At 51.2% G+C, this 285,645-nt stretch overlaps 1 protein-coding gene, 3 long non-coding RNA genes and 1 other non-coding gene across 5 annotated transcripts; 3 read left to right on the top strand and 2 right to left on the bottom strand.

Annotated features, from left to right (window-relative positions):
* The first annotated feature begins 57,855 nt into the window (after positions 1-57,855).
* PLXNA2 (plexin A2) lies at positions 57,856-265,114 on the top strand. The gene is made up of 32 exons (XM_086693312.1): positions 57,856-58,558; positions 82,489-83,755; positions 90,684-90,866; positions 152,475-152,609; positions 191,205-191,305; positions 194,551-194,674; positions 196,390-196,543; positions 197,175-197,271; positions 200,528-200,642; positions 208,873-209,073; positions 210,823-210,919; positions 214,479-214,669; positions 231,072-231,223; positions 237,230-237,347; positions 239,180-239,316; positions 240,251-240,418; positions 240,550-240,643; positions 244,696-244,935; positions 245,582-245,725; positions 246,018-246,252; positions 248,178-248,320; positions 249,016-249,284; positions 251,238-251,304; positions 251,521-251,667; positions 252,307-252,466; positions 252,839-252,942; positions 256,713-256,812; positions 258,088-258,278; positions 259,689-259,858; positions 262,388-262,600; positions 263,293-263,443; positions 264,594-265,114. Exons 2-32 carry the CDS (start codon positions 82,523-82,525, stop codon positions 264,693-264,695), a joined length of 5,736 nt encoding a protein of 1,911 aa, XP_086549438.1. The 5' UTR covers positions 57,856-58,558; positions 82,489-82,522; the 3' UTR covers positions 264,696-265,114.
* LOC147572582 (uncharacterized) lies at positions 168,049-170,735 on the top strand. The gene is made up of 2 exons (XR_015245984.1): positions 168,049-168,146; positions 169,325-170,735. It is a non-coding gene; the product is annotated as an uncharacterized LOC147572582 (long non-coding RNA).
* LOC147572581 (U6 spliceosomal RNA) lies at positions 211,687-211,789 on the top strand. The gene has a single exon (XR_015246471.1). It is a non-coding gene; the product is annotated as a U6 spliceosomal RNA (small nuclear RNA).
* LOC147572580 (uncharacterized) lies at positions 264,986-268,662 on the bottom strand. The gene is made up of 2 exons (XR_015245817.1): positions 268,331-268,662; positions 264,986-267,451 (listed from the first exon to the last, which is right to left on the bottom strand). It is a non-coding gene; the product is annotated as an uncharacterized LOC147572580 (long non-coding RNA).
* A 6,124-nt stretch (positions 268,663-274,786) lies between these two features.
* Positions 274,787-275,414, bottom strand: LOC147572579 (uncharacterized). The gene is made up of 2 exons (XR_015246182.1): positions 275,163-275,414; positions 274,787-274,936 (listed from the first exon to the last, which is right to left on the bottom strand). It is a non-coding gene; the product is annotated as an uncharacterized LOC147572579 (long non-coding RNA).
* Positions 275,415-285,645: the final 10,231 nt, after the last annotated feature.

The following is a 285,645-nucleotide window of genomic DNA, read 5'->3' as shown; positions in this document are numbered from 1 at the left end:
CATTAGATGGTTATTAGTATCCTCCAAAGGTACAAGATCTTAATATACAAGATAACACAGAGCCTCAGAGAAATTAAATAATTTGCCCAAGATCACATAGCTCCTATGCAGTAGACTAAAAATATCAAACCTGTTTTTTTTCATTCCAAAGGCATGCCTTTCCCTTCGTACATATTATGTCCATAACCCCAGATCTTTCCAGTCTGTCTAATAAGCCTCCTCACATCCTGTTTCTCAGTTTTCTGTTTCTTGTTCTTGTTCTTAAGTAGGTTCTCCCGTCAGACATTTTCTTCTGGACCCTGGGTTCTAGTTCCATCTCCCCATCCCTCACACACACACACAAACATATTGTGCCCCCCCTTTCCTTTCTGGAGCAATGGTTTGCCCAATATAAATTTACGTTTATGTGTATGTTTATTCGATTTACATTTGCAAAGCAACTATATTTGCATATCTCTTTTCCACAGCCACATTTCACAGAATGTTAACCAAGGCAAGAGTCCTGAGCTCAGGCTAAGGGAGCATTTTATTTGGGAGCCGGTCTTGTTTGAATGCAAATACATTGTCACATATCATCACATTAGCAGGAAGCAGACCCTCAGGGACTAGGACACACGACAGACCAGCTTTGATAGGATGAGGGGAAAACCTTACATAAGGCAGCTGACGGGTGAGGAGACAACACAGCTCCTGGAGGTGGTGGAGAGACGGAAACCCAAACAGCCCTGGGGACCCGAGACACACTCCAAGACAGAAGGCAGCAGCCAAGAGAGGCAGTGAGCACATTGTTTGAAAACATGAGTAGTGAATTTCACATTTTTATTCAGTCTGGTCCTGAAAATACCATTACCATGAACTTACCTCTAGAAAATGAATGAAAGAGAATTGGAGAAAGATGTCGTCGGGACAGGATCCTTAGAGGAGATGCCATTGGTCACAGAAGACCTGGGTCACTGGCTGAATCTGACTAGACTGCATACACAGAGGATATCTATGAAACATCAAGCATCCGGAACTACAGACATACTTTCTTGGGTTTCTCACATCACATAGGCCTGGCATCTACCCTGGTGAGGCGAGCGCAAAAGAGGGGTCTGCTCATATTAGTAAGGGTTCTGGGAGCATCTACCTTATGGGGGTTGCACCCTCCAAGCAAATACTACCTTCTAAGATTTTTTTTTCCTGGGAGTCACTGCACCCTCCCTGCCATGGGTAAAGCCTGTGGGCTTTAAGTCATGAATAAGACAATCAACTTGACTTATAAATGCCACGATCTCAGTGTAGGCCCAAGTGCTATGACCACCGTGAGAGATTTTTAGAGATACAACTTGAAAATGCGGATTCGCTGTGTGAGGCATGGATGCCTGGCTGCCCTTGATAAAAGCCATAACTATTTCCACTTTCCAGCTCCACCAAAAGGACCCCTTGACCCTCTTGCTGGGACTGCATGATGTGGACAGACACACTCCAGTCTGAGCCATTACTGTCCAAACTGTCGCCACCCCTGTAGAGTGGATGCTCTTTGTGTCCCCCTTTCACCGGTAGGTGCGGCCATCCCTACTGGGTGCCTGGGCTGCGTATCTTCTCCCTTCTCTGCACATCTGCCTTCGCTTAAGCAGGAACACTGCTAACTCTGATACTACCCTCTTCCATCTCCCCCACCGCCTCCAGAAGTACAAAACCCCAGAACCTTGCCTCGGGTGGGCCATGTTTTGTATGTAGTTTGTGCTTCAAAGATTCTCTGAGGGATCAGAGCTGAAGTGAGTGTCCAGGAAAGAACATACTCGCAGCCTTTTCCCTCTCCTCCATCCTGCTTCCCCCACTCCCTTTCTCCCAAGAACATGCCTCCCAAAATGAATCGATATGGATATAGATGACAGATATAGATACCTATAGATATAGATGATATAGATATAGATATAGATATAGATATAGATATAGATATAGATACAGATCTAGGTACAATGCAATACTATTCAACCATGAGAGAGAAGGAGATTCTGCCATTTGCAAGAACATGGATGGACCTTGAAGGCGTTATGCTCAGTGAAATAAGCCACACACACCAAGGCAAATACTGTATGCTCTCACACGTGAAATCTTAAAAAGTTGAACTATAGAGACAGAGCAAAATGGTAGTTACCAAGGCATGGGGGGCTGAGAGAAAAGGGGAGATGTTGGTCGAAGGGTACACACTTCCGCTCAGAGGAGAAGCTCTGGGGATCCGATGCACCGCATTGTGATTATAGATAAAAATACTGTGCTACATACTTGAAAGTCGCAAAGAGAGTAGATCTTAAATATTCTCACCACAGAAAAGAAACGGTAATTATGTGATGTGATGGAGGTGTTAGCTAACACTACAGTGGTAATTGCATTGCAATATATAAGTGTATAAAATCAGCACTGTGTACACATTAAACTTACACAATGTTTTATGTCAATTAAATCTCAATAAATCTGGGGAAAAAACCCATTTGGACCAGGATCCTCATCTCAGGCTCTCTTCTAGGGAACACCCCTGGTGGCAATCGCCCCCCCCCCCACCCCGTCCCGGACTGGACAAATTTGTTCTGGAGCCCTGGCCCGGGCAACACCCAAACCTTCTCCAACCCCACTCGATCCTGCCTGCCCCCCACCCTCAGCGGGAGACTCTGTGTGCAGGGTGGGGGGAGCCGTGCTCTGTCCCGGGCACAGACACCCACTGAAGACACAGGAGGAGGCTGGGTTTCCCTCTGCTCTTGTCAAGTCTGTGTCCTCTGCTGAAGAAGAGTCTGCCCTGGGGTTCACCTACAGAATTAGGAAGTGAGTTTTTGGCCTCACTGAACCCCTCTGGCTGTTCCTCCTACCCTTAGAGGCAGGGAAGGTCCGCCAGGAAAACCCGAGTTCTCAAGTCTGCACGGGAGAGAGGCCAACCCCAGGTCCCCAGCTGAACCATTTGTACCCAACACTAAATAAAGTGTCCTGACATCTCTTTTAACGATTCCCTCCTCGCCGGCAGCTGGGTCGAGGGTGGCCATGCTCCTGTGAATGAATCGGTGACAAAAAACAGACTCTGTCAGAAAATTGGGAAAACAGAGACACGTCTATGGAGCTACTAGGTGCTCGGGAAGTAACACCCCTTGCTTCCCCTCTCTGGTTTAGAAGAAAGAAGGCTCCGAAAGCGACTGAAGATCAAAATATCACCTCCATCTTTGAGAGGTTGCATCGAAAACAAGACCCTCCCCAACACGGCTTGCCAGCACTTAATCCCTGAAGTCTACAACTTACCTACCCCATTAGGAGGCCCATCAGAGCGGGAGAGAGGAGGAAGCATTACTCTATCTGTGCTTTGACTCTTTTCAATCATTATTACTAAATTTCCCCGGGGAGTAGGGAGTAGGGGGCGTTTGGTGCACAGGAGTAAGGGATGCTCAGCATCCTATGACAGCAGGGACACAGCCACACAGGAATGAACCTCCCCATCCCCGATGACCGTAGCCGCCCCCCCGGGGGAACCAGAAGTCCCCCTGTGTGAAGACACAAGGCAGGGAGCACGAGGCCGCCGCCACCCTCACCTACACACGTGGTCCGTCCCCTGTAGACCACACACAGCACAGTCAACCAGGGAGAGGCAGTGCCGGTTCCACAAGCTTGGCAACCCCAGGAGACACAGAGCCCTGTAGAGGAAGGCATTGTTCAGTGCACTTCATGGAGCGCCTAACTCCGGTCTCCATCGGACGTCAGGTGGCCTGCGGCCTTTCCTGAGAGAAGAACACAACCCAGAGGCAGCAGCTCGGGCCATTTGCGCTGAGAGTGGCTGTCCGCTACCTGGGAGTGCTCACCTCCCTTTCTTCCTTCCCTTTTCTCTCTCCCTTTTCCTGAGGACCGAGGTTCGTCTCCGTGAGGTTAACTGCTTGCCCGCCATTGTGCCCAAGACTCCCTCTGTCAGCTCCCTCTGCTTAAGGACCAAGGGTGTCAGAAGGTGAATTTCCACCAATGCTGCTTCCGCACACCTCCTCCCTTGTTTCTTTCCTGCTTTCCAAAAAGGCTAATGTTCCCTTGGCGTATGGCCTTTAGGGAGCTGGGGCTGGAAGCAAGTATTCCCAGAACCGTTGTTCAGTCATCGAATTCTGCACACATTACTGTGTCTGGCCACATTAACGGGGTTATAAATATGTCTGGTAGGAGTCTGAAGTTGAGAATTGACTACTCAAATAAACATGCTTATTATTGGAGCCCCGAGAGGGGCTGCAACGACGCGCAGAGAGCTCATGCGCATCATTGTCACCTTCATTTCCTAATCTTATCTACTTTAATTTCATGCCACATGAAAAATGGATGGGGAGCAACCTCCTATTTTTGATGAGTTTCCTCTTTTTTATTTTTTTAAGTGTATTTACTTTTGACAGAGAGAGAGAGAGAGAGCACGAGTTGGGGAGAGGCAGAGAGAGAGGGAGACACAGAATCGGAAGCCGGCTCCGGGCTCCGAGCCGTCAGCCCAGAGCCTGACGTGGGGCTCGAACTCACAGACCGCGAGCTCAGGACCCGAGACGAAGTCGGGCGCTCAACCGACTGAGCCACCCAGGCGCCCCGTGATGCGTTTCTTCTTTAAATATTCTTCCCCCCACCTGCTGCTTCCATGAGAGTGACACCAGCGTGTCAGAACCACTCCCGCCAGGCCAGGCCAGCCACGGAGATGAAACCAACGTCGGTGGCCCAGGAGACACGGCAGGCCTCGGCCTTCCTCGGACATTAGGAATGAGCGGGCGCTCAGGAAGTCAGCCAACAGGCCTAGGAAAGCTGCCCGTGCACAGCCTTTCCCGGCATCTCAGTGATTGAGTGAGCTGCTGGCAGAGGAAAGTTTGTAGATAAAAGGAACTATGGAAGCCCATTGGTTTTGTATTTATTTACATGACTGGTTTAGAAAGTCTTTCTGAAATGGTCCTCTATATCGGGCTCTTGGGTTTGGTAATATATGCATTTCATAATACCAGACACTGGTTTTGTCCTGGAAATTTTAGCCAAACATTTTAAGATCGTTGGTTACTCCAGACAAGGTTGTGCAAATATTTCATCAAAAGGCCTAATAATAATCACAGTGACCCCTAACTACTATTGACCATTTAAGATGTGCCTGGCAGTATCTGGAGCTCTTTAGAGAAACTGATTCATTTAACCCTTGCAGGACAATGTCCACCGTGCAGATGAGGAAACGGAGGCAACAGATCAGAAAAGTAGGGTACTCACGAGTGACAGGCAAAGATTCCAACCAGGGCAGACAGGCTCTGGAGCCCTAACACTTAGCCAGGTTACTGTGCTATTTCTCGTTTAAGGCCATAAACAAGCTTAGTGTATGAACAGAATCAAATAATGTTAGGGCCCTTTTAAAATATCTAGTCCAATTGTCTATCCCAAATGCCTATCTTAATGGATAAGTAACATCTATGCATAAATCCAGAAAGGTGTAGGGAGGCCAATGAATTGCGGAGCGTGAGAGCCGCCTAAATTGTTTTTGTAAAACACTTTCCTTTAAATAAAAATGCCCCGAGGCTGAATTCTGCCAGCTGGCTGCCAATATGGGAACCCTGGTTCTAGTCCAAAATTTTGCACACAGTACAACTGCAGCCCAGAGAGGGAAAGTGGTTTGCACAAGGTCACACATCAATAGTGACAGAAGTAAGGCTAGAAGGCAAGACTCGCGGTCTAGCACCTTTCTGCCTGCATTACACCAAAATCGTTCTCGACCCCTACTTCCCTATCCCTTTCCCTCCCCCTTACTACCCGGCTCTCTTATGCACAAGCAGCAAGGCTTTTATTCTATTTGCAAAGTAAATAGAGCTGAGATACAGATTACTCTCAAGCATCGAAGCTTTTATCCAATATAAACAGAATCAGGGTAACTTGTTCCCGCTCACTCCTTTCTCGCACATACCACAGGCTCCACGCCAGCCCTTGCCCGATTAAGCAGAAGGCAGACAGAACTCAGGCATCAGACCGGGGAACACTGTATACATCCAGTGCAAGCAATCTCCTTTCCCGCCGATTCTCCAGGGGGAATGAAACCTGGATTGTCACATCATGGAGGAGTCAGCTGTGGACCGGGGGTCCGTGGGGAGATCTGGGTTCTCCCACGGCCTCCTTGAGTCTCAACTAACTTATCCACAGTGATGCAAGGATTAAATGGTTTCATAGAGAATAAAGATCTGAAATATCGTGTATTATCAAAGTCTCTATTCTCTGCTTCTGAGAGTTCCTAAACTAGCGTGCGCACACACACACACACACACACACACACGGCTTCATGTATTCATACCTATGGAAAATAATACACGTGGTTGGGAAGTTACAGGTTTCTAACAACAGAGCTGTCATTGTCCAAGAGACTATTTTTTAGAACTAACTCATCCTGAGAATGATATTAGGGGCTCTGGCAAATCCAGTGTAACTTTAACAGTAGCAAATCGTCATTTGCTGAGGGTGAATTGATTTGATCTTTGGTAACAGCCAAAAGCCCATCTGAGCTCTGGTGGATAAAGTTGGAACACAAGACCGTTCGAGTGTTTGTTATGGGGAGACAGGGTGGCGCACCGAAAAGGACTCGGGACTCTGTGGCTGATGATCGGGGTTTATCCTCCACTCAGATACTTCCCAGACCTATGACTGAGGGAGATCCACAGCTTCTCTCAATCTCAGTTTCCTCATCTGTGAAACGAAAATGGTAGCTAGGCCTTCCGAGAATATTTATGAAGATCAAATGATCACATACGCAAGAGTGTTCTCTACGCCATAAAGCCTAAATGTCAATTTTAAACAGTCGTCGTTGGGGCGCCTGGGTGGCGCAGTCGGTTAAGCGTCCAACTTCAGCCAGGTCACGATCCCGCGGTCCGTGAGTTCAAGCCCCGCGTCGGGCTCTGGGCTGATGGCTCAGAGCCTGGAGCCTGTTTCCGATTCTGTGTCTCCCTCTCTCTCTGCCCCTCTCCCGTTCATGCTCTGTCTCTCTCTGTCCCAAAAATAAATAAACGTTGAAAAAAAAAAAATTAATAAATAAATAAATAAACAGTCGTTGTTTCTCTAAGAGATGGGGGGTGATAAGTAAATTAAGTCTGAAGGCAGTTTCTATAATGTCAAGTCATTGTAATGGGAGCAAGGACAAGAGCATCACTGTAGAGTTCCCAAAGAGACAACTTAAATCCCTAATCTCACGTCTGTACATTTCATTCGGTTAGCCAGTCAACAAATGTTCTTCGAGGACCCAGAAGTGCCAAACTGTATCAGACACAGGGATACCAAGTCACATGCACATCACTTCTTTTCCTCTGAAAGCTTCCCATAGAATGTGACTAGACATCTCACGTTTACGTTTCATTTATCTCATCACCTTATAGTTAGACATGGCATTAAAAAAATGATAGTGCAGAGCGACTGGAGAAGCTTCCCCAGGCTCTCAAGTGTCTACAAAATGTTTTGAAAAGGAAAAGGTGCTCCCGTAATGTGTCTCAACGGAAAGAATGAACAAGAGTACGAACGAGGATCACAGACATGGCAGAATAAAGGGTGCAGGGAGAGAGTTTCAAGAAGGAAGCACGAGTAGAATCAAGGGAGTAGTGCCCTCCGCAGCTCCAGAGTAACTCCCTTACCAGAAATCACTCACCTTCTTTTCTCCATCTGTCCTCTAGTGCTGTAACCCAGATGGGAGTGGCCACTATACCAGGTAGGGGAGCCGCCATTTTTAAAATGTCTCCTCTAGACCCGGTCTAATTTTATTTTAGATTTTTCCGTATCATGGAGAGTGATTTGCTGTAGCCTGGAGGAAGAGCAGGTAGGAGGCCTGCACAACTTTAGTCATGTCAGTCTCCCCCTCCAACCCCATTCCCTCATGTGTAAAATAAAGGACTAGAGCCAAATGACCACCAAGGTCCCTTTCTGCTCTACGATTCATAGAGGATTGCAGCACAGTGACCTGAAAGAGTCCAATTACCTTGAAGAATATTTGACAACTCACATCAGCATAGGTGAGACAGGATAGAAGGAGGAACACCCTTACCCCTTCCCAAGAAGACAAAGCTGCCCATCATTTGCCTTTAATCTGTTTTCTTAATTTTCTTCCTAAGAAAGTCGCAGCTCCAATCAGCCCTCTAATCAATGGCTGCACCACTTCTGCACAAATGAGCTGGATTTATTAAAGGAGTCCTCTCTTCGATGGAAATGGGCTCCCTGCTGGGGCTGCAAATACAGGCGAAGATTGACTGCTCCCAGAATAGGTAAAAATGTAAAGAAAGTGACAGCAGGCAAGTGATGGGCAAGGGGGCACTCAAGGGCTCTGTATGAACACCCCACCACCATGACCCTGCACGGATGGCCACCATGGGAGCCTGGACATCTGCCTCTGATTTATGCCAACCCTGGGCACAGAGACCAATAGTGACTCAGGCAAGCATCCTCCTACACTTCCCTACACCCTAGGGAAAGAAGCTCGCCCAGACACAGACTAAAGGAGAGACGCTTCCAAATGGAGAACCTCACAGAAACCAAGAGTTTATCGGCTATCAGAGCCGGAAAGGGCCTTTGAGGATGATGTATAGCCATATATTGAAGGGCTGTTCTGTTAAAGAACCTCAATATTTCTGAATAGCCAGAAGCAGAAGAAATTAATACTTCAATCATGTAAGAAATGATTCATATTCGATAAAAACTAGGTATTTACGTATTCATATTTGGGCGCTGAGAGCTCCTTGTTAATAAGAAGCAGACACTTTATGAAACTTTTGGTTATCTATGCAGGAGAAGCCAATGGAGATGCTTGGGACAAGGAAAATTCAATCTGTGCTACAAAAGTCAAGCTCTGCCTTCACTGTGGATAGATTTTTATTTCTGGAAATCAGTATTATGTTTCAGGGGGCCAGTGATGGGGAAATCGATTTCTTATTCATTTTCCCCAGAAACCTCAGAGAAGTCGGAAAGGCCTGGACCCAGGAGAGAATATGAACAAAGGCACTCGCGTGGGAGGCAGGTACTTGGCCCCAGTAACAAGGAAGACACAGAAGAGAGAAAGAGAAAGAGAGAGTATGCATGCATGCCAGAATAAGCATCCTGTGCTACGAACAATAGATGCCAAGTTGCTTAGTATCCTGTTTTAAAATTTTCTATTCTTAGTGGTAATTTCCTTCTGTTACCCTCAAACCTCAGTTTTGTTCTACACGTCAGCCTGGGAGAGAGCAGTCTGGGGAAACAAACCATTTACAAGATGGTAAGGAGAATCAACAGAGCAGAGATCCAGAGCGAGATAGATGTGTCTGTGATGAGGATCAACCATGATGAGTTTGCGGAATATGCAAACGATGCAAACGTTCCTCAGATAAACCTCCCTTCAAAAATATGGAGAGGGCAGCCTGGTAGGGGGCTTGACGTCCTCCAGTTAAGTAGAAAAAGAAGGCTGGTGCTAATTTTCAATAATAAAGGGAGGGCTGGCAAGCCTCTGAGGCTGGGTAACTCAAAGTCATCTGGCCCCCATAGGGAACAAAGACCAGAGGGTGTCCTTCAGGGACTTGTCCAGGATCACGCAGCTGGTTAGAGACAGAGACACATTCAGACAGAGACTGTGTGATTCTTTTTTTTTTATTTTTATTTTTTTTAATTTTCTTTTTTTTGAACGTTTATTTATTTTTGGGACAGAGAGAGACAGAGCATGAGCGGGGGAGGGGCAGAGAGAGAGGGAGACACAGAATCGGAAACAGGCTCCAGGCTCCGAGCCATCAGCCCAGAGCCCGACGCGGGGCTCGAACTCACGGACCGCGAGATCGTGACCTGGCCGAAGTCGGACGCTTAACCGACTGCGCCACCCAGGCGCCCCGAGACTGTGTGATTCTTAACCTTGAGTTCTCTGTAACGCTAGACTCACCACACCTCTCCCCACCTTACCAAGTCCAGCCAAGATCAACTTACCACCCGGACAGCGGGAGTGGGGAGAGAGAGGACGGAAACAAGAGGGAAGGGGAGGGGATTCGTTCAATGTTTAGGAGAAGGATGTTTTCTAGAGTTACTCTGGTTGCTCACCTTTTTCTTGACCAGGGTGGGACGGGGAGGGGTGGGGCAGAATACAGAAAAGCCCCAGCAAGCTTTTAGCTCCACTCCAGGAAGTAGTTTGGGGACTAACCTGTGTACATCTTCTCTCCACATGGCTTCCATCACCGTTCCAGCAATCTTACCCTTGGCCGTCTTAAACCTCTAAAATGATTAGACTGAGAAACTATAGCACCCTCCTAGTCTCCGTTCCATTCTGTCTGATGCCGTCCTAATCTCCTTTGTGTGAACCTAATGTCCCCAGCACTCCCAGCCTTCAGGGCAGGACCGGGATCCCAGGGAGCACGCCAGACCACGCGTTTCTCTCGCATAAAACGCCTAGCAGAGCTGGAAACAAGCGGATCATGCTCATTAAATACGTGCTTGATTACTCTTTGAGAAAAGTTGCAAAACGTCTCATGGTACAGACTCTTAAATCACAGAGGGAAAAATTTAAAGGTGGCAAAAGGAGACTCCGTTTACCAACCTGAAAGATGGACAGGGAGAGATTTCCATGGCATCTTGCAAATTCCTTCTTATCTGAGATGTGTCATTTGGGGAACAAGATGTAGCTATTATATCCACAGACCACAGTTTGCAGTGGACATTCTCGTACGGAGGCTTTTTCTTTCTGCCTGACATCTCCTCCTCTCCCCTCCGGCCTACAGCTTTACAAGAGCCTCGCCACTCAGAGGGCCCAGGCTGTGACCAAGGCCTTGAAGGGGAGGGTGGCTGCTTTGTGCTGCCTTTATTTTTGCTTCGTTTCAACTGAAACTCTGAGTCTGAAAGTGAGGAATGGGGGTTCCGCGTGCCCTTGCGGTTGCAGATGCTGTCAGAACACAGAGTTTGCTTTGCCTCTTAGGAGGCGAACAGGCAGCATCTGGGCCAGAAGTGGGTGACAGACGCGGCCGGAAGACATTGCTCAGGCAGGCGAGGATGTGAAGGAATGTGTCCGTTGTTCGCCCTCCCCCGTAGCTCCTTCCCCAAACCTACCAGCTAATGCCCCCCTTTGTGTCCGTGTATCATTAAAATGTAACTCATCACATAAAACGCCACCCCCAAAAGTCCCCAGGTGACTATGGGAGTCATAAAACCCCCTTTTGGAGGACTCGAATTTTAAGCTGTCTCCTCTTCTCATTGGAAAATACCCTGGAGAGGTGCAGGGAGCAGGCGGGGGACCCACTCCGGGGGTCTTCATCTGCTGGGGAGATGACGACAAGAGATTGGAGAGGAGCAATCTTGCCCCGGCCTCAAATACCCATGACAAAGCCTTTCGCCCGGCATTATGCAGCGCTTAACCTTTTCCACTTGAAAAGCAGATTCCAAATTTATTTTTTGTCAAGCCGGGTCACAGCTCCAGAGCCCTAGCAGAGAGGAGCCGCGTGCGGCATTCATCCTTTCCGTGCTGGCAAATCTAAGCGGAGCTAAAGACAGACCCTACTCTGTCCCCTCTCCTCTGACCTTCACTTCTGAAAGCCACTTGCTTTCAAGGTGAGCAAGTCTCGTCTTGGAACCAATTAAATATACATACCACAGTGAGCGGAGTTTTCTTGAAAGCGTGTGCAAGGGGAGTACCAAGAAAGAGGAAGCATCTCAGAATGAATTATTGATCAAGATTTCTCTCATACACACACACATGAACAAGGGTCTGGCATCCCCAGCCCGGGGGAGATTGCATCTGGTGCGGTCTTCACGGGGTTAAGAAAGATAACCTCTTTGCTCTAAACTCTATTCATTTCGTGGATGGGAAACGCATTTACATCTCTGTGTATCTCCTTTTGTTTGGTTTTCCCAGAAAGCCTGAATCAGCAGATCTCAGAAGAAAGCTAACACATCTGACAGGCTTAGAGAAATGATGTGTGCCACGCGAAAAAATTAATTGAAAAAAAAAAAAACACTTTTCACTTATAGAGCAGTTTTTATCCCAGTCTTTTTAAACAGGTTACGGGTATTAATTAAATGTTGTCATGCATCACTTGTTACCTTGGTTCTATTAATGCAAGTGGAAACATCAGGTTTGATTACTGTTGGAGGTGGAAACTGAGGCAGTGTGCAAGGACAGACAAAATAGCCCCTGAGAAAGTGAAGGGAACGTCTATATGGACCACCGTAATCTCATTCATCTCGTGAGAACATGGAGAGGAGAACCAGGTACAGGTCACAGGAATCCTGCCAGCCTTACTCCTATTGGTCGCCATTTTCTGCTAACCCCGTCAACTGAGCAGTCTTCTCACAGGTCAACTTAGTGGCCATTACCAAAGTATCCATGATCGACGGGTGTGGAACCAGTTACCACAAGAGTATAAGCTGAAACAACACACATTACCGTCTCGTGTTCTGCGGGTCAGGAATCCAGGCATGACTTAGCTGGGTCCTCGACTCAAGGTCTCGAATGGCCACATTCAAGGTGTCGGCCAGGGCCCTGTCCCCACCTGGACATCAGCTGAGGAAGGGTCTATGTGGTTTGGGCAGCATTCTGTCCCATGCAGCTATTTTGTGCTGGCAATTCCTAAAGGCCACCCACCATTCTTCATCACATGCCCTTCCTCAGCAAGGCCCGCGTAGTCGCTGTTGGCAAGGAGAGCATCTAGAAGCGATATCGAGACCGAGTCTTATATAGGATGACGTCATTACGTTACGTGCTTCGTGATTACAAAGGGGGCATCCCATCCCTTCGCCGCATTCCGTTGGTTAGCAGGAAGGTACAGGTCCCTCAAGCTGAGGAAACTGCACAAGGAAGGATGTGGATGCCAGGAGGCAGGGTACTTGGGTGTCACACTGGAGTCTGTCAGCCACACCCGGGAATCTGAAGCAGGAGCCCCTTCATGCCTGCAAGTTTTGTGGTAGGCTTTCGGGGGGAAAAAGAATAGAAAGAAAGAAAGGTAAGGAGTTGGTCAGGTTATTGGATATTATTATCTATCTGGCAGAAAACAGGAGGAACTCAGAAGAACACTGAACCCATACAAAACCAGGTGTTTAATAAAGACCTCAGGGAAACCCTAGGAGTTTAGCTCATTAATTGAGATATATAGGATTCACACACTCAACTAGCATCCGGGATGCTAAAATGGCCGCCTTCACATCCTCTTTGTTAGTTCAGGGGAAAAAAAGGAAGGATAAATGAGGGAAGTTGAGTTCAATGCAATAAAGATTTAATTGAGTGCCTACTCTTTGCTCACAATATCCTAAAAGCTAGGCACGAGACACAGGTTGCTTTCACACCGGGGCGATGTTTCTTCAGGTGTACTCCTCAGCTGGATCCAAGCCGCCTGCAGGGTGTGGGATGAAAGGAAAATTTCTGGGTGCCATCTCAGACCTACGGAGCCAACTCTCTGGCCGTGGAACCCAGAAATCTGCATTTGAACAAGAACCCTGGGGAATCTCCGTCACAGTGAGGTTTGAGGCAGGTGGATGCACATTGCGAATTTGAACGTGCCTATGGCTCAGCCGAAGTCTGGTTAGCATGCAGATTCCAATTCAGTAAGTCTAGAGTAGGGCCCGAGGTGCCGCGATTCTAACAAGAGCCCAGATGACGTCATTGTTGCTGATCCTGCGAGCACGCTTGGAATAGCAAAAGTAGGAGATAAGAAAGACTGAAAGAACCAAATGGCAAAATTCTCCCCCTCTCCAAAGTGGCTGTGAATTATGGGGATTTTAAGCAATTAAATATTTTAAGTGAAAAATCTCTAAAAACTTCCCAGAGCCAGATGGGGATTGCCTTTTTCTGTGCACACGGCATATTGTGAATTTGGGAGGAAAGTGATATTTAGGCTCGTGGGAGTGGGAAGGACTTGGGTCCGAAGTGTGCCTGGTGCCCAGGGGTGAAATTGTGACGTCAGTGGGTGTATGGTTAGAGCAGTAAGGGCACACGGAGGACACGGCAAGGTTCAGGAGAGTGGCTGGGAAGGCTGGAGTGTGGTCAGCGCTAGCTAGAATACTCTCAACATTCCCCCACCACCACCAAAACCCCCCACCTCCCCTCTAGCCGGACCCAAGGGAGAGATGAAGCATGGGGCACATGGCTATGGAATCAGCCAGAGGGAGGTGAAAATCAAAGACAAAAAGGAGACAGGAGTTTATAACAGTTATGGATCAGAATTAACTGAGAGTGCTAACCGAATGCACAGAAGAGAATGGAGAGTAGGATTTCCTGGAAGAAGCCAGAAGGCAGCAGACAGTTGGCCAAGTGGATGGCCACGAGTATCCTGCCACTAGAAACTCAGGTTTGATTTTGAGCTAGAGAACAGGCACAGAGAAAATGCCTGGGAAGTCCAGGGTGGCTAATTCATATTTTAAACCCAAGTGAGGCTAACTTCACCACGGGAATAGCAACTTGGAACGCCTGAGGCTGTGTGATCTGGAGGAAAGGCCACGGAACTGGCTTGGGGTCTCCTGGTTCATTTACCCATCCATTGTCAATTTATTGAGAGGTCCAAGATTCTAAGCCCTGTGCTAATTTCTGGAAAACCTAAAATAGCTACTAAAATAATAAAGAATAACAAAAATGAGGTAACCATAATAATAATATTTTCAGCGATTAATTTGTGTTGAGTACCATCCCGAGCACTTTGTATGTATTGGGTACCTTAAGAATGAGAAAAATCTACTGAGGTGGGGGTAATGCTTTTATATCCATTTTTCAGATGTGGAAACTGAGGTGAAGAAATAAGACAGACTATTTTTGCTTTAAGGGAGCTTACATTCTAACATCATGCTTCCAGTTCATGGAGTGACTTTTGGTGACTTCATTCTATCCTCTTCCATAGCCACGGCAATCACAGCTAAAAATATTAACAGCTTTCTTTGAGCCCTAGTATCTCATTTAGTCTTAGAGGTCACCTTATGAGGTAATTACTGTCATCATTCCCATTTTACAGATGAAGAAACTAAGTTTCAGAGAAATAAGTAATTTTCCCAAGAGGCCACATCTGGGATCTCAACCCAGGCAGCTTAACTCTAACCTAACACATGACATGAGTACAGATTAGCAGATTGAACTAAATCTCGGAGCTCACATTTCACTGGAATGGCCTATGACAGACCCGGTGGTTCTCTGAATTTTATGTAGTTTCTGACCCAGATATTTAACATCTAAGCCAGCTACATGTGCCAACGAACTCTACGAGACAGCTTGAAAAAAAAGTCACAACCTATGGACAAGTTGTGACGGGGAAAAAAAATCTATTTGACGTCCACGGCAATGGGAACGAAGAGCAAATTCAAGGTCTCCTCCCACTATGTGGACTCAGACCCAGCACTACATGAGGATGCTCCGTTCAGCTTGAAGACCTCAAGGCGTAAGAAATAATTGACTCTTTGTGAGTGCAGGGATTTGTTTCAGCACAGATCCAGAATGCAACCTTTCCTGATCGAGTTGAACAGGAAAGGATTTAAATTGAGGTCCTGAACTCAAAGGAGAACACATTAATCATGCTCATTGCTAGAGTCAGAAACAAATTCATTTTTCCTGTAAGGAGTGTTATCAAGCAGGAAATCAAGTCCACAGGTTAGGGAGGTGGTGAGGGGCCTGGGGACAATGACAGAGGTGCGGGGACAGACACCAGAGTAAGTGCATCTCCAGACTCTATATAACTTCACGCGCACACACACACACACACACACACACACACACACACACAGAGTCTCCATGTGCCAAAGACTATGTGCAACCTTTTGGCTTATATAACGGACGACCCAGAGTGTAATAGATGCCCCCAAATTTGAGAACTTCAACTTGTCCAGAGTCAAAATGTTCATTCATTCATTCATTCATTCATTCAACAAATATTTACTGAATACCTACCAAACTCCAAGCCTAACAGGATTAGCAGGGAACCAAATATTAACCTGCCTTTCTTAATTTTATTTACAGATATAGAAAATAATCAAGGACCTGATAACAATAGATAAACAAATAGCTAAACAAGACAATTCAATTTTTTTTAGAGAGAGAGAGTGCAAAAGCAGGGGTGAGAGGCAGATGGAGGGAGAGAGAGAATCTTAAGCAGGCTCCTCAATTGGCATGGAGCCCAATGTGAGACTCGATCCCATGACCCTAGGATCATGATGTGAGCCAAAATCAAGAGTCGGAGGTTCTACTGACTGAGGCACGCAGGCGCCCCTAAACAAGACAATTCCAGATGGGCACAAATGTTATGAAGGGCACACACAGGATGATCTGATAGAAAGAGGCCCAAGATGGGACTATTTTGGACCTGGTTGTCAGGGAAGATTTCTATTGTGAGGTGACATTGGATCTGAGACCTAAAGGGTGAACAGGAAACCCTGTAACAGGCAAGGGGACAGAAGTGCAAGAAGGAAGAGCAAGAACAAGGGCCTCTGAAACCAGAGCAAGTTTGGCCTGTGCAAAGACCCAACAGGAGGCCGCCATGCTTGGTGCGTAATGGGAAGAGCATGTGGAAGAGAAATGGGAGAGAGGAAGCCAGGGCGGGGCCACATGGTGCAGGGTTTGAAGCACCACGCTAAGCAGGTAGGTTTCATTTAAGAGCAAGTGAAGCTTTTTAAGCAGGGGAGTGATCTGATTTCCTTTATGAAAAAGGTCACTTTGCTGCAGTGTGGAGAATGGATCGCCGGGGTTCCAGAGGGCTATGGGAAGACCAACTAGAAGACTACTGCAGTTGTCCAAGCGGGGAAATGATGGTGATGTGGATTCAGGCGGGCACAGGGTGCAGGGGGGGCTGGAAAAAAGCAGGTGGATTTAAGAGCTATTCTGGAGGTAGAACTGACAAGACCCACCAATGATCAGGTGTGGGGAGGAGCAGTGCCCTAAGATGACAACTTTTCTGTACTTGAAGCTTGTTTCTGTGAACTGGGCTCAGCTTCGTGTAACAGAGATGCCCCGTGTATGAAGCACAGTTCACCAGTCTGAGTTTCTCCTATGCTTCTCTCATGCTGAGGACCTCGGGAGGGAGGAGGGAGAACCCAGAGCCTGGATGGCCCCTCACCTGGACCTGCGGCCTCTTGGCACAATCAGCTTCTGGAGTAGCTTAGAGAACAGCACATAGAGGAAGCCAACGCAAAGTGGGGGGCACAGAATGTTGGACGATGGCCTGCCAGCCATTTTAGATTTACTTTATCCCATGGGTGAGGGATGGGTCATGAGATCAGGATGAGCACACAGTGTGTGTGTGTGTGTGTGTGTGTGTGTGTGTGTGTGTGTGTGTGTTTGAAGAAAAGCTGGGGTTAGACTGGGAAAGACATGGAGAGCAGAGGCAGGTTGGCCACGGTCTTTAGATAGAAAGGATGTTCCTTACCTGCCTTGAATTAACAGAAAGAAAAAATAGCTACCTCTGAATCCTAGATGTCTAAACTGATCTCTGATTTGCAGCAAAAATAGAAGGGTGGGTGGTAGAAATTTAACTGAAACAGCATTCAGTAACTTGGGTTCCCTCAGTACCCAGTGCCTCCAAGCGCCCTGTCCAAGCAGGACCTCCCACTGGAGCCTGGCACGCCGAGGCCAGGCTGCAGGCTCATAGGGGCCAGGTCGTAGGGCGAAAGAATCCTTGGAAATATTATCCTTTGAGTCCCCATCAAAGCCAATTAGTCATAAATAGAAGGGCACGTAGGTCTCTAAAATCTTTTCTTTATTTTTTTAATTTTTTTTTTCAAACGTTTATTTATTTTTGGGACAGAGAGAGACAGAGCATGAACGGGGGAGGGGCAGAGAGAGGGGGAGACACAGAATCGGAAACAGGCTCCAGGCTCTGAGCCATCAGCCCAGAGCCTGACGCGGGGCTCGAACTCACGGACCACGAGATCGTGACCTGGCTGAAGTCGGACGCTTAACCGACTGCGCCACCCAGGCGCCCCTAAAAGCTTTTCTTTAAAACAAATATAAGCCCAGGGGCACCTGGGTGGCTCAGTCGGTTGGGCATCTGACTCCGGCTCAGGTCACGATCTCACAGCTCGTGGGTTCAAGCCCCGCATCAGGCTCTGTGCTGACAGCTCGGAGCCTGGAGCCTGCTTCGGTTTCTGTGTCTCCTTCACTCTCTGCCCCTCCCCCACTCATGTTCTCTCACTCTCTCTCTCTCTCAAAAATAAATAAACATTAAAAAAAAAATATATATATACACACACACACACACACACACACACACACACACACATATATAAACCCAGATCTGGGCCTGCCTTGAAGAATCAGGGGAAATGAAGCAGACTCCTAGGTGGAGGGAAAGCAGGATTGGGAAAGACAGAAAGGAAGGCGTGTTTTGCTCGGCACGTTTGAAAAGGGAGAGAGCCAGCAAGGAGAGGAGCTTCTCCTATCCCTTAAGGGGGCTCCCTTCCCTCCAAGTATTTAACATCTCCGTGTTTGGACAATTTTCTTAACCCCTTGGGCCCCTGTTGCTTAATAAGTAGAAAACATATATTAAAACCTCAATTGCCTAGAGACAGAGTCTGGAGCAAGCGATCACTTAAGGTCATTTCAAAATCTTGGGCCTGTGGTTCTAGATAGGAGACAGTTTCATGCAGGGTTGAAGTGCAGATCATAATACAGTGGTTATAAGGATTGAATGAGTTAATAGAAGTAAATCGCTCAGAACAGTGCCTGGCACATGGTTATGACTCCATAAATATTAGATGTGTTTTCTCTGAAAACCAGTCTTCGGTACCAATCACTCTGTTATTCTGGCTCCAAAGAATTCAACACAAGGATCCTTAGGCTACCAGAATGATCCAGAGTCAACTTCTCTGTTCTCCTGCTTCCATGGAAACTTGGTCTAAACTATTCCAGAGAGATGGGAGTTTGTGTCACATAATATCATTTGGGGAAGCACCCTGAGATGTCTGGTTTCCATGGTTACCATCACATCTGGTGGGCTTGGATGTGACCAGGAAGTCCCCTTTGACTAGGAAAATTTGTGGATGCCACAGCCACCACCGTAAATGAGGCCAACCTCAAAAAAAAAAAAAAAAAAAAAATCAGGCATTTGGGCAAAAGATCAGTCAGGGGCTGTTTTCAAACATCAGAAAAAGACCCAAAGAGCCAATTCAAGCTCTTGTCCCCTGATTAGTGTTCCAGGGACTCATGAAGCAGAATAATCTCTTCCCAAACTTGTTTTATTAGTAAGGCCAAAGCTTCATTAATTAACCATCAGTCTCATTAAAAAAAAAAAGAGAGAGAGAGACATGACTTCACAAAGCACTGGGGACCCACGGTTTGCAGAGCCAGGAGCAGAGGCTGTCGGGAGAGGCAGAAAGAGAACTTCGTGACCCGGCTTGGGGAGTTAATGCTCATCCGGAAGTTCTCCCTCCCCTGGTCCAATGTTGAATGTTTCTCCGAACTATGAATAATAAATGGCATGTGGGTGGCTCCGTTTTCTAACAAACTCAGACACCTTCAGGAGCAACTGCCATAATATTCCTTCCAGAAGAAAGAAGCATCGCAAATGCCTTTCCTTATTTAATGGAAGAGAAAGCTGTGGTCCAGAGAAGGAGAACTTGTCAAGAGAGCAAAGCAGGAGAAAGACTCGAAATAGAACTTCACTGCTCCACTCCCCGCTACTCAGGCAGCCTCATACCTGATATTTTAAGCAAGGAATAAAAGATAGCTTCCCATAGACTCTTTTGGTTAACCTCCTTGCCTGACTCAAAGGAGTGACAACGTTTTGGAAAGAATAGGGAAACCATTGCCTAATGGTCTTGCTGCCTCTGGTCCCTTCCTCTAAGATTCAATACTGTTGCCAGGGTGATGTTTCTAAAACTTAAATCTGCTTATGTCATGCCCCTGGCTAAATCCTTAAATGGCTCCCCATTGACTTTAGGATAAAATCCATAGGCCTTTCATTAACTGGCTCCTGCCTTCTTCACCGGTTCCATCCCTTCCCACCGTCCCCCTCCCCCCCAACACACACACCATCCTTTCCATCCATCAGAAGTTTCCATTGGCCCCCAGCAGCCATCCTCTCTCTCTTTCTTTTCTCTTTTCATCTCTGCTCTGAATGTGTTGTTCATTGCCTGTTCATGCTCTTCAGCTTCTCAACTCCGGTTCCTTCAGAGCCAGGGATCATCTCCTCCAGGATGCCTTTCCTCACCTTCAGGCTCAGGGAGTTTCCTTTGTCCAAGCTTTTGCAGGACCCCAAGGAGACTGCTTAGCCAGGATATTTCACCACCTTTGGAGGGCTCCCTTTGCCAGCCGGCCTGTGAGCCCCCCCCTAGGGCAGAGGCTGGCGTGTTCATGCCGTATCTCCAGCCCTGGGTACAGTGCCTGACACATGATAGACACAACTAATCGATAGTAAAGAAGCATCTCTCTCCCTCACCTAAAGTAGTCGCCTATCCTCTAGTAGTATTATATATAATGATTTGCATGGCTACTTAATTACAACCTAGAAAAAACGGGGGGGGGGGGGGGCAGAATCAATCATTACTCAGAAATTGATTATCACCTGCTTTATTAGAGAAATAGAGTGTCATCAATAACCCAAAACAACAGAGGATCCAGAAGTCATGTCTAGCTGGGTTAGGGGCACATGACATTGTGGCATAGGGGTGTGTGTGTGTGTGTGTGTGTGTGTGTGTGTGTGTGTAGGGAAAGGGCATGTGCAATTATGTGTGAAGTTTACTTTTATACTTTGACCTTTGTTTTTGTTAATAGTGTATATATGCCTGTTCCCTGGCAACATACTCACTAACACAGAGTGAAGGGGAGAAAATGGCAAGAAGTTGGAAGAAGGGAGTCAGGTATTGCAAATTGCCCAAAGACACACGCTCCTCCTAGTGCAAACCCATAATAATAACCCAGGAACTTAGCAACGAGCTATCAGTGTTAGTGATCTCTTTATCACAGCAACCCCTTACATTTATGTTGCACGCCAGCGTTTACAAAGCACTTTCCATTACCTTGTACCGATCTACTCCCCATCCCACGCCCCGACACCACGCTCAAGGAAACCATCTGCTTTCTTTTATATACATTTCTAAAAAGCATATTTTTGTTTTAGTTTTTAGCCATATAAAATGGGCATCGCGCTACATAAATCGTTTGTGCCTTACTTCAAAAAACTTGATATTCTTCTACTAAGTTTCATCCCTATTATTGCCCAGAGGGGTGGTTTATTCCTCTTGTCTGCTAGATATTATTCCCGATGTGACCCACTTTACCACAGTTTTATTCACCCACTTCTCCGTCAGCGGGTACTTGAGTTACTTGCATTTTTGCTACCGAACAGGGCTGCTATGAATATTCTCATACATATATCCTAGTATCCATATACAGAAGTATCTCTTGGGTATTTATACAGCAGTGCAGTTGCAAAGTGATAGAGAAAGTGAATGTTTAACATTACAGACTAATGTCAGTTTTATAAGATAGGGCCATGCAGAATCACAAGTTTGTCAATAGAGCACAGGAACGCCAATCACTCTGTATCCCCTCCAACAACAGGGTTAACCTACGTGATAAAGACTGATCAAGCAAGAGTCTCAAACTAGCCCCCCTGGAACCAAGTCAGGCTGCTTGTCTCGCAAAGTATGTCTCTGGTTGTCTTTATTTTTTTCGTTTTAATTTGAAAGCCTTCGGATGGACACTGTTGAATATTATAGACCCCACTCTTTGAGCATGTGAGTTTGGGATCCCTGAGATGGATAAGGTCTATGAATTTAGACTTATGGAATAATAGTGAGTCCGAGGAAATGTGCTTTCCAAAAGAGAACAGGAAAGGGGCGCCTGGGCGGCCCAGTCGATTGAGCGTCCCCCTTCGGCTCAGGTCGTGATCTCACTGTTCGCGGGTTCGAGCCCCGCGTCGGGCTCCGTGCAGACAGCTCGGAGTCTGGAGCCCGCTTCGGATTCTGCGCCTCCCTCTCTCTCTGCCCCTCCCCCGCTCACGCTCTGTCTCTCTCTCTCCTTCAAACACAAACATTAAAAAAAAAAAAATTAAAAGAAAACAGGAAGAACTCACTTGAACGCCCCGCAGATGTTGATCGAGTATCCCTAAAAACCCAAACTGCATAGTCTGCACCAAACAGAGTGAGTTACAGTCTCAGGAGTTAGTGGAGTCAAGGTCAAGTGACAGGCACAAACAAGACGGTACTGGAAATAAACGACCGTTGAGGGCACGTGTCACCACAATTCACCCACATACCGATCTTAAAACATGTGTATCATTATCCCCATTTGATAGCCAAAGACAATGAGGTGTAGGCAAAGTCCTCGGCTTCCACGGCAAATAAGTGGGGGAGAGCTGGGATCCACATTTATGGCTGAACAATTGAATCCAAACCCACGCACAGGGCACCGTAGCACTCTGCCTCCCAAATCACACGGTGTCCGTCTCAGTGGGTGCGCTAACCAGGTTTATGGGAAGCACCTACCTTTCGTCCCCAGTAGCCCTGCAAGGTGGCTACAGCACTTGCTCTTGTAGTTTTTGTAGAAAAGGAAATTGAGGTCTAGAGAAATTAAGGGGCTAGGCCAAGATCACCTGGAGAGTATCTGAAGGCACGGAGACATGAGCATGTTCTCACGCTAATGCCGACTTCTTTTTCCATGCTGACTGACCTTGAGTTCCTATCAAAGGCCGGAGAGAAGTCATTGCAAACTGATGTAATTTCCTCTTCCCGGATAGAACCACAGGTCTCCTTGCCACCAGGCGCAGAAGCTGATAGTCTCAGAAGGAGCAAGTGTGGGGAAGGAGGGAATGATTTTACCTATACTGATCTAGAAACTGAATATCGCCACAGATGTTGGGCTGCACTTGGAGTATAATCATCATTTTTGGAAACCTACTAAAACAAGAGACACGTGCCAGAGCTTAGAAATGCACTAATCCTTCTGGAATGGCGAAAAACATTAGGAAAGCTGTCATCCAAAGAACCAGAGAACCGTAACATCCTTTCTAGAAACAGTGACAGAGAACAGGAAACCCCTCCTTTAAGTTTTAATGCGATGTCTTTCTTTTCAAAGTAGGTTTGGAAGGTTGCAAGAACATACTGATCCCCTTTTGAGAATAAATTAAACTTTGAATTCTTCGAGTCCAGGTCTATTTCCCTGCATGCTAGATCCTGGTAAAGGCTACCTTGTAGAGACCAGGAGAACCCTCCAACTTCAGGATAATCCCCAAGAGAAGCCGTCACTGGATCGTTTACCAAGAGCAATTCCGACTCCATATCTGTTGAGAGAGAGCACATGTTCTTGAAAGACTCAGATGTCATTACCATGAGCTGCTCTAAGCTTTGACAGAAGTCCAGGGGGCCTCTGCCGTGGACCAACCCCTCACCAACTCTGGGGAGGGTTTGGGATTTAATGATTCTAAGACTACCGAGTAATTGTATCCCCTCGAAAGGCTTCCCTACAGACTGCAGCCCTTTCCCTACAGTATATGAAGGAGAGAGATCTCCACCCAAGTGTTCTCCAGCTGTCTGGATCTGTTTCATACCCATGGACACAGAGGATGAACTGATGACCCCCAGCAGCAGCGTCCTGCCTCTTATCTTTCTCTCTCTTACCCAGCAATAACAGCAACCTCTTGTATTGTCTCAGAATCCACAAGTTCAAACCAACATCTCTATCTCCTATGACCATCAGATCACCAGACGTGACTGCCTCTGTTTTCCTCTCCAGAGAAACCACAGGTTCCTGGGGCCCCAACACAGCGGTGGAGAAAGGGGGGGAGGGGGGAAGGATTATCGTTTCCCACTCCCAGGCAATTTTAGCATCCCCACCCCTCCTGCCCCCCCTGCCTCCCATTGAAGTTAAACAAAGCCAACCATTCCATCCTGATCTGTCCCTTTCTGCTGCACTATATAAAGCTAGCCACAGATGGCATGCACGGATTCATGCTCCAAAACTCCCCAGTGCCCACTCTCTTCCATCAAGCTGGTTCCTAAATCTGTGGATGCAGCAGACTTCAGAAGAGGAAGCAGTGTGATCACGCAGCATGAGCCTTGGCACAATGGAGTCTGGACCGTGCCAGGGCCATGATGCCCGAGTCTCACCCACTCTGATGCAGCACTCAGAATGGCATCTGGTTGCCCCACTGTCCACGTGATGGGGTCCTCGCGCTAAAAGCCAAGTTTCTCTCTTTAGTGTACTCTGGGTAGTAGGTAAAGAAATTCATGACAAAGTAGGGAGAGAGGAACAATGGAAATGATCAAGGAGAAGTTGTTGAGGGACTTAGAGGAAAGAAAACCTTGAGCATTTCCTTTCCTTCTCTGCTCATTCATTTTCCTGCATATGGCTTGCAGAGGGGGTCTTGGGGAGGGCCAGTCATGGAAGCAAAATGAAGCTTTTGGGGGGTCGTTTCTTCCCTGGGGACTTTTGTGCTGCCCCCAGTAGTCCCGTCTCCAATTAACCTAAATTCCATCCCGATGCACTTAACCATAACTCATCTGTTGATATGTATTATGTTTCTTTTTTTAATATTTATTCTTGAAAAAGAGAAAGAGACAGAGCGTGAGTGGGGGAGGGTCAGAGAGAGAGAGAGGGAGGCACAGAATCTGAAGCAGGCTCCAGTCTCTGAGCTGTCAGCACAGAGCCAGATGCGGGACTCGAACTCATGGACCTGAGCCGAAATCAGACGCTTGACCAACTGAGCCACCCAGGCACCCTGATATTCATTATGCCCAAACACTGTGTAAAATGATTTATTCTCATTTCTTCATTTCATTTTCAGGCAAAACTGGAAGCTGGTATTATTCTCCCCTATTTTTCAGAAGAGAAAACAGAGATGTTAAAGAAGTTGCCAAGGTCACACAGCTCTTAAATGATGGAACCAAGATTCTAATCCAGGTCTATCAGGTTTCAAAGATTGTTTTTCCCTAAAGGATCTCATCCGCCCAAACCAGCTGTCATAACAGAACAAAAAGGCATTACCTAAAGCTTTCTATCTGAGAGATATTTACATTTTAATAGCCTGTCTCTTAACGAGGTTTCAATGAACAAAGAAATGAATTGCTTGTAATGCTATTTGGGGCACTGTAATAGGTCATAGAGGAAATACACAGGATCAGGGGTGTCTCAGATAATACCGTGTAGACTGTTGTCTATCTCGACTCCATCTAATGAAGCCGGGCCCATCTGAAGGAAGATTGAAACCACTGTTTTGCATCTATTCCAATAGAAACTGTACTTACTAGGTGTTATAAGCAAGAGAAGATTTGTCTGGATATAGGAAAGACCTCCAAGAGCGGAAACCTATGGAAGGTTGGTAGATGACTATAATACACATAAATGCACACACACACACACACACACACACACACACACAGCTCTCACCCCCCAGCCTGGGATGGATTCAGTCCTACCTAATCATAGACATGAACAAGGTGGTTTCCCAGAAAAACTCTGGGCCTCAACTTGGAACCATTAACTTTGACTTAGAGGATTCCATTTCATTTCCCAGAATTTCCTAAAGATACGCACGCAGTTGGCATTTTCTGCCCTTAAAACAACATTAGATAAGAAAAGCAAGAGGCTTCCAACATTCTTTGAAAAGACAAACATTTTTCCAGACTTGGGTCAAGAATGAGCTGTCCAGCCGACAACGCTTGGGGATTCAGTTTCCCCCCAGCTTTCAAATCCTTCAACCCAAGTTTGATTTTCTGTCCTCCTGGACCAGCCCTAATAGGAAACTATCTTCTGATAGGCTACCAAACACAACTCCTTGAAAGCAAACAGCAGATCCAAAGGCCTTGATTGGTCTCTGTCTCTTCCCTCTTGAGGTACAGAGAAAGCTCCTCTCCGGCAGAGGAAGACACAAGTGGTGTTGACCTGCCCCACTGCTGTGGCTGGCCGAGGCTGGTTGCCAGTTCCCTCCTCTGGTGCTTGATCTCTCCTCCCCTCCGCTTCCAGGGTGACTGCCCTACCTGAAAGGGAGAGGAGAGAAGGGAACAGCTGAGGAGGAAAGACAACACCAGTAACGTTCCATGGACAGCGACCCTGCCAGATGCGGATCAGTAATGAAAAGAAATCTAAATGGGGCGTCAACACATTCATTCCAGAGATATGAATGCAAGGGAACTACATGGGTGTGTGTTTAGCTATCCCAGGGTTACCTTTCCATTCCTCTTCATCATTTTAGCCCAGTCAGGAGGCCCTGAATGTTCCAGTTCCATCCTATCAACAAAGATACACATTTCTTAACAAATGCTTTCATCATTAGCTATTGGTCACCCAAGGTATACGTTTGTCCTAGGGACAAAGGATGCTCAAAGTAAAAGTCAACATTCCTATTGTAGTTTCCTAGAAGCTGTGTACCGATTTGCCCCTTCCCCAGCCTCTCTGACCTTATTTCTTACTGATTTGCCCTCTTGGGTGCCCACTCACTCCCCTCTAGCCCAAATGGTCTGCTGACCAGATCTCCCACTTAGGTCTTTGTCCTGATTATTTTTTTCTGACCCAACCAATATTTTCCTGGAAATCTCCTTGGCTCACTCCCTTGCTACATCAAGTCATTGCACAAACACCACCTTGAAAAGAAACTTCCCCTTTCCCTAAGTTTCCTAATGCAAACTTTATCTACCCGCATCCGGTCCCCACCTCCACACTCTACCCCGACCCCCTTTCCCCTGCCCTGTCTTGTCTTCTCCCACAGCACTGGTCATTTTATAATCTACTGCATACTTTAGTTGTTTATTATGTTTATTGTTTACTTTCCTTTCTCTTCATACCCTGCTGGAATGTTAACTTAAGACAGCTGGGATTTCTGAGTTCCTTCGTCATCGATGTATCCCAAATGTCTAGGATGATGTCTTCCGCATAATAGATGCTCAAGAAATGTGGGCTGAATTGCTGCTGAGTGGAAGCACGTACTGTTAGTGGAGAGACTTCAAATACTCTCTAGGACTAGATCGACCTCCGCCTGCATTCCAGGTAGCCGGGTCTACGCCTGCAGGTGCAGTGGCTCCAAAGGAGAGCAAGCCCCCCGTGCTTCCTGTGCGCCTTAGAGCCTGAATCCCTTGCCCCCCTCGTATCTATTTTCCTTTGTATATTTCACACTCTGCAGCCAAACTTGAAATGAATCTTCCCACCTCTTAACCTTCTGATGCATTTTCCATTGGAGGCTTCAGGTACCATAACGCCTCAATCCGCTTCTCTACTTGCCTGCACTTCGGACTTTTGGCCCCACTCTGTGGCTCTGGTCTCCTGGGGTTGCGCGCCGCCTGGTTCTGCTCGGATGCTGGACCCCTCTGGCCGGCAACAGCCCCCCGCCGGCACCCTTGTCGGCTCAGAAGGTACACCGAGACCCCAAGCAACAACACTCCCGGATGTGTCTTCATTCCCTGTGACCAGGCAAACCTGAACACATTTAAGTCAGTAGCAGCGAGCTCTCAGCTTCATCAGGAAACACGTTTAATAAGGCGTATGACGCACAACTACGCCTCTTCGTGTCCTGAATGTCAGAACGAGCCTGGAATTTGTACATCAATATGACAAGCACAAAACATGTAAAAACCTCAAGCCACAATGATGACAAACCATCCCCAGATTGGACATGTGTTTTACAGAAAATGTCTCCTGGTCTAACTCCATCTGACAGCAAAAATCAAATGATACTTTAGATTTCAACAGCCCCTCAATCTCCAAGCGGGGCAACCATTTTTAAACCGTCAATGGCCACACTGCCAACTTTATAGCATGGAAACTCTGAGCGCCCCGGACCGAGGCGAGGCTGATGCGTTTACGTGGTACACACCACAGGCCCATTACGTCTATGACACTTCAGCATCCCCATTAATCACAAACCCCTCCCAGTGGAACTCGCCATTCCCCACTCAGCAGGACCCGCCTGCCTTAAACTTAAACCGGTTTTGCTCTTTGCCCTCCCTTCCTGCGATACAAAAATGATGCCTACCGTGCACATCTCACTTTATAGGTTCCAAAGTACCTTTACACCCGTACGTCCTTAATTTTACCCCCATGTCAGCACTGTAGAGTGGGTATTATGGTCCACGTGCTGGCAAAGCAGTAACTGAAGTTCTGAAGATATAAGGAACCGGTACAAGGCTCACAGCTGGGACCCGGAGAGTTCCGTTCGAACCCAGGCCCTCGACGACGCAACCAGGGCTCAGCCTTCCCACCTCGGCTGCCTGACTTGGTCACTCAGCACTCAGTGCTTTCCAGCTCCCCAGTTAATGCTTCTGCAGATAGACTCTTCTCCAAGCTACCAACATGCTTTTCTTCATCCTGACTGCGCACCGCGCTGCCCCATTTTCGGACATGCAACGCATTTATTTTGGTTCTGACTCCAAACAAATGTTCCAAGTTCCGTCTCCCTCCCTCCTCTGCGCTCTGGATCCACACCTTGACTATTGCCCTTACTCTACAGCTCCACGGTTAGCTGTCGGCGCCTTTCTCTCCCCCTAAGTTCTCCTCCAGGACAGGGGTTGCATCTCACTCCGTCCTATTACCCCAGATTTTAGCACCGTGCCTAATACGAAAATTCTCAGTGAAGGTATGTAATTTTTGAGATGTTGAATGAATGGTAATTGTGCCCAAGAGATGAGGGGGCGTCCTTCAGAGCCCACATTCACGCCCCACCTCCTGGCACACTTGTGCTATATCACAGCCCCACAGACCCCTCCAGAGCCCGTGAGGAAGAGACATGCTGTGTAATCACAGCCCACTTCAGCACTGAAAGTCCCAGGGACCCTCAGGACTGCTGTTCCAAGAGTCTTTGGGGAAACTCGACTCAGAGATGAGTTGATAGGGACAGAGACACAAGAATGGAAGGGAAAAGATCTACCAAGAGAACAGAGGGGGTGGGGGGTGCCAGGAGGAGTTTCAGCTATGCCTCCAGTCTTCACCTTGATGTGGCAGGTCCCAAGAAGTCTCTGTTTGTGATAAGAGTGACCAGACTCTGGGGCCCCTAGGAGGAAAGCAACAGCTAAGCTGAGAAAAAGCTTATGCTTAAATCTAGAATTGTTTGAACAAGCAAAACCCCAGGATCCCTGAAAAGTGGACCAGTTAGAGTTGGTTCTAACTCCAGAAAGCCTTGTTCCAAACTCTTCGTCCAATTGGGGTCTCTGTCCCATGTGTACACACATGTGCGTAGAACCATCTCCTAGAACCAAACTCAAAGATCTATCACAAAAGGGGCACCTGGGTGACTCAGTCGGTTGGATGTCCATCTGACTCTTGATTTCTGCTCACGTCATGATCTCAGGGTCATGGGAGCGAACTTTGTGTCAGTCTCTGCACTGAGTATGGAGTCTACTTAAGATTCTCTCTCTCTCTCTCTCTGTCTCTCTCCCTCTCCATTTGCCCCTTTCCCCTGTGTGTGCTCTCTCTCTCTCTCTCTCAAATTAAAAAAAGAAAAAAAAGATTTGTTTTGGGGTACCTGGGTGGCTCAGTCAGTTAAGCATCCAATTCTTGAATTCAGTTCAAGTCATGTTCTCATGGTTGTGAGATCTGGCCCTGCACTGGGTGTGGATCCTGCTTAATAGCTCTCTCGCTCTCTCTCTTTCTCTTTCTCTCTCTCTCTGTTAAAAAAAATATATATATATCTATCACATTGACATGAATTGGAACTTTCTCGGTTCTCTGTACAAATCAGTTAAATTCAACTCATTCAACTAATGTGTTAGGGCCTCCTGTGTGTCCAGCAACGTTCAGGACATACAACCTAAGTAGACATGGCTCCTGCCCTGACAGGGCTCTCAGTCAAATAAAACCATATAAAACCATAAAAAAAAAAAAAATTAGAGAAGCTATAACAAGTAATAGAAATGCTGTGGGATTAAGGGAAGGGAAAAATTAATTCCACCCAAAGAGAATGAGAGTTAAGCTGGGCCTGGAAGGATGGCATGGGGGGTGGTTACTTAGGGGTTCAATGCAGAACCCCTGTCCCTCTCATGGGCAGGGGGTTCTCATGACGTCCATTCCAGAAAGGAACTCAAACAGGACCATGGTCTCCCAAGAACAGTCAAAGTCAGCTAGAAAGCCAAAAAGCAAAGACCATGGGTTCAGGGTCCTCCCCACTTTGGAACTGGGGAAGAGGCTGGTCCACTAAAGCACGCTAACTCACGCGGAAGGGGTGAGGACTCGAGATAGTAAACGCAAGGATGACCACGACAGACGTAGAACAGAACCCGGGTTGAATCACTCGGTAGCACCTTGTTAATTTTTCTTACCGTCTCAGACTCCTTCGTATTTGCTCCCACACCAGCCCTGCTCCCAGTCTTGGTATCAGGGATAAGCACAGGAACTTCAATAGGAAATAAATCATGGAGGGCGGAAGATTCTAAGAGAGTGGGAGCATTCTGGACAGCTTGGGGGATGGAGAACACTTTCACGCTGCTCCCCAGGGAGCAAGTTAGTGAGCGTGGTGGGAAGCCGTGTTGCCAGAGTATGTGGGAATCAGAGCCTCCGGGGCCATGAACGCCAAGCCAAGGAGTTTTAAGTGGAAGATGCCTGCAAAGTGGACCATTGAAGGTTTCTGAGGAATGAACTGACCCAGTCCTATGTCTGCTGGCTTTCCTAAGACCCATGTCCTTACCTCAGGAAATAACCACTTGCCCAGACAATGGTGTTAATTCTATCCCTAAAAGATGGAGACGGCCTTTGCCGCCTCTGTGGTCTACGCTCCGTGTGGGTGCCTGGAACCTGGTCTTTGTACAGGTATCTCTCGGCCTTCAATGCCAAGTACTCAACTAGACATTGAACACTGACCGGTGAGCCCCGGGTGTGCACTGATGGGACTGTGTGAGGCCTCGGTGAGGGACCAACAGGCCTGTCTGTGCAGACCCTTCTGCCAACAGTATCCAGGTCCCCAGATGGCTCAGGCCAAGCAAATCTGGTACATCTCCTCTCATGTGTGGCACGTATTTTCCATCTTTGCTGAAAGTCCCCCCAAGAAGAAAGTGTCGCTTCTTCAGTCAGGTGCAGTGATTTTCGTTAAAAATTGATGGTATTAACCAAACCACGGGGAAGAGTTCCGCTCAGCCAAGGCTTTTCCTTCGTCCAGCCCAAATCGTAACATATGTTACCTAGTGGGGGGTTATGAGCAACCCATCCTTGGCATGCAAGGGCGCTCCAGGAAAAGCAAGCAAAACCCTAATCATTAGAGGCCAGAATGGAGAGTGGTGCGGTCAGTCTTGCTTTTTTGAAGAAAGAAGAAGTGACACTGATACTACATTGCCAGTTGCTTTGAAATTGTCCAGGCGGAAACTTTAGGATTGGGAGGCTTGGGCGGAGCTCCGGAAGAACCGGTGAAGTAAACAGAAGTAAGGCTGGTTTCTGGGTTATCAGGGACTAGGGGGTGTTTCCACGGCAAAATAAATCATCCGATAGGTGCAGGGAACATATTTGTTAAAAACATAAAACTGGGACGTATGGTTTGACAAAGCATGCGTGTACTTTTCGAAAATATAAGGGGGAAAAGGCATGCAAAATTGGAGCTGTTCCCGAAAAATCTTTACATTTGGTCACCTGCACGCAGCGCCCTTACTGAAGAGGGATACGGTACGTGGAATCCAGGATAAGCCAATGAACACAAATCACTAATTGCAAGTGTGGCCAACCTACGGTCTATGTGCAGGAAGAATTCATCAGCACTGCTCGGCTGGGCCTCTCCGTGACTCTCAGCAGCTAAGCTAGTCGCTCAGAGGTCTCGGCCTCCTGCAAGCAAGCTAAGGAGCCTTCATTTCTGCAAGTCAGGACGTAACAAAACTCCGGCCAGTGTAGCCTTTGGTGAGCAGGCTCAAAGGCTAATCAAGTTAAAGGGAAATTACACACTGTCTTCCAAGAGAGCTCACCCTGAGGGATTTATCCATCTCTGGTTTTCTGAGCAATTTAGACCAGGATAAAGTAACAGCTTTCCCTACTGCCTAAAAGTTGCTTTATTCTCATCCGCAAGGTACATAGATGGCCTTGCTCGCCCCCCTGCACGTATACACACACCTTCATCACAATGTCTTGTCCCTTCCCCTGTCCCCTCCACACACGGATGTTAAGAGCAGGCTCCATTTGGTTGTAGCTCCTGGGAAGGATGCAAAATGTAACCAAATTTGCATAGTATGCCAGACAAAGCCCTCCGGCCCCTGAAACTTCACACCTGTCTCCTGCCAGTATCCGAAATGCCATCTGCTTCTCTGGGAAAGCCAGACACAAGGCCCCCTCTTTATGCCTTTGGTAGATGATGAGAAAATCTGGCATGGGGAGCCTTAATTGCTCAAAAATAACTCCATGGTACGTAACATACAGTTACATGAAGATCTGAAGAAAAAAGCCTTGGCAGCCGTTTTACAAACATTCAGGATAATGGTTGGGGCATGCAAAAGGGAAACTATTTAAGGACCCAACCTAGGCCCAAATTCTTTCCACTGCCAAGAACTCTACAAGTGAGGAGTTTCGCGTGTGGCAGGAAAGTCCCACAACAAAAGGAGTATGAGGCACGGAGGCAGGATCGTGTGTTTCCGTCTAGGCCACTCTGGGTTTGAGATGCTCTCCGCAAGACACAGAAACGTAAAGTGAATGTCACTCACGGATGCTACTTTCAAAGTACAGTCCTACCCCCAGTTAGGAGAGCAGGCCAGAGGGAAATTGCAGCCGCGTGAAACAGGAGGATTTGAAAGAAGCAGGAGGGTTTTCGGCCTGGTTCAAGCACGGGACTGGCACGAGGCAGGACAATACAGGTTTGCATCCGTGGCACTACGGACGTTTGGGGCTGGAAAATTCTTTGTTGTGGGGGCTCTCCTGTGGATTGTAGGATGCTGCGCAGCATCCCCTGGCCTCTGGCCACGGCGTGCCAGTAACACCCCCTCCCCCGGGGAGACAACCAGCAATGTCAAAAGACCCCTGGGGAGCAAACTCACCTCTTTCCAGAACTATTCAACCAGAGGATCTCTTGGTTGGGGTATGTGGGTGCCAGAGAGGGTTCGGATAGCATAGCACTTATCACAGGGAATGATGCTTGCTTGATGACCAGTCTGTCTCCCGGCTGATTGTAGTTTTCTGAGGACGGGGACCTTTTCCATCGGAGCTCTGCTGTTTCTCCAGCCCATAGTCTGGAGTGTTGAAGTGTTATGTTAAAAGAAAGAATCAGGGGCAGAATGAATGGCAGGCTGGATCCCAGGCTCCTTTCCCAATCCCGTGTTCCCTATGCTGAGTCTTTGCGTTGGGGGGGGGGGGGGGGTGGGTATGGCGAGGTGGGGGCCTATCTTCAGAAAACTAATAAAATAAATGACTAAATAAATGGAACCTCTTGTCTAAAGAACACAGAGATAAGATAAATCATTTTGAGTCCTGGGAAAATTATCTCCACCATCCTGCCCTGGTTTCTCCGTTCAGCCAGAAAACACTTTAATTTATCTTGTGAAATTTTTCATTCGCTAGACGAACATTAAGTATTTCTTTCCTCTTTTTTTTTTTTTTTTAATATTCTTTTCTCTACAAAGGTGGGTTGGCTCTCAACTCATTGGAATAAAAGCTCCATTAGCCTCAGTGCACGTAAGTCTTGTGAACTTGGCCTGGATTCAGGGCCGGCAGAAGGATAAAGAAACCTGACACTCATTCTTCACGTAATTAGAGTTGGTAAAATAAACTGTGTGCATTTCATTAAAGGAATGGATCCATCAGGCCCAAGACAGGGCGGGAATCTCATGCTCACAGCATCAGTCTTTTGTTTCAAATTAACCCCTAGCTGATAAAAAAAATTTCCCGTGGAGTCATTGGGGAACATGCCTGTCCCCTTCCCCGTGTGTAATTTAGTCTCCGAGCCCACATAATTTCTCAGCTGGCTTAAACCCAGCAAACGCTACAGTTATCCTCTTACCCATGACACATGTTCTCTGACTCCCCCCGAGGTCACGGACGGGATGCTTCCCTCCCGCGGTAGCATGATGGCATCTGCAAACCCACCCTTTGCGAAGAAGGCATTGCTTCTCCATGCTTGCCAGTAACCAGGATGAGGTTGCCCCGAGAAACCCACGTTTTTGACCAGTCTTGCGACAAGTAGCAACACGAAGAAGACGACTGATTAGAAAGCAATAATCGGTGCTTATGAAATCAATTCTCTTTGAAAAGTAAGCAGCCCCTTCCTCAATTCAGATTGTGGTTCTTAGTTATGCTAGCACCCTCTTCTATAAACCTGATCTAACCAAACGCAGCCCAGCTTTCAAAAAGCCAAGATCTTCGAAACTCCAACCAGATGCCGCAGTCATAGCGAGGGATGGTCTTCCTCTCTGTCATAGCTCTCTCTCTCTCTCTCTCCTGCCCTCACTGTGGCTAACCTAAAATCACGATCCATCTTCTCTGATGGTCCTCTGCCCCCTCCTCACCTAGTAAATGCTCCTTTTTTTCATCTTTGATCTATAAAACAGACAGGAAGGTAGGTGGGGAAATAAGACAGGTGTCGGTGACAGACAAGTGAGCTCTCTACTAACCATGGAAGAACATCCCAAGCAAGAGGCAAGAAGAGGAGCCATAAGAAGAGAACAGGGCTGTCAGGAAGGGAAGACAGACCTTGAACTAGACAGGCTGAGGAAGAGGTGATGGAAAGAGGTGTTGCCTTGTCTGGAGATACTAGCGGGCAGCCCGGCAGTTTTCCTGACCAAGTACGGGCAGAGCTCTGAGGGACCGGCACTGTGCAGTGACGCCCGATCATAGTAGAGACGAGGAAAACGGCCAAGGCTACAGCATCAGCCAATGAGAGGGCTTCCCTGATCGCACAGGCTGTGAAACCTGGCCTTCACCCTTTCTGGACGTCTTTATGCTGAGGAGAGACAGCCCTCTATCCAGGAGAAACAATACTGAGCTAGCCTGGATGAATTCTAGGAGTGTCCGTAACTCTGAAAAACTATGGAACTCTAGGAAGTATACCCAGGGCGGAACGTAGCTCCAGAGCAGGTTTGGGGCGGGGGACCATGGCACTAGGAGGAACCTGGCTCTGTCCAGGGGCTCAGCTGTTCAATCCAGCCTGGGTGTCGTCTGGTTTAGACATGTTCTGAGTGGCTGATGTATTCCCCCATGGTCCTGGTGGGTATATTTTGTGTGTTTTCACTTTCCGTTATCTCACTAATAGAGGAGTGTGTGTGTATGTGCGCGTATCCATTCGCTTGGCCATTTGTGTCACGAGGAGGCTTCCAGAGACGTTTCTCTGGGCATGGAAGTTTCAGCAGACTCGGGGAGCGGACAGAGACGGGTTTAGGGGCTGGGAGGGGGTCTGTTCGTGCCTGTGCCTTCCCTTCTCCGTGAACTCAGCTATTTGGCATCCATGACGTCTCTCCCATTAAGCTCACTGGAGGGTTTGGGGGCAGCCCCTCTTCCCTGCTGTTCTTTGTACGCTGTCCTCCCTCTCTCCCTCCTCGCCCCCTTCTATTTTCTACTCCCCTTCTCCCCTCTGGTTTCTTCAATTTCAATGAGTTTATTGGCATGACGAATGTTGCCAAAGCCAATAGCACTGGGTCTCAGTGTCTAGGGATGGATTTCACAGTGGGAAGGGGGTGAGCGGGGCCTCGGACCACATTCCCACTGTGGGTTTCTGCTTCAGTCTGAGATGGTGGCAGGCTGCCAGGGACCTTGTTCACTTGGGTTTCCAGTCCCAGCTGAACTCACCAGCCTTGTCTCCAGACACAGAGAAAGTTCTCATTATGGCAGAGGTCATGTCTGGAGCCTCAGTCCTGGGAGGTATGGGGGTTTCAAGCTTATGTTTTCAAGAAACAGTTTAATAAACAAGTCCCACACTGTTCTGTACAAACAGCGCTGTTAAAACTCCAGCCTCCCAGTGACACTGCTGGGGCCAAGGTGACAAAGACCAGCAGGGCTCAGGCCGGGCGTTTATAGGAGATTGAAAACGGTCCTCGACCGTCTTCTGAATAAGTGAGAGTGTTACCTTTTTTCGTAACCAACCCCACGCCCCAAACACACACACACACATACACACACACACACACACGTAGAACAATTTGGAGAACTGGAGATAGGCAGGAGAAAATAGATATTGTTACAGCTAGAGCCTCAAACATCCATTTCAAGTGAGTTCCAGCTAAGGAAGTCTCCTTCCTAATGAACGAGTCTTATGAGGCCTTATCAAGCTCCTATTTTGCCTCTCTCTCTCTCTCTCTCTCTCTCTCTGTCTCTCTCTTGTCCATCAGCCAACGGAAATTTCTATTTGCAATGAAAATCAACTTTGGAAAACGTCACAGCAAGGGACTTTTTTTTCCTGGCTGCCCCAAGATTGATCTGGTCCATAGGATGCCCCAGATCATTGCATTCGGTAATTTCATTCTGCTTATGATCTATTTCTTATACGATCAATATGATAAATGCGATGGAGAGCAAAGTGGGTTACGCCAACGCTGGTGAAGGGGAGAGGGGAGCGCTGGGCTGGCACGCTGTGTGTCTCATGAAGCAGAAAAGCAATTCAGTCAGACTAAAGGCTACAGACGAGGCGGTATATTCTCCGTGATAAATGCAAATGATGTGACTACATTTCCCCCCAGCACAAATGGGGAGGAGGGCGGGGGAGGGGAGAAAAGCCCCGCTGTCTGGGAGCCCAGCATCCCCCTAGGAACCCACGCGCAGTCTGCACGCGGCAAGCGTATTGGGGGGGGGGCGGGGGAGAGGAGGGGCACTGGGAAAGAAGAATTCAAGTTTGCTTAAATAATCAGGGCTAATGGCCAGCCATTCCTGACCCAGCCAGGCCTCCGGGCGCTGCTGGTTTTAAAGCACCAAACAACAGAATCAGGCATCCAGCGAGCAGAGAGCCACGGGGAAATGTCGCACAGGGCACTGAACCATGAGAACACCATCATCTTCTCTGAGCATCAGAGTTCCCTTGGCTACAGGTCTTGTTAGGTAACGATCAGTTTCATTGCCTGCGTGGTGATTTTGCGCCGACGTCTTCTGTTTTCCCACGTGAGCCGCCGTGTCTGGATGTCCTCAGACAAGCCGTTGAATTCCCTGCACCGAAGTTTCGTCACGTGACACAGGGGAGCAATTATAGCGCTGTTGCTCTTGGGGAGTGTCTTTGCGAAGGTGGAATGAAATTATGTAGTATGTCATGTGCCCACAGTGTGCGGTATTGGCTGTAGGGTCACCGCGAAGCCTCTCGAGTGAGAAGGAGAGGTGATTGCCCTCAGCAAGTTTAGAGACCAATGGGGAAGTGGCCAAATGCATGAAGAAAAAAAAGAAGAAGCAGCAGCAAGACAGGTTCATACAGAATACGGAGTCCTCGACCAGGAGGTGTGCACTCTGAATTGTAACCAGAGCTCTATCAGTTTCTCGTTTCATGATTGCACAAGTTCCTTCCCCACGCTGGGCCTCAGTTTCCCCAAAGGAACATGAGACAGCTGGGAGAGTCTTAGAGATTTCTAAGGCCACCCGGCTCTGACATTTTATGATGCGGTGACAACTAGAGCCCTAAAGTGGGTGCAGATGTGCAAGAGTGGTGCAAGCTCCAGAAGGAAGGGAAACAGGGCTAGATTTTTGAACAGAGAAGGGCAGGTTTTCCAGAATGGAATGGCAGGGACATTCCAAATGTGGAAATCAACTTCACTAAGTCCTCAGTGTGGAGGAGAGCAAGTCCCAGTCAAGCGGACAGTTGGAGAAGCTGGAACCTAGAGAAGAAGAGTAAAGAGAAAGGTAGAGGTATGGACGATGCCCTTGGCCTCTGAGCTTGTGTCTGAGGGGAGGGAGACGGGGAGGAAGGAGGGGACAGTGCTGCGGGGATGGGTGGGCTCCTCACACTGGAGTTGAGAAGAACCTGCCCCGTTGCCCTCTCAGCCTCCCATCTGTATCAGGACCTCAGCCTTACGGATCTGTCCTAGGAAGAGTGCTTTGTCACAACAAGGCTCTTTTTTGTGTGCTTTTTTTCAGGAAATGAAATTGGAAGTTGCCCAACCCTGCCAGTGTTTGATCCCTAACAGACACATTCTCTCCGCGCTGCAGAAAGCCCGAGGCAGGCTGGGGAAGGTAAGTGAGGGAGGGAGGGCTATGGATGCAGCTGCCATGATAATATGGAGTCCAGCAACTTGGCATTGGTGATTCTCTGCCCTCCCACACCTCCCTCCACGTGAAAGGCTGGTCTCGGGCGAGGGGCCAGCAGAAGGCCCCTTCCATCTTCTCATCTAGGTGGCAGAGGCTGTGAGGGGACCTTCACTTGGAGATGTTGATTAAGCGGCCACTGCCCCAAGGGAAGAGTGGAGAACTGTGATCCAACTGGTAACCCAGCCATTCATGGCCCGTGTCAAAGTGGTCAGGACAACTCACCCAAATGTCTCCATTTGCAAAGGGACCAGGAGAATTGTATTCTAACAGGTATGCATCTATCAAAGGTGTATCTTAGATTTTACTCGAGATGACCATTCATTCGTTCATGTGGCATATTTTCACCTACGGGGAAAAGCAGGAAGGAGCTCACCCCTTCTCTGTAATCGAGATGGTTGAGGCCCGGCCAGGGTCAAATGGATGCTAATGCCAAGACCCACAGGGCTAGACCAGTGTGGGAGTTCGGTGACATTTTGGAGGAGATGGGGGCCTGGGTGGGAAGAGGGCCACCCAAGGGCACATGTTGAGCCACACGCAGCTGTTTGCAAATTAAGAAAAGAAAATAAAACTCTAAAACGTGGGAATGACTGATTTTAGTCAACGCTTCCTCATTTCATCCCTATCCAAATACCTCAGCAAATGTCACCTCCAGAAAGGAGCGCAGAGTGGTGTCAAGGATCAAAAGGCAAGGTGGACCCTCTTTGACCTGTATGAAGTGAGTTGTCTAGACCAACGGCATCAGCTTCCTTATCAGGGACTGGGGATCATCAGCCAAGCCCTGCAAAGAGGTTACGGGCTTGCCATCCAAAAAGAGCCATCTATCGTTCTTCCCCACCCTTCCCCCCTTCTGAGTTCATTTTCTGTTGACTTGACTTAAGCTTCTTCGGGCTGTTGGCCTTAGAGAGATTTTTGACCTGCTCTGCCAGCAACCCTGGCTGTGCCTCTTTTGTTGGTAATGAGTCCAATTCACACGAGGATCCGGAGCTCGGTTCTGAGGCATTCGGGCAAGTCCCGGGCGACACATCTGGAAGTGCCACTCATCCCAGAATTCCTCTCTCGTCCTCGAACAACTTAGATTCCGCTGTCTCCAGAACTCTCCGGACGCTCGATGCTCCAGAATAAGCCAAACACCAAGAATCAACAGGACTTTTCCAACGGGAAGGCTTCCAAAATCACCAAAGACTTGAATTACCTTCCCATAATTGGGAAAGTCCACCAAACAGCAGAGAAATGGTCTCTCTCTCTCTTTCTCCTCCGGCTTGCTAATCAAAATACTGTCTGCTCCCAATCCAAGGAATGTCATGAGGCCTATTCCCAACGAGCTCAACCCCAGTAATTGGAAGCAGCCCTGCCTTGCCTTTGGTCTTGGGTATTTTCATCATTGGACTGTTTGAGCCAAGACATACGTTTTGCCAAGGAAAACTTTCCTTTGAAACCTCCATCTTATCCAAACAGAGAGTTGGAATTGACTCTTGGCAGTTCCAAAGATAGTTCTGAGTTATGAAAAAATAGTACACGTGTGTCAGCCAATCCATGAGATTGTCCCCGATCTGAGGGGGGAAAAAAACCAGCTTTGCCTATGAACCCATCTTTCCTTCCTGTAAACTGATAAAGCCAATGCACCTGTAACAGTTCCTTTGAACATGACCCCCAAATCCTTCTACTCAAAGAGGTTTGTGAGGCAACAGAGCAGGGGGCGCTCCTATGAAAGGGAAGAGCTGGTGTATGGAAGAAATTTGGTTACATTCTTCAAGGGGAGACGTTGGAATTCCAGCTCTTGGCAAGAGTACAATTTGGGGAAGGTCTGGTGGAATCTGGGGAAGGACTTGGAGGGCTTGCAATGTTGGAAATCACAGTGCTGGCGGCATTATTTCCTTGGGGAGTGGAGCAGGTATTCGCAAAGGGAACCGTGTTTGTACCCGGAAGCTGATGAAAACATTTTGCAAATATTTGAACCAATTGTCTTACCTGGAAAGCAGAGGGCACGTGATCGGCACGCTGCCTTCTGTAGGGGAGGGGCCAGGTGAGGGAGAGATGGGCCCTGATGGAGGAATTTCAGCCTCTGTGAGTTCCCGGCCCTGCTGCTCTTATCCTGGGTTCTTGGTTTCTCTTCTAGCTGCTTTCATAGCTCCTGGAGGTGAAGTACATCACACTCAGGATGGTCACTTCAGCAGGGACGAAGACTACCTGGAGTCATAGAAGGTCATAATGAGACATGACCTTAAAGCCCGTGCAGTCAGATGGCACATCTCATGTGCCTAGAATGTGGCTAGAAGGCCCACACAGCACAGCGCACACCAATGACGGGACAGTCACTGCCAAGAGCACAGCTCGGCGTGCAGGACTGCACAGGGCCTCATCCTCCCAAGTAGTAACCACACACCGAGGCACCCGAACCACTCTGCCTGTGTAGGGGCTGCGTAGTGCATCAGATCATGGGCTCAGAATGCTTGGGGCTCAACTCCCTGAGCTCAATCCCTGGTTCCACCACTTACTCCTAGGGGACCTTGGGCAACCTCCCCGACCTGCCTTGCCTCAGTTCCTCATCTGTACAACAGGGATAAAGATAATACCCGCTTCGGGTGGTATTTGTGAAATGAAAATGAATTCATATAGGGACACACCTAGACTCCTGCTGTCCCACTGAATCAACCAACAGAGATGTGTTTCTTTAAAAAAAAAAAAAAAAAAGCACATTTTATTATAAATAACTCTGTGTATATGCAAAAACATAAATATCAGTATAATAAACACTCATGTATCAAACTAGTCCAATGAATGCCTCACCTAGATTCAATAACAACCAATACAGTCATTCTTGCTCTATGTACCCTCCACCCACCTCACCCCCAACCCAATTATTTTGAAGCGAATCATATTTAATCTTAAATTATTTCAGCATGTATCTCTAAAAAGGGGGACTTTCTGAAAAATTAATAACCATAAGGGCATTCTCATGCTCCCCCCAAAATATGAAAATAACTCTACAATGCTAAAAGTCAATCTTTATGTCTCTGTCTCTCTGTCTCTGTCTTTCTCTTTCTCTGTGGCAGATGGTATGAAAAAAGGTCCACGCATTACAATCGGTTGATATGTCCGTTAAGTCTCTTCTAATTTACAGGTTCCCCTTCAATTTTCCTTTCTACTGTTTTCCCCTTGTAACTTTTTAGTCTTGAGATTAGATCATTTGCTGTATAATGTTTCTGACAGTCTGGATTTTGCTGATTGCATATCATTTAACATGTTCCTCTGTCCCTCTCTATTTCCTGTAAATTGATAGTTAGATCTGCAGGCTTGATTGATTCAGGTTCAATAATTTGACAAAATTACTTCACGGGCCGCGGTATGTATTTCTATGAGGAGGTTCGCAGTGTCTGGCTGGTTCTTTTGTTGTGATGTTAGGATTATCAACGATCATCGTCTAGATTTGTTAACTCAATGTCAGCTTGGCAAATAAAATGTAGGATTCCCAGGTACATTTCAATTTCAGATAAACAGCAAACTAGTGTTTAGTGGAAGTATATCCCAAATATACCTATCCTAAGCAATTATTTGTTGTTCATCTGAAATGTGTAGTTAACTGGGAGCCCTATCTGTTTATTTGCTAAACCTGGAAACCCCAATTAGGGGCTGAAAACTCAACGTGTCCTTGTTTGTTGTCTGTAATACTTTTATAAAGGGACACTTCCCCTCATCATAGACCTGAAATGCAGACTACATATGAGAAGCAGGATAAATGCTTGATTTGTTTCCCTTTTATTTATTAATTCAAAAATAATGAGGTGGTTCCTCCAATCACCAACAGAGGTATCCTTATAAACTCACGAATGTGAATATATTTGTTGTGAATTTCAATCTTTTGGAGTTATTATCCATTCGGTGCTTGAACTCTCCCATCTCCAGTCAGAGAGAATCTAATTTAGTAGGATCCTGAGTCCTCCTGGCATGACACTAGTAGGGTTTAATATTTAGCTTGCTTTCCGGTACAACAAGATATTTCAAGCTCATCTTGTATATTTCCCGCGCTGGATCTGGACTAGGCCTTTCTTTGAGAAATCTTGTTCCCTTTTAAGAGAAAATGGTATTTAGAAAATATAATCTGGGAGCCAGGGCTGTTCCAGGCTACTGAACTGTTCATTATTTTTAGGTCTTTTCCATACGGAGAGCCAGTAAACATGCATTTTTCAAAGGATAATATAGATTGTGATCTCATAATAACATTTCCGATACAAATGCAGAGCCACAGGTGTTTCTTCGCCTCAATCATCTCACATCTGTATGTCCTTTCTCCCTTAATAAAAATCCCTGTTCTCAATAACATTCATGTAATTGTGTTTATACCAACACATACACACAAAACAATGTGTGTATACAACGTACAGGTTTACGGACCCTGCAAATTCAAAACAACAATATGGTTGCTAAAAACAGCTCAAGGGTTTCTTTCATTTTGTAGTTCTTTTCATTCTTAGGGCATATCCCACTAGGGATACAAAAAATATATGCGTGTGTGTGTGTGTGTGTGTGTGTGTGTGTGTGTGTGTTAAGTTACTTGAAATGCTTCCTTGGTGTGGTTATGCTCCAACTGGATATACATTTAAATTCTTTTTTTTTTCCTTTCATTTTACTTTCTAAATTTTCAGGGGTTGCTTTTCTCATATTCTGTGTTTTAAAATTATGCAGAAATATTTACACAATTCTGAAGACAAGTCTATAAAACATGGTTTATTCGAAGAATCCTCGTGCCTGCCTTGGCCTCCTCTCTTCTGTTCTGTCCTTCCCTCTAAAGGTTAACATGGTATTTTTACGATCTGTCTTTTATCGGTTTATCCTTCTATAATTACTTTCATCTAAACAAATACAAAGATACATTTGTATCCTCATTTTTCTAGATTCCACTCCAGTATTATTCCCCAGAGGCCGTAATAGAGTACTCATCAAATTGATTGCAGCCAGAAATATATCCTGCCTGACAATACACCGGTGTGGTCACATTAATTGTTTACAGCTAGCCTCCTTTCTGATTCTTCATTTCTCTATTCTGATTCTGAGCTTTACCTGATTACAGTTTATAGCATTTATGTCTGCCTCCCTTGGTAGCAAAAGTTGCTAGGATTTCCTAGAAAGCCAAGGCCAGAGCAGGCCTTATGCATTTTTTTTTTTTTTTAATATTCCATGCAGCCACAGCCTTAAAGAAAATTTGTTGGACTGGATGCATACATCAGTGCTTATTAGCCCTGGATAAGCACCCAAATTACCCATTCCGCTTTTTCAGTTTTTTTTTAAAGTATAGATTGTCAAGTTGTGCCCAAGACCCACTGGATCAGAAACTCCAATGGGGCGCCTGGGTGGCTCCGTTGGTTGAGTGTCTGACTTCTGTTCAGGTTATGATGTCATGGTTCGTGAGTTCGAGCCCCACTGTCAGCACAGAGCCCGCTTCGGATCCTCTGTCCCTCTCTCTGCCGCTCCCCTGCTTGCATTATCTCTCTCTTTCAAAAATAAATATTTTTTGAAATTTTTTTAATGTTTATTTATTTTTGAGAGAAAGATACAAAGCATGAGGGGGAGAGGGACAGAGAGAGAGGGAGACACAGAATCGGAAGCGGGCTCCAGGCTCCAAGCCGTCAGCCCAGAGCCCGACGCGGGGCTCGAACTCACAAACTGTGAGATTATGACCTGAGCTGAAGTCGCACGCTCAACCGACTGAGCCACCCAGGCGCCCCTCAAAAATATTTTTAAAAATTAAAAAAAAAAAAAAAAAAAAAAAAGAGTCTCCAAAAGTGATCACCAAGAATCTGGAATCTGGATTAGACAACACACCATGATTCTGTTATCCAGCCTGTTGGGGAGCCATTGACCAGATGCCCCTCTGCATAAATATCCCAGTAGAGCACATACGAGTGCTTACAAGGGATGTTTCTTCACAGATCCTTTCCTCCGCCGTTTGAGATGGTGCAATTCTGCGTTGGTAAGGCCGAAAAGAAAACTTAGCAAGTCATTTCATTTACCTTGATTTTATTCAGAGAAAACCTGAAGGAGACTGGAGGGTGGGTTCACGCCTTCCAAAGAGAATTGGTTGCATCTAAAGGTTAATTACTTTTGAAGGTCACTCAGTTTGTCAACACTTAGGATGAGACTGGCTTTGTGATCTTCTGGCCCAGAGCTCTTGTCACTATTAGCAAAACAGCTGCTTCCCGCCCTCCCCCCCCCCCCAATCCTAGGATTACCCGAGGGCAGAGATGCCACAAATCTTCTCATCCCTCCACTGGGGACTTCCATCCCCAGGCGGGACTTGAGAGCCAGAGGGGATCTGAGGGATCTAGTCCAATCCTTCAGGTAAGAAAACCGTGGCCTGCGTCAGAAAGGCAGTTAAAGGCAGCGCTAGGCCTAGAATCCTAGTTTCCTGCCTTCCTGGCAGATCAGGCTTTTTCGTTCCCAGGCGGCATCTCCGTTCTCATCCGCTCTCGGGCCATCACCGCTAACAGTCCAAGCTTGGGTGCCCGGTGGTATGAACGAAGCTGTGTCAGAGTCTCTGACATCTCGTTCAGCCACATGGCCTAGTGTCACATGTCTGCAACTGTGAAGAAGGCAAGAATCAGACCCTGGCCCACTTGTCTAAGCTCCAGTGACGAAAGCCATTGCCAGGCCCGTGTCTAGAGAGTGACAACCAACGTGGGCTGAGAGGAGGAAGCGGGTAGGCTGAGAAAATCCTGTCCTCTTTCAATAAGTTTAAATGAGCTCTCCTATTTGATTTTCCTTGATCATCTAGCGGTGGGTGCGTGGGATGGCCAGGGGCAGGGGGCCACTTTCTCCAGGTCTGCTTTGTCACTTCTATCCCCAGGGCTCTCTAGGCCAGAGATAGCCTAATTGGTGTCCTGCGTGGAAGGAGCTGGCAGCTGAGCTCTATAGAAGCAAGGCTTAAGGTTTTCTTCCATTGTGCCAGCCTACGTAACCCTCACTATTCCCTGTCCCCAGCCCGCAGTTTGAACCAAAGGCAGAAACTGGAGGGGGTCCGCTTGGTACATCTGGCTGTTTGGGAAAGTTCCAGGGAGGCAGTCATCATGGTAATCGAATACATCCGTTAAACCCAACAGATTCTTTTCAATCACGGGCAATACGTGCACACACACACACGCGTGCGTGCGCACATGCACGTGCAAACACGCACACACGCACGCACACACATGCACACAGCACGGATACAATCGCCCGTCTCCATGTACTATCCAGGGCTCGCTCTGGCCCCTCTGGCTTCTACAGTGTGAGGCAAGGCAAAAAATTTATTCAGTCCACAAGAATGAGGTTATGGGGGATGAAGGAAACCAGAGGGGGTGGACAAGCATGCTGGTGAACTTGAATGTGTGCCAGAGAAGGGGGCAGAAGGGCTTTGAAGGCAAGAGTCCTATAGGGATGCTAATCGGGAGTATTTTTTTGTGATTATTCTGGGTCTCTTTCTCTCACTGGGACGCACACAAAACTATGACGTGGGATGGGAGCCTCCCGGCTGTTCACATATTGCCTTTGGAAAAGAGGTCAGTGGTAGAGAAAAGCTTTCTGCCCAAGCCTTTCAGAGAAATCATCGCTTGCACTGGATTAAGGTTCAAAGGGAAAATTTAGGCTAGAATTTAAGAATCTTTCAGGCTACAAGTACTATAAAACTATAACAGGTGCCAAGAGTATTAGTAATATATTCTAGGCCTCTTAAAATTTATAAGATGGTAAATGCCTTATCATTAGATGGACCCAATGAGATAAAGAATGACCACCTGCATGGCCAAGACTTTGTTTGGAAATAAGATCTTTGCAGCTGTAGTCAAGTTCAAACGAGGTCATACTGGACTAGGGCGGCCCCAAATCCAATGAGTGGCACCCTTCTAAGGAGGCCATGTGAACACACACATGCATACACACGCACTTGCACGGAGAAAAGGTGGTTATGTGAAGACAGAGACAGAAATTGGCATGATGCAGCTACAGACTAAGGGGGCACAACCAGGAGCTGGCAGAAGCAAGGGAGTCTTCTTCCCGGGAGACTTCAGACAGAGCAGGGCTCTGCCGACCCCAGATTTCCAACTTTTAGCCTCCAGCGCTGTGAGAGAAGAAATTGTTGTTTTCAGTCACCCAGCTCCTGGTTGTTTGTTCTGAAAATCTTAGGAAATTAACACAGGGTAAGACCAAATGGCCCGGAGGGTCTCTTTCCACTGCAATAGCTATGGTCCAAAATTTGTGAGGGTTTCTTTGTTGGGAGGTGATTAGGCAGCATCACTCTGGACTGATTGCCATGTGGTCTGATCATAAGAGAGAAGGAAGCATGGCTGCAGATGACAGGTGGGGAAGTGTGAAAGCCGCCGTGGTCCCGTACAGAAAGCGCCAACTGGACTCGCCTCTTCCCAGGAAAGGGTACGGTTTTGTCATGCTATGAAATTCTCTTGCACAGCCGCTCCCTTCCTCCTCCTCCTCGTCCATGAAAGTGGGAAACAACGGCGTACTTTGTGCTTGCTCTAGGGGAAGGGAACCAGACCCCGGTCCCCAGGGCTGTCAACTGGGATTCCTGACTCAGGAGCGCCATTCATTCCCAAACAATTAAGATAATCCAATCAACATCGCAGACGACACACACTAATGCCATTAGAGGCAAAATCTCTCTGGGCGATGAGAGGGGGAGATAGGGTCAGAAAGCACAGTGGGCTCAGCCTCAAGGTCACTGTGTTCTCCTAGACAGAGTTACCCAAGACAGGTCGTTCTAAGGCAATGCCAGTGCCCTTAAGAGGCAGACACCAGTGGGAGACCGTGGCCAAAAGTAAGGATGGAATATGTTCAAAGGAAATAGAACCATCCAGAGACTTGAAGGACAACCCAGGCAACGCCATGAACAGTGCATGGGGCTAGACTCAGGAGACCTGGTTTTGATCCTGGCTTCTCCATTTCTCAGTTGCATCCCCTTGGGCAAGGCACTTAATCTCCTAAACCTCAGTGTTTCATTTGAAAGCAGGGACAATTACCCAACCTCCTCTCTTTTTATGTTCTTCTGAAGACCAAAACGTATCAGGATGCAATGCTGCCCACTTTGCAGAGGAGGAAAAAGAGGCCACCTGACTTCCCCAAGGCCACGCCACCAGTGAGTGACAGACAGGGGCTGTCAGAGTAACTGCCCTGTAAATAGCACTTTTGCTTGTGCCAGACACTGTGGTTTACAAGACTCTCGTTTCACGCTCATGACGACACCATGATGTTCACATTCTTTTCCTGCTTTACCACTGGGGGAGACTGAAGTTAGCAAGAAGTTAAGTAATTTGGCTGAGACCACAGAGAAATCAGTACCAGAGCAGCCAGGAATCAAACTCACTCTGAAATCAATACTCTTAGCAACTGCAATTGAACCCGGCAATCTTTTTGGTATATATCTACCTGCTTCTAACGTACATGAAAACTTTGCCCAGGGTAACTGGCGATACATATTATTGTATTAATTATTGATATTAACTGTTTAATATTATTGCGGTAAGACAAGTGAGCCTTAGTTTGAGTTTGAAACTCATCAAAAGCACAGAGGTGATTCTCAAGTCCTGGGATGAGGTGGATATAGAAATTGCAAAGTAATTTAGCATGGTCTTCTATCAGGTTTTTTCCTGAGCACATCAGTCAAGAAGGAAGAGAGGATGGTACTTTGTTTAAATAAGGCTAGAGGTAAGGGCGCCTGGGTGGCTCAGTCAGTTAAGTGTCTGACTTGAGCTCAGGTCATGATCTCGTGGTCCGTGAATTCGAGCCCAACATCAGGCTCTGTGCTGACAGCTCGGAGCTCAGAGCTTGGAGCCTGCTTCAGATTCTGTGTCTTCCTTTCTCTCTGCCCCTTCCTCACTCATGCTCGCTCTCTCTCTCTCTCTCTCTCTCTCTCTCTCAAAAATAAATAAGCATTACAACAAATAAGGCTAGAGGTGTTGGTGGCCATTCCTGATGGTAGAACAGGTAACAGTGAAACTAAAGGCATCTCCAATGCCTCAAAGGAGGAGACCTTGGGCCTCCTGACATTTCCTGTGTCATCATGCTCTGTGAAGTCCCAGGTCAGTGGGGCAGTGCTGGATGGTTCTTGGGGTAAGCCTTATAGAGGAACATCCATGAGGATGTTTGTCAATCCATGTACACAGGAAACCCCAGCATCAGAACCAAGATCTTCCAACGTTTGGCTTTGGGCAGACTGAAGAAAATTTGAGGTGAAGTGGTTACAGATGGTAAAGAACTTTCACCTCCAGGGTAAGACACAAGAGAAACATATAGCTTGTTCCTTGCCCGGAAGGAATTTGCAATCCGATGAGAAAAACCAAATGCTGAAGTTAAGCACACAGATTCATACCAGGAGAGATCAGAGAGGATTGCAACAGAAATGCAGCACAGCAGAACAGGAAAGGACCCAGGACCCGGAATTAAAACATCTGAGTTCTAGTATCTCCTCTGCCCCTCCCCAGACATGTGATTGACGCATTACTTAACCTCTCTGAGATAAGGTTAACTTTAACATCTCTAAAGTGGGTTAAAAAAAAAAAAAGGAAGATCCATTAGGGAAGGAATTCAGCAAACATTGATTAAGTGGCTTTTCTATACCAAGCTTTCAGAACGTAGGAACAAGATTGCAAATTCTTATGCTTTGTATGAGCATAAAGTGCCCTTAGCAAAGGTTGGCAAAGAGATTATAAAGGAGATGGGTCTTGAGAAGGTCCTGGAGATTGCTGAGGCATTGGATGGCTGGGGGAACATGAAGGGGAATGACACATTCCAGACTGCAGCGACAACAACACAGGCAGAAGTTCAGGGCATAAAATGAGCTTAGCGATTTCAAGGAACTGACGGAGAACCCGAATGCCTGCAGCAGGTGGGTAGGAGAAGTTGGAAATAGGTTGTGCACAGAGGGTAGGGCAAGACTCTGAAAAACCTTGAAAGATGGCCTCCATATCCTCTGATATTATGGTTATGGGTGTTATTTTTATTCAAGGGAAGAGAAAAGGAAAGAAATGCATGCTGTTCACCCAAACATCAGGACATTCTGTTCCTCTGTGATTGTGCTTCGTGAAAATGCTCTCCAGCAAAAAAGAAAAAGAATGATTAAGGGAAAAAATATAACTAGAGCCACATTCATTTCAACTCCACTGAAAGCACAGCAGGAGGAAGTCGCTGTGTTTGCCAAACTCCAGAAAGAGACACAATTGATGGGGGGTGGGGGTGGGGGGACGGGGGAGAGGGGAGGGGGGAGGGGATGGGCGATGAGGAGGGGGTCCAGCTTTGTTTTATGTTTTATCCTCCCAAGATGTTGTAAATAATGGCAAGGTATGGTGCACGGAAGGGGAAATTACTCTGACAGGGCCCTTTTAGGGAGGAAAATGGAACTAAATGTACATTCTGTTATTCCTGATCTTTCATTCAACCCCCCATTTACGTGGGGGCTCCCCAGAGCTGATGTTTCCCCTTTGCTGTCACACGTAGTCACTGACTGGAGCCCATCATTTCAAAATAACGGCCTGCAAGTCTTCCCCTGTCGTGATTAATACGGGGTAATAATCATTAGCCACACTGAAAACTGCAGCGAGGTACCTCCGCCAGGCTGCCCAGCTTTATGGAAGCCAGGAAAGTTCCCCGTCACTCCACCAGGGGGGGGTGATGTTCCCCGCGAAACCTAAGAAGGCTTTCTGCTCTCAGCTTCTCCAGGAGGCCAGGACCTGGGGCTCCCTCACCCCAGGTGACAGCCTGGGCTGGGACTCGCCCTGAAGCCAGGACTTTGCAGAACCATGCAAAATAGGAATCCCGTGGGTAAGACAGGAGGCTGGAGCTCCAGGGGGGTGGGGGAAGAAGAGAGAAGGTGAATATATGATACCTGATCCTCCCCTACTCTCCACCTTTGAAACATCAGAAAATATTGTCAGCTGAATGGATCGAAGGGGCTGGAGCCACCCGTGACTCAGGAAGATTCATAACACCAGAGCCTCGAACAGAAGAAGAGTTTATCAAAGGCAGGCGGAGAGAGAAATCATCGCACTCGAGACAATTCAAAGGCAAAACCCTATTTCTCAGCTCTGTCCCTGTATTGCACTCCCTCGTCAATGTTTTGGGCACTGGGCTTTCTTAGCCATTACAAGGGGGCTTTCTGTGTGTCCCCATCCTTCCTCTCTTCTCCAGGGAGAGAGGTGGAGTGACAGTACCGCTGTGCTAGGAGAGGGGAGAGCATGAGGTCTAATTCTTGCTTCTTCCGGAGGGGGGCACCGGGGCCAGAGAGGGAGGGGACTCACGCAAGGTGGGGGGAATGGCAGAGGCAGGATCGGAACCCAGATCTCCTGACTCCCGAGGGAGGGGGCTCCAACCTCTGGCTTTTGCTGGAAATAACAGTCTTTTCATTTAGATCTCGTAAATAGAAGCCATTTCAGAAAGCCTAAACAAATACAAACCAAAAACCGTGCTGTGACCCCAGAGGGAAGGAGGAGGAAAGTCAGAAGAGAAAGATAGACACAGAGCATTGCTCTTGCCTTCTTTCCTTCCCATGTCACACTCTACCTGGAACATCCGGTGAGAGGCTGTTTCACAAAAGGGGTAATAACAAGCGTGGGTCTTTCCTGCTAGGAATTCAAAACTCTGAAGACAGGAAGCAATGTTAAAGGGTCTTATTCCAGTGCCTGTTCCCTGTTTGGTGAAGTCGGTGAGGATGCTGGCCAAGAGCTTGCGCCACTTCTGGGTTTTTCTTTTCAGACCTCGATGGTTCACACCCTGTCCTAAATCTACGGGCATTGAAGCAGGCACTGGGATCTGCGCCTGGCTGGCAGGGTATTGGAGTCACTTAAGCAGTGGGTTTCTTTATTTTTGCAGCAGGGCAACGCATCTGACCCTCCGACAGCCTCCTCTCCGGGTGAGGTCCCACCTACCCACCCCTGCAGGGCCCTGGAGCAGCCCCCCGCATGTCTGGCTTGAGTCCTCCCAGACTGCCCCCGCCAGCTGCTGCTCTGCCCTGCCTGACAGCAACCCAGAGACAGGCCCCCAGGGCCAGCGTTAGCACACCCGGGCTCCCGACCTGTGGCGGGGCTGGCCGCTATGTTAGGGACCCCACATACCAGTCCGGAAAGAGAAGCCAGAGGCTGGGGGCAGACGGAGGGAGAGTAAAATGTTCTGTCCCTGAAGAGCCTGCCGCTAGAGGCGAGAAGAAATTCTTCTGCTATCATTCTTGTCTTTCTTTCTCCCCTAATTAGGAAGAGATGTAAGTTCAATTCTGTTGGGGTTTGTAGGGCACAGGTGCAATCAAGAGAAGGCAGACACCGGTGTTTTTCTCACCCTGCTGCCTGTGGGTTCCCACGAAGACGGTCTGGCAGGCCCTCTCTAAGGGGTGGGGGCGACACCCGTGGCACCCGATTATCCCATTACTTTGAAAGGCAGGCGTGGCCACCTACGTGGTGTTGTGCAGGGCAGAGGTGACAGAAGCTAGCGGGGATTTGCACGTGCCGGCAACTTGGTTCCCCTGGGCTGGCTCTCACTGTGAAACACACACACCCTGGAACATGGGGGAAGAATTGAGCTCATTAGTATGATTGTTTATACTAATCATGAGAACAGCCACAACATGCTCTCCTGTGCAAGAGACAATGACACTCCTGACCCTCAGTTGGGCTGAAGCTTTCTGTGACTCAGCGTGAAACTGCAGGAGCCCCCCCCCCCCCCCCCCCCCCCCCCGCTGCAGGGACTCCCAGCCCCTGGTGGGCCGGGCGTTGGGCGCAAAGAAGCCCGGCGGCTCCCACTTCCCGGCCTTGGAGGTACGGACTCTCACGTCTTCGTCACCTTCGCCTCCTCGCCAGACAACAAAACTGGAGAAGATGGGTGTCCGGCCAACCGAGGTTCAGGCTCTGATCACACCATGTGCTACCCGGGTGGCCTCGGGACCTGCGGCTTGACTTGCAGGTCGCCCGGTTCTGCATCTGTAAAATGGGCCGATAGTACTCACCTGGAAAGATTTGTGAGGATGAGGCCACACGTGGGTGTTCTGCCAAGCACCGTGGTGGGAACAGGGCGGGCACCCGCCCAAGCCGGCCCTTCCCATTCTACTTGGGTGACTGTAAGCAACAAGGAAAGGTATCATTTAATCTAAATAAAGAAACCTGAGTGAAATGATCACTTGCTATCGGTTCTGAGAGTTTCAGATCTCAAAGGGACCAACTGCGCTGGCTTCATCCAGCCTCACTCCCACGGCCCCGGGCGTGCCCGCCGCCATCAGACTGAATCCCTCAGAGAGCCTGGCCAGCTCAGTTCCAGCCGAAGCTCTGAGAGCGACTGGCACCTGAACCATCCTGGGCCACCGAAGCCAGGGAGGGCAGTGCGGGGCTTCCTGGCTAGCAAGCAGGGAAGGACCCCCCAAAACGTACCTTTGTAATACATCTCGGGCCACCAGGGTCCATGCCATTCTAATTCCTACACAGTAGAGGAGTGTTCACGGGGGCACCCTGGCCACTCCCGCTCTTCTCTGCCCGCCTGGAAGGTGTGGGTGTGTGTGCACTGCCCGGCAGTGAGTGCCAACTCCAATGTGGGTGTGTCTTGTGACTCCATGGGGGAAGGTAAGTGGGAGAGTCTCTTTTGATCTGTAGCATTTCCCAGCAGAGACGTGGGAGGGAAAGAGCCCCAAAGTGATAGGGAGACGATGCAGCCACCCCGTAAGCAAAAGGGTACTTCTAAGGAGCCCAGTTCTTTTCCCTGGAAAACCAAACAAGAGAATGAACTACAGTTAACAGCAGTGGAGAAGTAAGTTTGGCTCTGGAAGAAGCTTCTAGATTTTAAGACAACGTCCCCATATGCTTGCATGACTCTCTCGGATTCACAGCCAGTATCTTATTTGATTCTTGTGAAGCAGAGGAGACAAGGCACGGGATATTGTTTCCACTTTCTAGATGAGGAAAGGGAGGCACCGAGAGGCTTCGCCAGGGATTATGTGACCCAATCGACGGTATCTCCTCTTTTTGGAATCTCTTAGAAAGAATAGAGGAGGAAGGCCCTTTGTCAGACTCTCAGTGCCAGGCGCAGAGCAGCAGGCCAAAGTCATGAGCAGAGGACCTCATCCAGCCCTCACCCTCCGCGTTCGATGCCCAGCAGCGGTCCACACTCCTGCCCTGACCCCTTACCTTGCCCATTCGCAGGATTCTTGCAGATTGTTCCAGGGAATCATTAGGTAGGTGTAGGCTGCGATTGGTTGGGCCTCACAGAGAATATTCTCCTCTCAGGGCAGCATACTTGATGTGTGGGGGCGGGGAGGGGGCTTAGGGAAAGAGGGCGAGGTATACAGGACATAAGCTCAGCTTGTGCGAGGTTTAGCGAGAAAAAGAGTGAAATCCTGCCTTGTTTGATCTGGAGCCTTAACAGGCTCGCTACTGTTTAAAGTACACAGGAAAGCAGGATTTGTGAAGAGATGAGAGGGGAGGCGAGAGGGGGGTGACATCTTTATGAATGGTACTGAGGATCCCGGAGCAGGTGCCCTGCTGCTGCGTCCTGGGCCCATGTCCCCACCGCCCAGCCCGGGGCTCAGCACTCTGGCACCCCGGCGGCCTCTCCTCCATTCACGGACTTGGCCCACACACTCTGGTTTGGCCCGTCAGACCAATCCCTTTGTTCCCAACAATGTGGGGGGCAGAGGAGGCTGCTGCTTCTGCGCTGTGGCTGCCCCACAGCGTCTGCCGAGCGAAGGTGAAGCACAGCGTGGGAGACAGAGCAGCCCCCCCACAAGGGAAGCGTGTCCCTGCCTTGAAATGGGAAGTCTCAGGGTCAGGGCAGGTGAAAGATGATGCTGGAGTAGAGACAGCTCGAGTTGGTGGCGGCATCGGGGACCTCAACTTTGGGAGCTACGCGCAACCCTGGCTACAGACCACGCACCGCCCAAGTGTCACCCGTTGGCAAGCATGAGCCCCTGACCTCTGACCACCGGTCCTCCGGTCACGCAGCGTCCCAGGCCCAGCCCCCATCACACTCAAGGCACCCTAAATATATGCGCACACACACTGGCGGGCAGCGTTCCCATGCAAAACGCTGATGGCTTGCCACCCCCCTCCCACCTCTGAAAGGGAGCCGACTTCATGCTGAAAGCCTGCCAAAGTGTGGCTGGCTTCCAGCACCAAAAATACCTCCCGTGATTCGAGGGGCTACCGCGCTGGCATCTATTTGTGGGGCTGGAGCTGGTGCTGCGGCAGAGACAGGACTCCCTCTGGGGATCGGCTGGTGGCCCATTTGGGTTCATTCTCCCCAAAGTCGGCGGCCCGCCTTCAAGGGCCTGAGGAGGCCTGCTCAGCCAGACTTGCCCTCTGCAGGAGAAAGACTGACTCACTTCTCCCAGAGAAAACTCAGCTCCATTTCTAGAATGCTGTTGCCCGGTCCTTTACCACTTATCTGATCCTCCTCCCCAAGTCACCCATCTTAGTGACAAGAGAAGAAGAGTCCTAGGGCCTGGAATGATAATGCAGCAGCCACAGATGACTTTGTAGGGGTGAGTTTCCAGGAGCACTGTGGCCATGGCAGGGGTGGGTGGGTCAGGGTGGAGGAGAACCCTGTTGAGCTTATAAGGATTTTCTAAAGATGACGATTTGGCGTAAGACCAACAGGTGCCCATCCATCCATCCATCGATTCATCCATTCATTTGGTAAGTATTTATTAAGCACCCACTACTTGCCCGGAACTGTGCTAGGCTGTGACTATCTGTCCTTGTGGAAGTAAGGGTGGACCACAAGGCATTGGCAAAGGCTCTGCGAGTCCCCAAGGGCTATGGGTTTGACATCGGCTGGACAGGATGAGGAAGAAGACATTAAGGGCCAGATAGATATCAGGAAACTTGAGTTCCTGAAAGACACAGATCTGAGGGTATGGAACCTATTAGCACGATTATTAGCACGATTTCTTAAAAAAAAAAAAAAATACGTGTGGAAGAGATCATCGTGTACGGTATACAATTCCGTTAAAGGAAGAAATCTCATAAACTTACTGTTGACAAATAGTATTTGTAGAATGTATGAATGAATACCCAGCGATCAAAGGGATGTGCTTACTGGAGCACCTTTAAAGACCAAAGGCTCATGTATATTGTCATTGCCGCATGGGGTGTTATATTTAATGCAAACTTGAACTCACGTTGTTCTTTTTTTAATTCCCAAGATATATTGTCATAATTACGTGCTTCACTAATAAGACCCATATTTGTTCTAGCCTATTGGGACTAAAAATATGAACAAATCTTTCCATTTTAATGACACGATGAATTTTTCTGGCACTTTTACATGGATCTATTTTAAGTCCACCAAATATCTGAAGATTGAAGGTAGAAATTCCCATCTTACAGGTGGACATACTGAGGCCCAGAAGTGTTAAGTATGCTTCATCCAGGGCACCGCCCAGTGGACCGGGTTAGCGTTCTTCTGTTATGCTGACCACGAGTACTCCCATCACCTCACAGGACTCAGATCTTAGACCAAGTCCAGTGACAATGAGGAACCTTGGTGACGTTGTGTCACGCTGCCCCCGCTGTGTTCTCCTACCTGTCTTCTCTCTCTCTTCCTTCTGTCTTCCTCTGTCTTCATTCGGGAAGCATAGGGGAGACTAAGGATGAAGGATAGAGTGAGTGGAGGGGTCTGTTTCATTCTATTCTTTCTTACTCTTCATTCTAGGATTTATTTCTGGACTGTGGATGGGGGAGATGGTATTAAACAATTATTTAAATTGTATATTAATCTTCCCAAGATGTGATTAAATTGAAGCATGGGGAAGAGATGTGACCCCCCCCCCCCTTCCAGGGTCACACAGCATTTGATTTAAAACCAGAAGGTCCTGGGGTGCCTGGGTGGCGCAGTCGGTTAAGCGTCCGACTTCAGCCAGGTCACGATCTCGCGGTCCGTGAGTTCGAGCCCCGCGTCAGGCTCTGGGCTGATGGCTCAGAGCCTGGAGCCTGTTTCCGATTCTGTGTCTCCCTTTCTCTCTCTGCCCCTCCCCCGTTCATGCTCTGTCTCTCTCTGTCCCAAAAATAAATAAACGTTGAAAAAAAAAATTAAAAAAAATAAATAAAACCAGAAGGTCCTAATTTTCAGCCTCAAGCTTTATCAGCTGGATATTTTCAACCCTACCTCTGGCTCTCTTGGGTGTAGTGGCCAGACTGATGTTCCATGTATGCAACAAATGGGAGAAATGTTGCTCCAAAATCTTCCACCATCTTCTTCAATTCATATTCTTTACTAAATTGTGGTTTACATACAGTCTGCTCAGAGATAAGAGGGTAGACCAGACTGTCTGGATGGGGAGACAAGATCTACTTATAAAGAGAAATAAATAATAATACAGGGTAACTTATGATAATTGCCTGGAGGGGTGCCAACAATAAATGCTAAAGAAGTTCAAAGAAAAAAGCAGGTATGGATCAGGGAAAACGGCTTAGACAGATTCTGGGTGGCTCCCCAGGACACAACCAGGAGACACTGGTGAAAGTCACAGGGACACAAATTTCAGCTAATTACAACGGTGAAAGAACTTTTGAAGCATTAGCTAATTTCTGTAGATGAAGTAACGTCTAAATACTCCTGTACCCACACCCTATACTGTGTTGAATGGACGATTTGCACGACCACCTGTGAGTCTAAATTTCTAACCACCACCAACCCCTTTTTCTAAGCTCCTGCTCTGAGAATTTCAAGCGATTTCCCTCCAGGGTTTCCGGGAGTGATTTTTTTTTTTTTTTTTTTTTTTTTTTTCCTATTTATACCACTGAGGACTGTGGCCACGAGAGGGCAGTAGATGGAGCTTATCAGAATACTTGAACATGTTGAGTAAACTCGAGTGTGCTCTAATGAGGAGCAGGGACTACCCAGATCCTGCGAACTCACTGGGGTCCAGCTTGCAGGCCTCTTTTGGAAAGCAGAGTCCAGGCCCTGCAGACTTACTGAGACTATATGGCACGGAATCAATAGTCATAAAAGCACCGAGGCATTGCCATCCGGAATCCAGAAACCTCTCACCTTAGGTTATTAAAATAAGTTATCTTACCTCCACCTCTCTGATTCCCCTACCAGGCAAGCTCCCAGAGCCTGAATCTGGAAAGCGCCTCTCTGGTCCGTCCCCAACCCCCCCCCCCCCCCCCACCCACGCATGCCAGATGCCCAGGATCCCTAACAGAGCTGAAAGCTCGAGCTTCAGAGCAAGGCTCATCTTTGCATTATGAAAATAATAATTAATAACAACAACTTTAAACCTCATTTGACAGCTCGTTGGCTTTTTGAAATTCACCAGCAGAGGAAATTTGCTCCCACCTATTCCGAGACCTTCTTCTCAACCTCATTAGCCAAGGCCCTTTCCTCCCCACTCACCCCTCACTTATATTAAAGATGAAGAAGCGGGGTGTGTGTGTGTGTGTGCAGGATGGGGGGGGGTGACAGGTGATGCTGCGGGGGGGGGGGGGGGAAGAACATCCTCACTGCCCTCACCTACTCTGCTTGAGTCCTGAGCTCCTCGCACCCGGAGCTAAACCACCTGAGCTCTCAAGGCCTCCACCTGAATCCCCAAGCCCTGGCAGATTTTCCTTGCCCCCTTGGCCACTTAAGGTGGCCGGCGGGTCCGGGCTGAGCTGGGCACAGGGCGGGCAGCCTGGAGGCCTCCCGCGCCAAACCTGATTCTCCTTTGTTGACAGCTGGAGGAAGAGGAGGCAGTCCCGGCGGGCGGGGGCAGGGGCGGGGGGGGGGGGCGGGGGGCTGGCGGGCGCGGCGGTGCCAGCGGCGGGCGCGGCCCCGGCCCGGCGGGCGCGGCCGGCAGGGAGAGGGTTAACGCGCGCGGCCTCTATGATAATGAGCTGCATGGTAATATAGGGAGGCCGGCGCTGAGGGCTCAGCCGCCGCCGCCGCCGCCGCCGCCGCCGCCGCCGCCACCGCCGCCGCCGCCACCGCGGGAGCCGGAGCTGCCGGGCGCAGCGGCGTCCGCGCCAGACTGGAGCGGGAGGGTGGCCGAGCGCAGTTGCTGGGAATTTGTCAGCCGGGAGGGCGAGCGGTCGGGAGAGAGACCCCGCGAGCTGGGGAGCGGTGGGGAGCGCGAGCGCCGGAGCGAGCCGAGCCAGCCCCGAAATAGCTCTAGAAAGCCAGGTTCCCGGAGGAAATGGGACTGTGACCGAACCGGGGAGCAAGAAGGGAAGGAAGCGCCGGGCTTGCTGATGTCAGAGGAGCCCGTAAAGTCGCGCTGGAAAAATCTGAAGGCAGCCGGGGCTCTGCTGCTTCCCCAGGAGAGACACCGCCAGCCACCCCCACACGCCCCCTCGGCGCCTCCGGGTTCCCCCCGCGAGCCGGCGACAGCGCGCCGCGGGGCTGCTGCGGGGCGACGGGGGACTGAGGGGCGCGCGGACCGGAGACCGAGGGGCCACTTCAGGAATACAGATAAGTGGCTGGCGGCTGGACGTGGATTTTAATGAATTTGGACTCCATGTGGATTTGGTCGTCCCCGTGATTGGGAGCTGCGGGCAGCGAAAGGGGCAGCGCGCCACCCTCGGCAGCCGGCGGCCGAGGCGGACGGGCCGAGAGCGGAAGGACAGACCGACGTCGCCGAGCTGGGTAAGCGGCGCCTGGGGCCGGGCGCTCCGAGTCGCCGGCGCCCTCCGCCCCTCTCCCCCGAGCGCGCGCCGCTGCCGCGGCCGTCTTGCCTGGTCGGGGTCCCGGGCCCGAGCCCCGGGGCTCGGCTGCGGCGCGCGAGTCCCCGCGCGGGCTCGGCCACTTTCGCGGGCCGGAACGCGGCGTGCGCGCTGGTGCGGGCGGACTCGGAGCCGCCGCCTCCAGCCCCCGGCTTCCCCGCCGGCCACCGGCTCCTGGCGGCGAGGGCGCTCCGCGGCGCGGCTCAGGCACGCACCTGCTGGCACTCTGCGGCTTTCGGGAGCACGGAGGCGGCGGGGCTGTCCCGAGAGCTGGCGCCCAAAGCGGGCCTCGGTGGCAGGAGCAAAGGGAGCCCGAGGCCACTGTGGCCAACGCTCCATTTGGGGGCGTTCACTCTGGTGCCGGAGTCCCTGGCGGCCGCTGGCTGTTCCTTCCGATGGGGGGGGGGGGGGGGACTCGGGAATGGAAGGGGAATGCATCGTGTGCGCGGGGTCCCCGAGGTTCAGGGAGCGATTTCCAGGCACTGAGTGGGGAGAAGTGCTCCATGACCCTCTCCGTGCTCCCTCGTGGTCAAGCACCCATCGGCACCATCCTCTGGTTTGAGCAGCCCGGGAGGATTGGGGGCTGAGGTAGGAGCTTGCCCAGGGTGGGAAAAGCTCCTTACAAACCATTTGAAAAGATTTCCCTCCAAGTGTTCCTTCTTGCCCCACCCACAAGTGATGTAGGGATCTTAGAACATTCTAGCTCTCTTTCTCCATCCCACAGGTAGTCTCTATAAAGGGTACTCGTGGTCTGGATGGGCAAGAAGAGAGTCGCCAGAAATTGCCATTCCAGGACCGTGGCAAATGTCCACCTGTTTGGCATGACCCTTGCTTTAGCAGGAGCTGCCTGCTCAAACTCAGCTCTGAGTGAGAGATCATGGGGGATGGGGTGGGTAAAAGACTTGGAAGCAGTTAAGTCAGTTAAGAGGCTAGGAATGAGAGCCCCATGAAATGGGCAGTGGAATCTGATCAGGTCTCCTGTAGGAATGTAAGATCCTAGGGTAACAGTGCATGCCAGAAGCGCCTATGGAAGGGATATAGCAGGGACAAGACCAGTTTGAAGTCGGGGGGCTGCCAGCTGGAGCTCGCGGCAGTGGCTTGGGGGCCTGGCAGATCAGAGGAACCCACAAAAATTGTGAGATCCATTCATTCCCTTCCTGCTATTCCTAAGCACGGTGGACAGGGTCTATGACCCGCTGAGTAAGATAGGTATCTGGGCTGGGCTGGGCTTTTAGGACTAGGAGTCAGGTTTAGCCCTCCCCTCCCCACACAGGAGCAGGCTCCTGTCTTGCTGGGCTTCTTTCCCAGACCTTGAAACTTCATTCTTCCCTCTGGGCAGGCCTTGGATTCTGGGGCCTTCAACAGAGCAACAGAGCCCCGGAAGAGATAGCTGTGGCTGGAGGAATTCAGCCATTCCTAATTGAAATGCACAACTTTTGTGCAATCACCCCGGAAAGCTCCTGGAGTTGCTCGCAGCAGCCCTCTCTCCTCTGACCTCCTGGCAAGAGAGGAGAATTCATTAACTTCCCCTTCACCTCGCACAGCACCGTTTGAACTAATTACCTGTGATCTCTCCTCCTTGGCCTGGGGGGTCTGGAGGGGGGGTGGGGAGTGGAATGAGGAGAGGGGGTAGGGAACCAAGGAAACTGAGAGCAATCTGTCAAGATGCCTTAGAAAGGTTGTTTTTCTTGTCCCTTCTTCCACCTGCGTTACCTGAAAGAGCCTTTCCCCTCTGTCCGCCCAGCGACCCTCTTCAGGGACCCGCTGATAAAGGGAGGGCATTGCAGGCTGCCCTCTCTGCTCCCTCACTGTCCTCAGCAAATTGCATTAGGACAGGGCAGATTGGCTTGCAAAGCAGTTAAATGGAAATGACTTGTGGAGCAATGTGCATTGGGGGTGAGGATTAGCAGCATCCGAAGGGGTAAAGTACCGGAAGGTCTCCTCTGCTGGAGAGTCCCCCCGAAACCCTTCTCTTTAACAGGACAGGAGGATTGGGGTATCCCACAGTCCGGAGCAGGGCAGAGGGGCTGGTTGGCCTTTGAACCCAAGCCCCCATGAAGAGCAAAGGGTGTTGTCCCATATCCGTCCCCTAAAAGAAACCATGTCAGTGCAAGGCTGGCGACTCACCTTTCAGAGTTGGGCTGAGCACCTATCCCCGTTCCCAAAGAGCTGGGAACCATCCACCCCCCAACACACTTGACCATCTAAAGCCGTAGGTGTGCTGAATGTAAAAGTTCACCGTCTGTTAGGCTGGAGTCTGTGCTTAAAACGAGGTTAAAAAGAAAACCCTCAAAGGGTTTTCTCCAGTAGGCCCCTTTCCCATTTGCAAATACTTGCGATGAGTCCGTTCATCTTTATTTCGTGGGCATGTTACAGGGAAACCCACGAGCAGGAGGGGAAACCGGTGACACAGTTAAATTGACGAGGTGCCGGCTGGCGGCAGGCTAAACTCCCCAGCTCAGGTACTATGGAATATTTATACCATTTGGGGGTGCATAGTCTCTAGCCTGCCTCCTTTGCTACAGCTGCCTCCCCAAAATATGAGCTTTGTTGTGGGGGCAGACGATTCCTGTCCCCAGCAACCACAGCCCTCCCCCTCCCCCCCCCCCCCCACTCCCCAGCTGTCTCTCTGCATTGCCACACAGCTGTCTCCACGCACACAGACTGGGGCCCGATAGATGTACTTCTGTCTATCATGGCAAGTGGAGAGGTAGGGAGCTCCAAGCCAAGCCACCCCCCCCCACCCCATTCTGATCATAAAGAGACGAGAGCATTGTGTTGCAGTCTGTTAACTACAAATAATTCAGGACTGTCCCCAGGAAACTGCTGGAAACAGGCTCTGAGGTGCTGTCGTTTTGCAGCTTATCTGCACACCCACCCCCATCACTACCACCCTCACCCAGGGGCAGTCTATTATCAATTCATTAGACGTGAATATTCTGTTTCTCCCCCTTCACATATGCTCCGTTCCAACAATGATGAATGGAACCGATTCCCTTATGGGAAACAGTTTTTTCACTTAGTTACAAAGATTTCATGCCTGATTAGAGTAAATGAAGGCTGGGTGTGCGTCCACTTCTTTTTTGGTCATTTCTAAAGGTGAGCCCTGTGGAGAAAAAGAAAGACAGTTCTTCCCGGGGTCAAACGGCCAGTTCCAAGGCACCCTGGGAGGGGTGGATGGTAAGAACGAGACACCCCTTTTCTCCTCGGCTTAGCCCTCGGGCTCTCTGGGGCCCCATTCCCTGGCACTGGGGCATATGGAACTTCTTTATCTAGCTCCGCACTGTTCCATCTGGAATTCGAGGGCAGAAATAGAGGCGAGAAAGTTCTTTGTTGGGGGGCAGGGTCCCTACCGGGTAAGAGTGTCAAGGAAGAGGAGGAAGGGAGGGTGAGAGCTGAATGAAAAGGCTCAGGCCTGAGCAGTGCAGAAGTTCCCTGCTCCTATGGTTGGTTAACCATTAACCCCCTGCCCTGCCCTGGCCAGATCTCCAGCTTGGGGGAAAGGATATGTCTCAGAAGCCCAGGAGCCCGGCAGGTGTTCTGTGACCCCCTCTGGCTCAGCAGAACATTTGTTCTGTCTCCTCTTCCTGCTCCAGCCGGAGGCACAGTCCTGGCCTCCGCCCACCCTCTCCCCTCCTCTTCCCTGGCAAGGGCACCCTCTGCCCACCCCCTGCCAGCTGTCCCTTCACCAGGCATCCCCCTGTTGTTCGCGTGGCAGCACGCGTGTGTGACCGGGAAGCAGGGGGGATGGTGGGGCGAACTGATGCAGGGGAGCCAACTGGTTCCGCTCAAGACCCCAAAGCCAGAGCTCTAAACTCGGGTTATACAAGGTTTCAAGCATATGTATCAACCCTGGCCGCCCAAGTTCGCTTGGGGCATGGGGTCGGGGGGGAGTTTCTGTCCAAGTTCTCCAGGAACACTGGACTGTCCTAGTGCCTCTGGGATCTGGCTGGCGGGTCCCTATGTGGGCTCTTGGAGTAGGCCATTTGATCCCAGGCCACGTCAGAGCTTTTCCAGTTCATCAGACCTGGCGTCTTGAACTTCAGGAAAACAAACAAACAAACAAAACAAACAGCAGATGAACCAAGCACGCAGACCAGGAGTCAGGTGCACAGGGACAGACCCAAGTCCTGGTGTAGAAACAGTCACAGATACACAGAGAAGCAGGGTGACAGCACAGGAAGGTAAGGACAGAGAGACTGACAGTGTGAATGGAGCACCAAGAGCTGAGAGCAAACACACAGAACAAGTGGGAAAGACCCCTCCAGTCCAGGCAGAAGGGATTTCTTCTGTCTTCCCAGGCAAGGGGAGGCTCCGTCTGGGCAGCCATGGGAAGCTGAAGTAGCAGGTTATATCCACTAGAGGGGGCTCTTGAAAACCAGGCTTGGCCCTAAATAGTGGTTTTTGTGCCTTTCTTTTTTCTTTTCTTTCTTTTTCTTTTTTTTTTTTTTTTTTGAGAAGAAAAAATTAGATATATTAGAGACTCCCAGCTGTCACTACCCAGAGACTACAGCTGGTAGGGTCCTATTGCCAGTGGGACCTCTGGGCCACCATCATTACGTGGAGGCGGCCCATCACTGTGTGCAGCAAGGGAGAGATCTGGCCCACAAGGTGTGTCGGGGGGGGGGGGGGGGGTGGCAGGGGAAGGGGTTGCCCTTTCAAGTTAGCAGGCAGTCCTGTCTGCTGGCTTGCCCGACAAGAGGCTCTTGCCTTTCTTTATCAGCAGTAGACGTTCTTGGCCCAAGCCTTCACCTGCCTTTCCCACCCCCCTCCCAAAGTCCCCCCCCATCCTTCTTCCAGCTCCCTAAATGTGGATTTTCGAGATCCTTACAGATGATGGCAAAGCTGCTCCTTGAGGAGACTTTTTTTAAAAAGACTTTTCAGGAACTGAACGCATGTCAATGTCGTATCGCTGGTTTAAACTTGGTCTTCATGTTCTCGGTGGGAACCTTTCTCTGAACTATAATCCCCCCCCTCCCTTTCATTTCAGCAGAGGACAATATGGAGAGGGAGCAGAGTCCAGAGGCTTTGAGATAATAACTGTCTGACAGGAGTATGGAAAAATATTGAAGTTGGAGGATGGGCAGAGGGCCAGGAAGTAGCATCTCTTCAGATCTGATACCTCTGATATTTCATCTGGGCTTCCCATTGGCTTCTGTTTACCTGGGGTCAAAGCAGAGGGAGGGAAGGGAGGAGAGAGAAAAGAAAAAAGAAAAACCAGATAAATGTATCAGGTTATGAAAGTTTAATCCTGCTTTTCCTTGGCTAAAATTACCTTCAGTATGGGAGATAAAAGGCAATGGAGTTGCCCTCGGAAAGTTCAACTTGTCTTTGAGAAGGGAGGGGTTGGAGGGATCCTGGGGCTCAGCATTACTAGCCCTTGAATGAACCTCTTTCCTCTGTGCCCCCCACAACAACATTCTCTCTGAAGCTGAGCAAGAGTGAGTGAGAGAGAGAGAGAGAGAGAGGGAGAGAGGAAGGAGGCTTCGGACAGAGGTACCTCCAGCACTCTTCTGCGTGGTCAGGGAGCTCACCTCCCAGGTTATCTCTTCCTATGTTTAAGCACCCTCCCTTCCCTCTGGCTTGTTTGGGGGTGGGGGATGGGAGGGGGTGAGAGAGAACCCCGGGAGAACCCCTCCAACTTTAGCCTTGGTTTTTGAATTGTTATGCCACCAGTCTCGCCCTTGCACTGAACCAAATAGGAGGACACCGAAAGCAGGAATTGGAATCCATTTACGCTTAAACAAATAGAAATCTCTCACTTGTGCAGTGGTAGGAATGTAGTACCATCAAGTATGAAAAAGTAATAGATCCTCCCTTCTAGAAACAGTATCCTGCGGGGAGGGGGAATTAACATAAGCCAAGTATCCTCCAAGGAAACTTAAGTATAAGTCAGGATGGAGTTAAGAGCGCGGCAGGGGCGGGGGTGGAGGGCGCATCAGGGGAAGTGAAGGCACAGACGCCCGTGGTGGAAGCTTTGGCTCCAGTCCGTGGAAGGTGCAGATTTCCAGGAGAGACTCACGTCCCTGAGAACTGTGGTTTCCTGTCAAGCATGACTGTCTGACATTCTGTCATTCCTCAGCTGCTCAGAACTACCCCTCATTCTCCTCCACGGATTTTAAAACTGACAACGCCGTAGTTTTCTGTTAGTCAACATCCGAGAGCCTGATCTCGGAGGCCCCACACTCCCAAGGGGTTTTCACCTTGCATTCTATGCAAATTGCAGCCCTTTCCTGCCTCTAGAGCTGGCAGCATGATGCCGCTGTGGTTCATCAGGAAATGTTATTACTCATCGGTATTCACATGTAAGTGTCCAGAATCCTGCTGTTCCCTCGCCCACTCTTGCCTGAATGAACTCATTAAGTGGATCAGACCCCAGAGGAAAAAACTCGGATTTTATCCCTCCACCTCGGCTGGGCAAGAGAGCCATCTCTGGCCTGTTGGCTACCTGGAGGAAGAGCCCGTCTCTTTTAAGGTTTCTGTCCAGAAAGAAATCAGGGAGGATAAATGAAAGGTGGTTAAAAGGAGATTTCGGCTCTAAGTAAAAACTTTATCCAGTCCTGTGTTGGAGGTTGTGGTCTCCTTGCACCTTAAAATTGTTCGCGTAAGATCTGGGGTGGGCAGACCCTGAACTGGGATGGAGGGAACAAGGGGGCGTACTTGGGTTCTAAGAGGCCTTTGATCTAGGTATGCATATGTAAACATATATATATATATATATATATATATATATTTGTATGTGTATATGATGTGTGTGTGTATGAAGAGAGGAGTTTATGACAGCCCCCCCAGCCCCCCCAAATGTAAAGAACCACTAGACCCTAGTGCCTGCGGTCTTTTTCTGTCACCAGTTTCTACTTTCAGCTCTCGTTGCGGAAGGGGGTTTTCAGAACTAACCCCAGTACCTGCCCCATGTCCCAAAGTCGTAGGCCACTCAGTCTCAGAGTGAACGAGTAATCCAGGGACAAGACGGGCTGAGAATGTCAGGGGAACCCGAGTGTCACTGCTCTGGAACTCTGGACACGCCGTTGAACTTCTCTGAGCCGGAGGCAAAGCAGATGTTCCTCCCGTTAAGGGAGAGAGGGAAGGTTCAGGAGGAGAGGAAAAGGAGGTCAAAACAAACCAAAACAAAACAAAAAACCCCACAAAAAACAAAAAAGCCTGCCTGCCCTGTAAAGGCAGGGGGACCAGAGAGCAGACAGAAGTGACAAGAGGGGATGTTGCTGCTTTGAAGTGGTTTCCTGCTTCATAAAAGCGAAAGCCCTCGGCTGGGCTGGGTAAATATTACGTTGGCCTCTGACCTCCCACCTCCCTTGACTGCTCCCCAGGCTTCCCATTTTTTTTTTTTTTTCTCCCGAGCAACAGAGATACCTGAGGGAGAAGAGCCTGCTTCCTCAACTTCAGGGTCCCCAGCAGGAGCCTTGGTCAAAGTCCGACAGGAAGACCAGGCTCCTTCCCTGTCCCCAGACCCGAGAACCCTCTCCTGGGTCAGCGAGCCCTACCTGGTCTCCGCTCCGTGTTGGCGGGTAGCAGCGTGTTCCAAGAGAGAGGCGGTCAGGATTTCACAGTCACCTGACAAGGCTGACCCCCACCCTCACCCCAGCCACCTAGACTTTCCCAACAAGTCCTTTGACATCCTGTGGAATTAAACCCCACACCACCGGGGTTTCTGTTGGGCAAACACTCCTCTGAGTTTTCTCTAGAAGTAAACAAAATTCAAGCCCGCCACCCCACTAAGAGTGACCCCCCAGGGTGTGGAGCCCTTCACTTCTCCGGGCGGGAGAGCCCCTCTGGGAGACACTGAGGAAAGTGTTGCGAACTGCACGTGACATGGGGAAGCCACACCTGGCACCCTTGCATAGGAGGTTTGGACCCTACCGAGAGGGGTGTCAGAACAGATGGCCAGGAAGGATCTGGTGTCGGAAGAAGGTCCTGATGCACAGGAACAAAGGGCCTTCCTTCACACTTGTCACTTTTCCCTCCTCCTATAAGATTTCTCACCTGCCCACTGGGGCCCACCCACCATTTGCTCTCTGATTACAGGAGGGAGGCAAGGACAGCCACAGGAAACTCTCGGAGAATTGGCTCCTGCCCCTTACCCTGCACCTCAGTTTCTCCATTTGTATGGCGGAAATGAGTGCTTTTCATGACTATCCAAGCACCCCCATTTGCCTTTGTTTCTGGAGCCAGGCATAGGAAGATGGTGAGGGGATTTGGAAAAACGACAGTTGTTGCAAATGTGCAAAACTATTCTAAAATTTAGAGCAGGAATAAAGCCAAGCTGGGGACATTTTTCTTCCCTCCCTCTCTCTCTCTCTCTCTGAATTTGTTTGGAACTTTCTGAGAAAATAAGATTTTATTTAAAGAAAATGTATATGCTAAAGGTTCTTCTATATAAAAGTGGTTAAAAGACTCAATGGAGACTGGAAACTGACAGGCAAGCCACGTGTATGGCTCATGGTTAACATTTAACCAGTGGGGCTGGAATTTGAATTCTGAATTTGCTACTGCTGGGGTTTTGGTGCCTGCAGCTTTAAGAGTAGAAGTGAGCGATAGTATCATAGAACTGGTAAGTTGGCATTTTTCTGGGCGTCAGCCTCCCATGGCAGGACAAGGGGAGATCTCACGGGCCCCTGGCCACCTGCCTGCAATGAGGCTTACATCTCTCCTGCATGCAAGGGACAGTCTGTCCTGTCGTGGGACAGACTCAGTATGAAGGACCCTGGCGGGAGCGGGGACCCAGAGCCCAAGTTGGACCATGAGCCTCAGTGATTAGATCTTTGGCTGGTGCTGATCACTGGACAAAGCGGCAGGGTGTCTGCTGAGATACATCGGCTGTCTTTTCTTAGCCCAAGAAGCTCCCCTACATCCAGCCGAGGCACAAGAAGCCATGGCCCTCGTTGGAAGCGCAGAGCACAGGAAGACGGCTCTAAGAGGACAGGGTCCTGTGCGTTGACAGCCCTGTCCAGGAGCCTGCTGTGGAAAGTGAATCCGACAAAGCACCTAGGTTTTCTTCTCTAGATCACTTTGGAGAACACAGCTTGAATGACAATAGAAATGGGTGTTCTGTGTAGAATGCCTGAGAAACGCTTCTGAGCGTTTGATAGCTTTCACCCAGGCTCACGTCATAGGTGTGATGCCCGAGTCCACACTGGGTGAGTAGATTGCCCTGAGGCACACAGCGAGTGGCCTTGCACTGGCCTGCACGTTCGTGGGGGCTCCTCTGTCCCAGCCCACCCCAGCACTCTTGAACTGCCCGCTTAGCCACGTTCTCTTCCCGTCTCTCAGTCCCCAGCTGTGCCCTGCGACCTCCCCACTCTGTCTTGGGTGGGAGCAGGCGGGTGCCTCACGGTGCAGCTCTAGTCCCTGAGGACCCACGTCTGCCCTCCTCTGCTGGTCCTCGGGCCCCAGGACACCCGGACCACCTCTCCGCGGTGCTGCGCCATGTGGTGTATGTAGAAAGGCCCCCCTCTCTTCGGTGGCTCCGACCGGCTTTCTTCCATCCACCGCAAGCCTTGCTATTTGCACAGTCAATGGCTCTGGCAAGGCCGAGCCGCCCCTCCCTCCCCGAGAGGCACTGTGGGCACTGTTTGTGTCTCAGTCTCTATAGACTCAGCATTGACAACTTGAAGAGGGTGAGACAATGACCAAAGCAGCTGCCCGCAGACTGTGCTGGCTGGGACGCGGCCGGGGAGCGTCAGGCCGGCCAGAGTTTGTGTACCCTGCACCTGTGAGCTTTCTCAGGCAGCCACCGCCAACGCACAGGGGGAACTGGGATCCAGAGGCCCTGGTCCAGGCCACCTGATTGGCTCCCACCGCATGCCCACAGCTTTCTTGGCCAAGCTTTCCCCCAGCTGTGTAGTCCCTCAGGGCCTGGAGGAAAAAGCAGGGTCCTGGCCCCGGGAAGCAGCCATTCAGAACCTCCGGACAGGGAGAGGCAGAATGCCTGTCCAGGTTAGAGAAAGACAGGAAGCTTTGCCAGAAGTCTGCCCAGGTAGAAGAAAGGTACATTACTTGCAGAGATTGAAGTTATTGCAATATGATTTAATTTGATTTGAACATGCATTTATTGAATATCTACCACGTGCCAAGAGTAATGGGAGGAATGTCACCGTCCGGGCTCTTGACAGGCTTGCAATATGGCAAGAGAGGCAGAGGGATGCAAATAAATGACACTCAGACAGGTTGAGTGTAAGTATTGGCGGAGAGGGAGATTAACCAGAGCCATCTGACCCGGAAGGGGCCGCCGAGGGAGGGGATGAGCCCTACTTCATTTAGGGAATTTAAACAGAGGTTGGAAGGTGACAGCCAGGTCTCCAGAAGGGATTCCTCTGTGGAGCAGAAAGGTATAATGGGTGACGGCTGAGATCCCCACCCACTGGAGTCCCTGTTTACTGCTCAGTAAATACGATGGAGGAAGAGGCTCCATTGGAAGTGAAGTTGACTGTTGGCCCTGGCTTGGGCTCGTGAGAACGACCCGGAGCCGCTGGCCTTCCTTCCATAGTAAATCAATCTGGTTCTCACTCCTTCGCCCCCACGACTCCCCTCAGAGCAGGGTGCCGGGATGGCTAGGCTGGGCTAAGCCCTGGTCTCCCCTGGAGCCAGAATTCTCCGTAATCACGTTCAAATGAGTACTCCGTCTCCAAGCAGGGGCAGACCGGTGGGAAGCGAGTCTTGGTCAGCTCTCTGCCTGCACAGCTCCGACTTCTAATCGTTGTCATAAGCGGGACGGAAACAGCTGCTCACTCCAGTCTATTATCAGCTTGGTTGGAGACAGAGAAATTTAAATGACAGTACGATGCTTAGCGAAGAAACGAAAGTCTGTGTTAAAAATAAAGAAAACAAGACAGCTTGTTTCATCGAAATGGAAGGGTTATTAAACAGCCCTGAATTAATCAGTGATCTGCCAGGGCTGGGAATGGCAGAGCAGCAGAGGGCCAGGGGAGAGACCTAGGAGAGGGTGGGTGGGTGGGTGGGAGAGCAGTCCCACAGGGGCAGGAGATGCCTTTGTCCTTGGGCTGGCTACGGGGACGCGGGAAACATGCTGGTCTTCAGAGGGGGAGGTGGCAGCTAATTCTCTGCCCCACAGTTACGAGCAGATAGGGGGCCCCCAGCTACTCCCCTTACAAAGCCTTGCTTCTGGAATCTTGCCATCAGCCACCACCTGCACCAGCCCTGGGGGTTCTCTACCCTGTGCCTTCCCACCAGCCAGGACCGAGGGGGAGCCAAATGGCTTTGTGTGGATGGCCAGATGCCCCCCACCAGGCCTTTTCCTCTTTCATGGGGGTGGGTCCCCAAGAACTCAAGCGTGAGTTGGGCTCCTGATGCCCCACCCCCCATTCCGCAGCACATCCCTGAGGATGACCAGAGTCTTGCCCGCCTGGAGGCAGAGAGGGATCCCTGGAGCAGGTGATCTCTCCTTGGAGATCTCAGCTGGTGGCTCCTGCCTCCAACCCCAGGCAGCAGGGTGACATGTTTGACCCCGGGAGCCCGAAGTCCCCCCCTCAACACATCTAGTACCTTTGCCAAAATATTCCACCCCAGATATACCTGTCTTCTCACCTGTGAGGGGGTCCTGCTGTGGCCGCTGTCCCTCACAGGCTGCGGGAGGGGTAGGTTAATGACATAGCATATGGGAAATGCTCAATGAACCCTCAAATCACTGCACACATGGCTGTTTGCATTATGGGGGAGGGGGGAACCGGGTCCTGAGAACTAAATGGCAGAAGAAAGGATTTCCAGAGGGCACAAGATGGGTCTGGTAGAGAAACAGACTTGCTCACCCCTTGGCAGGGGCACGCGACGAGAGGCGGTGGCCAAGCACACCCGCAAGCACGCCCGTGTGCACGTGTGCACCCATCCGGGTGTGCAACATGTTGGATCTTGAATCAATCACTCCAAGAGCATTTTCTCTGCTCTTTGACCTCAACATTCTTTCTCCTCACCCCTCCCTCCCCCCTGCTTCCCTCCTGGCTGTTTACCCTTTTCCAGGCTCCTCTCTCACACCCCATTCATCATCCGGGCCAGATTCTCACTCAGGGAGTTCTTTTCATCTCCTGCCCCAGGTCCCCCAGCGCTGCACCAGCCTGCATTCCCCCTGCTTTCCCTCCAGCACATTCTTCTCCCCGCGTCAGCCTCTCTGATAATTGTGCACTTCACTTTCCCTCAAAGTTAGAGCGGGGGTCCTCGATGTCCCGAGCTGATAGGACTGCAAGGGTCTCAGGAAGTCTCTCTTTTCCCCTGTCTACTCATCAAGGGGCTTAATGCCACTCCAGGTGTTAAGGGTCCTGCAGACCACGTGCTTGTGCATCTCAGCTCAGACAAGCCCCGTAAGCAGACAGATCTCTTTCGGGAATGCCAACCACCTCCCAGCCCTACATGGCTCCCTTTTATCCGGCTCCAGAGCACTTCCCCCTGCTCGGTGTGCATGAGTGTGAATGTGCCTGTTACTTAAGAGAGGCTGCCTGGCAGCTCAGGATCTTTTCTGCAGGAGCTCAGCGTCTCAGACAAAGAGAGGAAAATAATAGAAACAGAAGGTGGGAAGGTACAGGGTGGGGACCCAGCCTGCTTAAGAAGCTTCCCCTTAAAAAGGAGTTACAACTTTGCATTCCAAGGCGGGCTGTCAGTTCAGAAAAGCACTGGAGAGGAGGAGATGCGGGGGAGGATCGGGGAGGGGAGTTTCACCCTACATGCTGGCCAGAGCCGGTCTGGGAAGAGCCCGGAGAACACGGAGCTCCAGCTCAGGGACTGTCTTCAGCATCGTCTCCTCCTCCTCCTCCTATGGGCCAGCTTTCCTCTCTCCTCCTTCCCTCCCTCTTTCCTGCCAAGGGCACCTGGATGAATCACCAAGAGCAGCAGAAGTGGCCCTTAAATCACCCTCAAGGTGAGAGGAAGTGGGGGTTGAGGTGGAAAGCCTGGGGCTCAGGGGACTGGGGAGAAGGGCTACAGGGACCCGCGACACCCACTTCCTCCCGAGAGGCCAGGACCCTCAGGAGCTTCCGCGGCATAAGAATCACCTGGCTGAAACGGAGCCTCCAGGCTTCATCCCCAGCACACACAGGGCAGCCCTTGCTGCCGAGCAGGTGGTGTCCTTGCACAGTGTTTCTCCAAAAACAGAAACCAGAGTAATTGATGTTTATTCAAAGCTTGTGGGGTTAGCAGAACGCTTTCACATTCATAATCTCGTTGAGCCTCACCAACAACCCTGTGAGGTGTCCTTCAGCAGATGGAGGCTCCAAAAGGTTAAATAACATGTTCAAGGTCACCGAACTAGGAAGTGGTTGAGCGAGACCCGAGCCCAGGTCTCCTCTCTGCACCTGCTGCCTGGCTACATGCACTGCAGTGAGCTTGACCCCCTGACGGAAGAACCCTGTTCTGAAGCCTCCCTAGGGGAATCGCAGCCCACCCCACTCTGCTCTTGATCCCTCTCGCTGTCAGTTGGCCGCTTACTATTATAGACATGTCGTGTGATCTGTGAACTTGTGCAGGTTGTGGCTTTGGAGCCCTCTTGCCAAGACTTTTCCTGCATGAAAAGTTGTGCATCCTGTGCTGTGCATTCTTCACCGGCAGAGCTGGTGCCCCCCCCCCCCGCCCCCACACACACCCCAGCTGATCCTTCTTCATCCTTCTCCCCACCTCATTCACCTCCCAGTGACACTTGCTCTTTCCCCAGCGGGTTCAAGATGAACGCCAGCCAGGGTCCTTCCCGAACAGTTTGCTCCCTTCCTCACTACCTCCACCCGTTATGACAAATGATTGAGTCCCGTGTGTTAGTCCACACCGTGTCTAAGGGCAGACTAGTCACTGAGAAAAGCAAAGGGGCATCCCCGTCTCCCCTCTCCCCTGCGCTCCATGATTCAGACTGAGCACAGAACGGAGGGAAAGGCATCCTGCTACCCCTGCACGAGATGCTGAAGAGCACGAGGGATTATTCCTGCACTCCAAGAGCCTCTGATTCGATGGATAGGACACAGTCGCATAGCGAGAGAGCCACCCTGGCAATGCAGTGTGTGCTAAAAACAACAGTTGCTGAATGAATTTGGAGGAGAGACAGGCGATTGGGGCAGGGAGGTCCTAGAGGTTTCCTGAAGCTTTGAAGGATGGATGGGGTTTGGATAGGCAAAGAAGAAAGTGGAGACAGGTAGAGGCAGCTGCAGAGGTGAAATTCTGCAAGGTGTCCTGGGGACTCCACACGTGAACCAGTTTGTTGGGAGTGGAGTGCCTTTGGGAGAGGTGGAAAGGGAAGCTGGACAAAGAAGAGCCAGCTTGAGGAGAACTTGAACTTGGGTGCTTGGCCGTCCAGCCTCAAGCCCCTCTGGGCAACCGAAGGGGTTTCCATGGGTGGATGTCACACTCTGGCCATGTGCCTGCCAAAGTGAGACAAGGAATTTGAGGCACGAGGCACACTGGGCAGGGTGTCTGTGGCTGAATTAGCTGCCAGTGGCTTTCAGGGTCCGTCTCTGCAAATAGTCTCCGGGACAGTCTTACATGTGCCTTTTTCGGGGAGACGCCACCAGGCTTGCTGGTCAGGAGGCCCACTCTCGAACTTTGGGGAAGCCTGAGTTTTGGGAAAGGACAGTATTAAAAAATGCATCTCGATCTGGCACGAATGGCTCCTTTTCCTGCCGCGAGGGTGAAGCAGCAATGATGGGGAGAGCTCCTTGTTTCTAGAGCACTTCCGTGGCCGGCCTTGGGAGCCACCAGGGAGGAGAGAGGCAGGGGCTTCTGCAGGAGAAGCAGAAAGTGCCGGGGACTCGGGCAGGGTGGGGGTGGGCCATTACAGTTTTCCTTCAAGAGGAGAACGACTGGGCAATTTATGGAGAAAGTAAGTGGGATTGAGGGCCAATCCATCGCCTGAGAGCTGAGATGAATGCCTGGGGTTTTGTTTGGATTTTTTTCTTCCCTCTCCTTTTCTCTCCCTTTCCCTCCCACTGCTGTGAATCGGAGCTGTGTCATTATTCTTTGAAAACATTACGGTTAATGGCAGCATAATATGCCATTATATGGAGTAACTGTAATTTATTTAACAATTTAGTCAGGCACTTTCTACCCCGTGTCCTGCTCTCCTGCCCCATTTCAACCTCAGAGTTCGTGGCTCTCCTGCCTACAGTAAGGATGGGGCGAGAAGGTAGGAGACACATCTCCAGCCTTCTTGGAAAGGTCATTTGAAATGCCCCTGAAAAGAGAGTTCGCCAGCTAGCAAACCTCTTGCCACAAAACAGCCCCAGAATCCGCCTTGTAACCGATATCTCGACCCGTGCCGCCCTACCCCAGCCTGCTCCATTACCGAAATAAAATGGGAGCCTCGGGTTTTGACCTTTAAAATAAAGTACTTGCCCGATCTTACTGATCATTCTACTGATTTTTTTTTTTTTCCCCAGACCAGCGATAAGAGGGTTTGGTCAAAAAAGTAATATCTAAATAGGTAGGCAGGGTGTAAGGGTGAGGACAACATGGGCATCAGAAAGTCCTGCTTCCTAGCAAAATGACACTGGCCTAGTTAGTCATCCTTCCTGAGATTCAGGTTTTTCATCTGTGAAATGGGTAGGATAATACCCATCTTGCAAGATAATCACAGAATTCTCCACCGCATATGGAAGGGATCTAGCACAGGGTGCCACGTAGCAAGTGGGTAATAAACGCTAATAATAACGTTAGCCCCCTTTTATATTATTGTTATAGAAAACAAATGGCACTTGCTGTTTTATGAAACTCATGGCCCTCAGGTTATGAAGTCTCCTCGTATGAATCTGACTCGACTTAGCAAAGCCGTAGCCCCCCTTTTATGCCTAGTCTGCCTTTGGAAGGAGCCTGAGAAGTCCTTTTTCTATCCTTTAAGCCCATAACGTTGACCAGAACAGTAACCCCACTTCTTCGATGGCTGAAGCAGGGTCCGGCTTAGAGTCAGGGGCAAAGTGGGGTGACCTTTCTAGGCCCCACGCAGTGCAGAGGGCAGTCTTGCTCTGGGGCCTGATGCTCAGAGTCCTGCTAATTCGCAGAAATTCTTTCTGCCCCAGGGGTGAGGTGGCCATGGCAAGGCGTGTTCCTCCCTGGCCATCCCCCAGAGGGGGTTGAAGAGGGCAGAGCCCACGGAAGGGGGAGGGGGAGGGGGAAGGGGTGGCGGGGAAGGCAGCTGCTTGAAATTGATTGCTCCTGTAGTTTAGTTTAGACCATGGGCTCTCTCAGCGCTGCCCGGGTGGCGACCTTTAGATAATAAAGGGAATTCTGGGAGCTTTCTGACAGGCCCATGACATATGGGGCAGGTCTGCGGGGTCAGGCGGTGTATCTCCCTGCTCCCGGCCCCAGGGTAATGAATCTTGTTTTGACTTTGCAAAGCCAGCCAGGCAGTGCCCCAGAAAGGAGCCGGGCCCCCTCCCCTCCGCCACCCCTCAAGTGAGTGTGCGTCTTTGGAACCCTTCATAATTCAGGGAGACAACTCCAAGCTTTTACAGCCTGTGAGGGGACAGGACAAACACTGCATGTTTTGCTAAGGCCCTGGGAGAGCTGGTGTGGTTTCCAGGGCCCCATCAGAGCCCACTGGGAGAGCTGGGAAAAAAAAAAAAGCAACAGAAAACCCTCGCCTGGTATGAAAAGGCAGTGGTTCCCGGGGGCAGGGCCGGAGGAAGAGCCGGGGTGGGGTGGAGGGAGTCGCAGCTTCTCCCATAGGGCTCTGGGGGCCTGCAGGTGACATACCAACTGTCCCCGGCGGGAGCAAGCAGACGGGATAGGAAACACGCTGCAGGAAGAGCCGGACTGGTGAGACATGCAGATGCCGATTCTGCCCCCGCTGGTGGTGTTCTGGGAACAGCAGTGAAAGGCAGCGCAGCGGAGTTCTCCGGGTGAAAGGGTGTGCACCCTTGCTGCCCTCAGTTCCCACACAGATGTGAAGAACCCGATGTCTCTGATGCCTCGGCCCTGCGATGGCTTCTGCAAACGCGCGCACGCACGCCCATTTTCTTTAAAAGAACGACCCCCCTGAGCCAAGATGTTAGAGTATCTTATCCACCCCCTGCTGTGTTCGCTGGCTAGGGCTGCTGTGACCAAGTGCCCCGGACTGGGTGGCTGCAGCAGCAGAAATGTGTTGGCTCACAGTTCCGGAGGCCACAAGGCAAGATGTCTGCAAGGCTGGCTCCTTCCAAGGGCCATGAGGGAAGGGTCTGTTCCAGGACGTTCTCCCTGCCCTATCGCTGGCCGTCTTCTCTCTGTGTCTCCACTCGATCCTTCCTCTGTGCCTGTGGGCCTCTGTGTCCAAGTCTCCCCTTTCTGTAAGGACACCAGGCATTTGGATTAGGGCCCAACCTAATGACCTCATTTTCATTTAATTACATCTATAAAGTCACCGTCTCCAAATACAGTCACATAACTGGAGGTCAGGACTTGGATAGACAAATTTGGGGGGTTCGTGATTGAATCCCTGACGCCTGCCTGCCCGCCTTTCTTGCCAGCACCCCCAGGGTCTGCACTCTGCCCCATCACTCTGCCTCTGCCCACTGTGACATCTGAGACGTAGGGTCCATGGCCATCACGTCGTCATGTGGGATCCAGAGCGGAGAACCACCCACAGCTCTGGTCACCAAGCCTCACTGCCTCACTGCCCGGAATATGGGTTCCTCTTGCACCGCTGATGAGGAGTGGTAGAGCCTCCTCAGATTTCCTTCTCTTACTCCTTGGTTCTCGGACGTTGGCCCTGGCTTCCCCACCTGTGACAGGAGTCCCCCACACTGACTGGTAGGGCATCTCCCCTCTCACAGTGCGAGAAGGTGGCTGGATAGAAACCATCACCAAAAGTCGTCTTCACGCCCAGGGGAGGGCCACAGTATCATCGATTTCACCTTCTCAGGGAAGGATGCCAGGAGGGCATGTAGGCAGAGGCCCGTTTTCTCCCTCACTTTCTTCCTCTCGCTCTGGGGCGAGATGTAGCCACTTTGCCTCACATAACAGCACAGAGTCTGGGGAAAAAATGACATTCGATTAATGAAGCAAATGCAGCTGGTATAGCAGTGACATCTAAATTGTTCCTTTGGTCCCTTTATTTTCTGTAGGAAATTCTCCCTCTCCCCCACAACCCCCCCCCCCACCTTTTCCCTTTAAATCGCGTGCATAAAATACGCTAATAACAATCTTCGGTGTCTGTGCATGAGTGACAGCTGAAATAAGAAAAAGACTAATCGTACCTCCTGCAGCCCTGTCACATGGAGATTAAATGAGCCTCCCTCCCGCCCCTCCATGTTCCCCGCCCCCTCCCCCACTCTCTCCTCTCTCTCTGGGTCTCTCCTCAATGAGAATCATGGGCATTTGAATAATAATATTATAGACGCCATCAGGGTGACAGTGGGGAAAAAATCAGCCCAAACCCATGATTATTCCTTCAATCTAATAATTATTTAAATACCAGATAGCTCCTTTTACTCTAATTGAGGCCTTTCAGCTGTCGGCATTACCCGGGGCCTTTGCGCTCGCCCTCTCGCTCACCTTGTGCTACCCAACGTGCCTGGACTACCTCCGAGGTCCGTGTTAGACAGAGTGACGCTCAGGATGTTTGCATGTATGACTGTGCGGATGACATTATGACGGGTCCTTCAAGATCGTTCCGCCACAGGGAACGAGCCAGGGCCCCAGAATCTCACATGTAGACCTTTTATCTTTGTAGACCTGAATTCATAGAAGTCTTAAACCCAAAGGAGCCTTCTGAGGTCACTGGGACCAGTCCCCTGCCTCTGGGTAAACGTATTCCTAGACAGCGGTGGGGAAAATTCATTGTTGGAAAAGTCCAGCCCAGGAGTCCTCTCCAGATGGGATGTCTCCCTGAATATCTAACTTCAGTCTCTCCTGCTGCAGTTCTCTTTGGGAAGAAGGGGCTTCCTGGGCTGAGACTACATCTGACCCGTCTGTGAGGTCGCCTACCCCCCAGAGGGATGTGGCATGGGATACCACAGCCCCCAAGTCACAATGTGGGTGCCCTTCCTGCATGTGACGACTGCTGAGGCTTAGAATAGGTCAGAAGAGGTCATTCTCCCGACACAGAAAGGAGCCATGGGCGGTGGCTTTCTCACCCACCACGGCCCTCAATCCCTGGCCTCCTTGAGCCTGCCCCGTGTACCCGCTCCTCGCCCAGGCCAGGCTCAGGCCGGCCCCTCACGGGACTGCCACCAGCAGAGTCACCTTCTCTCCCCCAAACTGGGCGGTCTCCAGGCAGAACACAACTGACCCCCAGGACCCCTTCACCTGCAGCAGAGGAAGCACTAGACTTTTTGTCACCAGGTCCAGCCTGTCCCTGACTCCTCTGGGGTCACAGTGGACAATTTGTCTTCTTTCCGTGGGCTTTTGTTTCTTTGTTAAAAAAGAAGAAGGAGGAGAAGAAAGAAAAGTAGTGGATTGAAGCAATCTTACAATCCCCTTTAGCACAGGCCCCGCTCCCTGCGTGTCGGGCCCTCCTCCTCAGAAGGGAGAGCTGGCAGAGAGGATGGACTTCGCTCTGCCGCGGGCGAGGAACGAGCTGGAAGGGCAGCCCGGGAATAGCGGCTGACTCCTCTGACTGCACGGCCTTCATTGCCACGTGTACCTTCTCTCTGTCCCCATCCTGGCTGTGTGAGCCACCTGCTCGGTGCAGTTGTGTCTGATTGTCATCTCCTCCCTGCTTTGCCCTTGGCACCGACAGCAACGGGTCTGGGAGGTATTAGATGCCTCGACTGCCTGTCACCAACACCTGCCTCCTGAATCCTGATCGGGGCGGGGGGGGGGGGGCGCGTCATCAAGCCCTCCAAATAAAATATTTAGTGGCACTTGCTTCCCAAAGAGGCGAGTGTGCCTCTCCTTGGCGTCAGGAGTGCTCTGAGTAAGGTGTCTCCGCGGGCTTGGCTGATAGAGCGCGCATCCTGGTTGGGACTAGGGTTGGGGAGAAGACAGAATAAGCAAGTGTCGCCTCTTGAGAATGCATGTGGCAAGGTGACTTCACAAACAGTCACCGAGAGAGAGGGAGAGAGAGAGAGAGAGAGGTGACGGGAAGAAGGAGGCATCATGGAGAGAAAACTCCCGAGGTTGACATCAGACAATTGGGGTTAGGAAGAAATGCTAGGGTCCCCAAGTCATGGGCACATGCTCACTGGTTTCTACCAAACCGAGGATGGAAACTTCATTCTAAGACCAATCATGGAATGATGGCGTTCAAGAAGAGCTGGAAATATTGACAAATAAATTATTAATAGCATGGGCTGATGTATCTCGAACATTTCCAACGGGCTGGATGTCATTCCAAGCGCTTTATCTGTGTTAACTGACTACATCGTAATAATCCAATGAGGTAGATGCCGCTACTAATCCCATGTTATGTAGATAGTGACATAGCATCACAGAATGGCTGAGGACCTTGACCAGGTTTACACAGCTGTCAGCTCTGTTTGAATCCAAGCATCTTGGGTTCAGAGCTCACGCATTTAACCATTAGAACACACTGCCCGTCACCAGAGGCACAACCATTCTGCTTTCCGCTGAACTCAGACAGGAGACTCAATCCTTGCCAGCGGGGCCCCGCTTTGGGATGGCTACCTGGTAATAACCAGCCTTGGCATAGAGAGATGGAAGCTCTCAACTTGGCTGTTAAGTCTGTTGTCCTTGTGAAAGCCACACTCCCAACGTGGACTGTGAGCGTCCCCTGGCCAGCCCTGCACGGCAGGTCATGCCTCCTCTTAACCCCAGCTCACCAGGGCCCACGGCTGCCAGATCACAGGCCCTAGGGGCCGTCTGTCCCAGAGCAGATGCTGACTGAGGGACGAGAGGGAAAAGCCCACTGTGGTGGTCTGGTGAGAACTCCTGGCCTAAGCAGCCTTACCAGGGAGCCTGGAAGGACCTCAGTCTCAATTACACATTCTAGGAGCAAAAGGAAAGGAGCTCAAGGTATCACTTCACCTGAAAGAAGAGATCTTACAAACTGGTTAATTCAGGCCCCCTTTATTTTAAGATGAAGAAACAGGCTCAGGGAGATGCCAAACAAGATTAATGCCATAGTACTCCTGGGTGACACAGGCAGGATTTGAATCCCTGGCTCTTCCTCCTGCCCCATGACTTCATACCTTCTAGGCATCGGGCCAGTTTTCCCATTCATAGTTCATAGCTCCCAGGATTCTGCACCTCCACCAGCCTCCCTGCAGGCTGCAGAGAGCTGTGTTGGGACTTGTGCAATAGTATAATAGAGAAGATCACCGTGGATCCATTCCCTTCCCGCGATACAGGCTTCACCGGGTCAGAGAGAGCCAGGGTTCAGAGGTCTACCCGCAATGTTTATTCTCATGGAAAGGAAGAATATGAACAAATAACGGAGCTCAAGAGCTCTGGCAGGATTCCTGAAACACAGTCTCCTCGAGAGGCTTCCGTGATAATAATCACGCTGACACCGGTTGAGCATTCACCGTGCGCCGGGCGCCGTGCTCACAGGTCCCCGTGCCATCTCATTCACTCTCATGACAACCTTAGAGGTAGATTCTATAATCGCCCCCAGTCTGCCAGAAAGAGACGGGAGACTTGACTTGCCCCGGGGCCCAGATGTGTCCCCCAAGTGTGCCTAACAACAAAAGCCACTCCCTATTCACACTGCCTCACGTGGATAGTGGGCAGGAGGCTGAGGTGGTTGATCTTAACCTCACACCGTGTCCTTTGAAGTTATCTCTGCTCCCAGAACCTTCTTCCTCCAGCCACGGGCTGACCGTGTATGTGCGGGCGTGTTGTGGAGAAGGCAAGAGCATCACGTCCACCAGCTCGGTGCCCGGGTGTCTCAGAGCACACTTTCTAAAAGACCAAACCCCATGTGCAGGGTGGTGACACATAACCACCCTCCTCACAGCTCCTGGTGGGAGACCACACTCCGCCTGAAACCAAAGGAGCTTTTCTACCCAGAGATGGGGACATGCTCGGAATGGTCTCTCGTAGTTCCCGGGGGCCGGCTGGAGAACGTGAGCATTCTGTTATTTCCTTTCCACAGCTCCTCTTGAGGAATTCACGTCCTGCTACCGGCCCCAGGACGTAGCTAAAAATAACCTCTGGTTTTCAAACCGAAAGCTCTGGCTGTCAGGAGGCTTTGCCGGTGCGCGCGTGGGGCCGGAAGGGCTGTGTCAAAGTCGCTGAGGTCAGCCTGGGCCTCATGCCGCTGTTGCTTTCCTCTTTCCAAGGAAGCCTGGGGCCTCATGAGTCACCCCAGAGGACCCCAGTGGAGCCTGGTTGGAAGAGGGCCATCAGGTGGGGCCTCCCTCTGGCACCATGGTGGCTGTTGAGCCTTGAGGAGGGGCCTTTCTAAAGATACAGAGCGAACGCTGTGCGGATTTCCAAGGTGGCGCCTGTTCTGATTCTAACCCGTTCCGGCCAGATTAAGGGGGCCGAAGGGGACGTGACGCTCCTAAGCCGCCTTGGAGCAAAGTCTCCATCCTTGGTACGGGTGTTTCCATTCCTGCCGCCCCCTGAGCCCAGAGTTCCGTCTGGACTTGCCTGAGAAGGTTGCTGGACAGTCTGTCCAGCTGGAGAACAGATTTGTCTGCCAGACAGCTCGCTGCCTCCTCCTGCTGCTGCCACCTGCTGCTTCAGCCACTGTCCCTGTCCCTAGAAGTCAGAGACGGTGCTTAGAGATGGGACAGGCTCTACTCTCTCATCCTCTGCCCGGGAGTCTAGAAGCTCTCCACAGGAGCCCCACCGTGCCCTTCTGGGCAGCTTCCGTAGAATACAGAAAAAGCTTTAGAGCTTGGGGATCAGAGGAAAAGGAGCAAAGGAGTCAGGACAGGAGGGTGACTGGGCTTCAGACAGGACAGGCTGAGGCCTGGCGTTGACTTCGCGAATCCTTAAACAGTCGCGGGGCCCCAGCAGTGGCTGAATGAGGCTGATCCTCAACTCGCCTCCCTTTGCACCCACATTTTCCAAACCCAGAACTCTTGCCCAGGCAGGTAACGCGGGACTCAGGTAGCCAGTCCCCCTCCGCAAGGAGGCCTGCCTTTTCCCATGCTGCCCCTGCAGAGAAGCAGAAGTTGAAGTAATTTCTACCCGACCCGGCCACCTGCTCACCGGAGAGGCAGAACGACACCCCCCCCATCCCCGCCACCCCCCCACCATCCCAAAGCAGGGTGGAGGGGATCCACCCTGCTCCCTGGGGCTCCTCAGGCTCCCGAATGGTCCATGTGGAAACCCCAGTCCTGACAGTGTCTGTGTGGTTCATTTTTCTAACAAGTTCTAACAGCTAACCATCAGGGCTTCTTCTTTCTGGAGAGGACGAGGCTGAGGGGCAGTGGGAAGCAGTTTTTCAGGATGAGCACCTCTTCTATTTCCCTGTAGAGCACAGAGCATGAGAAGGTAATGAAATGCAGCGTGTGAGGGGCTGGAAGTCTGAAATAAGAAGGAATTTTATTTGCGGTATCAGACTCTGTGAGTAGTTGACCTGGAGAGCCTGGAAGAGGGCCTTCTAAACAAGCTTTTAAAAAACAGGCTAGATTTCCACTCGACAGGGAGAGGACAGCCGTGACATCTGGGTAGGGAAGACCGGCCTTAGTGCCGATGCTGGGATCGACCGGCTGGGTGAACTTAAGCAGTCTTTTAACCTCTCTGAGATAAAAAACGATGTCTTAAGAAGACAGAAATAGAGATGCTTTGTAAAGTAAAAAAAAAAAATGTATTTTACAGCGTAAAGGCTGGAGACCAAAATAGATAACAGGATTCCCTGAACATCCCAAAGAGGGGGGAAAGTATATTAAAAATAGAAAAACCAAAATACAGAAGGAAGAGACTCAGAGCTAGTCGGGATTGGGACCCTGGGTCAGGCCATCCTATTCCCTCTTCCCAGGATTTATTTTCAGTCTGACCACCCTGCCTTGTGTTTTCCAGAATCATGTGAGGGCCGGCCAGGAAGGTGGAGTAGATGAGAACCCGGAGGATCTGTGTCCTCGTCCCCGCCCCACTCAGAATGGAACAGAGGAGGCCCTGGCTACGGGCTGCAGAGGTTGACCGCTGGTCTGTGGTCCTGCTCTCTGTGGTCTGGGTGCTGCTGGCCCCCGGGGCGGCCGGCATGCCTCAGTTCAGCACCTTCCACTCGGAGAACCGGGACTGGACCTTCAACCACCTGACCGTCCACCGAGGCACGGGCGCGGTGTACGTGGGGGCCATCAACCGGGTGTACAAGCTGACGGGCAACCTGACCATCCAGGTGGCTCACAAGACGGGGCCGGAAGAGGACAACAAGTCCTGTTACCCGCCCCTCATCGTGCAGCCCTGCAGTGAGGTGCTGACCCTCACCAACAACGTCAACAAGCTGCTGATCATCGACTACTCGGAGAACCGCCTGCTGGCCTGCGGGAGCCTCTACCAGGGCGTGTGCAAGCTGCTGCGGCTGGACGACCTCTTCATCCTGGTGGAGCCCTCGCACAAGAAGGAACACTACCTGTCCAGCGTCAACAAGACGGGCACGATGTACGGCGTGATCGTGCGCTCCGACGGCGAGGACGGCAAGCTGTTCATCGGCACGGCCGTGGACGGCAAGCAGGATTACTTCCCGACCCTGTCCAGCAGGAAGCTGCCCCGCGACCCCGAGTCCTCTGCCATGCTCGACTACGAGCTGCACAGCGACTTCGTCTCCTCCCTCATCAAGATCCCCTCCGACACCCTGGCCCTGGTCTCCCACTTCGACATCTTCTACATCTACGGCTTCGCCAGCGGGGGCTTCGTCTACTTCCTCACGGTGCAGCCCGAGACCCCCGAGGGCGTGGCCATCAACTCGGCAGGGGACCTGTTCTACACGTCCCGCATCGTGCGCCTCTGCAAGGACGACCCCAAGTTCCACTCCTACGTGTCCCTGCCCTTTGGCTGCACGCGGGCCGGGGTTGAGTACCGCCTCCTGCAGGCCGCTTACCTCGCCAAGCCCGGGGAGTCCCTGGCCCAGGCCTTCAACATCAGCGGCCAGGATGACGTGCTCTTTGCCATCTTCTCCAAAGGCCAGAAGCAGTATCACCACCCGCCCGACGACTCTGCCCTCTGTGCCTTCCCCATCCGGGCCATCAACCTGCAGATCAAGGAGCGCTTGCAGTCCTGCTACCAGGGCGAGGGCAACCTGGAGCTCAACTGGCTGCTGGGGAAGGATGTCCAGTGCACCAAGGCGGTAAGGAGGCGCTCGCCTCACTCTCGTCCCCATCCGTGGTCCCGGCAGCCTCTTTCCTGCTGGCGCGCCGTTGCACACCCTGCTGTATCCAGCAGGAGTCTGAAATGAGAGAGGTTTTCGTGTTCCTGTTATCTGGTTGTGACCAGTAACACGGAGTCTGACCTATACCAGACACTTGGGGCATGTTTGTTGATCCCATTGAGTCATTATGATTGATATGTATATGTGTGTGTATGTGTGTGTGTGTGTGTGTATACATATATATATATATATGTATGTGTGTATATGTATATGTCCATATATATGTGTGTGTATATGTGTGTATATATATATATGTATATGTATGTGTGTATATGTATATGTATATATGTGTGTGTATATATATGTATGTGTGTATATGTATATGTACATATATGTGTGTGTATATGTGTGTGTGTATATATGTGTGTGTATATCTATATATGTATGTGTGTATATGTATATGTACATATATGTGTGTGTATATGTGTGTGTGTATATATGTGTGTGTATATCTATATATGTATGTGTGTATATGTATATGTACATACATATGTGTGTATATATGTGTGTGTGTGTATATATGTGTGTGTGTGTATATATGTGTGTGTATATATATGTGTGTGTATATCTATATATGTATGTGTGTATATGTATATGTACATACATATGTGTGTATATATATGTGTGTGTATATGTGTGTGTATATACGTGTGTGTGTATATCTATACATGTATGTGTATATGTATATGTACATATGTGTGTGTATATATGCGTGTATGTCTATATATGTATGTGTGTATATGTATGTGTACATATGTGTGTGTATATATATGTATGTGTGTGTATGTATATGTACATATATATGTGTGTACATATATGTGTGTGTATATATGTGTGTGTATATATATGTATGTGTGTGTATGTATATGTACATATATGTGTGTGTGTATATGTGTGTATATGTGTGTGTGTGTATATACATATATATGTGTGTGTATATATGTGTGTATATCTATATATGTATGTGTGTATATGTATATATACATATATGTGTGTGTGTTTATATATGTATGTGTGTGTGTGTGTGTGTGTGTGTGTGTATATATATATACACATACATACACATATGTATGGGTGTGTGTGTGTGTGTGTGTGTGTGTGTGTATAGTGCCTGCATCACACCTGGCACACCGTTGTAGGCACTGCAGGCTTCAGCGGTGAGCCAGACAGCAAAGTTCCCTGCCTTCATGGATCTTTCATTAGCGCAGCGAAATAAATAAATACATAAGGTGTGTCATCTGTCAGAGGTCAGTAATTACTGTTGAGAAAAATAAAGTAGGGAAGAGGGAGAGGCAATACCCAAAAAGGTTGATTCATTGGAAAAGTGGCATTTGAGCAGACTGAGGAAGGTAAGGAAGTGAGTCATGTTGATATCTAGGGAAAACATTCCAGAGAAGGAGCAGCAAGAACAAAGAATTCAAGGCATGCTGGGAGTGTGTGAGGAGCAGTAGAGAGCATTCGGGAGAAAGAGTGGTAGGGGATGAGGCCGGTCAGTGGTGACGGGGACCAGATTGTCCACATGCAGGGCTCTGTGGGCCACTGGGAAGACAAGTGAGGGAGCCGAGGAGGCAAATGGATATGCAAGTTAGAGGAACAGGAAAGGAGTCAAGCTTGACTGGTAGATTGAAGACTGGGGAAGAAGAATCAGGAGTCTGGACAAAGGGAAAAGAAGAGAGTAAGGGAGGCTCAGGATCCAGACCTGAGGACAGCATATGTAAAAACATCAGTGGCAAACACTCCTGACAGAGGGTCAAGATGCCATCTAAGCGGTCACCACCATGATCCATCCATCCATCCATCATCCATCTGCCTACCCATTCCTCCCTCCATCCATTCAGCACCCACCCATCCACCCATCTATCCATCCATCCATTCATCCCTCTCTCCATCCTTCCATTCATCCTCTCTACCCATCCATCACCCATCCATCCATCCATCCATCCATCCAACCATTTAATAAGAGGGTATTGAAGATGTTCCGAGTGCCTAGCACTGTCCTGGGCACTGGGGATGCAAACATAAAACAATGTGATAACTACTCGTACAATATCTCATGATCTAGTGGGAGAGAGAGAGAGAGAAAGGGAGCGATAAAGAGAGGGAGATAGTGGCTACGAGTTTGGACTTCAGAGACAAAGATCACAGTTCAGATTCTATCTGTGCCACTTCCTCGCTTCGGAAGTAATTTAACATCTCTACATTATCATCTGCGAAATGGGGCTCATACCGCCTGCCTCATGGGCTGATCAGATGAGATAATACATCACAAAGATTAGGGCCAGGTTAGGTTTACCATTATTAGTTAACTATTGTGATGTGTGACAAGTGCTAAGATAGATTTCTGTGCAAAGTGCTGTAGACTCTGGATCTGCAGCCTGGGGAAAAAATCTGAGACCAAGGGGCCCATATGGCCCTCTGAGTATCCTAAATCGAGGGAGCCTACTGTTAGGACCAAAAGTCACTTCTTAAAGCAAGAAGACAGGTCATGCCTAGTCTATGCTTCTATTCACAGCATCATTTGCTTGGTATGATAGGATAGTGGTTAGGACAATAGACTTTGAAGTCCAACGGATTTGTACTTAAAAATCAGTTCTGCCACTCAAAACTGTATCACTTTGGGCAAGCTGTGTACCTGGTCTGAGCTGTAATTTTTTCATCTTTAATATAGAGCTAATAATACCCTCATGTATGATTATTATGGAGGTCAAATAGAAAATGTTCGTAAAATCCTTAGTGCAATCCTTTGACATTTAATAAGCATTCAGTAAATGGAAGTTATAATTATTAATATTAACCATAATAACAAAGAAACAGTTATTTGCTGTTATTTCACTTTTATTAAATGGGGACGGTGAATTGGATAATCTCCAGAGTTCTTTACAGCCCTGAAATTCTGTAACCTAGGGTCCCCAGCCAGTGAGAAAAAGCGGAAAGGGAATGCAAGGGTTAACCCCCTTTGCAGAGTCCTGCCTGGTTCCCATTGCCCAGAGGGGGCCTTGTCAGGAGGAAACCGCTGATTCCTGCCTGCTTCTGAGCCAGAGGGAAGAGGAAGCCACCACCCTTCTCTGGCTCCAGTGGCTTGCAGAGAGACAAGCCCGGGCTAGTGACCAAAGAGCAGCAAAGGCACTGGGAGAGAGGTGACAGTAGGCGGGACCAGGGCCTCAAAGAACAGCCCCTCATCAGCCCCCCTGCCCCACCCCTGAAAATCACACTCATCTGGTGCAAACTTTACAGTATGGTGGGCTGGGAAGCTGTAAGAAGAGCCACTTAAAATCCTTATCACCTAAGGAGTCCCAGACCTGGGCATCCAGAAATCTTTGGTGGCCTTGGAGAGGGTTAAGGATTGGTGAGAGAAGCTGTGGTCCCAGGGCTTAATTTTAACATAGTCTCTGGACTAGCATGGAGCTCTCAGATGAAGGACTTGAGCTTTGCCCCTACAAAAAGGATAAGGAAGAGGGCTGTCACTCATTGAGTGGAAGCTACGTACTGAAGACTGAGCTGGGCAATTTAAGTGTCATCTCATTTGATCTCATTTGATCCTCAGTATAACCCTATGAAGCAAAGAGGATCACCCCCCTTTAGCAGATGGAAAAACAAAGGCTCACAAAGATGAAGTCAATTGCTTAAATCGACACAGCTATAAATGACCAAGCAGGGGTTTGAGTTCAGTTCAGCCCATATGACTTCTGAGTCCAAGCTCTTTCTGTTTAGCCATGCTGCTGCTAAGGAAAGCCATAGTTCAAGCTGTCACCATTTGGGCAAAGATAAAGGGGCTTCCGATGTCTGGAAACACCTGACAATTTAGAGAAGAGAGAAAGAAATACCAGCCAACTCCAGGGGCTCAGGAAAAAAAAAACCCAAAAAACAAAAACAAAAACTCAAAAAACCATTTCCCTTACAGTTCTGGAGATTCTAGAATCAGGAACGATAAAGAGAAATCCACAATCACTGGCAAGGTATTTTGCTTCTGTCGTCATTACTCAGAAACTGGCTTGGGCTATGCCTGTGCCCAGACTCTGCAGCTTTACCAGCCCTTTTGTGGAAAGGAAGCTAAAGCCTTGAAACAAGAACTTTCAGGACTAAAGAAAGCTTGACCATCACCTGGTCTAATACTTTCACTTTCTAGATGAGAAAACTGAGGCTCAGAGAGGGCCCATGACATACCAAAGTCACATGGCTAATTAGTGGTAGAAACAGGACCACAATGTAGATTTCTTGTGTCTTACCAGGGTACCTGCTGCCTATGGTGTAGGGATGAGAAAGGAAAGTGGAAAACCTAAAAAGTGGTAACTGATTCCTGCAACCTGACTTTCTAGGGAACTAGACATTTCCATCATTCGGTCTAGTGATGTGCTCATAAATATTAAATGTCTGGTTCTCTTCAGGCAGTCCGGGTGGGTTGGGGACACTTAATTAGAAGCATTAGCCAATTTTCCTGGTGCAAATACTCCCACCACAGCTGATTTTAAGCCACCAGCGGGATGCCACTGTAGTTAGACACGCACACAGTCATCCCTCGTGAGCTGTCCAGCAGGCCACTGCTTTGCTCCCTTCTCGAGGAACTTATCCCTTCTGCTGTGTGGGTCTCCCCATTATTTAGAGTTGTTCAAGGTCATCCTTAACCAGAATATCAGTCCCTTTCCTAAAGAATGCACACACACACACACACGCACACACACACACACACACACACACACACACACACACACGGGCAGCTCTTCCTACCAGTATCAGCCCTCTACAGAACACCAAGGAATCACAAGGCATGAGTCTCTATTCCCGTTGGATCCGAGAAGGGAATGGAAGGGAAGTCCCTATTTTAGCCATCACATGCCCCAGCTCATAAACCAATTATTCCAAGGAAATAGACTGTCAGTGAGTGATGCACCAGCCTGCTGTTCCCTGGGAAGGGTGAGAGGAGGAAGCCGGAGACAGTTTGCAGGTTTCTCCCTCATGCTTTCTATGTTTCCCACAGTAGTCATTTCCTTCCCCCCTCCGGAATACCTGTTCAGACCCAGAAGGAACAGCTGCTGCAAGACTCTAGGCTCTTTCTGGCCCAAAGTCTGCAGCCTCTGCCCGTGGGATTCTTGGTTGTGCGTCAACCGGGGTGCCTCGGAGGCCCCTCCTGGCCCAGCCCCAGGCTAGGCGCTGTGCAGGCAGGACAAACCCTTTGGCAGCCCCCCTCCTCCAGGAGCATGGTCTTTTTTGTTAACTGAATGCGATCTTAGAAATAATCCACTTAATATCCCGTGTTCCCAACCCCCAAAGAGGATATGACTGTTCCAAGTTTACACAGCCACTTAAGCAGCAGGGCAGAGGCTAGAATTCAGGTCTTCCCCCTTTGGGTTAAGCTATTCTTTCATTTGTTCAGGGTGATCGTCTTTCATAGATGCTCTAGTGTCCACCGAAATACACTCTTTTTTTAAAAACAAATATTTATTCATTTATTTATTTTTAATTTTTTTAACTTTTTATTTTCATTTTTTGAGAGACAGAGAGAGACAGAGCACGATTGGGGAAGGGGCAGAGAAAGAGGGAGACACATAATCCAAAGCAGGCTCCAGGCTCCGAACTGTCAGCACAGAGCCTGACGTGGGGCTCGAACCCACGGACCGTGAGATCATGACCTGAGCCGAAGTTGGACGCTCAACCGACTGAGCCACCCAGACACCCCTAATGTTTATTTATTTTGAGACAGAGAGAGAGAGAGAGAGAGAGAGAGAGAGAGAGTATGTGTGTGCACACAAACAGGGGAGGGGCAGAGAGAAAGGAAAGAAAGAATCCCAAGCAGGCTCTGCACTGCAGAGCCTAATGTGGGGCTCGAACCCATGAACTGAGAGATCATGACCTGAGCCCAAATCAAGAGTTGGATGCTTACCCAACTGAGGGGAGGGACAGAGAGAAAGGAAAGAAAGAATCCCAAGCAGGCTCTGCACTGCAGAGCCTAATGTGGGGCTCGAACTCATGAACTGAGAGATCATGACCTGAGCCCAAATCAAGAGTTGGATGCTTACCCAACTGACCGGTGCAGGCACTCCTGAAAGACACTCTTTATACAGGCACACCACCAGTCCCTTCAAAAACCTGGTAATGGGAAGAATATCGCCTGTAGAATTATCTTTTATTTATATCTACATGAACATTATTGAAAACCTATCATGTACAACAGTAGAAATTGTATAATTTAACAAAATCTCTGCTGCACAGGTTATTTCGTTTGCTCCTCAGAAAAATGGTCAAGTAGTATTACAAATGAGGAAACTGAGGTCTATGTGACTTAAGTAACTTTGCCAAAGTATAAGGGCCTGTCCCGTGTTTGATGACCCTTTTCGTTCTATCCCCAGTATAGCATGGGGTGAATAATTGAATGGCTTAAAATTCCTTATGCCTAAAGGGAGACCTTGCAGCCCAAGACACAAACAAGAACCCCTCTCCAGTTGGTAGAAATCCTACGACGCTGCCTCCAGACTGAATCTCCTCTGTCTAAAGAGCAGGATCCCTATACAATGGTATGGTCCGCAGGGACATTAAAATGATCAGAAAATGAGTGCCCGAAATCAGCTTTCCCAGTTGCCCCTGGATCTCTCAGCAGAAGGGTAGATGGGTGGCTACAATATAGTGTGATAAAGGCTACGGATCCTTCTCTCTGGTTTCGCAGGAGCCAACGTGGGATTTGTGAGTCAGTTGGTGAGATGCTTTTGTTTGAGGCGTATGTTAGGTTCCTGAACCCCACGTCTGTACCTCTCTGAGGCCTTGTGCCCTAGGGCTGGTGGTTGGGTGCGGGCTCGTATAGGGACTCTGCCGTACTTCTGCTGTCACTCACCCCGATTCCCTCCCTTCCCTCCAGCCCGTCCCCATTGATGACAACTTCTGTGGACTGGACATCAACCAGCCTCTCGGAGGCTCGACTCCAGTGGAGGGACTGACCCTGTATACCACCAGCCGGGACCGCATGACCTCAGTGGCCTCCTACGTTTACAATGGCTACAGCGTGGTTTTTGTGGGGACGAAGAGTGGCAAGCTGAAAAAGGTAAGAGTCTGTGAACCCAGACACCGCAATGCCGTTCAGCTCCTTAGCGGAGAGCGCCTTCTGGAAGCTTGCTGTTGGTGGACATTTGACACAGGCAACTCTTCCCTTTCTTGGGCAGGGGGGTTAGCATGGGGGTGGGTAGGTAGGGGTTAATTTTGTGGCTTCTCTTCTAGCTGCTTCTCCCAGTCATTAGTGAGTGAGTGTCTAGGGAGCGTGAGCATATTTCAGTACTGCCCAAACTTCACGGGATTAGGAAGGTACATCACCCGAAGGGAGGGAAATAGAATCATCCTTTATCTCCAAATCAAGTAGAACCGATGCTTTGACCATCTGTATTTTGAATCGCCCACCTCACGCATCCCTTCCCACGGTTTATAGAGTTGATTGTACTGGTCAGAAGTCTTTGTTGCGTCCTGGTTGAAGCAGGTCATGGGTCCCACATCCAAGGACCCAGGCAAAGGATCGTGCTGCTTTGATGAGGGCCTGGGGTGGCTGGGTGACTTACCGCTCTCCTGCCTTTCCTCTTCCCACGATCACAGACTCTTCCCCGCCCTTCCACTCCCCGCTCCGGGCTTGAGCTGCCAGGAGGAAGTCGACGTCTTATCTCATGCCTGCCCTGGGCCCCTCTGCCAGCTGGAGGGCACTGGCTGGCTGGGGCCGGCAGCACGGAAGGCTGAAACCAGCAGCTTGTGCCTGCTTGTCTAGTGCTTAGGGTGCAGAGACGAAGCACCGTCTGGTTCATTATGTGGGATTACAGCAGCCACATTCTTTCCGGTCCCAGCTAATCCCCTTTTCCCAAGCTTACCCTTCTGCCACCTTTCCCCAGTCCCGCCACCTGTGGGTGCAAGACCTCACCGCATCGCACGCTTTGATGTTGACGTCACCCCTGCGGCCCTTTCCCCCTAATCCATTTAGAGCCTAGGGAGAGAGATGTCTTTGGGGAATGTGGAAGGAGGGTGGCAGGGAGGGAACCTGAGGAAGAATTTCCGCCTTCTGCTTGTGCTGAGCTCAGAGGAGGTGAGAAGAACAGGTCTAGGTTTGTGTGGAGGTGCTGAACTTTCCAGACCTCTTCTGGTTCGCCTGATACTGAGGCCCGTTAACCCTTTTCTCGCTCTGTGGAGAGGCTGTCACTTGTTTCTGTCCTGTGCCCCTACTCTGCCTGGGACTGTGGACCTTGGCTTGCCCTCTAGGCACAGGGAAGAGAGTAGGGGTGTGGTTCCCCCCCCTTGCCATCCCAGAATGGGGGGAGCGGGGAGTTGCCTGAGGAGGCTCTACCGAGATTTAAAAGTGGCATATTCCATTGGGCAGCGTTGACTGTGGACCTCTAAGGCTGGCGACTCCCCTGCAGGGTCATCTACCTGTTCAGCCAGGTGGAGAGTACCTTGCTTGGGAGCGTGGGCCCAAGGAGCCTACAGGGAGTTGAAATGCAGCCTGAAGTCTCTCTGTCAAGCCGTGCACCCTCAGGTCTAAAGATCCACCCAGAGGAGCTCCTCTTACAAAGTCATCTGCCCACAGAGACCGCCTTTTTCTAAATCGCACAAAGGTTTCCTGGTGGCCAGCGGCACCCACACGCAGGCTGGTGTTCCGTTTCCTCCCCTGTTCTTCCGGTGCCTTCCCTCCCTGTTCTGGATCATTTGTGTGACTGTTGGTCTTCACCGCGCTAACGGGAGAAGAATTTCCAGGTCATGAGACATGCTGGACTTAGCCTATGCGAAGAATATTCTTAAGAGGATAATAACTCAAGGAAAGAAGAGTGAAAGAGGAAGCAAAACAGCTTTCTTCAGATAATATAATTTACTGAGCACTTATGTGTCAGGTGTTATTCTGAGAGTTTTATATCTATTAACTCACTTAATGTTGACATGACTCTATGAGGTAGGTGCTGTTATCACCTCCATTTTACAGATGAAGAAATAGAGTCCAAGCAAGGTAAAGGCATTCATCTGAGGCCCCAGAGCTAGTAAATGGCAGAGCCGGGATTCGAACCTTCATCTGGTTTCCCAGTTTGCGTGCTTAGCCATTAAGCTGTGGAAAGTGAATTAGACTGACTTGGTGTGGCTCCAGAGGGCAGAATAGAACCAACGGGCAGGAGTTATAATAAAGCACATTTGCACTTATTATAAAGAGGAAGTTTCTGGTAGCCAAAACTGTCCCAGCATGGAAAGAATTGACTCAAGAGGGAATGAGCTCCTAGTCAGTGGAGATATATATTTTTTTAATGTTTTATTTATTTTCAAGAGAGAGAGAGAGAGGCAGAGCACAAGCCGGGGAGGGGCAGAGAGAGAGAGAGACACAGAATCCGAAGCAGGCTCCAGGCTCCAGCTGCCAGCACAGAGCCCGACGCGGGGTTCGAACCCACGCACCGTGAGATCGTGACCCGAGCCGAAGTCGGTTGCTTAACCAACCAACCAACCAACCAACCAGGCGCCCCAGGCAGTGGAAATATTTAAGCAGAGGCTGGACAGCCACCGACCAGGGATGCTGTAGAGGGGCTCCTGCACCCACCACGTGATCTTTATGCCACGACTATTCCACGGACTCCCTCAGTAGAAGGGCAGGCTGTGGCAGAGAGGAAGCACAAGGAGAGGGAAGCCAAGGCACCCTGGGTGTGGGCTTTGAAGTCACAGGTTGGGTTCAGCTTGCTCCCAGAATGTAGCAGAAAGCCCTCAGCATCCAGGAAGAGGTGCTGGGCACAGACAGGGCAGGGCAGGCCTGGGGCGAGATGTAGGGGAGGGGAAGGCAGGAATGTTCTGCGGGGCGGGGGTTGGGGAGATGGGGGACACAGCGGACTGTGATGACACCTCCACCCCCAGGCTAAGGGCAGGCTGAGAGTCTAGACTGAGAAGGGAGGCAGGGAGCTAATGTCGAAGCAGATGCAAGAGGCATAGCGGCCCCAGAAGTGCAAACTCATTGATTAGGACTTCCCAGCTGGAAGGGAGGAGCCCAGGAGGCGGTTCGAGCCTAAGTCCTGGGGCATAGGAGGGCAGGAGGTAGGCTGAGGAGACCAAAGCTACCAGGACGTGGGAGGGAGGACTCTCTCCAGGTTCAGAGCAGAGTCCTGGTTCCTTGGCTCCCTGCCTCAGTCCCAGCTTTATGTCCCTGCGCGCCTCCCTTAGCCCCTCAGCCCCGGGGCCTTACACGGCAGCGGGCGTCGTTGGCTGTCTGTTCTCTGTCCCCACTGGAAAGCTCCCCTGCTGCTCAGGGGCTGGTGAAATGTCCTTTACCCTGCCCCTTCAAGCACTGTGGATAGCACCCTCCTCAGACCCCTCACAGCATGTAATTTTGCTCTGACGGCATCCGACATGGGAGCAGCCACTAATGTGTCCACTTATCTTGAGATTCACAGACCCTGAAGGACAGGGACCCTCTTTTTCACGTTTACGTCACCCTTTCCCGTGGTCAGATCCAACATCTCTCACACATTAGGTGCTCATTAAATTTAGCTCCCGTGTATTGGGAACCGCCTGCATGCCGGACCCCCATTTGCACCGATTGGGATAGAACCAGATGCCAAGAGTGACTGCTGTCGATGTGGCCGGTTTGCAAGGGAAGGAAGCTATGCTCTGGTGGATATGTCAGGGGGCGGGGTGGCGGCGGGATGAGGAGTCAAGAAAACGGGAGAGCTGCCGGTGGGTAAAGAGTCTGAAAAGGACATGTGGACGAGGGTGGGCGGTACTCTCAGAGACGGTGACCGGGGTGGAAGAAGGGGACCGTGTTTATACTGTTGCCTGGAGATGCCCAGAATAGCATGGCCAGCCATCTGCCTCCTTTGGATCAGCTGTGGGTTTGCTGACAGCAGGGAGCAGGTGCAAAGGCCCAGGTAACCACTGCCCTGCCCCCATCCTGCCAGCCCTCTGTTTATAGGATTCTTGGACGGCTTTAGAAATCCACAGAGACTTAGCCCTCTTCAGGTTCTGGGGAGAGCCCTGGCCTCTTCTGGCACCACCTCCTTTCCCATTAGCTAACCAGCATGGCCGCGGAAATGCCTGAGAAATTCTTGAGGAAAATTCTGTCTTTCCCTAAGGGACATACCAACCAACCCAAGGTCTCCAGTCCGCAGCCCACAGGAAGCCCCGGCGTCCCGATCCCGTATCTTCTTTTTCCAATTTCACAAACGGTTTGCTCAGCAAAGCCAGGAAAACTGGAGCTCCTTTGCAGGAGCGGCTTAGGCGCTGGAGAGAATCCATCGAGAGCACCAAAGTAATAACCGTTCCTAAGCTCCAGGGTGACTGCTCAGTTTTTTGGTAACACTGATTAGTTCCAAGATACTCTTCTGCTTTCCGTCTGAAAATACTTCAATTGCGTGTGGCCACGGACCCCTACATCTCTGCCCCATTCTGCAGATGTGGAAAACTGAGCCACGGAGATATTAAGTATCCCACCCAAGGTTCTACGGCCCCTCCATTGGCAATCTTGACATTGGCACTTACACATCCTCCCCAAACACACAGAAGTTCCGAACCTGTTACTTGGCTTCGTCATGGGGTGGAGTCGTCTTGGTGGACAGAGGGCCAAATTGGATGAAAAGCTGAGAAACATGCCTTTCTGTCTGTGCCAGCCCCACCAAACAATAGCCACTCTTTCCTCTGAGTGGAAATGATTCACTCCTTTCTCAGTGTGAACCCCGGATCAAGTAAACAACCAGGGCTGCGGGTCCAGTTCTGGGAGACCTCGGCTCTCCTGGCCCTCGTGACGGCTAACCCGACGCCCGACCCCTCCTCGGGCATCTCAGCAGTGCTGGGGGCTGGGGTAGAGTGGAGCAGACACCCTCGCCCACATCCCCAGAGCCTGTGTGGAAGCGCCGGGGTAGTGGCTCTGAGCTCACCACCCCATCCCTGGTAATGAGTTTGGCTCCCTGCCCAGGCTCCCACCGCCAAGCGCGCTGTTTGTTTTGTTGTTTTATAGCCCTCTTGGGTCCCAAGAACCGGTCTTCTGAAAGCTGGGAACGGCAGCACTTGGTCGGCACCCGGAAGGAGGCATATTTTTACAGAATCCCCCCACACCCCCACCCCGGGCCACCGCATCCCTCCGCTTGACCATGACAGGTGGAGAGAGAGGGGGCGTGGGTTCCTATCCAGAGCCCCAGCTGACCCCGGGGAAGGAAGTCCAGATCTCCCGGAGCCATTCTGAAAGGGGAGAAGCTACAGATTCATTTATGTTGTGCTCCTTTTGTGCAGCTCCAATGTATGCTTGAGTCCTGGCCCGTCCTGGAGCAGGCATCAGGCTGTGTGTTCAGCAGGCTGCTTGGCAATCCAAGAGTGGGCCCCTGGAGCTCAAGGCTTTATCTCAGGACAGGTGAAACACAGGAAACTGTGTTTCAGGGCCGAGGTGGGGGAAGGGGAAATGATTCAAGCTCACAGAATCCAGGTGACCCACATAGTTTCCACCGAAAATTTAAGGGGCCAATGTGCTAAGGGGCAGAGCTCTCATCTTTAGGAAAATACAAAGCGCATCCTTTGAGGCCACTGAGCCTTGCCTGCCCTTCGATACAGGACATGGGACATGTATCTCAGGGTTGGAAGGGACCTCCAGGGACCATCTGGTCTGTTCTGCCTGCAGGTTAGAAACCGATTTGCATAGGAAGAGCGTATGAGCTTGTGGGCTATAGTCCTGACCTTAGCTTCAGTGTCCTCATGTAAAGTGTGAGCAGTGACAGTACTTGCCTTGTGAGAGTCTGATGGGGACGAAGTGAAATGATTCATTCCTGAACTATAAATGAGCGAGTACCTACTATGTGCCATTTTCCGGGTCTGCAGTCGTGGACAAAAGTGTCAGAAATGTCTGCCCTGTTGAAGTCTATATCTTACTGTTGGAAGACAGACCAAAAATAAATAAATTAATTAATTAAAAAGTAAGCACAAGGGGCGCCTGGGTGGCGCAGTCGGTTAAGCGTCCGACTTCAGCCAGGTCACGATCTCGCGGTCCGTGAGTTCGAGCCCCGCGTCGGGCTCTGGGCTGATGGCTCAGAGCCTGGAGCCTGTTTCCAATTCTGTGTCTCCCTCTCTCTCTGCCCCTCCCCCGTTCATGCTCTGTCTCTCTCTGTCCCAAAAATAAATAAACGTTGAAAAAAAATTAAAAAAAACAAAACAAAAAAAACAACAAAAAAAGTAAGCACAATATATAGTATGTTAGGAAGAGAAAAAGTGCCAGTAGAACAATATAGAGCATAACGAATTAATCCGTGTATAGCACCGTGCCAGGTTTGAGCATATTTGCTCTTTTTTTGTTGTTTATTTTTGAGAGAGAGAGAGAGAAAGAGGCAGAGAGAGCACAAGCAGGGGAGGGGCAGAGAGAGAGAGAGAGAGAGAGAGAGAGAGAGAGAGAGAGACAGAATTCTAAGCAGGCTCCTGGCTCTGGCTGTCAGCACAGAGCTGGACAGGGTGTTTGAACCCATGAACTACGAGATCATGACCCGAGCCGAAGCTGGACACTTGACCGACTGAGCCACCCAGGCTCTCCGAGAATATTTGCTCTTAAATATCACTACTGGTGTTACTTAACTTGCGAGCCTCCACTTATTTTTTCTGTGGAGTGGGGGTAGTAAGAAACACTTTGCATAGTCGTCCGAAGGACTGAGCGAAGTCGTGTATGAAAAAGCGTTTAAACTATAGTGCTTGGCATAACTGTGCTTTGCGTTATTGTTACGAACATCTTTGAGGCTTCCCCCAAATCCCACTTCTTGTCTGACTCCCTTGGGGGGAGTGGCGCTGTCACATCAGCCTCCTTTTTTAGTGACATGTTTGCAAGGTCAGATAGAGGAAGAGAATCCTGCCCCCTTCCTCCCAGCCCTGAGTCATGGGAAAAAATATTTAGAAGACTAGACCAGCTGAGCCAAACTAATCTAATCCTGTTGGACATTGGCACCCAGCTGCATTAGTCACCAGTGAGAGCTTTCCGAGAGTTTCACCAAACAATATGAACTGACCCCGCCCCAGGGCGGGGCCGGGGGAAGCGGCTGGTTGCTCTTGCCCCTTTGCAGAGTTAACCAGAACAGAGCCATTCTCTGTCCTTTGCATGCTCCCAAGCAGACCACAATATCCTAGTGCTGTACGCCCTGCCTCAGATTAACTATGGAGTTGGGAGGGGCGGGGGGCGCCTAGTTTCCTCAACTGGTCCACTGATGCTGTCTTGCAAGATGTCTCTGCATATCAGAGATGACAGACGTAAAGTACTGATTACGGAGCCCGATGCATAGTAGGTGCTTAATCGAATTAGTATGCTTACTAATACATACTATCAATGCATAGTAGGTGCTTAATAGCAGCCTTTGCTGCTGCTATTGCTATGAATGTGACTCACACGGGTGTTCCTGCTACTACTTCTGTGCTATTACCGTGCTTTTCTTCCAGGGCCCAGGGCCCCTTGGATTCTATTAGCTCATTAATCCCATAACATTTTGTGATGAACAGGAAGGGTCGGGATATTTCTCTGTGCTGTCGCAGATGATGATATTGAAATTCAGAGAGGTTAAGGGCTTGCTTGGGGTCATGGGGTCAATCAAGGGAAGATGTGGGAACCGGAATCGGGGCTACAAATACTTCACATCCTGGAGGTGGGCCCAGCATATACCTAGGTCACTTCCACAGTCCAAGATGAGGAAGTTGAACTCTTGCAGCTGCTTAAACTTTGGTTGCCTTCTTACCCTGGGTCCTTCTATCGTGTGCTGAGAAAAGCAGGAAATACATGGAGACGCAAGGGGGTGAAGGTCGATCTCAGTTTCTGTCCTTTGAGGCCCTTCCTAGAATTCCATGCCCCTCCTAGCATGGCCTCTAGAAAGGTCTGTAGGCTCCAAGGTAGGACAGAACCTCAGGAGTGCGTGTCTCTGTGCTTGTCCTGATCAGCCTCCACTCCTGTACCATGGTTGTGGTTTTCTAAATTGAAGGTTACTGCCACCAGCTAGGTGTCCCCATTTCACCTGGAAGGACAGGCTTTAGTAACAAATTGGGGATTCTCACCTTTACAGTTCAGGGGTGGGTGAGAACAGCAGCCCCTGGGAGGGGGAGGGGCGGAGGAGTTGGGCCCCAGCAGGGGGCAGGGCCCCCAGGGAGAAGGTGGACTCCCTCATGCAAGGTAAGAATCTTGCCTTGATTTTATAGCTGGAAAGGACCTCAGAGACTGGTCCAGCCTCCAGACTTCGGGTGGGTGAGATAGCTATTGTTATGTTTTATAGATGAGACAGCTGATGCCCAGAAAAGTGACATGATCCTCTCAAAATCACTCAGGTTCTTAGCATCAGAGGCAAGACTCAAATCCAGGGACTTCAGTTCCAATTTGTGATCTTTTCTCTTTCTATCATGTGGAAGAATATTCCCTCTGCACGAAACCTCAGATTAACCTCCGCCTTTCCCTGCCATGCAAGCATTCCCTGAGCAGAACCTATGGGGTCATTCTCTTGGGGACAAGAGTCTAGCTGTGCTTTCTGTCCCAGGCCTGACTTGGGAGAGGGGAGGGGCGGTGACCAGCATCCCCGAGCCCTCATTCCACTGCCTTGGGGACCTTAGCTGAGCCTGGCCAGCAAGGAGGTGTACTTAACCACAAAATGCTTGCCTTGGGGCTGAGATGTTCTGACATATCAGAGCAACACTGAATTGGGAGTCTCAAATCTTACATGCTGGTCCTCTCTAGACATGCCACGTTTTTGGTGGGATTTTTATTGGGGGGTGGGGGAGCAGGTTCTGTTATCACTTTAGCACTTACTATGTGCTAAGCACTGAGCTAAGTGTTGTTTGTTTTTTGTTTTTGTTTTTTTTTCAGTTAAGCCTCTTAGTACCCTAGTAAGAGAAGGTTGAATATTCTGTCTGTTTTCCGTATGAACACACTGAGGCCCAACAGAGTTACATTGCTACTTAGTCACATTGCTACTTAGCGGACAGCTGGAATGTGAGTCCAGATCTGGCTCCAGACCCGTGCCTTGTTAACCCCTAGCTTTAGCACCCTGTCGGTCTTCTCTTCGAGCCCGTTGGTCCATCTGTAACCTACCACCTGCCCTTCAGAGCGATGCGAGAAGATGCACGAGAGAAGAGCGGAAGGGCCAATGCTTTTACACTCCTTCGAGCAAAAGTGCCCTGGAAACCCGGGACACGGCAGCTGTCACCTCGGCACACGCTGCCTTGTATCACCCCCTCAGGCCTCCTCCTCCCCCTCCCCACCCATCTCAGCCTGGGCCACAATGGATGGGGTGGCAGGCTTTTGTGCCACACGCAGTCCCCAGCTGACTCCCCTTTCTCCAGGCATCATTGTTTGCCGGGAGCCTTCTGAAGGGAAGACAAAGGAGTGTGGCTGACAAGGCCAAGAGCTGCCGTGTAAAGCGTGGGGCCTCAGCCCATCACCCGTGCGTCCCTGGGAGCCCCGGGGCTCTTCTTCAAAGATGCTGTCTGGGATCTTTTGTGTGCCAGTCATACCCATTCAGAGCTGGCAGGGCAAAGGTTCCTGGGGGGGTGGTAGGAGAACACCGAAAAATGGAGTCATTTTGATCTGGCAAAATTGGAAGAGACATTAATGCAATAGTTAACAGCTAGGGGGATGGGCCCGAATGCTTGTTCTCTGTTTATGGGGCTTATGCAATTCCATCAATATTGATGCCTGATGCCTTTGATTCTGACACTAATCATTGCTATGAATTAAATTTGCAGCCATATAATTAGGATTGCTATTAATAGGGCCCTGAGCTAAGCACTACGATGCCGCATGTCTTTTTCTTGATAGAAAATGGCATCCTTGGAACTCTGCTAATGGGGCGCACCTGGGATTTGCCAAGAATGATGTGAAAATTATACATTCTATATTTGTATTGGGCCTTTACTGAAATACCAGCAAGCAAAGGTGAGGCTAGAGGAAAGGTTGTCTCCTGCCCAATGCTGTGGGCAGCAATTAGGTGGGTCTTCAGTTCTGTAAAGTCTTTAGGAATGGATATTCCAGAGCCAATGGTGGTTGCTCATGGTCAAGTCCTCGGATAGTTCACTCAGGAAGGTCTTCCCAAAGTCTAATTGAGAATCCCCAATTTGTTACAAGGCAGCTTAGGCTAAGAGACTGGATACTGTGGTGCTTCTTTTTCAGACTTTAACATGGCTATGAGTCAACTGAGGGAAGAGGAATGTTTCTTTATGCTCTAAGCTTGGTTGAAAGGGGCCGAGCCCCTATGGATAGGCCCCGTTGGGCCTCATTTCTAGGCAGCTGATTGGGCAAGATCCCCACTCACAACTGATTCCGAGGCCCCTTACCCAGAGAGTTCTCTGGACCACAGAACCCTGGTTAACCTCACAGGTAAAAGAACCCACCACATGGTAGGAAAGAAAGAGCTCTTTCTCATGATGAGATGCTTTTCTAGGTGAATTTGTAGCACGTTTGTCTACTGGGGCGTCCTGTCTGTGATTCTCAGCAGTCCCCCGGTTCAGTACCCCATTCACCCTCAGTCTGGGTGATTCCTCATGCACACAAGGCTTCGCTAACCCTTTGCTAACAATAGCACATGTGGTGACCCCCACCCCCCGCCTTATCACTTGGAATAATAATATGCACCAGTTGACATAAGGGATGCATTAGTCCCTGCTCTTTTGACCTTCAGACTGAAAATAATTTTTCCTCCAAATCATCATTTATTGATTTTTGTCCTTCCATATTTTTAAGTCATCATGAGAAGACATTGGTTTGAGTTCAAGTCTTAACCCTACTATTTATAAAGCATATGACCCTGGCTATGTTCCTGAACCTCTTGGAAACTGGGAGTTGAAGGTGATGATCATACTGTCTGCTTCATAAAGATGATAATAAGGTTCAAAAAGTATCTGAATTGCTTATCACAGGTCTTTTGCACCTAAGACCATTCCCCACTCCCCTCTTCTCTGTCTCCTGTCACAGAGACCCAGGTACGGAGGACGATGGCTTCGGAAGAATGCCACTTTATCTTCCTCCCCTGCTCAGGGACAGCACATGGGAAATCAATTCCTCCAAAACAGATGGTGTGCTGGAACATGAGTTCCACATGTCCTCGGTCCTCTCACCGCACACGGAAAGGCTCAACAGGGAATTCTTGCCCCTCTGTAGGTACCGTGGCTTCTGCTGGTTGCTCTCACTCCCCAGTAGTCCAGGCTCTTGGCTGGACTGAACCCATCCTTGAGGTCAGGGCCGACGGCTCCCACACTACTCACAGAGTACTTGGAGGCTGTGGGGAAAGGGGTGAGACCATCTGAACGTCACCTAGAATAGAGGCTCTTTTTACACAAGATTTGTATTCCTTTCTGCCTTCTGCAGCACACATCCACTGTATGTCTGACCACTCCGTGCGGGTGCATGCTTACAGGCAAACGTGTGGATAGCCAGCCATTGGCCAACGGCCAACCTTAACCAGAGATGCAGGTACTTTTTCATATGAACCGCTAGAAAACAGTGTGTGTGGTTGAACCCTCGAGTACCTGAACTTTTCATTAATTAACTAACAAGTGTTCTACTCTTCATACCCGAAGTTGAGAGGGGATGGAGATTCTTCCTGGGCTATTGTTGGAGTTGCAGCTGCTTTTTTTTCCACTAGGTAGAGAACATTAATCACAGAATTCCAGTCCCTTAATATTGGAAATTAGCCTGAGGTTGCACAAGTACATGGTTACTCATATATGCCTTCAAGCACGCATTCAACATAATTATACTCACCGCGTTCGGTTGTCTTGTCACTTGCAAGGTCTTGGCTCATGTGAACAAGACCCAAAATTGGCTCACCTGAGGAGGCAATATCATGCACCCACAGATCCTCCTGCACCTCCAGTCTTTCCAGGAGGTACTCTGGAAGCCATAAAACAAAGTAGCTTCAGTCTCGGACAGACTGATGGTATTCCCAGAGGAATGGCCACAGTCAGAGAAACAGAGGAAAAAATATGCCCAACCTCCCCCTACCATCAAATCAAAGAAATAAAAAATCTGTCTCCTTGGTGCCTCCCCAATATTTATGTCTGAGCTCAGCAGACACCCCTGGGCTGCAGCCAGTCTGTGTATTAGCATTAGTCCATTACGCTTTTTATGATGCATGTTACCCACCCTCCACCCCCCCGTGCAACATTTTATGACTGTCCTTTTCATTTCTGGAAAGAGCTTCACAGAATGGCAGATGCCTGCATTTCCCCACTCTTTGGGGAGCTATTTGTAGGCAGCCTGTCCCAGGCCATAAACAACGGGAGATAAACCACAGCCAGTGGCAGTAAATGCATCCAAGGCCAAGGAGGTGCAAAAGTGGGGGGGGGGGGGCTGGGGTGAGCTTGGTGCTGTGTGTACAAGGCCAGTGGCCAGGGGTTCTGGGGTAGATGCCATCCACAGAAGGAGAGCCAAGGGGCTGGTGTGGAAATGGGATGTCTCCCAGATTTCCACGAAAGTTAGAGGGCCATCCTACCACTCTCCCTCATGCCTGTCCCCCCCACTGAGGCCACTGGTCCCCTAACTGTGATCAGAACCAGTGAACTTTCCAGTGAGAAGAGGATCCTTCCCTTTGGCGTCATTCTCTCCTGCCTGTTCCTGTTGCTACATAGATTACTTTGTGCCACTCATCTCCCGTAGATGCTTCTGGATCTTGGAGCAACTCCCTGCAAGTTTCTCTTGCCTTCTCCCACCCTCTCTCCCCATGACACTCATCCCAACCTCTTCCTCCTCTAATACTCTTTCCCTTTTTCATGCCCAAGACCAACACTTGACCAATCAATCACCACTACTTCTAGCTCATTAAAACTTCAGCCAGGACTCTGGTGGCCATGGCAGTGATATTTATCTATTTCAGCTTTGAGCTGCACCCACCAGCAAGTCACTTGTGACGCTGCAGGAGACAGCACCTGGAGCCAGCTTTGCTCCATAAAAGGCACCCCTGGGAGAAGAAAACCAAATTCTGAATGAATAATTGGTCTAGTAGAGATTGCGGATTCTTCCTACACACACAAACAGCAACTGAAAGCAAAGAATAAAGCAAAGATAAGAGGCGGGTAGGATGTGGAGAAGAAAAGCTGGCAAGGCCCGGAATTATTAGCGCCTTGAATGGTTTTCTTTCTCATCAACCCCGTCTTAGGGGCAGGACGTAGACAGAGGGTGGAGGTGATGTTCTTGTTCTCCTCCTTATTTGGTTTTGGACTCCACATCAAGTGGAAACATGTAGATGAAAGTGATGTGCGTTTAAAATGTATGTACACATCAGACTGCTGGAGATAGTAGCTATTATACTGCGTGTATGTTTTTTTGCAGTAAGCTGCTAAATTATTTATTGGGCACCGGGCTTTAATCTCGTAAACCTGCCTGCGGGCCCCAGGCACCGGCAGCCTGAGCACTGCATAAAACACATACGTCGGGCGGGCTGCACAGAGCACTCTGGTGACTCTGGGTAGTGATTGTTCATTTTCACTTGTGTCCGCCCCCCCCCCCCCAATCAGCTCATTAACAGCAGGCAGACCCAATCAAGAGCCTTCTCGTTTCCCCGTCACTGAGAATTTGGAAGTTGATTTGCACCTCCAACCTGAGCACAACCTTAGCAAGAGCCTATTCCCAGAGGCTGTCCTTAGCTGAAGTATAGGAGCCATAGACGAGGGAGCAGATGGATCCAGAGCCACTGGATGTTGCTAGGATTGTCCAGAGCTAAGCGCCCTTAAGCTCTGAGCTCCCCCCGCAACTTCAAAAACTCATCGATGGGTGACTGGGCGAATCATTGCATATCTCGGGCCTGAATGTGTCCCTTTTAAGTAAAAGTGGTCTCCATGATCGTCTCTGGTTCCCAGTCCAGAAGGTACCTCTCTTAGTATGAATCCCCTATCGTCTCTGCATGCCATGATAATAACAACACCCTTAAACGTGTTTAGTGCCAATGCTGACTGAGCTCATCCAGTAATCCTAACAAGCCACTGGTTGTTGATTTTAGGGATGAAGAAACTGGCCCAGAGGGGTCAAGTGATTTACCCAGCATCACCCAGCAGTGACACTCACATTGGAACCTAGATGCCCATCCTTGGTCTTTTCTAATCATTGCCTAGATATGGAAGCTCACTAGCATGAGGCTAGTGTGGAAACTGAGGCACAGATCATTTTTGACAGCCAGTTCCCCTCGGGCTGGGTGGGGGCAGTGTTAACACCCTTGTCATGGAAGGTTGTGCTTGAACCCGGGGCCTCTGCTCTTTCTGAGCAAACAAAGCAATATTCCAGGACTGTCTGGGTTTCACTATTCACTGTACTGTGACCCCCCCCCCATCTTAGATCTCCCCTTTGCGACACAGAGGGAGGGAGACCCGATAGGAAGATACGGCAGAAGTTGAATGCACAGCATTTTCAACCTGTGTTTCAGGACTCGGGGCCATGATATATCAAAAAAAAAAAAAAAAAGAAAGAAAGAAAGAAAAAAATGCTACGTAAACATTTACATATCTATAATTTTTATGTGGACACCCCATTGCTTGCATTAGATTCTCAAAGCTAAAAATACGAAACTAAAATGTTAAGACTCCTTATCTAATGGCTTTTAAACAGTGTGCCTCTGAGCCCTAGAGTGACCCAATCCCCCATTTCCACCCTTTTTTAATCAAAGCATCTTGCTCTCCTCTGTTTTTACATATGTCAGGGTTATGAGCCTGATTTTTTTGTTGCTGCTGAAGAAAAACAGGTTCAAATGACAGACGATGAAATGCTGGGCTAAGTAGTAGTTAAGAAGAGTCCAGACCCGAGAGCCAAAATATCCTGGAGTCCACTCCTGACTGTGCCCATTCGTGTATGGTGACGTAGTAAGTAAGAGTCACTTCACTTCTCTGTGCCTGACTCCCCATCTGCATACTGGAAATGGTAATAGTTTCTGCCTCCCAGGCTTGTTGTGAGGGACATGGAAATGAGTGAATACATGTAAAGCACACAGATCAGTGTCCACAGTAGGATCAGTGCTCAGTAGGTCTATCCTCTTATTGTTATATGTATTGTCATCACCCTTTTTCCTTTCCCTGTCCCTCAGCAGTTTTAGGACAGAGGCTGCATTTATCATCTCTGTGCCTATAGTACCAATTAATGTAACGGACATTCGGTAAATGTTTAAAAAGGAAGAAAGGAAAAGGAAGGAATGGGGAGGGGGAGGGAAGGAAGAAATCCTAAGACCTGGATCATCTCTCTGTTCCAGTATGAAGGCATCTTCTCGAAGTGAGTCAAAGGGGCCTATGGGTGTGAGCCATGCCACCAAGTAAGTTAGGACCTAGGGGCTCCTACCGACGTCTGTGGCTGGCTGCGGCAAAGGATGAGGTTCTCTGGGAAGTGCGTGTGATTCCAGCCGTCACAACTCATACACAGAAATTCAAGCCATTGTTGCTGCAGGAGAACCCCTTTGGGACTGGCCTTTCCCAGAGGGGAAAATTCCTTCAGCCTCACCTAGCTCAAAAACCTCCCTCCTGTCGGTGCTCCACCGGCCGATCCTGGCAGGTTCCAGGTCTGCACCAAAAGACAGCTGGCGACAGAGACACCCGTAAGGGGGGCAGTGGGTGCCCATCAGACCTCTCTGTGATCCCATCAACCTTCAACAGGACAGAACTAAGGAGACTGTGTTCCTGCCAAGGCTTTGAAGATGCAGTGTGTTCATTCATACGTTCACTCCCCCGTTCAAAACAGTGACCATTACTTGTCAGTGCCTACCATATGCTTTCAAATACCTTACGTGGTGGTAATATTCCCTGAAGCCAGTATTTCTCCACTGGGGTGATTCTGTGGGCATTTGGCAAGGTCTGGAGACATTTTTGAGTCTTAGGTCTGGGGCAGGAGATGCTACGGGCATCTAGTGGAGAGAGGGCAGGGATGCCGCTGAACATCTCACACGTGCGCAAAACAGCCCGCACAACAAAGCATCATCCTGCCCCCGAATGTCAGGCGTACTGAGGTTGCGAAACTCCGATCGGGGCCACAAATACCTCTCGTGCCGACCACTGTGCTAAGCACTTCTCCCCGTTTACTCCTCTTCACTGTCCTGCATCACAGGTGCCGTGACTATGGATCTTGCCAGGTGAGAAAACTAAATCGCAGGGAGGTTAACTTATTTCCCCATTCATTCACGTAATACTTACTGGACAACTCAGCAGGCCAAACCCAGGGGGGCCGGCCCCAAAGTTGCCCCAAAGTCTGTGCTCATTGCAAACCATGCGATAGCTGTCTGCACAAGGTCAGGAAGGAGAAAACATGAAATAAGTGAATGAGGGAGAAGCCTACGTTTGGGGAGGAGAGTATGGTTGATAAATGCCATTGCTTCTGAAAAAAAGATATTACTTTCCCTTTCCCGCCTCCTTCTTTCCCTCTCCCCCACACGCACTCACATACGCACACATCAACAATGGAACAACATCCTGGAGGTCCCCGTTTGCCTTCAGGTTTATTTTGGTGTGGGTGGTGATTTTAGCTGGAGATTGCACCCTCCTGCCCCTCCCCACAAAGTGTTTCTCGTCTTACAAACACAGCCAACCCTTTGGCTGGGAAGAGGGTGGAAATATTTCTCCTACTCCTGAAGTGTCTTGATAAAGATCTGCTCGCTGCCAGCCTCCGGCTTCTCCTCGAGCTGATTTAGTGCGTCCCGTAGGAGGTGTGGGATTTGTTGGTAGCTCCTGACTCGTGAGCTGTTTGGACAGGGGCAGCATGTGTGATGGCAAGAATTCGGACTCTCGAGTCAGACCATCTTGTTTCAGATTGCATCTACCTGCTAGGTAGACGCTTTTGGAGGAATTCGCCTTCTTGAGCTTTGGTTTCTTCCCCTGCAAAACGAGATTGATGATCCCTACGTCGAAGGGTGCTTTGAAAATTAAATGAGGTCAGGTATGGTCATCATTTAGTGTGGTGCTGGGCAAAGAGCGGGTACTGGGAAACGCTAGGCAATGTGCACATCAGCCCCGGCTTGGCTCTTTCCAGGGGCTCCGACAGATGAGAAGGGATAGTCCGTGCACCCTCCTGGTGGGCTTCCCTGTCTGCGCGGGTTTCCTCAAGAGTCCTGTGTGTAGGTCGTCCCAGGCACCTGAATCAACCGCAAGACCGACGTCTTGCCCTCTCTCTGTGGTGAGTCAGCTGACATAGACCACAGTCACCACCCGCCCCCCCCCCCCCCCGCCCCGACGTGCTCATGTGAATACGAGTCAGACATGTTTCCCATCGATTCAATAGAAACCCAAAGAATGGCATGGAAGCATGAAGCAGTGGTGGCAGTTGAGCCTTTCAGAAGACGTATCATTTGAGACACGAAATCATTGAAGGCTCCGAGGCTGGGAGGGATCCTTAAAATGTCCTCCTTGTTGCCCTCCCCTCACCACTGTCCTTTTGCTCTGCTCCTAGTGCTTCTCATGACAGAAGAGTTTTTAGAATGGATACTCATTCATTGAAAGCCTACTATGCAACAGACCCTTCGCCCCCGCCCCCCCCCAACATAGCCCACCCTCCCATCCTGGGCACACTGCACGCAGCCCATCTGGGGCAGGAGGCCATGTGCATTGCTCTAAGGAGTCTCGGAGGAGGGACTTCCTTATTTCTCTGCTGTCTTGCCCGTGTGACCTCCTGAGCCTCAAGGTCAGGAAGATCCAACTTAATGCCCCACCGTGTGCAGTCTACTTTTGCATTTCTCGTCTCAGTCAGTTCTGACGGCAGCTCTAGAGGTGGGCATTCTTATCTCCATTTTGAAGATGGGGCAGACGACATTCCCAATAGATTATTTCAGTTGGTAAATCTTGAAGCCTAGACGTAAACCCTAGTTTTGTGACACAAAGTTCTCACCACCACCGCCCCACCCCCGCCATGATGTCTTGGGTCCCTTGTTGTGCCTTTCCTTACATCCTAACCTAAAGTGGCCATTCAAACAATATATTTGGAAGACTGTGGGTTATGGGCCATGGGAGACGTAAAGGACCATAGGACAAGGGCCCTTTCCTCAGGTACCTACTACAATCTATTGGAAGGCATGGGACGTGTTTGCCCCCCTTCCCACTTCCCCTAAAGACAGGACATTGCACGTTCTTCTCTCAAAGATTCTGGCTATGCAGCAGCAGCCACGAAGCAATGTGGAGCTGGGGAAAAGGAGTCCAGAAATCAAGTGGCCTGGGCTCTAGCCCTGGCTGTACAGCCATTGACCTTGGAGAAGTCACCCTGGTCCCTTACCTATAAAAGAGACATTGATAATTCTGGTTTCTGCCTCACAGGGTTAAGGGGCAGATTTAGTGAGACATAGTAGGGATGAAAACGTCTGGAAAACTGTAGCCCGCTGTCCAGATATAAGGGGTCGGTGCTCTCCACCCTTCCCTCCCCATGTGATTAGTTGCCCCAGACCCTCAAGACACATTTCTGTTGCTGATCACCGCTGTACCCTGACCATATGTCCTGGAAGCAGGGCAATTATAGCGACATGCTTGAACTGCTGTCCCAAAGCCTACCCCCTTCTCCCCATCGATTTCATAGGTTACCCATGTGACGGCAGGTTAAAATGCCACCGCCCATTAAAAACAAAAACAAAAACGTAGAATGAGCAAGTCCCTAGAGAGAGAACCTGACAGCCCCAGGTTATATACCAAAAGTATGTGACCTGGTAATAATGCCCTGCGGGAGGGGGGGGGGGCGGGGGAGGGGGGGGGGACACAAGGAACTTTTACAAAATGTTGGTCATTGTCCCAACAGGAAGGGTAGCAACAGTCCGGGGAGGGGAGGGTACCCCGAAGACCTCTTCCCACAGTTCCAGCTGTGGTGGTCTCTTCCAGGGAAGGTGTTTGATTGGCGAGGCTTTCAGGTTTGCCTGCATAAAGTCAGCTAGAGGGAACTCAGCCGTAAGTACAGAGCAGAAAAGGATGTCCGACCTCGGGTGTTTCTGAGGAATGCGATCGTTGTTAAGGCTCTGTGGCTGCTGCCCGACTGCCTTCCAAATCCAGCCTCTTACACACCACGGAGCAGAGATCAGCTAGGTAACGGAAAACATCTTCCTGTGGCTGGCCTCCGACACGCCCCTGCCAGTCTGGGAGCTATTACCTTTTCCAGATGTGGAATAATTGCAGGGCTAATCACGCCTGGGGTCTGCTGGGATCCGTCTCCGAAGGACTCCGGGCCCTTTTATTTAATCCTCATGACGGTCACTAACAATAAAGGAGAAAGTGGCAGATGCTGAGTAGAGGAGCTAAGATAGCTGCCCAAAGACACAGCGAGCTGCCATGACTTCCAGCCGAAAATTCTTAGGTCCGCAAAACACAGAAAAATATGTCTCTTGTCCCTCCCCCTTACTTCCTACAGGAAGAATTTTGCACGAAATCACGTTGCAATTCTCAGAGCAGCTACCTCTCTGCAGATGTGGGGCCACCTACTCCCACCCCATTTTCTCCATCACCGCCCCCTGCCTCCAAAGCCTACCTTCCCGAAAGACGTTCTTGACATTGTCATTAAACAGCTGCCAGCAACACCTGCCGGCATTCTCCCTTGCAAAGATAACAACCCAACTTAAAAAAAAAAAAAAAAATTCCAAACAAGAAAGGCTACAGGAGGTATAACTGTGGGTTCAAAGGTTTTTTTTTTTTTTTTTTTCGGTTTTTGCCAAATTGCCTTTATCCTGCATTTCTCTGCCGATTCTCCTTTGCACTTTCCGCATTCTACTTACGAATCCCCTCTTCCAAACCCTACTTTGAAAATCAAGAAAAGAAAACCCATTTCAGGACTAAATACTGTGTCAACATGTGGCTGGCATCTTCCTACCTCAAAGAGAAGCCGCAGGCAGGGGCTGTCTCCACCCACCGAAGGTATAATAGTGGAGGGGGAAAAGAAATGGAAGAGCCAGTCTTTCTCTCCTCCCTTCCTGGGCCTCCTTCCAACAAATGCTGATGCAGGCTGATTTAGAGAAGGTTCTCAGAACCTGTGCCTAATGATAACCGCCTTAGAAAGTCATTACTTGAGTGGCTTTGCCAGCTCTGTTCTCATACCCTGGAGTTTCTCCTGTTCATTCAAGAAGCCATCACAGGGAGACCCATCACGTCTCTGCTCACTGCCCCAGGGCTTGCTAAGCCTTGATAGAGGCCTTCAGTGGGCCCCGCCATCCTGCCCATGGGGGACTAGCCCACTTGGAAACCGTCAGCACCCCATCCTTACCCACAGCATCCCTCAGTGCCATGGGATCCTGCCGCCCGACTAATTCCCTCCTTCTGCCAGCTGGAGCTCAGATACTAAGCCTATTATTTTTTTTTTTTTAAGATGATAGGTCAAAAGCAATGGATTTTTTTTTTTTTTTTTTTTTTGCTTTTAGACAGAGGGCCAATGAGGAATAAAGTGGCAGCTTCAGGAAACTGAGCTGTATTTTGTGGTTGCCAGGGGCTTGGAGCCTGGTGAGGGCTGGAGGGGTTCGGTTTCTGGAAGCAGAGTTCAAAGGAGCTTTGCAAAGGTCAACCCGAAGCTGTATTTGTGGGAACCATCAAACCGATGACTCGGCTGGTTTTCTATTGTGTCATGGAAAAGGCTTCTAGGGAATTCTTGCCAAGTCTTTAGAAGAAAAGATATATATAGCTAAAGATGTGTATATTTATAGAGGGATGTATGGATATATTTATGCCAGTCATGCCCATTAGCTCTGCACGGAGGAGGAAGGGGCCTCAGGAAGGGAGAGTACAGCACCAGGATCTCCCTGCAGCTTTTCCAAGCCCTTGGGAGAAGGAAACGGGAGCATATCATGGAAGTTCAGGGATCTTTGGCTTTTGTCCCCAGGAGCCCCCTCCAGGACAGAGAGAAGCTTCCCAGTAGGAGCCAAGCCTGTGAGCCCCGAGTTTTCCTTTGAACGATTCAGGCAGGTCCCTGCAGTCCAGAGGACATCTTGGAAGGAAATCTTTCTAGGGGTCTGTGATCCCTGAGTAACCTAATCTTCAGAGCGGAGTGTGGGAGGCAAGGAGCCCATATGGGAAATTGCAGGGATGCCGAGGGGGAGGGGGTGAGGCCTGAAGGTTTGATGCCCGAAAGAAGGGAAGGAATGGCTCCGAAGTCATTTGCTTTCCACCTGTGGGAGCAAAGCTTAATTGGACTGTTGGCCTTGGAGGGGCCCAGACCCTGATTTTAGAGGCATTGGGAGACTTGCCTGCTTAGCTGGAACCATCTGCTGTCTCCCCCCCCCCCCACCTCCCCCCGGAGCTTGGAGGAACAGCTGAGGCTTACTGAGAATGGGCCAAAGATCCTTTCCAGAATCTCCCTGGAGCTATGTGGGGTGTGTGTGTGTGTGTGTGTGTGTGTGTGTGTGTGAGAGACACGTGTGTGCCCACGCATGCATATGCGGCTCAGGGACCTGTGTGTGGTGTGTACGTGTGTGTGCGTGCAGGTGCTCTCCCTGACTTCTCTGCCCACCAGGGGACCTCTCGAAGTAAGGAGAGCAGCTGGACCCATGAGTGAGCTGGTGGCAGGTCTAGCTGGGCGTGCCCGGGATCTGGCTCTGCATCTCTCATTCCATCTGTAACATGTCAACAGCTTTCAAAATTGACTGAAGCGTAACCACTTGCCTCATCCCCAGTCTATGCCCCTCCGTCCCCGTCCCTACCCACACCCACCCCAGTGGAGGCCCGGGGTGCGATGAGTAAGTCAGGCAGGCTAATGACGCTACACCCACCTTATCGCGGAGTGCCCTGGGTGTACCGTGCTTGTGTCTGCAGCAGGAGGTGGGGATGGGAGGCAGGATATGATTGCAAAACCCATTTGGCTGTAGCTCCCCAGGCAAATTGACAGGCAGCCTACTAGCAAAGAGACTCAAGGTCTAAAGAAAGCATACAGGTTGGCAAACGAACAGAAGAGTTGTGACATGCTTACACCTCCGCCCACCCCACCTGGCCCGGCTGCCCCCACCGGCGGCCTGGGACCAGGGGGCGGCGCATGATGCAGCTGCGGACATCTGCCCTCCCTCCGTCTCTGCCATTTCATTTCTCATCTGTCAGCAGCAGCTCATGGCCGCTGATGGTCAGCAGAGTCAAAGAGGCCCTGCAGACCTCTTATTCCGGCTCCCTCTGCTCCCTGTCCCTTGCCGCGGAAGGTTAAGGGGGACAGAGGAGGAAAGAGACAGGAAGGCAGAAGGAGGGTGAAAGGAAGTGTTAGTGACATTCAAGAAAGTGACTTCATAGGGCTTCACTGCCCTGCCTCCGGATCCGGGATGAACCTTGTCTGCTTTATAAGCCATCAGTGGCTTCTCCCCCGTCTGAGTCATCAGACCCTGGTGCCCACCCCCCTTCTCCCCCTGCACACAGGAACACATGTGCCTCTCTCGTCCAATGGCAGGTCCATCTGTGACCTTTATTCTTCTGACCTCACCCCTGGAGGGGAAGGGAGCCCCAGAAGAGCTTTCACTCCCTGTGCTAGACTGAGGAAATTCTTCCCTCCTCCCCGACCTCAGCCTTCCCGTTTCCTCCAGGTACAGACGAGGAAGCTAGGAAAGGCTCTCTTTCTGGGCCAGGATGTTGGCAGCCCCGGCGGGATTCCACATGTGGTGAAAGCCTGATAGGAGGGAAGTGTCGCTTCTGATCCCAGCCCCTCGGCCTCCGTGGGCTCCCCTGGCCAGGGAGGTGACCGCCCTGTGAAGTTCTATGAATTCACAAGGTGGCCCAGCAGCAGGTCCCCCCCCCCCACCCCGAGAGACAGCTGAGCTGCCCCTCCCGGGGTGGGCAAGAACCCCGCCCCACTGGATGCAAGCCCCCTGCGCAGCTGTGCTTAGCCTGAGCCAGGGCTTCGAGCCCCTTTCTTGTCTCACAACTGCAGGCGACAGCAGAAAAGCTCTCGTTTCTGCTACCAACCAGCAAAGGACGGTGGGTTTCCCTCCCCCTCTGCAAAATGAGAAGGCCGCACTACAAGACCCTTCTAGAGCTAACCTTCCCTGAATGGAATTTCCCAAACTGCCCACTCCTGTGGGCTGAGCAAAGCACTTTTAGTAGCCATGGAAATGCAGTAGAACCCTCTCGTGGTTTTCTGCTGGTCCCGATCACTCAAGGAAGAGACCTGAGCGAGCATCTCCTCTCCCTGAAGGGGTGAGGCCGTTCATGGCATTTGGAGCTGAGCTAAGTGCTGAGCTGGACTGAACAGGCCCTGGAAAGAAGGACACAGACCAGGTAAACGGGCTTCTGTTTGCGTAGCAGTGAGAGCACAAGGCGCTCAAGTGAGATCACGGAAGGAGCTTCCTACATCAGCCGGCTTCTCAGGGGCGTCTAGCCTTTCCTTTCCCAGCAAAGTTTCCGAAGAAGAAAATGGGAGGTGTATGTTTGCATCTTGAGTTATTTTTCAGGGCGTGATTAAAAAACACATGTTCTCCGCGTATCTACACCAGCGCTGCCCGGCCCCAGCACCAGCCCTGGTCCCTACCTTCCCAGCCCTGCGGGGGCCTGGTCTGCAGATGGTGGCAAAAGATGGGCTCTGGGGTGGGGGGGGGGAGGTCTCGCCAGAGAGCGGGGGTGACTCCCCCCTCTCAGCCCCTCACTGACTTCTGACCTCTGCACCTCTCCTGCTAGTGATTCCTAAATTACTGAGCTGTCTAACCCTCTCTGGGGACGAGAGGAGCAAGCAGGGCTGCCGAGAGGTGGAGCAGAGAAAGTATGAGGTGGAGTTCAGGGGTCGTTTCACAGTATGTTTTGGCAAAGGAGGCCTGTGGAGCAGCCAGTGGGATCAGGCTTTCATCCTTCCAGAACTTCCCCAACAAGGAAAGCAAAAGCTGTCACTTGAGCGGTCATTTGGAGCGTGTGCTCTGGGCAACAGGGACTCCCTGCCTCAGGGTCCAGCGACCTGGGTGGGTGCGGTGACAGCCACAGCCTTACCTGGTGCCCCTCCCGCTACGCCTTTTCTCAGCTGGGGAGGTGACCAAAGTGCCTGGGAAGGCCACAGCCTCTCTTTGAAGGGGCTGCTCTGCCCTCGGAACAGAAGGGCTCCCCAGCGCCCCAGGCAGGAGGGAGCTTCTGTGATGCCGCCTCATTGCCCTCCGGGGTGCCATCTTGTTCCAGAGCACCACACACGCGCATTTCCGCCTCCTGCACAGGTCCATTAAGGTCTAAAAGGAAGGAGGAGGTCGTAGGCTCGGGTCTGGAGGATAGAGTCTCCCTGCGGAGTGAGTGCTGAGCTTGGGGCTGGGGGTGGAAGGCTGGGAGTTTGGCGTTCCAGAGGAGCGAGCCCCCCCCCCCGTCGTCCCTTCTCAAACCTGGGCAGGAGGGAGACACCAAGAGCGTCACCCGACCAGGGCCGCAGCAGCTGCATTCTTTCCCCTGCTGCCTCCGCTCTCCTGTCCACATCCCAGCTGAGGTGTCTTCTGCCCCAGCCGCCCGTGGCCACTTTGGGGTGAGGGGCAGTGGCCGCAAATAGGGGCGGGAGCAACCCCAGACAATGAGCGGGTCTTCCCTGGAACAAGTCTCCAAAGATTTGGGCCACGGTGCTGCGCGGCGTGTTTCCGTGTTCTGTCCACCACTTGCTAACCGTGTAACTTCGGTCAGGTCACTTAGCCACTGGGACTCTCCGTGGCCTCCTCTGCAAAATGGGGATTCACTGGAAGGTAGAGGCCTGTGCAGGGCCCGACACATAGGAAATGCACGATCCGTGTTAGCTCTTTTTTTGTTCTGTGCTGTCTCCCAGCTCTCTTCCGTGTTGGTGGCTCTCTGACACGTGCACGGTGACGGTCCACTCCCAGGCCGCTATGGCCAAGGCACAGACTGAGCAATGAGCCCTTTCCTCTCACCCTGCTCCCAGCCGTCCAGGCACAGAGGTGCCCGCTCAGGCCCCCCGACCCCAGCCCCTGGTGAGGAGGCGTTTCCTCTGTTGACAGCCTGAAGACAGGTCATTTTTCTTCTCTTCCCATATAATGGCCTTTACTCCCCTCCCCTCCACCCCCTTTTCAAACCTTAATGACTTTAACATACACCCGGTTCTTAAAAAAAAAAAAAAAAAAAACAAGCCCCCAGTGAGCTGCCCCAAACCTCTTGTAGTGCAGGAGAAACAACCCAAGCACATGTTCACAAGTCACTGCTTGCGATGACAGGGGGCCTTGTGCTAATTTCCTCCTGTGTTTGAAGCCCAGCGTGGGGGTGGGGCAGCAGGCAGCAAGAGGGAAGAGACGGAGGGCTTGGGTATTTGGTTGTTCCCTTTGATCCTCCTAGAAACGCTGTAGCATTTGGGGAAATATTTCATCCTGGGAAATCTTGAAGAATAAGAAAGATGGGCTGCGCGGGTGGCGGGGGCTGATGTGGAAGGAGAATGCTACCAGATGACCTTTTCTCTCCTTGAGATTCTGAATCTCCACTCTGCCTTGTTTCTCTGAGCAAGGGAGGGAGGAGATGATCTCGAAGGGGAGACTCCAGCTCAAAAGTACTCACGGATTTGCTGAAGCCTCCTACCCCAACACACGTGGTTTCTGCATCTGGTTTCTCTGTGTGGCTTCCCCGAGAGGCATGGAGGCCAGCCGGGCCCCAGCGCCCTCACCTTCTCAGTGTGGGCGGCATCCAGGGTGAGCCTCGTGGTAGATAGCCTACCTCTGGCTATCTCCTGGCCTCCTGGGCTGGCACCTGGTCTGCAAACTGAATAGCCCCGGGATGATCTTTCAGGCGTAGAAGGCGGGCACTGCCTACCCTTTGGCTGCCTGCCCAGCCCTGCACCTGCCCCGACTCAGGGCTGACCCCCATTCCAGGAGGGGCAAGTTGACTGACCACAGGGAGGGGCCGGCGGAAGGGAGGGAGGGCCCCGGGCTAGGAGCCCCTGGCTGCACCCCCACCCATGGAGACAGAGCTGGCTGGGATCCAGGTTTTCCTCTAAAGCAGCAGCAAATGCACCAAAGCCACAACTCTACCCCTTGACCGAAGCCGGGAAAGTGCCTGTCTGACCTCACGTTATTGGTGCTATTATCATCATTATTGGTAATATCGCCATCATCATCCTGTAATTTACCAGTTTCAATGGCGGGGAGGCTTAGGCCCCCTCTGAGTGTTCATGTTAAGAGAAAATGAGCTGTGGCAGCCTCCCCGCCTCTCTCCTTCTCCCCTTTACCACCCACAGGGCCTCGCCTCCTGTCCTGTCACCATGGACGCTCTCTGGCCCCTGCCCAACACGTCTTCACCCTTGAGGAGGCACGGTGTGGCAGGGTTAGATGCCAGGGCATGGGGGTGGCACCTGTCCCTCTTCTTAGAGACAAGGACAAGACTTCAACCCTTGCCCTAAAACCGGTGGTTTTCAAGCTTGGGCCTGCATCCAAATCCCCTGGAGACCTTGTGATGGTCCAGATTGCTGGGCCCTGCTGCCAGAGTTTCAGATGTAATGGACATGGGACCAGCCTAAAAATGTGTTCTTCTCAGATGCTGATTTTACAAGTTCCCGGATGACGCTGATGCTCTCGTTCTGGGGACCACACCTTGAAAACCACTGCCCTAAATCTTCCTAAATTGGGTATGTTGAAGGGGTGAGCCACCTGAACGCCCCCTCTCCTCCCATCCTCATGGATGCAGGTGTCTGCCTTGTGCCTCATTCACTACCCTCCAAGCTGGGTTCCCAGCCAGGGGGCGGAGGGCCCAGGTGCAGCGTGAGGTAAGACAGCGCTGCTCGCTGTCGAGCATAAGGACCCCTTGGAGAGAAGGCAGAGGCAGGCGACACCCCCGTGCCCACCCCCTGAAGATTTGTTCCTTCACTTGGTATTTTAGGCCTTCCTCAGGGGGAGGCTGAGGCCAGCCTGACTCACTGAGTAAACCTTTGTCAGGAACACTGGGTCCCCGCCAAGCTCTCCTCCCTCTTTCTTCCCCACCTGTTCCTCTAGCTGAGCCTCAGGCTCATTAGAGAGTGGCAGTGTCCCCGTGTACACTGTCCCCACGCCCATGAGAGGACAGGTACCCAGAGTGCTCAACGCGTGCGCTGATTCTCAAAGCAAGCCTCCCACAATTCCGTGCTGTCGCCTCTGCCCTCCCCTCTACTACAAAGAGCTCGGGGCTTCTCCTCCAGAAGCGGTGCCCTGGGAGCAGAGATCTTCTCTTTCATCCCTCTGGTAGGAAGAGGAGGAAAGAAGATATGGGGTGACACTTGGTGAGCTCCTACTACACGGCGGAGACCGTGCCAGATTCAGTGCACACAGTCAGCACGACTGTTTTCCCCCGATACCGGCTCCGGTCCTCCCTGATACTTGCTAAAACCCCAAGCTTGTTTTAAATAGCAGGTTCAAAAGCTCAGGACACACACTACGCCCAGGTAACAAATAAGGGATGGACAAGTGTGGCCCAGTGGGTCTCAAACTAGAGTGAGAGCTCATCAGAATTACTGACAGCTCGTTAGGATACACACTGCATAGCCCGGGGCTGGGGTGGGGCCCGAGGATGTGCATTTCTACTAAGTTCCAGGTGGGGCTGATGCGGCTGGTCTGGAGACCACACTTAGGAGAACCGATGGCCTAGCTCTGTGGCCCACTGAGAAGGCTCTTGCTGGCTGTCACGCGCTATTTCACTTCATCAGAATGTTACTTTCACCCCCACATCAAATCATACTCTTTCTGAGTTCTCCTGAGTTCACTAAGGAAAAATGTGACCAGCTTGCTAATTCCATGTTGTTGCTTCATTCATTCAAAAGATAATCATTATTATCGTAAACACTTATGTAGCGCTTACTAAATGCCAGTGTCCTGGAGCTTTGCATATATTAGCTCTTTTAATCCTCATAATGATGCTATGAGGTATCCGTAATTATTAGCCCCGTCTTACCGATGAAGCAACGAAGCCTGGGAGAAACAAAGGTTATGCAGTTAATCAGGGGCTGAGCGGGGATTCACATCAGGCAGGTTGGTTCTGGAATCTGTCCTCCTAAGCCGTCCTCGACTCCCTGCACATCAGTTATGAGTTAGGCACTGTGCTGGACCCTGAGTGGGTTAGGTGGGAAAAATACAAACATGCCAGTCACGTTTTGCCGCGTTGTGACAAATGGAATGTCCTAGGAGAGCACGTGCTGAGGGCCGAAAGCAGAAAGAACAACTGACTTGGCCTGGAAGAGTTGGAGAAGGCATCAAAAAAAGAGCAGGCATTCAAGCTCAGGTTATAAATACAAGAAGGAGTTTTCCTAAAGGCTGCTCTCCAGCAGCAGCCAAAACAGTCTCGCAGACACCGCGTGCATGACTACAGCAGGCGCGGGGCCTGTGAGTGGGGTGACGCCCCAGGAGCCCAGGGCTCCAGGAGGAAGGGAGGAGGTGGAGAGGACCAGCCGCTGCAGTGGCACGCAAGGGCCAGGTGGTAAGCGATCCGGAATGGCAGGCATGAGGGTTGGACTTCGGTAACCGACGGGGAGCTCTTTAAGGTCTTTGAGCAAGTCAGGGACATAATCGGATGTGTAACTGTGAAAGATAACTCCAACTCCGAAGTTTAGCCTTTGATCCAGCATGGGCTACACTCCAGACACACCAATAGCTAATCCCCACCCCACCCCACCCCACCCCCGCTTCTTCAGTCACTTACTTCCCCTGAAAAAGATCACTCTTTCCTTGGCTCCTTCTGTCTAGACAGCACCCCTTGACTCTGTTTCTCCCTTTGGGGTTTTTTTCTAGTTCTATTTCCCATTTTTCTCAAGGCTTTTACGACTGGTAACAACCTAAGTCTGTCCTTCTCGCTCATTATCTCTGGTTCTTATCCTCTGTGACCCCAAGTCATGTTGTTATATAGCCTCAAAGCCCATGTTCGGGTTGACCAAGCCTCTTGCTCCGGCAAGTAAGGGAATGCTTGGATACATGGGGACTACAAGAACTACAGTGGTCATAGCCCTACCCACACCCATGGAACTGGATGGGTCCCAGAGTTAATTACAGGCCATTTGGACCCCCTCGGCAGTGCTCACCCCCACTGCATTTCTTTTTCTTTTTTATTGTTTATTTTATTTTGAGAGGCAGAGAGAGAGAGAGAGAGAGAGAGAGACAGCAAGGGAGGGGCAGAGAGAGAATCCCAAGCAGGCTTTGCACTGTCAGTGTAGAGCCCAACGTGGGGCTCCGTTCCGTCTCTCGTCACGTGAGATCACGACCTGAGCTGAAGTCGAGGGTTGGATGCTTAACCAACCGAGCCACCCAAGTGCCCCGCCTTCACTGCATTTGAAAGGCTTTTCCAGGTCCCTCTAACCTGACTCATCATCGGATTGTAAACGCGAATGGAAACTAATGCCAGGAGCAACACCCTTCCACCTTCATTTCCTCACCTGTTAAATGGCAATGAGTCTTTCCCCATTTATTCAGCAGATATTTTGTGCTTTAGGTTAACCTGACTTTGAAAGCATTTTGTAAGCTGTGAAGCACCAGAGGTGGAAGGAAGGTACGTCAGGCTGGTTGCTTGAGACAGAAATGGAATTGAGCCATCCATCAATTCACTTCAGACAAAACCCCAAGATACCACTCAATGGGAGGCCGACCCACGTCCAACCCTATAAGCATCCTGATGAGGCCCTACGTATCTTTTAACTATCTTTTGAACTCTAGGGTCTTCCGTCTTGGGCTGTCAGGTCTTTTCTGGTGCTTTCTTAAGAAGCCTGCCTTTCTTATATCCTTTCTCCAGCCTGACCCTTGCCCCTGGGGCCTCAGGTTGTAGCTCCCACCCCTCCACTCGGACTGTGGCCAACCTTTCCAGATTTCCAGTCCTTTCCCCAGGAGAACAGTTGACTCCTGGTGCGGCGGCAGCTGGTCCGGGACCTTCCAGCAGAGGACAGGACCAAGTAGGATACAGAGCTTGCGAGGTTGCCTAGAATTTGAAGGGGTACGAACAAAGTTAGGCCTCGTCCACCCTAGTAGGACCTTTCAGAGGTCATTTTACTTCTGTGTCTTCCCGCAGGCCGGGAAGCTTCTATCCTTTTCTACTTGCATGCTGGAGCTTTTGTCTCCCCTTCAGAGAACGGCAGCCCTGGAGGAATCGAGTGGGGCAGGAAGGACGGACCTCCTCCCAAAATGAATGGCTCCACTTGCCCAGCAGCTGGTTATAGCCCATACGTGAGTCCACATTTCACTGTCAGGTGCTGAGCTGGAATGAGTGGACCTGAGTGGAACACCACCCCCACTGTTCCTGACCTAGCATATCCCTCCCCATCCATCCCCCACCCGTGCTCCCCCGCTTAGCCTTCCTTTGCATTCTCCTTCAGTCTAGCTTCTGAGGCCTCTTCAGGTGAAGGGTCTCCAGATGTTCTGCATCACTCGTCATATGCCTCCGCCCGACGATTTCTGCTGGGTCAGCCAGTTTGCTCACCGCTGCAGGGCTAGTCGATGTGCTATCGAGTTCTGTTTCCTGCAGGGTCTGGGAGCTCCCACAGACCTGCCAGCGTGCAGGGTTCCAACCACAGCTGGCTCCCAGCTGCCCCAGCTCCCCCCAGAGAGAGCGATTGGCCGGGCCTGGCCAGAGAGCCCGCGGCACCAGGGAGGTGTCAGATCAGCAGGGGCCAGATCCAATTGTCCTTACATCCCAGAGACATCGAAGGAGACCGGGAGATACCCGCTGATTTCCTTGGGGAGATTTCTCCCGAGTCCGCCGTTGCAGTCTTGGGAATGTTGTCACTTGGCAGCAGCAAACTTGAGGGTCTATAGGAGGAGAGGAGGCAGGAGGGCTGGTGCACAGTGGGGGTCGTACTGTGGGGCGCGAGTCGCGGGGGAACCTTCCAGCACCGGAAGTGGGCAGAGCGTTCAGCAGAGCGTCAGGCCAGCCCTGTGGTCCTGGCGTGCTAACCGCTTCTCACTCTGATGGTGTCTCGGGGCCAGTTCAGGTGAGCTCTTTCTCGACGTGCCTCTGATGCCCTTCTTAGCCCTCCCCCTCCTATTTTGTCCTCTTCTCCCCCACGCCCACCGCCGGCCCTTCTCCTCCATATGGCCTCCACATCTGGCTGATGACCCTCCAGAGATTTTGACAGTGTCCTCTCCCTTCCCTCAGCAGCTGTGATGTCCTCCCACCCTCACCCAGGGCTATGTGCCTGCGTCTAGGTGTCCCTACACGCATCACATTTGGCACCCCGGGGCCCGTGTAGCATTCCCAGGCGGGACGGAGGAAACGTAAGTCCAGCAGACTGGGGCAGCAGATGTGGCTGAGAGCAATTCTGGCTGGCTCAGAGCTGCCCATCCCCCCGCGGGTCAGGCCTGTAATGACAGGGTTAATTTGACTTCCCCTCCACCTCAGCCCGAATATGGCTGGCTCATGCTAGTTCAGCTGGTAACATTTTCATTGGCAAATCCCCTGCCCGCCCTTGAGACGGGTTCCGCATACACACAGGGTCCAGAGCTGGGTCTGCCCGGAGCCAGAGCCTTGGCCCGAAATCTTGGCCAGACTTGGCGGCTTAGTACCAAAGCACTGGTCCTTTTTTCCCATGGCAGACGGACCGACTAGAGTGGCAAGAGGGCCGGGCAGGGCTGTGCGTGGATCCTGGCTTTGCCACGTGCTAGCTGTGTGACCTTGAGAACTTCGCTTACACACTCTGAGCTTTGCTCTTCTCATTTTCTAACGAGCGTCATAACATCGGACTTGTAGGACTTGCTGGAAGATTAAATACGATAAGATAGTCACATGTAATAAGCACTCAGCAAATGCTAGTTAAGTCTGAATCCGAAAGGTGCCCACAGTGCGGGGAAATAGCAGCACAGGCTTGGTAAAACCCTTAGAAGGGCTCGCTGGCCCGACACGCTTGTTTGGTGATAGTGGGACGGCAGTGCTGGGAAACACATCGAACGCTTCCTGTGGCAGGTCAGGCTCTAAGAGTTGGGCACGGATTCGTAATCCTGCACCAGCCCATTTTACGAACGAGGAAATTCAGCTCGTGGAGGTTAACTGCTTGGCCCCAAGGGGCACAGCAACATCGCGCTACAGCCAGGAGTCAAACTGAGTGAGCAGGACTCCGGGCTTCGCTCTCAGCCACTGCCCTCCTCTGCCTTCAGATGTGCCATGGAGGCAGCTCCGGCCCAGAGAGGGCAGGGACCTACTCAGGGTCACCCGGCTCCTGATCTCCTCTCTCCCAGGCCTGGGCCTCTTTCCATGGCATCGGGCTGATTGGCCACATTCTTCAGGAGGTGTTAGAGGGACCCATCTTCTGTCAGCCAGCCAGCCCCAGAGCAACTCAGTTACCCCTTTCTCCTCCCCTGCTTGAGAAAGTGTCCCCTGAACACAAAGAACAGCTTTGTTCAGGTTCAAGGTGATTGCCAGGTGAGGCCAGAGTCCAGCCAGCCCTCCCTTCTGTACAGAGAAGCAGTGGACCTGGTACTTTCTGGGGGGTACTCTGCGGCCAGCCCTCTCTGCCTCCAGAATCTTTTAGAAAGAGAAGACAGCTTCTTTGGGACGGTTACCACCCCAAACCTCAGAGGCCTAGCTCTCCAGCAGTGAGATCAGGGTCAGGGCACGTGCTCTGCTCAGCCTGCCCTTGCTGAGATCAGGCTCCTGTGAGCCCTGCGTGTCACCTGCAGACGTGGGCAGTGCTGTAGGCATATCTAGCAGGTGGAAGCATCAGAAATGGAAGGAGATGGGACAGCAGTAAATTGCAGGTACTTAGGAGTTGTTTTTAAGGCAGTGGCAAAATAAAGAGCTAGAAGTAGAACAGAACAGTCCCTTTCCCAAGGCAAAATGCGAGCATCCCAGGCATTTACTAATGTGATCCCACCTACCTTTCCCATTATACTTCCCCCAGCTCAGAAATGTTACTCTGTGAGTTAAGAGACCTGAAACAGGGGCTTTCACATAGGTCTGGAAGCCTAATGTGAATCTCTTTCTCAGAGCCACGCTTCATGATGCTAATGTTAACTGAGCACCTACTATGTGCCAGGCACTATGCTAAATGCTTCCCATGCCGTTTCTTAATTACGTATTTGTTTTTAAATGTGTATTTATTTATGTTTGAGAGAGAAAGAGAGAGAGAGAGCACAAACTGAGGAGGGGCACACACACACACACACACACACACAGAATCCGAAGCAGGCTCCAGGCTCGGAGCTGTTAGTGCAGAGCCCGACATGGGGCTCGAACCCACTGACTGAGCCACCCAGGCACCCTGCAGTTTCTTATTTGATCCCCACACACAATCCTATAGGTAGAAACGATTATCCTCATTTAATAAAGAAATTACTGTTTAGAGAGTCGATTAGGTAATTTAAGCAAGTTTCTTAAACTCTCGGTGCTTCAGTTCCCTTACCTCTAAAGCAGGGACTAGCCTTCATAATTTTATTTTGAAGACTAAATGATATGGTGCATATAGAATATTTACAATAGCATTTGGCCATAGTAAGCATTCAGTTGGAGTTAACTATGATTATGAGTACGATTGCCATTATGTCTGAAAGCCCCCCACCCCATTCCCCAGATACTGAAATCTTACTAGTGCTTTAGGCTGCAGCAGGAAATGCTGTTCTCTGATAGGGACAGTTTGCCTCTGCCTCTTTCCCAGTTTGTCAAGTGCGAAGCAAACCGACCCACTTACCTTTAATCTGTGTCCCCTTGTCCCATCTTGCAGTCACATTGCAACCCTTGATGAGATGGTATCACTCAGCTCAGCAGCACTGAGAGTGACACTCCCTCCAGGAAGTCCTCCCTCCCCAGCCCCACCCGAGCCCTGAATTCCTGGCAGGACCACCATCTGTATCAGGCCCTTGCTCACTAGCATTGCTCCCTGTTATTTTTCTTTCCCTGTCTTGTCCTCTTTATTAGATCCTGGGATTCCCTAGAACAAGGACTGCATTTTATTTATCTTCATCCTGAGAGGATGTGTATCGTAGCTTAAAGGACTTGTTGGTTGGTGGATCGCCCAATCACGGTTAATGGTTCATCAAAAGCAGTACGGGTTAGAGGGTAGAAGGCAATTTTCGCCAGCGTGAGGTCTCTTCCAAAGGCCCAAACAATTGTGGGATCACGGAATCCTGTTGCGAAGGCTATTTGAATTTGTCCACCAGATTCATCCCGTCTTCTTGTGCTTGGCTGAACTGGCCCCTTTATGAGCACCCCCAGAGATAACTCTGGCCTGCTAGCCAGCCTCTTACCCCCCATCTGGCAGGCATCCAGCCCCACAGGGCCTCCTGTTCCCCTGCCTCTGTGGGTGGCTGGGCCTCTCCCCCTGGCTGTGGTTCAGATCCCACCCGCCCCCCGCTTCCCCTCAGCCTGTCAATCACCAGTCTCTGGAGATGGTCCCCAAGGCCCATCCCATTCTCCCCAGCCTCCAGTCACAAATGACTGCTCCAAGGCAGGCTGGTCTTTGTTTAACGTTCCTTTCATTTGACTTTGGGCTAAAGAGGAAGATAAATGACACTCTGTCTCTTTAAGGTAAAAAAAGGGCATTTTTAAAAAAAGACCTCTATTTTTTTTTTTTTTTTTTTTTTTTTTTTGCCTTTTAAGAGGAAAAAAAAAATCCTCCAAGTTATTAGGGGAAAGAAAATCATTTGACTTAAGCAGCCTCTGGCAGTCTGGTGATGCTGAGACAATATACCTGTCAGCATCTATCAGGTTTGGAAAACAAAGCCATCTGCATATGGGGAAGTGAAGGGGGGCTGGGGAGTGAGAGGAGACGGTGAATATCTAATGAGGGATGCACAGGGCACCCCATACCTCACTGCCAAAGTCCTTGGAGATCCTGGTTTCCGCGGTTGGCGGGGACCAGAAAAGTCCAGACATTTGGGGAGGGAGTAATAAGCCTGGAATTTAATATCTTTTTTTTTCAAATAGTAAAGGTTTTTAAAGTGTATCCAACCTAAGCCCTTTATTTGGTGGGTGGGGAACAGGTAAAGAAAGTCAAGACCATAAAACAGAAGTGACTTGCTCAAAGCCACAACTGATTTGTGCCTGAGACCGGGACTAGAGTCCGCTATTCTTAGACCTGTGGGGTTTGTTCTCCTCTGCTGACTGAAGTCCCCTTTCTCACCTGTTGAGCCTGCTGTCTGTTCTTCCCCCACCCCCATCCCCCCAAGCACTGCCCCGAATCTGTCTTCCGCCCCCCACCCCGGGGGGCTTCTCCAGATTCCGCACCTGTGATCCCCAGTGTCACCTCCAAGTTCAGGTCTGAGTCTCTCTGACTCCTTGGTACTCCCAGCTCCCCAAGGCCGGGGTCACTCTGGAGCGTACAGGAGAGAGGCACCACTCTAGGAGAGGCGGCACGGCTTATTTCCAGATAGGGCCACGTGCACCCAAAATAGACTTTTGGATGGGGCACAGTCTGCCCTGGGGCTGGGCCCCTGCAACATCTAGTCCACTGTGGGAGACAGAGAAATATTCACAATGAGTCCAAGTTCCAGCAGCCTCATGGCTGATGGTCCACGGCTTGGCCAATCATGTATAACCCATCTGAACTTTCCCTGGGTCTTGTCGTCACTCCATTAATCTGCACTCGTTTATCAGCTTTTTAGTATGTGTCATGTCTGGGTCTGGAGCGTGTGGCCTGTCACTCCGTCTGCTGTGACTCCCAAAGGTCAGCGTCTTCTTTCCTCCGGCTCTCTGCAGCAATGGGGCACGCAGTACAGGGAGGGGCGGGTCTTCACCCCAGCACTGGTGTTCCAAGTCCAATAACTTGGTCTGGAAGCATCGACAGACCTGAGTGAGGACAATCAGAACTCTTTCTCTCTCTCTGTCTCTCTCCCGGGAATTCACACTGAAGAGTGCAAAAGTGGGCTCACAGCTCTGCCCAGTAGAAAACTGCCCAAGGACCCCGGGGTCTTTTGAAGTGAATATGAGGGTACAGTCTAGGGTCCTGGAACCCGAGGAGCCCAGCCTTCTGCCTCACCGAGGTCTCACTTCTCGCATCTGCTGCAAAGTCCTCTTTCCATGGCCTATGTCCTGGTTGAAACCGGGACTTACCGGGATGATATAACCTGGCCACAGACGGCCAGTTGAGACTGTGTTGGGCCCGTTAGCCCTCAGGAGCAGTGTCTGTCATTCTTAGAAAACTCACACGCACTCATCTTCTTTCGGCCTTTAGTTTCCTTTTATCATAAGATGAGAAGTGCCCCAAGCACGTAGAGCCTGCTGAAGGCACCAGAAAGAGCCCTTGAATCAGACACCTGAGTGTTTAACCCCAGCCTAGCTGTTGGGCTTTGAGGAAGGCATTCAACCTCTCTGAGCCTGTTTATTCTTCTGCAAGATGTGGCATTTACACCCATTGCACGGGATTGGTATGAAGATTAAATAAGAGAAATTATATCTTTCAAGTATTTCCTGAACATCTGCTACATGTCGGTCACTTTTCTAAGGGTTGGGGATACATCAGTGAGCAAAGCAGAGAAGATCCTGTTGCCTTCTAGAGACCTGTTGAAAATTCCAGTGAGTATGCCCCGAACTGAAATCTGAGCGGAAGGCATCGTCCCATCCCTGTAGCTCATCCCCCTCCTCCGGCCAGGTGCCCCCACTCCCCATCCAGATGTAGGTGTCACTGTGCCCGCTTTCCTTATAACAAAACCAAAGGCCCAGAGGTTTAAGTCACTTGCCCAGTGTTGCACAGCCAGGAAGTAGCCCCAGCAGGATTTGAACCCAAGCCTTCGGACTCTAACGCCCTGCCCTTCCAGGTCCACCGGGCTGTGTCCTATCTCAGGTCTGCTTTGTCACCCATCTCAGTGATAACAACGCCGGGTCCCCAAAGCCAGAGGGTGATCATCTGGATGGATTCAGGGGGGCAGAGTGGAGGCAGGGGCAGCACACAGGCGCTGGCGTTTGTGTCTGTGTGTGTGTGGGGGGGTGGGTTTCGACGACGGGGAGCTCAGTAGGGAATTGGTATTTGGGCTGCTAAATAACCACAATTTGTATTAAGCAGAAACATAGTCATTATGCACCCTGGGCAGGCTGCTGTGGCCAACTCCGTTACAAGGCGGGAGGCTGACGGTGCTTTGGCCAAGAGCTTCCACCAGGGCTCCTGAGATGCCCTTCCAGGGGTGGGATGTGAGGAGCAGGTGGTGGGGAAGCAGGAAGAGAGGGGGGCTGGACTTAAGCACCTCATCTTCAGCTGACGTGTGCCTCACCCCTCCTACCTCGATGGGCCTCTCGTCCGTCAGGCCGTTCACGTTCTCATTAACACAAGCAAATACGCATCCCAGCACTGGGCGGGGGACACATGTGTTGATATTTAATTACGTAGCGTGTGCTGGGTATATTACGGCCCCTCCAGGGAATGGCGGCTGCAGACAATGAGTTGCAATGGAGTCCATTCAAAACTACTTAGTTAATTAATGCGTTAGCTGCTCCCGTTGGCATGAGAAGGCTGCGGGAGACAGGACACCAGGTATTTTCCTGGGGTCTCCTCTCCCTTCCCGTTCCTCTCTCCCTCAGAGCCCTTTTCTTCCAGATGCCGTATGAAATTCTCAGCAGTCAGGGCAGCCCCCGTTAGGAGCTGTGGTCCAAGATTTACTGGGCGAAGGGGGTAGTAACTTGGCACCGACATAGGCAGGTGGAGCTTGGAAGTTACAAGTGGATTCCCTTTGTCTGTTGGTGCCGGTCTCCAGGACCTAGAGACTCTGCAAGTCAACTTGCTGACATGCCAGCATAGCCCCGAGCCCCGCGCTCTATTTCGGGAACACTCTCTCTCGCTGTAGCCGCAGGTGCAGAATCAGGTGCTGAGTTGCACAGAATCCTCTCGCCTGGGATTGAGAGTGGCTTGGGGCCTGGGAGGAAGGGGTGCTGTGAGGGTGCCTGGTGAGGTGTGAGGGACGGAAGCCAGAGGTTAGGAGCCCATCCATGAGAACTGCCAGGAGAGAGACCCTTTCCCCCTCAGTTCCTGCCCACATGTGTGTCCCCCACCCTCCTCCCCGTTCCCGGCCTCCTTCCTGCCTGTGGTTAATTATCATGTCAATGCATGACGCCCTCGTTTTGTGTTCTTTGCAAATCTCATTACTGCACCGCTTTGCACATTTGTTGATTTTCCTTTCCTCGCCCCCTGTCCCATGGACTTTATCTCTCATTCTTTTGAACTTTCCGGAACAATTTCCAAATCAGTCTACAGGCACTTGTCATTAAGCCTCGAAATTTTCTGTATGGCTTCCTCAGGGCCGAGGCCCTGATCACAGCCAACTCCCTGTGCCTAGCACCAGGCTCAGCACCGTGGGCATTCGACAGCATCTGAACTGATGCATTCCGTCCTCCTCAGCTCTTCAGGACCTCCCTGAGGTCGGTGATCACGTCCTTTTGTCTTCTGGAATCCCTGCTCCCACATCAGTGGGCAGAGCCTGTTGAGGGTTCAGGCCACTCTGAATGCCTGTCTGTGTTACTTCCAATCAGCCTCGTATCAACTCCTCGGGCAGCTACCTGAGGCTGAGAACTCACCTTAGGAGGTGGGGCTGGGGGTGGAACCAGGTGAGTCCCGTGTCTCTGGGGGAGTTCCCAGTCAGTTGAGATTTCTTTTTCCTCTTCTCCAAAATCTTCCTATTTTTGGTTGATTTCTTGCCCTACTGTTGTCACACCATGATTTCTTGCCGTACTATGAAAAAGGTAATGTGCTCTTACCTGGGGTGGAGGGATGGGGGTCCCTTCTCAGCGTCCTCTCTCCTTGGGCCATTGGAGACTGGTCCTGCCTCGTGTGGGAAGTAACCCTCTGTTTATCTGCACAGAATAAATAGTCCTCAGCTGTAGCAGGAAATTAAGCCTTAGGGGAGGCTTTCTGAACAGGAAGGAAGAATATAGTAAGCACTGAATCAGCTTGCTGATGAATGTTGTAGGAAATTTGTTCTCTTTAGTCCAAAAATGAGACCCAGATCCCCTGGCCCACATAGAAGGTGAAGTTTCACCCGGAAGCTTGGGGCTCCTGTCGATTTTGGGGTGCTGCAGCCACAAGCTTCCGTCTGGGTCCTGAGGGAGTGAGGTCATGTGGCCCCAAGGCCAGCCTAGTGCTAGACCAGCCTGGACCCCGTAGAGGCAGCTGGGTCCGTGGGCTTTAAAGACAAGTATAATTGAGTGAGGAGTTGCCCTAGGTTGTTGGGGATAGACCCAGGGGGTTCTCCCTTGTAGGAAGATGAGGGGGAGCAAAATGTTGAGAGAATAAAGAATGCAAGACGAGCCCTGGACAGGAGATCAGAAAACCCTCACTGGAGTACACACTCTCCCACTTCCTAAATACGTGACCTTGGGCAAGTCTCATAAACACTCAGAGCCTTGTTTCCCCATATATCGAATTAGGATAATAATTCTCACCTCGCAGGCATGTTACATGGCGGCAGTGAGGTACTGCATGTAGAAACACTTCAGAAGCAATAAAAACCTTCTATAAATGTAGGGTATTATTATTCCCATCCATCCAGAACTTGGTTCCTTTTCTTGGGTAAGAGAATGTACGCTATAAAATGAATCAGAACCTGGGTATCCACCTCCCCGGGCAGAGAGGCCCAGGCAAGTTGTGCCACCTGATACGCGGCTACCGAGGCCCTTATAAAACAGGCAAAAGGAATCCCTCTCCACACTCCTTTGCAAGTTCAAATGCAAAGTGATGGCAAATTCAAGTTGGAGGCAGGAGAGAAGCCGAGGGTCTAGCACCTTTGGTTCCATTCCTGACTTCCTGTCCCAGAGGCGTCCCATCACTGTAATTGTCATGGCAGGGCCCCCACCTAAGCCTCTTTGCTAACAGAGTATTTTTAACCTGCCACCTCCTTCCGCTTCGCCCATCTGCAGACAAGGGTCCTGGCGAGATAACAGAATCCATTAGTGCCGCTAGCGTTAGGCAGTGCCTGCTAAATACGTCCGGAGGAGCTCCCCCCCACCCGGACACTCGATCGGAGGGTGAGGCCGGCTGGCTCTGGGGCCAGGGTGAAGGAGGCTCCAGCTGGACCCTGAAAGGCGTTCGCGGTGCCCCTGCCCAGGAGTCTGCAGAGGACGGTTCCTGCCCTGGCTTGGTGAGGACACTAGTGGATTATCTCACCCCTGAGTGCAAAGATCAGATGCTCTCCTCTTCCCTTTTTTCTCAGAATCCCACAAGGATTTGGAAAGAAAGCATTTCTTAGAAAATGTGTGCAAGTGGACCTCAAAGAAAGACACCACCGGGAGGAAACTGGTGGCAAACTTGTGGGAGGGAGGGAAAGAAAGACCTACTGGCCCTCTTACCTTCCGAGCCGGAGGCAGAGGGAACGGGGACTCAGGGAGCGATGAGGCCGTAGAGTTTGGGGGAGCACAGAAGAGGCACGTGTGGACTGGCTGGAGGGGCTGACCGGGGCACGAAAGCCCTAAAGATCTCTTCAACTAGAGCTCTGCGGGTCCGAAGGTGTCCCCTAGCCAAATGCTCTGTCGCACACGCGCACGCCAGCCCCCTCCTGCTAAGGCCAATTTCCATGCTAAACTGTTCATTATTGCCACCCAGCAGCACTGCACAGAGGTGTCAGAACCCATCAGCGTGGGGAGAGTGGACAGGTGAGCACATGAATACATCCCCGCCCTGCGCTCCACAGGGAGGCACAGACCCTGGGGAAATGACCATGAGAAGCCTCGGTGCTGATGTCCAAGGGTGGGAGAAGGGCATCCGGCCCAGAGGCAGAGCTCCGTTCACGGAGCAGGTACTTACTGAGCGTAAGTACCGGCACGGGGGCGCAGGACTGCCCACAGCGTGGGCTGATGGAGAAAGGGACGCCAGCAGCAACTGCTTGTTACAGTGGTGACCAGTTTAAAGAGATGTACAAGGTCCCGTAAGCAGATGAGACCCTGTCACCAGGGAACCAGGGCCATTGGGGGTGGGGAAGGGTGCCTGCTTCTGCTCCCTCCCCGCTCCCCGAGTTAGTGATCACATTCTTTCCCCTCCTGAAAGGCTCCCCCCAGCTTTTAGGATATAGCCCAGGCTGCTGAGCAAGGTCCTGTCACCCCGCCACCAGGGACGCTTCCGCTCTTCCCACGTCCCTTCCCCATTCCGCCTCGGCTACACTCACACCCTTGGTTCTAGCTTTGCCTGTTCCCTTCTCTTCCCTAGGTGCCCCTTCTCAGTCCATGCCTGTGCCTTGGCTCAAGCTGTTCATGAGGCCCCACTCAGATCCCACCTCCTCAGTGAACCTTCCTGGATTTGCCCAGTCAGCTGAATCCTTATCATTGGTGACATCGCTTAGCAGAACGAGCTTTATATGTAAACCACTTAAGGTCCTTTCCCCGAGGCAGTGTGCAGAGGGGTGAGTGTCACAGACTTTGGATTGGAGCTAGCTGGGTTCAAAATCGGGTCTGTGCTTTTGCTGGCAGTGTGACCTCAGAGAAGGAACTGAACCTCTCCGTGCCTTACTTTTCTCATCAGCAATACAGGGCTCAGAGTATAGAACCTAGACCCTGTGTCACAGGGCCGTTGTGGGCATTTAATTGTTCTTATGTGTAAAACGTACTCCCCCCAGAGATTCTGCTTCTCCCCGTAATCTCTCATAACGTCTCCCCAGAGAGAAAATCTAGAAAGGACCCCGGAGGTCATCTTGAGCAAACGCTAGTTTTACAGACCAGCAAACTGAGGCCCAAATGAGCTGGAGGAGGTGGGCGAATCAAGGTAGCTGGTCAACAAGAGTGCTAGAAACCCAGGGGTCAGGAATGCCACCACCTGGGTCTAACTCCGCTCTTTCTTGCTCCAATACAAATGCTATTTCTGTCTTCTCTTGAGAGAAGAACAGATGGTCAATGTCGTCTCCAGCCTTGGCTGGGCAGATCACTGAGCCACACGTTCAAATGGCCCCCACCAGCCCTCCGTCCACCCTGCAAATGAATCTCAGTTGTCCTCAGCCCTGACCCCTCCTAACGAGGCCGGTTTTCCCAACGTCCTCTCAGGGTGCTGTGTGCTCTTCAGATAGAGAGCCCTGAGTCGGACTGGTCCTAACAGAGACTCCAAGGGCAAAGAGGAGGGGCGGCCAAGTCCAGCAGACCCAGGCTGGCCAGCCCCTGGTCCCCGCCCCCTCCCAGAGCCCACCCTGCCAGGCACCCAGGCCTCTTGCAGATTCCTCCCTTCACTGTGGATCTGATACAATCTGGAAAACGCATTAAACATTACACAGAGTAGTTGACGCGTAATTAATAAAGTACAGATTTTGGCTGGGAGCCTCAACTTAAAATAGCACCAGGACTGGGGAGAGGAAGGGCAGGCGAGGGAGGCTGGGAAGATGGCATGGCGTGCGATGAGAACCAAGACTGTCATCTCTGAGAATAACAGGGCCGCTCCCCCCACCCCGAAATTGGGGAGGGGGGGAGAAAGAGAACGGTTTTATTTATTTATTTTATTTATTTATTTATTTATTTATTTATTTATTTATTTATGGTTAGAAAGGGTGAGCCCGGAACTCAGACAGGCTGTCTTGCCCAAGGACGCCTCATGTCCCAGGACAGAGCCAGGGACCCGAGCGGAGGCCAGCGCCTCTGACACCTGTCCACACTGTCAGGGCGTGGGAGACCACCATTCGTGTTTCACCGAGCCACTCTCTCGTGAAGTTTTCACATTCCGGGCCTGTTTTTAATGTGAGAGATGTTTTAATGGCATTTTGAGGCAGCCTGTTCCCTCCCCGATTCTCCAGAGAGGCTGGAGGGAGCTTCGCAGCTTCTTTGAAGCAGCAAAAAAAAAAAGGCCTTTCTTCTGCAAGGATGTTCAGAGAGCCCTTTGCCGCAGTTAACCAGCCTTCTGGTGTGAGGGGAGAGGTGAGGAAGGGGCTTGAGGAAGTGGAGGGAGAGGGGAGAAAAGGCTTCTGTGGTTAATTCAAATGCCTGGCCTCAGGGGCATTCTCTATTGAAGCCGGAGCCCCTGCTGCTTTCTGCCAGCCTGATCCCAAACTGGTTTTCAGAAGCAAAATGCAAATTTCAGCCCAACTAATCAACCCTGACAGGGCAGATCACCTCCAGCCTGCCAGTCATTAACAAACGACCCAAGGCAGACCTGAGAGAAGAGGAGTGCCAGCCCCGGGTGGAGGAGGCTAACGTGGAAGGTTCTAGAAACTTCAAAGTCAAATCACCGCGGAGCGGACCCTTGACCCCAAAAGGGAAACTGAGGTGCATTTCATCAGACGGGAAATCCTGATGTAATCCCCTCATTCGATTTGCAGTCTTTCCTTCTTCTCTCTGCAAGGCAGACATGAACCTGATCTTCTTGTTTAAACCACAGTGAATGGGTGAGGACGTGTGAAAGCCTATTATATTATGAGACCCTGAGGGCCCTCTATGAGAATAATTAATCTATTAATTATGTGACATAAGGAAAACAGCACTGGCTTCTAAGGCAGGATCTCTATGTTATATTTGTTCCTGAATCCCCAAAGCATAAGCACCCTCGTCAAAAATACTTCTTTGTGGCCAGATTCAAGAGACCAAAAATACATTTTTGCTCCAAACCTCCCAGAGCTTCCGTATATTCATCTGTAGGACAGGGATAAAGACAGCTTCCCTGTCCTCCAGCCCGTTGGGTTGAAGGAGATGCTATTCTGGAAGCCAGGCCATGGTGTGCTGCCGTGGTGATATCCCATATCTGGCTGTCTCGTTCTGAGTTTTCCTTTCTCCCCTCCCATGGCTGGATCAGAGCCAACTAGAACGATCTGACAATCAGAGGGACCCAAGGGGTCCCTGCCCTCTACCTCCCGGGCTCCCCGTGTAGGCACCTTGTTCTCAAATATCCAGAACTTGAACCCAGAGCCTTACAGGCCTCCTCCTTCTCGGGGGAGAATGGGTCAAAGATCTCAAACTGGGGGCCCAGCCGTCAGCCACATCCCCAGCTCTCACCCTCTCTACTTCTGGGCGCGGGGGAGTGTACTAAGGAAGGAGAGAAGGGACCAGGAAGAAACCGGCGCTATCTCTGGGGCAGAGGGAGTGAGGGGGCAGCCAGGGGGAGAGGCCGGTTGGGTTTCACTGACATTCCACAGCAGGCTTTTGCCATGCGGCCGAATCAGAGCTGAAGGGGCTGCTGAGACCAGAGGAGCCTCAGTGTCGACTCCGGGCAAACCTGATCTAGCCCATCTGGAATCCATCCATGGATTGCCTCCCTCCCCCACACCCGGAACTCCTCGGAGGGGCCACAGTGGGGAAGCAGGGCCAGGCGCCTCCACCAGCAGGCTGGGCAGATCCCCCAGGTGCCAGCCCACAGGCCCCTGCTGCTCCCTTCGGGCTCTGAAAGCACGGGTCCCCCACACTCCAGACCCGGCTTCCACTCCTGCCCTTTGCTCTTGGAACCAGAGTGAGCTAGTCTTATGGCTCGGAGTGGTGCAGAAGAAAAGGGAAGGAGCCTCAGAGTTGTGGCCACACGAGGGTTATGCAGGGGGCCTGAGAATGCCAGCCCCCTTCCACGGCAGGAGAAAGTCTGAATGAACATTTAGGTAGCGCCCGCCTTTCAGAATCTTGCTGGGGGAGTCGACCCGCCCTCGGCTGTCAGAGCCCTGAATCTCCCTGGATATTGGCGTCCCAAATCCTCCATCATCCCAGTAGCCTAAATGCCCAAACTCACAACAGAAGGATCTCAGAGCTGGAGGATGTGGGGTCGTGCAAAGGCCAGGGAGACGACCGGCCGCGTCCTTGGACCTTACCCTCGGCAGTGCCGCGGTGGTTTGCTTGGTGATCTTGAGGGAGTCATTTGCTTTCTCAGGGACTCTGAGGTTTTTCTTCTGTCATAGGATACCCACCCCTGCCGGCTGGTCATGAGGGTCGCAGAAGGAAAATGTAGGTGACAGACACAAACATGAAATGTCCTTACCAGGGCACATTCTCCGCAGAGCGATGATAATGCAGTGCTGGCTGCCTGCATCAGGTGCCAGCCTCAGCTGGGAAAATCGGACCCCAGGGCCCCCCTCCCCTGCCTCAGGAGTCCTCCCCAAAGCCTGGAAGAGAGGGAAGGGACTTACTTCTCCATTTGCCTGGCATCTCTCCTACTCCCTGGGTCAGGGAGTCCCGACGGCCTCGTCACCCATCCAGCGTGTGAGGGTGGACACCTGTGAGGCTGCCCCTCCCTCCCTCACACAGAGACATGCACTCCCCCCCCAGGAGCAGACAGAGACATGCACTCCCCCCCCAGGAGCAGGAGGGATACCTTCCCTGGGAATCCCCTCGGCCTGATGACCTGCTGTAGGGAGGAGCCTGCAGGCTGAGGAAAGGTGCCCGTCTGTCGGAGGACCTGATAGGGTCAGAGGCAGCTCCGATGGCCAGGCGGGAGACAGGCCCCATCCCCACCACAGATCTCTTTCGACAACAAATTTTGCGAACAGCCTGTCTCCCTCTGCAGCTTCCTGCATGGTGTTTGCCTAATCTGTCTGTCCAAACTCCCTCTCCAAACACGAGGTTTCCTGCCCCGCACTGGCAATCAGACAGCTAATTATCTGGGATTAGAGATGGAGTTGGGGGGGGGGGGTCCCTTCTAATTACAGGAAAAATTAGCCCAACTGATGTTTGCAAGGCCACCGGGATTAGAACTGGAATCTAAGTTTGGACGCAGGTCCGCTAGGGAGGTGGGAGTGTCCTGTGCTCCGGGCTGGCGTCTTCTGTTCCTGACTGTCTCCGGAGTCTGTGAGATGAGGGGTGGGAGGAGGACTGCAAGGGCTTCTTTCCTGGGGATCCGGGAGAGGGATGTGTATGTGTTCACGTGCGCACACATATGCCAAAGAGAACTGGAAAGGCAGGGAGACAGCACAGAGAAAGACAGAGATAACAGATGAGCAGAAACTGGAGAGACCCAAGGAAGAGCAGGAGAAGGAGACGAGAGACTAGGAGACTAGAAGATTAGAGGTGCAAGGAGATTGCCAGGGCAGACAGACAGACAGGCAGATGCGTTTAGAGACCACCGTTTCTCTCTCCACCGTCGCTGTGGGCCACTTTCCCGTTCACGGCGGAAAAACAGAAAACCGCAGAAAGAGGTTTCCCTCTTACCTCCCTCCTTGCCTTCTTCCCACTCGCCTTCTCCTGATGTCCAGCACTGACCCAGCTTTGCCACACGCAGTGCAGGTGACGAATGCTCTTGGCCTGGCCAGGGCCAAGAATGGGATGGGGAGCCCGGACTCCACTGGGCTCCTAGTGGTCTTGAGTTTCTTCTGTGGCCCGAAGATGGGGCCTTCTGCCACACAGTCCTTGCCTTCTCTCCTACGCGAGAGAATCTCCTGGCTCAGAAACATGCACTCGCTAATTTATTTCCTCATTCTTCCATTTTGCAAATAGAGGACGTTGCTGTGGGCAAGACCCATTGTAAGTAGCATGGCATCATGCAACTTCAAATCAGTCTCTGGGTTTTTAGTGGTATCTCCCTACCTCTTCCCTCTCCTCCCATGTGACGTCACCTGTCCTTAAACCATCGTAGGAGTGGTCCAGGCCCTCGCTCAGAGGGCACAACTCCTACCCGCAGAGAAAGGAGATGAGCACACAGTGCAGAGACTGAGAACGTATCGCGGCAACGAACAACAGAGTGCAAACGTATATGGTGTAAACAGAGCGTGTGAGTGTGTGAGTACAACTATTTGTATGTATTCCCATCCCTCTTCTTTCCAAATGAGGAATTAGGTAACTTACAATCAAAAACTTGGCAAACATATGTAATGAAAACTAGCATGGAACCAGAAAAATCCACATGATGTGAGGGGAATGGAAATAAGTGGGCTAACCATAAAGCAAATATAAGCAGCAGGACCCAGCACCAGATTTGGACTGAGGATCCTGGTAGCCAAATCAAAAAGGGAAACGGTATGAACTAGAAACCCTTCCCCTCAGATAGAAAGAAGTAAACCTATTTTTCGGGAGAGACGATTCCCAGGCATTACCTTCTATAAATGATTTATCATGTGAGACCAGGTACATAAACCAGGACAGAAGTTTGACATCAAAATCAGAAGTGTCTTTTATATGACAATTTCAGGCATTAACTCCCGCTAATGTGCTAAGGCTGCAACATGCATGTAACAATCAGTATCCCATGAATTCCTCTCATGGAGGAACCAACAAGAAAAAGCAAGTAGATAAGGCCATTTGGGAAAGTGAAGCTTGCTGGTTAAGCTTTTGTAGTCCAAGGTTGTGGCTCTCTAATGCTGCAACTTGATTCAAGGATAGAATGCAGTTTTTTAAGCACCCCACTGTGCTTGGCACTCTGCTAAAAGTTGAATAAAATGAACTGTAGAGATTCAGCTTCTACATCTGGGAATTTATAATTTTTGTTGGCACTTGTACAAGGGCTCAGACAGCAGAATAAGAGCATTAAAATGATAGACAGGAAGATGGTAACATCACACACAAGACAAAGGTGAGTGCATTTTCAGGAAGCATGTGGCTTAATAAAAGATTGTGTAATCAAAGTGGCCCAGGCTCAGATCTCTCTCTACCACTTATTGTGATCTAAGGCAAGCTACCTAACCTCTCTGAGCCCCAGTTTCCTCATCGGTGAGATGGGTTGTGGAGATGAAATTAGATATTTTCTGTAAGGCGCCTGGTGCCCTGCTCAACACGGAGTATGTGCTCAGTACGTGCAGTACGTGGTAACTCTACTCCATTCTAGAATTACTAAAGAAGGCTAGATTCCTGGTGTGGGGAGAGGAGCCATGAGCAAGACCAGGAGAAGACAAGGAGTTCTCTGATCCCTGCCAGGGTGCCTGGGGACCCACGGGCCCTTCTGAGAAACGCCCTCGGAACCATCGGCTTCCTAATGGGTGGGACTGTCCGAAGCCAATTCTGCCTATGCTCCAACCCGGGTTCCTTCTCAGGAGGCCCCAGAATTCTCCCTCTCTTTGCCCTGCTTCGGCTACAGCTTGACTGGGAAATCCGTGACCCTCTTTTCTCTCTTCCTTTATCCTCTTTGGAAATGCCCAGGGTTGGGTTTTGGGACCTTGTAGGGTCACTGTTTAGGTGCGTCCTTCCTTCCTTGCCCGGCCCTCAGGTGCCCCTCCTCTGCTTGTCATGGGGAACCTCAGGGCCCAACTAGAATGAGGAGCATTAACTCCTTCCGCTCCTGAAGTCCTCCCTGGTCCCGACTGGATGTCAGCTCACCCCCAGCAGCCTCTAGGTGATGGCAAAAGGGGGTGAGGCTAGGAAGCCGTGGGAAGCTCCCCACTCGCCCCACCACACCTCCCTGGCAGCTGGGGACCCAGAACTCCCCCGAGCCACGGAGCAGGGGCGGGGAAGAGAGAGGCAGGTAAAGGGCATCCAGGTATCAATCCAGGGTCCAGGACCACACCAGGCCGGGCCCTCGGACACACCCCTCTCGCCCACCCTCTCTCCTGCCCGCTGCTTTGCAGTTTCTCTGTGCTTTCCAGCTCACTGCCAAATTGTCAAAAGCTATGAGAGGCGAAGTGCTGTTCAGTTAATGCTTCCAGTCCCTGGAGAGGTGGAGCGCTCTTTTAAGAGAAAAAAATAGAGAGGAGTGGGGGTGTGGGAGGGGCAGAAGAGGGGGATGCTTTAGTACTCTGTACAAAAGCTAAGCTGTAGCTCCTTCCAGCTCTTTGTAAGGAGCAGATTAGAAGTGGGTAGTTCTGCCCCAGCGGCCTTCTCTCTGTGGGGAAAAGCCTGGAGCCTCCCCCTCACTTTTCTCCTTCGCACCAAGTAAAAAGGGTTTGCATCAGAAACTACCGTCCCTTTGGCCCCAGTGGCCTCAGCCCTCTGTCCCCAGCGCAGGTCCTGTGGAGACCCTAGCAAAACCATCCTTCCTCGCTCACAGGCTGCCTTCAAAGCCGGCCACAGGCTCCCATGATGCACAGGGCTCCTGCTCCGTGCTCCTGCTGCTCCCTCCTCTCCTCCTCCCTCTCCTTCTCCTACCCCTCCTCTCTCCTCCCCCACCGCCTCCTCCTCATCCTCCTTCTCCTCCCTTCCTCCCCTCCCCCTCCTCCCCCTTGTCTTCCTCTTCCTCCTCCTCCCCCTTCTCCTCTCCTTTTCCCCTCCTCCCTCCCCCTCCTCCCTCTCCTCCCCCTCCTCCTTCCCTTCTCCCTCCCCCTCCTCCTTCCCTTCCCCCTCCTTTTCCCTGTCCTCTTCCTTCCTCTCCTCTTCCCTCTCCTCCTCCTCCCCTCCTCCCTTCCTCCCCTCCCCCTCTTCCTCCTCTTTCCCTTCCTCCTCCCCCACTTCCTTCTGCTCCTCCTCCCCCTCGTCCCTCTCCTCCTCCCTTTCTTCCTCCCCCCTTCCTCCTTCCTCCTCTCCTCTTCTCCTCCCCCTCCCCCTCTTCCTTCCCCTCCCCCTCCTCTTCCCTGTCCTCCTCCTTTCTCTTCTCCTCCCTCTTCTCCTCCCTTCTTCCCCTCCCCCTCTTCCTCCCCCTCCTCCTTCCTTCCTCCCCCTTTCCTCCCTTCCTCCTTCCTCCTTTCCTCTTCTCCTCCTCCTTCCCCTCCTCCTCCTCTTCCCTGTCCTCCTCCTTTCTCTTCTCCCTTTCCTCCTCCTAACCCTCCTCCTTCCCCCACCCCCTCCTCCCCCTCTTCCTTCCCCTCCCCCTCCTTTTCCCTGTCCTCTTCCTTCCTCTCCTCCTCCTCCCTCTCCTCCTTCTACCCCTCCTCCCTCCCCCCACCCCCTCCTCATCCTCCTTCTCCTCCCTTCCTCCTCTCCCCCTCTTCCTCCTCTTTCCCTTCCTCCTCCCCCACTTCCCTCTGCTCCTCCTCCCCCTCGTCCCCCTCCTCCTCCCTTTCTTCCTCCCCCTTCCTCCTTCCTCCTCTCCTCTTCTCCTCCTCCTCCCCCTCTTCCTTCCCCTCCCCCTCCTCTTCCCTGCCCTCCTCCTTTCTCTTCTCCTCCCTCTCCTCCTCCTGCCCCACCTCCGTCCTCCCCACCCCCTCCTCCTCCTCCCCCCTAGCCTGCTCCCTTGGAAAGGACAGAAGGGGGGTGGTGAGCCCTTACCCCAGTGGGCGCTTGAAGAATTTCCTCCCTGCCCAATTTTCCTCCTCAGCCTGGTCCCACCCAAGTCTACGGATCAAAAGAAAATCCATCAAAAAGTCCTCACCTCCCTGCAGCCCTTTTCAGTGTCCCAGATGCTCTCACATCCCTTATCTAATCTGTCCCCACGGCAGCCTCCAGCCTCGTCACTAGGCAGTACTGTTCCTACCAGTTTTGCAGATGAGGAAAGTGCGAATTAACTCCCTTGGCTGAGTGCCCCCCCCCCGTGACCTCCCCCCCAGCGAGTTAGGACGCCAGCCCTGACTGGACAGTCAACACCTATCAGCAGGGAAGGTCCAAGTGTGGGGCTTGAAAGACCGAGAAGGGAAACCGCGAAACCTAAGAGGCTGCTGGAGACCAGACCCATGTGCTCTCTCATTTCCATCATCTCCACGTGTGATCTGGCTTTATGGTGGGGGCGGGGAGTAAGGTTGTTTTGTTCCCAAATGTCCCCAGAGTAGTTGCCGTTGGTCTTGGTTGCAGTCGTCCGCCCACAGCCTCCTGCAAAGAATTCCATCGGCTGCTGAAATGCCGCCGCTCCCTGGAGGAGGTGATGTCGGCTGTCCCCAGTCCGGCAGCACACAGGGCACCCTGGGCCGCGGAGGAGGCGGGGAGGGCGGAGAAGGACAGAAGGCAGAGAAGGACTCTGCTGACCCCGGGTCCACTGGGTACTCTGCCGATGCTCAGAGCAAGGCAGTACAAAGTTCGCTCCTCCCAAGACCGGGCGCCTCTTCCCTCCTTCCCCCTCCCCAGTGAGACCCTGGCACCAGCTGTGCCCTCTTAGCCGGCCCCCAGCGGGGTCTGCGCGCTGGCACGGTGCCTGGCAGCTGCGGGGCGTCCGCGCAAGGAGGGGCCGGGCATCGAGGAGAAGCAGGTGTCCGGTTAAAGGGAACAAGGTGACCGGGAAGGACCTCGGGGCAGCGATGTCAGGGAGCGGAGCTGGAGTCGGAGGCAGCCCCCACCCCTCCCCACCTTGATTAGAATGATCTGGCCCCAGAAGAATAGCAATGAATTAATTAGGGGTCTGTTGTCATGAAGCAGCTCATTATTAAAGTCCCTCTCCCGGGAGGGGGGGGGGTGGATGGGGAAAGGTGTGAAGAAGACAGCTAGTCAAACAGAATCTTTTAAAAGAGCCAGACCTTCCCCCAGCTGTCTGTCCTGCCCTTGGGCTCTGCGGGGAACTCAGACATGCCTAGCACAGGGGTACCTGCTCTGCTGTCTCAGGATTCCGGGGGGTGGAGGCCTTCTGGCCTCACTTCCCTCCTCCTCCTCCGCTATTTCTCGGCCCCCAACTCTGAGCCCACCTCTGCAACTTTAACCCTTGCTTTCTACCTGCCATTGAAACAGCGTTGAGCCAGCTGAGCTCCAGAGTAGCCACCCTGCGTCCTTTCCGTAGCAGCACCTTGAACGGTTGTAGCGCTTTCCTCCCAAGAGCTCTTAGCAGCCCAATGGGGAGCCAGAAAGATCGTGTCAACACAAGCAGATGTGTCCAACGTGTTTATGCGTCAGGTTCCAGAAGATTGGGCGGAGGGCGGAGGGAGGATGCGTAAAGCCAGAGTCTCTCTTTCTCTCCTCGTTATTTTCCAGAGATGGGAAAACAGGGGCCTAGAAACGTGAAGGCCTCTCAGAGGTGAGATCGTGGCTCTTCTGCCCACCAGCTACGTGACACTGAGATTACTCCTGCCTCTGTGCCTCTGTTTCTTCCTCGATACCGTAGGAATAATAGGATTGTTGTGAAGAATTAATGAGAGAGTGTGGAGAGAGCCCCCTGAGCACAACGTCTAACAATGACGGGGGTTACATCCACGTGAGCTGTGCCTATGCCTAGTGTTCTGTTCCTACCCAGTTTCAGTAACAGGGATTCATTCATCCCATCGCGGGGTGTGATTGAAGCCCTACTATGTGTCAGTAGTACTGAATGCAGGAAGGCGTAGGAAGCTGTACCAGTGCCTGTTTCCTAGAAACTTACAACCTTAGGAACCATAACCGCGTGTGTTCACAAGTAACTGCCAAGCGACGCGCCAGGGACCATGGGAGTTCAAAGGGGAGCTCAGGATGGGCTTCTTTGAGGAGGTGGCATTTGGATTGGGCCCTGAAGGATGGTCAGGATCTGGGAAGGACAATAAATTGCCAAGCAAAGGCACGAAGCCCAAAAACCCGGAGACATAATTGGAAAATGGGAATAAGGCCATGTGAGCTAGACCCCTGAATGACAGTTAAGGGCTGTGAACTTTTCTAAACTTTCGGTGGGGGGCAATCAAACGTGCCTTGTGCGTACGTGCATGGGTGCAGGCGATGATTTGCGCTTTTTTCATATTCCAAAAGTAGTCTGTGTTCATCGTAAAAAAAAAAAAAAAATTAGGAGTGAGATAAGCAAGAGAAAGAAAATTACAAACACCTGAAACTTAAGGATTTTGCATACAGAAAAGGCAGGATCAAATAAGTGTTTTAAGAAGATTAATCTGGCGGTATTGGTAGAACAGATTAGAGCGGGAATATGCTGGAGGCAGGGAGATTTCTCAGGTTATTGCAGTAGCACAGATAAGAGGCAATAAAGACTCAGACCTTGCCCGTTGGCAAAGGGAAGAGAAATACAGTGACATGCGTGGGCTCCTCATTCCTCCCCGTTACCACACACTTTCTGCACCAGCGTGTACGCGGGCCACATGCATTTTCTAAATGACTCTTCCTTTTAAAAGCTCAGGAAGCCTTCTGCGTTTAGGCGCGAGCCCAGTGTCAGATAGCCGCACTCACAAGTCTAGACCTCCCTTCCCATCCTTGCAGCGTGAAATGTCACCCTCGGTGTTAATGAAAGCAAGAGATTACTGTTCCAGATTATAAAATGCAGGGCAATTTTAGGCCATTGAAAAGAATGAGTTAATTAAAGAGGGTAATAACCCTCTTAAGCGCCCCACCCTTTGCTCTTTTTCCAGACTGCAGGTGGCCTTCTTTGTCACCCTGGAGGAGACAGCTATATGATCTATTTTATTCCCCAGGACTTATCTCCAGGGGCAGCGAGCACTTTTGGGATGTAATTTTTAGTACCAGGGCAGGCATTGTCCTCTTGTTTGACTTAGGGAAGAGCGAGGCCCCAGAGGGAACTGAATGAAAGAGACAGAGTACAGGCTTTGGAGTCAGGCAGACTCAGCTTTGAGCTCGGCTCTGCCACTAACTTGTTCTAGACTCGTAACGTTTCTGATTCTGTGAAATGGGGAGGCCAGCCTCATAGTTTTCAAGATCGTTCGTGTTTACGTCTCCAACCTTTTGCACGCTGGCTGGCACGTTCCATGGACGCTGGATAAATACATTGAACTACATTGGTAGAGGGAGATGTGGGATTCCGGAGCCCGGTGTGTCCAGTCCCAGTGGGGTGGGGCTGAGCATTTCCCAAGTACTTAACCTGGGTGTCCCTGTGCCTGATTGTCACCGAACCCGGTTCCAGAGCTGGGTGAGGAAGCCCGCACCACCCTCCACGTGGGCCCTCAGGGGTGCTTCTAAGTCATTCCAGTCCAGACAGCCTAAGAGGTTAGTTGCTATCCTGAAACAGGCTGGGGTCCCCAGGCAAGGAACCTGTGTACGGTGACTTGAATGGAGATCCTGAGAGCCCCAAGTCGCTAGAACTTTGGGTAAATGGAGATTTCTCTTTGACAGAGGTTGCTCATTATTCCTTATTCATTCTTCCCCCCACCCTTCAATGCTACCCCCCCCCCCCCACCAACTCCGTGTGCTCCCTGTGAATTACTGCTTTGCTGCTGTGTGATGTCATTTCATCTGAGGCCACTTAATGCTGCTGTTGGCCCTCGCCAGTGTTTATCTTATTGTTTCCCAGAACAATCCAATGCTTCCGCTGCCCTCGACAACTTCATCTGGTTCCTGGGTCCTCCTGCCTGGCCCACGTTTCAGAGCTGAAGCAGGGTTGAAAGGTGGGGCTGGTCCAAGGCCAGAGCCCCGCGCCCTGAACTGCCCAGTGTATTCACCTCTATGAGCTCTTGCCCCATCCTGGGCCTGGCAGCTCAGAACTCCCCCTGACAAAGTTAGAACCAAGAGACTGGATTCTTTGGCTTCTAGATCTCCATGTCACTCTCTGCTGAGTCATAAAGGGAGAGGCCCCTGGAATAGGGAAGCCGGTGCCCTTGTGAAATGCAGTTGGTTATGAACCACAGGAAGGTCTGGAACAGAGGCAGCTCCTCTCAGTTCTGCGAGCCGCATGGATCACTGGTCACCTGGCCATCTACCCCTGGCTGATGAGGCACAAGGAAGCCACAATTTGGGGGAAGAAAGGCCCTCACTCCAGCCAACCTCCTCAACCTCATCTTTGAACACTTTACTTATAGCAAGTGCTCAAGAAATATTCACTCCATCATTTATCATAAGCCAGGCTCTTAATTCTCACTGTTCAAAGATGCAGAAGTCCAGAGAACCAATGGTTTCTCCTGGGACCCCCTCCTCACATTCCAGGAGAAAGCCCTCCATGGCTTAGCTTTCCATGAGGAAGAAATGCAGGAACCTCAAGCCGCGTGAACCCCTGTGCTAGCTCAACCACCCCCCAGTTTAATATCTAGGGCAGATTCCTAACATGCACAGAAATAGAAATAATTGTACATGGAAATGTCAATCTCCAGTGTCAAAGCCCCAGTGATTGACCGACAACTCACTGGGGACCAATGCTGGAAACATCTGCATATGTGTGGGAGGCTGTGTGAGTGTGTGTGTGTGCGTGCACATGTGTGCGTGTGTGTGGGCGTGTGTCTATGCACATGCACTGACGGGGGCAAAATTCTCAAAGGTTAGCATATCTCAGTGACCTCCTTCCTTTTCAGGGACGGGAGGGATCCTTGGCCTTGTCTCCCCTCTTCCTCTGCTCTCCTGCTTTATTGCAGCTCACAGCCTGAGTTTTCCCGGCTCCTGTGTCCCTCTCCAACTGTCCAAGCATTTAGGGCCAGGCTCCCATCTGTCCTCCGGGGATCCTCGGCCTGCTGGGCTGTGACTCTGGATGGTTAGTTAACACTTGCACAGCTCTGGCAGAGAGGGAGACAGAAGCGCCCTGGAAGGCGTGTGTGCGCGTGCATGTGTGTGCATGCGCGTGTGCACGTGTATAAGCAGGAAAGAGGGAAGAAGAATCTCAGAGACTGAATTTACCAAAGACTTCAATCTATAAATAATTTGGGTCATGAAGCTCTACAAAAATAAACTCCAGCTTGAATCCTCTCCCGCGCGGCACTAAATGCACACTGTGGATACGCTTGTTCACTAACTCACCCCAAGATCAGTCTGAGCAGCACCAGCCCCGCCTCACCTTCCCCCCCCGTAAAAGTCTACGTGTGTGCGCGCGCGCACGGGCACACGCACGTGCAAACACACACGCACACACGTTTATATAGCACAGGAGCCCTGAGTCCCGGGGCACAGATAAAATAAGGTAATAAAGGCCTCTTCCAAAGTGAATTTTAGGACGTAAAGTGACCAGACCTACTGAAATTCTTGTCGAGCCCTCAATAAAGGCACATCAGAAGTCTTATCCTCTCCAAGCGCTCAGGTCTGAGAGACCAAGAAATCCAGGCTCAGACATAACAATCACACTCGTCTACTGACGTCACACTCTGAATTAGCCAGAGAACTCACATTTCCACGCCTGTCTGTCCATTTAGGCATCACCTCCCCCGGGAAGCCTCCCTCTCTGGGCCTCCCTCGGGCCCCACCTCCGTGTGGGCCTCCCTGGGATCTCCATGCAAGCTCTGCCACGAGGGGCAGCCCGCGTGTTTGTGGAGACCGGATGGCTTGTCAATTCCCAGCTCCTCCTCGGGCTTCCTCGGGGGACCCTTTCCCTCGGTGTCCCCGACGCGAAGCGTGGGCCTGGCTCATGGCAGGCATGTAATAAACGGATATTGGACGGGACTGAAATTCATATAGCTAATAACTCATTGTATTCTCCATCCCTTCTGTGCTCATAAGGACAGGAGTTCCCACCTTATTTGGCAGCTACAGAAACCACTGCACAAACAAGGGAAGTGACTTGCCTGCAGTCACAGAGCCAATTAATGAGAACGTTGGGATTAGATCCCAACCCTCCAGACATGAACTCCCCCTGCATGGCGATGGCTCTCAAAACCAATCTGTTTCCCACTGCGAGGCCCCAGAAAAAGAAGATTCCCGATTCCGGTGGCTCTTGCCAGAATACATACATGTATACAATCTATTACCACTTATACTACTAGGACTATGAATAAAGTGCTCTTAAGAGTGACAGATCCCAAGCTAGGGCTCCATGATTTAGGACTAACGATAGAAATTGATGCACGAGAAAAAAGGGTTTGGAGGGGCCTACAGGTAAAAGCTAGTTAATTGGAACTGGATATGCTGATTTGAATTGGATGTTCAAGTAAAGAGGCGGTCATTAATTTCTGCACAGGCCTCGCTGTGGTTTAAAGGAAGGTGCTAATAGGATTACTATTTCCCTCTCCTCTCACAGAGGCCCCTCCCACCTAGAGGACCAGGCAGTCACTCTCCCCTGATTCCACCTCACATCCTCCTGTCCCAGAGCCCACCCTGATAAACGGACTGCCCCCCCCCACAACCAAGGTCCCTCAAAATTAAGTTCTGTTGATTGTTGACTCCCGGAAGTGGGTGACTGCCCCACTTGGGCCTTGGGGTCCGGAAGAGGAAGAGCGGGTGAGGACAGAACTTGGACTTTCCGTCTTCCCACCTGTTCGGGTCTTGGCGGCCGTGAACAGCTCTGTGTGCCTGTCATTAGCCTCTCTTCAGGGGGTCACGGAGCGTCCGAGAAATCGGGCTCTGTGTGGGAATCCCAGCTCTGCCACCCTTCAGCTGTGTGATCTCGGGTGGGCGAGCCGCCCAGCTCTCCCAGGCCTCAAATTTCCTATCTGTAAAATGGAATAACAATAACATTTACCTCAGGGGGTTCCTGTAAGGAGAAGAGAGTTGATTTGTGTTAAGTACTTTCTTTTTTTTTTATTTATTTTTATTTTATTTTATTTTTTTTATTTTCCTTTTTTTTTTTTTTTACATATGAAATTTATTGTCAAATTGGTTTAGTACTTTCAACAGCACTGAGCACATGGGGCAAGTGACGGCAGGGTAGATACTAACTATTCAGTTCTCGAGGCCAACAGGGCCTTCTGAAAATTCACCACGTCTATGCTACCGCCTTCAAGCAGGGCCATACTGAACCATGAAGCAAAATCGTCCTGAGAAGGAGGTTGGAGTGTCCCGTGGCCACTCTTTCTACAGTCGGGGCTCTGCATGGCAGGAGTTCTTACTAGAACTACCTAAATCCCCTTCTGCGACAGTATGGGCACATTTTGTCTTTGGTCGGTCTCAGTAAAGACAGTCATCCTCCTCTGAAGCAGACTGGCTTTCTTTCTTTTCTTTTTTTTTTTTAGTGTTTATTTTGAGAGAGAGAGAGAGAGAGAGAGAGTGAATGCGTGCAAGCGGGGGAGGGGCAGAGAGAGAGGGAGAGCCAGCATCCGAAGCAGGCTCCAGGCTCTGAGCTGTCAGCACAGAGCCCGACGCGGGGCTCGAACTCACGGACTGAGATCATGACCTGAGCTGAAGTCGGATGCTTAACTGACAGAGCCACCCCGGCGCCCCTGGTCCACTGAGGCCTAGCCCTCTCAGGAGAGGGGGAGCCCAACTAGAAGGACAGAGTCGAGTGACTCGCTTGTCCCCGCATGCGGCACCTCCCTCCTCTGCCCCACCTCCTCACCCACCTGAATGGGTGTCCCGGGCCCTGTGCTGCTTGGGCTGGCAACGCCCTTCCCTTGGGCTGGTTTGTGACCTGTTTCGGTCTGTTGTTGTCCTTGTGGTCACTGAAACCTGGCCCGGGGGACACAAGCTTCAAAGTTGAAAACGGTGTCACAGCAGTGGAGTTAGTCTGGGACACCACAGGCTAGACTCGCGTAGGCAGATTTGAAAATCCCACCTTTGTTCGGGACTCCCTGACGGTCGTCTCACCACTACCATCCTGTGTCTGGCGAGGACAGAGACAACCTTGAACTCAGAACTTCCGATCCAAAGCAGAGCAGTCCGGGAAATCGTGTGCCTGAACTGCAGCAGGGACCTCGTCCCCCCATCAGTAGTCGTGGGGCGTTGTCTGCATCGGCCTGGTGCTCTCCTCTGGCTCACCCCAGCTGCAGCCAGTTGGAGCCCCGGTTCTGCCGCTGGCTAGCTGTGTGCCTGGAACCCAAGAGCTTAGGGGAGGGGGGGCTCCAACGTCCTTACAGTTCCAGCGCTTTCTACTGTGATTGTCCTGTGGCAGGCACTGAGCAGACCGCCTCTGCCTGTTACCCAGAAAGGAAACCCGAGGCTCAGGTGAGGTACCTAGACTCAAATTGTACCATTAGGCAGAAGTCAAGCCCAGGCCTGAGCAGAGTCACAAGAGAAACCCAGGAACCCTGCATCCCAGGCCTACACTCTGTCCGCTTCGGTGCGTTGCCCAGAAGGGAGCACGGGGCGTTAGGGAGGGGAAAGTTCTCTCCTCTGCCACCTGCCTGCCGGCCCCTATCCTCACCCCGAGCCCTGTGACCCCCTGGCCTCCTGGCCCCACTCTCCACCTTCTCTGCCCTCCTGTAGGTATCTCGGCGGGTAGCAAGCCCGAGGCAGATAGCATGGGGTGAGGGAGTAAGTGGGGAGGCACCGACTTCTTGGGCAATAGTGCTCTTCCCTCCAGGGATCTCGACTGAATGAAATAGGATAGCTTAGTTCAGGTTCAGCACCAAGAACATTTTCTGTTCTGGTTTGCTTTCGGCTTTGACGTTTCAGAGTTATGTAGGTTTGATTCTGGCTTCAACTGCTTTACGAAAAGATTGGGGTTGCAGATGGAAAAAAGAAAAAAAAAAAAAAACCTGCTTAGATCTCTGATTCAGGAGACAGTTAACGGCTGGGATTGGTCCTAACTGGGATGCAGCGGAGTGTGTGATGATAAGTTGTCTTTGGCTCAGTTCCAGCTCCCACCCGGCCATGGGTACCATCTAGTCCCAGGGACCACAGGGGGGAAGGCCAGACGTGTGGCGTTCCTCCTTCTGACTTTGTGTGCAGGCCCTGCTGGGATTGCAGGCAGGTGCCCAGGCTCACAGGAAGGAGGCTGCCCCAGCTGGCGGAAGGTTAACTAGCCTCCCCAGGTAGGGAGAGATCCTGGACCAGGCCTGAGGGAGGAGGGTACTGGTTCCACAGCTCCCGGGAATGAGCCGGCACCTTGAGGAGACTTAAATCTCCCTGGAGAGGAGCAGCTATCATAGGGAGGGTGGTGACAACCCCTGGGCCATTGGCCCTTCAAACAAACAGGGCCTGAGCTCCCTGTATGATGGAGACAGAAAACTGAGGTCAAGCCAGCCAGAAGTCACAACTATCCCATCTTCTCTTTACTTTCTGGAATAGCCTGAGTACTGTTGTGACTAAAAGCTACTACATTCCTGGAAGGATCTCGAGGAAATTTCAGATCTGTCCATTTAACAGAGAATGCTGCTTCAGATACCAAGGGGAACCTTTTTCACTGTGGGCCATTTGCCCAGAAAGAGACCCTTCCCTCTGACTGAATCCACTACGAGATTTGCAGTGGGGTAGAGGGTGGTCACCTCAGCCTCGTGACCTCATTGCTGACCCCAGAGTCCTCCTCCAGTCTATGAGAGTGAATTCAATGACCCCCAAGCCCCTCTTGTGAAAGGAGGGGCTTTAGTGACAGTTGCACATGCCCCAGCTCTGGACGCAGGAAGCCACGAGCAAGGCAGAGAAAAGGGCAAAGGAGAGTTTATTGTGGTGTCAGGCACCAAACTTGGCCCTTGGGATGAAAAAGTCGTGGTCCTTGTCCTTAGGAGCTCCTGGTGCCGTGGGAGAGATGGGCAGAAGGAAGGGCTTGGTTACGAGTACAAGAGAAAAACCAGATGGAATGTGGAGGGGAAGCCTGAATCTTAAAACCTTACAGAGAAAATGCCTTTTGACCTCACTTTGATTTGGCGCTAGAGGCCACAGTCCTTTATCACCTGCTTCACTTTCAAAAGTATTTCTCAAGCATCCCCTTTTATCCATCACCAGCTATGTTCCCAGCCCCAATCTAGTGCTCAGAGCATTCTTAGAGAAAGAGAGGACACATCCCTGCCTTCAAAATGTTGACAGGTTTAGGCACACGTGAAGCAATGAGAGAACGATTTGGGTAGGTAGTCAATACATGTTAGCCAGTCCATATGCAGTGAACAAATCAATTGATTATAATCCTAAGACAAAATGTCTAGTGGCAAAAAAAAAAAAAAAAAAAAAAAAAAAAAGGCATCAGGGTGATGAGTAATTAGTGTGGAGGGGAGATCAAGGAAGGCTTCACGAACGAGGCAGGGCTCGAGCTAGTCGGGGTTTCGATGGGCAGAGAGACAGAGAAAACAAGCCAAGGTAGGGATTATTGGTCAACAGTCAGCTGCCGGGGCGCCTGGGTGGCTCAGTCGGTTAAGCATCTGCCTCTTGATTTCGTCTCAGTTCATGATCTCATGGTTCGTGAGCAGCTCGGAGCCTGCTTGGGATTCTCCCTCTTCCCCTCTCTCTACCCCTCCCCCACTCATGCGCTCACACAAGCGCCCTCTCTCTCTCTCTCTCTCAAAATAAATAAACATTTTTTTAAAAATAGGCAGCTGCTGTGTTGAGAACAAGAAATCTGAAATGCAGGAACATATTCACACTGAGGACTCCTGGACACGAGCTTTTTTATATGACCTCAGAGACCATCTTCTACCGAGTCTCAGAATTCTGCACAGAACTTAGACTATCCCTCGCGAACCCCCAGGCTAGCCGTACCCACATCACCTGGGAATTTGTGAGAAGTGAAAAAAACCTCAGGCCTCATTTCCACTGAATCCGAAACTCTGGGGGCGGCTCAGCCATGCAGCCCCCCAGGTGATTCTCAAAGCATGCCGGCTTGAAAACCAGTAGACAACATCAGGGCTTCTAGACCCTGGCTGTTCGTCAGATTCGCCTGGGGGAGTTTTGAATCCCGACGAAGATGCCCAGGCCCCACTCGCAGAGGTTCTGATTAATGGATCCTGCCCTGGCATTCGTATCTTTTAAAACTCCCCAGACGATTCTGGTGTGCAGGCAGGGCTGAGAAGCCGTGGACTAGACGGTATCCGAGTCCTTTCTGACTTACTATCTAGAGCTGGGCTCTGACGGTCTGAGCCCGGATTCCTGGCTCCCCCAAATCACGGGGTGAATTTGCACACAAGCAGGGGATATGTTTGGGGGAAGGAAGACCTTCCCGAGATCCTAAACTCTTGCATCTCTTGAGGACCAGCTTTTTTTTTTAATTTTTTTTTTTCAACGTTTATTTATTTTGGGGACAGAGAGAGACAGAGCATGAACGGGGGAGGGGCAGAGAGAGAGGGAGACACAGAATCGGAAACAGGCTCCAGGCTCCGAGCCATCAGCCCAGAGCCTGACGCGGGGCTCGAACTCACGGACCGCGAGATCGTGACCTGGCTGAAGTCGGACGCTTAACCAACTGCGCCACCCAGGCGCCCCATGAGGACCAGCTTTTTGATGGTTTATATGATTGTTTTACCGTTCTTCCTTACGTGCCTGAGGCAGAAACACTGTGAACAGGTGTTGACTCTCTTACCCCAAACACCAATAAGGGTGTGGCAGCACACGCACACCCATCAGTGCTATAAATATCTGTAGACACACGCAGAAATAACCACATTGGGATATTCAGAATCGCTCCTACTGGCGCATATGCACATGCAAATAAACCCACCGTCAGAAATCCCAGACGTGGTCCACTCAAACCACTTGGGAAAGTATTTCTCTCGGGGAAAGCCAGGCTGTTTGAACAGAGAAGCACCTCTACCTTCTCTGAAGCCTGGTCTGGTTCAGAGTCACAACCGGGGGCAGGGAGGGGGCCGGGAAATATCTTCTGTAAAGCGACCTGCTCTAGTCCCGTAGGGGACCGCTGAGTACAGATGCTGAGGATGCATTATTTCTCTTGTAGATTCGAGCCGATGGTCCCCCCCATGGAGGGGTCCAGTATGAGATGGTCTCTGTGCTCAAAGACGGGAGCCCCATCCTCCGGGACATGGCCTTCTCCATTGACCAGCGTTACCTGTACATCATGTCTGAGAGACAGGTAAGTGCTGACACCCAGCCCTTCTTTCCAAAGCCCAGGAGCGACTGATAACCTGTGGCCTGACCTTTGTTCAAAAGCTGTTTCATCTAACCAGGGAGCCCTCTGTCTGGGCTTGCTGCTCGGGGGTCCTGGGAGAGGCAGAGTCCTTGGAGGCTTTTGCGGGGAGCCAGAGAGAAGCAGCTGGGGCCAGCCACTTCCCGGAGGCTTCTCTCTAGGCCACAGCCCCTGTCTCGGTGCGTGATGAACAGCCCCGCAAGAACGGGCCAGACTGCTTGGAGCAGCTTGGTGTGATTAAGCAGTAGATTTACAGCTCCCGGGCCCACAGAGTCTGCTGCTCAAGGGAGCCAAAGAAGTGTAAATAATCCAGGCCTCCTGGCTGGGCCTGATCCTGGGAGAGACAGACCCAAGATAGGGCCTCAGAAGGAGATAAAAATCTTGGCCTGAGTCACAGACTGATGCCAGTAGAAGCTGGCCAGCTCTGGGAAGCCGAAGTCTGCCTGAGAAATAGACTTCCACCCTCTGCGGGCTAACGATCGAGGAGGTTCCCCACCTTCTCCGATGGAGCATTATTCCCCCCGGATTGTATTTGCTCTGAGTACGTGTGGGCAGAGAGAAGGTAAATTCAGGAGAGCCGTGGTGATGGGCAAGGGACACAGGGTAGAAGGTGGATTTGGGATTCCCAAATCAATGCAGACGCAGGAAGCAAAGCGAAACTCTTGGGAAAGGCTGGTTACTTCCATTCGTTCAGGCAGTGGGTGTACAGGTGTTCAGCAGGAGCAGTGGTCTTGGCATTGACCTGAACACGACAAGTAAGGTAAAGGCCGAAGAGCAGAAAAAGTGTTGTGCACCTGCCTTGGCTGACACCCCTGATTTAGGCAAGAAAAAGATGCTGGGCTGGAGGACCAGCAAGCTTTCACAAGGTGCCTTCCAGCTCTTGAGGGGTTGTCATCCCCAAAATACTCGGCCAAGCTTCCAGGGGTCCTTGAGGAGCACCCCCTCTCCCAGCGTTGTCTTTTCCTCCTTTCTGTTCGAATGTAGGAATTCTGAATCCGGGGGTGAGGGAGGAATGGAGGGAGGGAGGAAGAGACAAAATGGGCACATGGACAGCATAAGGGAAGCAGTGATGCAGCTCTAACCCAAAAATTGCTTCTTGGGAATAAATGCCACAAATCATATGCAGATTGCATGCATTGCATCCAGGTCCTCCTGAACCCACCTGTCTTTTCACCTCCTTTCATGTGGCCCCTGCGGCTGAGGCATAAACAGGTGCAGATGGGAACTTGGTGGAGCTAGAGGAGGCTTTGCCTAACCTAGAGTGGTAGAGTGGTCTTGGAAATAAACGCTGATGTCTCATTCTACTAAAACTGTCCGCGAGCCCTAACAAAACCCGTTACTGGGGACATATCGGTTGGGAACAGTGTGCTGGGAAAACCTCAAAATGAATGGGCCTCGGCCGCTGCCCTCACATTGCTTACAGTCTAACAAGGGACAGGGGAGAAAAAGGGAAGGAGACACGTAGCCAGTTATCTAGAACATCCCATTGAAGTCGACAAATGTTCTGCCTTTTCTTCCTGTTCTTTACTTGTAGATACAAGGTTGTTTCTTAAGCAAAACCAGTAGCTGCCCCCTGTGCAAATTCAAACAATATATACAGAAAAGAAAATAGCAACGAGTTCCCAGATGGGACTGCCCAGTTTGTAACACCATGTTAACATTTGATGAACACCATTCTGGACACTTTGGCAGGAAAATAATCAGAGGCACAGATGGATCAGTCAGTGGCAGTATAGATAGGTGGATAAAGTGATGGTCGGAGGAATCAAATAGACCCATGATATATGTGGTATTTGCAGAAGGCATTGTGTATGGCTAAGGACCAGGCAGGTAGCTCTGGGTAGAAGCTCCTTCCTGGGTCCCTAAGGCAGTGCAGTGGAAAAGCATAGAGAGCGCATAGAAGGAACCAATGCAACCTTACTGGAACGAAGAAGATGCCAAGGCTCGCATTTTGGCTGTGTATCTGTTTCTCAAATGGGATGCTTTCTGAAATTGCATTCAAAATGTGGTCAGAGGAGAGGGCATGAGCCAGAGCCGGAGGCTGGTGAGTGGCCTTCAGGGGCTATGGTGTCCTCCTGAGATCTTATCCTGTGTCACCTCCAAAAGCATCAGCACTGGCTCAGCTAAGTGTCCACATGGCTTATTTATAAATATCCTCTCCTTCGTCCTCATCTTCGGCCACAGCCGCCCAGTTCTTGCTACAACCTCACCAAACAGAGGGGTTCCGTGGTAGCCAGTCACACCGAGCGGATACAGGAAGAGTTTGGGTTCGAAGCCACGGGGCTGTCTCCAGTCCGGTGAGATATTAGTCCGGAGAGCTCCCTATGCCAGGTGGAGCTGTGATCAGTGGGCAGAGTCTAAGGGGGATTTGTGGTAGCACTCTGAGACCTGTCACCCTGAGAGCTGTAAACCGTGTAGAAGTAGGTAGCTAGGTGATTTCACCTGGGGCTGGGTCCAGGAATGAGGTCCGAGAACAGCTCAGGGGGCCCATCTGTCTGAGGCCGAGCAACTATGAGTACAGAATATTCAGAGACAGCTCGGAAGTCTTTTTTTTTTTTTTTTTTTAAGGTTATTTATTTACTTATTTATTTTGAGAGAGCACGGGGGAAGGGCAGAGAGAACAAGAGACAGAAGCCCAAGCGGGCTCTACGCAGGGTTTGAACTCACGAACCGCGAGATCATGACCTGAGCGGCAATCAGGAGTCGGACACTTAACCGACTAAGCCACCCAGGTGCCCCTCAGACGTCATTTAAGAAACAGTTTAATGGCAGCGCCTGGGTGGCTCATTGAGTTAAGCGTCCAACTCTTGGTTTTGGCTCAGCTCATGATCTCACAACTTTGTGGGTTCGAGCCCCGCATCGGGCTCTGTGCTGACAGTGCGGAAGCTGCTTGGAATTCTCTCTCTTTCCCTCTCTTTCTGCCCCTCCCCCCACTTGCGCTATCTCTGTCTCTCTCAAAATAGATAAATAAATTAAAAAAATAATAATAATTTAATGTGAGGCAAGAGAACAGTCAACAAAGATGAAGTCGGATGGCGTGGGTTCTAGTCCAGCGATTGCTGTATCTGGAGGCGTGACCCCCTCGCACGTCTGCTTCCCCCCCTCATGAAACGGAGGAGTCGAACGAGATCACAGGGTTGTCTCTGCAGTCCGAAACTCTGATTTGGATCCCGTCTCAATATTTCATAGCCACATGGCCTTACACCGGTCACTTCACCTCAGTGTGCCCCACAAGAGTCGACGTGAGGCTCAATAGACACTCCGCTCAGCAGAGGGGAGTTTCCTTCCCACTGCCTCGTGTGCGATGACCCCTTGTCATTGACTTTCTATATGGCCCCTTCCAGCTCTCAGGCCCTTATGATTCCGGCTCTGGAGGGTGGTGACTGTGAGTGATGATTAAGAGGAAGTGAGGTGGCCGTGTGGCACCACCGGTGGTCCCCAGGAGGAGCCAACAAGCCTGTGTTCCGGTCCTGACCCACCTCTAACGAGCTGGGTGGACTAGACTCTTAAGTTCCTAGGGATTCCGTTTGCTCCCCTTCAAAGATACAATTAATAGATCTAATCCAGAGCCCCTTTCATGTTAAAGAGGCTTGTCTGAGGTCTTGGGATGGAGACTCTTCAACACCTCTAGAAGGCGACACCAAAATGACAGTAGAGAGACAGGCCTGAGGTTAGACCAAATGAAAAAGCTTTTGGAACCAGAGTTTTATGAGGCTGTGGGTGGTGCCCATGTGAACGCCTTCCCCAAAAGATGAACGCTGCGGAGAGGCTAGAAATGCTGGCTGGCTATGGAGAAGTGTATTCCTGTTTCGAGGCCGTGATTTAAGACTTCGGCATTCCCTAAAAGACCTAAGACCTTTATAAGACATCATGGGACAGGGGCTTCCCGTCACCTTATAATAAACCTCTGAGCAACCTGCTGTCATCCGCGCCTTCCCCTCCTCCCCACCTCTTGTCTCTCTGTCCCCCTCCTGTTCCCCCAAAACACGGCACCTGTTGTATCTTCGGCACCACGTCGGTGGAGAACCAAGTCTCTGGTCTCAAGTTCTGCTAAGGGAGGTTTACATCTCCCTACAGAGCGAGAACAATCCAGTCCAGCTCATTCTTTCTCCCTCCCTCCCCCTCTCTCGGTTAATTACACCTAATTAAGAACTAGGACTAGTAAGAAGTGTTGGGTCCTAATGCCACCGCCTAACAAGCCGATGTTAATGTACTGTTAATAAATCTAGGGCCGGCCAGTCCCAGGGGAGCATTTGGGAACTGATTCCCCAATCCTGCTAATTGCCCGGGGGCCCCCGCGGACAGGATGCCTGGCTCTTCCCTAGAAAGTCCGCCCCTGCTTCCTCAACAGCAAATCGACAGATGCTATGGGTGTGAATACAAGTTCTCCCGTATCCTCAGTGTCTAATGGAAGTCAGACAGCAGGTCCAGGGAAAATCAGGCTGCGAGCCAAGTGCAAAACTGAACGAGAAGATGAAAAGAAACTTGATAGCCCCCGTTTCCACCCAACTTGTCAGGTTGGCCACTCCCCGATAAAGAATATAACTCTGTACTCAACATGGATGGGAAGGAGTATGGGGATGGAAGCAATTATTCTATTTTATACTTTAATTAGTTTGAATTAGCAGAGGGAATAGAGGCATAAAATGATCCAGCGAAGGGTGAAATAGAAAAAGGGAGTCACAGTGGAGAATGGCTCCGTGCAGGCTGGAAAGGGCCTTGGGAACAGCAGAAAGGCTGGTGGCAGGGGCGTGCACGTGTGTTTGGGGGGCGGGTGGGGGCACGGGATGCCGCTCTCTATTTCGAGGCCTGGAAAGGCAAGATAGCATAATGGTTAAGAGCTGGAGCATGAGAGTCAGACGGAGCTCCATTTAACCCATAGCCATGTGCTAGACGTCCGGCTTTGAGAAAGTTATCGCACGTCACTAAACCTCAGTTTCTTCGTCTGTATAACGGGCCTAACAATGGTAACTGTTGCGTCTGACACACAGTGCTTTCAGCGTGAGGTGTGATTGTTATCATCATTGCTGCCATCGGTCGTGTCAGAAGTTCTTTTGCACCCCAGAAAAGGCTAGAAGCCTCTCCACTTAAATTACGGCTGGGACAGAGTTCCCGAGTGTTTGACCCCAACCTGTCATTCCTGCTGCTCCTTCCCAAGGGACGCTTCCAAAGCCTCTGGCCTGGCCGAATGACAGCATCAGGCTAAGTTGCTCATAATCTGCTATTTATTTTAAAAATCCAGGAATGTGCCCAGCAGACTAAACAGTCCCGCTGCCCTTGATACAGGCTGAGGCAGCCCTGGGCCCATATGTGAGGCCCAGGAGGCCAGTATTGCAGGCATCTGTGGAGAGAAGGGGGGTCAGGCCCCAAGCCCTCAGGGTCTTGTCTGGCTGCATGTGTGGACACGTAGCCAGAAAGGGGCTACCCATGGGGCTTTTCATTTCTGGCCTTTCCAGGTAAGGAAACCAGGTCCCAAAAGATAGGGCTGCTGTTCTCCAAGGAGCGGGCACTCGGATCCCAGTTTTGAGGGCAAAAATGCCCTCAAGGTTTGTCTATAGTTGGCATACCATTCTGGTCACTTACTGCTACATAATAAACGGTGTCAAAATTCTGGGGCATAAAACAACCGTTTTGTTATGTTCCCAAACTATGTAAGTCAGGGTTCCAGCCATGGTGCACTGAAGAGGGCTTTTCTTTTCTTTACAACACAAATGACTTGGGGCGCTTAGAATTCTAAGGACTAGAATCATCTAGAAGCTTCTGTCTGTCTGGGAACTAGAAGACTGGGCCCAGCTGGGGCTAGTGCCCCAGAGTGCCTAGTGATCAGAGTGCCTAGGAGAAGGCCTCCCCATGTGACACAGGCTCGCCCACAGCACGGTGACCGCAGGAGAGCCGGACTTCTGGAACAAGGCAGATCCTGGCAAACATGGCAGCTGAGGGCTCGAAGAGTGAGGATTCCCACAAATGAGGTAGAACTATTGCCTTTTAATGACATCGCCTCAGAAGTCACAAGGTTGTCTCTTCTGCCTGCCTCTTTATCTCTCCACTGCCAGTCACCTCGGGTGATTCTGATTTGGGACGCCCATGAGCACATCTGGAGAGACAAGGCTCAGGGAAGATAAATACGTGGTTTCCTGACCCTTCAGGATCATGGAAGCGCAGAACCTCCGAGCTGGGAAGGACCTCGGGGCTCACCCATCATAACCCCACATGAGAACTCGGAGGCCCAGAAGGCATCTGAGCAGGGTACCTGCCCCTTCAGTGTCAGAGTCATCGAAACTGGCTTGATTTCCCAAAACTCACGGGGAAGTTCCGGTAGCTTTTAAGCCTACAACTGATTTGGTAAAAGTTGCATAAGTCCTAAATGAAGCCCACATCCAGTGTGGGCTCTGACAGTGCATCCGGGAAGCCTTTGAGGGAATCCATGAGGAACAGGATCACATTGCCAGGAAATTGCCCAGACAGTGGCACACAATTTTATTTATTTATTTTCTTTTTTATTTAAAAAAAATTTTTTAACGTTTATATATTTTTGAAAGAGAGAGAGAGAGAGAGACAGAGTGCACGCGGGGGAGGAGTGAAGAGAGAGAAAGACACAGAACTCGAAGTAGGCTCCAGGCTCTGAGCTGTCAGCATAGAGCCCGATGTGGGGCTCGAACTCACGGACCGTGAGACAGTGACCTGAGCCGAAGTCAGATGCTTAACTGACTGAGCTATATAGGTACCCCACGTCTGTCTTTCTTTCTTTCTTTTTTTTTTGTAATTTAAATCCAAGTTAGTTACCATACAGTGCAATAACGATTTCAGGAATAGAATCTAGCGATTCATCACCCACACCCAACACCCAGTGTTCATCCCAACAGGTGTCCCCTCCCACAATGCCTATCTCCCATTCAGCCCATCCCCCACCCAGCACCCCACCAGCAATCACCAATCTGTTCTCTGTATTCAGGAGTCTTTGATGGTTTGTCTCCCCCTGTGTCTTCCTCTTCCATCTGCTTCCCTTCCCCTCTGTTCATCCATCCTGTTTCCCAACCTCCGCAAAGTGAGTGAAATCGTATGATAATCTGTCTTTCTCTGACTTACTTCGCTTAGCCTAACACACTCCAGTTCCATCCACGTAGTTGCAAATGGTAAGATTTCATTCCTTTTGAGCACTGAATAATATTCCATTGAATATATATACCACATCTTCTTTATCCATTCATCAGTCGACGGACATTTGGGCTCTCTCCATTCTTTGGCTATTGTCGGTAGCGCTGCTATAAACACTGGGGTGCATATGCCCCTTCAAATCAGTATTTTTGTATCCTTTGGATACATACCTAGCAGGTGGCACACAATTTTAAAGGGATGCCCCTCGCAATGTCTCTGTGGCAATATTGCATCAGCCCACTGAGAAGGCGGGCCTCCGAGGTGCCCCACTTTTGCTATGCAGGGCAGTGGTGATTTACCCGGTGGATACATGCAGGAAACTGACTTTTTAACTACTGCCCTCCGTAAGTACATTAAGAGAGTTGGAACGAGAAAAACTTTTGCCTGGAGTTAATAGAAACAAAACTCATGGGGTGCCTGGGTGGCTCCGTGGGTTGGGGTGCAGCTCTTGGTTTCAGCTCAGGTCATGATCTGAGTTCGGATCAGTTCATGGGTTCGAGCCCTGTGTCAGGTTCTGTGCTGACCGTGCTGAACCTGCTTGGGATTCTCTCTCTCTCCCTCTCTCTCTCTCTCTGCCCCTCCCTTGCCTGTGCACCCTCCCTCTCTCAAAATAAAGAAGTAAACTTAAAAAAAGAAAAAGAAAGAAAAGTCATCTGGAAGGATTGTGAGGCCATCCTTCTCTGAGTGTCTCACGGGCAGGAGGGACCCCTTCCCAGGCCCTCAGTCCCCTGCCTTGGTTGAAGATGTGCTGGGTGGGGAAGACAGGTGGGAAGACAGACCAGACCCTCTAGCGCGCCATCCGGGAGTATATAGCCAGCTTCACCCGAGAGCTCATTTTGGTTTCCTTGGTTTGGGGGAGGGCCTATCTACTGCAAACCTGGACCTAGCCCCCAAAATGAGCATTTTCAAAGGGCCTATTGTGACTCAGAAGCAATAGGAAGTCTCCTACCTGTGGCTAAAGCCAGTGAGCTGCCAAACCCCTAAGGCAGCTAAAGACTTGAGGAAGGCAAAGGAAGAAAAAAAAAAAATGTGGGGAACCACACTTCCAGATGTTCCCTGCCTATTTATTTTGACATCTCAGACTATTATTTTGATTGTGCACATTTGTTTAGTCCAGGCGATAAGGCTTCCCAGGGCGCGGGCAGAGCGTGCCAAGGTGTATTTGTACAAGGCGCTCTGGGTCTCAGTGACGGGAGCCCTCCCTCTGCCGGGGCGGGAGGCCTGGGCCCAGCCATGGGGGAGGAGAGGATGTGAGGAGGCCCCGGGCTGCAGCAAGGCCTGAGGGGCTTCGGGGAGAATTACAGAGTTTGCGGATTAGGAAAGTGAGGATAAGCGAATTTCGGCTGCACTTTTGTTTTCAAATGTGTCACTTTCAATCCAAGCCTTTGATGCACATGTGTTTCTGGTTAAGGGCCTGGGACCCCAGTGTGGCCCAGGAGCTAAGCTGCTCATATCAGTGCCTTTCCCCAAGCGGGAGGGGGTGCGGGGAAGGGTGACCACCCCAAGCCTGGGTTTTGATTTTCTTTCTTTCTTCCCCCCTCCCCACATCCCCCATTTCAAAAGTCAGGGAACAAAGAGGCTGACACAGACCTGATTCCCTGGCTATTAATATTCTCACTGGAGCATTTTTCTAATAAATATTTTCACATGAGAGAAAAGAAATGCAAACCCACCCTATTAATCAGACGCTTGGCTTGTTGTATTTAAGAGAGAAAACTCCAGCCTCTTATTTTAAAATCCTTTGGTTTGGAAAGAAATGATTGAACACAATGCCCAGGCTGGAAGGACTGGTGCCAAAAAAACTCATTTCTCTAAATGGGCAGGGGGGCTGGAGACTTTCTCTAATCCTTGGCGAGGGACTCGATTTCTCTTTCTAGGCAGGTCGTGTGAACACTGACGCTCTGACTGCCCAGAATGATGTTTCTGTGACTGAGGGATGGGAAATCATAGTGTCTCCACACCAGCAGGCAACCCACTCCCTTTTTTCTTTTTTTTTTTTAAATTTTTTTTTTTTCAACGTTTATTTATTTTTGGGACAGAGAGAGACAGAGCATGAACGGGGGAGGGGCAGAGAGAGAGGGAGACACAGAATCGGAAACAGGCTCCAGGCTCTGAGCCATCAGCCCAGAGCCTGACGCGGGGCTCGAACTCACGGACCGTGAGATCGTGACCTGGCTGAAGTCGGAGGCTTAACCGACTGCGCCACCCAGGCGCCCCCCCACTCCCTTTTTTCTAGAGGTGAAGAAACGGATGCCCCGAGAGGGGAGTCACTTGCCGACGTCTTCCCCTGACTTACCAGGAAAAGCAGAATATTAACCTGGTCCAGCCCAGCATTCTTTCCCCAACTTGAGAACAGCCTCGCTCCGCACAGGCAAGAAAGGAAACTGGTTGTCTTTAAACACTTGCAGTTAAAAAAAAAAAAAAAATTAAAAACAACCTGGGCCCAAGAGAGTCACTGAAGATGTTCCCAAGGGTCAAATTAAAATAGGGAAAGATTTGCATATCATTTGCATACACGGACTCATTCACTCACCAGACCGTTAAGTGTCTACCATGTATAATGCATAGAGCTGTCCACTGACAAGTCATTTGCATATGCAGATCTAGGCAGGGCAGTCTCTCTAAGTAATATTCCAGCAAAATGTTATAAACCCGGCTGTCTGCACATTGGTACCTTCTTGACTTCTTTCTGCTCTTTCCAATGTTTAGCAGCAGCACCGTTGAGTGTGCTTTTGTGTAGCAATAAATAAAATCGAATCCCTGCCCTCAGGGAGGTCTCATTCTGGTGGGGAAGAGTGATGGATAGATAAATTACAATATAAAGTGAACAGTGCCGTCGCAGAGACCTACCGTGTGCTCCGTGACCCAAGTAAGTCACACCGACCAGGGAGAGACCTGTCCTCGTCCTTCCATTCTTGGGGTCACTCAGATGGAGGACTCATTCTCTCTCTGACACAGCAATTCGGAGCTTATCTGGTGAGGGGCTCAGAGATTATCTAGTGAGGAGCAGCCTTTTATTTTATGCGTGAGGACAGGAGACCTGAGGGGGAAGCAGCTCTGGAGAGGGGAAGGTCTGCCAAACCAGGATGTGAGGAAGCAGATAGTGACTGTGATGGGCAGTTACCTGACCCCATGAAGAGTGTGGGCTCTAAACTCTGCCTGCCTGCCTACGTTCAAATCCTGGCTCTGCTACTTACTGCTGGGTGACCTCGGACAAGTTGCTTTACCTCTCGGTGCTTCAGTTTCCTCATCTGGAAAATGGGCACAATTACAGCATCTGCCTGAGGATTAAATCAAATGAATGAATACCTAAAAAGCATCTGAAAAGTATCTGGCGCATGTTACGTGCTTAATAAATGTTGGTAGTCGTAACTGTAGTTTTCTGGTTGTGCCCCATGCATAATCACCAGGCCAAGCCCTGCAGATCACGCTCCACACGTAGCCGCACCTAAGAAAGAGACTTAACCACCTCGCCCTGCCTCTCAGCTCTACTATTATTTAAGATGTGTTGAAATCTAGCTAACATTTAGGTTCGGTTTTTCTTATGTTAGTTGACAAACACGTCCTCGGCCAATCCAACAATGCCATGGGAGAAGTAGTATTGTCCTTGCCTCTTTTGGAGACAGGAAGACTGAAATTCAGTCTGGCTAAGGAATTTGCCCAGAGCCACCAAGCTGGGAAACGGGCAGAGTGTGCACTCCACCCAGCCTTCGGAAGCCAAATCCACACTTCCGGCTTCTTGAGACAGCGCCCCCTGGCTGCCGCGTGTTCGCAGAGGGCACCTCCCTTCCTGCCCGCTCTCCACCTGGCTCCGAATTTAGGAAAGGGCTCAGCAGCGGCTTTCAGGGCTCCAGGAGACCAGCACAGACTCACAGGTCCTAGTTTGACACCCCCAAGGAGACTGGAGCAGTGCTCTGTTTTGTTTAAAAAAATTTTTAAGGGGCGCCTGGGTGGCGCAGTCGGTTTAGCGTCCGACTTCAGCCAGGTCACGATCTCGCGGTCCGTGAGTTCGAGCCCCGCGTCAGACTCTGGGCTGATGGCTCAGAGCCTGGAGGCTGTTTCCGATTCTGTGTCTCCCTCTCTCTCTGCCCCTCCCCTGTTCATGCTCTGTCTCTCTCTGTCCCAAAAATAAATAAACGTTGAAAAAAAAAATTAAAAAAAAAATTTTTTTTTTAAATGTTTATTTATTATTGAGAGACAGAGAAAGACAGAGCATGAGCAGGGGAGGGGCAGAGAGAGAGAGAGGGAGACACAAAATCTGAAGCAGGCTCCAGGCTCTGAGCTGTCAGCACAGAGCCCGACGCGGGGCTCAAACCCACAAACTGGGAGATCATGACCTGAGCTGAAGTCGGACACCCAACCGACTGAGCCACCCAGGTGCCTCCCCACCACCACTGTTTTGTTTAAAACAAAAAACAATAAAGGAAAGCGAGCACTCCCCTGGGCCTTAGGTGCACAGTCACAGGAGGGGCTCCGGTCGTCAGAGTGGATGGAGGAAAGGAAACTACTAACTGCTGCCGTTTAGCCTGTGCAGTTGGCCAGGTGCTTCCCAAGCAGCCTCTCGACTCCTTACAACAAGCTTGAGAGGTATTATCTCCCCTACTTGACGCGCAAGCAAGGCTCAGCAAGGTGAAGTGACCTGAGCGAGGGCCTCATAACACTCTCAGAAGGCAGGGCTGGGGTGGAGACGCAGGCCTGTGTGCCCTCACCCCACCATCCTGGAGGCCGAGCAGGTGACGTCATGACTCCCCTGCCCCCTCTCTACCCCCCATCCACAGCTGGCCCGTCTCTGCAAGGAGGACAGGAACGGGACACAGGAGGCCCCAATTCAGCCTCTCTGTGCAACTCCTGTGTGAACCAGGCAAACAGGAACGGCTGCAGTCACTGCCCTAAATGGGGGTTGGAGGGCTCTAGAAAGCCTTCTGCGTTTGCCGCCTCCAGATCTCTCCGGCCCCGCTGTGACTGACGGCCCAGAACTCTGCAGCCTGCTCCTTAGCTCCTCCATGGAGCTCTCCTTCATGCTCCCCATGTTGAGTTTCTGTAATTGAATGTGTTTTATTTAGACCATAACATTTAGTGCCACTTTGGATTTCCAATTAGGCTTCAATCAAACGCCAAGGGTCTGATTCGTTTTGTTGTTTTGATCAACACAAAAGATGGCAACATCAGAGGAGCCGTCGTGAAAAGTTATTTCCATCCGCCGATGACTAGGACAGTTGCTTGTGATGTGAAGATACAGCTTCGGAGATGCCAAGAGTTGTACCAGGCGTGGGGGGGTGGGGGGGAGGGAGGACAGGGGAAGGCGGCGAACCCTACAAGGAGCGCGGTTTGAAGTTCTGGGGTGCACCCCCCATTCTCCACGCCACCCCCCCCCCGCCACCCCCCGGCAAGAGAGGGTAGGAGGTGGGTGCTGGGCATTGAGGCCACTTGATGAAGCTCCTTCCTCTGCAGGCCAGGGTCCTGGGTGCCCAGGCAGGAAGGGGAAGGAGCTGGTTCCTCGTACAGAGGGCTTGGGCCTCTTACCCAGGAGAGGTTCCATGAACACAGGGCTCCCATGAGACCGGAAGCTGACCACAAGTTGCTTTCTCCAGACAATGGCCCCTGCATTCCTCAGCCGGAAGTGAGCAGCTGTGCAGGCTTATGGCTTATGGGGGGGGGGGGGCTTTCCTCAACGCCCGGGGGTTCTGGCCAACCAGTCACACACGCTGCCTGTCAGACAGCTGTTCTCTCAGGGGCTGGTCCTAGGGACGAAGTTGAGAATTCAGTGGTGAGCTGCTAAGGAGGTGGTGGGGGAAGGGTGACAGGGGTGACAGGAGAATGACAGGGGAGTGGTAAGCTAGGATTCTGCCTTCACTCCCTGGAGCCTCACCGCTCGCTGGAGTCTGAGTTAAGGCCACGTGGAGCCTCAGTTTCCCCATCGATAAAATTTATTTGAACGTCCCCCGCAACCACGACATTTCGCACATCCTTTTGACCGCACACCTGTGTGGGACAGCGGCTGGCCCGGGTCTGGGAGTGTGCATGCATGTGAGAACAGCGTTCGTGGAGGATGAGGCCCACAAGAGCAAGCATTCTTGTGTGTTCTTTGAGTGTGCGAGCACATCCACCCCAGCACGGCACTTTCAGACGCCAAGCCAGGACTGTGCTCACTGAAGGGAAAGCCAGTCTGTGTTCCAGCGCCTCGGGCTTGCCCTCTGAGCCTTCTGGACCCCGTCCGGCTCAGGGACCCAACGTCAGTCACAGTCCCCACCTTGTGGGTTGCGTGCCCCACAGTTAAATGCCCCGGGGCCTTTGCCTCTCTGCACAGAGCGACCTGTCTCACTCCCCCTCCTGGTTATTCCCACTCCCCCCACCCCTTCTGCAGACAGCCTGGGGTTTGAAATTTGCACCAGGTGGAGGGAGAACTGCCTGTGTCATCAGCTATTGGTGGCTCAGCAAACAGTCTGGGTTCAGCCTCTGTCCCTCAAGTAATGTTTAATGAGTGGAGGGAGATGGGCAGAGATGAGAGTCGGGCGGAAGGAAGATTGGAAAGAGAAAAATGAACGGAGCTGAGAACAATGTCTTCGTTAACCACTCAGCTTCCGGGCGATCTATCAAACAACCCTTGAGGGCCTATTGTGAGCACAGAGCCCTTCCTGACAAAATCACACATACACCAGGAAAAGAGTATTGTGAGACAGTTTGCAGGGCGCTGGGAATGCATGAGGGGGTGCTACCCAACAGAGTCTGTCAGTCAGGGAAGGCTTCCCGGAGGAGGTGTTGCTCTAGGTGAATCATGAAAAGCAGGGGCGCTTTTCCCCAGATTTGGTACTGTTGGAGCAGAAGGCAAGGGTGGAGAGGTACCTGGCCTTGGAGAATATCCACAGCACACAGGCAGTGAGCAGACTGCAGGTGGACTCAACCCACCTTCCGTTACCAAGACGAAAGGAGCCTCGGCCCAAACAGAAGGTGCTTCAGGCTCCTTCAGCCCCTACCATTGAACCAGAGAACCTGGGAGAAGACGATCATGCAGCAAGCTTCTGGTGTTTTTGCCTTCCCTGGCAGCGCCCCCCTCCCCCCACCCCCCCAGCAGGTCATGGATCTAAGAGGCACAGTCAAGAAAAAGGACGCCAGCACGGGTCATGGTCTACCACCAAAAGCCCTCTGTAATCACGCCAACCCCCCCGCCCCCCACCCCTCGGGACAGCTACTTCCCTGTACGGTGAGGACACCCCCTGCTCATCTCAGGTTCAGGGAAGAGGAAAAGGGAGCTCGTGTGCCCGGTCCCATTCGTTCACTCGGCCATTCCAGCCACATCTTTTGGTAGCAGAGACCTTGCCCTCCCGGCTGCTTCTGTGTCCCCAGGAGATATTGCAGTGGTTGGCCCTGGTGGGTGCTCAACAAACACTTGTCACGGGATGGGAAGAGACAGGCAGGGAAGACGGGAGACAGGAAAAGAGAGAAGGTGTGCAAAGGAGACATTGTAGGATAGTGTGCAGAGCTCACGTTTGGGGGCAGTTAGGCCCGTGTTCAAATCTGGGCTCTCCCACTCTTTGGTAGGGCCTGGCTTCTTCTCCGTAAGCCTCAGTCTTCTCCTCTGTGAAGTGGGGATAATAACAATACCAGCCTTATAGGGTTGCTGAGCATAAATGATCCCTGCAAAGTGCCTGGGACAGAGCAAGGGCCCAACCCTGGAATCAGCCCCAGCTAAGCCCTCGTCCTTCTCTCTGGTTCACTCTTGAGCTCCCTGGTTCACTGCCACGGAGACCCCCCTAACTAACATGTTGCTCATTTTTCATCCTTAAGTCATCTGCCAGTTGCGTCTATTTCTAGCCTCTGTCTTGTGAGACGAGAATAAGGAAGGGAAACAGATAGCTGCAGAGGCTCATTTGCCAGTTGTCAGCGCCCGCCATCAGCAGAGCTCTCTGTCTGCTTCTCCCTGGGTGCCTGGAAAAATCACTGTGACCTTTTATTTACTGGTTGATCCAGTCAGCGCAGGTCTCTCTGCCTCCCCCCTCCAGCCCACCCTCCACATCCCCACCCTCCGCCAGCCCAGAGCTGGCTTCCTGCCTCCCGCGCCCCATCCCGCTGCAGGGTGGGCATGCTCGGCTGGTCCCTCTGAGCCTCCCTGTCTTCATGATCAGATTCTTAAAAACCTGTGGGCACAGACAAGAGGAAAACCGGAAGTATTGATCTTTTCCGCCCGGTGCTTCCGCCAGGGAGGATTTTTTTTTTTTTTTTTTTTTGCCATTGAACGTCTTCTGCGGGCTTCCTCTTCATTCCCATTTCACCGAAGAGCCAAACTGAGGTCAGTTTAGGCCAGCAAGTGACCTGCCCGAGGATGACTCGGTACGTCGCAGCACTGCCTAGAAGAGCGTATGCTTCGCCCAGGCCCTCACCCAGATTTTGCACTTTGACCTCTACCACGCATCTCCTCGTCATCCATTTCCCCAAAACCCCTCCCCCCTTTTCCTTGCACTTCTTCTGACCCTCTGGCCTATGCTGGCCAGCAGCTATGTCTACTCTTGTTTCTTTTCTTCTCTCTCCCTTGGCCCAGCCACGCATTCACCTATGCCCACCCCCCCCCCCCCCCCCCCCCCCCCCCCCCGCCGAGCCAATCGGGCTGCGGTGTGCAGCCCCGGGGACATGGTGGCAGTTGAGGGTGGTGACAGGGAGACCGAGATGGCTAACAAGTGGTTACTTACAAGAAGACAATCCCCAGAGGTTCCCGGAGGCCAAGAGTGAGCTGGGCAGACCCACACTACCCAACCCGTGCCTTGATTAGCTGCAGGAGTTAACTGTGTGAACAGTGTGTGTGTGTGTGTGTGTGTGTGTGTGCGCGCGCGCGCGCGTGTGGTGCACAAGCACACATATGTGTGTCACACATACTGGCTTCCAGAAAAAAATTACCCAAGGTAGAGTATGGCTTTCTTACCCCATCGCCTTCAGACTGCCTGCCTTGGATGACCCAGAGCCTTCCCTGCCCCTCTCAGACTTGGGCGGCCATACATCTCTCTCGAATTTGGGGAAAGGAATTTTAAAAGCCTCTTGTGCAAGTCAGCTCCCTGCTTTCCAAGCTCTCTTCTTGGCCCTCGCTGTCAGCATCAATTTTCTGCAGGGAGTGATTTAACCTTCATTTATTCATTAATTCTTTTTTCCCCTTAACTTCATTAGGTAAGATTTATAAAGGTGCTGAATTGGAAAGGTCACCTGTCCCTGGGCCCAGGACACAGTGTGCCTGCATCCCTTCTCATGAGCTTCCTTCCAGGAGCGCTCTGGAGGTGGGGAGGGGAGGGGAGTAGCAGAGGAGAAAGTCAAAGCCGAGCCTAGGGCTCCCCAGGAAGGCAGGGCAGGCACCCGCTGGCTGGTGGGAGGCCCAGGGACTTGGGGGAAGGGCGGGCTCTGTTAAGCACATCTGGAATCCCGGCCCCACCTCTCACTGAATTGACCTTTGCCAAATTATCTAATCTAAGCCCTTGGTTTCCTCTTAGATAAATGGTCAATAATGATAGACTCTACGTTATCAGGTGGTGGCAGGGATTAAATTGGCGATATACAGAGAACCCTGAGCACGGTACCTGACGCACAGCAAACATTCAATAAACAGTAGCTTTTTAAAAAGATCTTCAATTGTCCTGGTCGAACCCTGACAGTACTGCGCAGTCGTTAGCTCACTAACCACTAGCGACTGGTGCGCAGGGAGTCTGTCTGATTGCTCCACGACAAGCAGGCCCACGTATCCCGTGATTGATGCCATCTCCAGAACCACAGGCAAAGCCTAAGCTCATAGAGGAGCCAGAAAAAAAGCCAAGCCACCGCCTGGATCGAGATCGCTTCCTGAGGCCCAGCAGATTTCTGCAGGAAGCCAGGCTAAGCTGGCATCCTGCTCTCTGCCGTGGCCCAGCCGCGCTCACTGTCTGGCCCATCCCGCAATGATCCATAGTCATGGGCCTTTCCCAAGCCTCTGAGGCCTGCCGGGCTCAGCCTTCAGCCATCTCGTCTCGAGGAGCTGTGTCTCTCATTAACAACCTCCCCAGATGAAGGAGAAACAGACTAGAGGCTAAAGAACCGTGCAGGTGTTTTGAACTTATAGAAAGGTTAGAGTGTCCCCTTGCTGCCACCTCCGTGTGTCCTTGTTCCTTATGTCCCCCAAAGAACTCAAATCCATCCCAGTTCGCTGCAGTCAGAACGAATTCAGCTCTCTCTGAGCTTCTTTAACTTTGTGGTAAAAATGATGTGTCTGCTAAACGTCCGCCGTCTCCCCCATTAGGCTCTAGGCTTCTAGGAGACCGGATGCAGGTCACAGGCACCCTGTCCCCTCCCGGCATCGACTACAGCCCACACTCAAACGGCGTTTCAGAAGATAATTTTAATAGGAAAGCACGGAGGAAAGCGGGCAGGCGAACCTATTCCGTGGCCCAGGCTGAGAATATTGGGTTTGACTATGATCACAGAGGATTACAAGAATTAATTTTATTTTATCTAATATTCTTAGACTTAGGGCCTCTGGAATTCAGCATGCAAATGTATGCTCCTAGTGCAAATTGGAGCATGCCCAGATTAATGGAGAAAATTCTAGCCGCCTCACTTTTTGCAGAATCCCATTTCCCTCACCTGGGATCACCCGTTTGTTTGCAATGCACTGAGAAGTAGATTGCAATAGAGGAAGGAACGCTGGGTGGACGCATCTGCCCAGGGTCTCTTTGGTGCTAGACGGGACGAAGACCGATGCTAAGCTCGGGACGGCACCCCTCCAAGGAACGTGGGGTCCTCTGAACAGGACCCACGGGAGAGCTAAACTGCTGATCTGGTCCCAGGGCGGGCCTCCTTGGTATGCAGATCACTTCACATGTATGACATTAGTTTGTTCTGTCCTCACGCTCCCGGATTTAATGAGATTCTTTGGGCATTGTTAATAAACAATGCCTGACCTTTCTAGAGTGGCAACATTGTGTCGTTTTATTTCATGAACTAGGGCCCCATACAACAGGCCATTTGGTATAGTTATTGTTCCATTTTCAAACGAATTTAGTTCTAAAAATGAGTTCTGCGACTCTCACAATACCCATTGAGATCACCGGACATCTCGATCACTTTTTGAACAGCCCCGATAGGAAGTGACCAGCAATCATACCTGAACTTCGAGGGCATTCCTCATTATGTGAGTCCTTCCCTGATTCTCCAGCTGTGGCTGCCACCACGGCCTCCATGTCTGGCATCTAAAGACACTGTATGGGGCACCTGGGTGGCTCAGTCGGTTAAGCGTCCGACTCTTGATTTCCACTCAGGTCATGATCTCACAGCTCGGGAGTCTGAGCCCCGCATCGGGCTCTGCGCTAACAGTACGAAGTCTGCTTGGAATTCTCTGTCTTCCTCTCTCTCTGCTTCTCCCCCCACTTGCTCGGGTCCTCTCTCTCTCAACATAAATACATAAACTAAAAAAAAATAAAAATACAACGAAGACACGGTAGCTCGTAGCACTGTCTGGGCCTGCCTGTGGACGATTTCCTGTCCCTGCGATTCAAGCTAGATCAGTACTGGAATTTGTAGGAAGGAAAGCCTCTGTCGTTGGGCGTGCCTAAAGCTTAAGTATCAGTCAGTGGTGCGTCAGCTTCCATCTTGCGTGAAGTTCAGTTTCTTTACCTGTGGCCCTAGACTAACATCTAGTGGCCGTGGGGTAATGGTGATACGCACCAGCACGGAGAGTGAAGCCAGCCACACACGCAGTTTAGTCTTTAAATACTCTCTGTCTCTAGGGGCAGCCAGATGGAATAGAGATGGCCCTGTCATTCCTGAAACTCTCAGAATGGCTGCCCTCGGGGACACAGCTCCCTTCAGTGACAGAACAAAGGTGATTGACATCTCCTGAGTCCAGTGACTAGCCTCGTCCTTTTCACTCCAGCTTACAAGCCCCTCCTACCTCAGGGACTGCCATCGGCCCACGGGTGTCGCTTTCCTGCATCCTAAGGCTACAGTCTTAACATATAAAATTACTTTAAACACAAACAATGACAGATAACCATTAGAGGAGAGTCATCCTTTTACATTGTAAAAATAGAGTTGGGAATTGTCACTTTTAAGAGATAAGAGAGAGACATATGGGCAGAATACCAAGAGACTCTCATTTGCCTCTTAACATTAAATCTAAATCATAAAACCATAGACAAGAGACTCTTACAATTGGAGCTTACTTTGTTTTCCTTTGTTCGTGAGAAGCATATGGAGGGTACAAAAGGCACACGTTCGAAAAACGTTATCATTTCCCTACGCTTTGGTTTCCCCAATGGTAAAAACGAAGGTTCCAACCGACTGACCTCTAAGTCTATAACTAACTTAGTGACTAACCTTGATTCAGTGAGATTTCTCAGGGTGAACAGTTGGCCAGTTTCCATTATAACACTTGCTTATGTGTGGGTATATTAAGCTGTCTTCCTTCACCTTTTTGGCTTTGAATGAAGAAATTTAAGGGGCTCCTGGGGCGCCTGGGTGGCTCAGTCGGTTAAGCTTCCGACTTTGGCTCAGGTCATGATCTCACGGTTCGTGGGTTCGAGCCCCGTGTAGGGCTCCGGGCTGACAGCTCAGAGCCTGGAGCCTGCTTCGGATTCCATGTCTCCCTCTCTCTCTCTGCCCGCCCCCCCCCCCCCCCCCGCTTGCACTCTGTCTCTCTCTCTCAAAAATAAATAAGCATTAAAAAAAATTAAGTTACTAATATATGCTAAAACACGGATGAACCTCGAAAACATTATACTAAGTGAAAGAAGCCAGCCACAAAAGGCCTCATATTGTATGTTTCTATTTATATGAAATACCCAGAACAGGCAAAGGCACAGAGACAGAAAGTCCACTAGTGGTCGCCTAGGGCTGGAGCCATCCTCAGGGGGTGGGAGAGAGGGGCAGGGGGAGGGACTGCTAATGGGTGTGGGCTTTCTTTTTGGAGGGGATGAAAATGTTCTGAAATTGACTGTGGTAATGGTTGTGCCATTCCGTGACTATGCTGAAAACTGTTGAATGGTACACCTCGCGTGGGTGAATTTTATGAGAAGTGAATTCTATCTCGATAAAGCGGTTAATTCAAAAAATATTAGGAAGGCAGGACCAGTGTGGCCACTCCATAACCTTACCTTCCCCCTGGAGGGCAGGGTCAGCCCACACGGGGTCGTGCCAGGCTGTAGCATCCAGAAGATGTGCCCTCCTCCCTTCATTTTCTTGTCCTTTTCCTGTCTTCTCCCTGCTCTGTTCCTGCCTCAGTTTCCTGCTCTTCCTATTCCTTCTCCCTCCCTTCTCCCTTTTCCTTTTCTCCCTCCCGCACCAGCCAATTGGCTCTCCTTGACCCCAGGAGGCTGAGGAGGGGAGGGAACGAGAGATAACAGCGAAAATTCATCCTAACTGTAATAATAAATTATTAATATTATTCTAAGTTATTATTAGAGCTGTGCGGGACTTGATTTAATCTCTACAATGTCCCTGTTAAGGGGGATAATTATCCACATTTTATAGATGAAGAAACTGAGGCTCACATAAGCAGAGTAGCATATGCCCACGCCTGTCGGGAGCGAAGCCAGAATTCAAGCCCGGGTCTGTCCGGCCTCAGAGTCTATTCTTTGAAGCACGATAAGACCTCACATATGAGGCTGGGCTTGGTTATTTATTGATGAATTACAATAGAAGTAATTTGATGGGGTTCAGAACTCCAGTATCTGAAATCTCATCTGTTGGTCTGATATTTACGGCCATTAATGGATGGTATCTGTGTGGCGCTTCTATTCATTATGGTTTTCATTAAGACTCTAATCCTGTTTAGAAGTCCGTTTGTCATTTTTAACTCCTCTGTTTAATCTTGGGCAGCCCTAATCCCTCTTCACTATACACCCGAAGGAGACGGCTTCTGACGGCTCTCCCCACCCACAGCTGCGTGCAGGGGTGGGGCGGCGGGGGGGGGGGGGCAGTGAGCGTGGTAGGAACGTCAGCACGTTGTGAGTGTGTGTGACACGAACGTGTTTACGGAATGTCAGCGTGAGCATGGGGAGGGAGTATGTGTGAAGTGTGTGTGTGGGGGGGGTCAGTGTGTTGGTGTGGAACGCACGTGTGTTTGTGTTCACGAGTGTGTTTGCGTGAGAACACGAGTCCGTGGGGCGATGGGGCACGTGAGCATGTCATAGCACTCTTTTTCAGAAGTACGGGAATTCTTGAGCACCGAGCTCCGACGGGGCTTATAAGAGGCACTGGGTTCACCACTTGAAAATATTCTGTCTCTGGCACCTGGTGGCTCGGTCGGTTAAGCATCCGACTCTTGGTTTTAGATCAGGTCGTGATCTCACGGTTCATGGAATCAAGCCCCTCATCGGGCTCTGCGCTAACAGTGAGGAGCCTGCTTGGGATTCTCTCTCTCTCCTTCTCCCTGCACCCCTCCCCTGCGCACACGCTCCCTCTCCCTCTGCCTCCCTCTCTCTCTCTCTCTCTCCAAATAAAAAACTAAGCATTAAAAAAATATTCTATCTCTAGCTCAGCTAGGCTGAAACACCGGTAGACACACTATCCATTTCAACTCTCTATTCCCCTAGAGACTTTGGGGATCATGGCCGCCAGATATGATGGTTCAGGTTGTGTACTCCACAAAGGCATCTGACTGAGCAGCAAGTGGAGGCTGAAAAGGAGTCCTCACTCATCTCAGCAATCATGCGCCTAGAGGGGGCGCCTTTTTCCAGTTGCACAAACTGTGCTGACCTGGCTAGAGATGGCCCAGAGAGGGAGCTTCAGAGAGTTCAAGCCTGTGGTCTCAAGGCCTCCAGTAGCAGCCAGAAGAATGCTAATGAGGGCACGGAGAAGGCTGCCTCCCCTTCCTGGCCCCACATCCTCCTCCGGAAGGCCTTTACCCCCTTTCTGATGAATCCCGTCGTGTTCTGATCACCACTTAACTCTGAGTGCCCTTGCCCCACTCCAGCTTAATTTTCCCTTCTCAGTATCTGCCTTTTAAGTGTCCTAAATCTTGTTTTCACATCTTTGTTATGTCCTTCCAACTAGCTAGCAAGCTCTAGGAGGGCAGAGAGCGTGTTTCCATTTCCTTTGCTCTCAGCCACCCCTGTGACATCTATCCAAGGACTCTGCCCCCAGTGGGGGCCAAATCAATGTTGACACAACTGAGCCGCCCGCTAAGGAGAAACCAAAGCTCTGTACTCAGAGCCGGGGCGGTGATCCCGCTCCCCAAACACCAGCTCAGCCAAACGGCTCAGGGGACACAAACACATCCCCCTAGCCTCCCTCCAAGCTTTGGACCTAGTTAACCACGAAATGTCCGTAAGGACTGGAAAGTTCTGGAAAAGCTCAGCCCATCTCACCGTCTCTCTCTAGGGTGACCCAGAGCTCTGGGTTTGGGGAAAACTTAAGAAGTGGTCCCAACCCTTCACCAGATTAACTTTTAGTTATCCCTTAGTGAAAGATCGATCGGATTTCTGATAACCGTGGCTTGGCCTGGGACTAGAGCTGTACCCGTCTGGACCCGCGTTCGGTTTGGATGACAGGCAGAGAGAGCATCCCGGGAAACGGGAAAGGGAAACGGCCCTTAGCTGGGTCTGTGACATTATGGCTTGCTTGCTCCCCCTGCGGAACGATGTATAAGGCATGTCCTGCGGCGGGACAAGTATCTCCTGCCTTTCCTTCCTGAAGACCTCCAACCCTGAGCCCTTGGCTGACCCCCTTCACTTCCATCTCCAGCTTTTCAGCATCAGTGCCTCTGAGCCTCCTCAACATACTCTCACACTCCAAAATAAAGCATTCAGGCAGTCGCTAAATGGCAGTATTGATGCTCCATCCCCACATGCCCTGAAATGATAATGCATCACCCGTGGTGCGCATCCAGACGGAGCCAGATTACGCTCAGGTGGTTAAAAGTCCAGGTCTAATTAGAGTTCCAGGGAATCAAGCCATTGTATTATTAATGATTCTCCAGCAATGTTCTGATTAAAACAGTAATTTTAATAAGCACAGCTCGATGCTAAGTGTTCACTGAGCACCTAATTACATCAGTTATAACTCCAAAATTATTTAAAATTCCCCCCCCCCTTTTTTTTTTCCAGCAGACCCGGCATGCACCCAATAAAATAGAGACTCAGACAACTTGGTGATTATTTGCTCTAATTAATTTCCTAAGCACCTGTTAAAAAAAAAAGGCGGGGGGAAAGAATCTTTTGTTTCTCGTCCGTTTCCTCAAGTTCTCCTCCACCCCTCTCTATCCCCAGCGGCTCCGTGACATTGGTTACATCCGAGGCAGCCACTGAAGGAGGCCAGGAATGGAAAGCAGGGCGGAAAGTACAGATTCAAACATTCCCCGCCACCACCCTCCAGGCAGGGTGCTGGGGGGAGGTTCAGAGCGGTAATCCCCATTGATTGAGCTGTGGCCTGGGGGAGCAGGGACACAGGGGCACCCAGAGGGCTTCTCACCGGGAGCCAGCTCCTGGCAACACCCTTATCTTCATTAGACCAGCTTGGGATGTCACATTCAGTGACTTTACTTGCGTCTCCTGAGGCATCCCAGTGGGGCAGTTTTCAAATTCTGTTGACCCACAAGCCACTTGACTTGAAAAAGAGAAGGCACGCCTTCTGTATACTTCCTGGAAGGACACCAGGGTTTCAGACAGAACGTTCTGGTCAGCGGAACCACCTGAGAGTTGACGCCCTGAGCCTTCTCTTTATTTCAAATCACGTTATCGGGAACGTATCAGTTTGTCCCCAGAAGTAACACACAGAAGGGGCGCCTGGGTGGCTAAGCATCCGGCTTCGGCTCAGGTCACGAGTCTCATGGTTTGTGGGTTCGAGCCCTGCGTCAAGCTCTGTGCTGACAGCTCAAAGCCGTCTCCCCCTCTCTCTGCTCCTCCCATGCTCATGCTCTATCTCTGAATAATAGATTTTTTTTTAAGTTAAAAAAATTAAAAAAAAAAAAAAAAAAAAAAGAAGTAACACAAGGAATTCTCCCCGGATGTGTATAATAAGCCTGGTCCTGAACCAGGCTGTGCTGTGGCTCTCACTTCATGTGACTGTCACCAAGACAGGTGAGATGGGGATGCGGTCCTTCCCATTCTCGTGTTCCCCAGTGCGTTGGGGGATGGTACCAAATCCCACTGCTTTTTCTGTCTCCTGTGGTCCCTTCGCCTCTGTCCGATACCCGCACAGCTCATCAGCTCACTCTTGGATATTAATACCAAGGCCTTCGGGTCTCAAACACAGTCTTAATTCAGAGTTATAATGTCCAGTTCCAGACCAGAAGAAAATTCTGGCCTAGACCAAAGCTCAGATCTCCCCCATCCCGTGGCCTGGGCCTCCTGCACTCTCCCCATGGGGAGCCACAAGGGGTGGGAGGGGGGTTTCTGCTCCTTTTCTCACTTATCTTCCCCTAGCAGAGCTGTTGTTACTGAACCCTTCTAGGAAGCAGAGAGGAAGGGTCAGAGAGACTCTTTCGCACTTGAACTAGAATTGTCACAAGATAGCCTCCTGCTCTCAGGGCTGGCCAATGCTTCTGACTTTTTTGACGCTGGGTCCTTCATGGGCCCTTGGACACCCCCCTGCTGAGCTCCTCTGGCTGAAGCTCGGGCGGTTGGGCAGTGTTTCCTGCCGTCTCCTCTCAGCCCTGATTTCCCAGCACTTCCCTCCACATAGAGCTCAGCTCCAGGGGTTTCACTTGGACAGGTCACAAAATGTTTCCAGGCCAGCTCTCCTTCCCGAGGTGACCACACCTGGATTTGGTGCAAGGAAGCATTTGCACATCCTCGGCCTACCGCTGTCACCAGGGTGAGGTTGCTCAAGGACTCCCCAAGGTCCTGCCTTCATTCTGCCTCCCAAGAGCTCACCAGCTGACTCTCTGGATTCCCTGTCCACTCTGTCCCCTACAGTCTGGGACATGCATCTCAAGCTTTCCTCGTAAGGGTCCTGTTAAAGGATGCCAAGGGCTTCCTCCAAAATCTCACAATTGTCCTCCTTTTTATCCCTTGACTCTTGTATTTCTTTGATCTGGGACCAGGACCCAGGATGAAGGCCAGAAGAATCTTGAGACTTAACTCTGAAAAACTGTGTGATAGTCAGCCACCTTAGTGAGCCTACAGCGTTCATGGGACCTTGGTGCTTTGATATCTGATAATACTTACAAATTTGGAAACTGAGGCTCAGAGAGTTTAAGAGGTTCACCCAGCACAGCTGAGTATGTGGTGAGGCCGAAACAAGTTCTTCTAACTTTAACAGTCATGTCCTTTCCAGGACACCATGCACTTCTGCTGGGTTATAAACATTAAGTCTATTTAAAAAGAAAATGAAAAAAAAACCAAAAAAACAAAAAAACCCTTCACATCACCTAATGGATCCCAGCAGAATGCCAGGGGCGTCAGCCACACCTAGAGAACCTTCGCATAGTTCTTAGTACATTTACTTAAGAAGCTTAAAATAAAACCTGGATCACTGGGCAAGTGTGATTAGCTTCTCAGCAGGTATTTATAGACCTATTCTGTGTAAGAAACTGAAGTTGGAGCGTAGAGGGATATCTCATACGAGGAAGTAAAAAGCAGAACCGTATGAGTAACCTAAAAAGATAGAGTCCTAAGAAGAGTTTACAAAGTGTATTAGAGTCCTGCCAACTGGGCAGGTAGTCAGATTCTAAATTCGGAAAGAGACATCATAGAGGTTGATCTGGGAAGGCTGCACGGAGGAGGGGAAACCCGGGGATTTGCGCGTGATCAGAAGACGGGAGGACATTCTGATTAGCAAGAATGTGTAAGCAAAGTTAAGAAGGAGGGGGGACCAGAGCATGAGAGGCCGCCCTAACGGGAGTGGGCATTGATACTGACAGAGGGAGCCTGGAGTGGAAATGTCAACCTGGTGAGGGCAGAGGTTAAAAGACAAAAACACCGGGGGTGGGGGGGGGGGGGGGCATTTGGACTATAAACTTCATCCAAGAGGCAATTTTTCTTGTTGTTATTTATTTATTTATTTATTTTTAAATTTTTTGGTATTCTTTAGGTTTTTTCACTGAGGCCATCATTATAAAAAACTGCCTCCTGGAAGCCCTCTGTGATTTTCCCTTCCTCTTTGCTCTTGTAGCTCTACCACATGTCAACCATAGAGCTAATATTTCATTCTTATGATCCCCTTCAGGAGCAGTGATGTCCTAAAGGCTCCACCTTCCCTCTTATAGAAGGATTCTCCGAGGGGTGCCTGGTGGCTCAGTCGGTTAAGCATCCGACTTCAGCTCAGGTCATGATCCCACAGTCTGTGAGGTCGAGGCCCACGTCAGGCTCTGTGCTGACAGCTCAGAGCCTGGAGCCTGCTTCGGATTCTGTGTCTCCCTCTCTCTGACCCTCCCCCGTTCATGCCCTGTCTCTCTCTGTCTCAAAAATAAATATTTAAAAAAAAAAAAGATTCTCTGAGTCCTCATCCCCAAAAAACACTAAAGGTAGGCCCCACCCTTTACCCAGATGACTGCAAAGGTATTCTTACTCCCATTCCTGACCAGCCTCTTCTTGGGCCCTGATGATTCCCACCCCAAATCTCACATTCCCAAGCTTATGCACCATAGAGGCTTCAAAGAGAATTTGGAATTAACTGGTGCTCCAGACCCTCTGGTCTTGCTCTGCGGGTAACTGGAAGGCAGGGGGAGCAGAACTGGAGGGCCTGGAACCTAGAGGCCAGGGCCTGCAAGGCAGATGCCCAGCTCTTAGTTAAAATCAGGTTCCATGTGGTAAGCTTATTCTTGGGCTCTGTGCATCCAGGGGCCTCAGTGGAACCACCTGGGCAGGTGGAAATGTGAAACGGATGGACAGGAATGGGTGAATGCCATGGCATCCCTGCCTCGTTACCCCATTCCCTTGCCCTCATCACCTTTCCCCTCTTGGAGTAGAGCAGTTGATGTTGACTCCACGGGGAACTCTGTGGGACCTGGGTAATACCAGGCATCTGGATCCCAGGGGGGATATCTGTTAAAGTTATTTCTTAGTCCCCATTTCTCCAACCCACTAGTCCCGTATTTCCTATCCCACCTGCCTTCCCTAACGGAATAAACCCACGGTTGTCATGGAGACAACATAGTCTCTACATCTCTGCCTTTGTAGATCCTTCCGAAAATAAGAACTAGAAAGGCCCTACGTCCACTCCCCTCATATTTCTGGCCCAGAGCTCCTACCTGAGAAAATATGGTATGGCGTCTGGAATACCTACTTTGCCCATTGAGTTTCCTGCCCTCTTTGTACTTTTTTTTTTGTTTGTTTGTTTTTTTTTTGCCAGTGTTTTACCTTGATCCTTAGGAGGCTAAGCTTGATTTGACTTCTTTCAGCAGAGGAACGTGAGTCTCAGTGCACTTTGGCCTCAGGTAGGGGGATTCTGTCATTCCTAAGGACAATAGTTTGAGTGGCTGCACTGCTCTTCCTGCAAAGGGCAGACGTAATTCTCCCCGTATGACAGACCAGCGGTCTCAGCCCGAAGAGGCGAGGTGGCTTGCTCAAGGTCACTCAGCACAGGAGTGCGGAGCCTGGGTGCCCGTCCTTTGCAGCTTTCCCGTGCAAACACTGCCACCTTCAGTGGGGTCTGCAAATAAAGACAGAGCATGATAACTACCACTATTTAGCACCGACTGTGTGCAAGGCTCTTTGTATACAGGTGTTGCAGAAACCCCCAAACAACCTTGTGAAGTTGATATCACTATTGTCACCATCTTACAGAGGAGAATACGGAGGCATAAGGAGAGCTGACAACTTAATGTCATACAGCCGATAAGCGTAGGCACTGGCTTTGAAACTGTGGACTGTCTTCTTCAGAGAACGCCTTCTTAGCTGGTACAAAATATGGCCTCTACCTGGAAAAAGAAAAAAAAAAAGGATCCAGGAGAAGGCAAGAGGCCGTTGCTTTAGTGTTCTTCAAAAGGATAAATGTCGTCACTGTTAGGGGCCAGAAGTTTCTTTTCCCACCACCCTTTCCCCTTTGTCTCCCGCATAGGTCTCTGCTGAGTTTTATGAATGAGGAGAGAAAAACTGTCATTGAAAAGTTCAACCAACTTTGGATTCCACTCTCTGAGTGATAGATAGCTTTAATTACTCCGAATTACTCAGCCACTCCACTCTTCTCCCCCAAGTCATTAAAAATAGATTTTCTCTTTGAACTCCACTCCGCCCGAGGTCTCCAGAGTGTCAGGAGCTCTTAGGAGATAGCCCCAGGGTCAGCTCGTGGCCAGAAGGTTCCGTGTGGCTTTAGTTGCAATCACAGGCTCCGGAACCTCTAGCTGGTTTTCTGGGGGTGGTGCCTCCTTTTTCTTAATGATATTGATCACGTGACTGTTCACAGCTCAGAGCACAGGCAGGAGGCTGGGCTGGTGTTTACTTTATAAGGATTCAAGGAGGTCTCATACGTGGCTATTGATTTTTAAAAAACCGGATCTAACACTCGGAACAAACCATAGTGAGTGCTTCACATTAACTACTGGCGAGTTGATTCGTAGGAATGATCAAAGCTGAAAACGTGAGCTCAGAGGCGCTGTGCTCCCTGAAGAGCAGGTATTGTTGTCTCCATTTTAAAAGTCAGAGAATGGAGGCTTGAAGAGCCCCTGACACCTCCGTGGGGAGGGCTGTGCTGAGGGGCTCCGGGACATTCCTAGGAGGCTGGGGATGGAAAATGCGCAAGCCCTTCAGAACCCCGTCCATTACTGTGCTGGTCCTGTCCAGCCTGAAGGAAAATCTAGCAGGGGATCCTCAACCTTCACCAGCTTCTCTTCCTTTTGACTCTGACGATCTTTTCTCTGTTCGATCTCTGACGAACTTTTGTTGCATCTGGTAGTTCCAGATTCACCATCTGAACTGTTGCTAGTAAACAGGAGAGTAAAATGAGCTATGAGGCATGCAGTGGTCATGTGGGTGAATGCACACATCTTCCTGGTCTTAGGAGGGGGTTACGTCCTGGTAAACCCATCTAACTTGAAATGCATTTAATACACCTAACCTAGCGAACGTCGTAGCTCAGCCTAGCCTACGTTAAACATGCTCAGAACACTTACGTTAGCCTACAGTTGGGCAAAAGCATCGAACACGAAGCCTATTTCCCAATACAGTGTCGCATAGCTCATGCAATTGATCGAATATTGTACTGAAAGTCAAAAACAGCACGGTTGTGGGGCGCCTGGGTGTCTCAGTCGGTTGAGCGTCCGACTTCGGCTCAGGTCACGATCTCATGCTTTGTGAGCTCCAGCCCGCATCGGGCTTTGGGCTCATAGCTCGGAGCCTGGAGCCTGCTTCAGATTCTGTGTCTCCCTTTCTCTCTATTCCTCCCCCACTCGCGCTTTGTCTCTCTTTCTCAAAAATAAATAAAGATTAAAAAAAATTTTTTTAAATAAAAAAAAAAAAAACCCAGCACGGTTGTGTGGGTACAGAATGGTTCTAAATATGTCGGGTGTTTACCCTCAGGATCACGTAGCTGGCTGGGCGCTGTGCTCGCTGCCACCGCGGGGCATCAGGAGAGAGCATCGTACCACATATTGCTAGCCTGGGAAAAGATCCAAATTCCAAATTCCAAATACGGGTTCTGCTGAACGCGTATCGCTTTCACACCATCTTAAAGTCAAAAAATCTCAAGTCGAACCATTGTAAGTCGGGGGCTGTCTGCAATTGCAGTGTCCAAGGGCATGGCTAGGCACTGCGGCTGGCACCTGATTTCTAGGACAACGAAAGGGGCCCCTGACTGCCAGCTCTTGGGGCAACTTCAGGAGGTGGGGGGGGGTGCTTCGTCTTCCGTGCTGCCTGTCTCGACCTTACTACCTCAGCCCGGGACTCAGACGAACCTGGACTCCAGTTCTGTTTCTGCCACCTGCAGGGCACGTGACCTTGGGCAGGTTATTTAACCTGAGACTGTTTTCTAATAAGCAAAGTGAGCCTAAGAACACCTTGCTTGCAAAGCTGGCATAGGATTAAATGAGATAATCTACCCAAAGTGCCTGGCGTGCACTAGGCACTGGATAAATGAAAGCCATCGTTATTATTATTCCTGCTGCTTCATTCTGTTCCACAAGCTCAGCCAACTTCCCGGCTCAGAGCAGGGTGATGCCAGCCAGGAGCCTGCCAGCCATCAGCAGGAGACCTCAGTCCCTATCACTTCCTCACCCCTCCATCCTTGGGGAGCAGATCCAAGGAGGGGATCCCCTGCCTCTGCCCCCACCCACTCGCAGTAGGGAGTTTTCGATGAAGATGAGGTTTCAGGCATCCAGTCGACAATTAGCTCTTTACCTGTAAAGGACAGGAGACACAACTTGTGTTTTTCCGTGGAAACGTACAGAACCGTGGGTGATAGGAGGCTGTTAGGAGCCAGTGCAGCCCATCTTGTCCCTGGAGGGTCCGCTGTGGCTTGGGCTGGCCACTGGGTTAGGCCTCTCTGACCGGCTGCCCATGTCCCTCTCCCTGTGAAGTCTCTGAACCCTGGCCCCATCTGGAATGAAGGGAAGGACAGAGCCCCAAGCACTCAGGCCTCCCAAGACTGATTATACCCGTGGCCCCAGGGCTGCTGGGATTTGGGGAAAGCCTGTGAAGAGAGACTCCCTCCCCCCACCCATACATCCACCAGTGAACAACTAGGGGTGCCAGCAAGCCACGAAGAACTGTGGGGACAGAGAAGCAAAGGCCCACCTGCCCCCGGCTTTGCTTCCTGCCTCCTGAACCCTGCTCTGACCTCACCTCAAACGTCATCTGTTGGAACGCCCCCAGAACCTGCCGTCCCTCCTCATCCTCAAAAGGATCCCTTACAGGGGAGCCTAGGTGGTTCAGTCGGTTAGGCGTCCAACTTAGGCTCAGGTCATGATCTCCCCGTTCGTGAGTTTGAGCCCCACGTCAGGCTGGCTGCTGAGAGTGCGGTGCCTGCTTCAGATCCTCTGTCTCCCTCTTTCTCTCTCTGCCCCTCACCCACTCATTCTCTCTCTCTCTCTCTCTCTCTCTCTCTCCCCCTCCCTCTCAAAAATAAATAAATAAATATCTAAAAAAAAAAAAAAAAAAAAAAGCTTAGGAAAAGGTCCCATACGGTACGTCCCCCAACTCTGGCAACGGCAGACTCTCCAGTTGGCCACTTTGCCAGTCACTGCAAGACCCAGCCCAGGGCTAAGCCAGCCCTCCGGGGTCCTCTATTTCCTGGTGGATCAAATGGAAATCATAATACATAACAATGCCTAACCTGGCTTCCTCCCTGGGGAGTTGTGCAGATCAAGTGAGATCAAGTGTGTGAAAGCACTCTGAAAAGCTGGAACCCTCACCCGGGTACTGTGGGGACAGCACCAGGGATCTGGGTCCACACCCCAGGCCTGGCCAGGGCTCTCCTCAGCCTGCCTGCAGCTGTGGATGTAAAAGAGCCTCAGCTCTTTGCTGGAAAACAGCTTTGATTGGTGGGAAAGGAGAAGGTGGGTCTGAGACCCTACTAACTGGAAGGGGAGAGAGGGTCGGCTGGTGGGACCACCGAGAGAAGGCGCAAAGGAAAGGATGATGCTCAGGGAGGCAGCTGTGCTTCAGCTGCTGCGCTGTGCGCTTGGCCAGGCCCTGGGGACCAGGAGGCTGTGGATGAGGCCAACTGCATGCTCCAGCCAGGCCGCGTCACCTCCCACCCCCGCCACCTGGCTCCGGGCCACTGAGAAGGCCTCTGTTTCTTTCCTTGTGTCAGGAGGCTGGGGACACGTGTGGGGACAGGTGTACCATCTGGCAGGGGGCAGCAGATTCCAGGAGGGCAGGGGATTAAATGCTCATTCTCTGAGGGGCTCCCCCGGCCTGGAGAACAGCTTCTTAACTTCCTCCTGCTGTCTGGGTCTCTTGCGCACGATTGCAGAAGAATCCTGGAAGCCTCTTGGACGCCATGGCCCCTGAGGCGGGGGCCTCTGCTCTCTGGCCTTTGAGCAATGACTGTGTCTTGATTATACCTTTATTGTGACATCTATCCCATTGTATTGAGATTATCTGTTTCCTTGGTTTGTCCTCAAACAAACCCAAGAGCTCCAGGAAGGCAAAGATTATAGAGCCCCAGTGCCCAACAGAGTTCACTTTTTTTTTTTTTTTAAGGTTATTTGTTTATATTTGAGAGAGAGAGAGAGAGAGAGAGAGTGAGAGAACACAAGTCGGGGAGGAGCAGAGAGAGAGGGAGACACAGAATCCAAAGCAGGCACCAGGCTCTGACCTGTCAGCACAGTGCTCGGTAAATATTTAAGGACCACAGGGACCCAGGCACAATCCGTTGTCAAAATCCTATGTCTTGTGCTCCTTTGACTCAGGTCCTTCTCCAGTAGACCCATCTGGGTTCTCAGAACCATGTAGCTCTTTCCAGGTGTCCACACAGGATGGCAGAAACATGGTTTCTCTGTCCCCAAGCTCGCTTGGCAAAGGGCTCTTATTCCTCTGTCCGCCATTGGAGAACACTTGTCACTGAAGAGTGATGATGTGTTTGCACCTGAGGAAGTCACTGTCCAGGGCCTCAGAGGCCTTCCTGGCCTCACCTTGGGTGGTCCAGGCCCCACAGGTCTGCCATGTTCTTCAAGATCTTCAAGAATGAGGCTGGTTCCCACCATTTTCTCAGTGACTTGTCCCCACAGCCAGTAATAATCTGATATCATGTCCCTCACAGGGCCTCACAACTTGTGGACTACACACTGTGCTGGAAAGAGGGAGAGTGAGGGGAGCCACCCCAAACTCTGCACATCCCCAGTGACCCCTTCCCACAGAGTGCTCCAACCCCACTGAATCAGGCCATGGAAGGCACTAGAGATACAGGGCCCCAGGGCCAGAGGAGCCAAGAACGCAGTATGAGTCACCTTTAATTAAGAGTATTTCTTAAGTAAATGACTTAATAGGACAGTTATGTTCATTAGAGGTATAATTACAAGACATAAGATCAAGCAGAAAAGAACGCGGAGTGTGAGGGCGGAATGGGTCCGAAGCAGCTCTGGGTTCGCTGGGAGAAGGCGGTGGAGGGGTCAGGGGAAGCGCGTTCTCCAGACTGTAGGCTTCTCCTTGCCACACTCACCGCCCAGCCCAGCTACCCTGGGATCCCAGCACTCAGCGAAAGGGGCAGGGGAGCCTCAGGCATAATTAAAATGCAATCATAATAAACAAACACTAATTAAAGCATCACAGAGTGTCCCATTAAACTCTGAGTCAGTCCTGATAAAGTGCCTCCTGACTCAGTGGACGCTCTCCAGGAGAAAGCTGTCCCTCCTTCTTAAAGCTTCCAGAAACAACTCCCAGCCCCACCCCATCCTGCCCCACCCACCCCAGCCACCAGGTCCCAGAGCAGGGCGCCTGTCACCTGGGAGGCAGGGTGAGGCACCCAGACATCAGGGATTCAACCTTGGTCCTTTGGGGCTTCTATAGACTCAGAGTAAATTCTTAGGGGCAATTGATCCCTGGACGCAAAGCAGTGCCCTCTCCCCCCCTCCCTCTCCCCCTCCCCCTCAATCGGGCCTCTTCCCTTCCACAGCCCCAAGGCAGAGTTCTAACCCATTTCTTCCTGGCCCTGGGACCTGACGTTTCAAAAGCCTCCCCCAAGGAGCGAGGTTATCTGTATCAGTGGCTCGCAGTCTCTAGGACAGAAGAACCAGTGGGAGAGCTTGTCAGAACCATTTCTCAGGCCCCATCCCAGAGTTTCTGACTCAGCGGGTTCTGGATCTTCTTGTCTCCTAAGCTCACAGGTCATGCCAGCACTGCTGGGTCCAGGACCCCGCATCGAGAGTCATTGCTCCTTGAGAGAGGTCCAGGGCCGCCTCTTTCTGGAGGACGTTCTGGACGCCTCTTTCTGGAGGCTGAGAGGTGGCAGGCTGGAGAGCTCAGAGACTTCATATGTCCCCAGTTCTGTGGTCTTCTCCCTCCTTTCCAGCTGAACCCACACCTGCCCTTCCAGATTTCTACCCAGTGCTCCCTTGCTCTCACACAAGGTTTTCTGAAGAAACTCTGCTTCCCCTTTGCACAGGGGTCTTCCCGCCTGGAACGTTCTTCATCTGCGTCTATGTTAGTCACCCTTCAGGACCCGGGCACGTGCCTTGTTTCTCACAAAGCCTGCTTGGGACCCCCTTCTAGAGCAGCACCGTCCCATAGAAATAAAACACAAGCCACAAGTGCAAGCTCTGTGAACAATTTTAACTTTTCTGGCAACTATATATATTTTTTAATTTTTTAATGTGTATTTATGTTTTTAGAGAGAGAGAGAAACAGAGCAGGAGTGGGGGAGGGCCAGAGAGAGAAGGAGATCCAGAATCCAAAGCAGGCTCCAGGCTCTGAGCTGTCAGCACAGAGGCCGACGCGGGGCTCCAACCCATGAACCGCGAGATCATGACCTGAGCCGAAGTCGGACGCCTAACCGACTGACCCACCCTGGCGCCCCTAGTAGCTATATTTTTAAAAGTAAGAGGGAAAGAAGTGACATTAATAATCGATTTTATTTAACCCAATATTTGAAATTTTTCATTTTTTTAACGTCTCAATAAAAAATTATTAATGTGATATTTTCCTTTTTTTTTTTTTCCATACAAAAATCCTCAAAACGCAGGGTTTATTGTGTCCTGATAGCACATCTCGGTTTGAACTAGCCACACTTCAGATGCTTATAGCCACAAGAGAGAGTGGCTATCGCTTTGGACCCAGAAGACGTAAAAGTACTTTCTCTTTGCTCTGAATTCCCTCAGCTCTCTTGCAATGCCTCTCTTAGAACACACATCACTTTCTTGGGGTTTGTTTGTTTGTTTGCTTGTTTTATTGCTAGTCTGTTTGCAACTTGAAGGTGATGGCTGTGTTTTACTGCGGCTGTTGTTTTCATTACCCTGAAGTGCCTAGTGCTGGCCTGTATGTAGGATGTGGTCCGTGAGTATCGGTTGATGAATGAATATAGAAGCACATGAACATAGCAAAGACAGAGAACCCACAGAAACATGTCACGTTGAGGGTCTCCTCCCGGTCCCTGTGACATTTCTGGCTTCTGGTTTGTGCATGGCTATTACATCTTTGAGGAGGGCATCATTCGAGTCTTAAACCGCCCCCCCCCATAAGTTTCCTGTTTCACTTCTCTCTTCCACTCAGTGCATTACAAAAAAAGAGAGAAATTCCCACCAGGAGGGCCCAGGAAACAGGAAAAATAGTTGTGCTCTTGGTTTCATGTTTGGAGAAGAACAGGGTTCTCACTATCTCCGTGGCACTTGGCGTGAAAGTGGGCTTTGTTGCTGGGGACACTGCTCCCATTCAGGGCCCCCTTTCCCAGCTGCTGAGAGCCGGGCTGTGTTTTGACAGACGGGCCGAATGCAATGCAGACAGTTGTTTTAATTTCCAGCCAGATGCAGACATCACTCACGCGGATCCCGAAACCCAAGAAAGGGAGGCTGGGCGCTGGGTTGCTGCGCTCAGGCCTCAGAGGGCGGGCTGGAGGGGGCGGGCGGAAGCCATCCCCGGCAGTGGGGTCACAGATATCCTGAAGGGCTGAGAGCCTCAGGCCCAGGAGAGGCACACTAGGAGAGTGCCTGGCAGGTACCTTCCAGAAAGGTGCTCCTTGTAGGAATCACAGGCCATGAGTCAGGGGGGAAGGGTTGCTTCTTAAGGCAATGTGATGCCAGTGACTGGTGGCAATGGCTGGATATTCGCTTTTAACTGTACCAAGTCGTTCAGGGCAGAAATCCTAACAGTCTCGGGGAGGAGTTAGGTAAACCGTGGGAAATCAAATCCCAAACATCAGAATCGAAGGACAAATGCGGCCTCCCTCGGAGGGAGGGCAGCAATGGCTTTCACAGCCTTCCAGACACCTGTCACCTCGACTCTGCTTACGCATCCCAGTGACGGGAGTCCCTTCCGGAAGTGAGGGCTTTGTGTTATTGGACAACCTTGACTTTCCTAGGTTGGGCTTTCCTGAAACTTCTTACCCATGAGTCGTCCTGCGGCCACAGCGCCGCCCTCCGAACGTTGGGAAACCGCCTCCACGGCCACCTCTAAATAAACATCCCAGTGGGGCGCCTGGGTGGCGCAGTCGGTTAAGCGTCCGACTTCAGTCAGGTCACAATCTCGCGGTCCGTGAGTTCGAGCCCCGCATCGGGCTCTGGGCTGATGGCTCAGAGCCTGGAGCCTGTTTCTGATTCTGTGTCTCCCTCTCTCTCTGACCCTCCCCCGTTCATGCTCTGTCTCTCTCTGTCCCAAAAATAAATAAACGTTGAAAAAAAAATTTTTTTTTAAAAAAATAAATTAAAAAAATAAATAAATAAATAAATAAACATCCCAGATCCATAAGCTGTACCTTGGATGCTGCATCTAGATCAGACCACATCCTAACCACTCTTCCGGGAAGGATCTACCCGGTTGAACAACGCCGCTCTTGGAGCAGAGGCCTGAGCTGGGAAGTCCCCAGAGTGGGGTGGCCTGTCTCCATCCTGACATTATTTCTGCAGCCCATGAACAAATTAGCCCCTTGAGCTCTTATATCACCCCGTCAGGGCACGCTGGGCATCGAGTCGATGGCAGACCCTCAGGTCGGGTACACAGGAGCTATTTCAGACCAGCCTCCACTTACAGTACCAGTGTTTTCAACTGAATTGCAAGGCTTTACGATTATCCTTCCTGCATTTCTTTTTTTTTTTTTAAGTTTATTTATTTATCTTGAGGGAGAGCGCACAAGCGTGATGGGGGAGGGGCAGAGAAAGAGGGACCGAGAATCCCAAGCAGCCGCGGGGCTCGAACCCACGGACCACAAGATCATGATCTGAGCCAAAACCAAGAGTCGGACACCTAATAGCCTGAGCCTCCCAGGCGCCCCTCTATATTTTTGTTACTAAAAGGAGGTTAGGAATGTTTAGAGCTGATTATGCCACTCACTTCTAGGAAAGCCTTGTCATGTGACTCTTAGGTGTTATGAGGTGGTAGGAAGGAGGGACACCCAACATAGAAAGGACGCTTCCTGGGGGCTGGTGCATGAGACCCTTCATCGTCTGGCCCCCAGGGGCTGGTGCACGAGACCCTTCATCTTCTGACCCCCGAGTGCACCCCCCCTTGCATCTCAACCCGGCCCATCCGGGGTACACCCTTGAGTTATGCTGAACTTACCCACGATTACTTTTGCTCGTGATGATCACTTCTCGCGCTGCCCTTCTGGGTCTGTGCGTGGCCCACTACTACCCTGACTCCCGCTTATCCCAGTGGCCCCTTCTCCAAACAGGTTGCACCCTGCACCCCGCCTATAAGTTCACCCCCGTCCCATGTGAGGAGCTCCATCTTTGCAGTGACACGCTCCCCCTGGACTTGAGCTCTGCGGGGCAGGATCTATGCTCTGATGGCTGGCACTTCTCTCTCACCCGGCATCCGAGCCTCCCTCTAATGACATCTGATAAACATTTGCTAGATAAGCACGTTAGATGTATCCCAAGCCTCTCAGGATGATGCTGTGAAAGTGCCTTTGCAGATCCTCTGTCCCTCTGCCAGAGGCAGAGCACCGTGCGATAGGACACTGGCTCGCATTTGTACTTGAGGTCACGCATCCGGTGGGGGGCGACCTCTGTACCCCGACAGAGGACAACCCATCCCCAGCCCGGCCAGTGGTTTTCGCAGCCCAGCAGCCCTGCTGCCCCAGCCAGTGGTGGTACCTAGCGTGACAAATGGAAGACTTCTGTCCTCTGGCCCCCTTACCTGGCCTGAATGTCACACACGCTGGACAGGTGGAGGTGTCCGGTCCAAACAGGCCTGGCTCAAGTCCCTGTTGGGGAAGCTGGCAGGAGTTCGCTGGGGCTACACCCTTGGAGTGGGGGACAGGGGCTTGGTCGGTAAATTGTCACTTTCCCCAGCAAGGCGGAATCAGGCAGGCAGCTCATCTCCGTGGATGTTCCCATGTAGCCAGACTTTTCAAAGGATGGGAGATTTACTAGAAAAACTGAATGCAGACATCAGAGAATGGGATAATTGGATCCAGGTGGTATGTTTGGTTGGCTGTAAAGAGACTGCCATGCAATGAATATTATTTGATAGGAAAAGTTTCTCCTTCTCCCCCTTTATAAATTTTTCTGTGTGGGCAGGATGTCTCAGCCCAAGCCCAGCTGAAAGCCCTTCAGAGACAAGTTGGTGGCACTCAATAGGCTTTCAGCAGAGTTAACCATTTTCAGCACTTACCGCAAGCCCACTTCCCGCACGGACTTGGGCGGCAGGCAGAAGGACTTTGGTGGCAGGCAGAAGGACGCAGGACGATTTGCTTCTGCCTCTGGCGATGGCAAGAAGCAGCCTTGCGTCTTCCGCCCCAGAAACACATGCCCCCCGCCCCCCCGCCCGCCCCGCACCAGGCACACAGATGAGAACACAGAACGGCCATCGATTTATCCCCTAGCGTCACCTCTTTCGGGGCAGCGACCTTGCAGGTGTGGGTAGGTGTCATCCCTACCTGATCTAACCGTGCTCTCTTTCGTCCCTCTGGCAGATCACCAGGGTCCCCGTGGAATCCTGTGAACAGTACACGACCTGTGGGGAGTGTCTGAGCTCGGGGGACCCTCACTGCGGCTGGTGTGCTTTGCACAACATGTAAGTTGGGGAGCGTTCTGAAAAAGGGCCCGGGGTGTAGACCACCAGGTGCTTTCCTGGGAGGGTTGATGAGGCTGTGACAGTGGCTTGCGCAGGGAGAGGGGAATTTCCAGTAATTCTCATCGAGGTTGCAGAGCAGGAAGAGAGGCCAAGGGCGGGGGGTCCTTCCTTCCCAGGGTTAGTGCCTCTGCCTAGCTTTCATGTCCGAGTTCTGCCCTCCTGGCTTCTCTGAAGCTGCACCTTGTCAACACAGGGAAGGGTAGTGGTAAGGGCAAAACTCACGGGGGCGGGTGGAGAACCCCCAAGAACCTCCTCGGTGCACCCTGAACGAGGTGCCTCTTGCCGTCAGCGTGCAGATAGCAGTGCGCTAGGGTGGGGGAACCCGGACTCCAGCGAGCCGCTGTGTGTCTGTGCATGGTGTACTGACCGCCCTGGGCCTCCACTTTCCTGTCGCTGAATAGGAATAATGCCTACCTGGAAGGTAAACCGTGAGGATTCAATGAAATAATAAATGTTTTGGAAGTACGGAAGCCCAGAACAGGCTCTCCGAATCAAAATAGTTATCATGAGCTCTGAACCTTTGGGAGGACCCTTCTGGCCTCATTAATTCAAGATTTTGAGAAGTCTGCACCTCACTCTAACTTGCCTCACACCCCTATTCAGACGCATCCCTGCCGGTAGAATCCCAGCTCCATAGAAATGCAAAATCACACTTAAACTTCCTAATTCCAAGAGCCCCCAGGGAGGGAATAGGGTGACAACCCAAAGGCGGGAGCTGGCCAGGAATTCTGTTCCCCAATGGAGCTGGAAGCTCTGTGGCTTCGTGCCAGCCAGCAAAGCATCTCCATGAAATGTGCCGGGTTTGGGGTGGAGGCGGAGGCGGGGGGGCCAGAGTTCAGGGTCCTGCACAATAGCTCTTGGCTTCCAGCCTCTGCAGCAGGTGTTGCGAGGGCTATGGAGGGAGGGAGGGAAGCGGGCGCCTCACAGATGCAAAATCCGGACTGGATTTGAGCCCACAAATACTGGGTTCCCTGCTTGGGTTTGGAGGTAAGAGACTCCTCCAGAAGTTTCGCGCGCACGCGCTAACACACACGCGCGCACACACACTCACACGATGCTCTCACCAGGACCCAGGCAGTGAGGGAGTCACCATTCAGGTCAGACAAGTGGTACAGATTCCGACGCCCCGGGAGTGGCAAAGGTGGCTAAAACTGTTTCCCCTCCGTGAGGCCGAGCGGCCAGCCAGCTGAATCTCCCACCAGCAGGGTTGATTCCCCCGGAGAACCTGCCAGCTGCCCCCGCTCTGTGGAAGTGTCCTAGACTACCTGTCCTCTCCCTGTGCTGTGGGCGTGCAGCCACACCATCCGCACCCTGCCCCCTGCCTGGCCCTCCCCGTTTCTGTGCCGGTGCACTTGTCACACGGAACACACCCCTTACAGATGGGGGATCATCATTTATTCAACAGCACGGACAACCGTGCTCCCCAGCCTGTGCCGGAGGCCACGGATCTACCACAGTGCCTGAGTCTCCCAGTGGCCCCACACCACCCCTGTCATCCTCCTGTCTGGGTAGGCTGTGGCTTCTAGAAGGGCCGAGCCACATCAGGATTGCCTGTGATTTCCTCTGTCCTCTACCTGTGGCAGACAATCAGTCCCTCCCCACTATGGGCACATCTCTTCTTCCAGCACCTCTGCCTCCCAGGAGCACTCCGGAACAAGCTTCTTCCTGTTTCTTTCCAGAGCTTTCTCCCCTTAGATCTTTCTCATGGTCACCCACGCCCCCACAGTGCCCTCCCACCTGCCACTGGCGGCTGGCCTAGGTAACGGGAAGCAGACGATGGGCCCATTCTAGTTCCCAGGCCCACCCGCTGGACTTTAACGGAGGCAGAGGCCGAGGGAGATTGCTGAAGAGGCTCTGGGTCTGGGGGGATTTGAAACCTTCCAGTCTCTTCTGTATGCCTTGCTCTTGCAAGTCTGTTATTGTCTCCAAGGCTATTTATCTCTGTTAGGGCTGTTGCCATAAATAGTATGATAAAAAAGAACCATTTCAGTGAGTCAATGAGATAAAGGCTCCAGTCAAGAGCTCACTTTAGAGCTATCTTAAGGATTCACTTAAACCTCAATAATTCTTTTCTTTGACAGCATTCATATTTAGATCCATTATGTGCCTGGAAAGGAAGAGGGGAGGGGCTTGGGCGGGGGCGGGGAGTTTGGTGGGAATCACTGCCGGATTGTGGGATTGTGGCATCTTGTTGTATCTCGGTGGCTACTTGGTTGGAGAAGCACCGGGCCCTACAGCGTGTTCCCATGTGACACCGGTGACAGCCCGACGCTCCTGCGTGCAGGCGTCACCATGCCCACCTGCCACACTGGGCAGAGAGCCTCCAGCCAGGGATGAAGCTGTCGGGAGAAATGGCCACACGGCTTTCTGACAGAGGCAGCCCTGGCTGAGACTGCTGGCCTGTCTCTCTGTCTCCAGGCATTATTGCACACCGCAAATATTTATTTAAAATATACCATGTGACAGGTAGAATACCTCAATGAATAAAACATGGTCCCTGCCTTCAGAGAGCCATTAATCCAGCCCCAAGATCACATGTGCACCGCCCGATACAGCTAAGACTTGTCCAGATTTTTCCATTTTTTTGGAGTAGAATAATAACACGAAGAGTCGTCATCATTATTATTATCATAAGGGCCTAAAACCCATTTTCTAAGCACTAACTGATTTAATCCTTACACTAGCCCTATGAGGTAGGGTAATGTCACTATCCTCACCATTTTATAGTTGAGGAAACTGAGGCTCGGAGAGACTAAGTAACTTGCCCAAAGGGACACAGCTAGTATGCAGTTGATGGGTTGGGGGGGGAGGGGGTAGAATCCAGGCAAACTGGCTCCAAAGCTCATATCCTCAGCCTCTTGTGCACCAATTCTCACATTCCCCAAATGTCCCACCGTTGCTCACCGAACATCCTATAAAGATACTATCTGTCGGGAGCTATTCTTTATGCCAAAATTGTACCTCCTGTATCGAGAGTTAATCCCACTTCCTCTTAGTCTGTGTTTACCTGCCATCAGGACCATCTGGGAGTCACCCAAGCCCTCTGGGGTAAGTGAAAAGCATAATGAGAAGACAAGCCACAAGCCTCAGAGCAGCAAACCCCTCTTACAACCCCCCAGGGGACAGTGGAACCAAACAGATGGGTCTCCGTGGCCTGACCTCTTGTGAATCTGTGTGTACGGCAGGTGCTCCCGCAGGGACAAGTGCCAGCGGGCCTGGGAACCTAATCGATTTGCCGCCAGCATCAGCCAGTGCATGAGCCTCGAGGTGCATCCCAGCAGCATCTCAGTGTCTGAACACAGCCGCCTGGTAAGTAACTCATCCTACCTAGGGAGCTCGTGGAGGGGACAGGCACAGAGCGCCCCTCCGCGTGTGCGTGTGTTCCTTTAACACTTGCACGTGTGTCTGTGACTGGAGCACACTTTAAAGGCTCCAAGGAAACTTTGTGTTTGGAGAAACCCTATGATAACTCTTAATGTAAAGGGCACAGCCCCTCTCCACACTCCCTGCAAACTCATCACCCGTTGATCTGTTTTAGTAAATCTAGATGTTGCATTTAGTAACAGCTATGATATGGTGCAACCCAATACGAAATAACGCATTTTTCTTCACTGTAGGCTATATTTACATTCCTCCACCTGCCATTTTTTCACAGAGACCTTAGAGTTGTGTGTGTGTGTGTGTGTGTGTGTGTGTGTGTGAGAGAGAGAGAGAGAGAGAGAGAGGAGAGACAGAGACAAAGAGACTGAGACTTAATTCACAGCCAGTATGCACTTAAAGAGAATATTAAAGAGAATAAAATAGCCCTTAACCACCTGTCGAGGTACAACCCAAAATATTTCATGTCCTCAGGCCCTGCACGATCATTTCCTTCTGAAGGTTTTATGAGCGTTTACGGATGTTAATTAGTTAATGAACCTTCCAAGATTTCTGTTCATTCATCCCCACCGGGAGGTTTTGGCTCCCATGGAGCTGAGGGAACAAATAGGGGCGTTTGTACCTAAGTCCCTGGCCCCATGGAAACGAAACTGGGGCAGAGATTCAACAGCAAACAAATGCCTGGAGAGGCTAGGTGACACTCATTGTGCTAAGAAACCACTGCAAATAAATGCAGCCAGGTGTTGGTAGGAAGACAAAGGGAGACCTACCCAGTGGCTCCCAACTTGGAGGCCACCGCGGGGGTGGTGGGGGTATTGTCCCCATGAACCCTTGTGGTCACTCCCTGTTGCTAGAGGAAGCCGGTCTTCAGATCCTTCACCTGTTGTTTCAAATACCGCTTAGATGTTCTATTGTGGTCATTGAGAACAAACTCATTTCCGGCAGTCTGAGGAACTGTTACCCTTCCGAGGAGGGCACTCAAACTTGCAAAGGCTGGGAGGTGCTGGCCTAGATCATTGGAACCCGTAGACAGCAGCAGACATCCTCCGAGAGGCTGGTGTCCGAGTCCCTTGCTTTCTCTGACCCCCACAGCTCCCTGTGGAGCCACTGCCCTACTCGAGGGGTGCTGTCCGTGAGCAGAGCACCCAGGGTAGGGGGGTACAGAGAAGCAGAAGCTCCTAGGACACCCACCGACCTGATAAGCAGCCCCTGAATAACAGCTAGGCTGTCTTCCCCCAGCGTGGTAAACCTCCAGATTGGTAAGCCAGCGTTAAGACTTGTCTGTAAAGGGCTGAGCTCATGACCTGCTTTCCAGTTTCACGGTTTCATGTCAGAATGATGAGGGTCCGAGATGGGCTGCGGCAACTTTCCCTCCAGTGCCCCTCACTCAGTCCTTTCTGATGCAGGGCAAGATTGAAAAATAAACTAATAATGATGTTAATAAAGACCATTGGCTGCTGTCAGGGCTGCTGTAACTGTTCTGTGTCAAAGCCGGAAGATCACCTGGACCAGTGTCTTGCCTTAACAGATGAGGTCTGGGGAGATTAGTGAGCACCCGGCCACGGCAGGGCCAGGTCTCCTGAGCCCCTGGGTCTCTTCCTGCGGCATCATCTCTTTGATCCTCGGCCTATTTGCTCCTCCCACAGCTCAGCCTGGTTGTGAGTGATGCTCCAGACCTGTCTGCGGGCATCTCCTGTGCCTTTGGGAACCTGACAGAGGTGGACGGACAGGTGTCTGGGAGCCAGGTCATCTGCATCTCACCGGGGCCCAAGGATGTCCCTGTCATCCCTCTGGATCAAGGTAAGAAGCGTGTGCCATGAGAGTCACATGCCAGGGACTGCCCTTACCAGAACGGCCAAGAGTACAGAGCACAGGGGATGGGGGGTGGTGAGTACCAGCACAAAAGTTGCCTGACCACGTCTTCATATTGCAGACCCTAATACGGGCTTATGATATAACTCGTTTGAGTTTGAAAGCTGCTTGTCATGCCCCGAAGTGAAATTCCGGAAGAAGGAAATCCCCTGCTCCCATTTGGGCTAAGTCTGCACAGTGTGCCGAGAGTGTTCCCAGACTTCCCTCCGAGGGCTGCAGCCAGTGATTTTCAGCAGAGTTCTCCCCATGGCACTGGGGGCTTGAGGGGCTCTGGCCTAATATTTCTGAAAGGCTTTCAGTAACTGAACATGCCTCAGCAAAAGCAAGGGGTTCTGTGGGATCGGATTCATTCTGTTTTCCCTAAGAGGGGGTGTGGGGCAGTCTGGGCCTCCGTGATGGGTGTCTCAGCAGGACCAAAGGGACTCTCTTGGGACCAAAGACAACTCAGGCAGTGTCGTGCCCCAAGAGAGCCCTGCAGTGGCTTAATGGATTATACCCAGATTCTCCACTGGGCCCCCAGATTGCTACCCTCTCCTTTCTCCCTCCCCCACCCCCCCAGACTGGTTTGGGCTAGAGCTGCAGCTGAGATCCAAGGAGACAGGGAAGATGTTTGTCAGCACTGAGTTCAAGTTCTACAACTGCAGCGCCCACCAACTGTAAGTACTTACCCGGAGGGAGTCTTACTCTGGGCCTGGCTGTGGGTGTGGTGTTTCTCCAAGCTCAAACCGGGTTGTGTTCACCTCCCAGTCTCCCCCCAGGCCCTCAGTTCTGTCTGCCTCATTCAGTGAGAGTCAATGGAATGGCATTCACTCTCCACAGGCCTCTGATCTCATGCAGACCCCCTTGCCTGGCTCCCCAACCACCCTTCCCCCAGTTCTTAAGCCAGGACAGTAAGAACAAAGTGTGAAGTGAAGGCAGTGGTCATGGCCCAAGGATCGTAAGAAAATTTCTCTATTTCAGACCAGCGGGTGGTAGCTTTGAGCGCGGAGATGGACAGTGAATGGAGTTTAGACACATCCTCCACGACCAAGTCGAGAGGGACTCATTAAGAGGCAGCTACGCACACAGCTACCCCTAGAGAAGGATGTGATGTAATGACCCCAGGCTGGGAGGGGAGAGGAGACTATAACTCCACTGTGGTCCAAATCCAGCCTTCAAATTTTTAAATTGTTTTAATGTTTACTTATTTTTTGAGAGAGAGATCGAGTGCGAGTGGGGGAGGTGCAGAGAGAAAGAGGGGGACACAGACTCTGAAGCAGGCTCCAGGCTCTGAGCTGTCGGCACAGAAGCCTAACGCGGGGCTCGAACTCATGGACTGTGAGATCATGACCTGAGCCAAAGTCAGACGCTTAACCAACTGAGCCACCCAGGCACCCCTAGCCTTCAACTTTTTAAAGAGGAGAGGGTAACCAGACCAAACCAGCAGCCTCCAGAAGGGCTTGACAGAGCCCAGCTGACCTCACCAGCTATCTCCAGCAGTGGGTGCCCACAAGGTATGAGATTCTGCAGCTGTGCAGGAAGAAAGACCCATAGTTAGCTTCTAACAATCTTCTCTGGAAGAAAAACTGTGGCTCCTTCCATACGAACTGGGAACTTGTATGCTACTTAATTTAAAAAGAGGGAAACAGGTCTCTATAATAGGGCCACGTAAAGGCCACTGGACCAGTGACCATGGCCATTCCACAAAGAGAGAGATCAATCAACAATTCCATACCAAGCAGAGCAATAATTGGGAATATTCCATGGACCCTCTTTTCCATTCCCCAGAGGAACAACCTGAGGTCTATGTAACTCCAAGGTGTCAAGTCTGTGGGGTCCCGGCAGTGGAGGAGTTCAGCAGTCCACATGGGAAGAGGGCCTGTTTGCGGCTAAGCCCAAAAGGGATCATTAGCCATTAACATAGACAAATGAGCCAGTCCTCCTTAGTCTCTCCCCTCCTCTGATCTTGATTTTGATGATGAGAATCATCTACTTGGAGTTTTAGGGTCCCTGCAGTAGTTAAGGAAGGAGACGCAGCTGAGCCCCATTGGGACAAGTCAATCAATAGCTGTGCCGAGATCCACAGGACAAGTGGTAAAAATGGCGGGGGGGGGGGGGGCGCAGGGCAGTAAGTATTGAAGCTGAAGTACACTCGCCCACTGACCACTGCGTCCCAATCCCAGCTAACCCAGTTTGGAGGGGAAATGCAAGCATCTTGGAGAAAGAGACTCCCAACCGCCTTCTCAAACTCCAACACAGCGATGATGGAATTCATTGTTTGTGAGAAGCACCCTCATTTCCATGGCTGTTTGCTGTGATGTCACCACTTTGCATTGCTATGGCAACAGAAATGCAGTCATAGGCAGCAAGTTTTAGCCAAAAAAAAGAAAAAAAGAAAAGAAAGAAAAAGAAAAAAGCAGATCTCCTGGACAGCAAAGATTCCATTTTACCCCAAACACTATGTGTCTTACCCTTCTCTGCTCCGGCATTCGTAGCAAAAAGTCACAGAATCAAGTTCAACCCTCTGCTTTTAATATGGTAAACTAAGGCCCCCAGGGGATAAGGGCTACAGCAAGGATCACAAAATCACAAGTAGACGAGCCTGCAACCCCTCTCATCATTCTCTGTCCATTTTCATTATTTACTTGCTGAAGCATAGCACGTTAGCAAGAACCGGCCAATCTGGCCTAAGCTCAGAAACAAAATAACTTTGGGCATTTCCAGAAGGGGATGAAACTGATCGGCACGGAGAAGATGAGGTGTCATTGGGCTAATGCACCCACAATAGGGTGGCATATTAGCCAGTCACCCCCTGGACGGACACCCATCTGCCCAAATCTAAAGAGAGCACCCACCAGGTGGCGCCAGATTGCAGACCCAGCGGTGTCCCTTCCAGGTTGGTCTAGTTGTGGAAGGCTAGACCAGGGGAGCTGACAAGGAGCAGGAAGACCAACCCCTCCCCTTACAAAACCCGACTCCTTTGTAATGGGCGGGTCACACACAGCCAGCATAATACACACAGCCTCAGGTGAAACCAGACGAAAGAAGCGCTCACCCTGGCAAGAAATTGATGAGCCCCACACATATGGCCACACACCTATGCCTGGCTACTTGGAGAGTGGTACAAATTACCACTTAATATCGTCAACTCCCCCAAAGCCCAGAAACACAGGTGACTGAACTAGTTGTTAACACTCGAAAGTGACTTAAGAGCTTAAAAGCACAGGTAATTTACGCATTTGAAAATAACACTCACATTTAACATTGTACCTTTCAAAACCATTTCCTACACATTATCTTGTTTGATGCTAAACAGCCCTGTGGAGCAGACAGAAAAGTTTTATGACAGATGGATGAAGAAATTCCAGTGCATAAAGTGAAGTGACTTACTCAAGGTGACCCCAGTGGCAGTGGCAACACTGGAATCCTATCTGCCCAGTTTCTATCCCAGTGCTTTTCTGTATTATAAGCTGTTCTCTTGTAAGTGGTGGTAGGCCGATAAATGTTTCACTGCTAGCAATCGGGGGGCAGGGGGGGACCCAGTATGTAGCATTTTCCGATGTCTACGGTGTAAATACTCTGCCCATGGCTGGTTTCAAGCTACTAACATGATGCCAACCCACTTGCAAAATTCCTGAAAATGTAAATAACCAGCTGTCATGAGCTAATGCAGGCCAGTTCTAGCACATCATTGCTTCATAAGTTACGTTATTTCCACTTTGGATTCCTTTTTTCCTTCCAATTTTCTGCTCCTATGAACGTCTTCAAGGGAGAATGCACAGTTCTCAGTGCTGGAGGATGCCCCCACAAATCAACCCTCCTGAGAGACAGACTAGGAGAACAGCCTTCCATCATGACCCATGGGCTACCTGGAACCCTTACCTTCCCTGTCCGATCCCTTCTCTTTGCCCCTTACTTTCTCCATCCTTGCAGGTGCCTGTCTTGTGTCAACAGCGCCTTCCGCTGTCATTGGTGCAAGTACCGGAACCTCTGCACTCATGACCCCACCACCTGCTCCTTCCAGGAGGGCCGGATCAACATTTCAGAGGTAAGCAAGGCTCACTTTGGCATGTGATGTTCCCAGTAAAGCTGAGTGGCCCTCCCTTTTCAGATGGGCAGTCCATTGGCTTGGCCGTCTCCTTGCCCTGACCCATCTTGGTCTTCTTCCTGGAGATTCGACATGTTAGAAAACCACGTTATTATAAAACTCAAAAAAAAAAAAAAAAGTGGCAGAAAATACCCCAGAGGCCGAGAAATAGGCTGTGTCTTCTAGGCTCTTAAGATTCTTTACGTTCAAAGGCTTGAGGGGAACTGAGGGTTGAGACTGAAAGCTAAGGGGACATATCCGACCAACCAGACTCCATTGTCCAGAAAAGTGCAGTGAATGGCATTTATTCTTTGAGTCTAAGCCCTTTGCTTGGCTGCAGACATAGTCCAGCTCAATAGAACATTCACTCTCAACCATTCTTTCATGCCAACCTCTCTTCCAAGTCTAAGTTTCAATGATTCTTTGACTCTGATGTATGACTGGGTGGGTGGCCTTATAGAAAGAGAAGGAAATTCAGCTGGTGGAAAGAACCAGGCCTTGCTAAAAGTCCAGTTTATCATACAGGCAGTGTTCCATCCCTAGAGCCCGACTTACCTTTGTTATTCACACAGTGAAATATCAAATTGCCTGTCTTTCCGTGAATATCACATCCAGTTATTCACTGACGTTGACTTGGACGTTGACAGCTGGTTGGGTTTGAATGACTATAAAGACCTAGTATTCGTGCAAATCGCACGTGTGTGTATACATGTGCAATTCCCCTCTTCTTCCACCGTTTAGAAAACCTGCAAATGTCAATAAGGGACAGTGTAGCACTTTCATACTCTACTATACTCTTTCTATACACATGGCCCTCTTGCACTAGACTAGAAGCTCCCTGAAGGCAAGGGCTGTATTAATCTTAAATCCTCAGTCTTCTTCAGGGAATGTTTGCAGAATGCATGGGTGAAAGAAGGAAGGAAGGAATGACCGCTTTGCCCAAATGTCATTGATAGGAAGGGTTCCTTGGATCTACGTGTCCAAGATGTCAAGAAATAGAGTCTTACGTGTCTCCGAGTCTTGACTGCAGTGCTAGTTGCTTCTCTGAATAAACATAAGAAAGTCAGCCTTAATGTACACATATCAGATCGTCATGACATATACGTTTACATGTCTTACCGTGTTATTTGTCAATTATACCTCAAAAAGCTAAACAAATTAAATAATAGTAGGCCTTGACCCGTTTCTCAAACACGCACACCCACGGCCGTGAATTCCGCTCAGTGTCTGAAATAATATGTGTTCTATTCAGCCGGAAAAATGGAATTTGCCGGTCTTGAAAGAGAGAAACATAGAGGGTGTCCACAGGTGGTATTGAAGACAGGCCATCCGCTGGTGCCCCTAGCGTGCTGGAACCAGTTATCTAGTGCCCTGAAAACCTTTCAGAAAAAGATCTCCCCGCAGCCAGTTGGTGTGCTTTGATGTATCTGACCCGAAAGCACTAATCTGGTCTTAGTGGACACTGGAAATTAATCCCAGCCCTGGGATTCTGCAAGAGTATGGAACTGCTTTCGGGCCAATCTTCTCATTCAGAGGAAGCGGCCCAAGGGCCGAGGGTACGGAGTGGAGGGTGGTCCCCCAGCTTGGGAGTCAGCCAAAGAATGGCGAAGGGAGGCGGGGCAGACCAGGAACGGCAGAAACCACAGACAGGGCTGCTCAGAGGCAAAGGCCTAGCAGTGCGGAGATGGTGATAAAGGGTCTCGGAAACTGACCTTCATACGGGCCGCTTCTACGCTTCTGAGTTCCTTAATAAAAAAAAAGGCGAGGCAGACCACAAAACACAGAGAGAGAGAGAGAGAGAGAGAGAGAGTGAAGTGCAGGTCTAGACAAGAGAGAGCAGCTGCTTCATTGTCTCCCAGGGGCTCCCCCTCGGGCTGAGAGAAACCCAAAGCCAAGCCTGAAAGCGGCCTGCAGCTGGAATAAGGGCAGGGGGAATGGCTTAAGGACCAAGACAAATAAACTCTGCCCGGGTGTGGAAGCCAGAAGGCTAATTGGAAACATGCCGGCCTCCCTCATGCCCTTTAGAAGTCACTGGAACACGGTTCCCTCTCAGCCACGGGGGAGAGACTCCGATGTTCCAGAAAGCTGGACCTGAGAGAAGAGGTTGCCACCAGGCAACTCAGGAGTGAGTTAATATTCAAAGAACCCTGGGGGCGAACCCAAAGACTTCCCACCGCCTTTCAGTGTCACTTTCCTGAATGTCTGTGGCTTCCGGGGAAGAGGTGCCCTTTGTCCCTTCCTCACCTCCCACCTCTGCTTAGTGGGATGGGAATGGGCTGCCATTCTCTTACTGCTGATGTGCGCCAGTCCCTGACGTGGGCCCTGGGATCGGCCGTCTGGAGGCCCGGTGATGGAAGCCTGGTCTGCAGCCGGTTCCTAACTTCACTCAGGAAAGATGAGCGGTGTGGGTTCCCGGCAAGCTTGTGAGGGCCACTTCCTCAGCTGCCTTAAATACTGCTGAGGCTCTTGGCCACAGCCATTCACACATCCCTTCCCAACAACTAGCTCCCAGGCCCTACTCTTTTCTGTCCAAAGCTCTGCTTCTGGAGAATTCCACTCCTGAAAATGCAGAGGACAGCTAAGATGTACGTATCCAGCTTGGGGGGGTGCGGGGCGGTGTTCCTTGCTGTATTAAGAGTCCAGTCGGACATCGTTAGATTGTTCTGGGGACTGGAAATCCATGAACTGCCTCTTTGAGAGCCCTAGAATATCTCTTTTATACTTCCAGTAAGAGCCCCCTAACGGTGAATCCAAAAATCAAAATTTTGTCTGTGTACTTCCTAGAAACAATATCTAACCAATTAGCTCCATTGATCTAGAGAGCAACATTAATGTACACACGTTTGTAACTCTCTCACTTGTGACAAGAGGTCTCAAAGCGTCTATGTCAGCGCAGGGGGCCAGCAGCAGCAGCCGCACCTGTGTGCTTCTTAGAAATTCAATTTCTTGGGCCCCCTCCCCAATGAGTCTAAAGATTGAGAGTCACTGACATACAGCATCTCAATTGATTCTTGAAACAGACCTGTGGTGTCACATAATTCATATTTGACATATGTAGTAACCAAGATGCTAAAAATTTAGGGTTTTTTGCCCAAGGCTACAGAGAACTCAGGCATCCAAAAGAGCTGAGTACAGCATGCTTTCTGCAGAAAACCAGAGCCGGTTAGCTTCCTTGTCTCCATGGCCACACTTGCCGGCAGGATCGCGATTTGGCTTTGTGCTGTTTGGTCATGAGGGTTCAGGGTGTGCAGCTGGTGCAAATCCACCTTCACAGATGGAGAAACTACCCATGGAGGATGGGTCAGTAGTCCCACTTCCAGATACACAGCCAGCCAGCACGTGAGGTCAATCTGCCTGCTGTTTCCAGAGGTCTGAGGGACCAAGTCCACACTTAGGCTTGACAATAAAGTACCTAATTAAAAAAAAAAAAAAATGTATACATACACACACACGCACACACACACACACACACACACATATATTCTCATTTAAACTACTCTATGAAATGGATTCTATTACAGATTAATAAACTGAGGTTTAGATAAATTAAACAATTGTCTTAAGGTCATCAGATAAATGCAGACGCCATGACTCAGAATGTATGTCCCCAAGTTGACCCTGGATAAGTTGAAGTCCTCTGATACTGCATTTACATACACAACACACACACACACACACACACACACACACACAAGAAATAAGCAGTAGTATTAATGGTGTTAATCCAGTTTATTGCTGTTTACAACATACTTTCTTTTTTTTTAATTTTAAAAAATTTTTTAATGTTTATTTTTGAGAGAGAGAGAAAGCATGAGCGGGGGAGGGCAGAGAGAGAGGGAGACACAGAATCTGAAGCAGCTCCAGGCTGCGAGCTGTCAGCACAGAGCCCGACGTGGGGCTCGAACTCACGAATGGTGAGATCATGACCTGAGCCGAAGTCGGACATTTAACCAACTGAGCCACCCAGGCGCCCCTACAACGTATGGTCATATGCCTCTTTCATGCAGTCGAGGGTTGTTGGGTATGACTGGCCCCATTTTATCGATGAGGCAGCTGAATTTCAGTTGCACTGAAATTCAGTCTCTTGAGCTCTTTTAAGGTTATGAGCCAGACCTTCCCACTGGTCAGAGCACAGTCGATCTCTGATGGGGCCCCCCAAATCTCTGCCTCCCTGGGCTGGATCAAGCTGTGACATGGTGTTAGCAAGCAGGTATGCGCAGGAGTATGTATGGCTTTCAGCTTTAAAAGCTCATCTCTCTCCACGGCTAAACCAGGCCTAGTGAGATGTAGATACATAAATATCTTCTTTACGCCCTGTCCCCGGGGAAAGATAGAACCAAATAAATCCGATTAGCTTCCCGGGATACTGGCTGCTCTCTCTCTTTGAAGTCCAGTGGGTGAAGATAATGCCATTTCCACATGGGAGAAGTCGTTTCCGAGGGCCGAAGGGTCCCCCGCGCCCCAAGCCGGAGAAGCACAGCTAAACAGAGGGGGCGATGCGGCGGCAAGGCTCACGGGGCTCCCACGCCAGGGTCCTACGTAGCCATGGCTCCTCCTCCCCCGCCTACCCCCACCCTTGGGATGTTCCCAAAGAGGACATCTATTCATCCTGACAGAAACTCAAATTGCTGCCAAGGAGGTGATCCTGTTGCCAGTTGGCTGAGAGACAGAGGAGTAAGATGACCTAACGACAGTGGGGACCAGCAGTAGCAATGGGCATTTTAACAACACTGACAACAGTAGTAACACCCTGCAGAAAAGGAATAATGTGATGATGTGCTCTCTTCTTAGGACAGGAAGTGTGTGTGTGTGCACGCGTGTGTGCGTGCACGCGCATGCTCACAGAAGCAATCAGGATAGACGTGGCCTCATTGTATCTGATGAAACCCATCGCCTTCCCCAAGGCCCAGAGCCCTTGAAGTTCCCACAACTTGGCGGTTTTCTGGGCTGCTGGCTTTCCCACACCTGCCATCAGCCTTCCCTACTGCCATTGCTACCCAGGACTCGCTGCTTCCTCATTAATACATTCACCAGAACCATTCATAACCCAAGGGTTCTGCATCTACCCTTGTTTTTCCAAGAAGAAAAGAGTATAACCTGGTCCCAACCCCTTTTTTTTTCCTTTGCCCTAGAGAATAAGAGAAAGAATCCCACTCTGGCCTCAGGGAAATAGCCAAAAACAAACAAAAGATAAGACATCTGTTTTCTACTGAGGCAGTTTTGGAAACTGTATAGGCATTTGGGAAGCCCCTAATCATTGTCTTTAAATTTACTCCCAGAAGGTCTGAAACAGCAGACCCTGGGTATCTTCTGTAAATTTTAGAATCCCTTTAAAAAAGAAACAAACAAACAAAAAACTCCCAAGAGTACTCATAAAGTGTCTTCTTAAGATTCTCCAACTCCAGGGGCGCCTGGGTGGCTCAGTCAGTTAAGTGCCTGACTTTGGCTCAGGTCGTGATCTCATAGCTAGTGAGTTCCAGCCCCGAGGCGGGCTCTGTGCTGATGGCTCAGAGCCTGGAGCTGAGTTGGATTCTGTGTCCCTTTCTCTCTCTGCCCCTCCCCCACCTGCGACTCATGCACAGTTTCTCTCTCTCTCTCTCAAAAATAAACATTAAAAAAATTTTAACACAAAAATAAAAAAGATTCTCCAACCTCCAGGTTGGACCAGACTTAGCCCAGACAAAAAAGATGAGGAGGTGCCCACCCATGTGTGTGTATATTATATGTAAATATGTATACAATACAATAAACGTGTCTATAAATACGTATATTGGTCAAAGTTAAAAGAATTCTACAATCTTGTTTACTAACCCAAGACATTCTACTTCCAAAAACACATCTTTAAGACCTTGCTGGTGAAATTTGAATTTGTTCTCTGAGCTCATTCTCTGTCACAGATACACACACACCCACACCCACACCCACCCACACACACACACACACACACACACACACCTCATTATGCCTCAGCCTTTTTTCTAGTCTAAGTTAAAATTCTAATTTATTAGACGTGACAGGGATTTGTTAGCCACCAAGAAGTATCTCCTTTTCCAGGGGATGCCTGGATTTCCCTAGAGTGGTGTTCATTTTTTTTTCTTGGCTATAAATATATGAAAGACTCTGTCAAGAATGCCCTCAGGGCGTGAAAGTGAAAGTGCAGTAAAGAGCAAGTTTATGAGTTGGCAGCTTGACTGACTGGCTTCTCGACAGGGACCCATCTGCTCTGGGCTTGCCTTATGATCCTGTCTCTTGTAGCAACCTCGCCCGCTTGGCGTCCCCACATGCAGTTAGCCTACAGGTGAGGGAGGGCACCAGTGACCCCAGAAGTTCATCCAGGTCCTCCCAGAGAAGTGTCTGTGGAAAATTGCCCCAGCTTTTCATAAATTCTGAGGACTCCTTACTAGATTTGGACATGTCCACTTAGTAATCATGTGACTCCAGAAACGGCGGCCATGTATAACCCAAGCTTTAGGAATCAAACTCCTTCTCAGGTCTCTTGGTGTTCAGAAGGCAAGGCTTTCCCCTCATCTCTGAAGAATCTAGGAAGCTGGAGGTAGAAAGAAACGTTTGAGATCTTATCATCTGAGGCAGGCGAGTAAAATGTAGTCTGATCCCCTCAGGGCTCACACACCAGGGAGGAATACAAGTTAACAAGATGTTGCAATTCTGAGGGCAAAACTCTATCATGGGAGACTACTCGTAACCCACCCAGAAGGCCAGGGCAGGGAAAGGGTCAGGGACAGCTTTCCAGAAAAGGAGCTGCGGAGCTGAACTTGAAGGCTAATTAAGAGGCATTCAGCTACAGAGAGGCTGAGGCTAGGTCCGGGAGGACAAAGAGGGCCAGGAGGTGGTAGTGAGTGGTTCTAATGGAGAGAAAAGCATCTTCAAAGGATCAGAGGCCCATGAGTCAGGGACACTGTCTCTCAAAACTCATCTGAAGTCTCATGTGACTGGAGCAGGATGCACGAGGACCTTCTTACAGGGTAAGAAGGAGGCAGAGGCCAGGTGGAGAGGGCTTGTACCTGAGGCCCTGAGAAGAGAAGCAACTGCCTCAGCCCCATCTGTGGTCTAGCAGGCCTTCCAATCCCATAGCTGAACTGTCCATTGCTCAACACTGCCTGTGTAAAGAAAGGCTTCCTACTAGGAATAGCCTCTAGCAACGGGACGGGGACACTTTTTCTGTCCCACACCTTGCAGGCAGTTCTGAGCAGGGCACTAAATGCCAATGGCACCCTTGGCAGGAGAGCTCCATCAACCCCCACGTGTTCCCAAATGCTCCCTCTGAGAAGCACCGTAGAGGGGAAGGGGGTGGGGAACCAGGTGCTTCTTCAAGAATTTCCCTGGTTGGTCCCTGGAGACAGGAAGTGATTGCATGTGGAGGTGACTGGGCCCTCACCGTCCTCCCTGCCAGAGACTGCTGGGCTCTGTCTTCCTCAAGAGGGAGAGAGTGGGCAAGGGGTCCGAACTGCGGGAAGGTGACAGTGTGACCTTCAGGCGAGAAGCAACACCTAGCCGTAAAGCTCGGGAAAATCGATCCCGCTTTCCCACTTCCGTGGTCTCTCATGGTCCTTCCCACAGCCCCTCCCCACCAAGACTTTCTTTTTTCGGTTTTGTTTTCCGAAGCAACATGGCTTTCACGCAGGGCCTGGTAATGAAATGAGATAAAAAGCCAGAGCAAGTGTTTAGAGCATTGCCGGGAGGGTTGGTCCCCCTCCTGGAAAGGCCGACTCAGTCGGAGCCGAGAAGCTGAGGCTGCCGATAACAGAATGCCTCGGGCCGGACAATGCATGAGGGACAGGAGCCCGGGAAAGGATGAAACCGGGAGGTGGGGGTTCCAGGTTGGGGACAGGGACACACAGGGGCCTCTTTTATCCTCTGTGGCAGGAGATAAAATCCACAGCCTGCCACACCGGCGCTTGGAAATTAATTCCTAAATTGTAACATGCACACCAGATCCGGGACAACTTGTGGGCTGGGGAATGACAATATCAAAGCCCCAGGAGCTAAGAGATAGATTTTATTTTCCCTGCTGACTCCCCATACCCTTGAGATGAGGTACAGCCGTCTCGCGGGCAGCCCACCCGGCCACGAGTGGGTCTGGTTGGGCATCCGGGTCCCGTCCCTTGCCCCGGCTCAGGTGAGTAGAAAGGTGTCAGCCAGGACAGACGGGACCTCTCTGCTTGCTCCCCAGGACTGTCCCCAGCTGGTGCCCACGGAGGAAATCCTGATACCAGTCGGGGAGGTAAAGCCAATCACGCTTAAGGCTCGAAACCTGCCCCAGCCGCAGTCGGGCCAGCGAGGCTATGAATGTGTCCTCAACATCCAGGGGGCGGTCCACCGGGTCCCCGCGCTGCGCTTCAACAGCTCCAGCGTCCAGTGCCAGAACAGTTCGGTAAGAGGACTCGTGCTCGGGCCCCGCCTGGAGCAGGCCTTTCTCTCACACCCATGCCGAGGCCTGACCCTCCCCCTTTCCCAGAAACCTTCCGGGTCCACAAGCTGGCCCCAGGAACAGAGGAGTGTGCAAGCATTTAGCGCCCCTCAACCAGAGCAGGGCAGGGTCATGGTGACAGAGGAGGTGGGGTTCTGTGCCGGCCCTAATGGCGTAAGTTGAGAGCTTTGTGTCCTTTCTGAGTTTAAGGAGACCTCTGGGCCTTCAGTGAACTTTCAGCCAAAGCCGGTGGACTCCACCGCAAACCCCCTTCCCCACTTAGAAATAACCCAGAGGAAACTGGGCCAGGAGCTCAGCAGAAATAGAATGGCGCGAGGGGAGGGGGGGGAGGGGAGGAGAGAGCGGTGAACTTCAGAGCAGCAAGGGTTAAACCAATCCTGCATGCCAGACAGATAGCACGAGGTGTTTAATTATAATACTAGCCCAGAGAAGATCTTTTTATCTGCCAACTCCTGTCTCTGACTATGGGGGGTCAGCTGGAGATGGGGGGGGGGGGTGGCGATGTGACAAAGGTGTTGAGGGAAGCTAATTCGCCTGGGAGAGATAAAGAGAATCTGGGCTTCTTATCAGGCAGCTGTCAGATTCCCAGGTCACAGGCGCTTGATAGAATTTGTAATCGGTGGAAGGCCGCCAAGTGCAAGGGGAAGGTGGGATGAGGAAAAAAAAAAAAATGCAACAGGACAAAGGGAGGAAGGTGGCAGGAAGGGCCGGGGTCAAGAGGGCGGACAGTAACATGACATGCCCCGAGTGGCCAGGGCTGGGCGGGTCTCTGAAGGGGATTCCCAGAGGTCTTCTTCACCGAGAGGCAGGGGCTGGGCCACCAGAGGGCCGATTTCTGAAGCGTGTGAAGGGCTTACAAGTCCCCTGTGGGACCAGCATGGGAGACAGAGCGGACTCCTGGCTACAGCTTGAGCCTTTAATGGTCGGGCTGATCAGATCTGTGACCAGAAGCTCTGAGCACCTTCCCTGGTGGGCTGTTGGCCGAAATAAAGCTCAAGTGCAGCCAGGAGATCCTGCGGTGCCCAGCCCCCCTCCACCGCTGCACCCCTGTCTGTTGTGCACATGCTTCCTCAGGACTCTGGTGGGGTTCGCAGAGCAGTATGTGAACTTGCTGCAGAGACCGGACTTGTATGTGAAGAGGCAGACAAGCTCTTGGGAAGACAGAGACAGGGACTGGCAATGGCAGGGGACAGAGAGGGTGGGGAAGGGCCGGCAGGGATGTCAGAGCAAGCACCTGGGGAAGGCAAGTGTGGGCTGGACCCGAAGAATACAGGCAAGTTGAAGGGTGGAGGCTGTAGGGAGAGAGAGGCACTCTTCACAAGATGTGAACTGAAAAGAGCCAGAGAGGTGCCGGGGCATGTGTGTTTGGAGACAGGCATCAAGGATTTCTGCAGGAGGGCAGTGGAAGAGAAGTAAGCTTGGATTTGGATTACAGGGGGCACCGAACACCAAACTAAGGGGTTTGGGCTGGATCCTGTTGGCATTAGTGACTGGGAGTCGGGGAGGGCGCCATAGGGATAATTCGAGCGGCAGAAGGGGTTCCCCTGATTCTCCCTTTGCTCCTTCCTCAGCCCAGAGGGAGCCAGAATCCCTGGTTTCTTTCCTGCCATAGTCCTGGTCCCCCGAGATGCCAGCAACCCCGTGTGATAGGGAACCTCACAAGCCATGTGCCCTCTGCCCCTCTCCCCGCAGTACCAGTACGACGGGATGGACATCAGCAACCTGGCTGTGGACTTCGCCGTCGTGTGGAATGGCAATTTCATCATCGACAACCCGCAGGACCTGAAAGGTGAGCGGCTACTTCCGGGCAGAGCTTTTTGATCTTTTCGTGACCCCGGGAAAGACCGGGGCTGGAGGGATCAGAGCCAGCCAGCCGAGGTGCCATGAATAATACACTCCCTCTGTCAGCGGAACTCTTCAGAGGATCCTAAAGCAACATTTGGAGCCATCAAAGGAGTCCTGTTGGGAACCCTGTTTTATTACAACCAGAGCATACGCCAGGCAGCTGCCGGCTCATCGCATTTTTCTCTTCGGCTCCCAGAGACTTTGAAGTGTCTGTAGAACCTGACCTAGGAGAGCAGCAAGCAGGAATGTCCTGCCAGTTTCCAGAGAAATAGAGATTGTTTCCAATTCGGGTCTGGTTCCCCTGTCCTTGGTCCTTCGCTGCACAAAGGTTTCTAAGGCTGCTCCCCTGGTCCCGAGGTGGGTAGGGGGGACAGGGCCAGGAAGCTCAGGGCGGAGCTGGGCTGACCTGAGAAGGACACTCCATGAGGACCACCCTTATTTATGGCCCTATAAACTCATGGGCGGCTCCTCCCGTGTGTCAGGTAGCCAGCCGTACCCGCCACACGGCAAATATCAACATGCCACCCTGCTCTCAAGAGTGACAAAGGCGACTCCGATATTGTGAGCGCTTGCGGTGGGGAGGCATCCACTACGCGATTGGGGGGGATTATTTCCCTTAATCGTAACAGCCCTGAGATGTTTGTACTAGTATGAATCTCATTTTACAGATAAGGAAACTTGAGACCCAAAGAGGCTAAGAAATGGACCAAAGTGCTCGCTTCGGCAGCACATATACTGAAATCGGACAGGTGCACAGAGTAGCACGGCCCCTGAGCAGGATGACGGGAAAATTCACAAAGCATTCCAGACTGTTAAGACAAATAAGTGAAATCTTAAAAAAAAAAAAAAAAAAAAAAAAAAAAGTCGAATTCACGCAGAGGGTAGGAAAGGGGTTGCCGGGGGTGGGGAGGAAATAAAGAGGTTGGTAAAAGGGTGCAGACTTTCAGCTCTAAGGTGATCAAAGTCTGAGGAACCTAGTGGAAACCACGGTGTCTGTAGTTGAGAGCAATGCTTTGTATAATTGCAATTTGCTAAGAGAGTAAAAGCTAAATACATATTTGTAATTGCTCTCTATGTATGTGTAGGGTGATGGGTATGCTAATTAGCTAGGTAGGAGGATCCCTTTCACTATGTATATGTGTTTCCAATCATTACGGTATGGTATAATAACTTTAAATATCTTACGATTTCTCTTTGTCAGTTATACCTCCGTAAAACGGAAAAAGGAAAGAAAAAAAAAAAATAGGCTGAATCAGAAAGTTAGAGCCAGGATCCAAAGCGAGGCTGTCCAATCTCAGAGTGCACGTGCTTGACCAGACAGACCACTGTCCTTCCAGTGGTTCAGACCACCGTAGGGCATGAAGCCTTCTCCCCCCGAGACCCCTCTCCCTTACCATGAGCCACGTCTCACTACACTTCAAGTAGCTAGGGCTGCCCCAGCTTCTCCGTCAGCCTGACGGTCGCCCATGGGTGCAGAGAGGGAACCAGGGCCACCAGAGGCCCCCACCCACAGGCTGTCATGGAAATCGATACCACTTTGGCTGGGAGAAAGAAATGGAACCAGGGAGATTTCTGTTCTACTTCTCAATACCCAGGCCAAATTTCCTCACTGCTGAGAGATAGACATTCTCCCTGCTGAGGATCCGGGCTTAGTTCCCAGAGGTTGGCTTTGCACCTGGAGCTTAGAAGAAAACAGCCACATCCAAGCTCTCTCATCAGAACCCCCCCTGGTGGCACTCAACAACTTGGGAGTGTGCGGGCACTGCCATCTCCACGTTCATCCCTCCTAGAGCCCAGTGTTTCTGGAAGCTGTGCACCATGTTGGGTGGAGAAGGCCATGGTGTATACAGACTTGGGTTCTAGAATCCAAGAAAGTGGGATTTAAACTCCTGGCATTTTCACTTAGTGAGGGATGAACTCAGACTATTTACTGTCCCTGTCTTGATCCCAATTTCCTCATCTGGGAAAGGCAGGAAGGGATGCCCTCCTTCTGGGGTCATCATGAAGACCAAATGAGGTGTTAGATGTGGACCATTTGTGCACGTTAATAAATGCTCACCACGTCGTGGTTCACTTGAAGAGTCCCGTTCCCCGCACTTTACCGTAAGAAGCCGCAGGCATGAGGATGTTTGAATGTATTCCCCACAGCTGGGATCGCAGAGGGAGATGAGGACTAGAGGAGTAAAAAATGCCCCTCCCCTGGGGCCTGAACCTGACCTCCAACACAGGCACTCAAGCCCCAGTCCTGAAAGCTTATGTCTGCTTGACCAGGAGGGTTGAAAATGAGTCTCTGAGCATTCTACTCAAGATTCTGAATTCAAAACATCAGCAGGCAACAGCTGAGCCCCAGGCTCCCAAAACACATTTCTGCTGACTGGCCGGTCCAGGGCTTCTAAATCAGTAAGAGACAAAAGCAAAGGCAGAAGGTCTGCAGATTCCCAAAGTGACCTGTTACGCAGCCAGGTTGTCCTCTCTGGGGACCAGGAACAAGACTGGGTGGACTTTCTCTCCTCGTCAGTTCTGCCTGTACTTTGCAGGCGCCCCGGTCTTCCTTGAAGCCGGGCTGACCTCTCTCCCAGACCAGCCAGGTCCCAGAGTATGGGCGGGATGCCTCTCTCTTCTCAGGCTCTACAGTCCAGCCGCCCACAGAGTTGGAATATCAGAACCCCAGCTTGGGGCACTAATCTTAGGAAGCTTCGAGAGTCGTGATATATACCTCGTGGAGCTTCGTTTGTATCTGAAATGGGGAAATGAGTCCTTACCTGTTGTGATGAGGGCCACACGTGAGGAAGAAAGACTGTGCATAAGAATGTAGTGTGACTTTCACAGAAGAGAGAATAAGTGTGTGTGCCACATCAGGTATGTTAAGGCGCTGTGCCAAGCACTTAATACACAGCACCCCAGTCAAACCTCACAAAAAAGCAACGATCACCCCCCCCCCCCCCATCACACATTAAGTGGACAAGGTTCAAGGAGTTTACGTTGTGTCACGGAATGTGGTGACGCCACGATCAAAGCCCTGACACAATTCGGTTCGGAGCCAGAACTCTTTTTTTTTTTAATTTTTTTTTTTCAACGTTTATTTATTTTTGGGACAGAGAGAGACAGAGCATGAACGGGGGAGGGGCAGAGAGAGAGGGAGACACAGAATCGGAAACAGGCTCCAGGCTCCGAGCCATCAGCCCAGAGCCATCAGCCCAGAGCCTGACGCGGGGCTCGAACTCACGGACCGCGAGATCGTGACCTGGCTGAAGTCGGACGCTTAACCGACTGCGCCACCCAGGCGCCCCCGGAGCCAGAACTCTTAAATAACATTTTCTATAGTCCCTTTCAGCCACTATGAGGCTCAGTTTAGTATTAATCCGCCATCAGTGATTCTTGCGATGATAATGGTGATCGTTGGTGTTATCTGTGCTGGGGGGCGGTTTCTGTCTTGCCTCCAAGAAGAGGCCCGGCTGTGAGAGCACTCCCGAATCCCGTCGTGTCACCCCCTGTCTTGACAGTCCACCTCTACAAGTGTGCGGCCCAGCGGGAGAGCTGCGGACTCTGCCTGAAGGCCGACCGGAAGTTCGAGTGCGGCTGGTGCAGCGGCGAGCGCAGGTGCACCCTCCAGCCCCACTGCGCCAGCCTCTCCAGCCCCTGGCTCGACTGGTCCAGCCACAACGTCAAGTGCTCCAACCCCCAAATCACCGAGGTGAGTCCAGCAAGTTCCCAGAGCGGGGAGGGATGGCCAGGCGCCGGCCCGGGGTGGGGGTGGGGGCGGGGGGTAGCGGGAGAGGAGTTCAAATGGAAGAATTGTAAGTGTAGAGCACTTAATGTGGGGTGTGGGAAGCCTCTCTTGAGCGCCACGATGGCCCGTGTCCAGGCCCAAATGACAAGCCTCTGGATGTGTGTCCTCGGGCCCGTGCCTGAATGTGCGTGCACATCGTGTGCACGTGCACACAAGGGAGGCAGAGCCAGCCCAGCCCCCACTGCCAGGCGGGCAGAGCCAGGTGGGGACGGGAAATTGGCTGCCTGATGGGTGCACGTTTTAGAGAGCAGGCTTAGCTCTTCTCAGCAGAAATGCGATTTGGGGAGCTGCAATTAGCTCAGAGTTGCAAAGTTGAACACGGAAGAAGAAAGTCAAGGCAGGCGCTACATTGGCCACGGTGCCGTTTCCCAGGATTTACTCCCTGTCCCAATTTGTTTGTGCATTTTAATGGAAGGAAATAGGTAATTAATTATCCTGGGGGGAAAAAAATGATGCTTCCTGAATAGCAAATTGCGAAGGAAGATGAATAGATGATGCGGATGAAAATGCAGCTGCTCGGGGTTTGAATGGCCTGGGAGAGGAACAGTTGTATTTAACTTTGGGTGCATTACGCGTTCATCACTCTTCGCGGCTCCCTATTCACCGACTGTCACTCGTGGTTTGAAACTTATTGCACATTCCTTATGGTGATGAGGAGTGAAGAAGGCCTGGGCAGGTAGCACTGTGGTCTGCTCATTTAAGAAAGCAGCGACAGGCTGCTCCTTTCCTGCCTCTTCCCTGAGTGGGATTCGCTGCCCTTTTTCCCGGCTCGTTTTCCTTATTAGCCGCAGAAAGCACCTTGGGTCCTCGCCTATGTCATGGGGTATTGAGCAGTTCCTGGCTCATCCCTGCGACCATGTTGAAACTCCAGATCAGTAGAAGGACACCCCTCAAGATCAAATGAGTGTTGCTAACCTACAGATGGTTGAAGATGGAGTGTTTCTTTAGGGTGCTAGGGGCTGTCTCGTTTAATCCCGTGACTGCCATGGGAGGCATATAGTCTCACCTCCATTTTACAGATGAAGAGAATGAGGCTCAGAGGAGTAGAGTGGTTGCCCCAGATAAGTGGCAGAGCCAGTATCTAAGTCCAGATTTATTTCCTTATAGAGCCATTTGTAAAGTCTCTGATTTGCCCAAGTGATGTGGAACAGGAAGCAAGGTGTCCTCTTCCTTGAGAGCCAACCTTTCTTCCTAGCTGACGTAGACCAAGCAGATGCCATCCACCCACGTGGCGGCGTGCCCCAGGGAAAGCACAGCACTGTGTCTGGCACCACCTAGGTTCTCAGTCATCCTGGTGGGAAGATGCTATGACGGTGTAGACGCTGTCATCGAGCATCGGGCTTCCTCAGTTTTGTTTCTGTCTTGGGCACGACCGTGATAGTGCCCACTGGCTCCATCCCGTGTCCTTACCTCGCTGGGCAAGGGCTTACAGGAACTTCTGGTTGGTGGTGCCCCAGCCTCTGCCCTCAGACAGCCGGCTCCGTGAGCTGCTCAGGGCTCCTTGCCTTCTCCCTGATTCTAGTGATTTCCAGCAACTGCTGGCCTGAGAACATGTTCCGCCCTGTAAATCTTGCAGCTGCCATTGTCCATCTCTGCGTCTCTGCGTCTCTGCGCCTGTGGTACAGGGGAGCTGAAATTAGGCAGGGACTCGCTTCCATCAGCACCTCTCACCTCTGCTAACCCTGGCTGCTGCCGTCCCGTCTACTCCCCAACTGGCAGGGGCGCCTTCCCAGCCCTGAGGCAGGCTTCTCCCTGGGAAATCTCTGCCTCGGTGCTGCCCCTGCTCACTGACCGGGGACTGACGGGCTGCTCCCTTCACAGAGGACACCCAAGCTACATGATGCTAATTAACCCCCTGAGGTAATTAGGCTGTAATTGATTTTCCCAGTGAACGTAACAGCAGGAGTTGGAGGCCCCAAGCAGTGGGGTCTCCTGTTGGCGTTTTTTTTCAAACAGAGGCTATAGAGAAATGAAAGATACTCTTTGGGGAAAAGGAGAGACAAATCCCTGCTGTGTCTCAAGCCACGCAGGGGGACATCATTCTGGACGGGACATGTAGCAGGGAGGATCCAGGCCTGGAATATCGTATTCACTATTATCAGGAATATTTTCTTTCATTTTGTGTCTCCTTCCCTCAGCCTACCCTCCTTCCCCTGTAAAAGTCATCTTCAATTTTTTCTTAACTTTTCAGTTTTGAAATAATTTTAGACTTATAAAAAGGTACAAAAATAGTCCAAAGAACTTTCATATACCCTTCACCCAGATTCTCCAAAATTAACATCTTACATAACCGCAGTGCAATTATCCAAATCAGGAAATTAACATTCATACAATAATGCCATGTAATATACATGCCTGATTTACATTTTGCCAGTTTCCCCACTGATTGTCCAGGATCCAATCCAGGGTCACATGTGACATTCTGTTATCATGTTTCCTTAGTGCTCTAATTCTCAGTCTTTCTTTGTCTTTCATGACCTTGATACTGTTGAAGAGTACGGGACAATTGTTTTGTAGAATATCCCTCAATTTGGGTATGGTTAATATCTCCTTATGATTTAATTTAGGGTATATATTGTTGGCAAGGAGTACTAAAAAAAAAAAAAATGTGGAATACATGTCAAAAGGGCACAGGAACCAACTTGATTTGGCCCCAGGGGCCAAATCTGGGCCCGTCTGTGCAAGAAAATACATAATGATACTAGTTGACTTTAGCAATAGAATAAAATCAGAATCTATGGTCCTTATTGATATAAATAAACAATTAACGGGGGAGAAAGGAAACTCTTCTTATTAGAAGTCTAACTGAAACATGTAAAAGGACTTAGGGAAATAGAAAATCATCAGTTGGCAAAATTCACAGTAATAATTATTTCAGGAAAAAAGGCCAATGAATTGGTGAATGAAAGTAGGGTGAAAAATAGGATGTCGGCCGTCTTGAGCCATCGCCTCCCAAGGTATGTACTAATTACAACAAGAAAAAATAGTAACTTTACAGAGAAGAAAGCTGGTAGACACTACCTATACGAGGTGATCAAAGATAATGTCACCAGTAATGGGAAAAAGGCAGCCTCATGTGTCTGTGGCATCTCTTACCAAAAAGGTATCCTTTGCTAAAAGTAACTTTGAAGAACAATCAGCTCCTTTTCCTTACCGTAGCTTCCTGGGCTACTTCCTTGACATTGGCACAGATCTTTTAATCTTTTAATCTCTTAATAATCCGTATTCTGTGAGACCCAGGCCCTTCTATATGTTCCTCCCCCCTTGTCTCTGGCCGTTGCCTTGCAAATGTGTGTCCTTGCAAATGTGTGCCTGCAAATGTGCAGGCCCACGTGCAAGAGCCATTTACGACGAAGATCCTTCTGGAGGGTTGAAAAGGGGAAGGATTCTAGGACGGCCTTGTGGTGTCTGTTGGAGACAGCGGAATTCCCAATGCTGGAAACCAGTGGGGACCCGAACGGGCACTGCCCTGTTCAGGGGCCTGGAAATCAATGAGATGACCTCAAGTGAGTCCTGCTTTAGGAAAAGGAGTGGGCTCCAGCTGAGTTGAGCGGACCGGACCGCTGTGTTCCTCCTTAACCCTTTCTTACCCAACTGTGTCCATGGCAACCAAGCCCACCCCGAGAGACCCGTCTCCTGTGACAGCTTCATGTAGGACAAGTCTTACAGCCTCCCAAATTTCCCAGTTTACATAAACTTCAGGTTAGAGACCCCCTCAGGACCCAGCGTCTGCTCCTTCCCAGTCAGCCCGTGGTGTGATAATGATGCTGTCCCCCGTGGGAGAAATCCCAAGCTGCTCTCGTCCTCACCGTCATCCTGGCGTCTGTGCACATGTCACCTGCTCAACCCCAGGAACAGGAGACATGCAGAGGTTCGGGAAAGCCCGCGACATGCCTGGCCCACCCCGTTGCTGCGCCTCCAGACCTGCCAGGACCCCAAAGGGGAGGACATCGCAAGCCACCCCCTAGAAAGGAAGGCTCAGAAGAAGCATTTTCGGAGAAGCTGCGAAGGGGAGAATTGGGCAGAAAGGGGAAAGAGACCGAGTATGTAATTGGGAAGAAAAATTTAGGAAGGTTCAAGGGGATCTAGAGCTCAGGTGACAGAGGTCTCCACTCCAAGTGGGTACGTTGGTCGGCGAGGGCCCCCAACTGGGTGGCTTCAACAGCAGAAACGAATTGTGTCACGGTTCTGGAGGCTGGAGTCCCGGGTCCGGGTGCTGGAGGTGGACTCCCTCTCAGGGCCGTGAGGAAAATCTGCTCCGTGCCCCCTCCCCTAGCTTCTGGGGGCTTGTGGTGTTCTTGGCCTGTAGACACATCGTCTACATCTCTGCTTGCATCTTCTCATGACATTCCTTCTTGGTGTCTGTCTCTATTTTTTTTTTTTATTTGTTTAAATAAGGATTTCAGCCATATTGGATTAGGGCCCACACTAGTGACCTCATTTGAACCCGATTGCCTCTGGAAAGTACCTGTCTCCAAATACGTCACTTCCTGAGGTAACAGGAATTAGGGGTTTCACTTGAATTTGAGGAGGATAAAATTCAACACATAACAGAGCATTGCAGTAAATAAATCCTCATGTGATTAGCGACTACTGAATACCATGTGCTGTGCTGGCCTTGGAAGTTATCGCATGGATAGGCGAGGTCTGGGAGGGGAGGCAGGGGCTGCAGCCTCTCGCTGCAAAGCCCCAGCCTATCCCTGAACATGGGCCACCTGGAAGAGGCTGGCATCTGCTTGTCCTGCAGGCCACTCTGCTTCCTCCAAAGGGCCTAAGACAGAAAGTTCTAATCTACACCCTTTGCTTTTGTCTCCCGTTTTGAAAGAGGGTAGCACCAGGGATCAAGGTCTTGACAGCTAATGAGGACACTTACCTCAGGCCAGGGACCCGAACAGGTGATCCATATCCTAGTTCTGGGAGTATTAATAATAACAGCTAGGCTCGACTGTGCCCCAGGACCTTTGCGTATCAACTGATCCTACAATTATTTTCATTTAAGAGTTGAGAAAACAGTGCTTAGGGAAGTAAATAATTTGCCCAAAGGTCACCCATTTGGTTAGTGGCAGAGCAAACTCAAAACCAGGACCTTCCAACTCCAGAATGCAGACTTTCCCCACCACACATACCGCCTGTCTTGGTCAGAGGGATAAAGGGATCTTCCCTGGCTATACACTCTTCCACCTCACTCCACCCCAAGTGTACCAAAAATATCTTGGAATTCTCTTGGAAGGCCTCAGGAGATGCCAGAAAAGCTGGGAGCACTGGCTACCCTTTGTGTTGAGCCTTAAAATAACCTGTCTTCCTACACATAATTAGGTCTACACTTGACCCTATGAGTGGTGAGGGGGCAGGAAGTGCATTTTGGGGTGTGTTTAAACTTAGGGTGACTCCTTCTGACCTGTACGGGATGGATGTGACTTTAATTGTGTATGTTTATGAGAGTTATCAGACTTGATTTCATTGGTTTCTGATGGTGCCTGTCAGCGGGATGGTGGCTGAGATGAAAGCAGGAAATTACCGACCCTGGTGGTTCTTTCTTTCCAAGCATCTCAGCTGGATGAGAGCCCAGAGGATGGAGGCCAGGTGGCTCGCACCTGCGGGTGACAGTAGAGATCACGGTGAAGAATAAACAAAGTTGGCTTGAAACGCCAGGGACCCATCTCCAGTGTTGGGGTCCTCAGGGATTGACCAGGAACCCGTCACCGTCTGGGTACCGGAGAATATCCCTGTGTGTGTCTGAAGTCACCTGCCGCGTCGCCCCGTAAGGGCACACTGGTGCCAGGCTGTAGGGATGCTGCTTTTGCAGTCATCTCTCCACTGACCACATCGTAGATTTTACTTTGTGAATTTTTCTGTGTCACTGGCGTACCCAGTCCCCTCACTGGCTCACGCTCAGGGAGGACAAATTCTCTTTAACACTGTCTTAGGTGTGTGTACCTGGGAAAGAAAAGCGAATGTAGAAAACCATGTGCATCCTCTCTAAAACCAAGCCTAAGTAATAGTTGAGACAATATTTGTCTGAGATGATCCATTGTTCTTGCGTTCCTTCTGTTCTCCATTTGCCCAAATAATTTAAAGTAGATTTCTGCACCCCACCCCCCGGACTCTTCTGCTGTGAATGCATGTGTGAAGTTGTTCAGGGAGTTGGACATTTACAAGCATTTATCTGTAAGGCTGCACCAAATCTCTGCAGGAAAGGCCAAAAGCCACCTGCCAAGGGCCAGGAAGACTCGCTGCAAAGTTCCTAACAAATAAATAAATACGTCAGCCAGCTTTCCTGAGAAACGAGTCAGCGCTCTGATCTCCCCGTTCATTTATTTGCAGGCCTCATTAATATAACATCACTGCAACAAACAGCTAACGGGGGACGGTGTCAGGATGAATAATGGAGTTACTCTGCTGAGATAACAATTAGGTTTTGAATGTACTATCAGCTAAGACAGAGCCAGCAAGGATTCGCGCCGGGTAGGAGAGCTGGTGCCACCGAGGCCAGAGACTCAGAGCTATCAGCTGGGCTCTGGCCTACCGTGAAGAGTGTGCACACTCACATGCACACGCGTGCTTACGCACACACACTCACACACACCGAAGTTGGAAAAGGATGTGACGATTTGCCGTCTTGAATCCAGCTTCCAGGTGTCTCTGGCCAAGAGCCCAGAGGCCATCAAAATCTGCAGGCACAAAGTTGGCCCCACTGCCCTCGAAAGTCAGGAAAACTCTAAGCAACAGGAAAGGAGTAAAGTGGATTAGCCAGGAGAGGATTAGCTGTCTATATACCCCTGACGTGTCCTCACTGGCTTGTCCTGATTAGGGGGCCACTTGGGGCAGAACCCTCTTGATCCCCATCTCAGACACAGGAGCTTTTAATACAAAGCAGGTCCGTCAGTTGGGGGAGGTCCCTCCTGGAGCAACTTCTCTGGGACCCCCCCCCCCCGGCCCCCCGGGCTGCTCTGGGAGATTCTGATGTCACTCTCTCCCATGTCCTCTTAAGGACCCAGTCTAGGGTGCTGACAGCCTACCGGAAACCTGCAAAGCACTGGACTGGCCCAGGGGAGAGGCAGCCGACACCATGCTGGGCCACCTCTACAGCAACCAACCACTTCTCTGGACTCCAGCTAGCCTGGCTTCTGCCCAGATTTCTTCATCATAAAATAGCAATAAGAAAAATAATAGCTAACTTTCACTGAACGCTTATCTGGCGCTCAGAACTGCACTTAGCACCTTACGTTATCTCGTGTAGACCTTATGAGAACCTATAAGGTAGGAGCTTTAGCCCCATTTTACAGATGAGGAAACCAAGGCACTGTGAGGGGTGACAACTTTAGCAAAGTCACACTGCTACGAAGTTCTAGAACCAGCAGTTAACCCTCACCTACTTGGCTCTAGAGGCCCCACGTGTGACCCGTATACTCTTTTTCCCGGGCTCACTTAGGAAAACAGAACTCTCGGTCCACGGGGCTGGAGGGGGGAAAGGGGCTGGCACCCAGCTCTTTATCCAGCCTGCTGCAGAGATGGAAAGAAAGCCAGTGGTCCCCATGCCTGGTATCACGTGGAGAGGCTGAACGTGAATGGGCCCGGGGCAGGGTGACGAAGGGGTAGGGCCCAAGGGGGCGTGTGCACATTCGCAGGGGCAGGGACAGAGAAGAGGGAGGGGAAGCTCCCAGAAGCTCAGAGACAAGGCAGTGACCAGCAGAGCCAGGGGCAGAGCTTCTTGGAAAGCAGCAAGCTCTGGCCAGAGCCAAGGGGGAGGGGCTGGGGGACCTCAGCAGAGGGAAACCCACGAGCAGGCTAGGGCATGAGTGCCCACGCCTGATGACCCAGGGGTCTCTTCCCGGACAAAAGGATGGTCAACTCAGGCCGTGTCGTGTAGAAGCCAAAAGCACAGGTTAGCTGGACCCGGTGGGCTCTACCACTCACTGTGTAACCTTGAGCAAGTTACTCAACCTCTCTGGATACTAGTCCCCATCTGTAAAAAGGACCTCCCTCTCAGCTTGTTTGGAGCCCTAAGTGGGATAAAATATGTAAAGCCCTGGGCACCCGTCCTGGCTCATGATAAGCACTTAATAAATGAAGCGATGTAAGAATATGCGATGACAAAGGAAATGAAATAAAGGACGGCAGCCATCATTATCAGAATCTCCAATAACCAGGAGCCCACGTTCAGCTTCTGCCTTCGCTCCGCAGGTCTATCAGGCAGGAGATCCGAGCCGAGGAAGACGGGTTCTCTCGGGTGGAAGCCTTGTGAGGCTCCCGCCAAGAAGGGGTCATCCTGTCACCCCTCGAACCCCTAGCCCGCAGGAGCCCCCAGCTCCGCCCTCCGGAGTGGCCCGGCAGCACTCCCCGGGCTGCCAAGCCCTGAGGCCTGGGGCACCTCGCTCTCCGCTCCCCGGCGCAGCCCCTTGGAGCTCCCCAGCTGTAATTAATCGGCTGCATCTGCCGTCGCCCTTGGGCGGCTTTGTGGCACAGTTCCCTCCGAACCTTCAATTAGTGGCTGTGAGAATCAGGGCAAGGGGAGCGTCGCGGCGGCTGCTTTCCAGGTCACGGCACCCACGGTGGAAAACAAACATGTCGCAGTCTGGCAGGAGCCCAGATTCGGCTGGGGTGCTCTGGAGCTCGGTGGGGCTCAGTCGGGCTGTGCGGCTGGCAGGTGGGGTCTGGGTGGGTGCGGAGGTGGCTCCCCAACAAGAGGTGCCGGGAGGCTTTGAGAGGGCCCAGCGGGAGACTGGGAAGCCCCCTACGATGAGCACACGCCAGCCACATCCCACATCCCACTGCCTGCTCATCCTGGCTTGCGATCAGCGGATAGAGTACTTGGCTTAGATGTGGATCAGTCACCTGTATACCCAGGCACAGTCAGGGACTGCTTCCGGGGCACCGTGTAAGGCTGCTGGACCGAGCCCTGTGCTCAAACACCTTTCCCACATTCTCCTTCTGAATGCTGCGCATAGACAAACTTCTCATTCTACAATGGGCTAAAAGGCCAGTACTCTTAAGGCAAGGTAATAACACAACTTAAGTTCCCATTAAGATGCAAATAAAGGTTTCTTTAGGGAGAAGAGACTAGCAGGGTGAGAGGTACCTAAAATAGGGGAAGGGACCCCAGGGAGGGGGAACAGAAAAGACACCTGGGAAAGAGACCAAGGTTTCCCCTCCCTCTGGGATTTGCCCAGGGCTGGCCTGGTTAATGGTGTATGTGACAAGCGGAGGGAAGTCACCTGCGCAGGCCCTCCTTACTACACACCCGGCAGGCCTTTGCTCAAGCCACAAGCCTACTTTGGGTCGTTACACTCTCAGAGGATGCCTGGACATCCAAGGGTCCAAAGGAAAGCAGCTGAAATGATCAAAGGGTTTAGAAAACAAGATCTTCCAACAAAGGGCTAACAGAATTACAGAAGCACAGGCCAGGGGTGACTTAATTGCTGTCTTCAGTATCTGAAAGATGTCTGATGAGGAGGCAGCTGTTCAGTCCTCCATTCAATGAGGAATCACACCAGAAATTGGCTTAAATTGAAGGAAGAGAGATTGCAGGAAGGACTTCTTGAGATTCCGTTACAATACTACATCACTCCCAAGCCGCACAGACACCTCCATTCTTCCAGCTGTCATTATAGAACACAGTTTGTTCTACAATCTGGTGGGACCAGCGTTTCCCAGTAACAGAGAACGGGGGATATTTACCGAAGGCTGCCATGTTGCAGGCCGTGTGCTAAGTGTCAGGTTGCTAAGCAAAAGTGAGACTGTCTGTGTCCCAAGATAGTTACTGTCTCATTGAGAAAAGAAGCAGCGTACAGCCCGGCGGGGCCATTACCTTCTTGGGCGTGTTCACAAAGGGCCGAGGGAGTGTAGGAGAAGGTGCTACTGAATCTGCCCGAGGGGGTCCGAGGAAGCATCACAGGGGCGCGTCTTTTAGCAGAGCCTTGCAGGAGAGGTAAGCATTTGTCAGTGGACTTGCTGGACCGGCAGGGGGAATGGAACATCACCTTTAGACCCTATGGGCCTGGGGATCCTTAGCTGTCCCCGGGAGCATACGAGATACCTAAGAGAACTGGAGTTCTGGGGAGTAGGCGGGGAGGAGTGCACAGTGGGAGTCGGCACAGAACATAGGGGTGAGAGAACCCCCTTCACCCCCACCCAGCAAGAGCAACTTGCTTCTGGGCACATCTTTACCTCATCACCTACTTCTGAGGTCCACAGGCAAGAAGCCAGATTTCCGGTCCACGGTATAATATGGGTTGGAAAGCATGGGATTGAAGTGGTCCATATCGCAAGATCCCAGCTGATTTTACAGGTTCCCAGCTCCTCTCCCCATCTCTCCACACCCTCACTACCCACACTCACACACACTCGTACACATCCCAGACTGTCAAACCATTTGTTTGTGTGGGTGTCTCATTCAGAATTACTTTCCTGGAAGAATTCACTGAGTTCATTGTGAAGTGCTGTGCCTACCCCAGAATGGCTGATTGCCAGGGGAAAAAGAAATGGCAAAGAGGGAGGGAAGAAAGAATGAAGACCATTCCAGACAGGGCCTGTGCCCTCCCCCAATTTATTCTGGGTGAAAGGGTGATGTCTGGCTCAGAGTCGGCTTCTGTGCAGGGCCCAGAGTCCACCAAAGCCAAGGTCCTGTCCTCAGCAGCATGGACAAGCTCAGGCTCTCTCCTGTCAGCCCACGGGCAGCTCTCTCTACCCCCATCACTCCAGCATCTAAGCTCCCAGGTCCCTTTGGCCTCCTTCCAGAGGAACAGAAAAGATTCCCATCATCTCTAAGCTCCCTACCAACACCACCAATCCCATGTTTTTGTGATCTGGGAAGGCACAGGTGCAGGGGGAACACCAGGGAGGAAATTGCAATTGTCAAGACCCGCCCTCTAAAACCACCGTCATATTAGGGATTTTCCAGATGTTGTCTTCCTTAACCTTCAGAACATCCCTGTGAGGGGGAGCATTGTTATCTGTTTTCTGATAAGGACATGGAGATTGAGGGTCACATAGCTCATGCCTGTCAGAGGGAAAATTCAAATTCTAGTCTGTCTTACTCTCTCCCTGCACAGACGCTACCCAAGTCTCAGATGGGCTCTTTTCCCTGCCCCACAGTAGCCAGCAGCGCAAGAGCCATCTGAAACCAGAAGCCAAGACCTGTGGATCTGGTCACCATCCCAGCCCTGTCTTGATTCCCCTCTGTCAGTGGGGGGATCTGTCTAACTCCCGCCCTGCCTTTTCACCCTCACCTCTGCTGGAGGCCCACTACTGCCTGATCTGGGAGGCCTTCCTTGTAGTTCTGCCAGCAGAGGACTCCGCCAACCTGCCTCATTATAGACCTGTGTCATTCTCCCAAGAGAATCGAGCTCTGCAGATGCTACACTGACCATTCTGCAATCTAACGCTGCTTGGGAGAGAGAGCCTTTGTGGGCAATCTCCAGGGTAGACTTGGGACCCCATTGCCTGGTCCGAAGTGGTGCATATTTTTTTCATATAATTTATTGTCAAATTGGCTTCCATACCACACCAATGTTCGTCCCCACAAGTGCCCTCCTCAAAGCCCATCCCCCGTTTTTCCCCTCTCCCCCACGCCCCTGAAGTGGTATCTTAAAAGATCCTGTTCGGGGCGCCTGGGTGGCGCAGTCGGTTAAGCGTCCGACTTCAGCCAGGTCACGATCTCGCAGTCCGTGAGTTCGAGCCCCGCGTCAGGCTCTGGGCTGATGGCTCGGAGCCTGGAGCCTGTTTCTGATTCTGTGTCTCCCTCTCTCTCTGCCCCTCCCCCGTTCATGCTCTGTCTCTCTCTGTCCCAAAAATATAAATAAATGTTGAAAAAAAAAAAATTAAAAAAAAAAAAAAAAAAAAAAGATCCTGTTCACGTTCTCTCTGGAGAATACGTCATTTTCCACCAAGCCTCCTCTCTGTAGCTTCTCCCCAATACTTGGTCCTGGGAAAAACGAGGAAAATAAGATGCCTGGGTTTTTACCACCCCAGACCACCACACGGACATCAAGGCCCTTGTACTCATTCTCAGAGTCTCCTCGAAGCCCTCAGGTGTTAGGGCACGTTTCCTGAAGGATACCTTTCTCTGCGCCTTTATGCCCTGAGCCCAGACCTCCACCTTGACTCACTCTGATTTTACGCTGGGGGAGAGCAAGTGAGGTGCAAAGGCCCAGAGATTTCTGAAGTGCATTGCGTGGACAGGAACCGCTGGTATCTGGGTAGAACATGGGCATAGTATAAGAGAGCAGATGTGACTGAAGAATTAATGAAGATCAGAACCTGAAGGACAGGGGCACCTGGGTGGCTCCATCAGTTAAGCATGTGACTCTGGCTAGGTCACGATCTTATGGTTCATGAGTTCAGACTCTGTGCTCAGACAGCTCAGAACCTGGAGCCTGCTTTGGATCCTCTCTCTCTCTCTCTCTCTCTCTCTCTCAAAAGTAAACATTAAAAAATATATATTAAAAAAACCTTTAAGGACAAGTGCCAAGCCAGGAATTAGGGACTTTGCCTTAACGGTGGTCAGAGCCATTACAGGTTTTCAGAGCAAGCAACTAGTAACCTGCCCAAGTATGTGTTCGTGAAGGTCACCTGGTGGTAGGAGGAAGTTCGATCTAATGGGAGAACATGGAAACCCTCGCCGTTAGCGTGAGTGGGAAGTAGGGGAGCTGTGCTCAACACCGACTCAGGAAGACAGAGTGGGGCACAGATTCAAAAGATGCCAGGGAGTAAGATCTCATAGTGCCTGGTGACTGTTATTTATTGTACGTGGTAGGGGAGGGAAAGGAATCCGTTGAAACCACTTGGAAGGTTCCTGGCTGGGTGCACAGTGATTCCATTAACCTTGAAAGAGAATCTGTGAGGATAATCAGGTTGGGGGTGGAAGGAGGAAAAATTAAGAGTTCATTTTTAGACATGGTGAAATTTGAGGTGCCTGAGGGACACACATGGGGAAGTAGAGATGTCCAGTAGCAAATGGATATATGGATATGGAGCTCAGGAGAGAGGTCTGTGCCAACGATATAGATTTTGAAAGTCATCCCTAATGGAGACCTTGGGAATCCTTTTGCAAATCAAATGCTCACCACCTCATCTATGTTTGGAAAATCCTGACTTTAACACATCAGTTTTGTTCGAAGCAAGGAAGATATAAGCTATGTCCCTTGTAAGTCCTAGAACGGGGTGCTTACTTAGAGCCTTGACCCCTAACTCCTTTGCCACCTGCCCCAGGTGCTGGCAGCATGGCGCATAGCATATGCTAGCTATGTGGGAAAGAAGACCCCGGGGACCCAGTATTCCCCAGGTATTTGCCAATGACCTAGGAGGACTCTGATTCTCCACGTTCGGATTCCAGCAGCTGGTAAGCTAGCTTAGAAGTGATCAGGCTGGTGTCTCCACACCCCAGACTAGCTATCTCTTTGGCATGCGTCTTCATGCCAAGATTATAACACTTGCTAATAACAAAAAAAATAATAACAATAATAATAATCTTTCATCTCTAAACAATATAAGCTGGCGTATGCCTCTGAGCAGCTCTGTATTGGCAAATGGATCCTGCAAACCCCTCCAAGTGACCCTGGTCATGTCTCGGACCCCAGCCCTTGAATGTCAGAAGGGGACACTGCAGCGACTTACCAGCTGAAGAAAGCGGCCTCGCAGAAGCTGCCAATGCCACCAACTATCCACAATCCAATCCCCACGCACTACCTGCAAGATGGAAATATTTTTAGCTTTTCCAGAAAGATTTCGTTTCACAGTTTTTCTGAAAGGTTGTAATTAACTGCAGCGAGCAAAAGAATGTATTTTTAAAAATAAGAGTGGGGGAAGGAGCGCAAACCAATCCCCACAGTTTTGCCAGTTACTTTTGGTAGGTGGGTTCTTGTCCTCCAGGTGGCTGGGGGAGGGGTGAGAGGGGCCAGTGGGGCTCATTCAAGTGGATCAAAGGAGAAACCGGGCAGTCAGATTTGCTCAAAGCAAATTCTTTCCTACTGATGTCTCCTGCAGGGGCGTGGAAACATCCCCTTCCCTGGTCCTCATTAACAAGGGTCCATCTCACAGAGCCCGGGAGGCCCAGGTTGCAGAGGAAACGGCACCAGGGGAGGGTGCAACAGCCAAGATCCGGTTCTGGTTAATTTCAGAATCCCCAGGGACAGGAAAGCTGTGGGGCTACCTGTTCCTCCTGCCAGCTTCTCTCTCTCCAAATTGTTCTGCTTCCCCCCACTCACGCCCAACACACAGAGATGCCTCTGAGCTGCCTCCACTATCCCACCCTTGATTCGTTTCATGAATCTTGTTTATTTTTATTCCTAAGGTGGGATATTTTATTCCCAGAAAAGGGAGTGAGAGCCTCAGACAAGGTGACTTGGGTGAAATGGGCCCTCCGATGAGAGAGTTCCTCCCCCCAGGGAGGGAAGGAGGCTCCACCATGTAAGAACTGAAGAAGAGGGTGGGGGTCAGGAAGTCTGAGTTCGAATCCTGACTGTGCAGCCAACTTCCCGAGAGCCCAGGAGTGGGCCTGGCAGAGAGGGAGGCCTGTTCCAGTCCTCCTACCCACGATCGTGTCTTCTCTGCCCACTATCACCTGGGGATTCACGGCCAAGATGGTTGTACAACTCATGGTGCCCACATCACAGGAAGAGCGCAGTGCCCCTTTGGGGAACAGAGAGGAGGGAAAAGTCTCCAGAACCTTTTATAGCATTTCATTGTATTGACTTGTCATCTCTGCCCCAGGGCACACTGGCTCCACTGGGTGCCCCACCAGCATGAACAGGGTTTAATGGGAGGCTCCCAGTGGGGCTCAAGCACAGAAGGTCCCGGCCTGCAACTCTGCCCAGACGCTCCATCTGGGAGATTCTGGTGGACTCTTGGCCTTGACCAACCCACCCTTCCCTCTCTCCTTCCCATCCTGTCTTGCCTTTCTTAAGGTGTAGTGAAAAGAGCCTTGGACTTTTTTATAACTGTATGTATAAGTTGTACGAGAATCTGCGTATAAGATACTCTGAGCCTGCTTCCAGTGATTGAGTTCACTTCTAATTTCCTCCTACTTCAGATAACTGTGGACCACAAAGGATAAACTTACTCGCTGGGATCTATCTGTTCTGTCCCAAAGAGCGGCATTTTTCCAAGAGCCTGATCTAATCCCAGAGAGAAGTTTACACCTTGGGAGAGCCTGATTCTGCTGTTCCTTTGCCCGTTGGGCCCAAGCAAAATGAGACAGCATTTGGTGGCTGAATTAGGAAATGAATAACTAGATACATGATCCTCGTTAATGAGAAGCCAGGAAAATTTGGGAGATCCTAAAGTTATCTTTTTCATGGTTCTGCCATGCATCCTGGGCTGTGTTTTTGCAGCCCATGTCCAACACACTTTCCATCTTGAATCTTACCCCTGAAGCAGCACCTAATCTTGGACTCCTCTGGACTCCCACAGCTTCCCTCCGAATCTACCTTACCACTGTGTGCGTGCCCTGCATCAGGGAGCGTTTTGTATGGCTCCCTTTTTATCTCTTCCTCCTGGACCAGAAGTTCCTGGAGGGCAAGTTTCCTGATGTCCTGTGTATTCACCATCACCCCTATGGTGTCAAGCCTGTAGGAGTGGCAGTAATAGCACGTGACGATTACAAAGCCCTCCCTGGTTTACAAAAAGCTCACAGGGGCGCCTGGGTGGCGCAGTCGGTTAAGCGTCCGACTTCAGCCAGGTCACGATCTCGCGGTCCGTGAGTTCGAGCCCCGCGTCAGGCTCTGGGCTGATGGCTCGGAGCCTGGAGCCTGTTTCCGATTCCGTGTCTCCCTCTCTCTCTGCCCCTCCCTCGTTCATGCTCTGTCTCTCTCTGTCCCAAAAAATAAATAAAAAACGTTGAAAAAAAATTAAAAAAAAAAAAAAAAAACAAAAACAAAAAGCTCACAAACACGCCCCGTTTGGTGCTCCAGAGCGAGGCTGGCAGAGATGATGATCCATGCCACTACCCCGCCCTTCACAACTAAGAAGAACTGAGACTTAGGGCAACTGTGACTTGATCACATTCAGGCAGCACATCTCCCAACAAGGATTTTCTGTCTCGGGTCCAGTGCTTTCTGATCTTTTGTTTTGTTTTGTTTTGTTTTTTTTAATAAATGAATGCTTGAAAGAATTAATGACCTGAAGAACTGAGGGAGTCATGTGAAATGATGTCAGGACCCTAGAGAGGCTATAAAGTGGAGAAAACATGCCGTGTGCACCCACGTTCCAGGTGTGCGCGAGGTCCCCCCGCCTCCCTCTCGGAAGGACAGGGCACGGCTGTCTCTGCCTCTGTGGCCCAGCAGGTTTGTGACCCATTTCCCTCCCGCAGATTTTGACGGTGTCTGGACCACCTGAAGGAGGGACTCGAGTGACCATCCATGGCGTGAACCTGGGCCTGGACTTCTCTGAGATCGCCCACCACGTGCAGGTGGCTGGGGTGCCCTGCACCCCCCTGCCGGGGGATTACATCATCGCTGAGCAGTGAGTCCAGCCCGCTCTGGCCCGCCCTTTTCCCATGGAGCTTCAGGGTAGGGGCTGCCCCTTTCCCTTTGCTGGGACTTCTCCAGGATTCCCTCCCACCCCTCTGCTCCCGTGGACCCTGCCCCCAAAAGCCTTCCCTGGGCCCTCTTCTACCCCACCTCCACTTTCAAAGGCTCCTGTGTGTGTGATTCCCTGTCCCCTGGCTCCTGTGGCATCAGAACTCCTAGCACAACACTGTCTCTCATTCAGTCTTCACCTGCCCTGGCCACCGAGCCACGTTCCCAGCCAGCCCAGGTTCCTCCTCGGTCTCCCCGGCCCCCTCCGCTGCCAGCCCCCATTGGAATGCATCCCGCACAGTGGGCTGCGGGCAACAATTTGTTTGGCTCATGGGGCTCTGACAGCAGCTTAATCCGAGCAGGGCCTCCGCCGGAGCAAATTCATTTATTTCACTAAGGGAAATGTCAGCTGGAAATTAGAAAATAGGCATGTAGCCGCGGACAGGCGAACGGGGCTCCAGGAGTGACATATGTTCCAATTTGGGGTGTTCATTTGGCAGTGGTGACCGCTGTGGAGTTGGTGGGCAGGAGATGGGCGCAAAACTGGGGGCAGGAGCCTGGAAGGAGGGATGCTCCCCCCACCCCAATCCCAAAGAGAGACGGAAAGGAGATCATTCTGGATGATTTGTCATGTAACGTGGGGTCAAGTCTCCCTAGTCCTGCTGGGAACACAGCTGTGCTGTGCGAGGGGGAGGGGTGTGAGGGGGGAGCCCCAGAGCAGGGCTTGTGGGAGGGGCTTCTCTGCCCTAGCTCCACCCCCCCGCAGCCCCAGGCCCTCCCCCTGACCTGCCCAGACCCAGCCTTTAGTAACCACCAGAAAAATGACATCACTTTCTCTTCTGTCAGCCCTTGCCCTTCTCATCCATTTTCTCATTTTTAATTGGAAAGGACTCAGAGGTGGAGACTGTTATCTCCCTTTACAAAGCAGGAGAAGGCAAAAGGCTTGGGGAAGTGAAATGACTTCCCCAGTTCACTCAGTGCACAAGTGGCCAAGGCAGAGCTGGAACCCGAGTCTCCTGACTTCCACTCCAGGTCTCCCTGTCTCATAAGAGTGGATAGGGCAAGACTCCCGGACACGAATGGCCTGAAAATGTCTTGATCCTCCGGGGTCAGGGGCCACGATTCCGGTGTGGGCCCAGAGCAGGGTCAGAGTCAGAGGAGTGACTTCCCAGCTTTGAGGACCCCATTGATGTCCGCTCACCACCTCGGGGGAGAAGGAGCCGTTCTAATCCTTCAGACCGGCTCCTCCCCTGACAACCTTCTCCCTGCAAGGGCTGAATCTTGGAGGGAGGACTGGCTGGGGCTACAGGAAAGAGATGAGGGAGAGAAGAGGGAAACCGCAGAGGCTGTGGGGCCAGAGAGGGGGTGGACGCATCTGGGGCAGGAGGCGGGACAGTCTGTGGAGTCCTTCCGGGTCAGAGCCCTGCCAAGCTGGGCGAGACCCTCGGTGCCACCTACCCTGAATCCACCTTGGCTTTAAGGACCTGCCCTGGGCCTCCGGACAGAAGTCAAGTCTCCAACTTGGTGAGATGCCACAGGACTCCAAAGGAAAGGGTTTGGGGGACCACTGGGTATGGCTTTGAGCTGAGAAGTGCAAACTCTTGGGCAGCTGGACACGGAGAGCTCATGAGATTTGGAATTCAAACGTGTTCTAGTCCTGCCTGCTCTACTGACCAGCCCTGAGGCCTTAGCAGACTGTCAGTCTCTCTGACCTTCATCAACCTCATGGAAATCGTGATTCCTACGGTACGGGTTTTGGGGGGAAATTCAGTAAGATGAGAAAATGGAGACTGCGATGTACCATAGGAATGTGAGGAAGTATTCTATCTTTGGAATCAAATGCACCACCCTCACCCAGGGCCGGGGGGGAAAGCGCCCGTAGAATCCACAAGTGAGGCTATGCAGGGAGCCCGGGGAGGTGACTGGTCGAGGTTGGTGGCCCGGCACCCCAGAAAACCAACGCTGCCTTCGTGTGGGGCACGGTGTGGGCAGGAGGGAGCAGGCCCTCCACACCTCAGTTGGTACAGCCCTGGTTTCCAGCCTCCCCAGGCTCCTTACCACTCTCGAGGCTCCAGAGTTTTTAGCATCATTAAAGCCTCCCGCCCGGGCAGACAGCAGCAGGCATGATCATTACAGATGTCCGGGAGAGATGAATTTGGCTACACGGGCCAGTGCAGTGTCCCGGGTGCGGGCAGGGTTAGCGGGCACGGTAATGGCCCGCCATATGCTTGTGCCACACCATCTATCACTCAGCAATTAGGTTAATGTTGGTTAAAAGGCCCCGCTTAGTCTTGCAATTAGCACCCCACCGGTCTGTGGAGGGCCGGATGATTCCATCACAGGACGTTTCCTGGGTGATAAGACTCAGGTGGGGGCCGAAGCTCCCCACCCCCAGGGGTGCACCCTCGTGCGGAGAAAGGTGACATCCCTGCCGGTCTGTGGGAGGCGGTACTGTGTGGGGGATGAGGACACCGGGCTGGGTGCCAGGAGCTCAGCTATTGGGGAACCGGGTGACTTGGGGCAAATCACTTTGCTCCCAGATTCTCAAAAGTCTCATCCGGGGAATAGAGAAATGGAGAAATAGACATCCTTAGGATGTCAGAGGAGGAAACTGTATGCCCCAGGGAACCGCACTTCCCACCGTTAGAAAGCCTGTCGGTGTCACTAATGTGTCCCCAGAAGCTCCCTGTCAACCAGGGAGGAGTCGAACCTCCAAATGTTGAACGTGGATAGTTGTTTAGTCAGGCCCCTCTTTTTGCAAGGGAAAAATGTTGGCACCCCCAGCTGTCGTCTCCTTGTAATATACTGGGGATCCTAGAGCCACCAGAGACACCAGGAGGAGGCCAGGAAGGCAGGAGGCCCCCAGAAATCGAACCACAGGAACTTTGCCAACTCGTAAGGCTTGAAGGAGGAAGTGGTGCACACACTGCTGCCTGTGGTCATCGACACCCGGGAAGGTAGGGGGCACCTCCCGACACCCCAGCAACCTCAACTGCACCCCGACATTGCTGCCACGTCCACCCTGTCCCCTCCCCAAAATACATAGAAAGCGTTCCATTAATTCTGCAAGCAGTAGAGCAGAATGGTCAAAGGCTCAAGCTTTGGAGTCAGGTTGACCTGGATTTGAACCGTAGCTCTGCCGCTGTGGCCGTGGACAAGTCACGTGGCATCTCTGAGCCTTGGTTTCATTGCCCATAAAATGGAGCTAATAGGACCGCCCTGCAGGGGAGCTCGAGATGACACGAGAGCCTATCTTGTACCGTGCCTGCTGTGATCACAGCTCAGTAAATTGTAGCTCTTATTATTATTAAGGTACCCAATCTGCCACGGCCCGACCATCATTCCTCAGTATAACCCTTTTTACTCCCCGCAGCCTCCCCTGCTTCTTCCTTACCTTCCTCTCTCCCTGAGCTCAGAGAACAAATGATACAATTGTATTCTGTATATTCCAACCTTCAGTGCGAGCACGAGCACGCACGGGGCGGGGGAGGGGGGTGGACCGGGAATAAAAGGAAGGAGAGTGAGAGGTCATTGGGGTTCTTCCGCGTGCTTCTCAATTCCTTAGGATTCTCTCCCAGTTCTTCCCTACCACCCCAAACCCTTTGCTACAGCCCACAGCTTCCCCCTGCCCGCTTCCCACTCACAGGTGAAGGTGAACCTCATTCCATGGGTGGGGAGAGGCATCAGTGACAGTGCCAAGGAAGGGAACCCAGGGTAGTGCTCTGGCACCTTGCTGCAGCCTACCCCTGCCCCCCTTGCATCATGCCCTTCGCGGTGGGGCATTCAGGACCAACCGCGGGCACTCAGCCTTGGACACTTGGGCAGTACTCCTCTCGCATCTGTCCCCCTTCTCCCAGGTCCCTGATATGTAAAGCTTATGTTTTGGGACATAAGGAAATGTTCTAGGAAAGACGGTGCACCAAAGGGTTCTAGGCCATTGTTCACACCCTACAGAGACAGCTGAATGGGCCATTCTAGGCCTTCTCCTCTCCTGCACAGACCCCTGGATCCCAGGAGGAAAAAGTATGCCCATGGCTTTCACAGGTTGTCATATTTCCTCCCTCCGTGATATCAAGCCTACCATGATCTCTTCTTCCTCCTTTCTTCTGGAGGATGACTGTAGCACAGAGTGTCCAGGGGGTGGTGAGGGAGGGATGAGAGAAGGAAAGAGATTTATCTGCTCCCCCTTCTTCTTTGTCCTCCTCTTCTCCTGCAATGGATGACAGATTCTCCTCTGAAGCGTCTCAGGAGTACAGGGCATATGGTTTGCGGGACGGCAGGGACCCCAAACAGGTGCAGGCACTAGGGCCCAGGAAACGGGATGAGAGATTTGTTACTCCGAGCAGGTAGCGGCCTGAAAATAACCACACACAGTACCTTAAATTAAGCTTCTCAAATGCTCTGCTAATGAGGTTTAAGAAGACAGTTCTGTGTAAAATACTAATTGATCATCCCTATCAGCTTTACTCTGGGTTCGTAATTAATTTATTTATTCATGGAGGAAGGGAAGGGAGACTGCCCTTCCATGCGCATTCAGTACTTTCTTGTTGAATCTAATATGCTAAACGTGATAAGACAGTTATTGCATGTTAAGTAAATATTCACCAGGAGTTAAAGTACTTATTTGGGATTAACTGTTATGAAGGAGGTGAAGATCTGTGGCATGCCGTGTGTGCGAGCGTGCGGTGTGTTTGTTTAATGCAAGTTTTATTACATCGAAACGAAATCTCTGTTTAGTTACCTTCCTTCCTGGAGAAGCCGTGGCGATAAGCGCCTCCCAGCTAGACGCGGATCTACCCCCATGGTGCCGGCGTAAGGCTGGGGATGAGTGCACCGGGGTCTGTTTTCCTGCCTCCCCGCTAAGCAAACCTACCGGGGGCACCAGACTGCTCCGAACTCTTATGCGGTGTTGGGAGGAATCGAAAGTCCTTTCTTCCGTCCTTGGGTTCTCTTTTGCGGAGCCTCATGGGACCCCGTGCCTTCTAACTCCAAGCGAGAGAGCCCCCCGAGAACCTGATTTCTTCAGTCTCTCCCGTGTCCTCCAGCTGCCCGCCCTTTCGAGAAGGCTGCTGTGGCCAAGGCAACCAGTGTCTAAATGTGCTTGTCGTAACTGATCTCAGGCACCAGGGAGGTCATCACTGGGGGTATTGATCTGCACTTCATGAGAGAAAACACTGTATCCCCATCTTGCCTCCAGCTACCCAGCCTCTTAATGTGAGACGTGACTTCCAACCCCACGGCTGGTTCGCTGCCTCGCCCACCAGCTTAGGGCGCTCAGACTTTGATTAAGTGGGACTCCGCTGTCAACTGCTGTCCTAATGAACTCATCCGCCATCCACCCCTTCTGCTGCCGAGGGACTTGGCTCCTCCCTTTGGCCGGGAGCTCCTGCTTTGGGCGTTCACTATCTCGTCAGATTATCTATTCCCTTTTTAAACCTCACTGTAGGAAACAAACCACTGTTGAATCACCTTGGCAGACAGGCCCTCGCTCACTCCTTTAGGGCGAGTTGCCATTTTGGCTTGTCACACAGGAAGGAACGCGAAATTACTGCCCCTGGGTCTCTCTGTTGGACATTGGGTTTTATCCCACAAATACTGGGTAACTACCCCGTGCTAGGCACCTCAGAGGCACTGGGAATGCAGGTCGATTCCGAGAATTAAGCAGCATAGCATTTGGAGGCACTCCGGACTTTAGAGGTGATCTCATTCGGCTTCTCACTGTACAGATGAGAGGCTGAAGCCCAGAAAGGGAAAGCACTTTACCCGAGGTCACACAGCTAGATGGGTGAGCAAGCTGAGTCTTGGTACAGCACCAGTGCAAGTGTGTGATGAGTCATTCGTTGAGACGGGGGTGGGGGTGTGGGGGGCACGGGGGAGGTAAGATGAGAAGTATAGGCAGGGATGTGGGCTGTGGCCAGGCCTCTCACGGGAAGATTTGCTCTCTCCTCAGGATCGTCTGTGAGATGGGCCATGCCCTCGTGGGAACCACCTCCGGGCCTGTACGCCTATGCATTGGCGAGTGTAAGCCAGAGTTCATGACCAAGTCCCATCAACAGTACACCTTTGTGGTGAGTATTGGGCTACGGGGCTCCCAGCCTGTTCTAGGCTTCTCCCACAAAGGCGCCACACCCCCCTCAAGCCGGGGGTAGGATGGATGTGTGACTGACGATGCTATTAGAGTCTCAGAGAGTCACGGGCCAGAATTCTAAATAAGGCAAGATCAGGTCTTTCTTAGAAAGTGGATCCTACCCGTAAGGGAGGGAGGGGGCCACCCCTTGTCCTGCCAGTGTGATATCTTAGTCTCATTCCAGCCTAATGAGGACAGATCCCCTGAGGGACCTAATTAAAAAGGTCTATATTTATCCACATGCTTTGTTTTCTGCCAAAGCTATCGCGAGTGGGAGTTTAGAGAAGTCACTTCAAATCCTGCAGAGACAAGTGTCTGTGGCAGGACCATGGGAGCAGGGGGTACTGAGTGAGTTGCTCTGTGTGATGGTGTAGTTAGGCACACTGATGCACACTCACAGCTGAAGACATCTCTTCGCACTCGGGCGGCGGGTAGTAGAATCACGACAACTTTCTCGAAGGCCGGCACTGTATTCCTGCTGAATCGATAGCGTGCTTCTGGGGCCTTGGAATCTGCTGGGGCTACCTTCCTGCTGAATCAATAACTTGCTTCTGGGGCTCTGGAGTCCCTTTGCTGACACTTTTCTATATTGCCACATTGAGTTCTTCATTAAAAAGTGTTAACACCAGCAGATGGGGTCAAACCAGCCTTGCTAAGAGTTTTGAAAAAATCATTAGACCACAACATTTTATTCTCTCTAAAGCATTTTACTGCTTGTTTTAGGTTTTCCAGGCTCTGCCTTCTTATCTTGGCATCTCTGTCCGTTTCTCATAGTCGTCTTTTCCTCAGATTGGAGAGTACCATTGTCTGCCTGCCACCGGCTTCCCCTATCTTCAACGCAGGACAGACAGGGTCTCGTGTGAGCAGCAAACACAGAAAGACGGGGGAGGGGGGAGGGGAGAGAAGACCGTAGAATGTCCCAGATGGGAGAGGCTTTAGAGATCATTTAGCCCGCCCTCCTCTCTCTTGACATTGGAGCAAACAAAAGCCCAGAGTGATCTAGAAGCTTGCTTCGGGGCCAATGGGCAGTGACCGGCTAATGCGGTCTAGAATTCATTCAGGTATAGTTGTTCAGTTAAAAGCACTTCCGACTCCCCCAGCCTGGCCTTCCAGACAGGAGCAATTCCTTTCTTATTTAGGTCAGCCGCCGGATGCACCGTAGGCCACATGACATTTCTTTCAAGCTTCGGATTTTATTTTACAGCTTAGGGAGTTGACTAAAATGTGCTGGCCATCGATAGGACATCCTCCTGATGAAGGTGGCGGGGAAGCTGTATCTAACACTGACAGGCCCCCGGCCGTGCCCCTCACGTGCTTAGGAAGGGACAGGACATGTGCAAGGGCCATTAATGGAGGACTTTGGCCCCTTAGTGGCCCAATCCAGACAAGGATGCTTTATTCAACCTAATCGATTTTGTGCCAAAAAAAATCAGTACAGGCTCTAGATAGAGAAGCATTTTCAAATTGCTCTCAATTTGTAAACTAATTGATAGATTAGTCGGTGTTACCTCTGCCTTCCCATTGGTGTTATGAGCATGAGACTCCCCAGGGAGTTAATTAATTCTAAAGCTCGGTCCGTCTGCCTTCCCTGGACATGCCAAGAGCCTCTTCTTAGAAAGGGCCTCCGCTCCAGGAGAAGAGATTGAGAAAGGGCAGAAAAAGTACCTGCACTCTGAGCAGGGACACAGCTCCTCCTTTGGTCGTTACGTCCAGCGTGGGTCTGTCCCTTTGGCCCAAACCTGAGTGTGACCGTTTCTCTGTTTTTTTCCAAAGAACCCTTCCGTGCTGTCGCTCAACCCCATCCGAGGACCAGAATCGGGAGGCACCATGGTAACCATCACAGGCCATTACCTCGGGGCAGGCAGCAGCGTGGCTGTATATCTGGGCAACCAGACCTGCGAGTTCTATGGGTGAGATGGGCTCAAAGGAGCACTGGAAGGCTGTACGTGTGAGGCGTGTGCGCGCCTGTTCTGGGCGTGTTCACACAGGTGCCCGCCCCTTTACTCCCACGGTGTGGGCCACGTCCTGGGCCCAAACACCATTCCAGTCCCTGTGAGCAATCCATCCCACTACTCAGTTTATAGCAATATAGACCACTTAGTCAATATATCTAGGGGCTAGATACTTCTAAAAATAATGAGAACAAGGGCCGTGAGAGCTGCTGATGGGGAAGTTCCCAGAAACTCTCCAGTCACCATCAGGACCCAGCATTCATTAGGTCCCCACTATGGGGACTCGAGAAACATGGAGACTACATGACCTCAGTCCTCAGCAAGCACACAGACTTATCCTCAGGGCATCTCTTGTGCATGAAAACCTGAACAGCTGCTATTTGCCGGATACTCCGATGAGGCCTTGGGGATATAGAGAATCCTGAGAGAATCCATGGGTGAGAACCCAACATGCTCAGTATCAGCCAATCATCTCCTCCTCCGGTTATAAACTCCCTAAGGGCAAGGACTGTGTTCCCTTCTCTGCATAGTAGGTGCTCAGTGAATACTTACTGAATGACTGACCAGACTCTAAGCACTGGCTAACTAGCCTATTCTAGAAAAATCCAGAAAAGATCACCCAAAGCCCACGAAGCCCTGACCCCTGCCCCACATTCTCCAGTCCCCTTCTTCAACGTGTTCCCTCCCTCGTCCAACCAGAGTCAGATCTCCAGTAAAAAGAGGCACTGATATACACCGATAAGGGATATGTTCCGTTGTGTAGAGTATGAAGGAACAGAGCATTTCGTGGGCCATACATACCCTCAGACTGAGGAAAATCGCCTCTGAAGCCAGAGAGCTCTCCTCATTGCCAATGCCTTTCTTTACAACCCTCTTGCTGTCTCCCTGTCAGGCGGTCAATGAACGAGATCGTGTGTGTCTCACCCCCGTCATCCAACGGACTGGGCCCAGTCCCCGTTTCCGTGAGTGTCGACCGAGCCCGCGTGGATAACAACCTACAGTTCGAGTACATAGATGACCCCCGGGTGCAGCGCATTGAGCCGGAGTGGAGCATTGCCAGGTGAGGCAGAGGGGGGACGGATAACACCCAGCCGCCACCTGACAGAACCCCTGTCTTGTGAGGGGGCCGGGGTCGAGGTGGTAGCCGTTTGAGAGGGCTTTTAACCTAACCCAGCCTCTGCTTGTTCCCAGTGGCCACACACCCTTGACCATCACAGGCTTCAACCTGGATGTCATTCAGGAGCCAAGGGTCCGAGTCAAGTTTAATGGCAAGGAGTCTGTCAACGTGAGTAACCGCCGGTCCTCCTGGCCCTCCCTATAACCACAGCTCTGCGTCTGGGTTTGCAATGTGATGAGGTCCGTGTTAGCTCCCTCTTCCAACCAGATGCACTGGAGCGGCCGTCTATGGGGGAAGAAAGTTAGTTCAAGACCCTGAGCTTGGAATCATGGCCCCAAACACCTGAACCTTCTAAGGACTTTTGCAATTACAGCATAATCATTTCTCGTCAGAGGGCGAGTATATAAATGTCCTGGCTTCTGAGCTTAAGAGAGAGCACAGAAGGGCTCCTGGTTTCATGCTATGTTTGCTTTGAGGTCCCGTAAGAAGCAGTGTGGAAGGGTGAAGAAACGCTGGCTCCAGAGGCAGACACATCTGAATTGGAAGCAGGACGCTGCCCTCCATTAGTCGTACGACCACGATCAAGTCGTTTAACCTCTGTTATCCCCTATTCTCTGCCTGTGTAAACGCTGACGATAAGACTCTCCTTGCAGATCTGTAACACAAAGCCCTTGGCGGGCACTAGGTTAGCGCTTGATAAACGGTAGTCACTGTGAGCAGCTAGTCCTACCCCGGCTGCGAAGGTGATCAGTCGAACATTTTACTTTACTCCTCGGTGCGGAGCCATGTAACTTAATTTTTTTTTCTCTACGGACGTTTGTGGTTTTCAAAGAAGTTCCCTATCATAAAAGTAGAATGTCTGAGATGTCGTTACACATTTTTTAGTTAGTTCTGGTGGCTTCCCCCTCAGTCTTGTTAGCCGGTATTCTCTGAAACACTGCTGTATTCGTAATTATAGTCCAGGAGATGCTATTATGGCCGTTATTTTTCATATAATTGCTATTATTGCTGCTTTGACCTCAGGGGATTGAGTAGCTGTGATAAAGACAGGAAAGATGGTACTGTGCCTACCCTTTTATCCCTGACAGACCCCCCGCATGCTGGAAGCTTCCTTAGGAAACACATAAAGGCACAAAATGACACAGCATTTGAAGGCAAGTTCTGGAAAAGTTACAGGAATCATCTGGTCCACCCCCCTCGTTGTATAGCTGAGGAAACTAATGCCAGAAAGGAGTAACGGCTTGCCCCCAGCCATGAGGGTAGCTGGAGGCAGAAGCAACTAGATCCCCCCAAAACCTGGACTCTTCATTACCAGACTCCGTGAGATGCTGGTGATCTGGTTATGATGTTCCATCATGGCAGACATCCAGGGACACCCGTATCACACCTTCAGTTTCCACCCTGGTCACAGCTCTTTGGGCCAGGAGAGCACGTGCCTCCTTATCCCAAGTGGAGAGCCTGATCCGGGGGTAAAAAGACCTATGCTCCCACTCCACTTCCAGACTGAAGCCAGTGTTCCCAGTAGCTCACAGACCACCTTGTCAAACTCCAAGGACTAAGTGGAAGGAAGGAAAATGAGGGGTGGAAATGGGAACAGTGGCCTGACACTCAGGAAGGATAAAACCCCTAAATAAATTAGGTACGTGTTTTGAAATAAAGGTTTTACTATTACTCAGGTATGTCAAGGCCAACAGCACAGGAGGCAACTGCCATTGGAAAGATAGTTTGTTATACTCACAGACCCCAAGGGAAGGGGGCTTCCACACCAAGGGGGAAGCAGCCGGTGGGGGGGGGTCTGGAAGCAGAGGGAGGAAAGGGCACTGTGGGGAGAGCCTTTATTATGGCTTCTGCAGGAAGGAAGCATGAAGGCAAGGTAAACAGGCTTAGGGGTGCCCAGTCCGAATCGTTTTAGCGGCCTCTGGGGCACGGGGGCTGTTCCTGATTGTCCCGTGCTCGGCCTGGTATGATTAGGGATGGTGGATGGGTGCTTAGAGTGTGGAAAAGGAGGCAGTCGGGGGTCTGGGCTCCGGACTGATTGGTTTGCATCACAACAGCGTGCTCTAGCAGGCAGGTTGTTTGCGGTCTCTAGGCACTGGCTGGTCCTGGGAGGGGGACCCCTCCAGGTCGTAAGGCCCCAGATGTCACAGCAGTAGAAGTACAGGAAGTAAAAGACATGGTTAAGGCAGTACAGAGTAAGTATGTGACTGACGAGGTTAACCTCCAAAGCCTGCGGCCTTAGTCCCCACGAAGCCATTTGAAGAGAAGACTGGTCTGGAAAGGCCTTCCCTATACCTGACATCCATCTGCAAAGGCTAAGGTCTTGCAACCCTGGGCAGGAATCTTCCCAGCAGTTCCCCCAGCCCACCCACTGTGCCCTCCGTGTTTCAAGCAGTTAAGTGATGGTTCCTCCCTGTTGAGAGCTGGGGGTCCTCAGGCTCAATAGTGACCTGCCTGGAGCCTGCAGGCAGACAGGCCTGGAGGAGCCACCTGGATGTGGTCTCTTCATCAAGCCTGGCTCCACAACGGGAAGGTGGTGACCTCTGCCCCCTCCCTTTGCTGTTGGGAGCTCTCTGTCAGGAGCGGTGGGGACAGAAAAACTCTGCCCCCCGCCCCCACAGGCACGTCTTCAGCCCACTGGGTCTACCTCTTGCCTCTGGATTTTGAAGCATCCCCAGTGAGACGTGAGAAGGGCCAAGGCAAAGGCCGCAAAACCCCCAGGAATTTTGGCAAATAAAGTGCCGATGCAGCACCGGGCAGTTAACGAACAGAGCCTGCTTGTTTGGGAGTGATTTGCTTATTCAGAGAGGAGTCTGGTCTAGGGAGCCCTCCCCCGCCCGGGCATGCAGCCCTCAGCAGGCTGTTCTAGTGAAACTCTTAAACTCCCTCTGGAAAGTGGGGGTTAACACTTGGACTTGGGGGTCTGACATAATCTCTGTGCCAGGGTCAGCTTCTCTGCGATTTCACACGGGGTCTTGTTTTCGGAACATGAAGCTCGTGTGTGTGTGTGTGTGTGTATGTGTGTGTGTGTGTGTATGTTGGCCAGACTCACAACACATGTGAACCTGCCAGGACAGCGTGTACTTGAGCAGGCCGAGCTCTCCCAGATGCCCTTGGCTGTTGCTGGGACACCCAGAGCCCCAACCAGGACCGTGCTGAGCGCAAGCCAGGAGGAGAGCGCGTGGGAATCGGGTTTTGTCCACATGCCACGCGGGGTCCTGTGGCGGTTTCTTCGGTCCGGCCACCGCCCTGGACAGCCCTGGAACTAAACCACCAGAGAAGGGAATGGCGCCGCTCACGCTAAGTCGAGGCCGGCTCAGCTAGGATTTTAGTACAGACACCAGGGTCTACCCAAAAAGGAAGGACATTATGACCTCAGTATCCGTACCCGGGCTGCTCCCTTGTGCAGAGTGAGGGGGGCGCCTGGCTGCAGAAGAGAGAGATCCTGAACAGAATGCTTCAAGACTTGAAGGATTCTTTTTACTCATCAGTGTATTCAGTAAACATTAACTGAACACCTACTATGTGCTGGCAGAGTGCTCATCTCATGCTACTCCCTGCTCCCCAACACATACACACCCTGTCTACACTGCTGTCCTGCTTTGTCCTCAAACTCCCTCCTCCCCAGGCCTTTGCTGCCCTTCCTTCTGCCTGGGACTCGTTGCCCCCACCCCTCCCCCTCCTTGTCTAGGAGAGTCCTGCTCGTTCTTCAGGTTACATTTCACTCCTTCTGTGCAAGGAAAAGTGTCCCTGAGTCATCCTCAGGCCACGGCCATGCACTCTCTCTCACACACACACCCTCCTACCCTGCCTGGTCCTTGCCCACTGGGCCTTTCACACAGGCACTCATGTATTTAGCGGTGCTTGAACCCCTACTGCAGTCCGGTCCCCGTCTGGGACTATGTTATAATGCGTGTTTGGTCATTTGTCTCCTCCTCCGGACGATGACAGTGTCACTAAATGGCCCCAGCTGCTAGCATAGCGGCTGACACAGAACAGGCCGTCAAACGACGTTGGTGAATGAATGAATGAGGTTAACATGTGTGCCCCAGTCTCCCAAATTTCACAGTCCTTTTTCTCAAGGGGCTCACCATCTAATGAAGACAACCAAGTAATCAGGGGGTGACAAGCCAAAGCAAAGAGAGGGCAGGAAGTGGTAGTGTGACCCCCCCCCCCACCTCTCACTCGATCTGCATTTAAATGCTGCACTCTGGCCCTCCCAGGTTTGTAAAGTTGTGAACACCACCACCCTAACCTGCCTGGCACCCTCTCTGACCACGGACTACCGGCCCGGCCTGGACACTGTGGAACGGCCAGATGAGTTTGGATTCGTCTTTAATAACGTCCAGTCCTTGCTCATTTACAACGACACCAAGTTCATCTACTACCCCAACCCAACCTTCGAACTGCTCAGCCCTACCGGAGTGTTGGATCAAAAGCCAGGATCCCCCATCATTCTGAAGGTAGGATGGGCAGAGAGCAGTGCCTGGCCCGTGCCGTGATGGTGACAGCCCCCCTCACTCCCGGCCTTTCCTATTCACCTCTCTGTGCTCACAGCCTCGCAAAGCTGCCATCTCCCCGAAAAGGGAGCTTGTTTATAGATATTGACCCATCCAGCCATATATCTGGCCCTTGGGATTCTCAAGGAACACTTTACAATGTTGCTGTTTGTTCTTGTGAGCTTTGGGACGCCAAAATTCGGCAGCGCCTTGGAAGCAAACACTTCCTTTCATTGACCGCTCCCGTGGCCACCGTAGCCCGCGCGCCTATCCCAAGGGGTCACGGTGCCCCGGAACGATTCGTCCACCTGTTTTGTTACTTTCCTTTATATCCCACGTGCTCTCCTCCAAATGCTCCCTGGTTTGGAGTCTGTCTCTCCTTCCAGTCTTCTTCCCATCCCTTCCTCCCTTGCTTTCTCTCCTCCCCGCATTTTCTCTCTCTTTCTCTGGAAATTGGGGCTGTTTGAAGTTTTCCCCAGAAACTCTGCACGGAGTCATCTATTGGTTTTTGCACGGCTGCCCTTCCCCCACGGCTTTCATCTCTTTTTTAGGCAGTTAACTTCTGCGTCCCTGCGTCAATTGTTTCTTTTAAGATTACTGTTCTCCCCAGGGCAAAAACCTCTGCCCTCCTGCCTCTGGAGGTGCCAAACTCAACTACACCGTGCTGATTGGAGAGACCCCGTGTGCTGTCACTGTGTCGGAGACACAGCTCCTCTGCGAGCCTCCCAACCTCACGGGGCAGCACAAAGTCATGGTGAGTGAACCCGCTTCCTTTTATGACTCCCCCCACCTCCTCGCCGTGCATGCATGATCTGTCACAAAGTGAGGCTGTCCCGTCTACTTCCTCCATAGCCCCTCCTCATCATGTTCTACATTGAGATGGGTAGAAGTTGAGAACCCAAGAAAGGAAAGGGAGACGATAAGCAGGAAGTTGTTTCATGTCCAAGTCTGTACTGTGTGGCCGTGGTCACTCATTGCCCTTTCTGAAACATAAGGATCGATGGCATGCCAGGGCTCTACAGCGTCTGTGTGTGTGCAATGCACAGGTTCACGTGGGCGGGATGGTGTTCTCTCCTGGCTCGGTGAGTGTCATCTCAGACAGCTTGCTGACCCTGCCAGCCATTGTCAGCATCGCGGCGGGCGGCAGCCTCCTGCTCATCATCGTCATCATCGTCCTCATTGCCTACAAGCGGAAGTCTCGAGAAAACGACCTCACTCTCAAGAGGCTCCAGATGCAGATGGACAACCTGGAGTCCCGCGTGGCCCTGGAGTGTAAGGAAGGTAGGTGGAGGCACTGTCTCGCTTCCTGGCCCCATCTTTCGTCACCAGTCCTTTACCGCCTCCCGGGAAACTGCTCTTATCGCTGTTTCCATCCCTCCCACCCTCAGCCTGTTTTCCCAGAAACTTACTTTGCTTTTAGCATTAGAGAAGTCCCATTAAGAATGCCCAGGGCGAGGCCCCAGGTCTGACCATCTTGTTCCTGGCCTTCCTGAGCCCTGACTCATCTCCCAGTCTGGGAGCCTTTCTCTCCCTTTCGGGGCCTCGGTCTCCCCACAGTCAGAGCCTCCCAGGCTCGGCTGTCGGTTGCTATAGGTCCCCCAGATGGGAATCCGGCTCCTGTTTCTTGCATAGCTGCTCTCAGAGCGTGTGGAGGCAGCAACAGCAGGAGAGGCAAGGAAGCTCTTCACCTATCTCCGGCCTTATCCCCTCCCCTCCCCCAGGGCGTGTTTTCCACCCGTGCCACAGGCCGAGCGCTCTGAAGGCCACCACTCGCTGGTGTCCTCGACCGTGGACACACGTGGGAGTAGCGATTGCTTCCTTCCATCTCCCACGCAACCACAGCCTCGAGGTGACACATATATCTGGTGTCCCCTCGGGCTGAGGACCCACCGGGCTCTCTGGGTAAACATTTCAATTAAGAATCAAAACATTTCTGCCTTTGCTACAAACATCAGGATCAGGAACAAGCCCTCTCTGCTGGGTTAAAGGGAACGGCTGGGCTGGGGCGACGTGGGGAATGGCTTCTCCGGTGCCAGGGCAGGGGAAGGGCGGGGAGAAGGGCATCAGGCAGACAGACCTGCCACCAAAGGAGCGCTCCCCTGCCAGCTGAGGGCCTGATGGCTGGGGCGCCGCAAGGCTGGCTTTGGTGTTCTTAGTTCCCTGTGTGTGTGTGTGTGTGTGTGTGTTAAAGTACACATAACATCACATAAAATCTGCCATTTTAACCCTCACTGTCTCCACACCCTAGGGCTCTTCCTTCCAGCTAGGTAGCATTAAGTACATTCACATCGTTATGGAACCACAACCGCCATCCAGAACTTTCTCTTCCTCCCCAGCTGAAACTCTGTATTCATTAAACAGTAACCATGGCCCCCTCCCCACTGGCTGCTGTCAGCCACCATTCTACTTTGTTTCTATGAATTTGACTTCTCTAGGACTCTCATATAAATGGAATCACACGGTATTTGTTCTTTGCCTCTGGTTTACTTCATTAAGCATAATCCGTGCTGTGGCATCCATGTGGTTGCAAGTGTCAGAATCTCTTTCCTTTTTTTTTTTTTAATTTTTTTAACATTTATTCATTTTTGAGGGACAGAGCGTGAGCAGGGGAGGGGCAGAGAGAGGGGGGAGACACCGCATCTGAAGTAGGTTCCAGGCTCTGAGCTGTCAGCACAGGGTTCCAGTTTTTCCACATCCTCGTCAACACTCACTGTTGTCCATTTTTCTATAATAGCCACCCTAATGGGCGAGATCTCATGGTGGTTTTCATGTTCATTTTTGTCCAAGGTCTTTGCATCTTGATTCATCATTCTCTTGCTTGGAAGAAAAGGGGAGGGAGGCTGCCTGTTCTGCGCTTGGCTTCATCCCCTTGGCCGCTGCCTCTCCGCTGTTTCGAGAACCTGCAGCCCCATGCATGATACTAGTCATGGTGTTCTTCCCTTTTCTTTGTTTTAACTACACTTGTAATACGCAGAAAGAAAAGGCAAAATTAGGCATTGGCAGACAGGAGGAAATGATACAGAAATCGCCCACGTGCCTACCACCTAAGAAGGGAGGCCCGGAGATACCTCACACCTTCTGGAGATGCAACCCAACAACCCTCCTTGTCTCCACACCCCAGGCCTTCACAGACGTCTTCTCCCGCCTTTCCCCTCCCCTGCCCCGGTCGCCCTCCTGAGCCTCCCTGTCTCCCTGCATTTTCATAGCCTTTGCTGAGCTCCAGACAGACATCAATGAGCTGACCAGCGACCTGGACCGCTCTGGAATCCCCTACCTGGATTATCGTACCTATGCTATGCGAGTCCTGTTCCCCGGCATCGAGGACCATCCCGTGCTGCGGGAGCTGGAGGTAGGGCCTGCCTCTCTCCCCAAGCCACCCGGCAGGAACGCAGGACCTGGGAAATGCAGATGGGGTCCAATAGCTCAGAGAAAGGTCAGGAGTAAGGAGGAGAAACAGCTTACAACAGCATCACCCCCACGGGGATGTTTCTCATCAGGCGGATCACGGCCAAGGTGGGGGTGGGGGGGCACCCAGGCTCTTTAGGATGATTCCAGGGGAAGGCTGATTGTCATTTTTTAATTAATGACTAAATTAATTAACTACGATTCTGCCACATTCTCAAATGGATTTAAGGGGGCTTAAGGAAAGACCTACGATTCTGTGAAGTTTGTTTGCTCATTTGTTGGTTTGTTTTGCCAAAGATAATAAATCAGGGCAGAGAGGATTAAAGGGAGACTAGCAAACCAAGCAAGTCTGATGGAGTATCTCCTGTGGTACCCCCGGGACAGGCGGACGGACAGCATCCCCTGCGAGGGCTCTGCCTGGAGCCGACCCCCCACAACCGAGGGGGCGGCCAGAGTAGATGGTGGACCTCAGAGCCCAGCCATTCCTACCCCATCGCGGGTGCGGGAGATGGGGCGGGGTGGCTGTAGGCGTCACAGACAGAGTCCTACAGCTATCGCCACGCAAGATCCTCGGGGAGAGGCCGGGCTAGGAGGCCGGAAGCCTGTCCTCTGAGGGAGCGCCCGTCCCGTCCACCCCAGGTGCAGGGAAATGGGCAGCAGCACGTGGAGAAGGCCCTGAAGCTCTTCGCCCAGCTCATCAACAACAAGGTGTTCCTGCTGACCTTCATCCGCACCCTGGAGCTACAGCGCAGCTTCTCCATGCGCGACCGAGGCAACGTGGCCTCGCTCATCATGACCGGCCTGCAGGGCCGCCTGGAGTACGCCACGGACGTCCTCAAGCAGCTGCTGTCCGACCTCATCGAGAAGAATCTGGAGAACAAGAACCACCCCAAGCTGCTCCTCCGCAGGTGCGCCCCGCGGCAGGGGGCGGGGAGGGGGGCCGGGGTCGCAGCGGGCTCGTGGGCCCTGCTAGAGCAGCATGACAGGCTCCCCATCGCAGACATCACACCCACGCGCAGTGGCCTGTGTCTGCGCCTCTTGCAGCGCAGAGTCTGATCTCCCCGTGGCCCCGGGAGGCTGTGTCTGCACCTGCTAAGTGTGAAGGAGGAGCCCGGACCTCGGCTCAGAGCTCGGCTCGAACCCCGGCCCTGCCACCTGCTAGCGGTGTGGTCCCGGGCCCATGACGCGGCCTCTCTGCTGTTTATCTTCCTCACTGACAAAATGGCATCGGTAACACTGTCTCCCAGTCTCTGTCCCTCCTTGTGCCTCTAGAGCTGCACTGTCCAGTGTGGTAGCCACACGTGACTGTGAATTAAAATGAACTAAAACGTGAAATTCCGTTCCTCCGTCGCGCTAGCCACATGCCAAGGGCTCAGTCACCGCATGCCGGCCACCATATTGGACAGCGCACTTAGGGAACAGTTCCATCCTCGCCGAAGGTTCTGTGGGACAGAGGCTGGCTGGAGATTTGCTGCAGCCTTTCCCTTCCACGCCCAGTTCCCAGGATCCGAATCACCAGCAGCCACCACAGGCTCCCTCCGCCCTTGCCATTTTTACTGGCAGGAGAGAGGGCTGGAGACCTTGGCATCCATCCCCCAAGGCCACCCTCCCTGGAGGCCCCAGGGAGCAGAGCAGAGCTCCTGAGCCCCTCTGGCAGCAGAGGTTGGAATGCACCATCTCCATTTCTCCACCCTCCTCTTTAGCCTGCTCCCAGCCAGGTCGCAGGCTTCCAGACCCCACGTGGGGTGAGGAGGGAGGAGGAATGGCTTTGTGTTATGAGTTCTGAGCCCCCATCCTGCCAATCTGAGCATTAGAAACTCTCATTAAGAACTGTTGTATTTAAATTAGAGCTAATCTCAGGCACAATGCAGGGAGAGGGTGCTGGGAGGGGCCAGGGGACAAAGCTACAATTTCTTCTGCCATTGTCACTCTCTCCCAGGCCCAGATTGCAGAGCAGCCCTGGCAAATGCTTGGGATTTACTACAGCCAGAGGGTATAATTTGCACTACATGTAGGGTGTTAAAATACCCCTCGGCATCCCCATCCCCATCACGGAGGGTCTGTTACAGCCGCTTTGTTCCTTCCCCGAGTCCCCAGATCTGCAGCCCAGGTTGGGGGATGGGGAGGGGCGGTGCTTGCAGAAGCAGATCCCCTGTGCGCTGAACACTCATGCACACCGCTCTCCACTTGAGTGGCTGGGATCCACAAGCCCACGCGATAGCAGTAACGACAGCTAATACTTACGGAACAGTGCTCACGGGTGCCAGGTGCTATTCTTAGCGCTTTACATACTTAACTCATTCAATCCTGATAACAGCCCTGTGGGATAGATATTATCATGGTCCCCATTCAAAGATAGGGAAAATGAACCCAGAGACTGCGGAAATGACTTGCCCGGGGAAATGACTTGCCCGAGGTCACGCAGGCAGTCCGTGGCAGAGTCAGACTTGGAATACAGGCAGTCTGATTCTGAGTGGCTGGAGGGGCAGGTACCAGGGGCCTTTAGGGTATGAAAATGGAGTATTTAGGCATGCAAGGAATCCCAGAGGGACAGAGAAACTCAGTTGATCATCCTCAGGCCGGCAGGAAGTAAGGAGAACTGGTCATTGATAGCCCTGTGGAAAGGGGTACCTGGCACCTTCCTATGCAGACCCGTAGTGCCAGTTCCACAGGGAATTGTGGCCCAGAAAGAAGAAGCCTCTGGCCTGAGGTCACACTTCTTGCTCTGGTGTCCTGGCTCCCAGCCCTGCATGCTTTGATGCCCTGTTGTTCTCTTGGGCCACGGTGCGTACAAGCCAGACGACCCCCCTCTCGAGACCCCCTCCACAAAGGACCGCCCCTCACCCCTTCTCCCTCCCCAGGACAGAGTCTGTGGCTGAGAAGATGCTGACCAATTGGTTTGCCTTCCTCCTGCACAAGTTCCTGAAGGTGAGATTGGGAGTGAGCCGGGACCTAGAGCTGAGAGTAAGATGGGAGGGGGGCTGCTCCAAGCCTGGCCATCGGGGCTTGCAGGGGACCCCTCAGGAGTAGGAACCTGCCTGGCGGGGGTGCTCCAAAGCAAAGCAGGCCTGGGAACATGGCCGGGAGAGGGAGAGGAGGAGACTGGTGCCCCCGCACAGCCCACGCCCTTGCCTGTGCCCACAGGAGTGTGCGGGAGAGCCACTGTTCATGCTCTACTGCGCCATCAAGCAGCAGATGGAGAAGGGTCCCATCGACGCCATCACGGGTGAGGCCCGCTACTCCTTGAGCGAGGACAAGCTCATCCGGCAGCAGATCGAGTACAAGACCCTGGTGAGGAGGCTGGAAACTTAGGGGACACAGCAAACCTCCTGTCTCAGATCCATTCTCTGCCCTCCAAGGACAAAGCCAATCAATAAAGAGGCTAGGATATGGCCTGGGGGCAAGTCTAAGGGGCGTGCCAAGTGTTCCAAGAGTGTGGCAGACATGCCTGTGTTTCCCCTCCCCATCTCAGCTGGTGGGCCCAAAGAGCCCTGTCTGTCTCAGTTTACCCTAGATGATATGGTGGGGGTAGGGGTGAGACCCCCTCCATTAGGTATGGGGAAATTAGCATTACGGGGAAGAATATGAAATTGCTAATTCCTAACATAGAGGCTTTGGGAGGTGGGTGGCCATCCCTGGATACACCTGGAGCCATCTCTGAACCCCTAGGACGCCTCGTTCCGGGATTACAGTGGCTCCTAAGCCAACCAGGAACTAGAAAGTGGAGTCCCAATTCTTTGAGAAGGGCAGGGTAGGCATGGCTCAGGTTATCATTTGGCAGATGGCAGGAAGGCGAGAGAACCCGAGGCATGGACATTTCTCTTGTAGGGAGGGTAAGTCTTAAAAGGGGAGTAGTCCAAGGGCTTCCTCCCACTCCTTCAAGCTGTCCCTTGAACTCCTATCCTGCTCCCCCTCCGTCGTCACTTGTAGATCCTGAACTGCGTCAACCCCGACAACGAGAACAGTCCCGAGATCCCAGTGAAGGTGCTAAACTGTGACACCATCACACAGGTCAAGGAGAAGATCCTCGATGCCGTCTATAAGAACGTGCCCTACTCCCAACGGCCAAGGGCTGTTGACATGGACTTGGGTAGGAGGCCCGGGCTTGGAGTGTGGGGGCAAGGGGTAGAAAGTGGCTTCCAGGAGGGCCTTTGGGCCATGGCATGGAATGAGGTGAGAAAATGAGAAGCCGTGTCCTGCATAGGCCCCTCCTGGGGACAGTCCTGCCCCAGGCAAGGGGCCGTAGGAAATACTTCTCCCAGGGCACTGCTTGCTCTGATGTGGCCACCTCTGGTGAAGTCCACACTTCTCCCCAGCTGCCTTGACCCCATGGGGCCCTTGAAGTCTCGAAGCACTATGAGTGGCACCAGCTGGGGTTGCCAGGCCCCTAGACGAGGCAGGACTGGGTGACCTTGGTTCATAGCCCCCCCCCCCCCCCACCTACACCACCCCGTCTCCCCAGAGTGGCGTCAAGGCCGGATCGCCCGGGTCGTGCTGCAAGATGAAGACATCACCACCAAGATCGAGGGTGATTGGAAGCGGCTGAACACGCTGATGCATTATCAGGTGAGGGCAGGGGCTTTGAGCCGCGACCTTTGACTCCCCAAAACGTTCCTTTCACTCCAGGGTTTGCTCTCAGGCCCTCAGAAGCCTAGAAGAGATTTTCTCATCTACCCCTTCCTCCTCCCCTCTGAGTATAAAACAGAGATTTTCAGCCATGACTACCTATGAGAATCATTAGGGAAACTTCTCAAAAAGACGAGTGCCCCGACCCCGCCCCAAGAAACTGACTTAAGTGGTCTGGGTGAGGCTAGGCATTTCTATTCTGTGTGTCTCTACCTCCACCGAAAAATGGCATATTGTGAAGTCCTCTGAAAGGACACTGACCGTGGGTACCTGCTGCTTTCTGTCCTCAGCATCTCATCAGCGCAGCTTACACTTCTCACTTGCCACGGAGCAAGAAATTGGGTAGACTTGTCTTCCGGGTCTTGCATTCTGCCACTTACTAGCTGGTGTCCTTGGGGAAATTACTTAAGTTCTCTTCTTTCTCATCTGTAAAATGGAGTTCAAAGTGATCCCCGCCCCATAAAGTTGTGTGAAGTCGATTCAATGCAGTAAAGTGTTCGGCACAGAGGCAGATGCACTGAATGAATGAACAGTCAAAAAAAAAAAAAAAAAATTCCGGCAAAAGAACAAAAGATCCAGGAGTATCTATTCCTGCCTCCCCTTCCCTCCCATAGTAACGACTGCTCTCGTGGCTGGGGGTCTCTGTAAGATTAAGCACAGGTAGGCTGGTTGGGACTCAGGAAAAATACTGAAATAGAAGCTGGAAATGAGAGACACCGAGGGAAATTAAACCAACCAGAGGAAGCGCCGCAGGCTGTGAGACCCTAAGGGATTGCCTGATTAATAACATCCTCCCAGGTCCACGCCGCGCACAGGGAGGGTGCGGAGGGACTGGCAGGCACCGGGTTGCCATCAGCCAGGCCACTGGGGGTCCTGAAGGCCAATAGGAGCTGGCTGGGAGGCTCCGAAGCACAAAGGAAGCTAGTGGGGGACACTGGGGGCAGCCCCAGAAACGCTCCTCTGCAGGCTCCATCTGCCTTACTGGCCTGCGTAAGCTGTGCCGGGTCCCTGACCACACCCAGCCCCAGACAGAGGAAGTGTGGTGTCTGAGAAGAGTAAAGGCTTTTCAAGCTGTATTAAAACCCCCGCTTCTGCACTCACTGGTGGTGTGTGACTTTCACCTCTCAGAACCTGGGCTCCCCATCTGTAAAATGAAGATGACAGCCAGGGCTTGTGAGGGTGGTTGGAAGAATTAGAAATAACGGGTGAGGGACGCGGGAGGTAGACTTATAGCCATTCCCTGTTGATTCCGCCCCCATCCCGCTCACACGGTGCCGATGCGTCCTGTAGAGCACTTGCAATGAGCTGGTTATAACGGCAGAAGAAAGCGCCAAAGAGAATAGCATTGTGCCTTCAAATCATCAGTTTCTCAAGGGCAGGAGTGAGCCCTTTCTTTTCTGTCTGTGATGCCCTGACGGTTGTTACTGAGCCGTCCGTCCTAAGGCTTCCAATCAGAATGGAATGTTCTGTTCTTACAGTGCTCATCATACAAAGCACTTCCAATTCCCCGATGTCATTTATCATTCATGTATTCATTCGTTCCTCAAATATTTACTGAGCTTTGCCGAGTGCAAGGTACTTCCCACATGCTGGCCCAGAGTGATGAGAAACACCAGCCATCATTCTTCCCTTTGGGAGACTGTGATGATGATGGTGATGCCCATAATAACCACACTAATGCCGATACTTACCGAGTGCCCACTGGGCGCCAGGCACTGCTGTCGGCCTTTATGTGTCCTGACCCCTTTAATCCTCATGATACACCTACATGCCATTAGTATCCCCGTCGACAAATGAGACGACAGAGACACGGAGAGGTTAACTGACTTTCCTGATGTCACGTAGCTAGTAAATGGCAGAGCCGAGGTCGGACCCAGCCAAGCATCTTGACCGTGGATTTGCACCGCCTGTCAGTCAAGAGAAAGAACGACCGAGCACTGAAGACGAGAGAGATTTAGTGACGAGACCTGGAACTGAATTGAACTGTGGTCATTCGCGTCACCTTGTGAATCTTCCTTTAGGTGACAACAAACCACACGTGGAGAGCATCATCTGTTCTTCTTGGGAGTAGAAACCCCTGCCCCTGCCAGGTTTTCAGAGTATCGTTTCTGGACTGCCAGTTGCAAGGAGAGTTCCTGAAGGACAGAGGTGGAGAGGTTCCCCTCAGTTCCAGACCCGGTACCGATGGTGCGGACCACTGGCAGTCCAGGGAGCCACCCCGGCTGGGGAGTTAACGGGGCACTGGAACTTTCCAGATGCCGTAAAGAGCAAAGGGCCCTTCAGCTTTATGCCATCAAGTCAAAGCATCGCCCCCTTGTTACTCTCCCTGGAGTCAAAGGTCCTGGAAGTCCCTCCAGGAGAAAATCTGCATAATCTTAATTAACAAAGAGATGTTAAAAAACTTCCTGGGTTCCCGCAGATTTATAGGGAGGGTAAAATTAAACACCACTACTAAAACCGGCTATCAGGGAATCTCGTTAGCACTAATGTTCATTTATAGTTTGACTTCCCAACATTTAATTCTTTTTTGGTGGGAGAGAGGGACTGACAATTTAAGACCCAGAAAGATGGTTTTACGACTGGTGCAGCTATAAATCAAACTTATAAAGTTCATAAAAATTGTTAAAATAAAAAATGGTTTAATAGGAATGTTTTATGGCCCATAACATTATTATAGCTGTTTTATTCCCTCTGCGTTAGGGGTTTAATTGGATCGCCACAATTCTGGGGATTCTCCGTTTTTATTGGATGGAGGGTAATCTTAAATCAAAGTGGCCCCAAATGTCTTCAATATGGCTTGTCATTTATCAGCCCTTTCCCTCCAGGCCGGGTGCTGAGCCTGGGTACCCTCACAGAGGACAGAGCGACAAGCCGTCTTTCTCTCTGCCTCCCCGAGAGCAGTTGCCCTGTTGGTGGAACCCCTCAAGGTGGCCCGGGCATTATAGGACCCTGGCCAGAAAAGAAATCAGAGCCAAAAGGGAAAATGGACTGCAGACCAGTGTGACTTGAAATGAAATCCCAAATTAGGATATAACGAGGAGAACATGTGCTCTGGAGCCTGACAGACCTGGCTACAAAGATGGGCTGTACCATGTATTCATTCATTGTGTGGCTTTGAAGACATTGCTTAGCCCCTCTATGCTTCAATGTCCTCATCTGTAAAATGGTAATGATCGTGCGAACTCACGGCGTTGAAGGGAGGCTTGAGTCTAGCCCAGGCTGTCCAATAGAAACATAATGCCAGCCACATGTGTAAATTAAAACTTTTTACTAGCCATGTTTAAAAAGTAGAAATGAGCCGATGAAATTGATGTTAACAATATATCTTCTCTAACCTAATAGATTCTAAGATAAATATGATTTCAACATGGAATCAATATGAAAATTATTAGTGAGATAATTTGTGTTCTTTCATTCATGCTAAGCTACTGAAACGCAGCATATATTATGCGTTTATAGCATAGTAGCTCATGTTATAGTTTAGACACTTACAATGTATCTCCGTTCGGACTAACTGAAGTTCAAGTGAGCGATTAGCACAGGTGGCGAACAACTACCGTGTTGGACGTATTGGCGAGTAGCAACCGTGGTATCTTCAATATTCCTGAACTCCTTGTGCTCTACCCCACGCCTCCTTCGTTACCTTCTAGAAGTACTTGATAATTCGCTTTACCGGTTCAACCACACTCTACCTTTCCTACCCTTCTCAGGTGTCAGACAGATCGGTGGTGGCTCTGGTCCCCAAACAGACCTCCTCCTACAACATCCCTGCGTCTGCCAGCATCTCGCGCACATCCATCAGCAGATACGGTGAGGACCTGGAAAGGCAGCCTGGGCAGCCTGGAGGCGGCCTCTGTGATCTACCACGGACCTCTCACCAGCCCTTTGGACGAGCAGGCAGCCCTCGCAGCTGCCCTTGTCCAGTCAAGGACGTTCGCTCATTTCCTTCCCTCCCCCCTAGTGCAGTCATTCCCGGCACGGCTGCGTCCTCAGAGCTGTGGGAGTTGGCGCACCACGTGCCCTTCCTTTGACAGCCTGCACCTGCTGAAGGAGGTTGAGGGGCCCAGAATCAGGGAGGCTCCTGGGTGGTGTTTCCCACATGCCAGTCCTTGGTCCAGTCCCAATTTGTACCTGTTGTCCTGGCTGAGTTATTACTAGCCCCCCTTTACTCTCAAAAGGGTCCCAATTTGGCAAGTAATTGACCATCCTGGCCTATCCACCCCCGAGGGCACAAGGGCCCCCAGTGCCTGCTGGGCCATGAGGTTACCTTGCTTCACCCTCTCTTGCTCCATTTCTTCTGGCTTTGTATATGCAGGAAGGCTTTGGGTTTTCCAGCTCAAGGACTGAGTCCAGTGGCTCCAAAAATGGCTTAAGCAATCCCATATTCTAGGTGCCAAGTAAGAAGGACCCATTGACTCCCAAGAAGGAGCATTATAAGTTACAGCTTCTTAGCACCCAGAGTTTTAATCAAAGTCCCTATGAAAATATTCGGCTGACATATTACCTATTGATTATTCTTTGCCGTGCAAGCATCAGGGGAGGAGAGCTCCCATATTTGCAAGGCTGTCTCCAACTCACAGAATTTCCAAACTCCTTTTTATTTTGAATTTGTTTTAAGTTTTTATTTAATTTTTAAAATTTTTTTAAAAGTTTATTTTGAGAGCGCGCACGCACATGTGCACACGTGCACACACACACAAGCGTGCACGAGTCGGGGAGGAACAGAGAGAGAGGGAGAGAATGAATCCCAAGCTGTCAATGATGAGCCTGATGCAGGGCTTGAACTCATGAAACTATGAAATCATGACTTGAGCCGAAATCAAGAGTCGGATGCTTAACCTACTGAGCCACCCAGGTGCCCCTGAATTTTATTTTAAAAGAAAGGGTTTCAGTCTCCTCTGTCATCATGCCAACCAAGGATCCCTACAATAACCCACCAAATATGAAGTCCCAAGGGTCCCCGTCCAATCGCAAGTAGTTTATTCTGAGTGAGTGCAGTAGGTGGGCATAGATTCTAGAAGGATTCTACAAGCAAGCATGGCGAAATCAGTGTCTCATGGGCCTCCACTGCCCCCTTCTCCTCAGACTCCTCCTTCAGGTACACCGGCAGTCCCGACAGCCTGCGGTCCCGAGCCCCTATGATCACCCCAGACCTGGAGAGTGGGGTTAAGGTGTGGCATCTGGTGAAGAACCATGACCATGGGGACCAGAAGGAGGGTGACCGGGGCAGCAAGATGGTGTCTGAGATCTACTTGACCCGGCTACTGGCCACCAAGGTAACTCCTGCTCTCCCCAACCCGGGAGGGCTCCTTAGAGTGGTATGTCCTGCCCACCCCACCCGCCCACCAGCGTAAGAAGGCTTTCATGGAGTCTGTGCTTTAAGGGGACCCATTCAGACAATCATACCCAGGTAGAGCAGGCTTTCCAGAGGATCGGGCCACTGCTGTTTTTCCCCTACCCTTTGGCAACGGTTGCAACAATATCATTGCCCCTGGCCCATCAAGACCACCATTACTCTGCAAAGGAACTGCTCTCTCGGCTCTGGGTGCCTGTACCTTTTAGGAAAATGTTAGGGTTTTCTTATCGATGTCAGCTGGATATGCCAGCCTCCACCACCACTGCCTTTTCTACCTGCTTTCTGGCCACATCGGGGGGAAAGCATAAAGGCCTGGACTTGCCAATAATTGGAGAGAAGCCTCCCCCTTCCCCATCCCATCCCACCTGCCCCCGAGTGCTGATGGAAGTGAGGGGGCCACGGTGCTGGAAGCTGTGATCTAAAAGCCGTCTTCCAGCTTCCCTCGCGGAGAACAAATACGCCCGTAAGGAGGGCAATTATGTGGCTCATATTTGCCAGCACAGGTCAGATTTCAAATGCTCTCCACCACAGACCCCACAGACATGCCGCTGAAATTCTAACGCAGTGGCATCCAGATTGCAGCTCTCAGACTTGCTCCCAAAGATGACATAGAAATACACCCTCGGACCACGTGTCTCAAATTTTGCTTTTGCTAATATGCTGATAAGAGACGAACACAGGACACCAGAAAAAAGGTTGGACATTTACCTAACCGTCAGAAGTGTTCCTTGAACCTGTCAACTGTGGGATGCAGGCCCGGCCTTGTCCCTGCCGAGATCCTCCAGGGCCCCGTGGGTCAAGGCTGGGCCTGGCTGTCCTTGGATCCGGACCCTTGTACCCGCAGCACCCACTCCCAGACACCACTGATCCCAGGCCACTGATACCACAAACCTCCTCACTCCTTTCAGTCAGACCCGTTGCCGTCCTGCCAGGAGGCTCATCGTCCTCCAGGCTGTTCCACAGACACCCTCTCGTCCCAGCGTGCGCCCACCATCCCCTGTGGGCAGCCTGGGCTCCGAGGACTCACGGTCTTCCCGTCCCAACACCCTGTGCCTACGCCCGCCCGGCACGGACACAAGCATACATGTGCCATGTGGCTGCCAGTTGGAGGAGAGGTTCTTCCCAGGAATCTGTAGCCTCTCCAGCCCCTCCCCCCTCCCCGACACCCCCGCAGCCCCCTCCCTCCCCACCCCCCACCACACGGTCTGCGCAGCCTGGTGCCGCAGACAAATTTCCAAGGCGGGATCAGTCCAAGGCACCATCTGGTCTGCCCGTCTGCTGCCTGCACCCCCACCCTCCCCTTCATACTCTCCCACCGTCCCTCCCCCAGGGCACCCTGCAGAAGTTCGTGGACGACTTGTTTGAGACCTTGTTCAGCACCGTGCACCGGGGCAGCGCCCTCCCCCTGGCCATCAAGTACATGTTTGACTTCCTGGATGAGCAGGCGGACAGACACGGCATCCATGACACAGATGTGCGGCACACCTGGAAAAGCAACTGGTAACCCCTCGGGGGGCCCAGGGGGAGCTGCGGCCTGGAGAGGCCGCGAGGTGTGGGAGGTGGGACCGGCCCAGACCCGGGAGATGCGGGGAGCCCGTTCCTCGCGGGGCCGGGTACTCTGAGGTTCCTAGAACAAATAGCGCACATATGCTCTGCATCCCCAACACGGTCCCCGGGCTGCCAGCGCCCAGTGGGGCCCGCCTGGCTTAGGGCCCGGCACCAGGACGCGTGCTTGAGCTCTGCCCTTTCAGGTGGAGATCCTTTCCCAGGGAGCACTTCCTCCCTGACCCTGAGACCTCTGGTTCTCAAGAAAGGATGCTGGAGGAACCTACATAAGGAGCCACCTTTGGACCGAGCTGCACAGCTACAGAGCCAGTCAGCGTCAGGCATTCTGAGGGGGGGCAGAACCCACGGCCCTTCCTGAAGACGGGGAAGCCCTGAACTGAACATAGACCCCGGGGAGAGAGCTTGCACCTGCTATAGATTTGAGCCCACCAACCGGGAGGATGTCGTTGCAAACTTGATCCCTTAAGGCCAAGTTATTACCCCGGCGCCATGGCTTTCAGGAAGCAGCGGGCAGGATGTCCTACAGGCGTGACTCTTCCCTAAGGTAACCTCGGCAGCCAGACCGCGGTGGGACAAGCAGCTCCCGCAGGCCCCTGGCAAAGGACTTTTCTCTCCTCGGTTTTAGACCCGCATCGCCAGCCAAGCTAAGGACTGGCTCTCAGGTCAGACGGGGCCTGGCCAAGAGCCGGACTCAAAAACCTTCCTGTGCTCCAGGAAAGAGCACAGAGAGGGGAGAGCGGAGGTCCAGGCATGTGGGTTGGGCAGGCAGCCCGCACAGCTGTCTGGAGTCAGCGATCTCCTCAGAAAACAGAGCCGACACAGATGGGCCCCGGCTGTTATTTGGGAATCAAAAATCCTAGCAACCGGCAAAACACTTTGGGAAAAACCAACCCCCATCCCATATAATCCTTTCTTCTCCGAGATGCTGTGGTTGCTGGCCCTCTGGAGCCCACAGCTTTGATCACAGGATAGTGAAATGGGGAGATTCCGGTGGCCGGTGGTCGCGGGGGAGAAGCCCACGGCGCGCCTCAGCAGGGCAGGCCTTTCGTCTGGATTCCCGGGGGCAGAGCCCTGCCTGTCTCCTTTGCTTTGGAAGACTCCCCAGCCCAGTGCTGCGGTTTCAGGGAAATGAAGAGAAAGTTCTGGATTATGCCCGTCTCTCTGCCTTCTGTTGCCAAACGGGCCCCCGTCATGGAAATGCCCTGCCCTGGGGTTGTGGCAGAAAGAGTCCCTTCTCCAGACCTCAAACAGCTAATGTCCGAGGAAAGAATATTAGATGCTCCCCAGAGCTGCCAGAGGAGGGGAGAGTGGAACAGATGAGTCACCTCTCAGCTGAGGCAGCTTCTCCTGGCTACAGGACAGGGTCTGATCCTGTCGCCCTTTGGAAGATAAGCAGAAATCGTAATGGAAGTGTTTGCAGTGGGCAAAGTTGCCCTTCCCAAGACTTGGCATGACTGAGGTGTTTGGGAAAGACTGGGGCACTGGAGGGTCAAGAGAAGATGAAGGAGAGAAGAAAGGTAGGCTGGATTTCTGGACCGCCATCTCAGGCCAGAAGGACAAGCCCGGGAACAAAGCTCACTCACGCAGGAGCCCGGGAGTTAAGGCCCTGCGGGCAGCTGGAAGAGAAGACGAAGCTGGAAAAGGCACAGAAACAGCAGCTGTTCTGATTTTGAAGGGGAATAAATGGGCTTGTCCCCCTTATGGCCTCAGGAGCAGAGAAAACTCATTCCCCTCTGACTGTAACTTCCCAAGCCGCAGAAGGAGCACTGCTAACGACTGATCAGTTCCTCTTGGGGTGGGAAAACGCTGAGCTACACTGAGTCGTTCCCAGCATGCCCACAATGGCCTCCTCTCCTCCCTCTGCCCCTGCCCAGATAGAGGAGAGCCCCGGGGAGAGCCCTGAAAGAGGCGCCCCCTGGGGGGCCCACTCCTCCGCCCCACCCACCGGGCCTGGCCTGCCCTGGGAAGTGGCGCAGGGGGCCAGGCTGGGCGGGAGCGCAGGTGGCGCCCTTTGTGGGGCTCCGAGGCAGCGCCTGGGGCTGCTGGCTGCGTCCTTCCGGATAACGGCCATGGCACTGTGTAAAGGGACTCCAGGAGTCTGGGGGCTTTGTTCGAAGCTCTGAGAAAACCGTGCAGTTCTCTGTACTTAGGCTTCCCTGGGGGCCTGGGAGCCTTTGGCAAAGGCTGCCGGGAGGGAACAGAACCCACCTCCGTCTATCTACCTCTCGGTAGGGATCAGGGTCGGCCCCCCTGTTAGGGTACGATGGCGCCTCTCCGCTTCTCCCAGGGTCAAGAATCAGGCTAAATTAGCAGCCCTGGCTGGCCCAGTCCTCTGTGATTACATTCCCTTGCCCTTGGGAGAGAGAGGTTTCACTTGTAGAAGGAGGAGAGGAGTGTTAGTGGACGACACCAGGGGCGCGGCGGAGGCTCGGCCCTCAGGGTCCCTTCTGCCTTTACCCACAGCCTCCCTCTGCGCTTCTGGGTGAACGTGATCAAGAACCCCCAGTTTGTATTCGACATCCACAAGGGCAGCATCACGGACGCCTGCCTGTCCGTGGTGGCCCAGACTTTCATGGACTCCTGCTCCACGTCAGAGCACCGGCTGGGCAAGGACTCCCCCTCCAACAAGCTGCTCTATGCCAAGGACATCCCCAGCTACAAGAGCTGGGTGGAGAGGTCAGTAGCTTCCCTGGGACAGGCCCACACCCCTGCCTGTCTGCTCCATTCCCCACGCTGTGGGCTTCACTGAGGACTCACAACCGTGTTTGAGGTACCTTCGGATCTCAGGTTCCCCTCCTTCCCCCTTGTCCAAGCTTTCTGGTAGAGGAAGGAGGAGAAGCCCTGTGCCCTTGGAGCTCAGACCATTATCGTTCTGATTACCTGTTATTGAGCACATGCTAAGCAACCATTCCTGTGATAAAGATTTTTTATGCGTCCTCTCATTATAATATCCAACAGAGTGGCAAAGTAAGTATTGTTGTCATCGCCATTTGACTAATGAGGAAATTGAGGTACAGAGAGGCTTAGTAACTTGCCCAAGGTCACCCAGCTAGCAGGTAGTAGAGCTGGGATTGGAATACAAGGAGTCTGGTTGGAGTCTGGTCAGAGTCTGGGCTTTTGTGCATTCTGGGTGGGGGAGGGGACACTATAGTGGGAGCTCGGAGCTAGATGGAGTCTGGCCTCCTGAGCAACAGCCTCCAGGCCTCGCCCTTAGCTTGAGGCAAGAGGCCAGAGGAAAACACATCGAAAGAGACATTGGAGGCAGGAGTAACTGGGGACATCCAGTGCTCTCGAGGGGCCCGAGGTCGGAGTAGTGTAGGCAAATGTGTGCCAGGTCCCCGTTACGGAGTCTGTCCTCTCTATGGCAGATACTATGCAGACATTGCCAAGCTCCCCGCCATCAGTGACCAGGACATGAACGCCTACCTCGCTGAGCAGTCCCGTCTGCATGCTGTGGAGTTCAACATGTTGAGTGCCCTCAATGAGATCTACTCCTACGTCAGCAAATATAGCGAAGAGGTAAGGCAGGGCCCTGGAGGGGACAGAGACTGACACGCAGCCAGAAAGGCAGTTAAACAGAACGCCTGGTCCAGCCTCTAAGTAACAGCGACAGAGGGTAATTTAGAGAAAACACTCATGGAACCAAAAACCCATGAGCTCAAAAATCATTACCATTCCCTTAGAAGGTAGCCTTATCGTCTCCAACTCATCCAATGCTTTCTTACACATTCCATTGTCTTTCACCCTTTGGCAACATAATAAACAAGACTTTGATGATGTAATTAGTTTTCCTTTCAAAGTGTTGGACAATTAATTTCATTCTTTCTTAAACAGTGAATCAGACTATTCTTTGCACTTGGGCACATCCGTCAGTTACATTTTAGGTACGCAGGTGGACCTTAACATGAGGACAGGTTGAATAAGACAGCTTCAGAGGATTTACAAGACCTGCATTGACACTGTACCTGAAATTAGCATTAGTAATAATAATAATGATAATGATAATAGCTAATACTTAGCACTTCGTCGTATATGCCAAATATTGTTTTATTTCTTTAAAAAATTTTTTTTTTACATTTATTCATTGTTGAGAGACGGAGAGAGACAGAGCACAAGCGGGGGAGGGGCAGGGAGAGAGGGAGACGCAGAACCCGAAGCAGGCTCCAGGCTCTGAGCTGTCGGCACAGAGCCCGACACGGGGCTCGAACCCACGAACCGCGAGATCATGACCTGAGCTGAAGTCGGGCACCCTTGCCAGATATTGTTTTAAGATACACCCAGGCACAGATGTGCCTGGGTGGCTCAGTCGGTTAAGCGTCTGACTTCAGCTCAGGTCATGATCTCGCGGTTCGTGGGTTCGAGCCCCGTGTCGGGCTCTGTGCCGACAGCTCAGAGCCTGGAGCCTGCTTCGGGTTCTGCGTCTCCCTCTCTCCCTGCCCCTCCCCCGCTTGTGCTCTGTCCGTCTCTCTCTCAAAAATGAGTAAACATTAAAAAAAAATTTTAAAGATATATCCATATACATATATACACTCAGTTAATCATTTACATGATTTCAGGTCATGCTCCTTAGGGCGGGATGGAAAGGCAGAAAGAAGGACGAAAGACTCAGCACATGGCTTCTTCTAAACTGAGTTCTGAAGTCTCCCCCACCTCTGTTTTTGTTCCTCAGCTCCTCGGGGCCCTAGAGCAGGACGAGCAAGCCCGGCGACAGCGGCTGGCGTACAAGGTAGAACAGCTCATAAATGCCATGTCCCTGTCCATTGAGAGCTGAGAGACGGAGCCTCACGTTCCCGGGAAGAGGGACCCATGCAAGCCGTCACCCTGCGAGTCTCAGAAGAAGGACAAGTGAAGGGGATCAGACCCCAGAGCTTGGTGTCCCCTGAGACCCCATCACGGGGAGAGGGGAGGGCCCCTCTCCCCACGCCAGCCACGTCTCGTCACAGCCGGTTCCCGCAGGGAGAGACCATGGGCGCCGTCCCTCCACAGTGGAACCAGAGAGAAGCAGGGGCCCAGAGAAGGCGGTTCTTCAAGCCGAGAGGCACGACCTGGGGACAGTTCTGCCTCTGTGACTGCTGCTTTGCATGAAAACTCATTTGATGTATATTGGGGAAATAATGAGAACTTTATTTAATTTTTTTTAAGAAAAGGAAAAAAAAAAAACAGAAATAAAACAAAAAGCCTCCCTGTTAATCCCGTCCAACTTCTGTTTCATTCTGATCTCTGCCCCCCTTCCTTCTTCCCTCCCCCCTTCCTCAAGTGACTCCTCTTCCCACATGCCAGAAAAAGCCTGCAAAGAGAACCTGAGAGAAACTGGAGGGAAAACGATCATTCCCTTCCCCTGGAAATTACGAGAAAATGAGGAGGAGGAGAAGAACGAGCACAAGTTCACCCCAAACGCTTCGCCGAAACAGAGGCCAGGAAAACCTGGAATTATCCCGGCAGCCACAGGAGCATGGGAGCTACAGAGCGCGGTGCAGACGGCAGCGCCGTGGAGGGGGCTCAGCCCGGCTGGCTGGGCGCAGAGCTTCACCTACCACACCCCCGTGGGCTCTCATCCCTGGAGAGGAGCTCTGTGTCCGTAGAGTTACCAGTGCTTTTTTGCTACTGCTTTTGTGTTCGTTTTCCTCTTGTTTCATCTCAAACCTCAAGAAGCGAGGAGCTGACCTTTGGTACTTTTCCCTTCGGTGTCTTGTAAAGTTACTAGGAGACGTGGCGGAGAGCTGGGCCTCTCCCAGACCCGACGCCTGGCCTCCCTGCGGACACCGGGCAGCTTTGCCTTACATCAGTCACGGTCCTGAACCGGGCACCCTGGGGAAAGGGCCTGGAGGTGTGTGCCCCCCCCCCCCCCCCGGGAGATTCCATCTGGGAGCTGACTGGGCGACATGGGTATCTGGCTTTAGATTGCACTCCAGTCTGCCCGTGGTTTCTTGGCAATTCGAGAGAAAGCAAAAATCAGACACTGTTTACAGCAAGCAATACTTGAAGAGCGTAGGTTAAAGATGCTGCCGTGTTGATTGTGACGCTTTCTATCGTTTTCTTGTGCCTGCAGAGGGGAGACGGCCCTCCGCTCCTGTGTGGGAGCTCCTGGTCGGCTGAGCCCTGGCCTCAGTAGAAATGACTGTAGCATCCCCACGTTACTGTCTCCTGCCTCTCTCTCTGCCTCTCCTGTCCTCATGAGTTTCAAGGACGAGTGGGTGGCTTCTCACTGGGCTCCTTTCTTTCTCACTCTCTTCTGCTGACACCTAAAACCATGGATGACCCACTCTCCTGAGTGTAGTTTCTAAACCAAGAGACCAAAGCTCCACACCCGGGTCCAAAGGCGCCACGAAAGCCAGCGGGAGTCATGGCTCTGTTGGTGGCAAGACCTAGGTGACCGGGACAGCCACCAGAGTTTCCAGGCCTCCCACGCTGGCAAGGATCCAAGCAGGCAGCTCCAGCTTCTCTGTCAGAGCATCAGAGGGAAGGAGAAGGAGGGCGAGAGAAAGGCCAAGGGGTGGGAAGGAGGCAGGCAGGAGAGGACCACCGCTCCCTTCCTACTTTCTACAAGGGCCCGCGGTGCTGAGAAACTGGACCAGGCAGCCCCACAGAGACCAGACCAGGGTCATTTCCTCTGTAATTAACTCTGGGCCCCAGCTTCTCTGTGCCATGATTTACCTCCAAACAATTCCAATTTCCAAAGGCTCTGCTGACCACACTGGATTCCCAGGAAAGGACTGGGGGAGGGGGAGCTCTGCGGGCTGGCTTCCGTCCCCGGCGTGTGGCTGTGGAGTGCCGTGCTAACCACACAGCAGACATCGCCCGGGCTCCTCAGCTCCAGTTTCTTGCCTGAATGCAGCTGACAGAGGGAAAGAGAAAAGCCTTCAGCAAAATACTCAGGAAACTCGCTCTTTTCATTATAATTCACAACCAGCCATGCCAAGGCCACTTTCTTCCGATAATCCACTTCTGCTAAAGTTTCTCTGGACCCTATTAATAGCCTGAAAGAAATACTAATGACTGGCCTTCCGCACTAAGCCAAAGTGTTTGCTCTTCATAGCACCCAAAGCTTCTCAGCTTGGAGCCTGTGATTTAGGGCGATGAAAGGAGAGAGGATGTGAGCAAGAGGCATGTGAGCTGGGGACTTGATCCCACCCACAGAAAAATCCCAGCCCGCCCTCCTGTTACATGTGAGCTCCGAGTGAAGGTTTTCTGATCACGCCCCTGCACGGACCAGCATCCGGGGTTTTGTTCCACCAAGAAGGAAAAGGAAGTTTGACGTTTCAACAGCTTCTCAACCAACACTTACCTCTATGCATCTCGGGTGGACACCCGAGTGTCAACCAGGAGCTACTTTGGGTGACTATTTGCTGCCCTGGGGCTGTTCCTTGAAGGTGTTTGGAGAGTGGGGAGAAGGATGGGGGATAAGCCAACTGGAGAGTGGAGAGGAGAGGAACCAGAGCTGGCGTGAATGGTCTGGCCACATTCCTCAGGATTCCGTAAGAGCGTGGGGCATGTGGGGACGGCAAAGGAAGTGGCACAGGGGTGTCTCTGAGGAAGGAATTCAAGAAAGGACGACTCAGTGCGACTCAAGTCAGGCCGTGAGGGTGCACACTTGTCAAGCCTTGGCCCTTCTCCAGCTTCCCCTCTGTCCCTCCTCCACCAGCTCTTGGCTTTGGGTCATCAAGAACCGATGGAGTCCGTGCCTGTAGGATGGGCCTCTCTCCTCCCTATTATCCGATTTGGAGATATCTGGAGCTCATGTAAGGAGAAAGTCACAGCCCCCACCCCCCACGAAGCCAGCCATCTTGGAGGGAGGCAGGAAGGGCAATGCCTCTCAAAAACCAACCCAGCTTTGTTGTGTTTCGTTAATCCGCACCAGCGACAGTTCTCTGGAAAAGGCCCCCAGCAATGTGCTTGGCAAGACAGAAGGTGCTAACGGACAAGACGAAGATGGGCGAGATGTCCATTTTGGTGGAGCAGGTCACTTCACCTGGTCTGCTGCCTCTGCCCTCAGCATGGGGGTGGAGGGCAGGTATTTCTGTGTCTGCCCTCCTACCTCTCCCCACAGCACAGCTCTCAAATCATTTCTGATCCACCGCTGCAGAGAGCTCCCCTTCCTTGCAGAGCTCAGTCATTCAAAGTGTGAATCAGCTGTTAACCTCGCTGGAGGGTGGGGACTGGTTCCCACATTCATCCATTCAGGGAACCTTCATACACTGCAGCTATCTGCTAGGCACTGTTCTGGGTGCTGAAACACAGCCACGAATAAGACCAAGAAGGACCTTCCAGCAGATTTACACTCTCCAGGCTACTGGTCCCTGCCACCAACTTAGTAGGTAAATTCTCCCCCACCACCTGCAGAGGGCATGAGTTGTGCAGAAAAGGGACCGGAAGAAGGAAGAAAGTGGACCAACCCAGCTGCCTTACCTTATTCTGGGGACATTCCTTGTGCAGTGAGAGGCTCTATCATTTCTCCTGCCGCTGTCCCTTCTGGTGGCGCGTCCCCTGCTGCTTGAGCTCCTGACCTTTCTTCATTTCCACCAAATGGGGACAAGAAATAGCGTTCAAGGCCTCTGGCCCTGCTGAGCATGAAGCAGAAGCGATGGATGGGTGTGCTGGACTAAAAATGATCCGGGCAGAACAAAAAGAGAATGTCTGAAAGCCTCTGGCTGAGAAGTCTCCAGGTGCATCCCAGTTGCCACACAGGCCCCCATTAACCTGCAGCAGGTAAACACTGGGCCAGCAGCCGCCCTGGGGGAGGCCATTTTTCCCCCAGGCACACTGTGCTGCATCTGAGGTGCCTGGAGCCTGGCTACTGATGGGAAAGAGCCGAGGCTCTTGGGGCAGGGGGAAGGGGAGCGGTGAGAAAATGCAAAACAGCCTCATCGTTACAGGGCTGTGGCAGCAGATCTCGCGGGAAGATGGGGAGATGAAGTTCAGGGCCTTGTCTCTGGAACAAGCTTTGAAAAAATGGCAGGATCCCCTTCATAACTCCAGAGTCTCTCTTCTCGGTCTCCTGACTTTCTCCTGGTTCCCCCAGAGGAGGAAGTTTTAGCACCCGGGCCTCAGTGTTACCATGAATGAAAGTTTCACTCTTGGTATCAGGGATGCCCTAGTTGCTGACTGATCGAGATCACTGCTTGTCAAACAGGGCCCCAGCCCAACAAGCAGACTGGAGATTCTGGGCTTCTCATGGATGTCTGTCTCCTTCTCCTCGCTGTAACAGGGCTCCACCTTCAGACGGGGCTCTGTTCTTTCTGCTGTGAAGCTTACTCCTCCTGTCTAGCCTCCGGGAAGATGGGAGGCACCTTTGGACATCAGTCAAGGCCCTGCCTTTGGCTTTATTTGCCCTCTATGTTGACATTTCAAGTGGAGAACATAGTGGAACGTGGTCCCCCTCTGTACAGGGCAGACATTAGCAAGTCTGTTGGGGAACAAGGGACAAGCCCACGAAACTAGGGACCTGAGCCCACCTGCCTCTCCCCCCAACTTCTCCTACCCAAACTCACTCTTCTTGACACACTGGAATCTGTATTATATATATTTTTAAGAAAATACAATGATAGTTGTCTGGTTTTGTTGTTTTTACAGGTGTTGTGGAAAAAAAAAACTGTAAGAAAATTAAGTATTTAAAATGTTCCAATAAAATGGGGTTTTTTTTGGTTATTCTAATATATTATTGTGTACCTATTGTAAATACGAAACACTCCTATTTTGCAAGCCAAGGACACCATTTGTACTGTTGTTATATATAAATAAAGTTTACTGGATAAAAAAAAACCCACCTTCTATCTTCAAATAAACCTGGTTGTTCAGCCACATAGACGCCGAATAACATTTCACAGGCATATACAAGAAGCAAGTTACTCATGGGAAGATGAGCTAAGTTGTTTTAACGGACTTCTAGAATTCTCTCTGGAACCAGAGCTTAGTAATGTCCAGTCATCATCATCAACACACACACACACACACACACACACACACACACACTCTGCTTCAGCCTGTACCAATAGGTGAACACTGCCCCCTAGCCCCAAGACCCCAGAATACAGGGTTTTTTTCCCAACAAAAGACAGATGGTGCAGACACTTTGGGTTGAGACCATTTGCCAGGGAAGAATGAGGTCTCAGGAGAATGAGGAGATCCATCCCTAGTCCTTCCTGAAATTTACATTCATTCATATGTACAAAACATTTATTGAGCGTGATGTATGGCATCATGGCACGGTGGGGTGGGAATCATAAATGAAGAACATATGATCCTTTTCCCCTCATCAACCTTCTAGGGGGGTGAAAAGCGCAAGGATTCTGAGAAAGGAATGTCTTGGCCACACCACGAGAAGGGTGTTTTTGTGGTTTTCCTTTCATTTTCAGTTAAGAGATTAAGAATAAATCAGGGAATGATGCCAGAAAGTGTGTGCCTTTAGATCCAGCACGGGCAGGGTGTGGGAGGGGAGGGAGAGGGTGGGCCCTGGCCTCCGGGATCAGTTGGGCTGATGGGGAGTCCAGTCAAATAGCCTGAGAGGTAGGGAGTTGATGGGTTGACCTGAGGGTGCCACACCCCTTCCTCTCTTCTGTGCTTCCGTTTTTCTCTTTCTCTCTCTGGTACCCCGAAATGTCCACTCTCGGCAGGTAAAAGGAGGAGATGAAGTTAGCCCAAGAGACTGTCAATCTGACATCTCAGAAAACTGTGTGCCAGGAAACCACTGAGGGCTCTCTTTACGATGTTGAGGTCAGAACTCTTTTCCGGGCACACAGGCTTGAGCTCACGTCAAGAGTAGAGGCTTCTGAAGGATGAGGTGCAGCCCTGCCCTTAGCGGGCCTCCAATCTGCTGGGGGAGACAGCCCCTGCCTTCAAGGTGCCTCCAGCCTGACGGCGGAGACACGGACCCTGCTCTCAAATACAGCCTCGTCTCATGCGGATGCCAACACATGGGTGAATGGGGCCTGGGACTCAAAGCACCAAATCATATAAATAGGTGCATGTACCTAAATACAGTGCTTGCTGGGGTTATAGACTTGTCATGGACTCAAAGGGAGAATCTCTGCTACGAGTTTTCAGTCCTTTCTCCGCAGCGTCTGAGTTTATGAGGTTTGTGCGCATGCACGTGGGGACACACACACACACACACACACACACACACACACTGTTCCCTGAGAGACAGGAGAGATGCAAATGGTCGTCCCGAGGGTGAGGAAATGCAAACACAACACCCTGAAGAGCCTGGAGAAGAGCACAGTGCTGGGGCCTGTGTATAATTAGGACACTGTTTTCCACTGCACAGAGGGTTTTGTTGGTGAGTGCAGAAACCAACATAAAGCATCCTCCGCTTCTGTTTTAAACGCAGACCTAGAGCACTGGAGGCCCTCTGTTCCACCACAGGGGGAAAGGTGCAATCATTTCATGCGGCCCTGGTGAGCCCCATGGCCTGTGCCCATGTGGGGCAGGGGCAGTCAGATGGGGTCGGCTGCACTGGGACACTGGGCCTCGTGGATTCGATGGAGGGGGCCATTTCTCTGTTTCCCCAATCTTCTTGCGCCTCCCCGTCTCTTCCCTCAGCAACTTGGACTTCAGGCACCTCTATTATTAAATATCTGCTGCAGGAACTACCTTCCTCAGGGAAGGAAGAGATGGGGGAGGAGGGAATCTACAGGTGCCTGTCAGGGAAGGAAGCGACGGGGAATCTACGGGTGTCTGTCTGTCCCGCTCTCTGTCATAGGCCCAGGACAGAGCACGGTGAGGGTCCAGCCCACGGCAGATGCCAGTAAGAATGTTCGGAAAGAATGAATGATTGAACAAACACGGTTTGGGGACCACCTACCGTATTCCAGGTACTAGAACATCTCCTCCTATGGTAGGCGTGTTCCATTTTTGTAGTCTGAGGCTCAGACAGGTTAAGGGATTTGCTGAAGGTCACACAGCGACTGCAGAGTTCGGACTGCATGTTCTTTCCACAGCACTACGCTGCCGTTCGTTAGCTCTAGACCATTTAATACTCGGAAGTCTTCCCCAGAAACGAGTCCTCCCTCTTGTCACAAGCAGGTGCTGTGGGAGCACTCGTCAGCCTTCGCTAACATTCATATTTGTTCAATACAGCCTCTGTCTATTCATCACTCGCAGGGAGCACGACACTGGATTAGGCACTGTCAGACGTGTAGACGGGAAAAGAAAGCTAAGCTTTTAAGTTGCAACTTTCCCAGAATGTACAGTCTAATGTCAATACCGAATCATTATTCTAAGAGAAAAGGACCCATCCCTTTTCTTAATGGGAATGACATACCATTTTCACTATAAGTGCAAAAGAATTTCACCGAACTGCAGCCGTAGGATGATCAGAGAGCTGGGCCCCTCAACTGAGGAAACCCCTGCGCGATCCATAAGCCACTCGAGAGAACCCGGGGAAGTAGGGACTGCTGGAAATCTGTGCCTGATCAACAATGACACCATGAGCTGATCACACCTCTCGGCTCAGCGAGCGAGCGGAAACACAGAGGAGGCTCCCACCTTATTTGGCTGCTAGAAGCTTGGAGCCAAATTCGTGGCCCACCCGTGGCACACATTCAGGACCTTGTGATGCATATGCGATTGTGATATTCATCCTACTCCTGATTCTGCTTTATCTCTGTCTTATCTATCCTTATTCCTCATTCTTCTCTCCTTTCTTTTCCCTTTTCTCCTTTCAAGATAGAGTTCGCGAATCTATCCCTGGCTAAGAGCATAGGACTTGGATTCAGATTGCCTGGGGTTGAATTCCCCTCCCGTGCCGTGTGATCTAGGACAAGCTGCAGAACCTGTGTATCAATTCTCCAATCTATAAAATGGGGATACTATATATTAAATAGGGCTTTTGAATGGCTTCAGTAAGATAATGTATATAATGGACTCCATAGATACTATTATAGATAAATGAGGGAAACTATTAAGCATCCATCCTTCCTTTATAGGCCGTCCAGTAGGACCTACAGGCAGGAGGAAATGAGGGTCTCTGGCTGTGGGAAGAAACTGAATTAATGCTCATACGTTTCACAAAGGCAACTGGTGCCTGAGAGTTAGGCCTTTAGGAGCCTAGGCATGGATGTTGACCAAGGAAAATGGGAGATGAATCAAGGCTTTACCCAAAGGCAAAAACAACCATGAAGCAGCCAGGAAATCTGCTAAAAGCACATAGAAAGTAGCACAGAGAAGTGACTCCAGCCAACCCCCATGTACTCAAGCTACAGACAGAGTCCAGCAGGTTCCAAAGTCAGTAGGTGGCTTCCTGAGAGCTTGAGGAGGGCCCGGGTCCAAAAAGTATTTGGGGTCTAGTAGGAAAGATGAGCCTTCACCCAGAGAGCCAAGGGGCAGGTCAGGCCCTCAGGCCCAGAGAAGGGGCCCCAGAGAAGGGCACATAGGCTAGAGGCAGTGGACATAGATCCCAGGAGGGCCGATTCCCAGCGAGAAGCCAGGGCAGCAGAGTAGGAGAAGAAATGAAGTGCTCACCAGACCTGGGAAGGGTGCTTTTCCTAATCTCCCATCAGGGACAAGTCTGGACACCTCCCTCCCCAGTTGGATCCAGGTAAGTGTATGAGTCACGGTTTCCCAGAGAACGAGAACCAACAGAGCAATACGGTGCGGGTCCAGGCATTGGCGTGTATGCATAGGGATGTATGTGGGGAGGAGGGTAGATCGACAGAGACTTTCTGGAACTGGTTCACACGCGAGTCTGAAGTCTGCAGGGCAGGCCGGCTGGCAATGCGGGCAAGAGCTGATGTTGCAGTCTCGAGCCCAGACGCTGTCTCAGGAGGCAGAATTTATTCTTCTTTGGGAACCTCACTGTGACTCTTAAGGCGTTCAGCTGTTAGATGAGTCCTCCCCATACTGTGAAGGGCAATCTGCTTTATTCAAAGTCTACTGTTTATAAATCCTACTCACATCTAAAAACTACCCCCCTTGTTTTGAGAGACAAGGAGAGAACACGAACGCACATGCAAGCAAGTAGGGAAGGCACAGAGAGAGAGAGAGAGGGAGACAGGGTCTTAAGCAGGCTTCACGCCCAGCTCAGAGCCCGCCGCAGGGCTCGATCTCACGACCATGAGGTCAAGACCTGAGTGGAAATCAAGAGTTGGACACTTAACCAACTGAGCCGCCCAGGCGGCCCTGAAAAGAACCTTTGCAGCAACATTGGGACTGGTGTTTGACCGCACAAGTGGGCATCATAGTCTAGCTGAGCTGCTCCGTTAAATCAACCATCACAATGAGGAAAAAACCACTTCCTGTCAAACACTGAGGCGAAACTCCGTGTAAGGGAATGTCTAAATCCATCTACTTGGATGCTTTTTTTTTTTCTTTTAAATTGTGGTGAAATATACATAACGGGAAATGTACCATCTTAACCATTGTTAAGCGTACAGTTCAGGCACATTAAGTGCATTTACATTGCTGTGCTTCTATCACCTCCATCCATCTCTAGAACTCATTTCATCTTGCAACACTCTGTATCCATTAAACAATAACTCCCTGTGCTCCTCTCCCCAAGCCCCTGACGTCCACTATTTTACAACGTGATGCTTTTTTTTTTTAATCTGATTTCTTTCACTCTTAATTTCCTGGTATAAACTGCTTTTGAAAAATCCCAATCGTTGCTGGCAAAGCACAGAAGAAAAGGGACGAACGTCAACGAGGTTGGCAGTGACCTCGAGGCCAAGCCTGGCAAAGGGACGGTGAGGGTTCCAACTCCAGACTGGGGAAGAGGGGCTGACTCTCTGAGTCATCACGGGGAACAATAGAAAGTGGGAAAAACCAGAAACCATTCCGTTTTCTGGCTTTTCTCCTGAATGCTCATAAATGTCTGTCATCCTAGTCCATTTATAAGAGCCCCACCAAGAAGCATACCCCAGGAACTAGTACCAAAAAAGTTAGTTGTTTAATCCCCAAGAGTAGTGCGGAATTCCGTGATTCCAGGTCCGTCTTCCGAGTCTCATCTGTCCTTTGGCTCCCCATCTTCATTTGGCTCAACTTCTCAGTTGCTGGCTGTCGCCTCAAGTGCCCCTGACTCTGAGGATGCATTTTAGAAAAGCTGAGCCTGGCACTCTGGTGGGTCTGAAACACCCCCAGCTCCCCGGGAGGGGAACCCGAGGGGGCGGGCCCGGGAGGGTAGGAAGGGAGCCCTCCATCCATGTGCTGCCACAGTCTGCCTCCACCCCCACCCAGGACGACCCACAGTGATTCTAAAGGGCCCCAAACCACAATGAGAGCTAAATCCCAGCTGACAACAGCAAACCTCGAGCTTCGGGAACTACAGGAACTCTCCTCCTCTTCTTTTACGTTAGAGGCAGCTCTTAGCCTCCATCGCAACTCGGTGTCCCTGTAAGGAGGGTAAGGACACAGACAGAGAACAGAAGCAGACGTCGTCACTCCTCTCGGCCAGTTCCCCCAGTGTTGGGGTCCCGAGTTCTTCGTCAACCTTGTTGAATGGGGTAAGGTAAGGTACAAGGGGAGGAGACGTGCACACACGGGTGAGCTAAATGGAGGCTCATAGGGGCGCCTGGGTGGCGCAGTCGGTTGAGCGTCCGACTTCAGCCAGGTCACGATCTCGTGGTCCGTGGGTTCGAGCCCCGCGTCGGGCTCTGGGCTGATGGCTCAGAGCCTGGAGCCTGTTTCCGATTCTGTGTCTCCCTCTCTCTCTGCCCCTCCCCCGTTCATGCTCTGTCTCTCTCTGTCCCAAAAATAAATAAACGTTAAATGGAGGCTCAGAGAGAATACAGAACAAATCCAGAATCGCGCTGAGGTTAGTGGCATCCTTGGGACTTGACCCCAGGTCTTCACAAGCTGTGGCATCAGTGGTCTTCAGGGTTTATTAAATGGGCCTCATCTGTTCCAGCACAGAGCGCTCCCAGAGACAGCCTGTGACAACAGCACTCAAGTTTTCTGGGTCCTCAGTCCTGTGCCAGCCAAGCGAGGGCAACCCACAGCAACCCGCAAGACTTCTGGAAGGGTGGGTCAGGCCACCGAGTCAGCGTGCTCAGGAGTCCGCCCCAGCCACTGGGCCTGTCCCCTCCTGAAGCCCTAATCCACCGCTAACTCACTTGGGTGACCTTGACAAATCCTTTGCCTTTGTTCCATCTCAGCTTTCTCCTTTATGAATTGAAGGGGCTTAGAAAAGATCAGTCGTTTTCAACTTTTTACCAAAGAAAGGCTCATACAGAATCCAGATCCGAGTGGAGTGGCCCTGGTGGAGATAGAGACAGGGAGCCAAGCCCCACCCCCCTGCACCTCCCCTTCCTGCCCCAGGTCTCCCCCCACCTCCGCCTCCCACGTCGCACCCTGAATTGCCCCCTGAGCAAACTGTAAGGACTCCAAGGAAGAAGGTGGCCACCAAGGGGCCACCCTTCTCCCTACCAGACAGAGGTGCCTCTGACCCACAACCGAGGTGTCGACCAGGTAGAGGGAAGTGCCAAAGGTCAAAGCGGAGTCCAAATTCAAACCTCAACCTCAGATCCAAGGAACTGTGAGGAGAGCAAGGGCCAAATACAGAGCCAACATGGAGATAGTGATTTCAGATAGGGTAAAGCTGGAGTAGCCAAGAGACAACAGTCCGAGGGGCTTGGAGCAACTCCAGAGTTGAGAGTGAAGGATGAAGTTGCTTTTGATAGACTTCCAGCCCCCCAGGAGGGGAATTCTGCATTCCTGCAAGGAGCTTCCATGGGCAAGCATCCACGTCCCCGAATCCAGCCTCGGCTCTTTTCTCCAAATCCTCAGCAGTGTCCCCGTGTCAGGAAGCGGTCCATAGAGCACAGGGGCAGAGTCCCTTAAGCCTTCTGAGCAAAGAAACAAAAGTCACTGAGTCCTGGGGCACTTGTTTCCTATCTCCGGAGAACCAACAAGATTCCTGCTAAACGAGGAATCTTTAGCAAGGGAGAGAGAACAAGGGAGAGGCCTGGGGGGGGGGGGGGGGGCGGGGAGGGTGGTTCTGGGTGTGAGGGGAGGTTGAGAGAGACCCTGAGGCACCACCCGAGGAGGAAGAAGGAGAGACGTGGACTCCGAGGTTGCTGCAACCAATCTATTTACACTTGAATGAAGACCCACGAGGAAGGGTTTTGAGATTTATTTAACCGTTACTGGCCCCCGGTCTGTTCTCTTGTAAACCCTGCCTGTTTTCATCTGGTGAAGAGCTGAGAGGGTCTTAAGAATGCATGGGGACTGTGCTGGCGAGAGCCAGGCTCCCAACCAGAGCTGACCTGCAAACTGGACAGCTGGTAACGAGACAGAGGAGCCGGCCAAGTTCCTCCTCTGAAACCAAGAGAGAAAGGACCAGAAAGACACACAGGAACATGTGTGATGGCGGGTGGCCACGGGGGGCACTAAACGAGGCACTTCCCTTTTCTTTTTATCCCCCTTCCGCCTCTCTGTCCACCCAGGCAATGAGAAACCTCCAGGGACAATGCCTCCATGTCGCCATCTTAAGGAACCCTGGGCAGGAAGGAATCAGAACATAGCCCTGCACTCAGTGTTGGGGAGGCTGGACTCCAGTCCCCTCCCACCAGCCCAGCCTGCCCATCACCACTGCCCGCCCCCTATTCTTCTGCTCCTGTTACCCTTCCCACCCCCCCTCCTCTGTGTGTCTTTGCCCTGAACTAAAACCGCATTTTATCTGAGACACAAAAAAGAGCCAGGAGGACAGTGGACAGAGTGCCCAGCTCAGAGAGCTCTCGTCCAAAACATCCCCTTTGAGGAAACCTCCTCTGATGTTCTCTGATCTCAGTCTTTAGAAAATTCTGAACTTGGAAAGCTGTGATGTGCTTCTCTATTCTCTCGGTGCCCCACCTTCACTCCTCCCAGGATGCCCACGTCTCCTTTCAGGGGCTCCTTCCTTTGGTCCCTGTAGGCGATGGAAAGGGACACGGACCCACCTACCACCGACGGCCATGCTTCCCTCCTCCTCAGCCTTGACCTGGTCTCACTCCTTTCTGGAGCCGCCCTATCCCTGGTTCAGCAGCATCACTGACTTGGTCTTGTTCTATGAACACGTTACACGGACGAGACCTGCTCCTAGGGCCTCGTTCCGGTCCCTTCCACACAGCAGAACAGTTTCCCTAGGGGAGGCTCCACCAGAACCGGAGACTTCCTAGCTGTCGATTTTCTGATCCAACCCCACCCTGTCCCCGTCCCCCTCGCCCGCTGTGCCTGTGTCTTCGTTCACTTTGAGCTTTCTGTGAACCGAGATAGAAACATAGCAAGATGGTGAGATAATTATGACAAGCCAAATAGTTCACAGGCTCTGCCAGTGCAGAATAGCAATCCTGCGGCTGCTTTGGGCTGTTCCAAAAGCAGCCTGGGGGCGCCTGGGTGGCTCAGTTGGCTAAGCGTCCGACTTCGGCTCAGGTCACGATCTCACAGCCCGTGAGTTCGAGCCCCGCGTCAGGCTCTGGGCTGATGGCTCAGAGCCTGGAGCCTGCTTCCGATTCTGTGTCTCCCTCTCTCTCTGCCCCTCCCCCGTTCATGCTCTGTCTCTCTCTGTCTCAAAAATAAATAAATGTTAAAAAAAAAAAAAAAACAAAAACAAAAACAAAAGCAGCCTGGAGGACGGCTCATACGGATGGAAAAGACAAGAGCCGTGAGACGAGGCGGCGGGGGGGGGGGGGGGTGGGGGGGGGGTTCCTGTAAGGAAACAAGGGAGCCCCGGGGCTCAGGTGGAAACCTCATGGCCCTTGTCTCCTTTTCCATCAAGTCTGGTCAAGTCAGCCCCACGGGGTGTCCAGAACAAGAGACAGAAGTCCAGGAGGTACATGCCAACAGCTCAGATGGAAAAACACTCCAAAGGTTCCCCGGGGGGCGGGTGCGGAGAGCTGGCGTGAGTAATAATGAAGGGTCTTTCTTCAAGGCGGTGCCAAGCCTTCCGTCTCTGACGCGGTTCCCAGAGCCTCGAGGCTGGCGGGGGTGCGTCTGCAAGGCCCATGGCTGACTCTGTGATCTTGAGCAAGTCACTTGACCTTCTGGGCTCATTTTGTCTCATCTGTAAAACAAGAGGATTCGACGAAGTCATCTGTAATGTGCTTCCGTCTCTGTGGCTTCTTGATTGCTGTGACTGTCACAAGGGAACAAGTAAAATCTGAGAACCGGGGGAAGAAAGTATGAAAGATGCACAAAGTCAATACCCGAAAAGGCCAGGCTCAGAACCTAGGTACCTAGACTCCTAGCCCAGAGCTCTGCCCGCTTCAAAGGAAGGTCTTCAGAATAATAATCTGCGTTATGACATTCCCCATGCCCCCCGAAAGGTGAAATTCCCCACGAAGCAAATGTGTTTTATCTCCTTGTGACCAGACCCTTCACTATCATGAACACTACGTCTGTTCATGCATTGCCTATTCCAGACAGCATTTGAAATATATTTTGCTAAAATATGGATCGTTGGCATGCTGGAATGCAACCGGCCATAATAAACTAAATGTGGGAAATATATCGATACTTGGATCGGTGCATGGAAGTGGAAAAGGGGAGGTTCCGCGGGGACAAGCGAGTACTGACCACGCGAGTGGTAAAGTGACCGTGTTGACCAAGGTTAGAGGCAAGTTTAGATTATAGTCTTTTATTTATACAGATTAAATGAATGAATGCTTGCTATTCTTAAATTTTAGCCACCTCAGCCACTGGTTCGGACAGAATGTGATCAGGGCCCCAGAACCCTCTGGTAAGCGACAGGTTCTCTGCTCCCCCACCCCACCCCCTTCTCCCAGCTTTGTCCCCATGCCCCAGACCTCTGCTTCCCACCCTCAGTGGGCACACAGGCTCTGCCCTACACACACTGAGTCTTAGAAATCAGCAGCTGAAAAGGCAAACTTGCCTGCCTGGCTGTTAAGAGGGAGGGAGAGGGGCGCCTGGGTGGCGCAGTCGGTTAAGCGTCCGACTTCAGCCAGGTCACGATCACGCGGTCCGTGGGTTCGAGCCCCGCGTCAGGCTCTGGGCTGATGGCTCAGAGCCTGGAGCCTGTTTCCGATTCTGTGTCTCCCTCTCTCTCTGCCCCTCCCCCGTTCATGCTCTGTCTCTCTCTGTCCCAAAAATAAATAAAAGTTAAAAAAAAAAAAATTAAAATAAAAGAGGGAGGGAGGGGAGGCAGGACCGGAAGTACAGCTTCTGCCATGGCTGCGAATGCCATGGACCCTAAGGTGACCCCACTAGCCTCGATGGAGAGGTGACCATTGAGTCTGCACTCAGGTGACCAACTTCAAACGCCTGGACCTCGCATGACCAGATTCTATCACCGTGACCCCCTGTGTTAGAGACCCCTCGAAGCTCAAGGTAGCCTCAACCATTTTCTCCAGGTGATAACGTTCCCCAGTCAGAAGAGTCTAGCTCTGCTGAGTCAACCACAGCACAGGAAGTAGGCACGATGGGGGCGAAACATAGCCTTTGCCACTTAGTAGCTGGGTGACGTGAGGAGTTTCTCACTCCCCCAGAGCCTAACTTCTAATGTAGAAAATGTGGTGTTCTGGAGAAAAATTAGACAAGCGTATGTAATGTCCTTAGCCCAGGCCGGGCACATAGCAGGCCCTTGAGGAATGAGGAGGGCTCTCCTGTGGCAGTGTTAACTCGCACCGCCTCCCTGCAACGTTCTGGCCCTTCTTTCTCCCTCGTCCGCCCTGGAGACTGGAACTCCCCCACAGCCGACATCTGGCCGAGCTGAACTGTGGGAAAGACAGAAGCAGGGATCAGGCCTCGGTCATCACCATCCTCAGTGTTTTCTCAACTAAAAACCAAAAACCTGGCCTCAAACTGCCCCATCCCAGTCCCCTGGGCACTGAAAAGCTTCTGACCAGAGGCCCAGATCAAGGGGCTGACTCTCTGTATTCAGGAAATGAATCCTGGTTTGGGAGAAGCGGGAGGAGACTCCAAGAGCCATCTGGAAGGTGGTAGCGTTTCCAACTCGTCCTGGGAAAGACCAGACAAGAATCAAAATGGTGTGGCATTAGCCCAAGAACAGACAGATCAACGGGATTAGGCAGCTTCGAAACAGACCCTAATATATATTTAAGGACTTAATAAATGAGAACAGAGCTTTGCAATTCACTGGAGAAAGTGTGAGTGAAGCAAATGCTGGGCTTGTGGGAAATTGGCTATTTGAAAAGGAATCAGTTTTGATCTTCATCTCACAGTATACACTAAAATCTCACTCAGATCAAAGAGTTAAACCTGCAAAAACAAAGAAAAGCGGGGGGTGAGGGTGGGGGGGGAGGCGGGGAGGGGGAAACAGAACATGTCATTTTCCCGAACGGCAAGACTGAATAGTACAAAGATGCAAACAGTTCATGAATTGAGATATATGTTGAATCTAATCCCTTTCCAAGTCCCAAATGGGATTTTTTTTTTTTTTTCTGGAGCTAGACAGCATGATTCTAAAATTCATCTGGAAAATGAGCAGGAAACGCCAATTTTTTTTTTCAACAGAGTAATTGTGGGAGATTTGTTCCACCAGATCATAAAATGCTACATTTCATATACAAATATGTCATATTTTAAAATATGTGAATGTATAAAGATGCAATAATTAAAACAGTGTGATTATAATGGAAGAACTAACTGAACAGAATAAGACAGCTCAGAACAGTGAACTGTATATTAAAAAAAAAAAAAATTCAACATGTGATAAAGGTGGCATCCAAGCCAATGGGGAAAGAAAACATTCTTTAATACATGATGCTGGGATTAATGGTTAACTATTTAGGGGGGAAATCTATTTAAACACTTATCACACAAGATAGAACAAAATAAATATCAGATGAATTAAAGGGTTAAGGGTAAATAAAATAGAACCATAAAATACTTAGAATAAAATATAGATTACTATTTCTATCTCAGTGTGGAGATGGAATTTCTAAGCACAAAAGCAATTGGAGAAATCACAAAGGAAAAAAAACCCAGATATATTTGGCTGCATAAAAATTCAAACCATCTCTATAAAAAAATCATAGAAAATAAAAATAAACAGCAAAATCAACCTGAGAAAAATGTCTGCAACAAAAACATCAAAAAATTAATGTTCTTAAAATATAAAGTAGCATTTATACGTGACAAAAACCACTAAACCCCAAAGAAAAATGTGCAAAGAACAAGAATAGGCTATTTGCAGAAGATATACAAATAATGGTTAAGCACACAAAGAAACGTTGAGCCTCACTGGCAATCAATACACAGGAAGAAAACACAGTAATGAAATACATTTTTTTTTTTTTGCCCTACCAGATTAGCAAATACTTGTAAAAGTCGATGCAGAGTATCGAGGAAGCCACGGTTGCAACGATAGGTCCTCTCACACTTTGCTAGCACTGTAGAAATTCATACAATGTTTCTGGAATGCAATATAATGCAATATAATAAGCCTCAAGGGTCTTTAAAATATTCATTCTCGTTGTTGCAATATTTCCATTTTATTGGAATATTTTACTCTAATTTTATTGGAATAATTCTGTTATTCAATTTCGAGCAAGTAAAACATAAGGACACACATATCCGTGTTCATCTCTTTTATTTATAATAATAAATACAAACAAATATTCACCAAGGTTTGGATATTCACAAGTTTTAGAAAGTTAAATAAATTATAGTGTACCTGCAAGATGGAATATTATATTATCGTTTAAAACTACAGCCACGGGGGCGCCTGGGTGGCTCAGTCGGTTAAGTGTCTAACTCTTGATTTCAGATCAGGTCATGATCTCACGGTTGGAGAGATGTAGCCCCTCATCAGGCCTGCGCTGACAATGTGGAGCCCGCCTGGGATTCTCTCCTTCTCTCTCTGCCCTTCTCCGGCTCACACTCTCTCTCTCAAAATAAATAAATAAGCATATTTTTTTTAATTAAAATAGGGACTCCTGGGTGGCTCAGTCGGTTAAGGATCCGACTTTGGCTCAGGTCATGATCTCATGGTTCATGAGTTCGAGCCCCGCATCAGGCTTTGTGCTGACAGCTCGGAGCCTGGAGCCTGCTTCACATTCTGTGTCTCCCTCTCTCTTTGCCCCTCTCCCGCTTGCACTCTGTCTTTCTCTCTCAAAAACTAAATAAACATAAAAATTTTTTTTAATTAATTAAAATAAAATTAGGGGTGCCTGGGTGGCTCAGTTGGTTAAGGATCCAACTTCCACTCAGGTCATGATCTCACAGTCTGTGAGGCCAAGCCCCGCATCAGGCTCTGTGCTGACAGCTCAGAGCCTGGAGCCTGCTTTGGATTCTGTGCCTCCCTTTCTCTGTCTGCTCCTCCCCCGCTCATGTTCTGTCTCTGTCTCTCAAAAATAATAAACACTAAAAAAATCAAAATAAAATAAAATTATAGCCACAAAAATGTTTTTATGATTTAGAAAAGTGTTCATAATATGTTAGAATGTGATCTGAACAGTTTCTACAAGCATAATGATGATTGTCGCTTAAAAAAAATTTTTTTTTAATTTTTTCTTCTTAACATTTATTTATTTTTGAGACAGAGAGAGACAGAGCATGAACGGGGGAGGGGCAGAGAGAGGGAGACACAGAATCTGAAACAGGCTCCAGGCTCTGAGCTGTCAGCACAGAGCTCGACGCGGGGCTCAAACCCACGGACTGTGAGATCATGACCTGAGCCGAAGTCGGCCGCTTAACTGACTGAGCCACCCAGGTGCCCCTTAAAAAAATTTTTTTAATGTTTATTTATTTTTGAGAGACAGAGTGTGAGCGGGGGAGGGGCAGAGAGAGAGAGAGGGAGACACAGAATCGGAAGCAGGCTCCAGGCTCTGAGCTGTCAGCACACAGCCCGACGTGGGGCTCGAACCCACGAACCGCAAGATCATGACCTGAGCCGAAGTCGAATGCTCAACCAACTGAGCTACCCAGATGCCCTGGTTTTCATTTTCTTTTAAAGAAAGTACTGTATTTCTGGACTCATCTTCCCCTCTCGTAGGGTAGCAGAAGGTACTCCCAGACCCTCCTCCCAGCAGACTCTCTTCTTCCAGGTCCTAAACTGCACTCCTTGGTGACCTCTGTTCCTCCTCTGACGTTAGGAGGACAGATAGACCCTCACACAGTCTGCTTTGTGGTCAGCCAAGCTACCCACGGGACCCAGCCCCCAGGAGAAGGCAAAGTAATGCTTCAGACTTTGCCCTTGGCAGAACCTATAGTCTCAGTCCTACTACCTACGTACAAATGCTGGCTGATGACCTTGGGCAGCTCGCCATCTGAACCCAAAAGTACGCTCCAGGGAGGCAGGCTCTTTCCTGTCCGCTATTGTATCTCCAAAGATTCGGGATTCCTCCTGAACGAATGAGTGAGCGAACGGGCGTTTCTTCTGTGAAGTGCGGGAAATCAACCCATTTTGCGGAGTGTTGCGAGAAGCAAATGCACTCACGTGAGTGACAGGCCCTCCCAGAGGACGCTCTTCAGACCCCAGTGCTCACCCCGCACCGAGCTGGCCACACGCGGGGCCCCCGGCTCCCTGCTTGCCTGCAGCGAGAGAGCTTTGCTGAAGGTATAAATGGTTTCGCCTCGTCTCTTTGAGTTTTCCCAGATGGTCCGAAACACGTGGCTTTCCTCCTCTTCTTCTTCTTTGCCTTTTGGTTTCCTGCGAATCGATTCTGCCGCTGGTGAAGGGCAGTAAATTAATAACTAGATTTCCCCCCACGACAACAAGTCCCACAACTAATTGGCTCGATATCTCCCTGTTGCTGTATCACTTTGGGATTTTCTGGGTGAGATATAAATAAGCCAATTCTATTAATAAGCCATTTGGCCAAGGGAAGAAAATACACTTCTGAGATCCCGAGGGGCCCGGGGAAGCTGCTCAGTGGCCCATGGAGCGAGGCACTTGATTACAGGAATGAAGCATGCCGCCTCTGTGCCCTCCTCCCTGCAAATCTGTACTCCCGGCAGATTCCTCTCGGTCCTGGGGGGGCGGGGAGAGGAAAGCTTTGTTAAGTTTAAAAATGATAATTTAGATAAATCTGTGCATTCATTGGCCTGAGCGTGTCTCTGGAAAATAATAGTTAGCAGGGTAGAACCTGCGCATTTCAGGGGCTTTATTGTCTCCTTATAATTAAGTCCTGCACAGAAATCCAATTACAAATGTTCTCAATCGCCCTGCAGCTAAGTGCTAACAGAAGAGGGGAGGAAGGCTCCCGGACTTAAATAACTGTGGATAAAAATTAATATCGTGGCCGTGTTGGCTAATTAAAAGTGCCGCCTCTATTAGTGGGCCTTTATATTAATAAATGAGACTGTTATTATCATATCCGACAACCAGGCTGCTTATCAAGTCTGCTCTGTCAGCCTTGCTCTTGAAAGCACAAGTTCATTGCCCTGGGTGCAGGCTCCTACGGGAACAGAGGGGAGGACTCCGTTCTCGCCAGGCACTTACCGAGCTGGGCACCTTGGCATACACTGCCTGTGTGCTCCTCCCACCAGCCCTGTTTGGGTTTTGTCATGGTTCCTGCTTCCCAGTTGAGCCAACCGAGGCTTCGATGTTCAGTAACTTCCTCTGAGAAGAGGCAGAGCGGGATTCAGGACCCAGAGGCTGGCACTCGTCACGTTACAGGAGCTGATTTTCCTGGCTGGCTGGGTGGGGCGGGTGGAGGTTTTTCACAACGTATCCGTACCTGGAAGGTGGAAAACTTGCCCTCGGTAGGTCTGGCGCATTCCTTTGTGGCCCCGCGACTTGTTGATTAGTCCTGTGCTGCGGACCAGGCACTGTCTGAGGCCCGGGCCACGTGGCTGGCCCCGCGCTGGGGAGAACAGGCGTTCGTGATGGC

Source organism: Puma concolor, chromosome E4 (genome assembly GCF_028749965.1).
Source record: "Puma concolor isolate L17-30 chromosome E4, mPumCon1.1.hap2, whole genome shotgun sequence".
Lineage (NCBI taxonomy): Eukaryota > Metazoa > Chordata > Mammalia > Carnivora > Felidae > Puma > Puma concolor.
This window is presented reverse-complemented; position numbering and strand designations above follow the sequence as displayed.

Bases quoted from the DNA above. Each gene is read 5' to 3' on its own strand.
- PLXNA2 (XM_086693312.1), top strand. From the start codon at position 82,523: ATGAGAACCCGGAGGATCTGTGTCCTCGTCCCCGCCCCACTCAGAATG. The intron at 240,644-244,695 runs GTGAGTAACCGC...TGGCCCTCCCAG, and splicing joins ATGGCAAGGAGTCTGTCAAC to GTTTGTAAAGTTGTGAACAC. The intron at 262,601-263,292 runs GTCAGTAGCTTC...TCTCTATGGCAG, and splicing joins TACAAGAGCTGGGTGGAGAG to ATACTATGCAGACATTGCCA.